The sequence below is a fragment of the Candoia aspera genome, chromosome 2 (genome assembly GCF_035149785.1).
Source record: "Candoia aspera isolate rCanAsp1 chromosome 2, rCanAsp1.hap2, whole genome shotgun sequence".
In the NCBI taxonomy this organism is placed as follows: Eukaryota; Metazoa; Chordata; class Lepidosauria; order Squamata; family Boidae; genus Candoia; species Candoia aspera.
Window position 1 is genome coordinate 62,324,855 of NC_086154.1, and position 288,358 is coordinate 62,613,212.

Genomic DNA, 288,358 nt, shown 5'->3' on the forward strand with positions numbered 1-288,358 from the left:
GTTCTTCCTCTTCTTGCTCTCTTGAGCTCCTTCGGTGCCTACTGTTGCTCCCTCCTTGAGCCACCACCAGCCACTTTCTGGCTTAGAGGGATTTTGCCATCCCTGGGAATCAGGTGCTCTGAAGCACCCAATGTGGAGCAAGGACAAGTGAAGAAGGGCCACGTAGGATGCAGCCCCAGGATCTCCCCCAAGCTCTAATCCGACTTGCTTGTGCTCAGTAGCTTAAAGGCATTTCTGAGATAAAGCTCCTTCAATCCCTGCATATGCTAAACTCAGCAGTTTCCATTTTCCATCTGCTCTTGACCTGGACAAGCATTTGAAAAAGGAATACTCCTTCCTCCAGACTCTGCCTCCCTTTTCCTGCCATACCAATTGCACAAGATGATGCACCAATGGGTCTGCTGCGGATGGTCCACGTGCTTTGGTCTCACCCCAGCACTGGGTAAATTATATTGATTATGGTGTAAAAGTATCAGTTAGCTGGCCAACATCCCCCCCAATGTCAGAGATAATAACAGCTCTTGGAGAAAAGGTACAGGGAGCAAGAAACATAAAAAGAGAGGCTGGCAAATAAAGCTACTAGTCCTGTCACATTCAGTGCCACCACTATTAGTAGCGAATAAGTAGTTTTTAATGTGTTTGGAGGGAAAGCATTTGTATGTGCATATGGGCATTCCTAAGAGAGGGAATCTGACCTGAGCAATGATAAGCAAAGCAGGGGTTGTATAACAGGAGATGTATTTGAGAAAATACATTATAGAGGAAGGCAGGACCTAACCCCTAGTTAACCGTATCCTTTCAGGAAGAGACTTAGAGAGCAAGGGGTCTGTGCATGTGTGCCTGGGAACTAAGGCAGAGGGAAGTGTCCTGAGATGAGCAATCTCATAGCAAAAACCACAGCGTGGTAAATAAAGAGAGGATACAGAGTAAATGGTTAGTTCTCTATCTACACCCCACTGCCCTTTGAGGTTAGAAGGTTGGGAAGTGCTGAAGAGGAAGTGCCACTGAAGTCACACTTCCAACACAAATTAGGTTGTTGCTATTTGCAAAAAGGAAATAAGAGACAGGGGGTTCTTCTCTGACCATGCAGAGAGTCCACAAGCAAGGTGGGATGTGAACCCAAATTCCCAGATCCAAATCCAGTTCTTTAGCACTCTAGCTCCCAGATAAAACCATGTGATATTTCTTCTAATCGTTTGAATACTGAGTTTTATAAATAAAAGCAGAATTTGGCAATACAGGAGCAGCAACTGAATTGCTTTGGTGGGGGATACTATCAGGTGTCTACATGTTCAGAGACAATATTATTTTTTCTAGCAAATGTGAATGGTGAATACCAACAGAATTGGAGGGCTGAGAAATGAGGGTTAAATATTGGAATGCCTGGGAGATTTGCAGACATTGGAAATGTGTATTAAAAAATAGAAATAGTCAGGCTGGCTGCTGCTGATAGGAATCAGAATGCGTATGCCAAAGTTCCCACTGGTATATCGGAAAGCCAATTTCAAGCAACATACAGTGATGGTCTGTTGCTTTTCTGTTGCACTGTGGGCCTTCCAGGAGCATTTGCCTGCCCACTGTGGGAAGCAGTGCTAGCGAGGACAGAACATGAGACGTTCTTGCTTTTCTTTCATTCACGGCTTGCACTTGGTCTATTGCAGTGTTTCTCAGCCTTGGCAACTTTAAGCTGTGTGGACGTCAACCCCCAGAATTCCCCAGCCAGCTGGGACTTGAAGTCCGCACAGCTTAAAGTTGCCAAGGTTGAGAAACACTGGTCTGTTGGCTCTAGAATTCCAAGGCGTCCTTCTGATTAGGAGAAATTGCTGGAAAATCAATTTGCATTATCTGAATGAATGAGGCCAGCTAACTTTGGTTTTTTACCGCTGCTTACAAAATGTAAGGAGAAGGACAGGCAAATGGGGTATCAATACCAGGATTTTCCCAGAAGATAGGGCTACTATATCTGGATTACAAAACCCAGACAGTCAGCAGATGGCAAGAGAGAGTTACAGTACAGAAAATGCTGTAATCTTGTGGCCATCTGAATGTTTGCGACCCAGATACAGGAGCCCCACCAGAGATTCAGTAAATGGCAAGAGTAGTGCACAGAGTTTCGAATTCGCTGGCACAGTTAAGCACTGTAAACCACGTCTTTTAAAACCCCTGCTCTCTTCATTTCATGGACCCCCTCCTCTCACTCTCATTATAGCCTGGGGAGGAAAAGCTCATCCTTGCCAAATATCTAAGAACACTGTTTTCCGGTCTCCACTCAACTCAAGTGACATTCTGCCACTGGACGGGGAGCAAGCACTACAGATGTGCCCTTTCCCAAGAATTCTGCAAAATGGCTTGAGTGAGCATCGTTGTTCTCCTCCAGTTTAATGGGTTTTATATCAGAATTGGGAATGACAGAATAGCTGTCTATTAGCTTTTGAATCTAGGTGGAAATGTCCACCTAGACACAGGGAACCATAGAATTGCAACCATGAGAAAGAACGAGAGAGAGAAAGAGAATCAGCGGTTGATTTGGAAAAGATCAAGAACTCTCTCTGGGTGTCTCACTTCCTTTCTCTAGAATTAACCTCTGGAGGCAGCCAGGATTTTAATTCCTCTCCTCTCCTCTCCTTTCCTGAATGGACAAAACTTCCATGGTTTTAATAGTGGCATGGGAAGGAAGTAAGCTTATTTATTTATTTATTTAATTTTCTATCCCGCCTTTATTATTTTGATAAATAGCTCAAGACGGCGACCATACCTAATACTCCTTCCTCCTCCTCTTTTCCCCACAACAACCACCCTGTGCGGTGAGTTTGGCTGAGACGAGAGAGAGACCGGCCCAAGGTCACCCAGCCGGCTTTCATGCTTAAGGTGGGACTGGAGCTCTCACTCTCCTGGTTTCTAGCCCATTGCCTTAACCACTAGGCCAAACTGGCTCTTTTCCTTATTACTACATATCTTTGCCAGGAAAAAAAGAAAAAAGTCACCCTTTATTTTCTGCATATGTCGCCATGTATTTTTTGAAAAGGAAACTAATACATTCCATGTCCCAGGGGAGAAGCCTAATGCACCTTGTGACTTCATGGCCTCCATGGCAACCATAGGCTTTTTAAAAGTCATCGCAGCCCCAGCAGATATGGGTGGGGACATATGGCTGCGGAGTCCTTGGTGCTCCCTGAGCTTGGTTGTTTGCTCGCAGACGTTTCATTACCCAGCTAGGTAACATCATCAGGACTCTCACTGATGATGTCACCTACCTGGGCAATGAAACATCTGCAAGCAAACAACTAAGTTCAGAGAGTACCAGAACATCACAGTTCAGCCCTGAGCTACATACAGTATATTCTCTTCTATTGAAACATATGGCTGTATTTAAGGCTAGCTCCAAAGCCACCCCATGGAACAACGGACTGGTTTAAGATTGGGAAAGGCGTGCAGCAGGGTTGTATACTCTCACCCTACCTATTCAACTTGTACGCAGAACACATCATGTGATGTGCTAGGCTGGATGAATCCAAGGCTGGGGTTAAGATCACTGGAAGAAACATTAACAACCTCAGATATGCAGATGATACAACTTTGATGGCTGAGTGAGGAGGAACTGAGGAGCCTTATGATGAAGGTGAAAGAAGAAAGTGCAAAAGCTGGCTTGCAGTTAAACCTCAAAAAAACCAAGATTATGGCAACCAGCTTGATTGATAACTGGCAAATAGAGGGAGAAAATGTAGAGGCAGTGACAGACTTTGTATTTCTAGGCGCAAAGATTACCGCAGACACTGACTGCAGCCAGGAAATCAGAAGACATTTAATCCTTGGGAGAAGAGCAATGACAAATCTAGATAAAATAGTTAAGAGTGCAGACATCACACTGACAACAAAGGTCTGCATAGTTAAAGCAATGGTGTTCCCCATAGTAACATATGGCTGCGAAAGGTGGACCATAAGGAAGGCTGAGTGAAGGAAGATCGATGCTTTTGAACTGTGGTGTTGGAGGAAAGTTCTGAGAGTGCCTTGGACTGCAGGAAGATCAAACCAGTCCATCCTCCAGGAAATAAAGCCAGACTGCTCACTTGAGGGAATGATATTAAAGGCAAAACTGAAATACTTTGGCCACATAATGAGAAGACAGGACAGCCTGGAGAAGATGCTGATGCTAGGGAGAGTGGAGGGCAAATGGAAGAGGGGCCGACCAAGGGCAAGGTGGATGGATGATATTCTAGAGGTGATGGACTCGACCTTGGGGGAGCTGGGGGTGGCGATGACCAACAGGAAGCTCTGGCATGGGCTGGTCCATGAAGTCACGAAGAGTCAGAAGCAACTGAACAAATAAACAAACCAAAGCCACCTCTCCTTCCCAATCATTCTAAAAATGCAAAGCATTGCATCGGCAGGAGGTGGTGTCATGGGTCAATGTGGCCTAGGGGAGCCATATACCCTGAGCCGGCACTGGGCAGGACTTGATCTTTACTTTGGAGCAAATGGGATGTGATCTGAAGGTGGAGGACATCAGCATCTGTCCTTTGCCATTATGAGATCACTTCCTTGTCAAACTGCAGATCACAGGTGACTAATGGACTGAGGACTCTAGAAGCCACTTGGGAATTTTTTTCCCTGACAATTTGGTTCTGTCTTGCAGCTAGTCAATTTCTAGAACTTAGAGATGGCCAGTGTGCTCAGTGAGATTGGTCCTACAAGGCCTCTGCCCTTTTGCTGATCCCAAGCCATTCTTCAGTTCACTGAGGAGGTGAGTGAAATTAAATACCTGAAAAGATGCCTATAGCAATAGTGATGGAAAACCAAAAGTAGCCATGATGGAGCACTGGTAAATGCTCATATGTTGTAGTGGGAAGAGGGAAAAGCCTTGAGGGACAGGAGGAAGAGACACTACCAAGACAACAGTCAGATAAAAGAAACCTGAGTCTGAGGCAGAACTGTAACCTGAGAAAACGACTCAGGCAAGACCCTTCTGAGTTCTCATGAAGATAAAGGGAGGGAGGGGGAAGCACATTCAGACTTGCAAGATTCTGTTACTATATCTTCATAATAAAAGTAATATTGGCCAGCATGACTTTGGTTTCCTAGTCTGGTCTACCTTGAAGGCTGACATATGTGAGTCTACATGGTGATGATAGAAGTGGAGAAGCATTCATTCTTCTCTGTGCTTATTTTATCTGCATACTGTACAGAGTTATCTAAACCCTTTTAGAGAAAAATTGACAGGACAAAGCAGGCTTCTTTGTGGATAAAGGTGTTCATATCATTTTGGGCTGGATGCTATTTAACACCTGTATGAACTTGAGGGAAACTGGTGGGAGAGCTTATGGTATCTGTCAGTTTGGGGTGAGGTTTCATCAGTTTGCTGACAATGTTTTGGTATATATTTCTACCAAGACAAACAAGATGCCTTGGAGTCTGAAAGCTGTTAGAGACTGGATGGGGTGAAACAAGCTCAGATTAAATCCTAGGAAGAAGGTGGTTTTATTTGTCACTAAATATCTGGGCACTCTATCAATATCAGTCGCAACAGTTACGGTGGAGAGGGTTATTTGTGCCCAGGAGTTGGTTTGTAATTTGGGGGTCCTTTCAGACTTGTGGGTTCTTCTTTAATAAAAAACCAGTAGAAACCATGGCCAGCTTCAGCTGGTGCACTAAATACTCTACGGCCTTATCTAGACCAGAACGTAACAGTAATACCCCACACTGATCACCACATGGCTGGATTATCACAATGCATTTTGCCTGTAGGACTCAGAAGCTGCAGCTGGTCCAGAATGCTGCTACTGGTGATGGGACTACTTGCTACTCCAGAATAACATTTATTCTAAGCTCACTGCTACAGTTTCTGTAATGCTTCCAGACCCAATTCATGGTGCCGGTTATCACCTTTAAAGGCCTATGTGACCCAGCACTAGGCTATCAGGCACTACCTTGCCAAAATTGAACCTGCCTGCCTAGTCCAAACATCTGCTGAGACCCCCATCCTCCAGCGGGAAGTAAGTGGAATGTGGATCAGGCAGCAGGTCTTCTCTGCAATGCCTCCTTGCTTTGGAACATGTTTCCCTTGGAGGTACATCTGGCCCTCTCCCTCCTTGCATTTTGCAAGGCAGTTAAAGCAGTCCATTGCTACCATGCCTTTGGCCCAAAGTGCTTTGGGTATTCATCTTGGGTCTGCAGGGATAGCATTATTTTTAATGATTTTGTTAGTGTTCTATTTGATTTAGTTTTGCTTTGTTGTTCCCTGCCCAGAATCGTAAACTGGTGACTCCCAAAAGACTTCCCACAGACATCTCGTCTTAAAATAAATCCTTTCAACCACAGTGCAAATGCAGGGAAGCATGGAGCCTGGAGGCTATACAGAAAACTGCCAGACTTAACTTTCAGCCTGGCCTTTCCATCTAATATCAGTTCCAGGTTTGTCATATTACCAGCTGACAGAACCTGTAAAGCTGCCTCCTCCTCAGCATCCCAAGAAACAAGGGCTATTCAGGTGCTGTAAGCATTTCAGGGAAACATGCCTCCTTCTCTCATCCATGACCTTCTGTCCCAGGGAACCATTTCAGCAGAGAAAAGACTGGTAGGTACACAAATTCCCCTCAAGCTTCACAAAAGCTGTGCAAACTGTGGGCTAGCAGGAAAAGGCCTGTGACATCCTTGGGGATTGGCAGACCTGTCCCCTGATGGCCCATCCAATTCCCCAACTTAGCCAGTGGCAGGAAAGGACAGGAAATGAGTCCATGACCCTGGTTTCTTTTTCCTGGTGTGTTTGCTTAACCAGCTGCTTCAGCACACCCCAGAGAGGCTGGAGCTCATGTTGTCTCTCTTTTTATGAAGCCCACAGAACAAGATCTCTTTGTCTCTAGGCCACAGGGCACGGAGGGCCAGGGCCAGGCCTAAGAAATCCAACATTTGCCCTTCCCAGGCTGCTCATCAGCCAGAAGAAGCAGAAAATTATCTACCTGGTTGCTTCATTAAAAAAAAAAGGGGTGTATGTTGCTCCTTAAATAAATGGAAAATAAGCCATGGCTGGGTGTGATCTTATGGTCAACGGTTATATACTCATCACTAGAATTTCTGCACAAAGAGGCTTAAAACAAGAAATGGAGCTTCAGCACAGTCTATATTTTCATCCACTGAAATGCAAGTGTTTGGCCTCTTCTAGCCTCTTGTGCTTGGGGGAGCATCTAATGTATTGAGTCTCTGGACTGTGAGGTTTACTGCAAATGTGGCAACTTTAGCTTCTTAGTATCCCTCTCAGGTTAAAGAAACCTGAACCAGTTCATGGTTTTCAAATCAAAATTCGGAATCTGCAATTTGATGGGCTTAATTATGTTATTTCTGGTTCTGTTGGAGACCTATCCTGCGGATTTTAAAATAAGGAATGGTATAAACCTTGTAAGTGAGCACCGAAGTTGCCAATCATGATTTTTGTGGCCATATTTATAGATGGAGTGGAACTGCTTGGATGTGTTACTTAACGTGTGACCATGCTTGGAATAGCGTGCACAGTTCTGTTTGCTACTTCTCAGAAAAGAAATGAAAAAAGAACATTATCAAGCTGAAAAAGGAGAAAAGGCCCACATGATCAGGTGGCAAAAGCAATGCTGCTGGTGGGAATGGTGTGATCTTTGGAGCTTTTGAGTTTAGAGGAGCAGGCTACAGGTTTGTAAAATTATACATGATGTGCAAAAGCAGATAGGTTTTTCACTCTCTCATAAAACCCCAGGTCACCTAGGGAAGCTGAATAATGAGAAATGCAGGTAGACAGAACAAAAAACAAAACAAAATTCCCAACCATGGTGTGTAATTCAGTGACAAAATTCACTTTCTCATGATGGGCAATGGTCCCCAATTTGGGTTGCTTTAAAGGAAAAAGATTAGAGAAAGCCATTGCACAATAGAATCCTGATCTGTGCAGGCCTTTTGCTGTGCAGGTATAACCACTTCAAACTGCAGCTGTGGACTCATGTGTTTGAGTGCTTCCCTGCACTAACACAAAGTGCCTCCTTGGATGATTTTACAATGAAAGCTATTCCAGTCTCCTGATATGCTGCCTAGGTGGGGACTTCCTGCTTGCAGAAGGGAACTGCTATATACTTCCCTTGTCTCTAGACAGTGTGGGGTATGATAGCAGTAATTTGATACAGCTGTAGGGGGAGGTTGGAATAGCCAATACAACCCCTTAATGGTACTTTATTAGAATGTGTAATGTGTTTGGTCTCTGAGTCACAAAAACATTGGCTGGGGAACTTGCAAGGGGTAGAAAGATTAAAGTGTATGAGTGGGCATGTATGGAGGTAGATGTGTGAAAACCAACACTGTTGAACATTCTCTAGGAGCAAAAGAGTCACAAGTTTTCAGTAACAAGCATATATCCATCTCATTAAAAAAGCTGTTCTGGAGGGAGCAGTCCATAGACAAAATCTGCAATCCAAATCTGGGCCAGGGAGACAAAAGAGACCTGAGTGGAACTGAAGATGAAGGAGTCTTGAATTTCCAAAAACAAAGCCAGTGTTTATTAGCTTGTTCTATCCACAGGAATCTCACATTCCAAGCGCAATGTGGCTTTGCGCCTGACTTCTTCATGAGGAGCTACTGCTCAGATGCCCCATATCTCAGGATTTTGTTACATTTTTGATTTATAGCTATTTACAAGAGAAAGTATACTCACATCACTCAGACTGGCAGAGGAAGGGGCCTGCTTTTAAGGGAGAGGGTGGATGAAGAAGGTCCTGTGTTTCCAAACATGAAAGGTGAGCTCTCTTTGTTAACAGCAGGTGGTATACAGCTCTGGGGCTGTGGGGGGGAGGGTGGTGGAAATCACAGATACTGCAGATTTCTGCAGTCTTCAGCTCTGCTGTGGAGACACTTCCTTGCTGTGCAGACAGAAGCAGAAACAACATAGTTTCCATCATCCTAACTTACTTCAGCCACACATTTAGGGTAAATGTGATAGCTCTGTGCAAGATATTTTTCTATACATACTATGCTCAGTAATGGTAGTCCCTGCAGCGTTGTGTAACTAGCCCCATATTAATGAGGTCCATAGCCATAGGAAAGCATTTGTTTTCCGTGCATCAGTGCACAGCTCATTGCAATCGGAAGCTCAGGATATGCAGAACACTGTAACTCTGCAGGTAGATGTCATCTGGATTGCTTTTTCATTCATTCCCCGATGGAGTTATAGAAGGTAAAAATCATGCCTACACCAATAAAGCTAGGAGTCCAAGAGCCAAGAGAACCCAATTGTTTTCCAAGGGGGCAAGTACATCCAGACATTCAAGAAACACTATAGCAAGGGGGAAAATGAGGAAAGTGGGAAGACATTCAAGAGAGTTATTAAAATGTAACCTAAACTTGGCACATTCACTTTTTCACCCAGGAACCCTCCTCCCTCTTTGAATATGTTTATTTGATGGTGAGAAACATGCAATCTGCTCATGTTCCATGGCACTGTTTCCTTAATTACTATAATTTAAAAGAAGATTGAGAGTCAAGCAAAGTTGGCTTCATTTCTGAAGACAAGAGAAAGCAGTAAGGTTGTGGGGAGGCAATGATTCCATGCAATGAATGCTTATTAATCCTTAGCCTGTTTTTCATAAACTCATATTATAATTAAGAGAAAGGCAAACAGATCTCCCTGAATCTCCTCTCTCCTTCCAGGCTCTCACCAGCCTGTCTTCTTCTTATATTGGCCGGGCGGCCTGCTCAGTAACCGTGATGCTATAGAACTCTTCTGTGACTATTTGGTCGGACTGTAACACTTCTCCTTGGTTTCTATTGCTTTGCTGGATGGGATGGTAGTATCATACTGAGGCTTTGGACTCCCTACGGGCAAACTGATACAAATACAGTATTGTACAGTATATATAACTAGGTTGGGAAACCAAGGCACCAATTCCTCCATGGGTTAGCAAAACAGAAGCCAGATATCCTGATGGCCATGCACCAATGCTTTATCCTCTCTGCTACTTCCACCGCCATGCTGTCTTTGGTCTTGGAAATGCCTGATGCATGCACTCTAGGAGAGTAGCTTTGGTTCATATGTACATTATATCTCCCTGGCATAACTCATTTGGATGTGGCCCTTGTGTCCATCAATGGTAAACTTCTTAACCAAACCAGGTGCCTCTGCCCTCAGAGGCCAAATCCCATTCATCCTGGGAAGGCACACCAGTTGAAGCACTGTCAAAACAGAAAGTCATTTTTGAACTCCTAGTGGAATTGGCTTGTTTTCAGTAGCAGGAAAAGCACCACATGGGCCATGCATAGATATCCTTGGTGGAGCACTTCCTTCTTCCTCAGATAGCTTGGGCTCCCTAAGAGCTTCAGTCTCCATAGCAAGTTTCCCTGGAGAGTGTCCCATCAATATGTGCTTTGAGGCAGAGAGATGTCTAGAAGGGGAAGAAAGTGCTTTGGAGGTGTGGTAGGGGCTTATATACACCTCTGGGTGTGTACTGGCAAGGGGAGTAGGACTGGGGGAATGCTTGGTGCCTGACAGCTGCCTTTAAAAAAAGCACCCAAAAAGGAATGATTTCAGTGACAGTAACAGTAACATCTCAAATTTGCTGAGGATGGGCCAGACTTACCCACCATTCTGGATCCATAGGGCATTGTGCCCCACTGTGCTAAGACCATAATGGAGAAAGGGAGCTAAGGAAACAGTAACTTTGCTGTTGGACATCCTTGCAACTCTCCTTCCCTGGCTGGGGTCAGCTGTGCACTCTTGAGTTGAGAGGTGAACAGTTGCTTTGGCTCTTGTCCCCTCCCCTCCAAGATGTCAGTTCTTTTACAGTACCACAGATAAAAGTGGGGAGGAAGAGCCAGCTGCCATGGGGACACCTCCAAGTTCTTTGCCGTCTCACACCCGGCGAGACCCATGGATTATGTACAACCTACAAATAAATACTGTCTTGATAGGGAACAGTGTGACGGTGCGAGATTTCATATATATATATATATATATATATATATATATATATATATATATATATATGAAAATGGGGAAAATATAGAACTGTCATCACATAGTCCCTTTCAGCTGCCACTTTCATGTGTGCTGATCCATCTCTGGCTGGTGATTCCGGCGGTTCCGTGGCTTCTTCTGGTCCTGCAGCTCCTTGGCTTTGAGACCAGCCAAAGTCTCCTTGTGACTGGAGGCCACATGCCGCCAGTATCCCTGGCAATACTGATTGATGAGTCCCATCTCGGGCTGTGTGAGCAGCTGGACGAGGTCACGGTACTGAGAGCTGAATGTGCCAGGCAGGCCAGCTCTCATGGCTGCTGCAGACGGGACGGGGGCTTCTGACTGGAAGAGCACAGCATGGACAGTTTCACTGCTCAGTACATGCAGTTGCACTTTGGCCACGGTGTGCTTGAAGTTGTTCTCTGTGGCTGTGCAGGAATACAGGCCCCCATCTGAGAGCTGCAGGGACCGCAACAACAACCCCTGCTCTGTCCTCAGCACCCGTCCTTCAGTGCGGAGCTGTGGAAAGAGAAGCACCAGAGAAACATGGTTAGCAGAGGTGGATCAGCCAGGCTTGGGGATGTTAGAACACATGGCAGGGAAGGAACTGGCCACAGACGCTTGGCCATGGTTATCTTCCTGGAGCACTTTCTGGCTTGTAGCCTTCTTGCTTCACATCAAATGGCTCCTATTTACTATTTCCTTACATCAGTTGTAGGATTTTTTAGAACTCTACTGCAGTCCTAAGTAGCCAGTCATGGTCAAGGGCCCAGTTTCCTATTCTTTTACTCAGGAGCAAATGAGAGTATAGGCAGGGCATGAGAAAACTGGGTTGAGGCTGTTACTCATCATGTGTGTTGGGAGGGGAGATAGAAAGACCAGAGTGTATCATGGGACTCTCTGTCCAGCTGTAGCTCAAATGGGTTGAGGAGATTTTCTGAGCATAGTCCAGCATTCCCCACCATGACTACAACCCCATCATCTCCAACCAATCATGCCCAATGGCTGCACAGTCTGGGATGAAGGAAGCTGCAGCCCAACAGCTGGAAAAGCTCAAAGGCAGCTCTGCTCTTTGCTTCTGAAATACAGGAGCTTCCTGGGTGTTTGTCAGTTAGCTAGTGTGAGAATAGTGTGTGCCTTTAGCACAGCTCTTTTTAGCACCCAGGAGGTGGGTGAAAAATACTATATGTCACTGAAGAGGTTGAAAGCAGGCTCAAGGGAGAGCATGAAAGAGCCCCATCTCGTAATATCTAAGTCAGAGGAGGGCTACCCCTCCCCTCTCAGCCCCCAACTGGGATGTAGACTCCCCCCGCTTTTCATGCAGACTCCTCCACCCCTTTTACTCCTCCACCAAAGGCCATCCTTCCTCCCTTGCCTGCCTGCCCACCTCTTTCCTTCGGTCACTGTTGTCTCTCTGGAGGAGCCATTTGATGGTGGCTTGAGGGGAGCGAGGCTGGCACTCGAGAAAGGCTGTGCTTCCCTCCACTCCATATTGAACAGCCTCTACTGAGTTCTTGCTGGCTGGAAGTGGAAGAAAGAAGAGACAACCAGATAATGGTTTATAAAGGTTTATAAAATACAAAAGAAGTGACCAAGTTATTATCAGACACCCTTTTCAGATGAGTCTAATTTCCCACTCAGCATACAGATCTTTCAGGGAATATGATGACTGCCTGGGTTTTGTGTGATCTGCTTTAGAAAATCATACCATAGTTCTGGGTATATTGTCTATGCATTTGTACTTGTGCAGCAGAACTCACACCAGTGTGAGTGCATTTATCCTCAGAGATGTCAAATAAAATACTGTAGTTATTCTGAAGACAAATATAACTATTTTATGGATTGCATGGCACAGAGTGGTAGGTGGCAGTATTGCAACTGAAAACTCTCCCTGCAACCTGTGTTCGATCCCAGCGGAAGCTGGAGTCTCGGGTAGCCAGCTCAGGTCGACTCAGCCTTCCATCTTTCCAGGTTGGTAAAATGAGTACCCAGCTTGCTGGGGAAGGTGACGGCTGGGGAAGGCAATGGCAAACCACCCCGCTATAGTCTGCCAAGAAAACGTCGTGAAAGCGTCTTCCCGCCAAAGGTCAGACATGACTCGGTGCTTGCACAGGGGACCTTTCACCTTTCACTTTCATAAGTTAGTTACAAAGCCAGCTATAGTAAAACAAGAAAATACAAAAATGCTGGTCTGAATACATTCTTATTCTTCAGTCATGTTCCTTTTTCTGATTGCATCCATCCATCCATCCAACATGAAGAAGTCTCTCCCTGCTTTATCCCTGTCTGCCTGTCCTCTGGGCCAAGCCAGTCCATATTACACATGAAGGAAACTCTTAGCCTGTGTTCAAAATAAATTAACCAAATATATAAATGTGTGCCTATTTAGAAAACCCTATTTGTTCTGACTAAATGTACTTTACAAAGCCAGTTAGCTTTATACAGATATTAATTGGCAAATCTTAATGTGGTTGCAAGAAAACGACAATCAGACAGATGGACACAAGAATGAAGCAGGTAATAAAAACACTGGATCAGGGAATGCCTTCTTCACCTTGTCTTACATATGAATCTGCACAAACTGTGATGTTTAGAAACTGGGTTGTTGTTATTTTTATCCTCCAAAAGAAAAATAAGTGATTGGGAATTAACCTTTCATGTAACTTCTTGTATAGAAATGAGGAAGACAGATAACCTGGTTATGCACATACCTCAAGATATTCCACCCCCCGCTGATCTCTTCTGGCAAGCTAGCCATTTATCTAGCTACTGTGTGGATTGAAATAGTACGTGAAATGCAGCTATAACCCACTTTACAGACAATGGGCCAGAAGAAGCACAGCCACTGTTCCCCAGTGAGGCTTCCAGTGTGGGGAATGCTAACCTCTCTTTCCTAGAGACTAAGAAAATGGCACCCACCATTGGAATTGTAACCCCTGCACTGACGGATAGGGTTGCCGTGCCGGACATCTTGTCGTCTGCTACGCCTGCAGTAAGGAAAGAAGCAGCCAGATAAGCAACCAAAATCTTGGACCCTCCCACCAACAGTAGAAACAGCAACATGATAGAAAGCCCTTGTAATCTACTTCATCATTCTACTGTTCTGGCCTGTACCCATGCAGGGCATCCTTCAGTAATTCTCAGCCAATCATGAAAATCTCTAATATCTTCCAAGATCCCAGTCCCTGCCCTGAAGCATTTACTGTATATTCTATATTAATATAGGGTTGTTTACACCTAGATGATTTCATCATAACTTTTTATACTGAAGTAGTCCTAGGCAATTATAGTGAAATGCTTCTACAGGATCCATAGGCAATGAATGACCCAAGTGTCTGTCAGTACCCTGCATGTATCTCCTCATTGGTGGGATGAAGGCAATATGCATATAGTATGCTGATTTGCAAGGAAGTTACTAGTTTATCAATTCTAGCTTGAACAGAATAGCATAGGTACAGTATGCTTGGGATGTAAGTTGTGCTTGTGGCATGTTGGCCAGTGGGTCCCAGAACTGGCTGGTGCTGTGTCTTCACAGTTCCCATGGAATTCTACATGTCACCCTGGTATGAGTAAGGCTGACAACCTAGTCTACTCTCTCCCTGTATTACTAAAAAGCAGCATGGGAAAGCCTCAATTGACCAAAGTCATATTTGGCAGTTTAGTTACACATCTATGAGCCATCTAGTGACAACCATGACATACAAGAATGTAGTTAGGAGTGTAAGAGGATTAAACAGTAAAGTGTTTGAATTAATGAATGAAATTTAGGAAAGGAAGGTATGTTGTGTTCACTGACTAAGCTGTTCACAGTTTAGTCTGTGAAACTAAAAAAAACCAGGGGAAGGACCTAACAGATCTGAGTGAAGGTGGTCTGATCTTGTGGATTGGAACTGAATACATGCAGGAAAGTGCTGTAGGTTTAATCATGATTGAAAGGACTAAAATGTATGTCAGAAAGTATGAACTGGTGTCATCTAGATTATTGTAGGTGCAAAAGGAAGAAGGAGTGCATAGGTTAGTGACAGTTGTATGTTGTGCTCCAGTGAATGACGATAATGAAAGGATCGGAATTTACGGAAACATTCTGTATGGATTCTATACTGTTAAGTGACATGAATGGATGGGTGGAAATGAGACAAGAGAGTACAAAAACATGATTGGGCCATTCAGAGTTCCAAGAATGACTGAGAATTGTGATGATGGAGAATACCTGCTTAGAAAAAGATTGCTAGTTTCAGATACATAGTTTAAGCATAAATCTATACATACACATAATAAAGGAATTAATATAAATCTAAAAGTATGATTGATTATATTGTTTATGATGAAAGACTGACAGAATTAGTGAAGGAATGGTGAGAGTGACGAGATATTCTAAACATGAAACAGACCATTCTTTGGTAGTGTCAACAGAAGATCTTAGGAAAAGGACATGAAAAATTACTGTGATGTAGATGACCTTCCAACTGAATGAATGGAAAGTAGATATAAGGAAGGAGGATCCAGAAGACTTTTAGAAAAGAATAAAAAGAATTAAGTTACAAAGTGCCATTGATGTAGAGTTCTGTTAATGGGAAATATTTAAAAATATGCTTTATGCAATTTGAAAATAAAAAAGCTATTAAAATAAAGGCAAATAAGAGGATAATTGCTGCAAACAATGATGAGAAAAAATTACTGTATGGAGAGAAAAAGCTGCAAAGTTGTAGTCAAAGAGAGCAAGAAACAGTTAAAAGAGGTAGAGAAAATGCAGACTGTGATGGGAATAAACAACTGAAGTGGATGAAGAGAGCTGAACAAGAAGTCCTCTTCAGTGGAGTGGAAGAGCTGAACCAAGAAGCACTGAAATTATTTGGAATCAAACTGAAGTGAAGGAATACTGGAAGGTGTATTTTAGAGATCTGTATAGGAACGATGAGAGCCAGTTTGGTGTGGTGGTTAAGGCACCAGGCTAGAAACTGGGAGACTGTGAGTTCTAGTCTTGCCTTAGGCGCAAAGCCACCAGGTGACCTTGGGCCAGTCACTTTCTCTCAGCCCTAGGAAGGAAACAACGGCAAACCACTTCTGAAAAACTTTGCCAAGAAAACTGCAGGGACTAGTCCAGGCAGTCTCCGAGAATGATGACACAACACAAACCCCAGCCTTGTATTGGATGCAAGTATGTAAATCATGATGCATGTTTTGTCATTTGCCCCTCTCCACCCTTCCCATGAAACTTGTGGTTGGAAGGACATGAGAAGGGACATTGAGCATAATTTGAGAAGTGCAGCGTGAACAAGGAATAAGCAGATCAGCGGTTCATTGAGAAATATATAAAAGTGAAAAGGAAAATGTATTCCTTTTTTAAAAAAATAGAGGATGTATATGATAACAGGGCTGAATTATGGAATGTTTCACAAAAACATGGAGCTGAAGGTTGGATGCTGAATGGAGTAAGAGCAGTAGATGATGAATGTGAGGCCAGCATGAGAATGGAATGCTTAGCAAATCGTTCAACACTGAACAGAGAGTAAGAGTAAATATGTGTGAATGCCCCTTGGTCGTTTAACATATTAAAGGACAAATACAGAATGGTTGTGGTGGCATTGGCCAGGAAAATGATTTTGCCGGTACTTCTGAGAACCTAAATGATTTGCAGGAATACATAGACAGCATGACGCAATTTAGAGTATGGCCCTAAAAAATGAAGTCCAAGTTATTTTCTTTGATAGGGAAAATGGAGTGAATTGCAAGTTATGTACAAAGGGCAAAAAAGTTAGCGCAAGTTGATGGATTTCTGTACTTTGATAGAAAGTTTATTAAAGACGGGAAAGTACAGATATTAATAGAATGGTAAGGGGTAGTTTGTGCTCTCTTGCAAGGAATGGAAGTATACTGAAAGAAGTGAAAACAGCTATGTATAAGAGCATGCTGCTGCCCATTTGGCTATATGGAAGTGAGAGTTGAATATGTCAGAGAAGTAGGGCCACCTAAGAACTGTGTGTGTGGTAAAACAAGAAGAGATGGGATTAAGAATGGATGGGTGATGTGCAAATGTGGATTAAATAATCAAGTCAGTGACCAGAATGAAAGAAGTACACTGCAGACCCTTTGGTCATATAGAGAGGCCAAATAAGGATCAATTCACCTAACGAATACAGGAAAGCAGAGTGAAGGAGTTGAGACGAAGGGGTGCGGGGGTTGAGAAAGTTGTGGTTGGATAATGTTGTTACCTCCTCAGAGAGAGGTGAAAAGTTTACAGAGCAAAAGGCAATGCATGAAGTGGTGGATGGATGCAGTGGAAAGGAAGTTATGGAGAAATATAATGGAGTATTTATGTAAACTAGACTTAGTGAGATTTCCTTCCCCCCACCCCACCTTCTCTCCTGACTCTCTCTCTCTCTCTTTTTTTTGCTTACTACTTCTTACTCTTTTTCTGAATGTTGCATAACTTTGCTTAACCTGAAAGGGAATGGTATGAATATATGTATGGTTCATAGGCTCTATTACGAGGTTCAGAGGTGGTCCCAGACAGAATTATAGCATAATTCTATCTGGGACCTCCTCTGAATCTCATATTATGACAATATTACTAATTTTCTGAACTGTCATCAGTATTCACCTGTAAAGCCAGCCCAATATACTCCCAGATCTTTTGGAAATAATCCCTTTTTGTACGCTGTTCTTGTCTCCCCAGTTATTTTTGAAGCCCCTTTGCTGAGGATTTCCAACCCAGAGCTGCATTTTGCAAACGCAGTCTTTCTAGACTCTTGGTACCTCTTGGAAGAAGCAGAATAGCGGGAACAGGATTTGCCATCCCAGGCACAGTAGGGATCCCTGGCCAAGCAGCAGTCAGCACAGGCTTCTCCGTACACATCACAGCGGTGAAGGGCCAGGTGTGTTAGCCCAATGGCTGAGGATACATAGAGCTGTTGCTGTTGGGGCACAGTAACATTCAGATATTGACAGAGCTACAAATTCTTCTGCTCCCACAATTCACCAGCGATCGGGATATAGATTTCCTTGAGAAAAGGTGGAGAGAAACACTGCCTTGCCCAGCTCACCCAGTTGCACCCCAATAGAGTCAAGGACTTTTGGATTAAGCTCAAGGCAGAACAGGTACTCAAAGGAAATGCAAAAGTGCTAGAATTGAGGGAGGGGACACCTCCATGTATCTTGGTCTTTTGCCAAGAAGACCACTAGTTAGGGGGAAAAGTACACCTTTCTTCCAATGAACCATCTCTGAACCTGATTTAGAAATTGTCTCAGGAAGAGAAAACTCACCCTTTTGGAAGAGATGGTCATAGTCTTGATTGGGGCTGGAACCTGTAGAGAAACCAGACAGTTAATCCATAATGGTTAATCCATGTATAAGAGAGAATGGCTGGTCCCTGAAGTAGTTTAGAGAGAATAGACCAATTAATATATTACATGTATACCAATTAAAGGTATTATCTGAAAAGTTGGGGGAATGAGAAATCTCGGTCTGCAATTTCATCAATATAAGTTCTAATCATTCAGATAGTGATTTTGGGACAATATTCAAAGTATGTTATTTTAATCTAGTCCTTGCACCACTCCTAGACTAATATTATTTAAATATTATACTATATAGAAGGTAATGTTTGTTTGTTTGTTCATTCATTATTATTATTTGGATCATCTCCATCTCTACAAAACCTATATTTACTGACTTCTATACTTGCACTTTTAAAAGAGAAGGTTATGGGTTTGATTGTGTATGCGTCCATGTGTATCGTGCTTGTACATACGTAAAGAATAAGCTTGATCAGATCTCTTTTTTCCCATATACTAATATACTAATTTATCTATTTTGGATGCATTTCCTTCAATGTCTATTATTATTTTATATGTAAAGAGAAAAAAGTGCGAAGAATAAACCTCTAATCATTGTTCAAACATAGAAAGAGAGGCAATGCTTTATTTGATTGATTGATTGATTGATTGATTGATTGATTGATTGATTTTTATGGCTTCCCACTCACCATGAGACTCTGAGTGGCTAACATCCAATTAAAACAACTGTGGAATAACCGACAAAAATGAAAACATGTCATTCCTGTCTACACAAATAATTCCCCTAAATATGTCTCATCTAACATCCTGGTCCACAGAAAAAATCAGGTCTTCAGCATCTTATGAAAGGCCAGCAAGGTTGAGGCCATCTGGATCTTGGAGGGAGGTTGTTCTACAGGGCAGGTGCAGTGACAGAGGAGGCACACCTCCAAGATCCTATCAGATGGCAATGTTTAAAAGAAGAGATCTGGAACATGACTGCCCACCTGGAACATGTGCAATGGACAGAAATAATTGGAGAATGTCGGCCCTTTGTGGTAGGCCAGGTCAACAAATACACTCAGCAGGTATTCTAGGAATGTTCTTTATTGTAGTAAGATAGAATAACAGAAACTTGAAAGCCTGTCCCAAACCCAACCCCTTTTTAAGGACAACACAGTCAAGATAGGGCTGCTCTGAATCTCACACTTTATACTTTCCCAGGACTGAGCAAACATTTCCCTTCTCCTACCTCCTCCTCAGGACCTTCTCTCTTCTATAGGGAGATACACTCCCACAACTAACCTGGCCTGTGCCACGAAGGACTTTATAGGTAATAACTAGCACCTTCAATTTCACCCAGAAGCCTACTGGAAGCCACTGCAGCTTGCAGAGTAATGCTGTTACGTTGTCTTACTAAGGTGCACCCGTAGCCACCAAGTCATTGCATTCTGGACCAGCTGCAGCTTCCAAGATGTCCTCAAGGGAAGCCCCATGTAAACCACATTGCAATAATTTTGACAAGCCGGGTGAGGATGGATGCTCAACCACAATATTGATCCAATGAGAGATCATAATCCAGACTCCATATAGCAAATGACAGATCCATTTGGTAAATTCATAGCTGAACTGAAATGTGAATAATGAACTTCACAGTTTACATTCTGCCACTACATTATTCCTGCTGTCAAGCACATGTGCTTAATGGAGGAGCAAGTGTAATTACATTCTTGGGTGAGGTAAGCATCACTTGTACCTTGAACACCTCCACCTCTTCTAGCATCAGTTCTTCTGTTTCCAAATCATCTTTGGGCAAAACTATAACTTTCTGGACAGTACCCCAATCTGCAATGTAACAGAAACAATTATTATTTAGATCATCTCTTTGGTGATACTTGGAAAGCATCTGTGAAAGGCTGGTTAGCTTGCTGTCATAAGAGACTGCTGGTCAAGTTTCATTCAGCTCTTCGAAGAGTTTTCCGTACAAGAACTGGTTGAATTGACAGGTTTTGGCATAATTCGGCCACCACAGAGAAAGTCCTGCTCCTGGCAAGAGTCTACAGAACTACAGAATAGCTCACAATCCTGAGATGAAGGAAATAAACCTAACAAGCACATTATATGACAATCAGAAATAACTTAAACCCAAGAGAAAAACTGAAGAACTGAACATAAAGGAAATGTTCTGTGCTAATACTTTTTCAGTTAATATGACTCTCAGAGAACTACGGCGCATGGATGTATCTTGTTAAAAAAAAAAGGGGTGTAAGGAATGTACTTTTTTCCATGTGGACTATCGATTTCATGAGCTAGGTAGTCATGAAGAAGTGTTACAGCACAAAGTCAATATGCATTAGAAATACAATGTTACTAAAATGTACTTAAAGTGAACCCCATTTCATTATTCTGTAGAACCTTTTCATTCTTTATACCAGCTTGACTCCCTAGTACAATGTTTCTCAACCGTGGCAACTTTAAGATGTGTGGCCAGCTTGCTGGCTGGGGAATTCTGGGAGTTGAAGTCCACACATCTTAAAGTTGCCAAGGTTAAGAAACACTGCCCTAGTGTAACAACCACAGCAAGCAGCATGGGCTGAGAGTGTATGTGTGATCATGATCGTTGTAGGAAGGGGCTTCCCTGCTTCCTCCTCAGTTAACTGAAAGTGGGGCTGATCTCCATCTATCCCTAAGATGACTCCTATCATTAGGACTACCTTGAGTTTCCACTCATAAAAGGAAATACTGGCTCTGCTTTACTTGCAAGAGTAAAGCAAATAAATGCAAGAAAACATATAAATTGGCTGTCCTTCCAGTGACAAGTTGGAGGCAAAGGTTTAAAAACAAAACAGAGAAGAATATTTAATTCTGAATCCTCTCCTAGAAGACCTTTGCTAGTTCCTATCTAGTCTGTGTTGCAAGATGGGGTCCGAGTGCTTTCCTCAAGGCTGACTTGGGTCTTACCTTATAAAACACAAAGACCATTTTGAATTTGGTGGCATGTGTGGGTATAGATTTCAAAGGAAAACAGGGGAGGGAAAACATTTATAGCTATATCCAAAGACTTGCAACTGGTTATATTCAGATATAAACTGTAAAAAAAAGTGTTTTTTTAAGAAATCTTTGTTGTGATTACTTTTTTGTAACTCATTTTAAAAGCCAGATGTAAATGCTTCTGAGAAAATGTTAGATATGCTCTGAAACATAGAGGTGGTGCTGACAGCTATTTCCTTCTGCCATTTCCACAATGAATTCACAGGACTGGCTTCTGAATGCTGAACTTGCAGCTTTGTTATGGATTCAGATGGCTGAAGATGGTATTAAAAGCAAGCACCTGCTGCCTGAGCAGCCAAACCCACCCTCTTCTACATGCCTTCTGTATTGAATGCCACCCACAGCTATGAATTCCATCAGATAGTTCCTCAATCCCTGAACTTTTTCTGGTTCTTTCTGCAACAGGAAGTAACCAAGATTTGCAAATTCATTACACCTTTGGCCAGAAAGAAAGCAGAAACTTCCTGCAGGCTCTGACTGGTGGTGGCCAGACTGTGTACAGCTGCTGGATGTTGAGCAGTGAATTGGGCAGCCCAGAGAACAGCTGTGCAGACACACAGTATTTGCCAGCTAATGAGGAACATCCTTGGTTGTTAGCATTCCTGGCCACCTGCTTGGCATGTTGGCTGGGCATCTTTGACTTGTGGGGGGCAGGTAACTCACCTATAGCAGATTCAACCCAGTGCAAGGAACATCTGCTAGCCATGCCTCCCCTCTGCATTAATTCTGCATTTTGATAAATCATGTCATTAGATCTGTGTGATTTTTATGCTCAGAGGTATCAGAAATACTGTTCCACTCACTTCAGTGGAAGAGACTTGGACCTGTGCAAAATTGTATGCTTTGAGTTAATAGTGCCTCCAATGAAGTCTAGGAAAATGGTGGGTCAGCATTGCCTGGTTTTCATAAATAGATAATATTACATCAGCCTTCGCCAGTAGAGTGTCTTCCAAATATGTATGATGGATTTCAGCCTTCCACCCAGGCTCAGGATTATGGGCACTGAAGTCTAGCATATCTGGTAGGAACTTTGCTGGCTCAGATAAATTCTACACTGGAGCTTCTGGAAGGCCATGTTTATAAACAAGAGACTGAATCCATTGGAATCTTTGTTTGATAGTGCCTGGAAGCACATATATTTTTACTGTGTTAGACAAGGAGGCTGTTATACAATCAAACTGAGGAAACATTATCTGAATTCTAGTTCTTAAATCTGGGGCAGCCTTGCAGGTGTTACAGGAAACCATAAAAAATGAGGAATCAGTTCTATATAAAAGGGGACTCTGAAGTGTGACTTACGGAGTAGTAAATTCTAGCCTAAATTCCTTTGACTTCCAAACAAGACCTTGGATAAACAGAAATTCCAAATGCTCTCCTGTGCTCCTGAAAGAGTATTCTAGTACAAATGGAAAAGTTGGAGCTGGGATCTGATAACTCTGTTACTCCTCCAACTGATTGTATTGCCAGATAAGTTACTTCCACAACTAACAAGAACTTGGTGGTGAAATGCTATAGAAAAGTTTAGAAGAATACCCCTAAACTGCCTATCCCAGCTGGTTATGCATAAACCCCAAATGCTGATCTTCCAGGCTGGGGATTGGTGGGTGGAAGTGCTGTGTAGTCTTTTCAATGCACATCAGTGGGTACCTGTGCCCAGGAAAAGCACCTCATAGCGTCCATCAGCTGCATCCACCTGGTCCACAGCTATAGTTGTGAACTTGTACTTGACGTTGGTTCTCACCACAAGAGGTTGGCGGTGTATGGGGTAGACACCATTGTACATCATTGGATGAGTGCGCATGAAGTTGATCACCTCATCAGGATAGTCCTTGGTTGATTTCATTGAGGGTGTAAATGTCCCCCCTGGGCACTGAAAAATCAAGGCAAAAATAATATGTGATGTGGTTCAGTCAATACATCAACAATTTTTTTAAGGAGCATCTCCCTTTCTTACAGGAGATATTGCAGCATCTGATAGAAGCCAATCTTCCAAGTGCTTTCTATTTGTCCCCACTCCCAGTATAATCTCCTCCATGAGCTAGTGCAGTATTGTGGCTAAGTATATGTCCACCATTAGCCATGAAAGCTCACTTTCCCTTAGCCTGGGAAGAATTGGAGGAGGGAGTGGTAAGTGTGCCACTCTGAGCTCCTGGAAGAAAAGCAGGATATAAATCCAATGAATGGATGTAATGCACCGTGGCTGCTTTCCATAAAAGGAATCTCTTTTGCTCCTCCCCTGAAGGCACAAGGATCAGCTACCAAAGTATTGTGGTATAGGACTACCTACGTTCATGTTAGCATGCATTTGCAGTTTTTCGTTCAGTATTTTAATATTTTTCTTATTAGCTTTCTTGGGTATCCAGCTGAATAGAAAAGCAGGATGTAAGCTTAACCAGCCAAATGAAAATAAAAATATTGTTTTCATTTTGGGAGAAGGAAAGATTTAAAGAGTTTACAAGGTAGAGAATTTGTTGTTGAGTGGAGCCAGCAGGTCTCCTCCTCCAGGCCTGATCTTAAATAGACCCATCTCTTAAACTCAGCATCTCCCTCAGTTTACTTTTCATTTCTTTACCAGGCTGACTCTCTTAGGCTGAAATATCTTTGTGCGTCTCTCATTTGCCAACAGCAATGTAATTCTTAGATTGTGGAGTGTTTTAGTAATGCCCATAAAAAACCTCAGAATCCCATCTGAAGCAGCTGCTCAGCTGTGAGAGCCAAACCCAGCCTACCCTCTGAGTTTTTTGGAAGCCTCCCCATATACAGCAAAGACTGTCACTTTTTGGCCTGTGGGATGTACAAGTAAATGAGAGTGGAAAACCACAATCTCTGAGCCAATGAAATGAAACAATGAATTCTCCTTATTTTGGAATATTTTGCCAACAAAGGAGGGATGCCAGTAAATGAGCCTAGAGACCACCAATCAAGAGAGGAAATGCTAATCAGCCTCACACGTGGTGGCCAAATGTCAAGTGTCAAAGAGAATGGGAACAAGGTATGCTTTGATAAAGGCCATCATACTGAAGAGGCTGGGGAAGCACCGGGAAGGAGATGCAGTGAAGTGTCAGAGGATCCCAGCATGCAGGCAGAAGGGGAACCAGGGAAGAAGGAGAAGAGCAACTGGGCTACCAAAGCAGTAGTTAGATCAACAGGAAGATCAGCTTAAGACATTTTCCAACAGGGAATGTCACTAGTAATATCTTTCTCAGCAACTGTGAAAAATGCAGAAAGGGGAAGGGCTTAGTTAGACTACTGGAGCACCCAGGTCTTTCTAGTTTGCACAACTACGGAGTATTTCTCTGGGGCCGTTTCTCAACCTTAGGAACTTTAAGATGTGTGGACTTCAACTCCCAGAATTCCCCAGCCAGCTTCAAAAATGAATCCTTAATTGTGTGTGCATGCACACACTGTCTTACACACACTTCCATACATCTTATCAGTCCATACATATTTGTTTATGCATACGTCTGAAGGGCAAATGGTCATATATAAAACCTTTATTCTTGGGAGAGCATATATTTCACCAGGAAGATGGATCAATGTCCCAAGGCCAGCAATCTGACAGAGAAGGAACCCACTGGAGATCTAACCCATGCTTACGGTGCCTGGACGGGGATAAGGCATTTTGCCAGTGTAAGGCATCCACTGATAGTTGGGACCTTCCTTGTGGGCAAACGGTCCATTGAAGACCATGCGGATGTCAGCCATGGAGTAGACACACACAGCAGAACCCTTAAACACAGACCTGTGCAAAGAAAGACAAACAATAACTCCACATTCATCTCAGACATTAATAATTTCTTTTGTGTAAAAATGCTGGCTGCCGTTTGTATTTTTCTTTTCTGCCCTTCATAGTTGCAATGGGGAAACATTTCTCTTTACTCTTCCTTGGTTGTTGGCAAGCTCTTGGAATTCCCTTTAACCTCCGATAGCATGTGCAGTGACCCAGAACCCCAAGAGGTCTGAATTAGCAAGAGGTTGGGGTAGGGAGATAGACAAAGCAATGCTGGTTGTTTGAGCCAGCCCCAAACAGCTGCTCTGGAGTTATCCAGCCATGTTCCCAATGAGATAACATTCCAGGATTAGTCATTACAGTCACAAGCATTGAGGAAAATGGCACTAGCTGCTGCTGCTGCTGCTTGCTGATCTAAGAAAGGACCTGATGCTCCCTTGATCCTTCTGGGTGAAAATGTATCTTGGGGAGGTGGAGGAGTCACCACCTGCCTTCCTCCCTGGATGACCAAGCCATCAACTACAGCTGCTAGGGTGCGGTTTGTGGGAAAACCCAACACTTGGCGAGCAAGTGCTTCTGGGCTTTGTTCCAGCTCTGCCAGAAAATTCTACGACAGTTCCAAACCCTCCTTGGCTCAGCAGGGAGCAGGCGGCCGCTATTCACAGAATGGTGTCAGCGGTATCTGCTTTTACCATTATTTTGACTGCAAGTTAAGCCCGGGGATTTTGCTCAAGAAGATTAGAGGATAGACTATTATGAGTACCAGAGGAAGCACTCACCCCGAGGCTGCAAAAACAGCATAAATGATGGGGTTCTTCACATCCTGGGTCTGCTGGATGAAGACATCCTCTTGAAGAGAAAGGAGAGAGTCAGTCACGCAGCACAACTGACTGTCCTAATGATGCAGCGGCAAATAATCAAAGGAATCTGACGTTAGCCCAGTTATATTGGGAGCAGCTTTCTTGCCTGATATCCTGACCTTCTTTGTGGAGCTACCTATCTTTGGCAGGGGGACTAGTAGGAATAAAACAATCAAATCAGATCTATGGTGGCCTAAAGAGAAACAGATTTGAGGCTGTGGCCATTCCCTGTCTCTTCTAGCTTATAATTCTGCTGTAACAAAGTGGTACAAATAGTCAGGAAACTCACTGTCTTTGGGAAAGCAAGCTACCCCAGCCCAACCCAGCCCTCTTCCAATGAGGGGATTTATGTAGATGCAGAGTTGCCACAGACCAGACCTGAGTCTATGGGATGGTGAGAGAGGCTAAGCCAAATTCCATCACAAATTACGCTCCAACTAAAATCCACAATAACGTCTAATAAATCCCTTTTATCACGCTGGATTAGAAAAATTGTTTAAAATGATCATTCATTAGACCTGGATTGTCTAAAACCACTCAATTTTCTTTTTCACATTTGAGCAGATTTTCAGACATGTTCAGTTTGCAATTTTTATTTCACCTTTCATTTCAGTTCCAACTGGGAATCAAAAATGTCCCTGCACAGGAAAGTACCACAGATGTTGCTTCTAATTCAGCCTCAGATGCTGATCGAAGGGATCCTTCTGGTAAGCAGGCAGGAGCACTGCCAAGAGTGCTACATGGCATGGGACCGAGATAATCTGAGGGACCGCCTTGTCCTGATTACATCGATCCGCCCCACCCGGTCATGCAGGGAAGGCATGTTACAGACCCCATCCGTAAAAGAATTCCACCTAGCGGGGTCTTGGAAGCGTGCCTTCTCTGTAGTAGCTCCCGCCCTTTGGAACATCCTTCCCCCAGAGGTGAGACAGGCCACCTCTCTCCTGGACTTTCGAAAAAGATTAAAGACCCGGTTTTGTCAGCAGGCTTGGAATGGAAGAGGGAATAGCCGTACTTGGGGATGGCTAGTGCCCTAGGGTGACTTGGATGGACCTACTACACTCACGGGCTGATAAAGAACTCTCACCCATCTTGATTCCATTCCATTCTTATTTTTATTGTATTTATTGTATTTATAATTGTTTTGGTTTTTAACTTTATTTTATTGTAAACCACCCAGAGTCCCTCCTTGAGGGGGAGATGGGCGGTGGTGATAAAATTTGATAAAATAAAAAATAAAACAGACTCCAGAAGAACCCGGGCAATGAAGACACCCAGTGAACCGTCTGGTAGTACTTTTGAGGAAGGGAGGTGAAGCAAAGGTAGGGAAGGCCCAATGCTGAGTTGTGCCCTGTCAGGAGAGAATCCATCGAAGGCCTCTGAAGGTGCTAAAAGCTGCAGTGGGACTTCTCACAGAATGACCAACAGCCATTGGTTCAGCCAGTGCTGAGAGGAAGCTGACAAGCAGCTTGCTAAGAGATTGCCACTGCCTTTCTAGCAAATGGGATTCCCAACCATCTCAACTTCTCCTTGCCCCCAAACACAACATCTGTTGGGAGGTTAAGCAGGCTCCCTGCCTGAATGAGCTAATACTATTAGCCAGCCATGATCTTTACATCTGATAACTGAAAGCTTTCTTTTTCTCTCTCATTCTTTTTCTGCAAGTGCTGAAAGCTGGTCAATGTAATATGATGAAACAAATTGTGACAGGGCTTCCAAAATGAATCTGACCAACCTGTTTAGAATCAGGTTTTGCTGCAGTGCTGCTTATAACAAAGGAAATCCTTTAAGAAAAGGCCTATTTTAAGTCAAATGTCCTGTTTCCTACAACAGCCATCCGAACTGCAGATTCTGGAAAGCCTGCAGGTAGGACATGAGGACAGGAGCACATAGATTTGCTTTGAGAAAAGTGACCTTTTTTTTTTGCAAAGCATTTCATTCATGGCTGACAAATCACACATTTTAAAAGATCCTGTCAAAAGTCATTGCTGTTACTATTTCTTATCTCCCCTGCTTTAACCTTCTGTCTTAACCCTTCCATCAAAGCTTCCAAATTGCCTTTCAATGTTTACTGAATCTTTCCAAAGGCTATTGTAGTTTTTTTTGGTTTTAGGCAAATATCCATGGTTTCATTTATCTGAATGAGTGTTCTTGCTGTCTTGTCAAGCCATACTGTTTTTAAAAACATAATCCAAATTATATCATACTTTTCTACTCAATTAACTTGTGGAATACTTTGCATGTCAGGCAGACACCCCCAACTTGACACCTTAGACTAGGCTGAACTAGCTCCACCATCCATAAGCCACATGGATGACAGAGCTGACATGTTATCAGATATCAGGATATCAGTATAAAGAGTTTTCCTCCTTTTCCACCTTAAGCATAGGTAAAGGTAAAGGTTTCCCTTGACATTAAGTCCAGTCGTGTCCGACTCTAGGGGGCGGTGCTCATCTCCGTTTCAAAGCCGAAGAGTTGGCGTTTGTCCGTAGACACTTCCATGGTCATGTGGCTGGCATGACTACACGGAACGCCGTTACCTGCCCGCCGAAGCGGTACCTATTAATCTACTCGCATTTACATGTTTTTGAACTGCTAGGTTGGCAGGAGCTGGGACTAACAACGGGAGCTCATCCCGTCATGTGGATTCGAACCGCCAACCTTCCAATTGGCAAGCTCAGCAGCTCAGCGGTTTAACCCGCAGTGCCACCGCGTCCCTTATACCTTAAACATACCCAGCTAGAAATCTCAGCTCTGCACTCTGGCAGAGAAAAACAACATATTTTTATTTAGAATTTTGGGGAAAAATTTTTTCATCTTAAGTGAAAACTAGACAGACATTTTTTCCAAAGATATCAGCAGTCTGCAGAGTAGATCCAGTCTATCAGCTGCCAGTGGGAAATCTCTCTGAGCTTCACAGGCTAGGCCATCTCCTAAATTGCTTAGGGCTTCAATTACTCTCTTACAGACTCCCTCATCTCTCTCCATTTCTGCCCCCCTCCTCCACGCAATCCCTGCCCTGAAAAATATACATACGGAGTTCATCGAAGTGTGTTTCAATTCCATCAGGCCCTGGCACAGAACAGATGAGTCGTGCCTTGAGGAATGTGCTCCATTTATTTACTAAGCAGCAATGGCCTCCATCATCATTCTAAACCAGAGAAGAGCTGTGAGTTAGGTTGAAATTCTATCTCAATCATGGAAGATCATGGTTTTCACCAGGTTGTTGTTTTACCGAACATTACAGAGGTACTATGTGTTCTGCCTAGCGTATAAATATCATGAATTTCTTTTTAAAAAACCACAAAGGCTATAGTTTTCATCAGCAACTTAATCATACTGGAATCAATAGGATTTATTTTTAGGCTTGCACTGAAACTGGAATATTAGACTCTTTTATAAAAAAATGTTCCCACAGTGGAAAACTTTGGGAACAGAGTAACAGAGATGGCTGTATGGGAATGGACAGATATTCTAGCTACAGAACAATGTACCAAATGTGATAAGAGGTCCAGGGACAATGACAGCAGAGGAGCCTTTTACATTTTTGAAAGGATGGATGGGGGAATATAGAAATGTTTGGGGGTATGTAGATTTTTTACGGAAACTCTCAACTACACCCAGTCCTGTTCGTTTTCTGCACTCACCAAGCAAATGCGTCCAATGCGGGAGTAAACAACTGGGCTCTGTGGAGAATCAGTGGATTTTTCTCGGAAGAAAAAGTATAGCTTGTCATCATTTTTCTCAGCGCTGTCTGGGATGAGCTTTGCATGGACAAATGCTGGATCTGCAGAGGGCAGTGAAATCAAGAGCATTACTAGGGGAAAAGAATTGGGTGAATATTTTTCCAGTCTCCAGAAATTTAGAGCAGTGGTGCCCAAACTGAGCCCTTGAAAGCTTTGGTGTGGCCTCCAGACATTTCTACACATTGTTTTCAAATGTTAATTTGAAGGGGGAATGATGAAATACACGACTGGACCCTAATAGCTACATTTTGCCTCACACTCCCTCTGGAATTCAAAGGCCAACTGGGGTCCTCAGCCTAGAAATCTTGCACATCAGGAAACTAGATAATGTGGGTGCAACAAAGTCTGTACAACTCCTCACCAGCATTTTGATGTCAGGCTTCACCCCACTGAAAAAGGAACATCCCTCCATTTTCTTTTCATGCCCCAAATCTGCTGTAGTTAAGGCTTGAACTTAGCTTATTGTTCCAGAATACAAAGCGCTGCCAAGTCAACTGGCTCGAGACTCTATCAACTGGCAAATTTTCTTAGCATATTACAATGGAACATATTGCTTGTTCTGTTAATTGCAGCTATTTGCCTCACATCTTCTATAGACTTGTCTGGGACATGATTCTTTTATCTGAAATGAAATTCTCAATTGAAGAGTGATCTAGATTGAAAAAAAATTGTTGCATGCCACAGGCTAGGCCCCACTTTTTGGAGCACACATTTTATTTACAGAATTCTTTGTTGACCTGCAGTGTCTCTTTTGAGTAGCTTGTGTGGGGAAATTAGCTTGAAACATGTGTTCACATACTAGAAATCTGATCTGACTTTGTGTGTGTGTGTGTGTGTGTGTATGCCTTTAAGTCAGTTTTTTATTCCTGGTGACTGCCTGGACTAGTCGCTGCAGTTTTCTTGGCAAGATTTCAGAAGTGGTTGGCTATTGCCTTCTTCCTAGAGCTGAGAAAGAGTGACTGGCCCAAGGTCACTCAGCTGGTCCAAGAACACCTAGCTGGCCAAGGACACCCAGCTTGTTCCTAAGGCAGGACTAGAACTCACCGCTTCCCGGTTTCTAGCCTGAAGCCTTAACCACTACACCAAACTGGCTCTCAGTCTGAATCTTAGCCTCCCCAGAAGTTAGAAGATAAATGGGAACTACAGAATTCTACCCTCAATTGATCAAAGAATAGAAGCAATTTTAATAATGCAGTTGCAGCAAGATTCAGCAGCACTGGTTTATGTTTCCATTCTCACAGTGCATGCACAAACTAATCTTGCTTTTCAGGAACTGTGATATATTTGGGCAAATTTTCTGGATCCGAAAAGAATATTGGAATTTCAGTTGAATAAAAAAAGATCAGTTTAGATGTGCTGTAGTTGTTTTTTTTTCATTGCAGAATTTAGGACTACTGCATCTAACAAAATTGGTTTGGGTGCAATATAGCTTATGCCAATAACAACTAAGTTAGTATTTAAGAAGTCATACACTTCATTGCTTTTTCCCCCCCAGTGGCATAGAAATACCAGTAATAAAATGAATAAAATACAGGTTCCAAAGTGACTTATGGAAAGGTTAAAATGCATAGTATAAAGACAGTTATAAAAATAAAAACCAACCACACATTCAAGCAAGTAAATTAAATAAATACAGTATTTAGCCGACTTTCAGGGACCAGTATGGGCTGGTTCATGTAACTGCCAGGCATCTGGTATGTCCTTATATCTTCAGCTGGTCCAACCTACCTCAGCTCATGGACATTAGTCATGGAGATGGCTTACTGAATTACACAAGACCTACAGTTTTAGCACATTGTAGTAAATAAGGCTACATGAATGCTGAATCAGACCAAGTCCATCTTTTTCCAGCATTTTGTTTTTTCACAGTGGCCTCTTGGGTGTTCACAAGCAGGAGATGGAGACTTGCCAATCTCCTGCTGTGGTTCTCTTGTTTTTTGAGGCATGTCACACCCATCCTAGAGTCTTGAAGACCAATGGCTCAGTAGACGTACTCCTTGAATTTATCCAATTCCTTTTTAAAGTCATTGAAATTAGTGACCAAAACCATAACTTGTGGTAATGGTTCCATAGCTTAATTACATGCTGTGTAAAGACCTAGCTTTTTCTTAAAGAAAAGGTGTTTGCAGCCCCTGATCATTTTGATTGCTGTTTTCTACATTTTTTCAGCTTTGTTATAATCTTTTTCAAATGTGGCCACCAGAATTGTACATAATATTCCAGATATGGATATGCCATAAATTTGTATAAGAACATTGCTATGTTGACAGTATTATTTTTTAATCCCTTTCTTGGTGACCTCTAACATACAATTTGCCTTGAAGATTTACCTCTGTAAATTAATTCTGGTTTGAGTTTTTTCACTTAAAAAAAGCTTTAAAAAAAATTTTTAAGCATTTTTTTAAAAATCGTATGGCATAGCAGTTCAGTGTTCATGCTGCTTTTTCTTGTTGGGAAATCCTTGTGAGGTCCAGCAGCCAGATGGGTAGACTATTTAGCTGTGACAAGTCACGTTGCCCAGGGTGCGCCACGAGGAGGCTAGTCTACATGGCATCGAGTTGGGCTAAGAGAGAGTGACTGGCCCAAGGTCACCCAGCCGGCTTTCATGCCTAAGGCGGAACTAGAACTCACAGACTCCTGGTTTCTAGCCCAGCACCTTAACCACTAGACCAAACTGGCTTTAATGCTTCATACACACACACCCCTCCAAATCTAGACTGCTGTTGGAAAGAATTCCACATCCATTGCTGTTTTCTGCACTGAAGCAACTTCATGGGATGTGATGATAGCTGTACCCAAGGCAAGTCTTTATCTCAGCCAACAGAAAAAAAAAATGTTGACACAGTATCCAGCAACTAAGCAGCTATTCAGCTCTGCAGAAAATGTAGCAAGCAGTATGAATAACTATGCTACAGTTTACTGTGGTGAAGTCCTGAATTCTATTCCTTGTATCATCTCATTTGTAATGCAAAACGAGGAAATAGAGAATTCTTTACTTACAACACAGAGCTTGAAAAGAGTGAATAGGAACGGGTGGGCAATGCTAGTTAAAAGGGCTGAGACAGTGTTTCTCAAAATCTAGGAAACAAAGCCCTCCCAAATGTGTTGGTTCTTCTGTGTTCCCTTGCTGAAACAGAAACCACATTCAGCGCTTTCTTTCCCTTGCATCAGCTTGTTTTCCTTTCAGCTCCTATGCACACATCCTATGCATTAGCATATAAAAGAAGGTGTCTGCAGTGGCTCAGCTGTGCATAGGATGACTAAGCAAAGAAGAAATGAAGCTTCTTTGCAGATCATAAATTACTTCATGGCATGGTTTGGGCTACATTCAGGAAAATGATTATAATATTATGAATTGATTTGGACATAGCCTGTGTTTTCAGGGAGGTCAGGGGCGTATTGCTATGAGTAAGTTTTATCAGCTCTGTAGGTGCTTTTATGGACACCTCTTCTCCTATCAGTTGATGATAACCAAAGTTGGGCTATCGCTGTGCCAAGCTCTGAAGTCTTCTATATTGCTGAACTTCTTTTCATCAGGCTTCCTGCCATACTGCAAAGGTCATTTCCATCATTGCCATCACAAAACACTGAAACAGCTTTTGCACCTTCAAGAAGAGTTCATGAGGTTTAGTTCAGTCATGACTTCAGTGTAGCCACTGATATGCTACCTTGCTTCAACAGCAAAATATGCTTTCCTTCCATCACAGTGTGCACAGTATGAGATTATTTATAGATTCTGTTCACATATTGTCTAAGTCAAAATTTTCCTTTTGGCCAATTGTCAGGAAGTGTAATGTGATCTCAGTTAATTAAAGTAATATAACACTCTGAAACCATATTTTTGCTATAATCTGTGTTCTTACAGTAATTTTCCCATCTTTCTGTCAAAATTAGATTTCCACAGGATGTTTGGTAGCCTCACTTTTTACTTTAATTTTAGTTTATGATATGTTCAGATCAGTTCAGGACTTTTAGAGCTGGAAATATTTCATTAAAGGATTTTAACCCATGCCAAACAGTGATAGATGACTTCGTAAAAAAAAAAAAAAAACCCTCTGTAGCTATATTTGAAGGTGGCATATACCAACATCTTCTTTTCATTCTACATCTAGAATTGTTCCTGCATGTGGACCTGCTCTGAATTTACCAATGACAGAAACTAATGTTTTCAAGCATTTCTTGCATCCTTGCTAAACTGCCACAGTTTACAAGTCCACAGTACAATACTCTTACCAACATAAAGTAAGAGAGACTGTAGAATTGACAACTATAATGTAAGAACAGTCTAGGACTTATGAAGACTATAGAGTTAAAAGATGCTAAAAGAAGGGAAAAGCTATAAAATTGCTATAAAACTGAAAAAGCTAATAGGTTAAAGTTTAACTAAAATTCAAGTGATGAATAAAATATAATAAGATAATTTACTGTGCTATCGAAAAAAACTAAAAGAAAAAAGAGCTACTGCAATAGAACTTGTAAAGCTGAATAACTACAGATTAGAGATAGCAATATAATAGTCAGGCATGTGTTCTAGTCAGCAGTCAATACCTGGCAAGTTTTGCATGTTACTGGGCAGAACTGGCAACATTATGTGTTATACGGGAATCAGAAAGTAGTGGGGAGATGTAGAATAGGTTTGTATGACCTGGCAGCCTAGTGGATATCTCTGCAAGGTGGGCAGGAGAGGAAGACGTGCTTGGTGGTTTCCACTTTCCTGGCATTGCAGGGGCAGAAATACTCTGGGAAGGGGATCTTCCTATGCCTTCTATTGAATACAGCCAAAGGGAGAGCACAGCAGTGAGCATACCAAGTCCACTCATTACTGTTTGCTATTGGAGACATGAAATATCCTGGAAACCCAAACCTTGATTATTTAAATGTCCATTTCCAATAACCTTCACAATTCATATCAAACATTCCTTTGTATAAGAAACTCTGCCATAAAATTTATGTCACTGCAAGCATACTTGTCCAGTTTTAGAAACTGGTAAGGATTTCTAGGAGGCTTGCAATTTGGAGAAGTTTGGTTATTTTCTTTAGAGCATCAGTATTAAGAATTGTCAAGGTCTATGGTGGCCCATGTAATCCAGCGTTTGCTTACACTGATAGGTCTCTTCGGGTTACTAAAATGACATTCCTCTAAACCTGACACTCAACCTCAGTTTACTCAGCTGTTTTTGCTGTTCCTTAACAACTGGAGTTGCAACCAACAGGAGGTTAAAATCTTTTCTCATTGGATCCCATTCCATGATGCATGCTGGAGAAGATGTAGCAGGAGATTAAGTGTTCTGGATCAGTTATCAAAAATGACAAGAATACAAACCTGCCCTTTACCATCAACTTTGTAGGGGGAAATAATGCCAGGAACAGCCTGCTTTTGCATTAACAAAAGGGGAGCTATGTTACAGTCATGGAAGCAAACAAAAGGGCCAACCAGCTGAAAATAGTTGTATTCCTGCCCAGCTGGCTAAACAAAATTATATAAAGGTCAACTGTCACTTGGTACAGTAATGACACCTTCAGCAATCTGATTTGCTAAGCCTAAGCAAATGAGCATTTGCAGATTACTGCAATGTGCTTCACATGGGGCTGTCCTTGAAGATCACCCAGAGGCTACAACAGATACAGAATGCAGCAGCCTAAGCAGTGATGGCTGTGGCATGGTATGCCCATGTGGCTCTGCTGCTCCACAAGCTGTGCTGGTTGCCTCTGGGCTTTCTGGTGAATTCCAGGTGCTGTTATGATCTATAAAGCCTGGATGTTTGAGGAATCACCTATCTTCCATTGTTTCTGCCCATCTGGTAGGATTGGGCAGAGTGGACACCTTCAAGGTTTCCTCTATTTGTTCAACTATTTGGACCTGTGAAGCATGCCTTTTCTGCCGCGGTGCCTGTCCTCTGCAACGGTATCCCCTCAGAGATCCATATAACTCCCATCCTAATGATGTTCCAAAAGACTTTTAAGGCCTTGCTGTTCTCCCAGCCTTGGGAGCCTCTCTATGTTGTTTTTGTTGTTATCTCTGGTTTTTCTCTTCTGGACATCTATGATCTGTTTTTTTTTAATATTTTATTGTTCTTACTTTTAAAATGTAAACCACCCAGAGTTGTTTGGAGTTGGGAAACCTCTAAATTATATACATCTATTATCTATCTCTATCCATTCATCCCTCCCTCCCTCCCCACAACACTGTGCTTTTCAAATCACCCATGAGGCATTTCAGACCTGTTGAAGCCACAAGCATGAAAAAAATAAAGGAACTCTATCCAATTTTCTTGGGTATAGATAGAAAGCATGATGAATGGACAATGGAACAGGAAGGAGGAATCAATATATTATGAAGATCAAAGGAGAAAAGCATCTGTCATATGAAAGAGGGGTATAGCAGAAGGGTATGAAGAGTGTCATGGGAATGGAAACATAATAAGAGACCTATAGAGCACAAAGAAGGGAGACTGGATCCAAAGAGTTTGATGAAGATTCATAAGTGAGCCTTCGCAGCAGCTATATATGGATAGATAAAAGAAACCAATCAGAGAAAGTTGACATGACTTGGCATGACACCATACACCTTCAAGAAGACAGGTCTGAAGTGCCATGTAGCACACTGTGCATTGACAAAGGGGAATTAAAAAGAGAGAAGGAGATTGCTGGGTACTCCCATAAGCCTAATGATATCTCATTAGCGTATCAATCTACTAACTGGTATTTCTTTCTTATAGGAACAGAGTGCAATCAAAAGAAAGTGAGCATAGGAACCCCTCAACTCTGCCCATGCAGTGTTTCTGCTGCTTTCAGACAGGTTGAAGAAACAAATTCTCAACCATTCAGCACCGGTTCTCTTTCCCACTGCGTGGCATGTACACTGGACTCAGCTGATGAAAACAGTCTCCTCTTCTGTCCTCCCTCACAAGCTCTGCTGTGTTGTCCCCTTCACTTACCATTGAGCCAACGGGAGTTGTACTGGTCAGTTCTCATGGCAGTCTGCTTGCCCATAGTGCGGAAGATGGCTGCGTCTGTGCCCATGAAGTCAATGTAGACACCAGCATAGAGTTCTTCATCTGTGGGCAAGAGGCAGAAATCAGGAAAAAATAAAAGAGGGCACAACTGTTCCCTTCTGAGCAATGCCTTCTAGAATTTCTTGTCATTGTAACCATGCTGGCAGAGAATTCTGGAAAATGTTGTCCAACTCTTCTGGGGGGCATCAGGGCTGGAAAAGTTTAACTAAAGCATACAATAATAAATTACCCTGTTTCCTAAGCTAGGAACAAAGCAAGGGTACTCTACTCAGCCAGGATTCCCATTTACTCATTCCACTGATTTGCTGAAAGAAAGATAACAAAAGAACCCAGAATGTCTAGAAACAGAAGAGAACATTGTCTGGATTCTTCATAACATTCCACGAACATACACATTCGAAAACGATTGGAAAGCAGCTTCCCCCCTGCCTTTTTCTTCTGTGCACAAGAATTGTGGGTGGCAACCTTGACATGAATTTAATATTGAGAAAGGAAGCATGTTTAGGGGGAATTATTCCCCCTCCCATCTTGTTTGCAAGAAAACAGAAAAAGGAACCTCTTAGACCAGTGTTTCTCAGCCTTGGCAGTTTTCAGATGAGTGGACTTCAACTACCAGAATTCCCTAGCCAGCCATGCTGCCTGGGGAATTCTGGGAGTTGAAGTCCACACATCTGAAAGCTGCCAAGGTTGAGAAACACTGCCTTAGGCTCTATTAGTGATAACTTTGTCGTTTACTATACTGTCAAGAGAAGAAGAAACTGAACCCAAAGTCTAATTTTTCCCAAATGGGAGCAACTATAACCATGCTGAAGTGTGGGAAGAGGTGATCTTATTAACATATTCCCCTGTTCACAGTTTTTCCCTTAACATGTTAGTTACAAGAACTGCTGCTCAGGTTAACGCTTCACTAAGCAACCTAAATTTTAAATACGTGCAGGTAATAGTACAAGGGAGTATGTACATCAAAAGGAAGCAATATTGGGCAGAAAGATATGGGAAAGAGTGAGAATTAAGCATGAAGATTTCCTTATCTTTCCCCGTCCTCAGCTGCTTCCAAAGGTAACCATGCTGAATTCCTATATTTTGAAGGTCACCTTAATTCAAACTGAGAAGTCCTTTAAAGTTTTCATAATGAGCCTGAGCCAAGGTCTGAACTTCTGCCAAGGAATCATAGAGAGAGCAAGGTAAATAAAGGCAGGGAGAAGGCCAGTGGGTGTGGGTTGGTCTTGTTCCACTAACCCCTCACCTCCACTTAAAGACTTTAAACAATCTGTCAGGGGCAAAAAGCAACCGTCTTTTGATTAAGCAGTTTTGTTAAGCAAATATGCAAGTAAAGCACATGTGCACGGAACATGGGGCTTTTCTGCTGCTGCTCCAAGACTCTTAAACAGAGGAATTAATAATGAACCAAGTGGTATTAACAGAGCTGTTCATCAGGCCATGATCTACTGCCATAGGGGCACAATTCTTGCTTTTCCCAAACTGGGGTCACAGCTGCTGCCAGATTAATTTTAAACTTTGGGACTTGTCCTGTAAATGGATACCGATGCCTGGACAAAATCAGAGGCTGGCAGGCCATATCAAGGGGCTGGGAGATTTGTGGGAAGCAAGAGCTCTGACCAGTGCTGGAGCTGACGGGGGGTGGGGGGAGTGCGGTGCAGCTGTTGTGCCACTAGTTAGTCTGGGGTTAGCAGGACAGTGATACCACCCCTCATGGTCTCCCTGCTGTGAGCTTATGTAATTCCAGCCCTCCTCCTAAGGAAAAGATCCATGGAGCTAGAGTTCCCACGTAAGAGACAGAAGGCCCTACGGGAAAGGGCAACACCCCATTAGCCAAAGTTCAGAGAACATCCAAGGTTCGAATTGATCTGCTGGTGCACAAAGCAGAGATGTCTGCATGTGGCAGTGGAAGATAAAAACAATAAAGCATGTTCATCCCCTTCTCTTTCGTATGGCCAAACACACACAAACATGTTGATTATCAAAAGAGGAAGGCAAGGGGATGAAAAATGCAGGAGGAAATTATGGCAACTCTATACGATCAATGGGATTAAAGAGGACTCAACATCCTGATGGGATTTGTTTTTCTACTCCACCCTGGGGTTTTTTTTTGGATACCACATATAACAACACCCAGCTTTTCCTAGCAGATGCCAATAGCACAAAGCAAGAGCTGCAGCAGAAAACTTCAGAGGAGCAGGTGACAAATGCTTTTTCTGGAACTCTACATCTACTCCCTGCTCCTCCACCACGTGGGCTGCAGCCTGCTTGGTCCTGAAGCAAAGCTCTTATTCCTTACTACCAAGAACAAGCTGGGAGTGTTTGCTGTCCAGCTATGAGCTGACTCTCATGGAGAGCTGCATTTAAGGCTGGCTGGTTAGGGCTACAGCCTGAGTAGAGACCTCAAAGGGAGCAACACCAAGAGATTGCCATCCTGGAGTAATGCAAGGACCTGGTGGGTGTGAAGATGTGTGCATATGGACTGATTGGGACTGCCCTTGGATGACAGCCAGGACTTTGGGATGGGGAGTTTAGCCCCACCCGGCCTCCTGGTCAGGGGTGAAATGCTGGGAAGGAGTAACTACAGAGGATACCCCATTGTATCTGCCCAGCTGATCCGATTTGGCAGGGTTGGCACACTCCAGGTTCCTTTGATTAAACAATGCCATTTAATGGGACCCTGGAAGCGCGCCTTCTCTGGAGCAGTGCCTGCTCTCTAGAATGAGGTTCCCTCCAAGATTCGAATGGCCCTCACCCTACTGGTGTTTCAAAGGGCCCTGAAGACCTGGCTCTTCACCTAGGCCTTTGGTGAAGGAGAGGAAAGCCCCCTTTAGAATGTGTGGGTTGTTATTCCGGTTTTGTTATTCTTGCCATCTTTACTGTTCATTTTTGGTTTATGTTTTTTCTTGTTTTTAATGTTTTAAAGAATTTGTAAACTGCCCAGAGTCACTGGGAGTTGATCATCATCATCATCATCATCATCATCATCCTACTCTGTCTGGTATATGCCTAATACAAATGGTTCCTGGTGGTCTTCCTGACTTTGATGCTGGGCTCGGGATTCCTTTGCATATATGTTTTTGCATATGCATTTACATTTATTTGTACACACACAAACACACACAGATATCCTTTGAAAGTATTAATTAACTGTTAAAGCATGTCTCATAATGTGGGAAGGCAGGGTGTGCATTTACAGAACCTAGCGTAGCAATCACAGTAGAGGTGGGGAATAAAAGATTTGACATTGAGTGGCCAGCAGACCATTACAGTGCAGGGGAAAATAGAATTGTAAGAGTTATTTCTCTTCCAGATGGCCTTCTTAGCTCTCAAGCCTTGGACAATTATTTGAAGCCCTCAAAGGTTCTGGTCTTATTCCTCTGTAATACCAGGTTGGCTCAAAATCAAGCAAAGATCATCCATGAGATGGCATGGGTATAATGCCTAAGAACAGTATCTCCTTTACCTTGTGAGAACTGGTGCATATTTAATGTAAGTATTGCAGTCTTGGGACCAGGGATAGATTTGGGATTCTGTTAATGGACTTTCTGCCTTGCTGTCTAAAGGAATCCCTGACTGGGCAGAGAGAGCTGGTCTCGGAATTGGTGTTGGAGACCCCTAAGCTTATGATGCTGGTGGATTTCAATATCCATTATGAGGCTGGTTTATCTGGAGTATCTCAGGAATTCATAGCCATGACAACTATATGTCTATCCCAACGTGTCACAAGGTCAGCACATGATGCTCGCCACAGACTTGATTTGGTATTTGGTTCTGGTCAGGGAGGTGTTCCATGGGTGGAGATTAGTTTTCTTCATTGCGATGGACAGAACAGCATCTGTTTATGACCGGATTAGTGGCTTTATCTCGCCTCTATAGGGGCAGTGGACTTATAAGGAAGATTTACCTGAGAAGGTTATTGGAACCAATTGGGTTCCAAGAGTCATTGGAGGAGTTTGGGGCTGATTCTGTCAGTGACACTATCAAGATCCTTGTTAACACCTGGAATAGGGAGTTTGCTAGGACCCTCAACACAAATGCTCCTTAGCATTCCAACTCCGCCAACCTGCTTCAAGAATGGCCCCATGATACGGGGATGACTGCAGGAGCCGAAGCAGCAAAGTAAATGGCTGGCGCACCAGTGGAGGATGACCTGACTTGATTATTTGTGTTCTGCTCATAAACTCAGCAAAGAAGGAGTTCCTCTTCTATGGGCATTGCTTCTGCAAGCTCATGGAATGCTGAGTCGCTTTGGGTTGTGAGGGGGCGATCTCCCCCTTCCTCCTCCCAGTTTTATTTTATTATTTAACCATCTGAGAGTTGTTGGCATGCTTATTATTATTATTATTAATTTCTGGGCAAAATACAGTGCTGATCATCATCTTTAAAGCCCTATATTGCTTAGGTCCAGGATATTTGACAGAACGTGTCCTTCTATATTTACCTCCACGCTTGCTGACCTCTCTGGGAAGGTTCACCTCGTCTGGTGGTGATTCAAGGTGAAACCTTCACTGTTGCCTGACCTGTTCTTTGGAATATACTTTGTGCAGTTTTGAGGGGCCTAAGATCTTTATTAAATGTTACAAAGTTTGTTCATAGTCACCTTTTAAAATTAGCTTTTTACTCTTATTGTTGTTTTTAATTATTAGCTCTTTTCATTGGGTTTTATTGCCATTTTAACTATTTCTAATGCTTTGATTGTAAATGTTTTCATTGTAAACTGCTGAGAGACTTCAACAACCAATGGTATATCAAGTTCACTTAATTAATGAATTGATTATAGCAAAATAACAGTTGATAATTCAGTGTCATATGTCAATGGGAGGAGCAATCCCTTATTTAATAAGTGAAAATGAATGAACATAATCTGAGTAACTTTTGCTCCATTTCCTTGTAAGAATTCTCAGGAACTCATTGAGATAAAGAATCTTGCTGCCAACTTCTTAGGTGCCTTTAGATTCTAGAATTTTGTGGCTCCTTCAAATGCAAGGAGGTACCACAGTATCCTTTTAGAGTTTTTTGTTGACTAATATAATACTCACTAGAAAGACTGACATCATACAGCCAAGAAACTCACTTATTAATGCTGATACTGTGTCCACCTTCGGGTCATATGAGCATTTCCCTTTGCCTGACTCCAGCTTCTCTGGCTCTAAGTAGAATATATAATCCTGGAATAAAAGGCAAGAAATGGATATACCATGTATGTTATCACACACCTTTATTCTGGATATCTCCAACCACATAAGATATAAGGCACTACATATATGAATTACAGAATACAAAGATACCTTTTCTGGGGTAGCATATTCATGCAATTGAGTTACAAACACTTGGGTTTAGGCAGTTCTGGCCCATAATATGTCTGCCCCCTCAAAGTGGCCTTGAACCATGCATGATAGCTAAATCTGAGTGGGGAGTACATCAGCTCACCATACAGAGCAGATGGTTCCACACCATCACCACTGCACCATGGTGTCCTTTTTAAATGCTATTTTTGTTTGAGAATGTAGAAAATCACCAAACCGTGCTGCAAGCTTAAACAAATGATTCACCCCTTAAAAGACAGCTTTTGCCCCATTCATTTTAAAGCAGACTCCATGTTTTGAATGTTCCATCAGCATTGGGCCAGAAGGTCCAATGGCAGCGAAAGAAGTCAGAACAGGCATTGTTCCTAAGGCATGGTTTAAATGGCCAATGGGGAGCATTTTCTCAGATGCTCTCAGGTCATTTTAGCAAGTGCAGTGCTGTCACATGCAATGGTTCTGATCAGTATTTCAGGTGTGTCTCACAAGAGCCACAGCACAGCCCTCCCACCACTTTATTTTGGAAATATCATTCAAGCCCCCAAATATCTGTTTTACATGTGATTTGCCAAAATAACACTTTTTGGCCCAAATAAATCTGTTTGTGATAGGAAAAAGGAATAGTTAAAATGATGTTTTCCACCAGCTTTTCCTGCATGCTGTTATGTTACAAGACACTGCATGCACATCACACTTCTAGAGGTCACCATCTCATGGAATCCTCACACATCACATTCAAGGCAAAGAGCAGAAACTTCTCCAAGGAAGCCCATTTTTTTCTGTCCTATTAACCTGCTATATCATATTTTTCAGACCCTTGGCAGGCCTGCAGAATTTTTCATTGCTTATGAGCATTCAATGGAGAGAAATAACTGCGCTGTGCAGACATTGGAGAAAAATGTTTAGTCACCCCAAATTAGTCTTAAGTGACACCCATCCACATATGGAAATGTTTAAGTAACGCAGTGACACACTGTTTTTGACAGTATTGGAATTGGTGCTGAAATGTAATCAGGATATATCAAACTGAGATAAATGTGAATATGGCATGAATCGTATCTCTCAACTAAACACTTCAGGGACCTTCGGATAACCATTAGTTGTCTTGTAACAAGCTACATCTTTTCCTTGGTATGAAAGAACACTCAGCACCAAATCTATCACACTTTCCTCTGAAGATACTTGAGAGCAGGCAAACCTTGAATTGGGCTGATAAGATCCAGACATTAGATGTTAGGCTGAAAGTTGCAGAATAAATGAAATTAATTACTTCCCAGCTCTGAAATGGTATGTTGAGATTCACTTCTGCCCTTTTTAAGGGGTTGCTGGAAATGTCAGTAGGTGCATAAAGATCCATGCAAATGTCCTGCCCAACCAAGATGGTAGAATTCACTTTTGGGAAAAGCAGCATCCCAGGAGTAGATCTTGTTAATAAATAGTTAGGAAATCACTGCTTTACTGCATTAAGAACCATCCAGAAACAAAAGACAAATGCTCTGAAAAAGTTCAGAGGCATTTTGTATTTTGATAGCTTGATAGACACATTTGGCATTACATTTAATATAACTCTTTTAATTCTCACTGATTTCAGAGGAAGATTATTTGACCCATCTTGAAATAAATAAGACAGGGACATCATTATTTTACAATGTTAATCTCTTGGGGAAAATACGTATTGAAAATGTTAAAATAAATTTTCTCAGAAATATTTACAAAGACATTTTAAAACAAAAATAAATTCAAAGTCAGTTAAGAAGCACAACTAGACCTTTATTAACCATGAAAAATGTGGTTTGCAACATTTTTTCCATGGTTTACAACATATTTTTCCATATTTTCTAGCCAAAAGCTCTAATTTAAGCAGGTAACCAGGCATTGTAGAGATACTGTTCAAGAATTGTGGCTATTTATTAATAGGTAATTCTCACAAAAGTAAAAGTGGGAGCTGCTTAGGGTCTTTATTTTCAAACCAAAAAATGGAAATCATAATTGTTTAATAGCTTTGTCCTAAGGTAGAAGGAGCATGAGGGGGAATGTGAGGTACATGGTTAAAATATTATTAATTATTATTGGGTTCCTCCTTTTGACAACATTCACATCACTAGGCTTTAGTATAAATGCCATCTTATAGATGGATTTGTCTAGGCAAAATAAACTGTGGCCCATCTTTCCCTGACAAATTGCTTAAAATCAGCGATTTTCAGCAGAATGGGCTGAGTCAGTATGAGCAACATAAGGGACATTTGTTGGGATGAATGAACAAGATGAAAGAATAGATGTGACTATGCCTATAAGGAATTGGAGAGAATATAGTCTCATTCGGGCCCCAAATGCCAAGTAAAGTTAGCCAAGATACAGCCCAGATACATCAAAATATTCTCAGAAATTCAGATAGACAGAGCTTTCAAATAATGGCCAGGCTTTGACAGAAAGTACAGGGATCTTTTTTTTCCCTTGGGGCAAGGACAGTTGAAAGATCACCTGGACATCCATATGATATTAAGTTCTTCTAAGGGCCTCCCTTCTCTATCTGTCCTTTTCTAGTGAGAAGTGAAAGAGAATCTTTTCAGGGGGACTCCTTTTTAAAGCCCTTTTAATTTCTCTCAGCTCTAAATAATTTTATTTCCCCAAAAGATATTATATATACATATATTTATATATACACAAGTGTATGTGTGCATCCATGTGTGGTAAACACTTCAATCTATCTAAACACACTTACCAACAATTTTCTATGTATTTTCTTACATTTTAGTAATAGAAGTCACCCCAACCTGTTGAAATGTGGAATATGAATACCTGAAGAAACAGTCTGTTTGCTTTAAAGAACCATATCTAACCCTTTCAGCAGCCCCCCTAAAGAAGTAAGTCAATCTTTGTTTAAAATGCGTTCTTTAAATTCAGTATAGGACTTTGTGAACTAAAATGTTACAAAATAACATCAAGACTTGAAAGTAACATGTTCAGGCATACGTTTGAAAGTTTAGATTTTATCGTAGAATGATCTAGCCATGGAACTGTTTGATATTATGACCAAAAGAATCTGTTCAGCCTTAGCAAGCCCGCTGTGTAGCACTGTATATTCAGTGTGAACTTTTTAGTTACATCATCCTGAACTCAGTGTAGAAATCTGTTGCCAAATGTAAGAAAGGCAAAGGATTTTCATCACATTGAAATCCAAGAAGAAACATTAGGAATAGGATCTCATGGCCAGTAGTACTGGCAAGTAATTTTAAACCCCAGACTAAATGGTCTTACACAGTTTCCTCCCTTCCTCCCTCCCTCCCTTTTTCTAGCAGCTAAAAAAAAAAAAGAAATTTAGAATCAGTAATTGTGTTTGTGTCCAGCTGGCTTATCCCCCAAAGAAAAACACGCTATGGCAAACAGCACCCACCCCCTTAGATCTTTCTCTTTCCATACTGTTAACATGCATCCAGTCCACACCCCTGGCCTCCCATCTTCAGCATGACCTTGATCCTTCCAAACTACTTGCAACTTATGAGGCACCCTCTCTTCAGTTCAACATTTGCTTGAAATAGCAATCCCATATGTCTGCATTTCAAGTGGTTGGATACCAAAACTTGTCCTGTATGCTAATGTCAAAAATCCTGAGATTTATTTCTTGATGCAAGTCTTAGGTGAGCCTGGGGAAGGAGGAGTTAGTGTGAGAGAGGAGACGCAAGGAGAGGCTGTACAGGAAGCGCGCTCATTGCTTGATGGGCGGGTGTGTGTCTTGGCAACGCTTGGCCCTCCCCCTGTTAATTGCTTGTTAGGTGCATGCCAGTTGAAAATGAAGGTTAGAGAGCCCAGGCTCGGGCATGCTAGGGAAGGAGCCATTTTGTCCTTGGGGAAGGACAGGGCAGAGCGCAATTCCCACCTTGCGTTCCACTGGAGACGGGCGGAGGGAGGAGTCAACTGCTCTACTTCCCCGTCCTCCCTGCTGGATGGACTGGTTCAGCTCAAAAGCCTGAGGAGAGGAGGAGCAGAGAGTTAGCACTGGCAGCATCATCTGCCAGAGAAGCAGGAATGGCAGGATCTGGCCAGCGAATGCAGCATGCAGAAGCTTCACTAGCTCTGTCAAGTACACATATTGATCACCACTGAGACCAAGATCTTCTTCAGAAATAGTTACATCCTCTCTACGATCTGAGTGGGATAGCAGCTATTTGATCACTCCAGAAGGCTACTGGATTGACTCCATCTGGAGAATGTCATACCTGGGTGGCTTCTACACCGAGAAGGTCTGAGGCATCTTAACTATATTGTTGAGGTTGCAGAATTAGAAAGGTTTGGCCACATAGTTAACAAATATTTAACATTTTAATCGGCACCTGGGGCTCCAGATGTTGCTAAACTACAACTCCTGGTCAGCATGGTCAGTGAGTAAGAGCTGTAGGTCAGCAGGATTTGGTGGGCCACTGACTTGGTTTTTATTATAGAAGCATAAACTGTGATTAAGGGTAGAACAAGTATGAAGCAAAGGTTTTCTTTTCAATAGTTGCTGTGCTTTTTATTTGGTTCTTGGGGAGAAAAGGTCCTTTCTGGGAAGGAAAGACTGAAGCATTAACATTTTTTAAAATGGTACTTCTGTTTTTTCATCATTTGGTTGCAGTTGAGAGTCATAGCAGCAATATGATATCAGAAACCTGTAATAGAAAATGGTCAAGTGAGGTCTGTATTAAAATTAAACTAGGCAAACCTTTGAGGAAAATGGTTATGAGAAGACAGCATAATGGTGAAAATGTTTTCCACAGCTATACAAGCAGTTTTCCTTTGTACCATTTTTAAGGATCAGTGATATCTAACATCAGCAATTTGAAGCAAAATACAGTGAAAAAAACCACAAACTATTACAGTTGTGCTAAATGGCAAAGATAAGGCTGATATTACATATATTGGTAGGGATGTCCCAGGCCACACCGGGTGGAAGTTATCACAGTATACAGTCCCATTAACGTCAAAGCTGGTGTCGCTTATCTGTTAATTGAAAACATGTTAACAACAGCAAAACCTCTGGTTGCTGGGAAGTAAACTTGGAGAGGGTTCTATTAATAGTGCAGTAAAACCTGGCATACTTCCAGACTGTAAAAGTGACAAATGATGTGCAGAATGCAAATAATCCTTTAAAGACATACTTTTAGACAACTTCAATGACATTTCCCAAGATGCTGGATCAATTACTGTAACATAAGACATAATTCTGTGCATTTCTGGGATTTAAATTCTATTCAGCATAATGGCAGTTTATTGCTATATAAATATGCTTTGCATTGGGCTATATGTAGTAATACGATGTACATTTAATTTTCTTACAATTTTTCTCCTCTCTTACCCCATTCTATTATTCTATTTCTTTGATGTCCATTTTAGAAACCACAGATATGAAATAAAATCAACATGATTTATTCTGATACATAATTTGCCTAATTAATCAATCACCAGATGCTTATAGCCCATTTTTAAATTCTGCTACAATTCTTTCTTCAGCTTTTGTGGTTCTTTTTAGATGAGTTTCATATTATCTTTTTCAAAACTTAAAATTCCATCTCCATATCAGAATCTCTGAAATACAGACTTCCTTAATTTCTGCCTTCCAGGGACTTCATATTACAATCATCCTCATGGTTGGGCATGATGGACATGCTATATTGGAAAAACTTTTGTAAAACAGGTGTATTTTCCATAATAGCTGATCAAATTTCTAAAACAGCTATGCATCCATAAACCTTTGCATACAATTCTCCCTTATTCACCCGTGTTTCAGAGTTGTGACCATTACAGAAACGAGACTGGTCCTCTGGCTCACCCCAGCTGCCAGTGGACAGAAGACAGAAGTGCGTGGACCATCATAATGCCAGCAATCTCCCATATCCTTTAAGCATAGAGAAAGAATATCCTAGTGCACAGAAATGGTATGTACATTTCCTAGTACATACAAATGGAAACATTCACGACTGTGCATTTGTTACAGCAAGGCTCTGGGATTTGAACTACGCAGTCAAACCTAGCATAGAAATCCCGACTGCTCCACTTGTTTAAAGAAGTGTTCGCGTTGGCTGGAGAACGCCTGTATATCCATTTGTTTGGATGGACTTGAGCTCTGCTTAAGACTCTTGTCTTTGAGCTAACATAAAAAGGTAATCTTCAGTCCTAAATTTGTAAACATTTTCTTATGTAGGTATTTGAATCACTTTCAGGAAGACTTCCTGTAATGATGATAACGCACACAGCTTAAGCACGGATACATTTTTGAGACCCATAAAAGTAGGGAGCTCATTCTACCTGCAGTGTTTTACCATAAGGGGGAAAATAAGGCTAAATTAAAAATGAAAGTCTTTTCCAGGTTATGAGGGATTTGCCATAGCAAACCAAAAACAAACTTAGAGCAGAATAAGCAATGCTATGAACACTGATTTACTGAGCCAAACCATTCTCTAGGATAGAGATTTTTCTTTGTTTTTATGTAAGATTCATTATTTGACTAAGAATTTTACTTCTCTAGGGGCATGCTGTCTCAAGATCTACTAGTTCCAAAGATCTATAGGTGTATAGGAAGACACCTGGTAGGTGGGACAAAGCACTATTATAATCAGAGTTATTGATCCCAGCAACTGTGAGAGTGAATGCTGCTGGTAAGATCTATAGGACCAAGATATGAGATAAATGTCTAATATAAATATAAACAGCGAGAGACAGTCTCATGATGTATGGGTGGGAAGAGGTCTGTATTACATAATTATAGTGTTCCCATCTGCAGTTCAATTGTATTTGGGTCCTGGTAATGGACAGCAAAGATGATTTCCAAACCCTTTCTTGAAAAGAGAAATTTGCTCCACAAACCTGAAGAAAAGCCATACAACAAATGCAGCACTCCAAATATCTTTGCAGCAACCTTTCATTAAAAGAAATGGTAAAGGAATATCAAACATATCACACTAGGTCTGATTTTGCGTTATATCAGCAGTCATGAGTACTGAAACAATACTCTAAATAGCAGTTCCTGAGTTAATGTTGCTGGATTTATGAATGGGCTCCACTTCATAAGATTCTCAGCATGGATTTTTTAAAGGGTTATATTGGATAATTAATCTCCAACTATAAGTAGTATGGAAGCCACATGAAGCTTTGAAGTGAATGATAGGGAGAATGGTTCAATACCTCCGTCTAAATTGCATCAAGAATAAGAATGTATTTACTTCTTATAAATACATTCTTATAAATAAGAATGTATTTACAGCTAGTATCTACTTTATCCCTATCACATATCCTACATATTTGCCTCCTTTTTCTCACTTTACAATAGCCATTGTAAAGTTGTAAGTACAGAGAGAAACTACAACTGAAGAGATTCAGATTTATATCTCCACTTATCCATGGGGCTGAGTGACACTTCAGGCTAGTATCAAGTCCTAGAGATTATTCCTATCCAAGAGGAGAAATTATTGCATAATACCTGAAGCCTTTGGGCTTAAACATGGGGTACAAATGCAGGCTCACTCTCAATGCTCAAAGCCAGAAGTCAGTCTCTGATGGTTTGTTGAACATAATTTTCCCCCACCAGGGTCTATGGGAGTGTAATCTGGGGCCTGCTCTTCTAGCTTAGGCTGAGGCCAAGTCCAGATGCTTCCCTACTCCCAATCTGAATGCAGTTCTAGCCATATGCTCTGACATCACCTCACCTGTGCTTTGCGGCCCCGGTTGACAAAGGTGCAGACAGGATTATATGCGCCAGTGCCACAGACATACAAATGTGTTCGATTCCAGGGCTGGATAAGTCGGATGAAGTTCCCACACTCACCCTAGAAGACAAATGGAACGTTAACTTAAGCCTCCTACAAAATTGTATCCACTTCAAGGAGGGGAGGGGAGTAATTCCATCCTCTCTTCACCATGACCCAGTGAAAGATTCAAACACTTTGAATCTTTCTGCAGGAAATTGCTTTATTGTTAAAGATAGCTCCTTGTGCAACAAGCAAGTCCTAAGGAAAGGTACTGTATGAGCATCGAGTGGTCACTGCAGCAACCCTTAAGATTGAGCAGCTAAGGCCTGCTGCTCTTTGTGTATTAGCAAGCGTACATTTTGAAGCATGTTTTCCAACAAAATTTTGGATATGCCTCCAAGGCAATTTTTCTGCATGCCCTATATATGGTGCACTCTCTCTCTTTTTTGAAGAGGTTTGAATTAGTTCCCCCTCCAGAGCCAACATTCCTTTGTCATGTCTTATGCTACAGCATATCTGTAGCTGAAACAGGCTATAAATGGTGCAGGTCAAAGCTTTCCTTCTTGTCCTTGGCCAATTTTTCTAAAGTCTGAGAAAAAAATAGTTGTACAATTCCAGAGAACTATCTCGGTGTCAGGATGGCAAATGCCAGACTCCTGTTCCTGCTTATTTTCAGACTCAAGGAAAAGGACCTGAATACAAAGGCATGAAAAGAAAATCCTTCTAATGGACCCCAAAGAGGAGTTTCTGGTTTTTTTGGTTCAGGGAAGAAGGAAAAGAGCTCCAGTAAAGCTGGCTTTGGCTCCCTGCTCTTTAAGCCAGTGTTTTTCAACCTTGGTAACTTTAAGATGTGTGGACTTGAACTCCCAGAATTCCTCAGTCAGCACACAATTATATACATAATTAATAATTAAATTATATAAATAATCAAATAAAAATAAAAGATGCATAAATATATTACATAAATAACTAAGTCTTTGGCAAGGGAAAATGAGACCCCCTTGCTTTATTCCATCTGCTCCCTCATTCTTGCCATCTTGTATCTTTTAACAGTTTTACTGTAATTACTTTGATTGTCATGAGCCACCCACAGTCATTGGGAGTCAGACAGCACACAAGTTTAACTTATTATTAAATCCTCAATGAAGCCTAAGTAGGGAAGCTAAAGGTAAAGGTAAAGGTTTCCCTTGACATTAAGTCCAGTCGTGTCCGACTCTAGGGGGCGGTGCTCATCTCCGTTTCAAAGCCGAAGAGCCGGCGTTTGTCCGTAGACACTTCCGTGGTCATGTGGCTGGCATGACTAAACGGAACGCCATTACCTGCCCGCCAAAGCGGTACCTATTAATCTACTCACATTTGCATGTTTTCGAACTGCTAGGTTGGCAGGAGCTGGGACTAGCAACAGAAGCTCACCCTGTCATGTGGATTCGAACCACCGACCTTCCGACCAGCAAGCTCAGCAGCTCAGCGGTTTAACCCGCAGCGCCACCGCGTCTCTAAGTAGGGAAGCTAGTGCCCTGTTAATAACTTTTCACCTGTTTTAGCAATTGCACAGAGATAAATGTGATGCTTGTTGGCAGCTTGATGGCACTGTATTTCAAGATAGTGAGGACTATTCAGAAACCTTCTGCAATACCCATTCAGAAGGAGAAACTGATGATTAGATTGGCTGTGCTAATGTACTGGATCTGTTACAGCAGTGATTCTCAAATCTCAGTAACTTTATGGTGTAAGAACTTCAACTCCCAGAATTCCCCAGCCAACATACTGCATTAAACAGCATGAAGGGCTTGGAAATCTCTTGGCTAGTGAAACTTATACTGAATAGTTATTTGGTAAGTGATAGCTGAGAAAACCAGGGACTAGGCAGAGAATTCCCAGCATGTTGTTAAGGCCTAAGCTTATTAATTAATTGGATCTAGGACCAGGAATGGAGCATAAAGCAGTGGGTCTGTGCACAGAGTCCCATTTCCTCTTCACAGCTCCTGTTTCCTCTTTGCCTCATGCCTCAGTCTGGAGGATCTCAGCTGGAGCCAAGGGTAATAAAGTTCAAGAGGAAGGGAAATATGCAAGCAAATGCAGTTTCCTTTGCTCAGGGAGTTTGGCTCCTCTGAAATTAAGCCTACTAAACAGTAGCAGCTGAGAAACCTCAACAAGACAGAGTTCAAGGACAGTAGGCCAAAAGGCTAGCTAGGCCTTGCAGGAAACAGCTTGGTAACCTCTGACCTTGCCTCCTTCTACTAAGGAAAAAAAATCAGTATGCATTAGTTTCAGTGAACTGGCTCTGGCTGAACACATTTTCCCAGTTCTTACAATCTACTGCTGATAAGGCATCTTCATCTTATTAAGTTCCACACACAGGAGTAGAAAATGTTTTCATCCACAAGGGCCACAGAAATTGCCAGGTTGGGGGTCATGAGCTACATTTATTCTCATGCACTGGCACATAGTACACACCAACATATCCATCAGCTGAGCAAGGTTGCTGGGAGAGGACACTGGTCCCTCACGAGTTATCCTACCGTAGGTTGCTGTCATTACCAGCTGAAAACCAGAGATTTCTTTCTGGCCTTCAGACAATCTTCTGACCTGCTAGTACTGTATCTGAGCAAAATGGGCAAAGTTCCTGGCAGTTCTCTCTACAACCCCAGGTATCCAAGGACTGCATGAAGTCAATTATCTATAGGTTGTCTTTCCATCCTGCACTGATCTGTTAACAGTGGCATCTTCAAACCAAATGCCTAAACCACCAGCATTAGCCCTGATTTCGTATTCTTGTAAAAGATATTGGGAAATGCAGATGTACAACTTTTGTCAATTCTTGTGTTCATGACATTATTTTATGCCAAGGGATAAAACCCCAAACAGCTCTGGGCAAACTTCTATACAATTTAGCTTACTCTTTCATCTTTCATTCAGAGTTGTGGTGTGATTTATGGTTCATAATATGCCTACACAGATACAAATACTGGGGCCCAAACTATCATAAAACTCTTGAGTGGATAGTGCAGAAATTACCTAAAATGGCCCAGCAAAGCCATCTTTTAGCAAACACAGCAGTCAATAGAACTATATGACCGGAAGGGTAAGAGTAAACAGGATGTGGGGCAAGGCGGGGAAAGGTGACAAAGCATAGTCAGCATTTGCTTGTCTTGTTGTCTGCCTGAAAACCTTGTGGAGGTGTGAGCAACACCCCTCTTGAGCATATGGTGATTTTCTATTTTAAAGATAGGTAAGGATGAACCTCCAGCAACTTCTCCTGCATGATAATAGGACTTCTCCATCCTGAACTCTTCTATGAGTTTGAGGATAACATCAGAAGTACTTACATTATTGTTCTTCCCTGACAGGACACATTCATCTATCCTTTGCTGGGATGCAGGCCAGTGGATCTGCCAAGCGAAACAACAGCCCACAGTTACCACTCTAATTTCCCATACCCTCTTCTTAATCCCAGTCCCAAACCAGACAATATATTGAGTTGGCAATTTTTCATTAGAAATCACTCGGGCTTTTTCAATATAATTGTTTTGGAGGCCAGCAGTTGCATCACCTTACTGTTTATTCCAGGTGTTTCTTAAAGACAGCACCTTTGGGGGGGGGGTGGAGAGGGATATTCCACAATAACATCTTGAGAAAGAAGCATTTACCCCATTCCTTTGACTGTGAAAAAAAAAATAACCTATTTATCAGTGGGTGCGATGTGGCATGTGGTTGTTCAAGAATCATGGCAATGGATTAAGTTCTCATAGTAATAACAAGAACAAGTGCATACACATATCCAGACTTTAAAAGTTTTATGTTGTTTCATAAATAACAGTAGTTGAGAAGTGAAGAACATTTAAACATTTAAAACGTTTTGCAGGAATGCTCCTGTAACCCAGTTTGAAAATGCACAAACCTAAGAAGTGTTTCTCACACTCTGTTAAGGCTTCATCATTTTGTGACCTATTTTGTATGAAGAGCCAGTCTGGTGTAGGGGTTAAGGCCCAGGCTAGAAACCAGGAGGCCATGAGTTCTAGTCCCACTTTTGGCCCAAAGCTAGCTGGGTGGCCTTGGGCCAGCCACTCTCTCTGCCCTAGGAAGGAGGCAATGGCAAACCAAAACTGCAGGGACTTGTCCAGGCAGCCTCCAGGAGTCAATGTTGACTTGAAGGCACAAATATACAGTATATAGTTATGAATTCTTGAATGGGTATATATACTATTTCTCTCCATCTGCATCTCTCTCCTGAGTTCAAAATGGAAAATGATCCTCCAGTGGAGTCTTTTCTGACCAACAGCCGATACATTACATGTTAAGCTTTCCTCTTAGCTCTGCTGCATTAACTATGATTTCATAGCATTAGCAATCATAAGGAAAAGAAGAAATAGCACAACTGGTAGCTAAACTTTTAAAAGAATGAATATTAGCATGTAGATGTGCATACCAGGATTGGAAAACAGGCAAACTACTTATTTGAATCAGGAAAGGCTAAATGATGATTCTGGACATGAATGGGCTTCTAGATATCTATCTTGGTGCCCACTTGCCTCCTTGTTTTAATGTTTTAAACAGTTTTCTTTTTAAATTAAAATAAGCAAGAAGCTGGCAAGCTGCAAAGCAAAGCTTTGCATCATTTGGGCCTTTTGAGTCACCTTTTGAACAGCTAAATCTCTCAGGGTAATCATTTTGAGGGTGTACCCATCATGCTCTCCAAATTCCAAAAGTGCCCCTGGTCCTGAGCAAACAGGCAAAAACACAAACAAGCAGTAAATAGTGATGTGGCACAAGAGGTGCCTGTGAGAGATTGTTTACCACTTTTGTTTTACATTTGGTAGACTAATCTTATGTTGAGTGACATGGGGAGAAAGAAAAAAGCCTGGCCTATTGAAGAAACAAAATACCAAAAAAAGTAAAACAACCCCCTTCCTAAAAGATCAAAGGGCGATCTGGGCAAATATTAATGTTTGTTTAATATTTTGTTCATTGCTAATTAAGCTCTATGCATTAAGCACTAGGAAAATTGATATATCAACTGTGGAAATGTAATTTTTAAAAAGCAATCCTGTTTTCACCTTACTTTTCAACAGAGATTCATTTGCCTCAATATTTATCTGCTGCAAATTCAGCACAGATAATCCCAGAGACATTTTGTTCCCCATCAAACCAAATTTCCCCCTGCCTGCTCCTGAAGAGAAATAAAACATGTTCTTACAATCAGGGGCTCCCGATTGATATCATGGAGGTCTAGTGAAAGGATGTAGTCTTTGCTCCCCACGTACATTCGGTCATGATCTTCATCCTTCAGCAGGATTCGATAGTCTGTTGAGTTGAGAAGGAAATTGAAGAAGTGGGCCGTTCCAGTGGCCTTGAGCTCTACAGGAACAAGCACAAGGAAAGACCTGTATTAGTTGTCTCCTTCTGTCCTGATACCAGGACAAACCTCTGGGAATCACATGCTTGATTTAGGAGAACTCAACACGCTCCCCAAACTCAGAAAGACTTTTTACTCTGAAATGTAGCAACAGACACGTGTGCATTCCCAGTAACAAATTATTCAAAGGAGCACTCATCTTGCAGCAGTGCCACGTCTAAGCATAGCTTAGCTCAGGAGACCCCATCAGCCCAGCTAGAATGATTGAAAATCAGGGATTTCCACTGCATCCAACTCTGCATTATTTTCTACTAGACTGTCAGTCTGTGAAGTACAAGAACATCCAAGATACATATGAAAAAAATTAAAAAAGCATTTCTATAAAACATTCTGCAAATTAAAGTATAATATACAAATGTTAAAAATACCAGTATGAGAGCCGGAGTGCTATTCAGTCTTACATACAATGAAACAACATGGCTTCATATTGGATATTCATTGTGTTCCTATCAGTAAAGGTCAAATTTGGACAAGCTGAGCATTTGGAAAGTGGGATTTCACTTCCTAGCAGGTTAGTTTATATGAAAAGAGCTTTTCCACTTCTGGCCTCACTGCAAGTCAAGCAAACTGAGATTGCCCAAGCCTTGCCAACTAATTGTGTACAAAAATCTCCATTTCAAGAGCCCATTCAGTTTTTCTGCTAGTTTTCTAGAAATAAATTTTCTGGAATGCAAAATGATTTGTGGTTTAGCTCTGATTAGAAGAGCCAGTCTTGATCTCCCCAATCTTACAAAGCGTGGGCTTTTTTGTTTACCCCAAGGGTGGGAAACTCACAGTCATCCAAAGTTTGCTAACTAAAATTGTCAGCAGCCTTAGGCAGCACGGTCAATAACGAGTGATGCTGGGAGTTGTACTTCAGCATCTGGGGAACCCCAAATTCCTCACCCCTAGTCTAAGTGACACTCTTTGAGACTCTGTCTAAGTCCTCCTCTTTTTTCTGATTGCTACCTTGGAATTTGCCTTTTGTTTGCCTGACCATCCTAATCCTTTATTGCTTCTTTAGACTTTTAACTTCTCAGTGACTTTAGCTATATATTAATTTGCCATGGCCCATCTCATTCTTATTCTGGAACTCTGGTATGCCCCCTTGTCTCTGGCCTATTTGGACCAATGATCATCCTCCCATTCTCTTTAGATATCTACATGTAGGAATGGACCTCACTGAACATCAATGAAATGAACCTCAATGAAACTAAATGAAGCTCAACCTACAATGCAGGAATGTCCACATTAGGTAGATTTTCTGTAGAAAAGGAGGTTAGGCAAGGTTTGGGAAGGCTACATTCTGCCCCTAAATGTTCTGTATATGAATAAATTATTTTCCTGCTCTCTGAGCCTCCCTATCTAATTCAGCTTGGGAACAGAATAGTGTCACAGTCTGTCCATATGCATTATCATATCAGATTTACATATCTGTCAATGTACTTTAGGTGTTACTGTAGATATATCCTACATCTACAGAGTCTAAGAATCAGCCCCGGGAATGAGACCTGATGCCTGATATTGATTTCACACCTTGATTCCACTCACATGTTATTCTTCCTGACAACTTCAAATAAAAGCAAACTGATCATTAACAACGATTCCTTTTACAATATAATGACACTGAATTCTAACCAGGAGGCATATGAAGGTAAGCAAATCAACACAGCAAGGAGTCATCACATTCATTTCACTCAAATGAGACCTTTCCTGAAGATAAATCCCTCTGGAAATTGGCCTTCCAACTTATCAGGAGCAAAGAGGGCAGCTTTAGCTGCTGCAAAGTGGTTGATAATTGCTATTGAACATTCGCAACACCTCTGTACAATATGTCAATATAATTACCTTTAAAAAACAACAAATCATTAATTTAAGCTTTGAGGAAGCTGTTCGCCAAAGCTGCCAGTGAATTAATTACATAGCTGGGCATTGGGCCCACACGGGTCCTTTGTTTGTGCGAGTGTGCTGTTCAGTGTGGAAGGGGGCACAAGATGAAGCAGGTTTCCAGCAATGAGCTCTTGTCAGTGTAAGGTCCTAGGCAGAGACACCTTTCTTAATTTGGAGAAGCATTCCCTTAAGAAGAAGGAGGATTAGACTTAACCCTTATTCAGAACTCCGTTCTCACTTCTGATTTGAGGATTACTGAAGAGTTCATTTCCTCAAATATTATTTGGTTGCTAGCATAAAAAATTTGAAGTCACTAAAAAGGGATTCATTTCTTTAAAAGCTGGTTTAGTTAAGAGCTTTACAATTATGTAGATAAACAGCAAGTCTCTCTTCCTATTTTCATCAAGAGGCTCTTAGAAACTGCTAAACTCAGCCTTACCCCAATAGCAGACCTCCAGATGTGTTAGTTGTCAATTCCTCCACCTGTTGGAGGGGTATACTGGAAGTTGCAGTCAAAATACACGGCCCCGCCCACTTATTTAGCTCTTCTGCAGATTCATCCCATGCTTTTATGGCAATTCTTATGTGATCTAATTGTTGTTATTTGTTCAGTCGCTTCCGACTCTTCATGACTTCATGGACCAGCCCACACCAGGGCTTCCTGTCGGTCATCAACACCCCCAGCTCCCCCAGGGATGAGTCCGTCACCTCTAGAATATCATCCATCCACCTTGCCCTTGGTCAGCCCCTCTTCCTTTTGCCCTCCACTCTCCCTAGCATCAGCATCTTCTCCAGGGTGTCCTGTCTTCTCATTATGTGGCCTTTAATATCATTCCCTCAAGTGAGCAGTCTGGCTTTATTTCCTGGAGTATGGACTGGTTTGATCTTCTTGCAGTCCAAGGTACTCTCAGAATTTTCCTCCAACACCACAGTTCCAAAGCATCTATCTTCCTTCGCTCAGCCTTCCTTATGGTGTGATCTAATTAAACAGCAGGTTTTTTTATAGAAATCTAGATTCTCCTCAAATGCTCATGCTGGCTGGGGAATTCCAGGAGCTGAAGTCCACCCATCTTAGAGTTGCCAAGGTTGAGAAACACTGGCTTACACTGAAGCTGCCCTACCTTTCTGTGACATCCACACAGCTGAGGTAATTACTGCCAATGAAGCCATGATTCCTCCAATTGCCAAAACCCCAGAAGAGCATCCAGCAGACCAGCCAATGACATAAATCAGAAGGAGGAAGCAGGAAAAAATGAGGCTGATCAGAAAGGCCTTGGGAGACCAGAGGAGAAAGAAGGAATCATACCAGTGCTGAGGAAAATCATAGCTGCTTTCAACTGGCCAACCATCACATGCATCATCTGCTTATGAAGCAGATTGGCTGTACCTTTCCAGCATCCCCAGAAAAAAATATTTTTGCTATTGTCAAAGACATGTTTCCACAGGACAATTAGGCAACTTCTTCCTGATCAATTCTTGATTTTGTAAATCAGATCAACATTACAACAAATGAAATTTATGCAGAATCCAGACATAATAAGAGAGTGACCATGCTTTGTATGATGAATTAACACACCTAAAAAGATTAATAGAGCAAGCAGTTATCTTACATACAGATAACTGAGAATGTCCATTCCATCTTTCTCCATGTTGCTACTTGCTGTTAGAGATTTGTTTATAGTTTCAATGCAATTTATTATGTCACATTTACAGAAATTATTGCTAAAAGTATGGGAATACTTGATAATTACATTCCAAATGCACAACTTTGAGAATGTGCTACAGTCCTGCCCACAACATTGCAAAGCTTTGAGTTCTCCAAAGTTACAACTAATCTAGACCTGCATTTCTCTAGTATGCTCAGCCCACACTTCTTTCTGGACAAAACTGATACCCAGAATAAACCTTTTTTTAAAAGGAGGAGGAGAAGGAGGAAGAAGGCAGCATCACCTCTCCACTTTAAGGAGGAGCAAAAGATAGAACTGGATCTACTTTAAGATCTCTGGGTGATTTGTGCTAAATAGCAACAATTCCTTGCTCATACTGTTTAACAATAGCAGCAAAAAAAAAAACACCTCTGCTTCACCCCAAATTATGCTGCTTCAGCAGAGGAGTATCCAACAGTGAGTTTTAATGTTGGAGAACCATGAGAGTAATTTAGTTTTGGAACTCAAATTCAAGAATTCAAATAGTTGCTACTCCAACAAACAATTCCATAAAATATTTATTGAAAAGTGAGCCTTGCTTCAGCATCCAGCACCAGCTGGTAGCTCTGGAGCTTCTAGTAAAGAAAATAAATAAATAAACAGTTTCTGCAACCTGAAATCTGTGCTTTATTTCAAGTCAGGAAAGCTTCAAACCGTGAGATTCATTAAGAAAAGAGATTCTCCAGAGTTAGTATATCTCTGTGGGTGAAGACCTTGAGATTCAAAAAAAAGCTTGAAGAATTTTCAGATCGCTGCTGGTTGAAGGAAGTAAGAGAACAGTTTGCTATTTTTTAGAAGAATCAGTTGGTTTTGCTTTTCAGTTAAAATCTGGGAGAAAAATTGGTTCTGATTTGTACAGAATTGCCTATTTTACTGGAACTGTTTGTTCTTAGTTTCATATTGTTCAATTTTCTTAGAGGTTATCACCACTCTGTTTTAATTCTTCTATTACTTCAGCAATCATTTTGCTGTTCATATTGTATCACTTTTCAAACTCATTTTTATTTTCTCATTTTCTCATTTTCCAAAGCAAAAAGTGTGATGTCAAGAAATCTAAGGATGATGCCAAGTAGCCAGTTAAGATGTGAAGGGAGCCAGAAACAGAAGGGAAAATCAATCAATATGTTTGTTTATTTTTTATTTGCATGTATAGTATCTTCATATTAAAATATAGCACCTCAAAATAAACCATTTAAAACAATAAACAGCATCATGCACGTAGGTTGTAAAATTGCTTCCTAAAGGTCATTTTTCAGCAGTCTCCACAAAGACCCCAAAAATATCTGGGAGATCCAACCACTGATGTTATGACTCAGAACATACTGCCCCTGGTCCATACAAATGGTTCTTATGGTGGGAAGATAAGACAGTTCTGCTGCTGATCTTAAATGGATATGCATGGTCATATGGGGGAGGCACCTCGAGATTATAGATAAGTCAACACAGATGTTTTGTGCTATCACTGTGATACCTCCCTTACGCATAGAACACCCAACGCAAACTCTGACCTGTCCTCCTGATATTTTTTCCTCCAACATTCAATTTCTTCCTAAGCTGCTTTTATGACAGCCTTTTGGAGTAACTCTGAGAACCATGCACTACCAGGGGAAGTATGGGAGTGTTGTATCTGGTACTAGAGGGAATGGTGTCAGGGTCTGGCTGCACGGAGAAGCAGCTGGGCCCTCCCTGCCATCTTCCCTGTCAGGGTGGGTGAGTCTCACTTGATTGCCATAGAACAACTGGACACAGCTAAGAGGAAAAGGAAACAAGAGGGCCAAACAAATAAGTGAACAAACAAATCCTTTGCCCAGCACAATGAATGCCAGCGAACAGTTAATTCTTAGAAGTTTCTCTAACTTCTCTAAAGGAAAGAAGTTTGCAGGCTCAAAATTGTGCTTTTTTTTTTTCTTCAGCTATTGCCCACTGTGCAGTAACAATGTTATGCAGAGGTGAACAGATGAAATATTAATTCTTTGACTGCACTGTTTCATTGACATGAGGGAGGGATAGATTAATAGGTGCAAAAAGAGAGAGAGAAAGGGCATGACTGGAATGCAACAGACTGCAGAATACATATGCCCTTTAGCATACTTCCTGTTTCCTTGGATTTAGAACACTGCATATGGGTGTGTGTATCTCACACTACTATTTTAACAAAGTAGACTCTGCAGCCTCATGTGGTGCAGAGTGGTAGGCAGCAGTACTGCAACCAAAACTCTCCCCACGACTCGAGTTCGATCCCAGCAGAAGCTGGATTCTCGGGTAGCCGGCTCAGGTCGACTAAGCCCTCCATCCTTCCCAGGTCGGTAAAATGAGTACCCAGCTTGCTGGGGGAAAGGTAATTACGACTGGGGAAGACAATGGCAAACCACCCCGCTCTATAGTCTGCCAAGAAAACGTCGTGAAAGCAGTGTCCCCCCAGAGGGTCAGCCATGACTCGGTGCTCGCACAGGGGACCTTTCACCAGACTCTATTCTATGTTCACACAGGTGGGTCTGCTCTGTAGCAATTTTATTACATACCAATACTATCATCAGAATGCCTCACAGACAAAATGCCTCTGGTGTAGATCCTGCTGAGGAAAACGCAGGATAAAACAAATGGCTTAATCATTAAAAGGCTATAGGATTCTTTGTTGCTTTTTGTCATAGACACATCTCCAAAATTTATATTTATAGCATTTACATGCATGATTGGGGACACTGAAAAGAAGTTATCAGTTATGAAGGGAGGGACTGGGGATGCAGTTCTTCCCACACTGTTGCCTTGTTTTTCACTTCCTTTCTGGAAAACCTCACTTGCACACCAAGGGAGTCATCCTCACCAGTGACAGCTTTAAACTGGGCAGAAGGAGTTTCTCTACCAATATTACTGAACACCACACTATGGCTTGTCCTGTGTCATCTAGATGCAATTATATGGGCTGATCTGTTAAAACAGGTTAAGCCAGGAAGAAGGGTTAATTCTGCTCAGGCCGGATCATATGGCACAACAGATTAGCTAAAGTATGTTCAGGCAGTCTCTTTACAGTTCAGAAGATGCATCTCCACCACCCAACATATACTGCCTGCCAGGAAGGGGTAGAAGAGCACAATCAAGGGAGCTAAATAAAATAAATATTTCATCCATTGACAGCAAGAGAATAAGATGCAGTGGCTAAGCCCTTCCTTCCCCGATACATAAGGGACAACAATTCACAGACTCTTGTCTATCAAAAAAGGCACAGGAGGGGAACCAGGGGAGGTTGTGGGGGGTTGGAAACACAGGGCTAAAGGTGGCTTTGACTTTTATTTTTCCTCCACAAAGCAACAGTGGCAAAAGCAAAATCATGAAGCACGATCACGTTTGCTTTTGGAAAAAGCCTGTGTCAGAAACCCTCCTAAGAGGCAGGGAAAAGAAGCTTAGTTGCTATGAGAGGGGACTAAGATTTGGTCATGGACCAAAGACTGGCTATGGAGAGGGCAAACAAAAAACCGGATTAGCCCAGTGGCTTTCAACATTGTTTCCAAAATGGCCTTGAATTCTGTGAATGGGTTCTTTCAATAGATAAAGTTCGGCTTTTGTTAGCTTAACTAGTTTGCTCTTCTTGGGGTGAGATCAGCCATCCTCGCCTCCTGCATTGTATGATGTTGTTTCTGCTGCTTGACTGAATTGCCAAACTTTCTTTGAAAGCAAGAGAAACACTCTGAAATGGACCAATTGCTCCATCAACCCTAATCATTGCTCTCTACCAAAGCCGTTCCTCTTCTGTTAGGCATTAACTAGCAGAACTACTAAACAAGCATTAACTATCCCACAGCCAAACTACTGTAATCAGCCACTAGCTGGAGACACACGCCCATGCTTAGTGATCCAGGATGCCTCCCTCCCTTTCCTCTGTATCCCACAGCCAAGATATCACTAGAAATTTACAGCCTCTGAGGTAAGCTAAGCAGTAAAACAAAGTCAGGTTTGTCAGATATATCTGAGAAAGGATCCAACTATTTCTGCACCTGAGAGGTTCCCAGTCTTATCTTTCACTGCTTGCATTTTACAAATAACATTTGGACAACAGCTGGACAATACTCAGACATAAGAGCAGTGCCCCACAAAATTCCCAAGTCCCTCTTTGGGTTTTAGGTGGGTCCAACATTTTACTAACTTTCCAAACATTTCAGTGATAGTGATCTTTGTTGCTACTGAAGGAAGGGCCTGAGACTTTAGCTGAGAGTTTGCTTTATTTATAGGCAGTGAACATGCTAAGCACTCTGGATTCACGATAGGCATTGCAGAAGTTCCTGAGGGCTAAAGTAAGACTTTTTAAAGATTCTGAGAAGCCCTTTTACCACTTTCTCCCACTGCTTCCTATGGCAATGCAATTTTTGTCTTCAACTTTTTTGTCCACCTTAGTGAACGGCAAATCAATGATAATGTGATAAACTTGAAGGGAACTCCTGAAATCATACTTCGACTTATTCATTTTACTGCCTTGAATTAAAATGTTAATCTAACAGATCCTTTCCAATCCTGAACAGTGGGAGACTCTCTCAAAGTGTGGCCTGGACAAATATCCCCACTTGCCCCTCAAAGGGCTTAGGTTAGTGGCCTACTTAGTGAGAGTCTAATGTGCCTGGGACCCAGAAGGGCTGGAAAAGTTCAAATGCTGCTCCTTAACAGAGAAGAAATGGAAAATCTCTCATTCCAGCCAAGGGGGCAGCAAAGCACCACTGGTTACCTCAGTCAAGTATATAAGGACATTAATTCCACATATCTCAGATCAGTCCCAAAGCTGGGCTGGGGCTTGCTTCCTTTAAGCACAGCAAGACTAAAAATTATTTTACATTATACTGCTGGGGTTTGGAAAACAATGTTTCTCCCTGAAATGTGCCCAAGCTACTCACACCTCTTTCTTTTCTATACTACCTGTCCTCCACACTTCAACCCTTGGCAGTTGTCCTCTTTGGCACCTGGCCATTAAAAAAAAACAACCTCCAAGTGCAAAGTTCCTGCTGGGAGCTCTTTAGAAGAAAAGATCTGAAAAAACTCTTGCTCCATACAGAATTCCTACAAGACTTGAATGTCTCTCTGGCACAGTGAGATGGCAGCATGTGCCTCCCATAATTTAACCACATGTCTGGCGGGGAGAAAAAGCAAATAGTATTGGGAAGAAGCAGGAAGCCTCCCCAATCCTAACAGCAACTGGGAAACATCTCCACTTTTTGTTAAAATACACAAAATACTGGCAGGGAGGAAGCATGCCACACATAGTTTTACTTATGCACTCGGAGGAATGATGGTGTTACATCCCAAATTCTGAAAAATCTGAGCTCATCCAATAAGGGGTCAACTAGATGTAGATGCTGTTGTTGGGTCATGTGTTGATCTTCTCATACGCACACTGTAGGGACACAGTCTCTGCACTCAGTCGCTCCTAAGATTTTGTCTGGTCCTCTTTTGCACCGAGAGAAGAGAGAGAATTGTCTATAGCTTAACTTTAATTTTAAAAAAGAAACAGACTGGCAGATATTGTTACCAGGACAACATAAAACGGTTGAAAAATCAATTTTGTCAGAGCTTACTTGAGGTGACTGTTTTGCCACATTCAAAAATATAAGTTGTGGACCACATTTAGAGGGGCTCAGGGTATCTACACCCGATACTTTGGGAGGAGTGCATGTAGGGAGTGTTCTAGGGCCTTCAGTTGTGCATTTTACATTACATCTTCTGACTTTTAATGGTTCTCAACACATGTGGCAATGATTCCCTATGCCTCCAAATCTCTTATGATGAGGCTGGCTCACTTGGCCCATAAGATTCACTGGCTTCAGATGTGTGTGTGGTAGAAAGGGTGTGCAAAGAAGCCATCCAAAGGAAACATCTTCCCCATCTGTCAAGAGCTCTGTGAACCTGTGCCCAGGGTTTCTGTGAGTGCACTTGTCTTCTTGGAAGGAGGAACCCCGCAGATGTCATTCCCCAGGAATCCTGTATGCTGGGTGGCATTAGCTGCTCCACTGCCTAACTGGCAGTCAGCCAACTCCATCAATCCACTCCGCCTGTCTGCCAGCTCTGGCCTCCACGCTGTATATCTCCCTACCATCCAGTCATTTTGGTTCTCCCCATATTCAGCTCCAGGCGGCGGGGGGAGAAATGAATAACAATACCCCCCCCCCACATATTATGTTTTGCTAATTTGAACTCACCCACAACATAATCAATTGTAGGAGGAGTTTGAGTAATGGGATTTGGGTGGAAATCATGTTATGCAAGAACCACTTGCTGCATAATATTCATTTGTAGCTTTTCATCAATGGATTTTAAGATTTAGTGGATTTTTAAACATCAAACTTTCAAATTCCGATAACTAATATGAAAATGCAACTTTGGGAGGGTGCTGAATTTAAGACTAGTAATAAAAATTCATCTTATGCCTGAAACCCTGCTTGTGCATTTCATACATGAGCAGATTTTTCAGTCTTTAAAGAGCGCCTCATCCCAATTACTTTGTGACAAGCAATGGAATGTAGTCATCAAGGTAGCCTTGCTGTAGCTCCTCCGAGAACCCACCCAGGAGAAAATCAACAGAAAGCACATGAAGCCAAGGAAGGACTATACTACCACCATGCATGTAGTAGCAGAGTCAATTCTTTACAGGTCACATTTCTGAAATATATTTTCCAGGAGACAAAGCTGGTAAGAGACAGCCCTACATGTTAACCAGGTTCCAGATTCTATCTTATAGTACACAGGGAGAGGAAATTTTCCCTCTTCCTCAAGCTATTTTTAGTTCCAAAGCTGGAGAAGTGCTTGAAAGAGTTTAATGAGGGTCATGAATATTCAGGCACTAAATGAGGCACAGAGATGGCAGCCAGGAGTGCTACAGATGCCTTGGGTACAAGCCAGAGTTTCATTATCATCCTCAGTGTAACCAGAAATACAGCAGGGCTTCCTCTGCCTAGTTATACTTTCACCCATTCATGTTCTTACCCACCAGCCCAATCAACCTTCCTTTCACTTGCTAGCCTAACTGGTAAGTGATATCTGTCCTTTGATTTTTTTGTTGGAATATATGGTTAGACATGATTAGAACATGTCACAGAATCGATGTACAAGCTAGGATAGTAAAAGTCGTAGAGGGTTGGACTTGGACTATGAAGCTTACTAGGTCACCTTAAACAAATAGGCATCACTGAGGCTTCAGGATTGCTGGCAGGATCCAGCAGGATTACATAAAGTAAAATGTAGCTAGCAATCTTGAACATACCTGACATTCATAGACATGTTTGTACCTCAAGAGGAGTCTCATTAAATCAGCCCTCCAGCAAGGCAGATGGCAGTACATTAAAGAGGGTCCAGGAGAAAGGTTGATGATATTTAGGCAATTCCAAAGTAATGCGATAATTAACCAGTTCCATGTTAATAGCCAGTCTGCAATACTGAAGACCTTCTGAAATAAGATTTAGACCATTTTGCATGTCAATGACTGTTATGGTTTGTAAACCGTGGTTCATGGTATAGCACAACATGTGGCTCCAGTCACTGTGGTTTATTCAACAAAGCAGGGTTAAACAAAATATGATAATGTAATGTGTGATCCTATATACCTCTTTCCATTAGAGGTGCATTATTCTCAGCAGTGTGGTCAGCTGGTAGAATATCCTACAAGGGAGGAGGGTTCACCTGGTGCCAACATTGCATTACAATAAACACACAAATTACTCAGGCATCTTAAGAGATGCAAATCTTAGTCTGCTTGAAGGGTTTTATCTGCTCTTTTATCATAGTTATCCTGGTTTAACTGTACTGATCTTTTCTTATACATGGAATTTTAAGGTACAGATAAAAACTTATAAATATGTTAATAAGGAAACAAATCAGAGTGCAGGAGTGATAAATAATAGTTGCATGAAGACGTTGGTTATGTCAATTTTTTTCTGAATTATAGACTGCATTGCTGGGTTAACTTTTTATGTTGGAAATGTCCAAAGCTACCTAAGACTCTCTTCTGAGAGCAACTGGCATGGCAGGACTTCAGTGGCAACCTTTTCTTACCCACTCATGAGGTGGGGTGGGGGTGGTAATGTATCGGTTGATCTGACCACCTACCAGCACCAGCCAAGCAGCCTCTGAAACCTCTGACTGTGCTGGGGCCCTACTCTTCCTTCAAAGTCTACATCCATCTGCATTCTTTGAAGAAGAAGAAGAAAAAAAAGCAGCCACGCGGAATGTGCCTGTTTTCATTTCTCTTCTGAGTTGCTGCAATCTCAGCTATGCCCATTATTGCTGAAATAATAAGCCTTTCAAGGTCATCCAAGTACTTCAACAAGAAAGGGGAGGGAGGGGAAACCAATACACCCGGGGAGAGACATTTTTTGCTGTTCAGAATTCTTTCCCTCTCAGTTCTAGCTTTTCCAGAAGAAGGAAGTTGCAGGAAGTGACACAAGACATGGAGGGAAAGGGGGCATTCGTTTTAAGTGCCAGGCCTTGCCTGGCTAACTTCCAGTGCCAGGAGACTCCTGCCAGCTGCATCTCACCTTGCAAGAGAATGAGAGGAAACACCATTAAAAAAAAAAAAGTGGGGCGGGAGGAGAAAAAGAACAAAAGGCATCTGGAGCAAGAAAACATTTTCTATCTCACATTGTGGAAAGGGAAGTGATTCAAAGCTGTGCTGTAAAATTTGACATGCTTCTCTGTGTTCCTTGAAAAGAATGAAAACAATATTTTTGCAGGGCCCAAGAACTCACCAAGTTTCATAAGGATCTGTTTTTCATCTTTGAAAACTTCCCCAGACAAGAACACAGATGCTCCAACTACATATGTCACCAAGCTCAAGTAACTCCCCTCCCTTGGCCCAGTATTTAATTAACCGGCATACCTTTTTCTCTGTCAGCTAAAGCAAAATACTGGAAGCACTTGTGGGTGAAAAATCAGGAGCAACGGAATGGCTAGCACAACGGGGTTACTTTCTCGCACATCCTGGTTTCCAGTATTAACTTCAGGCTGCTTAGGGGCTTTTGATTATACATTGGTAAAGGAAATTAATGACATTCATGTCATGTGTAGCCTGGGCCTAAAGAGAATAAATGCTTCACTTCCCTCTCCCTTTATAACGTTAAACCCTCTGCTTGTGGACAGCCACACTGCTAGGGAATCTCCTGCGTGTCATAAAGCACTTTCCCATTAAAATGGGGTACAGCTTGCCTGCTAATGATCGCCTAGCCACATAAAGCTTCTTACTGTTCTAAAAAATACCATTTCATCTCAAATCTAGAAGATTACTCCCCAAGGGAGTTAGCACAAATTTGATTAAAACAAAACTGTTTCCTGATAGAAGTTCCATAAGAATTACCAAGCCATCCAGAAGAATGACTGGGTCACTGCAGGAATGTCACTAAACCAAATAGGCCTGCCTCAGTGATTCACTCTGAGTATTGACTTTTTCATCAGTCCTCAGTGCTCGAAGTGGAACGTCAGTGGAGCCGGGCTCTGCCTTGGGAACCACGTCAAGGATGAGCCAATCTACTTGAATGGCTGCTTCACTGTAAGACAAGTGGTTTCTGTGCATATGCAGACAAATACTGAAGGGCCTGAGAAGTGAGTAAAGCAAGTTGTGCAGCCACTCTGATCTAGTAAGTGGAACTCAAGCATCATTTCACAGATCTGCTTCTTCAGGGTGACCATCTTCAAACAGAATCATCCTGCTAAAGCTTTGGGCAGCTCTATGGAGCCCCATGGTGAAATAATGGACCTTCATCTATTCTAGCCAGGTAAGCTCCATTTATTTCAATGTGGATTGCCCTGTTGCAACTCTTGGAAGAGTAAGAACTAAAAAAGGAGCCACATGGTGCCAGCCCTGTGAGGTAGTCCAAACAGGAAGCAGGCCCAGGTGGGCTAATTCTATTTTATTGTAAGATTACATTAAACTTGCAAGTCTGAAAGTACATTTCTCCCCCCTTACCTTTACAGCCCAAGAAATTAGGGAGGGTCCCTTCTAAGATGTTTGCCATGCCCCATCCATTCTGTGGGCTCAGCTGCCTCTTATCCGACCATACCTCTGGCTGTTGCTCTTCCCCCTGTCTCCCAAGGTCATTCCCACCTACCACTACACACTATCTATGTGCATAGTGGCCAAACAGATGTTTCTCGGATGCATAAGCATAACCATAAGCAGAGTGTGAGGCCAACTAGATTTGAGCCGTCATCCCTCAGAATGGTCTTCGGTGCCTGCAGACTTCATCCTTTTCTGTTAGTTACTAATCACTTTGAGACACAAAAACCACAGTTAAAACAGACAGCCCCTCAATTAGTTTGAGTTGAACTGAGGTATTTTCCCCATTTTGTGATTGGTGCTCACTGCTAGCCTTCACAAAAGATCTTTCTAGGCAACTAGTTAGCACAATCAGTTCTTCTTTGGGGCTGAAACTCTCTCTTTTAGGAAATACTTCTCTTTCAGAAAATCTTTTTCAAAGCACGCAAGCTACATTTCAGCCCTACAACTCATCATAATGAAGTGCTCCCCTCCTCCTTCTCCTGGCTTGCTCTGTCTGTCTGTTTCAGCCATGGAGCTTCCTCCACAACCCATTTCAAGCAGAACCTGGGGAAAAGACCCCTGAATGAGGAAAGAAGCAGAGCAGTCGCCTCGGCCCTGCCCTTCAGCAGCCACCGCGAGGAGCATCTTGCGGCTCTGCTCACAAGACCATGCCAGCCCCAGTTTGGAGAGGCAGCAGGCAAAGTCCTAAACAAATGGATGCAAGAGTTTGGGTAGAGCTGTCTGCCATGTGGCTGGTGGGCTGTCCTTTGGTACAGTGAACCATACTGACTCTGTTGGAGAAGTAGTTGACTGCCAGTTTGTTGGCTTTTCTTTGTGAAACGAAGGGAAGGATTTGTCCCTGGCACCAGTCAGCAAAATGTCTAAAGCAGCTCTGACTGCAGTTGTAAATCCAGAGTAGAATGTAGCTTTGTGGGAAAAGATTGCTTACCAAGTATGTTGTGACATTAGTTCCTCTCCTCTTTCCCACATCACCTTACATTTTAGTTTCCATCCTTTTTTTGAGGGCTTTGTGCTCCTCTATTGTACTATTGCAATGCAAAAACACATATCTACACAGTGATCCAGGAACTTAATACAATCTTCCCCAACCTAGTGCCCTCCAGATATGTTGGATTTCAACTCCCATAAATTCCCAGTAATTCTGGGAGTTGGTCCAACACATCTGGAAGCCACCCAATTGGGGAAGGCTAACTTAAACTAACTCATTACCAACCTCCTCCCACCCTTACCTTGTTATTTCATAAATGTACTATTATTATATTATATTTTAAATTGTGAATGATATGTGTCTCCCTTATTCATTACTCTTGGAAAAAGTCAGTGGCAAACCATTTCCATTGCCAATATGCCTGTATCTATGGAGTTGCCAGGAGTTGAGCTTGACTTTTTTTTTTTAAGAATCTTTATTATTTTCAATACTGGAGCACAGATCTTTGTTTTCTGACAGTGAGCAGAAACTGAATTATCTAAGAAAAATGCAGTTGCAATCATTTGGAAAGACTTTAATGGCTGTGTTTGCATATGCACATATGCGTGCATTTATAGGCTGTGTGAATCACGAAATGTAGGTAAGAATTAATGTGTTGGTCCTTTTTCAGAATATATTCATTCATCCAATTCTTGAGAAACCATGTGACAGAAAATGCATATGCAACTCTCAGTGTGGCCAAATGTCAGTGCAGGATTGAGTCTGTATTTGTGTCTGTGTTCAACACAAACAAACATCTGGATGAAAGATCTGGCAGCAGCTCCAACATCTGTTTCTTCCATAATTTGCCTGTCAGTGCACTGAAGCAGGGCAGCATTTGGAAGGCCCCCCATATAGCAGGCAGGGGGGTGGACCAGGAAAGGGTGAATGAGGCCAGAGAAGTATTAAACCTTGTTTGGGTTCTGCCTTCTCTGCATCCTCCCCAGCTGTTGCTACCTCAGAGGAAAGCAGGGGCCCCTGCGTTCCTTACATGCTTCTCCCTCCCCCCCAGTCCATGGGCCTGCTTCAGTCCATTTTTGTCAATGAATAACCTGGATTAGCTATTGACTCTGTAGAGAGCTTACACGTAGCAGCCCAATTGCCAGTAATGGCAGTGTACCAGGATACCGGTGTACCATGGCATGAACTCTGCTCTCCCAGGTATGGATGCCATGAAGGAAAAAAAGGGAGGAACCAGGGCATGGAGCTGTTCCCTATATAGGGAGTACAGGAACCTGCATTTCAGAGCCAGATCATTCATTCTTCTGGTTCAGTGATGTTTACACGGGCTGGCAGCAGCTCTCCCAAGTTTTCAGACAGGAGTTTTTCCAGCTTTACTTAGAAAGGTGAGGATGGAACCTCATATGTTCTGCATGCAAAACACATGCCTCATCACTGAAAGATGGCCATTCCTAGAACACAGTACTAACTTTCGAAATAGAAGTTACATTTCTGCATCCTATGCAGAAATAATTAAATAACCCTCCCATTCTCAGTCCTGCTTAAAAGCTTGATGGGCTTTTGCTGACAGGTCTATATTCTGTTATCATTACCAAAGCCAATTCTTCTCCAAACAGAGAAGATATGAACTACGAGCAAGGCAGTCCTCCCTCCCTCCCTCCCTCCCTCCCTCCCTCCCTCCTTCTTTCTTTCTTTCTTTCTTTCTTTTTCTTCTGCTGGACACTGAAGGCTCTGTGCTGGATTCATAGTACACACTACTAGGGTGCAGTCTGGTTGTGGTCAAAGTATTGTGAGAACCAAGCTTACTTGGGGGGCATATGATGTTACATAAACACAGCAACTGTTATGTCAACCTGAATTTAGGATTTAGCACAGAGATGGGCAACCTGTGACCCATGGCTCTCATGTGGCCTTCAGCCATCCATTGGCTTTCCCTAGCATCCCAAATTGCATTGAGGAGATGTTGTGGCAAAAGAGCTGAATTTCAGCAGCAAGGGCTCCCCCCCCCACACCTTTTTCATCAAATGAAGTGTGAGAGTGAGTGGTGAGAGACTGCAGAGCACTCCTATCCTGAAAGAGTAATGCTTAGAAGACTAAACCTGGCAAACTGGCAGTGAGCACAAAACTCCAAAATTTCCCTTTCGTCAAAGAGTCTGTCCCTCTGACCCGACTTTTGGCTTCAGGGCCAGTGGGAGGAAGAATATGGCTTCTGGGGTTAAAAGAAATACTCAGGGAGACACATGATAGATAGATGATATAGATCGATAGATTGACAGAAGGGGGGGAGGGAGGGAGGGCGGGAGGGAGGGAGGGAGAGAGAAAGAGATGATAGATAGATAGATGATAGATAGATAGATAGATAGATAGATAGATTATAGAAATGAAAGATTCTGAGTTCGTAACACATTTTTCTAAAACCTTTCTCTAATTTCTTTGTATGAACCTGGCAGAATTATAGGTATAGAAGCTGGAATGGGGATTATATCATTGATTTCAAAGAAACTCCAGGACGTTGTAGCAGAGGAGAAAAAAAAAATCATTTCAGGGCAATTCTACACAACTACTGGCTGCACATCCCAAATCCCTTGCACCTCCCCGTCTTCTGCATAGAGCTCTCCATGAGTCAGCCAGTGCTCCCTCTAGCTGGTCAATGGAAAGGTGCAAAAACTGACAGCAAGCAGCAACTCACACTGCTGCATCCATTTATGCTATGAGGATAAAGGGGAGAAAAGTGGTCACAGCATGGGTGGAGGCAGGGACATTTTCACTGGGAAGCAGCAGCAAGGATCAGTGGTGCCTTGACTCCTGTAGGGAGGGAGGATATCCCCAGAATCAGGAGGTGGGATAAGGCAAAAGTTCCCATCCATGGGAAACTCCCTGCCACAGCTCCAAAGGAAACACTTAATATTATCTTCTCAGCATTTCCTCTGGAAAAGCAACTCAGCTCGGGCACAGCACCAATCCCAGATACCATTATCCCAATGTGTAGAAAGGTCTCAGTCACTAATATTGTAATTTGGGGTCTTCAGCCTTCTGCTCCTAGTTCTTTTGTTTGACTCTCTAGATTCTTGGCAGTTCTATGCACCTTGGTTATATCTGTTCTTGTGTTTATTCATCTGAATACATTTTGATCACTCATGGAAGTGTTAAAAACATTAATGGGAAACTAATTGCTTTACAATTTAGAACTAGGTCCATCTCTCGTCTCCTACTCTTCAAGCTCATATTGATGCAAACAGATGACCAGCCACTGGAAGCAAGCATACATTTCTCCTCCCTTCCCTGAATCTGGAAAATGAATAATGGAAATTGTCTGACTGCACTCCCAAATTACAGTGATCAGGGAGGGTAACTGACAGCATTGCCATGTGACTTGTCAATCTGCTTGTTGGAGCAGCTCACTGCATTTTTAAAAAAACCAGGCATAGTTCCTTATGTACAGCTTCAGCAAAACATATAATGATGGTAATGTATTGGTTCTTAATCTACCACAATGCTCCAGTATTATACTTGAACTGAGATGATAGAAATGCAGAACCTGTGTTCACACAACATGCTTAAATGGATCTGCTAAAGACCTATCAGTTGCATTCAAAGCACGTACTAATCTTGATAAGCTTTAGCCTTAGTTTAGTTTTTTAATTTTTGATTTTTTTGGTGGCTTTCCAAGTTGCGTGAATCAAGAAAGTGGGTTAGTTCAATAACCATGTTGTATGAACACACCCAGAATTTACTAAACTATTTCAAGATTTAGCTCAGGCTTAGTTTTTTGTTGCCAGTGGTAACCCATGGCAAATTTTTGAAAAGCAGAAAACATTTCAGGAGGAAGACAAGGTATAGTCCAGCTTTTTAAAAAAGTATATGCTTAATTCTTATTATTCTGAATTATTCTGCCTCATGAATTATATATTTCAACCTTCATACTAGGCTACTTAATTATTAGCAGTATCCTCCAGATCCTGAACTCCAAAGACTAACATATTAAATGCTAAAGTAACAAAATACCTTATAGTGATTTATTGAACCTCTTAGTTCAGGCTGGGAGAATCTCTGCATATGCAGTTCTTATCATGAAATCTGTGGCCTGTATTTCTCAGAAAATTCAGGGAATACTGCACACATGATACACAACATTCTTAATGAACACCTTTATCACTGGAGAGTAAAATCTCTACTAACTTAAAACATTATACTTGTTCTTAAAGAGGCAACTGTCCTATGCAGGTCAAAGCAGAAAAGCTCCCATCATCAAACCAGAATCTTGCTGGATTTGTATCAGATCTAAACTGAATAACTTTCTGAGATCCACAGATCTGACCACAGTAGAATACAGATCAGAGACTCGACCTCAGTGAGGTTACTGAACCGAAGGAACACACCATAGGGCAGTATAAAAATGTATTGGATAGCACAAACTTGGTAAACTCGGATTACAAAATTACAAGTCTCAGAGGAAGAAGACTCACTGTACATTTTTTCAAACCTGTTAGGTCTAATGTTAATTATAACGTAGGAATGTTTCTATAGTAAAGCTATTGCTGATGCAACAACATTGCTAGCACTATACAAGCTTTTCCTAAAAAATAATAGTCCACCTTTTAATGCAGCCTTGGTGCTTCTAAATGGATTGGACTACAGCTCCCCTCACTCCAGTCAGTAAGATCAAATGGGGTGCCAGGTTGGGGAAGCTACAATATTTGGTCAGTTTGGGGATGCATCCAAGTGATCCTTGAACAGAACATTGGAAAGATTTGGTACTGTACGTATGCAGCTCTGACAGAATTCGTGTAAGAAAGAGGAGGGAGCTGCTCAGTGGTTCAGTCACTCATACCTAGACAAGAAATAATTAAAGTGAATTAGCACAGAAATACAGATTGTTCTGTTCTCCAGCGAGCAGTGCGCCAGTCAGCTCCCTGTGTGCTGTGGGCCTACTGGAGTTCTTACGTGGCTGCTGTCCCTTTGCATTAGAAATCCCATCAAGCAAATAAAGCACCCAGCAGAGAAGGAAGCTCCTTGTGCCTTGCAAGCAGACCAAGTAAAGGACATGGCAGGTTCTCATTAAGTTTAGCATCACAGCCTAGCAAGCCCTGAGTGTATCTGAAAGGCAGGCAGGCCCATCCCAGGGTATTATGTGACTGCTGGTTAGATAATGGGAGGTATGTCTTTCCAGGAAAAAGGGAGCAGAAGACTGCCTGAATGAAGACGTCCATCTCTTTATAAGTTATTATCAGTTCTCTCTTCATTTAACTGGCATGTAGAAAGAGGGAGAAGATGTATCTAAATAACAACATCAGCTGAAATCTGGCCTCTGATTCATACTTAGCTTTCTCTGAAGCAACCATAGTCTACATGAACCTCCAGTTTGGAGATTCAGTTTGAACTCAATTCAGTCAAATCTCTGAATCAGATGGACTTTCTGATTCAAATCAGAAAATCAAACCAAATCATCAAATTGAACAGCTCCAAATAGATTTTGCACACATAAGTTGATTTGGAAAATAGAACAGACCCACCTTGACACTTCATACTGAATAGATAGTTGGAACCAATTTGTACTTAGAACTGGATCAATGGGCTAATCTAAATCAAATCAATGATTCAAATCAGATCAGAGTTGATTTGCCTACAGCCTACTTGCTGGTCAATACCTGACTTTGTGGAGCAGTTATCTAGAAAGTCCTGGCAAGGTGACTTCAGGACTCAGCTTCCAGCCACCTGGAATGAGACCTGGAATGGAGGCTATCAAACATCCTGAATGGAATAATCACAGCCCTTGGCATAACTGCTCCCATAGTCCCTATCTGGACTATGTTACACCTGACAATTGACTTAGTGGTTATCAAATCTGTATACCACAACTGAATCAATGAAAATCTCCCTCACACTGTAGCAGCTTTCTCCAGCCTGTGGTCCTTGAAATGCACTAGGTCTTGGTTGGTTGGAAAACAATTTTCATGCAAAATATAATGCATTGAATGCCAGCACAGATGTGCTTACAGATGTTCAAACCTACAAAAGGAAGTCAATACTGACTTATGCTCCATTCACTTCAATGGATTGGTTCTCAAGTTGAATGAGTTGAGAGTTTTTCACAGTCCGGAATTGTCTAGTCCAGTGTAACAGAAGCAAAACCTCTGGGACAGGATTGTGATTGATCATCAAGGCTGCTGCAAAGACATACACACTGAGATACAGCCAACAGCATAGTGGGAACAAGATCTAGTTCTGTTTACGCTTTTTTCCTGAACAAAAGTGCCTTTATACAAGATGCCACCTTCAGTTTCTTGCATGGCAACTCTCAACTCTATAAGGCACTTCATTTCCTGCAGTTTCCTTCACAGAAGTAGATCCCAGCATAGTATGGAGTATAATAACAAATGTATCAGCCAAACAGTATGACTTCCTTTACCCCTTTAATGATAGTACAAGACCCTTCCTAGAAACTGGAAGGTGGGGGGTCCTAATGAGATTCCTGAACAGGGACAGATGTACACGTAATCCCCTACCATTTGCTTATGGTCTAGTACTTCATCACTGTCTGCACTGAGGATAACAAACACATAACCACATCCAAACTACTTACTCCTTGTAGCAAAAACTAGTGGCTGGGCTGTAATATTATTACAGGTGGTATCATAAATACATTCTGCAATATACACGACTCTGCTGGATTTTGGAATGACTGATGTAGCACAGACTTGCTGCCTCAAGACCATGGAAAGTTCTTTTGGGGGTACTGCATAAAGGGAACACCAAGAAGGTCTTCATTTCTTTTCTTCCCACAAAATAACTATTTCCAATTCCTCTTCAAAGAGCGACTGGTTTCCCCTGCACAAATCAATAGTCTCATACAAAAGCAAAGGCCCCATGTGTCTGAATATTTCCTCTTCTTTCTGCTCAAGCAAGGCACATTAGCAGCTGCTTTAATTCTGCAGACTTCGGTCAGGTCAGCCACATATTACTGCAGATGAGAGACAGGGAAGTGACAACTACAATGTCACCCAAGATTACTAGAAGTCCCTAACTTACATTAAATGCTACTATTCTCCCCTGCCTGGCCTACCTATATCTGTAGCAGGCACAAGTGCAGAAAACTTGGTTTTCTGAAAGGTTCTGAAAGAGACCCAGTTGACATCAGTATATTGGCTGGACCTGGATGTCACTTCTGTGACAAGCGGGAAGTCTTTCTGTGCACCCTTCCCCAGGTAGAAGATGAACTGCAGAAGGTTGGTCTCAACTGTAACAAACGTGAGGCTGCCAATTCCATAATTTCCAATGTCAGATATGGATAACCTTGTTTTCCCAATGAACTGACTGCTCATAGTATTCCTTTATCCTTCCTGTCCTCTAAATAGCAGATTTAGGACCTATACTAGATCTCCATAGGTGTTGACTAAATGATTTCCAAGGAGAGCTTTCTTATTCTGAATTTCTAAATATCTAGATTCAGAGTGCCGCATAGGATGATTCTTAGGAGCTGTTTTTGTACCTGATGAGGTCTTTATTCATTGAATTATGGGTTATTCTTGGCAAATGTTCAGAAGCTGTTACTAATTTCTCACTCCCCTTATAGGGCAACCCCAAATCAAGGATTCCAGTCTTAAACTACTTATTTTGCAATGGATTGTAGAATTCCTTTTTTAAGAAAATGAATGGAAGTGTAGAAAAACAGCATGGCCTTTGAACCACTGCAACTGAATTGGAAATATTTTCAAGCCTGAAAAAGCCAGGAGTGCCCTGAGAGCTCACAATATAGAAATATTATGTTATTGCAATTCCTATGAGGTTGAGGTTGGAAAACATGATAAAATAAAACTATGTATTTCTTACTCTCTGGCTTGCTCTGAGAACAAACTGAAAAGAAATTAAGAGAACTGGACAGAAGCTTCTTGAGAACAACTCACCTCTGACAAGTGATACTACTGCTATTGCTTCCATGCTGGCAGAGCTGCTTTCCCCCTGCTGCTGCCATATAGTGCAAGAATGAAACACACACACACACACACGAAGACTTGTCATGAAATACAAGTCTGTGTTGTCGTTGTGGTGGCTTTCAAGGGTAACTGCCTACCTACTATCCAAATTTGCTTAAGAAGCATTGCCCGTCACCTGTTTGCTTGAGCCACTTGATTTCAATGGAGATTTGACATTCACAGGGCTTGCTAACAGAAAATTGCTATATGCTAAAATGCTTTTAAGCAAAAGGTTAACAGCTAGAAGGGTCTGTTACTGAAGGCAATTCTGGTATATAGTGATTTTATGACTGTTTGTGGTAGCTGTTGCCAGGAAGACATGAAATGCTAATCTAAAAGAGCCTCCCTCCAGATGTGTAGGATTACAACTCCCAGACAACATAGCCAACACATCTGGGGGTCTTCACATTCAAGAACATCTAAGAGTACTGTACTGAAATTGAAAAATATCTTAAGCATGCTGTATACCCAGAGCAAATGGGGAGAGAGCAGGCCAAGGCAGAATCTACTTGGGGAAAAATTGGAATATGTTTGGGAATGTATTACGAGTTACTTCATCTCACTTGCAGTAAGCTAGATACTGGAATGGGAGAAAATTCCTGGCCCCTGCAAACTCATAGCTTATATTATGCATCTTGGAAGCATCTCATCTCAGTACAACCAAGGAAATGGGAGAGTAAGTCCAGGAAGCAAGAACATAGTAGTGCTTCCATCATATTCCTGGGTGACTCATCCTCTCTTCTACTATTCCTAGTAAGGGGGAAAATGGAAGAACAAAGGAGTGAGGTGACTGTAGCAAACTGACAATGGAGCCATTTCCAGGATAGAGGGAGTGTCTCAAGTGGAGGGAAATGAATTTATATTTTACTGGCTGAAATGATTCATAGTAATCTGAAAAATAGGTGGGAAACAACAAGGCTGAGTGGGAGCTTTGATGCATGACAAAGTCAAAGGCATGTAGGATACTTCCTCCTCTCCCAGACATGCCAGGACTAATCTTGTTCCCAATGTGATATCTCAGGATATTAAATCAGCAGCCACCGTTGCCCCTGAACATGACTCCCCTGGACTTTCCCCAGCCCTTTGCATCTCTTCTTGATTGAGTGATATGTTTCCTTTCCCCAAAGTTCATGTTGCCCTAAATGAGAAAAAGATTTTTTCCTGATCTGGGGCAAGACAGCCCAGATTTGGAAGGCGATGTGCTCTCCAGAGGCCTTACTGATGGATAGCTTGGTAATTAATGAATCTGCATTTGTTTTATTCAATGCAGCTGGCCAAGGAAACCCAACTGATAGGAGCACTGCTTACACACGCATGCACACACAAACAGAGTGAGGGAGATCCAGAGGCCAGGCTGAGATTGTTTATGCCTCTCCGATCTGTTTCCAATAAGGATGATGAATTGCTTGTTTGGGACAGATTTGTTGATATTATTTGAGAACTCACTGGATAATTATTTGGCGAAGCAGGCCTCAGGACAGCTTCCTGGTGTGAGATAGAAAGCATGTTACCATGTCCAGCCAGGGCCGCGACTGGGGGGCACGTGGGGCGTGTGCCCTGGGCGCTGTGCTGGGGGGTGCCAAAATGACAAAATGGTATTTGTATACTGAATGTTTCTTGGCTTTGAAATCAGTTTTATCAATTTAATGTATCATAGAATAATAAAACTTGCTAACACCTCCCTCACCAACCCATGGGAGAGGGGCGCGGAATCCATGCGTGCCCCGAATGACACAGACCCTAGTTGCGGGCCTGTGTCCAGCAGACTTGCTCAGGAGCAGGCCCAAGAGACCCCCAAAGCAGAATCTTCCTCACCTGTAAAATGGATGGAAATGGCTCCCTAGAACAGCTGTGCAAATTCTATTTCTTCCTTTCCTGAAGCAACACTGCTGGGCTAAGGACTGACTGCTGAATCTGAACACAGGGAAACAAAGTTAGGCTAGGAAGTTGTCCCACTTAATTTCTTCCAAGTGGTTCTAGATGACACCCAGAGCCTGAAACACGTACAGTGCGCATACTATGGGTAGGGCAGATTCACCAGGGATTGGTGGTGTTGATTTACTGACTAAGGAAACGAGAGAGGTTGTCTTCTGAAATCCTATCAGTCCGAACACTCTGTGCTCTACTTCTACCAGACCATGAGCCTCTCTCTCTCCTCTCCCTCAGAACTGAGGCTCTTTACATACCTGACCTCACATACCTGACCTCATTGCCTTCACAGTACTTCCACTCCCTGCTACACTTATGTCATCTAGAATAAGTGATCTTAATAGTTAACTCTTAATCAATCTGGCAATACTATATACTAAAGGTTGATATATAAATCGGTAATAAGACAAATTCAAGCCTCTCTGGGAAAAAAAAACTTTGTACAGCTTCCAAAACTTGGGGCTATGCTTCTCCCTTACTGGATAGCCTTGAAAGCATACTAAAGAAGTTATGGCATATGTTCTGATAAGCACATTCATCTCCCTTCCTTATTATTATATGCTTCAAAGAAAAAGTAGCTACCATAAAAAAATCAGTCGCCTTGGAAAAAGCACAACATATACTGTAACTCATTCTTGGGAATTTCTGTACTCCTAGTTCATATGTATATTGAGTCAGCTTGGTGTAGTGGGTAAGGCGTGCGGCTAGAAACTGGGAGACTGAGAGTTCTAGTCCTGCCTTAGGCACAAAGCCTGATGGGTGACCTTGGGCCAGTCACTCCCTCTCAGCCCTAGGAAGGAGGCAATAGCAAAGTACTTCCAAAATCTTGCCAAGAAAACTGCAGGGACTTGTCCAGGCAGTCACCAGGAGTCAACTCTGACTCAAAGAGGTGTGTGCACACACAAACATACACACATGGCTCTTAAAAGTGATGCCTGATATTTCTTTTTCAGGACAGATAAATCTCTTGCCTCTTCATATGTGGAGAGAGAGATTGTGTTCTCTGTCTTCCACCCCTCAAAAAGTAGTTGTGTCTCTCAGAGTTAGAGGGACAGAAGGATGACAAGAACATCACTAGAGAAATATGGTTTCCATTTCTTTTTTCAAAGCATGCGCTGAAGATGAAAGAAAGCACAATTCCCTTTTGTTTTCTCCATTAAACTTCATAGCTTAGTCTGATGAATGAGTCTTCTCTAAGAGGTATGAGAATACAACATTAATTTATCTGATCCCAGGTATCCATGCTCTGCTAAGGGTCCCATTCATTTTACTGTAAGATGTTGTACATGGCTCTGCCTTTGAAACTCAGTCAGAAACATGAACAAGTGCAAAATATTATACTTGAACTGCTGGTGGGATCTAGATTTGGAACATACCTGGACAACTGCAAAGCAGTTGCATATGCCCTCTGAACCTAACTAAATGTTTTGAAGCCCTATAGAGCTGGGGGCCAGGGGGGTACCTTAAAGACCATTTTCTTTCTACATGTATCTGATAAGACATTTTAATTGCCTTTGGGTCATCTTGTTCTGGTTTGCTGGAAGAGCCTTTTCTGTGGTAGTTGCTTGTTTTGGGAAACTCATTTATGTAAGAATTTTCTATCAGCCAGTCTTTTAGAAATGGCAGTAATACCTGTTTTCACCTTTTTTGGCTGAAGATTATGGCTTTAACATCTGCTGTTGCTGCTGTTTGACTATTTATTCAGGTTTTGTTTTTGTTTTTTTAATGCTGTTAATGTAAGAATGTTCTGGGGATGAAGAGCAATATATAAATCTACATTCATGCATAATACATCAATCTATAGAATTAAGCATAAGCATTCATTTTCACCTCTGTACCAAAGAATCACACTGTTCTTTGTTGGTTCACATACTGTGATCGATTTCTTCAAATCTAGAAGGGCTGCTTCCAGAAGTTGCCAGATGTAAAAATGTCTGGCCAGTTTACCAACTCATGTCTTAAGGAAATGTATCCATCACCCAGACCAAGAAGATCCAATAAAATTTTGGATTAAAAATCATAAGATCACTTGTTCACAAGCTCAAAAAAAATAAAACCAAAGCTTCACAAATTATATTTTCAGCTCATATATCTATAGCCTATAGCTATATGAGATATACTGTACATAGAGATATAGAGAGCCAGTTTGGTCTAGTGGTTAAGGCAATGGGCTAGAAACCAGGAGGCTGTGAGTTCTAGTCCCGCCTTAGGCATGAAAGCCAGCTGGGTGACCTTGGGCCAGTCACACACTCTCAGCCCAACTCCACAGGGTGGTTGTTGTGGGGAAAATAGGAGGAGGAGGAGGGAGTATTAGGTATGTTTGCTGCCTTTGCTGAGTTATTTATAAAAACAATAAAGGTGGGATAGCAAATAAATAAATAAATATTTCTTGCCATAAAATCCATAATATAATAATCTTTGAAAAGGGATCTTTCAAAGATGCAGAACAGCCTTCCCAGCAAATGTGGGAAGTCCAACTTCCTTCATCTAGTTAAGAGGATGATGAGTAGAGATGAGAAGAGTTGGAGTCCAATGCATCTGAAGGGTTCCAAGTTGGGGAGACCAACATGGACAGGGTAGATGTTCTTGCAGGGAGCAGGTGACCAGTGACCAGTTAGGATTGTGAGACAAATCTACATCTTTCTCAAAATCCACTTTCCTCCTATAAGGTCTGATGGGTTGCCTAAGGCCCAAGCAAGTTGACATTGAGTAAGCAGGAAAGGCATCATTCTCCCCTCAGCCTCATATAACCCCTACTGACCTCTAATCACTTAATGGCCATGTTCTAGAGCAATGTGCCCAATCCTTAGCAAGTCAGGAGGGCTACTAAAAACATCTACACCACTTTCCCAGACAGCATGGCCATTTGTTTTGCAACCAGGAGGTAAAGGCCTCACAGGGGAGTGGAGAAATACAGGACAGAAACAAAGAAAAAGGTGCAGCGCTAGATAGTTTGAAAATAATTATAGTAATAATAATATTGAATATTAATATTAAAAGGATATTTTTCCCCCAAAATCAACTGCTATATGTTATCTGTAAGTACAAAAACGTGATGTTTGCTCTTGTGTTGTAAGCAGAATAAGTTGCTTATTTTACACTGATGTTCCAGTATCAAGAAGATGACAAGAAGAGTTTTAATATGTCCATGAGGGAATTCAAGGCATAAAACCTGCAGCACCGTGTACAGTTTTACTCACCATATAGGAACTCTCTGGACAACTCATGTCTTAACCGATCTGCTTTCTATGCAGCTATGTCAACTCCTATCCTTAGTCACAAAGGTCCAAGAATGAAGAAATATGTGGTCTCTGATTGGAAGCCAAGCTATAGCCAAGTCAGAACATCAAGTCAGAACATCAAATCAAATCAACATCAAAACAGCGAAGTCGGAACATCAAATCAGTCTTGTTTTGGACTTTTCATCCAGGTCCATCTCCAGCAGAGGACCAGAGGGCTCTCTACCTGGCTAATCCAATTGCAAGGGAAGATTAAGAGAAAGGTTGACCACTTCCTTCTTTCAAGCTATCCTATCACTCCTTTTTCCCCTTGAGTCCATCTGGTGTCTGCACAGGAGGCTGGCAGAACCTGCACCCCTCCCCATCAGATGCCAAGGCCAATCTTTTATGTCACTTGGTGGCTCTAATAGGATTATGAAAACCTCTTCATAAACTCAGAAGAGGCTCAAGTTCCTAGCTGTTCCCCCATCCGCTCATCCCTCCTTCTTCATGCATGCACTTCCATCATCCATTACTTTTCTTCCTCCTTTTTCAGCCTCTTTACTGTCACACTGGAATCTATTTTTACAACCATCCACTTGAATTTTCAACCTCCTAGATAGGGATCATTGCTGACAAGCTTTTCTGGAAAAGGGATGATGTCTTCTCTGTAATAGTTTTTCACTTATTCCACTGACTTCCCACCCACTCTCTCTCCTACCTGCAGAGCTGAAAGTGAGCCAACCCTTTTGGCAGAGAAAAGAAAGCAAAGAGTGTCTTGGCAGCTCCATGCTACTCCTTTAATGTCCAGCTTGTCACTTTCAGTAGAGAGTAAATAATATTACAAGTCAACATAACAACAGACAAACATCCAAACATTTATCTAAAATGCCACAACTTCAAGGCAAATGACCCTGCTTATGCAAAGAAGAATCTGGCAATTCAGCTGGGGTACTACTGGGATACATAGAGAACAATAGGACCTGAGGGCTTGTACCTGTCATGCGCTGCCTACCTCTGAATAACGTTCAGACGCTGGTTTGCAAATCAGGTTCTGGTTTATTTCAGGGTAGGTACAACGTTGGTAGAAAAAAGCTGAGAGTGACAGGAGCGCGCCGGTGCGGGGTTTAAATACCCCGCGCCGGTCAGCGCCCCCTCGCTCACGGTCACGTCACCCCCCTTTGTCCCATGCGTTGCCCTGCCATTGGTTGAGGGTTTCCAGGATCGCCCATCCTCAGGTTTCCATTCTTCTGCTGATTGCTTTCAGCTGGGCGATCCCCGTTGTATTGCCGCTGATGGCTTGGGTGGCTCCGTGATTCGTTTAGCTATTGTTTGTTAGCCGTTAGTCGTTGTGGGTTGATGGCTGCTTAACTTGTGCCCCTTCACTTATTTCCTTGTCATTGTCATGAGTGCCATTGCGCTGATGACTTTAGCTCAACGGCACTCATGACATACTGCCCCCTTTTCGAATAGTGTTCTCCCCCGGTTTTCTTGGTTTTCCCCGTGGAGCTGTCAAAACGCCACATTTTTTTTTTTTTTTTTTTTCAAAGTTCCCGCCGGAGTAGTTGTCGCCCCTCCCTTTGCTCCTCCCTCTACCACGTGCCTTCCCAGGGTGTGTCCATGGTGCGCATGCTCGGGTTCTGACCTGGCGTGCGCATGCTCCAACCACACCCTGTTTGTTTGGCTCAGTTTCGGCGAGGCGAGAGGCGTGGCTGGTCGGGTGCTGCTCAGCTCCAGGTAGGGCCCTTCTTTTCTTATTTAGAGTGCGTCGCCTTTGTTGTGTCTCCTGGGCGTTGCCCCCAGGTTGCCCTGTTGACTTGCTTGCCACTCCCCCGCGGCCGGGGGGCGGGGGGAGGGTGCTGGCGATCGTTTGTCACCACCCCGTGGGCCCGGGGCGGGGGGAGTGAGTCCCGGGGGGGGGAAGGTCCACCCAAGTCGCGGGCTTGGGGGGGGCCCTTTCCCTTGGGGCACGGGAGGCGGGGGGGGCCTGCGGGGGGGGGGTTGGTTTTGCTGACCTTGATTGCGGTTTGTCGGGGTATGCCCGGTGAAATGCTCTGGTCAGGTCAGGCGCGTTAACGTTGTGTGCCGCCACCCATTCCGGGTGGGGGAAATGTTTCCACCTGACCAGATAGTGTAGAGTTCCTCGTTGCTTGCGGGAGTCGAGGATGTCCCTGATCTCGAAGTGGTGTTGTCCGTCGATCATTAGCGGTGCGGGCTGTGGCGTGCTTGGGTGCCATCGGGAGGTGGTTGCCGGTTTTAGGAGGCTGGTATGGAACACCGGGTGGAGTCTCCGGAGGTTGTGTGGCAGGTCCAGGCGTATTGCTACCGGGTTCACTATTTGCGTGACTCGGAACGGCCCGATGTACTTAGGCCCCAGTTTTTTCGAGGGTTGGGTTGACTTTAGGAACTTGGTGGAGAGATAGGCCATATCCCCCGCCTGGAACGTCGGTTGTTGGCGCCGGTGCTTGTCGGCCTGCTCTTTGTAAGCAGCCTGTGCCTCCTTCAGCGCCGCCGTGATTACTGGCCATGCTTCCGCGATCTTCCGTCCCCAGTCGCTGGCGTCCACCTGGGGTTCCGGGGGTTGAGGTAGCTCCGGTATGGGGACGAAGTCGCGCCCCGAGACTACTTCGAACGGGGTTTTCCCCGTGCTCGTGTGGACGGCGTTGTTGTATGCGACTTCGGCGAACGGGAGCAGTTCAGCCCAGTCGTCTTGGTGGTAGTTCGTATATGATCGTATAAATTGCTCTAAGGTGGCATTAAGAACCTCAGTGGCTCCGTCCGTCTGCGGATGCCAAGCCGTAGATAGGGCCTGTTGGGTCCCCGTCAGCTTCAGGAAGGCCCGCCAGAATTTGGAGGTGAACTGTGTGCCCCTGTCGGTCACCACACGTGCGGGACATCCGTGTAGCCTGTACACGTGGATGAGGAAGAGTTTGGCTAGTTGTTGTGAGGATGGGACCGACGTGCAGGGGATGAAGTGGGCCTGCTTTGAGAAGTAGTCCTTCACCACCCAAATGGCCGTTTTCTTCTGGCTGGGTGGGAGGTCCACTATAAAATCCATAGAGATTTCCTCCCATGGGCGGGAGGGTTCTGCCACCCGTTGCAATAGCCCCGCGGGTTTGCCTGGTGCCCGTTTGGCCCTAGCGCACGTTGGGCAGGACGCCACGTAGGTTTTTACGTCTCGCCTGAGCGCGGGCCACCAGAATTGGCGCCGTGTTAGGTGTAGGGTCTTGAGGAACCCAAAGTGTCCCGCTTGCTTGGCGTCGTGTGACCTATGCAAGATCGCCTGGCGTTGCGAGTCCGGGACGTAGATTCTGCCTTCCCCCCATGCCAGGTCTTGCGCCATCGTTACCTTGTCGGGGTTTGCCAGGAACCAGGGGTCGGTTTTGAGGGCGGCGGCGAGGTCCGTGTGCATTCCCCCTGGTAGTTGCAGTTGGCTTCTTTCCGTCGCCGGTTGTCCCGCCGTCGGCTGCGCCGTAGCGTCGAGCTGCCTCCGTGCGCCGCTTCGGGTGGTCACGGCCATCCCCAGTTGCGAGGCGGATAGGACCGTCCCAATGGTGTCTGGGGCGGGCTCTTCGTCTTGGGGCAGCCGGGAGAGGGCGTCGGCCAGGAAGTTCTTCTTGCCCGGCATGAACTTCAGCTGGAAATCAAAGCGGCTGAAGAATTGGGCCCATCGGACCTGTTTTGGGCTAAGGCGTCTAGGCGTTCGTAGGGCCTCGAGGTTCCGGTGGTCCGTCCAGACCTCGAATGGTTGGGTGGCTCCCTCGAGTAGGTGACGCCATGTCTCTAGTGCCGATTTCACCGCGAAGGCTTCTTTCTCCCAGACGTGCCATCGCCTCTCTGTCTCGGAGAACTTCCTTGACAGGTAGGCGCATGGTTTCAGGAGCCCCGTGGAGTCTTTTTGTAGCAGGATGGCTCCCAGGGAGAAGTCTGAGGCGTCGGCTTGGACCACGAACGGCCGTTCTGGGTCCGGGTGCGCGAGGATTGGCTCCGTCGTGAACAGCGCTTTCAGCTTGTCGAATGCGGTCTGGCACGCGGGAGTCCAATTCAGCACTGTGCCTGGGTTCTTGGCGCGTCGGGTGTCCCCCACCCCTTTGGTTTTGAGGAGGTCCGTTAGGGGGAGGGCTATCTCAGCGAACCCCCGGGCGAAGGACCTGTAGAAATTCGCGAATCCCAGGAAGCTCTGTAGTTGGCGTCTGTTGCGGGGCCGCTCCCAGTTTAGCACCGCTTCGACTTTTGCGGGGTCCATTTCGATGCCGTCCCCGGAGATTCGATACCCCAAATAGTCTAGGCGCTCTTTGTGAAACTCGCACTTTGTAGGCTTTGCATAGAGCTGCGCCCTTCTGAGTTTGTCGAGGACTTGCCTGACTAAGGTTACGTGTTCCTCGTGTGTTTTTGTGTAAATGAGGACATCGTCGATGTAGACCAGGACCCCTTTAAACAGATGTTCATGCAGTACCTCATTGATGAGCTGCATGAACACCCCAGGGGCCCCCGCGAGTCCGAAGGGCAGTACCTTGTACTGGAAGGCGCCTAGGGGGCAGTTAAACGCCGTCTTCCATTCGTCCCCCTCCCTGATTCGGATGCGATAGTACGCCTCGCGAAGGTCCAATTTAGAAAAGATTTTGCCCGTGGACAGGTGGGCGAGCATGTCCTTTACCAGGGGTAAGGGGTATTTGTTGGACAGGGAAGCCGCGTTTAGGCCCCAGTAGTCGGTGCAGAGCCGTAGGGTCCCGTCTTTCTTCTCCCGGAATAAGACGGGGGCTCCGACCGGTGAGCATGCTGGCTCTATGAATCCCCTGTCTAGGTTTTTATCGATGAACTCCCGGAGGGTTGCCATCTCCTTCGGGGTCATCGAATAGATCTTTGGTCTGGGTAGGGGGACGTCGGGCAGTAGGTCGATCCGGCAATCCGTCTTGCGGTGGGGGGGTAGTTGGTCTGCCTCTGCCTCTCCGAAGACCTCGGAGAAGTCGGCGTATTGTTCTGGTAGGTCTGCTGTGGTAGCGGCGTTGTCTTGTGTGGTCGCCTCCGCTCGTCCTACCGTGGGGTTGCTTTTGCCAGCTGGTACTGGTGCTCGATACTCGCCGTCGCCGAATGTGAAGGTGCGGGTCGCCCAGTTGATCCGCGGGTTGTTTTTCGCGAGCCATGGCATCCCCAGGACTGCAATGGGCCGTCCGATGGGCGTGACTACGAACGATGTGCGCTCGGTGTGAGTGCCCATTTGCAGGGTGACCGGCTCGGTTTGTAGCGTGGCTGGTTTCCCTCCCGCTGTAGAGCCGTCCAGCTGGTGGAATGCCAGCGGCGTGAGGAGGGGGAAGCAGCGGAGGTCGAGTTTGGCGACTAGGTCGGGGTGGATGAGGTTTTTTGAGCACCCCGAGTCCACTAGTGCCGCGGCCGTGGTGGCTCCGTTGCCGGCAGAGAGTTGGATTGCTGCCAATATTACGGAGCTTTTGTCGTTTCGTTGAGGTGGTCCGCGTTGCTGTCCCACCGCCTGCCTCGCCACGCGTCTCAGAGCAAGCGGGGAGCATTTCCCGCCGGCTGGTCGGGGTCGGTATTGTCCTCTTCCCCCCAGTAAGCGTCCCAGCCCTCTTCCGGTGTCGCTGTGGCCACGGTCATTCGGCGGTGAGGGGGCGGCCCCGGGTTGGGTGGTTTGGGGCTAATTTTCGGGGCGGGCTTGGGCGCGCTGGTCGTCGGTCGGTTGGCGAAGCAATCCGCCGTCTTGTGCCCTAATTTGCCACACCTCCCGCAGGGCTCCCGGTTGAACTTCTTTTTTGGGTATATGGGGCCGGCCATCCCCCCGTGTGGTGCGGGTACCTTTTTCCCGACATAGTTTGTGTCTTCCGTGGTTGTCATAAGGAAGGTGCGGTGCGCGTGTTCGGCTTTCCCCGCGAGGTGGATCCACCCGTGTAACGTTTCTGGGTCGTCGCGGTAGAGGGCCCATTGGAGAACGTCGCGGTTGAGCCCCCTTTTGAAGATTTCCAGCAGGGTGGTCTCAGACCAGTCGCAGACCTTTCCCGCGAGGGCTTTGAACTCCAGGGCGTAGTCAGGGACCGTGCGTGTGCCCTGTTTAAGTCTCTGGAGTGCGCTTTTCGCCCGTACTTTAGCTAGGGGGTCTTCGAAGTAGTTTTTCATCTCTTTGATGAAAGCAGGGAAGGTGGCGAGGGCGGGGGAGCTGGACTCGTACAGTTGGACGTACCAGTCCGCCGCCCTGTCTTGGAGTTTGATCGCCACGGCGGCGATCTTGTCGGCCTCGGAGTCATAGGAGTGTCCGTGCCTCCCCATGAACTCCCTAGCGTTGGTAACGAAAAACGAGAGTTTTGAGGGGGTCCCATCGAAGAAGATGGGGAAGTCCTTTGGGGCCCGGGCGTTTTGTGCGGCCCCGCCTCTCGCTTCCCGGGGTGTGGTGTCGGCCGCCTGTGCCGTCTGCTGGCTCTCCGCTGGCCCATGTGGGTTCGGTGCTTCGCTCGGGGTGTGGGCTTGTGCGGGGACGTCGTTGGGTGGCGCGGGGGGCATAAGCGCCTGGAGCATGGTCCGGAGTTCCGTCAGCTGAGCCCGCATGGCCGCGAGTTCAGCTCGTGCCTCCTCGTCCACAGCCCGCGCCGCCGCTGGGGCCGGTTCCATTGGCGCGTCCTCGGGGGTGGGTTGCCAGTGGGGTTCATCGTCCCTCCGCCGCGGGTCCGCTTCCTCCTCCGTCTGATGGGTGTCTCCGTCATCCTCCTCCGTGTTGAGCACCGTGGGGCTGTCGCTCCACGCCCGTTGCTGGGGTGCGATGTGGGGCGCGGGGTCCTCCGCTGGTTTCGGAAGTCGTGCTGCTCCCTCCCGCGGTCGGGTTGCCTCCGTCGCCATCTCCCCTTGGGGTTGGAGCTGAGGCTCGGGTCGGGTGGGGTGGGCGTCCATGGCTCCGGGAGTCCGCGGTGCCTCTGGCCTCGGTCGGTCCTCCTCTGTCTCTTGCCGCGCGGCTCGCCCTCCTTGCCCGCGCCGTTCCGGCCTCATCTTGCTGGTCTTCTCGCCGTCTACTCCTCCCGCGGCTCGTTGTCGTCCGGTGGGGCTCGGCGAGGCTGAGTTTATGACTCTCAGCTTTATGTCAGGCGCTGCCTACCTCTGAATAACGTTCAGACGCTGGTTTGCAAATCAGGTTCTGGTTTATTTCAGGGTAGGTACAACGTTGGTAGAAAAAAGCTGAGAGTGACAGGAGCGCGCCGGTGCGGGGTTTAAATACCCCGCGCCGGTCAGCGCCCCCTCGCTCACGGTCACGTCACCCCCCTTTGTCCCATGCGTTGCCCTGCCATTGGTTGAGGGTTTCCAGGATCGCCCATCCTCAGGTTTCCATTCTTCTGCTGATTGCTTTCAGCTGGGCGATCCCCGTTGTATTGCCGCTGATGGCTTGGGTGGCTCCGTGATTCGTTTAGCTATTGTTTGTTAGCCGTTAGTCGTTGTGGGTTGATGGCTGCTTAACTTGTGCCCCTTCACTTATTTCCTTGTCATTGTCATGAGTGCCATTGCGCTGATGACTTTAGCTCAACGGCACTCATGACAGTACCTTAGAGAGTGCTCCCACTTAGAATCTGCTGTTCTTTGCTTTCCCCTCCTAAATACTGTTTGCTACCATCATTATTGCATTTTTATTTGGATTATCTGCATTTCAGACTGAACAAAAGCCTATTCCTGCTCTATATGGCTAATCCACTAAACTGCTTATTGCATCTCACCGTCCATCAGACTTGCAGAGCTGCCCAGGGCTAATCTACAGAATGCCAGTCCTGCCCTCTCTGACAGTCTCTGCATTGCTTGGTGAACTTCAACCCAAAGAATATGACTCTGGTGAAAGACCTCAGCCCATACTCTTGCTTGGGTGTTTTGGGGGGTGGTTGGGGGAATGGTGGAAACTATGTACCTCCTATATATTTTCTTACTTAGCAGAAGGAAGGGGATTTCTTTTTCTTTGAAACACTGGACATTTTGAGGCAGCCTATCCAATCCATGCAAGCCACAGTCTCTCAGTACATCTTGTTCTAGATTTTCTTAACTGCCAGGCAGAGAAGGATGGCAGCAAGACTAATGCAGAAAATGCCAGACGCAGAGCTTACTAAGTGATGACAGGGCAGCAGGGTATCTCCAGGCCACCAGCAACAGGAGTCATCACATGGCTCTGCATGTAGCTGGTGCAATCGTTTTCTGATATGGAAAAAATATCTTGCTAAAGAGTCTGAGGATGACTTTGCTCAGAGGAGAAAAGCCTGGGTGAAAGAGACAACGGGTCAGACTTGGTAACAGGAGGCATTTCTGCTTTCCACAGTGGATCTCACGGGTTGAAAAACTTGTATTGCATTGCTGGTATACCCTCCTATTAGAAAGTTGAAATAATAATACAGTAGGATTTGACATTAGAGAAGGGGGATGTTTTATGAAGGGAGGGGTTTTCCCCAGAAAGCAGAAAGAAATTAAGTTAGATGGAGATAGAAGAAATAAGAGAAATAAAAATAGAAAGAGATCAAGCAGAGAGCAGAAATGAAAGAAAATTGTGAGAGGAGTGGATGAAAATAAAAGATGAATGGGGAGCAGGCAATAGGGGGGACACAGAGAGAGGCAAGAGAGATGACAAAGAGAGGCAATAGAAGAAGGATGGGGAGATGAGGGGAAGCAAGAGAGGCAAGGAAGAGCGATGGGTAGAAGATGAGGAGACAAGGAAAAGCAGGACCACAGAAGCAGCCACACCAGATTCAGAAAGGGGATGGGAGAAGACTGATGAGAAGGGAGTATACAAGGTGATGAGGAAAAGGGAGAAGTGTGTGAGGCTAAAAGAGCTGACGAAAGATAGAGGTAACCAAATATATTATCTTCCATAGATCCCCCTCCCTAAGTAAAGCATTTGCACCCTAATACTTCTCAGCATTAATCTCAACTCAGTAGTTAAAAGAGTTTGGTGGGCTATTAGAGGACTCCATTATTCAAGTGTTTCATTTCTGGAAAAAAAAAAAAGGAAAATGGTAATGGTAAACCAGTTTCTGCTTCTGGATCCTGGATAGAGGATCCGCGGTACTACTTTTGTTTAAAAGAGCCAATAGAAGTTTGGAAGATCCAGTGGGGTCGTTTATGACATGGTTACTGAGCAATTCAACCTTCCCCCAAGCAGGTCTATGCTATGTTTTATTCCTGTGCATATCAGAGTTGAATCTGCAAAGAAACTCAGGTGGAAAATGGTTTTTACTAGTTTGGAGGTTAGCAGAGATTAGGGGTGTGTGAACTGAATCGGATGTGATTCAAACAGTTGATTCTCTAAACTAATTTGGATTTCTGAATTAGACCATCTTATGTTGTGATCAGACTTGGCAAATTAATTTAATTTGGGGAAAAGGGCTTTCTGTACAAGTGCAAAAGGCCATTGAACCTTTGGAGCAATTCAGAGGTAACTGATTGTCTTTCATGATTTGATTTGGATTAATGTTCTGATCTGGAAAATCAGCTTCTCTTGGAAAGTTAAATAAACGCAGAATGTCTGGAGTGAATTTTCACACAGGCCTATCATACCTGTTTCACCTGGAATCATGTCATACCTCTGTTTTACCTGGAATCATGCTTTGAGATTTTAGACATTATACAGCAAAACCAGGAGCATTTCTGCCTTCCCTTACATCAGAGATGGGCAAAGCTTGAAACATAGTGAAATTGTACATGTACACAGCTTACTACTCCATCTAGATATTCTGCACAACTGTTCATTTGTACAGATAAATAGATGGTGGATTGAAATAGTAAAATCATTTACCTGCTTTAGGGAAAACTATGTTTGCAGTAAACACATGTTCAGTCTCAGGAATTGCTCAACTCCTGTGATGAGGACCCTCCTGGTTTTGAATCATACAGTAGAATAAACCCATGTTTATATAAATGACAATGTTTGCTTGGCTTGTGTTCAAAATTAGCTCATGCTGCAATCCATACTTAAAATATTTTATCCATATTCAATGAATGTAGGGCCAACTCTTGTACAGAAATGACATAAAAGTTATCTGTTAGGCTGCAAGGAGGTTAAATGCATAATTTACTATTTATGTGGAAAACGTGGGCAATAGGAGGTTCCTCTCTTACAACTGTGACACGTTAAATAATTTTTCTCCCATAGAGATTCTAACTTTGGAGTTCCCAGCTCTGGGTTCTCTCTTTTGCAGATGTGGAACAAAAAATTGCCCCTTTCTGTGGCATCTCACAGTTAGATTAAGCAACTGTGATCATCTTCCCATCCTCCCGAATTCTGATGCTCCATTTGATTGTCCTGCTGTTGCTGTTATTTGGTGAAAAAATTTAGCCCTATGGTTTCTAGATTCATGTTTAGGTTTGACTGCATTTAATTAATCTTAATTGTAAACTGTTTTCAGGACCAGAATAACAGAGAGGAAGTCTGTAAATATAGTAAGCAGCTAGGTAAATAAAGGAATATTTCTGGTTTCTCAGCCTGCTTGGAGCATGTAAATGTGTGTGCGTAAGAACAGATGCCAGTGCTGGCCCTACATTTACTAAATGTTTGTAAAATACTGTAAGCGCAGATTGTAGCCTAACATAGGCAGCATGAACTTATACCAATTATAGAATTGCAAACTGATTTCTGGTTGCACCTTGCTATGGTTTAGGATGTGAAGCTGGCTGTGAGGCAGAATCTTCATGATACGAGCTGACCAACTCCTAGCCAATCCCACAGCCAACTTTTGCAAATTACAGTACCGAGCACAGATTAATTTAGAGCAGTGTGTTCTCAACCTTGGCATGCTGGCTGGGGAATTCTGGGAGTTGAAATCCACACATCTTCAAGTTCTCATGGTTGAGAAACACTGATTTAGAGGGTCATGGGGGTGGGGGTGGAGAATGTGGGGATCAAGTTACTAGAGCCCAAGGTATGCTGCAACCACCCCAGTACCTATGGAGCTACAAATCAGGATCCCAACAGGAACCAAATCCAAGTTTGTGAAAGGAAAATGAACTCAGGCTGGAGATGCAACTGTCATTAATTCTCCATCACAGCAAACCTAGAAAGAGTTTAAACCCCAACTCAGCAAAAACATATTTCACAGTTTAGGAGGCTAAATCTGCAGAGTTTCTCTGATTCTTCTTCAAGTCATCTCTCCAAAGAGAACAAAGGAAGGATGGTACTTGAAATCAAAAGTTAAACTTGAAAATTCTATAAACAATGAGAAGGGATTTCTGTATCTTTTCTTAAGGAAACGTGGCAACGGGTATCAATCTTCAGATCAGCCGAAGCTAGCCAATGTCTAATTATTTTATTTCTTGGAGCTGCCCTGGGATCATTTTCTACCCTACGAGTAAGCTTGGTTTTGCATTTCTGGGTTAAACCTTACAAAAGGTGACACCACAATAAATAGGTAAGCCTGTCAGGTCCCAAAGAAATCTTTCTTGGTTTTGCCATACAGATAACACATTTACTCCTTGAAGGAAAGATTCTCCATGATTTGAAAGCAGCCAGAACCCAGGGAATAAAGAATATTATTGTCAGGAGCTGCTATCCATGATATTGCTAGAAGAAGCTTTTGTTGTTCAGCTGCCCTGTCTCATCCCCAAATCTTGAGGTCCAGACGTCAGAGTGTTCCACATGCAAGTGCCCTCTCCCTTCCAGCAGTGCTGCTGTATTCTTTCAAGAAAAAAGAGGAGGAAAAAAAAGAGCTTTAGCAGCTGCACAATTCCTTTTCAAGGGTAGCATTAGGAGCTGCCTGTCTGGAACTATCCCCAATGGAGCAAGTGGACAAGGTACAAAACTTATACAACAGCAGTAGGCATCAGTATGGTGCCAAGGGAGTGAGTTTAGGCTTCACCTGGATTGCATGTGAATCTTTAGGGAAGGATCATGGCTCAGTGGTTGGGCAAATATTTTACAGAAAGATCCTATCTTCCTTTCCCAAGAACTTTCCATCTGGAAATTCAGGGAGTTACCTTCAAGATACAATCTACAATATCAGATATAAGTTTGCATTGAAAACTTAACACTAAATACTTCCAAGAATGCATCCTAAATCAAACTCTTGTCTCAGGACACTTCTTTGAAGCAGTAGCAGAGGAAAGCACACTTTCCCACACTCTCACTCTCAAACACTGATAGTAGGCACTCTACAGCACACCCTTATCAAGCAGCATGAAGGATCAATGGACATTGTGTGCAGATCTGAACTAGACACCATCCAGAGGAAACCTATGCACATTTCTGCCCTATAGATATTCATTCGCAAGCCAAAGTAGAACAAAAACATGGCTAAAAACATTTGTCTGTTTTATAGACATTTAGAAGGCTACTTAAAGAGCTGCAGAATGGAACCAATGGAAAAAGTTACAACATCATTGAATTATACTTCAAAGACAGGATAAAATACATAACACACAAACACAGAACATCAAGGGTGAAAATGGGGTGTGGGGGACGAGGAATGAGACACTGGGATTAGAACTAACCACAGCTGGAAACTTTCAACATATTGTTAAGATACCACCATCTAAAACACTGAAAACTATTGCTGATCTTATATTTCAGCATTACAACATTACAGGAAAACATCATGTAGAGAAATGCAGTAAATGTTTCGAAATGGTCTTATAAGCTCTCCAAACAATCATTACAACAAAGAGATTCACAGCACAACTAACTATTTAGGTTATTATCATAATCTTACTACTTTTTTGTTGTATAAATCCTCAGCTCCCTCCCAGTTATCTATCATAACACTCCCTTTGATTCTGTACTAAGTCTTCTTAAACAGCTCTTCAAAATCCTAAATACTAGGTAGAAAGTGATGTATGTACATTGAGAAAATTCTACAGATTTGTGTTATTTGTTTTCAAACTTGGGTGAAAGTACTTAGCTGACCTTGACTGTTCTTCAAAAAAGGTAATTGGTCTTGAACTGGTTAGGATTTGAATGGGAGGCCAACACAAATTCCTAGGGCCAGAGGCTAAATTGGGGAGTTGAAAACACATGCTGGACAAAGGCAATGACAAACTACTTCTGAATTGTTGTCAAGAAAATTAAATATCCATGTAGATACCAGGAGTTGAGCTTGACTGAACAGAATCTTTACCTTATTTATTTTGAGCCTAAAATTTGAATTTTCTGAGCACAAAATACTAAGGACCTTGCAAATACATTAGACTTGCATATCTGATTATTTAAGGCTCAGGTATGAGAGTCTTCCCCACCCACAAACTGGTTTTTATATTTATATAAACATTTATATCCCAACCTTCTAATGTTTATGGCTAGAAATTTTGGGGGTTATATTCTACCATGTCTGAAGGGTGGGGCATGAAATAAACATCCATGATATAGGGGGCAAAGATTGAAGAATTGGGTTTTTTGTTGTTTTGTATAGATTCTGAGGGAGTCATTTTTCATTTTGTTTTATATGTTACTTTTTGATTAATCCAAGAAAGGGAAAATGGTGGGATGCAGTGTTCTATTGCAAATAAAGTTGTAGCAGCGTCCCTACCAGACAAACCTACCTACAGCACATTGATACTGATGGCTCTCTTGGTTCCCTGACTTGTTTTATCAGGGCAGCAAACAGACAGAAGTACCATTGAATCTGTTACTGGGAGTACCACAATTATCACAATTAATTACTTATCATTTGCCTTTCAGAATAAACCTGAATAAGGTTTTAAAGCTTGGTGTAAATGGCTGTTAAGGCCATCTAAAAAGTCAATGAAACACAACAATAATAAAATCAAGTTAAGAATTAAGACCAGTAATAAACAGGTATTCATACATATACAACAGAGCTCCATAAAATCTTAACTTAGTTCAGTCTGAAGGCTGATACATAACTTTAGGGCCTCCTTGAAAAACTGTAATGATGGCCCCTGATGGGTGTCAGTTGAAACAGAGTTCTGCATTTTGGGGTCAAGGCACCATCGCTTGTACTACCAGCCCTGTCTGCTTTAAAATGGAAGCATGCAATACCAGTTGATCTCAAAGAATGGGCAAATTGGTATGGCTGATGTCACCTGGACCCAAACTGTTCAGACCTTAAAGAACAGTGTCAGCACTTTCTTGAAGAAGAGTCTGGTGGTTCCAAATTTTGGGGATGAAGCATATTCGCTGTAGAACTGTGGGCTCCCAGACTATGCCAAGCTGGTTGTGTCTATCATCTGGCACAGATGGGATTCATCTTCTACCAAACATTCCGAAGGAAAAGCTATTTCCAATTAGAGATGCGACAGTTACTACTCCAGGCAGAATCTGGTGCAGAACATGCAGAACTGAAAACTAATGGGATTCATCTTGGGCTGGAAAGTTTCAGCAAAACAGAAGCAGGCAGAGGTGTCAACTGCTGGGTTGACTGGCTGGCTATGTTGACATTTGGATGAAAAACCAAGGCTTGCAAAATACGACTGTCATCAGATAGACATTTCTGAGCACTCCCAGAGGATCATACCCAAGCACCTTCTTGTTGTCAAGCCCTTCTTTCTCTCTCACACACAGACACACTCCTGTTCTGGGTGTGAAAGCAACGATAAGCAGTAATAAAATGGAGAGACAGAGCAGTATCTTCCCCTTTCCTTGCACCTTCCACTGAATGTTCCTGCATGTTAGATCCAGAGAGAAGGGGGAAAGTGAAGAGACATCAGCCCTGAGAAGACAGTGAACAAACTCTTTAAAACCACCTGACTCAAAAACTTCCCAAAATCTAGCTAGCATTACTGCAGAAACTTTCTTTAAAAGTTATATGAATGACAACAAGAAGGGTCATTTTACCATGCTTGGTGGATGTGTAAAAAAGCTAGACAATTTTGGATTCAAATACATACACTGATTCAAAGGATTTTAAAGATTAATATACAATTGAGACCAGAAGTCTTCCTCTTGGAACTGATGGACAAACAGTAGGAAAAAAGTCGTGGAACTTTATTTTTGTATATGATAACTGCAGTGAGATTATTGTATGCACAGAGATGGAAAGATTCGTCATTACCTATAATGGAGGAATGGTTGGTGAAGATGATGGAACCTGCTGAGATGACCATACTGACTTCCTTGATTACAGAAAAGGCAATACCTATGTTTATTGCCAACTGGAAACCTATGATGGATTTTTTGTGTAAAACAGAAAAAAATGAACTTATGGTTTATGGTTTTGATAATTAGACAGGATAGATTATGGAAAGAAGAGAGTCATGGTGTAACTTTAGAGAAAGAGGTAAACTTATCATTGTACTTATAACTGCTGTAAAGAAGATTGGAGGCCATTTCTTTGTACCTTTTTTCTTTCTTTTTTGTACTTTTAGCTCTCTCATTGATTTCTTTTTCTTTTTCTTTTCTTATTCTGTATTAGTTTGTATTACCTTTGTTGTATTACCTCGTACCTTTGTTTTTAAAACTTTTAAATTTATTTATTTCTTTATATGAATGAAGGGAATGGAAATGGGCAGGATTTCCCTGTGGCCTTCACCCGCCAAAAAGGCTGTGAGAATAGTCAAATTTCTAAAAGAAAGAGGAGTATAAATTCCTGTATTTCTAAAGTGAAATGAAATCCTGAAGAATGCTGGCTGGGGAATTCTGGGAGTTGAAGTCCATGCAACTTAAAGTTGCTAAGGTTGAGAAACACTGGTTTAAGTCAAGGATAGGCAACATGAGACTCTCCAGATAATTTCTGTACTTGATTAACAACTCCTCCATTAATTATGGATAAATTAATTACCTTTTTAACATTTCTGTGTGGAAAACATCTTGTTTATTTATTTAAGACATTTAAATACTATACCACTCACAACAAGCTGCCCAAAATCACTTGTTGAGATGGGCAGCTATAGAAATCAAATAAATAAATAAATAAATAAATAAAATAAAAATAAAAACTTTCCTGAGCTGTTTACAAACCTAAATTATAAAAATAAGTTGTAATGAGGTATATTCATGGGTTTGAGGGAGTTGATTGAAAGAGGCAGGGCCAAATAGTTCCCCAGTTTTGTTTTTTTCTCTTTTTTATTCACTTAAAGACAGCAAGAAGCAAATTCAGCCAAACTTTATCAGAACAGCCAAGAAGTTTCACTTTCCTGACTTCAAGCCTCACTAAATCACTAAGTGTTTTGGATTCTTTGGTAAACAGTTCTTCCTCCTGAATGACAGTAAATGTATAAAGCAAGAATTATTTTTCTGCTTTCTAACTCTGAGCCTCAAAACAACTCTAAATAAGCCTATCTTACTTACAATATGAACTTAACATACATATATACCTAATACACATGCACCCTCAGTATTGCTAAATGCTATAACTACTTGTGTTTAGATTTCAGAAAAGGGCTTACAGAACTTAATGCCAAATGTTCTGTTTCTCTCATTTTGATCAGTTAGCAGCTGGCCTGGATCCAGCTGATGACTCTCTGACTGGTCTACCTTTAATCTTTCCTCTGGGTCTTCTGGCATAGTCACCATGCCATCTGTATTAGTACCTTAGATCCTCCTACAGTGCTTTTCCTCCTCAGTGAGTCTTTCTCTGGGTCTTACTCTCAAATCCTTCATGGACTTCATTCAGCAGTACAAAAAACTTTCCAATCCACTTTAGGATCTTTATCTGGATTAAGATCAATAGGCCATGTTCAGCAGCCACTGGAATGGTCTAAATCCACTCCAGCCATTGTAGTACTTTTAGCTGTCTGCCATCACCTCCATGACCAAGCTGCTTCTTCCCACAATTCTCTCGGACATTAACATGGTCATCCAGGTGTTTTAAGTCCAGTAAGATGCCAATTCTGAGAGCTAAACCCTCTGAGAATCTGAGCTAGCTTCTAGCACAGGGAGTTAGTCTGGATTTCTGCACAGATGCAGAGATATGTGACAAGCCAGAGAAACACTACAATGGAGAGCAGGCACATCTCATCAGCATTTTAAAACAAGTGGTCAACAGATGTTAGAATATGACAAGTATGTACAGCATTTTAAAAAAGTAGAGGAACTTCTTTCTTTCTTTATTTCATGTGAAATTCCACTGTCACCTCCTGTGTTGCTCTCTGAGCCCTAAAATACTCAACCAGTATCAGAGAAAATATACCAGAGAAATATAGATGCTTTTTCCTCTGGAATACACTTGCATTTCTGAAAGTATATGAAAGTCAGTGATACATTCTGTGAAGTCCATGCATCACCTTCAGGAAATTAACTGGAGGGATGAGCAAAGGACCAGAGCAGGCTACAACCCCCAGATGTGCAGGTCAGATACCACACAGAAGAGTGCATTTAAGTCCTGAATATCTCACTTGAGATGCACACACTTAGACTACTATCATTTTCACAAGTTTGAGATTTTCTCCAGCTTTTGTCCTCCACACAAACTGAATGAAATAGCTTCATAATGTGCAAGGGGCTGCATAGCTCTGTGGGTTGTATCTCCTGATCAGATTCTGTTCTGGCCTTTGAATCCCCACCAAGTTGGGGTGTCCCAGCCTTGCCAATTCTTGGCCTCAGCTGAAAATGTCTTTGTGGGTATTTAGAAATTCCTTAAAGCTCTTGCACCTGTTCCTTGGTCTTTAAACTTCACCGTCACTCTCCCCACAGCTGTACTCTGAGGGGGCTTTTTGTCTCTAATAATAGGGTTAACCTGTTCCTGGAGGGTGAATGGAAGGCACCATTGAGAGGCCTCCATGGAGCTGCAGCCCCTGCTGTTCACTGAAAGCCTTTTAATGCCCCCGCCTGTTTTGAAAGTCAAACGTCAAGCCACAGACAAAGCCAACCTGAAAAGGCGTCATGCCTGAGTGATCAGAAGTGGGTGAACACACCCATCCAGTTAAGGAGCCCACACGGCTGGTGAAGGGGGAACAGAGGGCTGAGAGAGCTCTGATAGACAGTCATCACTCCCACTGACTGCAGGCCTGATTCACAGTGACAGCCAGGAGGAGGAGAGGGGGGTCTAATCTGAGTCTTGTAAAGGTGATGGACAGGCAGTAGAGCCTACATAATGACCCTTGACCTCCTCCCCAACCTAAGTCCCCATAAAATGCTGACAGTGGCAAGCAACTTACAAGTGGCAGTCTCTGCCTAATCCCTAACTTTCTTTGTGATGGGTGGGTGGGGGATGGAGGAGGAGAGGAGGACTACTGGAAGTCACATTATGACCTGGGAAAGCCATACAGACATCTTGCTCGTTCTTGATGCATTTCAGAAGACCTTGTGAGGCAAGAGCACTTGGGGAGTTTTCAGCCCCCTTTCTGTGCAGATCACATGCTTCCAGTTAACAGGTTCTTCCAGGTCTAAGCTAAAGAGAAGTGGCAGCTGCAACAAGATATGGTGAGAGGAAATGCTCCTCTGGAGGCCAGCCATAACCTCTAACAGGATATTTTGTTTCCCCAACAGCACCATCAAAACAGCCAGCCACCATTTCAGGATCAATGAATATGCTTTGTCCTCATTGGATCGTTTGTCTCATCTCCACTTGTTTATTTTCTAAAGTGTGGGGGGTTGGGGGTTTTCTTTTGGAGCAGGGCAGAGGGTAACCTTGAGACCTGAATATCTAACTGTGCTGATACTTCCTCTCAGGCAGGTTTGCAGAGAGCACTGGGGCAAGAGGAGAGAGCACATTTAGGGGGGATGTGAGGAGAGAGAGAGTGTACTGTGCTAGATTGGTGGATGGACCGATTGGACAGAGTCCTGCAGTGACCAGGTAGGAAAGTGTAATGCTATCTGAGAATGACCTTGGGAGACAGGAGGAAGAGCCACAGACTAGACAACGGTCAGATAAGAGGCAGCTGAGCCCACAGCGGGAATGGGGGCATGGCAAACATCTCAGAAGGGACCTTCCCTAGTTTCTTGGATTGCAAAGGCAAGGGGGGAGAGATGTACTTTCAGACTTGCATGATTCTGTTAATGTAGCCTTACAATAAAGTTAGAGCTAGTACTCCTGGGTGTGCTTCTTGTCTGGCTACCTCACAAGACTGAGAGGAAGAGAGAACCATGGGTGGTAGACGGGAAGAGAATACATATAGTGGTTGGTCTGTGGCATTTCTTCTAAAAAAAACCAACCAAACAAACAAACAAACAAACAAACCCAAAACTATTATTTCTCATATGCTGAACTAAAAATATATCTGAGTGAGAGTTTTTGACCTGAGGAAGACCAGTGCTGCTGTTTGATGGATATAGTCAACTTTGATCCTGCAGATCAATTCCCATAAAATCTGTGCATAATTTATTTTATGTCCCTACCCAATATGCACTCAAATTGGCATTAAGTCAACAGAGTTTGCTGTTAATCTAAGTCCAGTGTACCTCCTGGGAGAACACCATTTAGGGCAGAACCAGGCTACCTGGTTCTTGCCAAATGTTTTAGGAAGCAGGACTTGCAATCTCTTGCCCTTTGCTAGGTTGGTGAGGCTGCAGGGAACTGAAGCCCAAAATTTCTGTCCCAGGAATAAGGCTCAGACTTACTTCCAGATTCAGTTCTACTAATGTGTTACTCCCCAATTTACCAGTTCCAACATTATACACTCTTAAAACTACTGTGTTTAATGTGCTTGGAAATCACTACCAGTAGCTGCAACAGTTTTTTCACCCTGCGTTCATCACTGAGGCCTGGCACACCACAGATTGCTCTGTGTGGAACCCAGAATGCTCTGGCATCCATCAGGGCCGCAACTGGGGGGGGGGGGGGGGGAACGGGGCATGTACCCCAGGTGCCACGCTGGGGAGGCACCAAAATGAGTGCTGGGGGGCACCAAAATGAGTGCTGGGGGGGGCGCCAAAATGGGTGCGGAATCCATGTTTGTCCCAGGTGACAGAGACCCTAGTTGCGGGCCTGGCACCCATGCTCAGAGGCAGAAACAGCAGCTGTGGCTGCCACCTCCCTCCCTCTGCCATGTTCTCTTATGTAAGGGAATGCAGGAGAGATGGACAGCATAGTGGGAAAAAGAAAGGGAGCTCCAAGGATATAGAAAAAATAGAGTCTGCCACCAAAGGCTGGCTGCAGCAATTGTGTACATCACCAGAAATGAGCAGTGGCTGAAAAGCCAGTGCCAGTTATGCAAAAAGCTTTGGGGAGGCTCAAGTGGCTAATGTGCCTTGAGTTTTAGTCTAGGCTAACGTGCCATGGGCTAGTCTTGTTGTCATCGCCCATTCATCCATAGTGAATAGCTACTCAAATGAAGAGAGTCTTCCTATTCCTTTGGGATTTTCTTAAAAATGCAGCACCTGTCCCCAAAAGTCTTCACAACTTTCCTTTATGGTATAAATATCCAGGCACATAAACAACCTGGAGCCCGGGAGTTTTCCATCTTGTCTTGCCCTTATTTGCAGAATCTTAACATCTGTCTTCTTAAGTCAATTTAGCCCCTTCAGGTACCAAACACTGATCTGTTATCAAACATTCTCCATCCCTTATTGATACAGTGAATAATATTCTCTATTTCCTGCTGAAAATAAAATTATAGGCGATCCAAACAGGTTTACCAGAAACAGGTGGATTTAACAGAGTTCACTGCAGACCAGTTGAATTTCCAACAGAGATAAAAAATTATTCCTTTTGATGATTGAAAAAAAAAGTCTTTTTAAAAAAAGTTGAATTCCCAATTTCAGAAGTGGAACAGAATTCTTTTTCACAGATTAGTCTCTCAGTTCTCTAAACTTAGCTAAGAATTTTAGTGATGACTATTAATTCAGTACCCCACAATACTACTCGCTCTGTGCCAGCCCGTTTTCACCATGTCAGGGGCACTGGTGCCAATTAATGCTGTATAATCCACTGATTTCAGTTGTGAATGTTCTTTCCTCAGACTTTCTGAATACAGAATCTGCTGAACAACATGTGCTGGCTGCTCAGCAGAGGCACCATTTGCCCTCTTGAGAAAGTTAGATACTCTGCCCAGTGCTCTCTTGCCATTTCACTCTGGGGGCTTGAGAAATGTCTCTCTATTCTCCCTGGGAGTTCTTCTTTGTGAGAAATCCTGAGACTTGGTATCTCCACAGCACGCATGTTTCCAAATGAAACAAGTTATTCATAAGAGAACAACTCATTAAGGAAACTGATTTTTTTAGCAAAGTATCTTATCTTGCTATACAGTCAGCAGCCCTATATTGGAGGAGACCAACAAAACCTCATTGCCATGGCTGGCCGACAGCCTAATCCTCTTTTAATTGGCTGTGGATAGAAAATAATGCCGGAACTCCCAGGCTCTGTCCAACCAATGAACATTCAGAACTGTGTCCTGGGCCAAGCAGAATATTGGTTTGAAAGGGTCTTGCAACTACAAAACTCCTTTTTCCTGAAACAAACACACATGTTCTCCAGTGCATACTAATATTGACATGACCTTTGCACTAGTCAGTGTGACTGAGAGTAACAGCATCGCCTGGAATGTTTGGTTGAAATAGCCACTTGCTTTTATTGATGGAGGCATTTCTGTCTATGATACTAGATAATACCTTATTTTCTGTTGAGTGACAACACTCCCTGCATGAGTGAATAGGAAGAACAAACAAGAGTTTGCCAGTGGAGTTCAGCAGGGAGTTTAAAGAAAAATCCTTAACAAACGTTCTAAGTTAACAGTGTGTAGTTGGCTAATCTGAGAATTTTAAGGTGTTGGTTATCACCTTTAAAGCCCTACATGGCATGGGGCCAGGTTACCTGAGGGACCGTCTCATCCTTATTACATCGGCCCTCCCCACCCAATCGTCCAGAGAGGGCATGTTACGGACCCCGTGTCATGTTCACCGTTTCAATGTGCTTGGTACATCGTAACGTTTCGCATGTCATTTGCCTGATACGTGTTTGATCTCGGGAGGGAGGAGGATTCCTCTTCGGGGAGTTGTTATCTGTTGGCTGCTGGGTTGGAATGTGTTTGGGTTATCTCATGTGTTCAAGGTTGCTTTCCCAGGATGTGTGGAAAATGGTTACCAGCACCTAGGAGGGGGGTGGTTGCTATGGCCGGTAGAGGGGAGGGATTACGTTTGGAGCCGAGGGTTTTTAGTTTGTATTTGGCGCGCTTTTAGTCATTCTCAGCTTTCTCTGTATCTGCCATAATTTCCTTAATAAATCAGATTTCATTTAAGTAACCTCTTGTGAGTCTGAGTGTTTGAGATAGGCAAACATTACATAAATCTGAGAATCCAAAACTTCAAATCCTGCTGGCCCCTATCCAGGAAAAGACAGGCTCTTTCGATCCTGTGAGGGAGAGTGCTGGCGATGACCGATCCAAATGTGCTACTTGTGGAGAGTGATGGGTCGAGCGAGGGAGAGCCTGACTCTACCATGATGCGACCTGACAGAGCCCCCCTGGGGGAACTCTCAGCGATTCGGGAGGAGGTGAGTTCGGGGTCTGAAGGCGAAGCTGCAGGCATGAAAACCGCGCCAGAGACCACGGTCACGACCCCGGGCGAACTGGTCACCTGGGACGACAGTCGTGGGGACTTCTCGGAGGCGAGGGGCTCGTCCTGGAGGCAGAGATACCCGCTGTCCCCAACGGTGGTACAGGTGCCGCCGAATTCGGGTGCTAGAGTCGAAGATGGACTCCCTGGAGCTCATTCTGCAGAAAATGAGCATGGACCTGAGTTCGCTGAAAGAAGTGCGGGAGGGGTCAAGCCAGCGGCATTCGACCCCTTCCTCCCAGACACAGTCTCCGGAACGGAGAAGGGGAGCTCGCCCAAGAGAGAGGGACCGGGCTCCCAGGGTGGAACTAGCGTCACCGCTCGTCCCTGAGCGGAGGCAGCTGGGAGCTGTCAAAGCAGCTGAACCGCCCGTGGGGGGGGGGGGCGCGGCCCGCCGGGTGGAGGACTGAGGGACTTCTCTGTCAAGTTTGATGGAGACCCAACAAAACTCTCATTCTTTCTGACGAATGCCAAGGCTTACATGGAAGAGTGGGGGTCGCTCTTTCGCTCAGAAAAAGCAAAAATCATCACCATTGCCACCAAGCTTAAGGGGAGGGCAGAGGACTGGTATGTACAGATGTGCCAGTCGGAAGCCCCTGAACTGGAGAAATTTGACGAATTTCTCTGGGCCCTACAGCACCATTTCGAAGATCCCCTAGCTAAGGAGCGGGCAAAGCGTGCCTTGAAAGAACTCAAGCAGGGATCGAGAACCGTGGCTGATTACGCGCTGGAGTTTAAAGCGCTAGCGGGGAAGGTGGAAGACTGGTCGCAGACAACTGTAATAGAGTTGTTCAAGGATGGTTTAAACACCGAAGTGCTGCGCTGGTCGCTGGGATGAGATGATCCTGACAGCCTGTAAGGGTGGATCCAGCTCGCTGGAAAGGCTGAGCATGCCCACGAGGTGTTCGTGCAGAGATGGGCGACGAAGTCGGGGCGGGATGGAAAACCCACCTGCCCTTCGGGCTCCTTTGGAAGATCCGGACAACGTTCATGGGAAGAGGAGAAGGAGCACCGCTACACGAAGGGGCAGTGCCTGCGCTGCGGCAAAGAGGGGCACCGCGCAGCGGCGTGCCCGAGGGTGAAGGGCGAGGACCAGCAGGGAGAGTCAACTGCGAAGTCCCCCTCTCTGCTGAGAAAAATGAAAGCAGCAGTGGCTGACAGCGAGATGGAAAGCGTGCCGTTTTACGGGGACGAGGGTGAGCCTGAATTGCTGCAGCTGGCGGGAAATGCCAGCCACCTGCTCTAAAGGGCGCTGCAGGGCAGGTGGTAGAGGAGGGGCGCGAGCCTGTGTCGGTGAGTGGCAACTATCGCATTCTCACTGTGAAAGTAAAGTTGGGATCCCGCTCGAAGACGATAGAAGTGTGGGCGATGATTGATTCTGGGTGCTCACGGTGCTTAATGCATCCCGACGTGGTGGCTGCTTTGGAGTTGCCCACCTTTCCGTTGCAACGACCCATGGCTTTCACCCAATTGGATGGATCCATGGCAGGGGGCAAACTGGTCACGCATTTCACCGGTTTGGTAGCCTTGCAAATGGGTAGCCACCGGGAAGGGTTGTCATTTGTAGTAGCTCCGGTGGGGGGTCCTTTGGTGGTTTTGGGTGTCCCATGGTTGGTCCAGCAAAATCCTCATATAAATTGGGTCTATCGAACTGTAACCTTTAGGGACGGATTTTATCAAGCACCGGAGGGGAATGAAGCCCCAGAGGAGGTGGTGGGGGTAGCGGCAGCTGCAACTCCGCAGTACCCAACCCCTCCTCTTGAGGGTCTACCAGAGGAATACCAGGCATTTGCTGATGTCTTTGGGGAGAAAGAAGCGGATCAACTTCCCCCCCATCGGAAAACTGACTGTGCCATTGAGCTGGTGCCTAACACCCAATTGCCTAAGCCAAAGATTTACTCAATGACTCAGAAGGAACTAACTTTGTTACGGGAGTTTGTGGACAAAAACTTGGCAAGAGGGTTCATTGAACCAGCTAGTTCGCCAGTGGGGGCACCGGTTCTCTTCCGCCCGAAGAAAGATGGGACATTAAGACCCTGTACCGATTTCCGTGGGCTCAATGCAGTCTCAATATCAAATAAATATCCTCTGCCCTTGATAAAAGATATGTTATCACATCTGGCTAAGGGGAAAATCTTCTCAAAACTGGATTTAAGGGAAGCCTATTACCGTGTGAGGATCCGGGAGGGGGATGAATGGAAAACGGCATTCAATTGCCTGTTGGGAGCTTTTCAATATAAGGTTTTGCCGTTTGGTTTGGCTGGGGCACCTGGGGTGTTTATGCAATTGATCAATGAAGTATTACATGAACATCTGTTTAAAGGGGTATTGGTCTATTTGGATGATGTATTGATTTATACTGAAACTCTGGAGGAACATGTACAGTTGGTTAAGCAGGTGCTTCGCAAGCTAAGGAAAGCTGAGTTGTATGCCAAACTGTCCAAATGTGCATTCCATCAAACACAAATTGATTATCTGGGGTACAAGATCTCAGATAAAGGCATAGAGATGGATCCTGCTAAGATCCAGGCCATCCTGGAATGGGAGAGATCCTGCACCCGCAGGCAACTTCAAAGTTTCCTGGGGTTCAGCAATTACTACCGGCTGTTCATAAAGGGGTTCGCAGAAATAACTTTGCCCCTGACAGATTTGCTTCGGACGAAGGGGGTGGGAGAAACCCGCAGGGTAAAAAACCCAGGCGTGCTGCTTAGATGGACTCCAGCTTGTCAGGCGGCATTCGATAAGCTGAAGGAGTCATTTACACAGGAGCCTATTTTACAACACCCTGACCCCTCCAAGCCTTTTGTTGTTCAAGTGGATGCCTCTGATTATTCTATTGGAGCCCTGTTGTTGCAAGCAGATGGGGCGGGTTGTTTAAAGCCATGTGCCTACCTGTTGCGCAAATTCTCTGAGACGGAGAGACGTTGGCATGTGTGGGAAAAGGAGGCTTTTGCAGTCAAAGCGGCTTTGGACTCTTGGCGCCACTTGCTGGAAGGGGCTAATCATCCATTTGAGGTGTGGACTGACCATAAGAACTTGGAAGCCCTTAGTACCCCCCGCAAGCTGAGCCCTAAACAAATTAGCTGGGCTCAGTTCTTTAACTGGTTCAACTTCAAACTGAAGTTTATCCCAGGGAAAAAGAACTTCTTAGCAGACGAGCTGTCCAGGCAACCCCAGGACTCCAGCTCAGCGCCAGAGGTGGTCAGTACGCTGTGGACACAGCCACAACTGGGAATGCCGGCTGTGACCCGCAGTCAAGCCCGTGCGCAGCAGCCTGCCGGCAGTGATTCTGCCCCGCAGGGCACCTTGTCCATTTCATCTCAATTGCAACAAAAGTTTCTAAAGGAGCTAAAAACTGACACTTGGTTGCTAGCAAATAGAGACAGTGTTACTTTTGACCAGGGATTCACTTGGAAATCCAATCGTCTCTATGTCCCTGACGGCTTGCGAAAGGAGGTTTTACTCCGTTTGCACGATGATAAGGTTGCTGGGCATTTTGGCTTTGTAAAAACTTTGCACCTGGTTCGCAGACAGTTTTGGTGGCCTGCGTTGCGCAAAGATGTAAAGGATTATGTGGCGCCCTGTTCTGTTTGTGCTATGTCTAAACGTAAGGTGGGGAAGCCTCAAGGCTTGTTGCAACCAGTGGCCAGTCCCGCTTGCCCCTGGGAGGAGGTTTCCATGGATTTCATAGTGGAGTTACCTCCCAGCCAACGAAAAACTGTTATTTGGGTAGTAAAAGACTATTTCTCCAAGCAAGCTCATTTCATCCAATGCGTCTCCATTCCTTCGGCACGACAGTTAGCCTGCCTATTCCTTGTACACGTGTACAGGTTACACGGATGTCCCTCCCGCTTAATTTCTGACAGGGGCACACAGTTCACCTCTCAGTTTTGGCAGGCATTTTTAAAACTTTTGGGCACTAAACAGGCATTGTCCACGGCGTGGCATCCTGAGACTGACGGGGCCACAGAGGCGCTAAATTCAACACTAGAGCAATATTTGCGTGCTTTCATGAATTATCAACAAGACGACTGGGTTGACCTCCTTCCCTTTGCTGAGGTTGCCTACAACAACGCTGTTCATCAAAGCACCGGTCAAACCCCTTTTCGCACCGTTCACAGCAGGGATTTTGTCCCGATCCCTGACTTGCCGCAGCCACCTGTCCCGCCTGCTTCACCATCCAAATGGGCAACGCAGCTGGCGGACTCTTGGCTGGTCATCCAGCAGGCACTAGCGGATGCACAGGCTGCTTACAAACAGCATGCTGATAAGAAGCGTGCCCCTCACCCTTCGTTTCAAGTGGGTGACATGGTGTACCTGTCTACCAAGTTCATCAAGTCCTCTCAACCATCGAAAAAATTAGCTCCTAAATTTGTGGGTCCATTTCCTATTGTGGCTCAAATTAACCCAGTGACTTTTAAACTTGATTTGCCGCATAATCTGAAATGCTTACACCCTGTCTTTCATTGCAGTTTGCTCAAACCCCTTACTCGCTCTGACCGCTGGCATGATCAACCTCCGCCCCCTCTCCCATCATGATTGACGGGCAACAACATTTTGAAGTAAAAGAAATTCTTGATTCTCGCCGGCTTCGCAACACACTGCAGTACCTAGTTCGCTGGAAACATTTCCCCCACCCGGAATGGGTGGCCGCTCACGATGTGGCTTCCCCTCTTCTCGTTCGTCGATTCCATAATGCTTACCCCTCCAAACCGGGTCCTTAGCTATTTTTGGGGGGGGCAGTATGTAATGTTCACTGTTTCAATGTGCTTGGTACATCGTAACGTTTCGCATGTCATTTGCCTGATACGTGTTTGATCTCGGGAGGGAGGAGGATTCCTCTTCGGGGAGTTGTTATCTGTTGGCTGCTGGGTTGGAAAGTGTTTGGGTTATCTCATGTGTTCAAGGTTGCTTTCCCAGGATGTGTGGAAAATGGTTACCAGCACCTAGGAGGGGGGTGGTTGCTATGGCCGGTAGAGGGGAGGGATTACGTTTGGAGCCGAGGGTTTTTAGTTTGTATTTGGCGCGCTTTTAGTCATTCTCAGCTTTCTCTGTATCTGCCATAATTTCCTTAATAAATCAGATTTCATTTAAGTAACCTCTTGTGAGTCTGAGTGTTTGAGATAGGCAAACATTACATAAATCTGAGAATCCAAAACTTCAAATCCTGCTGGCCCCTATCCAGGAAAAGACAGGCTCTTTCGATCCTGTGAGGGAGAGTGCTGGCGATGACCGATCCAAATGTGCTACTTGTGGAGAGTGATGGGTCGAGCGAGGGAGAGCCTGACTCTACCATGATGCGACCTGACAGAGCCCCCCTGGGGGAACTCTCAGCGATTCGGGAGGAGGTGAGTTCGGGGTCTGAAGGCGAAGCTGCAGGCATGAAAACCGCGCCAGAGACCACGGTCACGACCCCGGGCGAACTGGTCACCTGGGACGACAGTCGTGGGGACTTCTCGGAGGCGAGGGGCTCGTCCTGGAGGCAGAGATACCCGCTGTCCCCAACGGTGGTACAGGTGCCGCCGAATTCGGGTGCTAGAGTCGAAGATGGACTCCCTGGAGCTCATTCTGCAGAAAATGAGCATGGACCTGAGTTCGCTGAAAGAAGTGCGGGAGGGGTCAAGCCAGCGGCATTCGACCCCTTCCTCCCAGACACAGTCTCCGGAACGGAGAAGGGGAGCTCGCCCAAGAGAGAGGGACCGGGCTCCCAGGGTGGAACTAGCGTCACCGCTCGTCCCTGAGCGGAGGCAGCTGGGAGCTGTCAAAGCAGCTGAACCGCCCGTGGGGGGGGGGGGCGCGGCCCGCCGGGTGGAGGACTGAGGGACTTCTCTGTCAAGTTTGATGGAGACCCAACAAAACTCTCATTCTTTCTGACGAATGCCAAGGCTTACATGGAAGAGTGGGGGTCGCTCTTTCGCTCAGAAAAAGCAAAAATCATCACCATTGCCACCAAGCTTAAGGGGAGGGCAGAGGACTGGTATGTACAGATGTGCCAGTCGGAAGCCCCTGAACTGGAGAAATTTGACGAATTTCTCTGGGCCCTACAGCACCATTTCGAAGATCCCCTAGCTAAGGAGCGGGCAAAGCGTGCCTTGAAAGAACTCAAGCAGGGATCGAGAACCGTGGCTGATTACGCGCTGGAGTTTAAAGCGCTAGCGGGGAAGGTGGAAGACTGGTCGCAGACAACTGTAATAGAGTTGTTCAAGGATGGTTTAAACACCGAAGTGCTGCGCTGGTCGCTGGGATGAGATGATCCTGACAGCCTGTAAGGGTGGATCCAGCTCGCTGGAAAGGCTGAGCATGCCCACGAGGTGTTCGTGCAGAGATGGGCGACGAAGTCGGGGCGGGATGGAAAACCCACCTGCCCTTCGGGCTCCTTTGGAAGATCCGGACAACGTTCATGGGAAGAGGAGAAGGAGCACCGCTACACGAAGGGGCAGTGCCTGCGCTGCGGCAAAGAGGGGCACCGCGCAGCGGCGTGCCCGAGGGTGAAGGGCGAGGACCAGCAGGGAGAGTCAACTGCGAAGTCCCCCTCTCTGCTGAGAAAAATGAAAGCAGCAGTGGCTGACAGCGAGATGGAAAGCGTGCCGTTTTACGGGGACGAGGGTGAGCCTGAATTGCTGCAGCTGGCGGGAAATGCCAGCCACCTGCTCTAAAGGGCGCTGCAGGGCAGGTGGTAGAGGAGGGGCGCGAGCCTGTGTCGGTGAGTGGCAACTATCGCATTCTCACTGTGAAAGTAAAGTTGGGATCCCGCTCGAAGACGATAGAAGTGTGGGCGATGATTGATTCTGGGTGCTCACGGTGCTTAATGCATCCCGACGTGGTGGCTGCTTTGGAGTTGCCCACCTTTCCGTTGCAACGACCCATGGCTTTCACCCAATTGGATGGATCCATGGCAGGGGGCAAACTGGTCACGCATTTCACCGGTTTGGTAGCCTTGCAAATGGGTAGCCACCGGGAAGGGTTGTCATTTGTAGTAGCTCCGGTGGGGGGTCCTTTGGTGGTTTTGGGTGTCCCATGGTTGGTCCAGCAAAATCCTCATATAAATTGGGTCTATCGAACTGTAACCTTTAGGGACGGATTTTATCAAGCACCGGAGGGGAATGAAGCCCCAGAGGAGGTGGTGGGGGTAGCGGCAGCTGCAACTCCGCAGTACCCAACCCCTCCTCTTGAGGGTCTACCAGAGGAATACCAGGCATTTGCTGATGTCTTTGGGGAGAAAGAAGCGGATCAACTTCCCCCCCATCGGAAAACTGACTGTGCCATTGAGCTGGTGCCTAACACCCAATTGCCTAAGCCAAAGATTTACTCAATGACTCAGAAGGAACTAACTTTGTTACGGGAGTTTGTGGACAAAAACTTGGCAAGAGGGTTCATTGAACCAGCTAGTTCGCCAGTGGGGGCACCGGTTCTCTTCCGCCCGAAGAAAGATGGGACATTAAGACCCTGTACCGATTTCCGTGGGCTCAATGCAGTCTCAATATCAAATAAATATCCTCTGCCCTTGATAAAAGATATGTTATCACATCTGGCTAAGGGGAAAATCTTCTCAAAACTGGATTTAAGGGAAGCCTATTACCGTGTGAGGATCCGGGAGGGGGATGAATGGAAAACGGCATTCAATTGCCTGTTGGGAGCTTTTCAATATAAGGTTTTGCCGTTTGGTTTGGCTGGGGCACCTGGGGTGTTTATGCAATTGATCAATGAAGTATTACATGAACATCTGTTTAAAGGGGTATTGGTCTATTTGGATGATGTATTGATTTATACTGAAACTCTGGAGGAACATGTACAGTTGGTTAAGCAGGTGCTTCGCAAGCTAAGGAAAGCTGAGTTGTATGCCAAACTGTCCAAATGTGCATTCCATCAAACACAAATTGATTATCTGGGGTACAAGATCTCAGATAAAGGCATAGAGATGGATCCTGCTAAGATCCAGGCCATCCTGGAATGGGAGAGATCCTGCACCCGCAGGCAACTTCAAAGTTTCCTGGGGTTCAGCAATTACTACCGGCTGTTCATAAAGGGGTTCGCAGAAATAACTTTGCCCCTGACAGATTTGCTTCGGACGAAGGGGGTGGGAGAAACCCGCAGGGTAAAAAACCCAGGCGTGCTGCTTAGATGGACTCCAGCTTGTCAGGCGGCATTCGATAAGCTGAAGGAGTCATTTACACAGGAGCCTATTTTACAACACCCTGACCCCTCCAAGCCTTTTGTTGTTCAAGTGGATGCCTCTGATTATTCTATTGGAGCCCTGTTGTTGCAAGCAGATGGGGCGGGTTGTTTAAAGCCATGTGCCTACCTGTTGCGCAAATTCTCTGAGACGGAGAGACGTTGGCATGTGTGGGAAAAGGAGGCTTTTGCAGTCAAAGCGGCTTTGGACTCTTGGCGCCACTTGCTGGAAGGGGCTAATCATCCATTTGAGGTGTGGACTGACCATAAGAACTTGGAAGCCCTTAGTACCCCCCGCAAGCTGAGCCCTAAACAAATTAGCTGGGCTCAGTTCTTTAACTGGTTCAACTTCAAACTGAAGTTTATCCCAGGGAAAAAGAACTTCTTAGCAGACGAGCTGTCCAGGCAACCCCAGGACTCCAGCTCAGCGCCAGAGGTGGTCAGTACGCTGTGGACACAGCCACAACTGGGAATGCCGGCTGTGACCCGCAGTCAAGCCCGTGCGCAGCAGCCTGCCGGCAGTGATTCTGCCCCGCAGGGCACCTTGTCCATTTCATCTCAATTGCAACAAAAGTTTCTAAAGGAGCTAAAAACTGACACTTGGTTGCTAGCAAATAGAGACAGTGTTACTTTTGACCAGGGATTCACTTGGAAATCCAATCGTCTCTATGTCCCTGACGGCTTGCGAAAGGAGGTTTTACTCCGTTTGCACGATGATAAGGTTGCTGGGCATTTTGGCTTTGTAAAAACTTTGCACCTGGTTCGCAGACAGTTTTGGTGGCCTGCGTTGCGCAAAGATGTAAAGGATTATGTGGCGCCCTGTTCTGTTTGTGCTATGTCTAAACGTAAGGTGGGGAAGCCTCAAGGCTTGTTGCAACCAGTGGCCAGTCCCGCTTGCCCCTGGGAGGAGGTTTCCATGGATTTCATAGTGGAGTTACCTCCCAGCCAACGAAAAACTGTTATTTGGGTAGTAAAAGACTATTTCTCCAAGCAAGCTCATTTCATCCAATGCGTCTCCATTCCTTCGGCACGACAGTTAGCCTGCCTATTCCTTGTACACGTGTACAGGTTACACGGATGTCCCTCCCGCTTAATTTCTGACAGGGGCACACAGTTCACCTCTCAGTTTTGGCAGGCATTTTTAAAACTTTTGGGCACTAAACAGGCATTGTCCACGGCGTGGCATCCTGAGACTGACGGGGCCACAGAGGCGCTAAATTCAACACTAGAGCAATATTTGCGTGCTTTCATGAATTATCAACAAGACGACTGGGTTGACCTCCTTCCCTTTGCTGAGGTTGCCTACAACAACGCTGTTCATCAAAGCACCGGTCAAACCCCTTTTCGCACCGTTCACAGCAGGGATTTTGTCCCGATCCCTGACTTGCCGCAGCCACCTGTCCCGCCTGCTTCACCATCCAAATGGGCAACGCAGCTGGCGGACTCTTGGCTGGTCATCCAGCAGGCACTAGCGGATGCACAGGCTGCTTACAAACAGCATGCTGATAAGAAGCGTGCCCCTCACCCTTCGTTTCAAGTGGGTGACATGGTGTACCTGTCTACCAAGTTCATCAAGTCCTCTCAACCATCGAAAAAATTAGCTCCTAAATTTGTGGGTCCATTTCCTATTGTGGCTCAAATTAACCCAGTGACTTTTAAACTTGATTTGCCGCATAATCTGAAATGCTTACACCCTGTCTTTCATTGCAGTTTGCTCAAACCCCTTACTCGCTCTGACCGCTGGCATGATCAACCTCCGCCCCCTCTCCCATCATGATTGACGGGCAACAACATTTTGAAGTAAAAGAAATTCTTGATTCTCGCCGGCTTCGCAACACACTGCAGTACCTAGTTCGCTGGAAACATTTCCCCCACCCGGAATGGGTGGCCGCTCACGATGTGGCTTCCCCTCTTCTCGTTCGTCGATTCCATAATGCTTACCCCTCCAAACCGGGTCCTTAGCTATTTTTGGGGGGGGCAGTATGTAATGTTCACTGTTTCAATGTGCTTGGTACATCGTAACGTTTCGCATGTCATTTGCCTGATACGTGTTTGATCTCGGGAGGGAGGAGGATTCCTCTTCGGGGAGTTGTTATCTGTTGGCTGCTGGGTTGGAAAGTGTTTGGGTTATCTCATGTGTTCAAGGTTGCTTTCCCAGGATGTGTGGAAAATGGTTACCAGCACCTAGGAGGGGGGTGGTTGCTATGGCCGGTAGAGGGGAGGGATTACGTTTGGAGCCGAGGGTTTTTAGTTTGTATTTGGTGCGCTTTTAGTCATTCTCAGCTTTCTCTGTATCTGCCATAATTTCCTTAATAAATCAGATTTCATTTAAGTAACCTCTTGTGAGTCTGAGTGTTTGGGATAGGCAAACATTACACCCCGTCCATAAGAGAATTTCATCTGGCAGGGTCCAGGAAGCGGGCCTTCTCTGTGGTGGCCCCCGCCCTTAGGAACATCTTGCCCCCAGAGGTGAGGCAGGCCCCTTCACTCCTAACCTTCCAGAAGGCCCTGAAGACTTGGTTCTGCCGTCTTGCCTGGGGCGGAAAAGTGGGTAACCATTCTTGGGGTTGGCTCACACCCTAGAGTCCCTCCCACCAGCTTGGAATTTTATACCCTCTTGGATTTTATATTTACTTATTGCATTTTATAATAATTGTAATGTGTCTGGTTTTATGAGAATTTAACGTTTATGATCGTAGTTTGATTTTATTGTAAACCGCCCAGAGTTCCTCTTTTGGGGGAGATGGGCGGTAATTAAATTTGAATAATTATAATTATAATTATAACTTGAGAAAGGAACAAGAAGAAATAAAAGCCTTGATTGCTGATACCTTAAGTAACCAAAGTGAAGATGAATGGACAGAAATCTGTAGTCATAGTATGTTTGTGTTCCTACCTGAGAACCACCTCACTTATATTTCCAGCAGGTGAAATCAGATCAAAGAAAGGAAGTTCTACAACAGGAACTGGCAGAGGAAGATAAACACGGAAGCAAACCCAGTCGACTAGATCAAGCAAGAGATGGGGAAGCTATATTGTGCTGCTGTCACAAAGAAAAAGCTTTTGAGTCCTTGCTGAGGAAGGAGACCTTGAACTTTCAGGAGAAGAAATTGTGGAAATGCAAAACAGGAGGCAAGACAGTGGATCCCAAAGCAGTGGTGTCTTCTGCAATACGACAAACAGAAGAATTGTAGTAGCTGGTGAGTCACTCCTATAAGGAACTGAAACTGTCTGATTATTTCATGAAGTATGCCATCTGCTAGGAGCAAAAATAAGGAATGTGACAAAACAACTTACAAGACTTACTAAATTCAGCTGACAATTGTCAAGTGGACAATTACTCCTTCCTACTAATCCATGTGAGGTCAGCTACAATCATATCACCTTTGACTTTGAGAATCTAGGGAGCATACTCAAGACTCTGGTAGCTCAGGTGGTGTTTTCATCCATCCTTGCAGTCTGGAAGAGGACCAGAAAGGGAAAGGTGAACACCACAGATGAATAGCTGAGTGCACAAATAGTGTCTATGAGAAAGTTTTGGTTTCTGGGATTAAAGTCTGAGTTATCTGGAAGACTGGCTATTGGCACAAAATGCACCAAATCTAACAAGGACTGGTAAAATATGTTAAGCCAAAGCATAGCAAGCTTGATCTGGGTGGCTTTAAACTGAATCCTGAAGTTATAGGAGGTAGAGATAGAAAGCCTGAAATAAAGACCGCAGATAAAGTATTACAACTTTTTTAAAAAGCGGGCCGCTATAATAGGGCTTATTAAACTACTGTGAAAAATCAGAAAGAAACACTATTTGCTCATAAATGGAGCAAGCTTCATTGTCTGTATACTAATGATAGAGTAAGGGTACTGGACTGATTGTATAGGAATGCAAATACTTTTAATAAATGTAATGGAGATGTGGTAAAATGCCTCTCATGACTATAGAATTTAAAGGATACAATTTGTTAAAACTCCAGAAGCAGTAGGAAGGTATTGGATCCAAATGGATGAACTTGGTGATAATGTAAAGAGTATCACCTGCTCAAAAATCCAAATGAATGAACTTACTGGTATTCTAGACAGCATCTGGGTTAAAATAATAGAGAAACAAATGAAAACAATGCTGTTCTTTGTGTCTACTATCACCCACCCAGTGAAAGAGTAAATATGGATGGTGCTTTCCAAAAGCAAATTACAGATCATTCAAAGAAGCATGAAGTATACTCGTGGGGGGCCTTTATTATAAGCACTCTTACATCTGTTGGGAGACAAATTCTGCCAAGCACAGTCCTTTCAGTAAATTCCTGATATGTTGTGCTGACAACTTTCTCTTTCAGAAGATGAAGGATCAGCTATTTGGAGCTAGCCAACGGGAAGATTTAGTTGGGGAAGTGTAAGTAGCAGGAACATTGGAGGAAATGAACATGTAATGCTGGTGTTCTTCTCTTACTTCAAGGGAAACTAAAGCGGGGGGACACCTGCATAACCTGGACTTCAAAAAACATTCCAATGAGAAAGAAAATGGAAAGCACCAGAAGAAGCCAACATAAAAATCTTAATGGAATTTTAGAAGGATACATATAGTAGGTACTAGACAACCCTGTGACCCGTTGAGTCATCCTTTGAGAGAAACGTAGTGCAGTCTGATGTGACCAGAATGAACATTAAATTTTAGACTGACCAGATTTTTTTTCACCCCAATGCTGGACAGTCCCATGATCATCTAAGAAGAGTGTATGTCAGAAATAGAAAAATAATTGTAGTGGCAAGCAAACTTCAGTAATAGGTCAATATTTACTTACCTAAACAGAGAAGCAGAATGACCACAGGCGGGCAAAAAAGCAGTGGGAGCAGGAGTGACTTCCGACTTCCTGCTGGCTTCCCCATTGACTTTGCTTGTGGGAAGCTGGCTGGGAGTGTCAGAAATCATGATCACATGACTGCGGGGCAGCTGCAACAGCCAGAACTTTGTGAATAAAACTGGTCTGAATATCATGGAAATTTCAAGTCCAGAGGAGTAATGGGTCCCAGATGTTTTACGCATTCATTAAGTTAGTGGATTTTAGGTATCTTGATTCAAAAATTGTTGTGGTATAATGCACTGTTTGGACTAACGTGAGAGTACAAACAGACAAACAGATAAACACAATTTATCTGTTTTAGTATTACATAGATAAAAAGGAAAAGATCCCCAAGAAGAATATACACATATCACCCAAAACTGTAGAGATGGCACCTAAAAGGTTACTAAATGAGCTGAGATTGGCAAAAAAAATACTAAGAATACAGCAAAAAGTGTCAAGGTGCTTTAGTTGGGATTCCAACCCAATTCTTGGTTTACAATTAAACCAAGTGTCCCATCCCACAGCTCAAGTTTGAAATCCCTTTTACCACTTTCCGCACCCTCAAGAGGAGTTGGGACTACAGCTCCCAGCATTGCTAGGTAGCATGGCTAACACAGAGAATTCTGGCAGTTATAATCCCAACACATCTAAAGAACATTGGATTTGGGAAGATTAATACAGTTTTCCGCAATGTTCTTGGCTTGCAACTGTAAGAATATTTTTTTATCTTGCTGAATCAAATGTGTCAATTCAGCTCCATTGGCAATTTGCTTTTTTCACCTAGAATACAGTTTTACAATTAAACCAAGTCTGCAGTCCAAGACCAAATAATTTAACCACTGGCATTACATTCTGCAGGCTGATTATGGGCTCCATGGAGCAGAAACCTACTGTATCAGTTCTAAAACTTTACAGCCTCCCCTTATCAGGTTAGGAAACAGCAGAGGAAAAATCACAGGTGGTTCACTTCTAGTGTGACTTTCAGTTGCATACCATTTGTCCTCCAGCCTTGCTATTCTATGGCTGTTTTCATCTTGCATTTCCTTGATTGCCATCTGAATTCCTAACCATGCCAGCCCATTAAGAAGCATTAATAGTGGGCCAATTCAAATGGTTCTTATGCAGCAAAATTGACTGCCCTTGGCCAAAGCATTCTTTGTAGTGGGCTGAAGGAGTAGCAATTTCAAGGCAATGATGAATAACCATACAGTACATTGGATTACTGATTACTGAATTAATCATACACTAGATTGTGCAACATACTACACCACAAACCTAACCAAGATGAATACTAAGCAAGTTTATCATGTCACACAGAGCCAATAAGTCTTTAACTGACTTGGTTATATGTGTTGTATGAACACAGAGCACTCTCTCCCCAACAACTACCGTCATCTGTTCCTTTATCCAACTCATCTATCAGTTATCTAATTCTTCAATTCCCCTGCCAATATCATTTACATCCTATTAGTTGTCTATTTCTCCTACTTCCTTTTCCCATATTATTCACAGCAGATAGAATAGCATATAGTGACTATAACTTTAATCAGTGAATTCTGGAACAGAATTTTTGATTCCTTTTTAAACAAGTTCAAGTCGAGCAAAATTATCTGGGCATCCAGATTGTAATTGTTTTCTACATGTATGTATGTTTCCAACGTCTTTTTTAGCATGACGTTAGAAGAGCTCCCAACAGGTTAAGCCATCTTGCTCTCCTGCAAATTACACGTCAAAGCTCATTTTTCTGGAAAAAGCTTCCCTGCCTGTATGGCCAGCTGGATGTCATGAGTCCTGGTCTAGTGCCTAAGTGTTATTTGGAATGACAGTGTTTTAGAGGGTGCTGATGCTTCTGCATACACTTCACTGTAGATGTGCCCTGAATGCCTGCAACACTGCAGAAGCCCCAGAGGGATCCCTTATGGCTCTTGTCGTCCTATGGCTTAGAATGGTCAAATATTTTAGGTGGGCACAAAATTATCTTCTGTACTGTTTTAGCAATTGATTTGACAGTCCCCCAGCCTTTGTTTTGTCCATTTGAGACAGATTGCAAATCCCCATGCCCTTTCTCTGTCCCGCGCTATACCTCCCACACGGATGGCATTTAAGCGAATATCAATTAGTTCCCAGTGCTAAATGTATTTTTAGCTCAGCCTTGCTGCTAAGCAATGGAGAAATGAAAAATGGCATATCTCTGGATAAGTTAAAATATGCAAATAATCAGTAGCCCCTTTTTTCATTTCAGCCACTCTGAATTGACAGTTAGGAACCCAGCCGTTGTGAAGGGGGAGATCTCTCTCTTCTGAATTCCTTAACACTAAACATTTCTGAACTATTTTGGCTTGGCTTTTAGCTAACAAAAATTACGCTTCTGGATTTAGATAAGAAGAGATAGGTTTAATTCCCACTGGGAGATCCATCTGGAAGACAGCTTTCTACATAAAGATTGTAAGCATGTGCATTTAATGTATGCATATATAACATGATACCTCCGTATACCCATTGTATGCTCTTTTGTTTTTAAAGGAACCCGGGCACAGAAACTGACTTTACAATCAACAAAACTTAATCCCCCTTGGGATGAGAAAGCCTTCCCAGGTGCATCAGGAGGATGTCCGCTATGCCGGCAAAACCAATTACATGTGCTCTCACCCAATTAGTTTCTAATTATGGCCTTGTAGCACATTCAACACAATTAACATGTAAATTACACAGCGTGTTTATATTCAATAACCGCTTCCCAGTGTTCCTGTCAGCAGGAGCTGTGCTGGCTTACGCGTCTGTGCGGGATGGGGCTTGGCTTTTCTTCTCTCGTCTCTTCCTTTCTAATCTGGGTGACTGAATTTAATTTAATTTAATTGAAATGCCGTCAAAGTGATTCCGTACTGTATTCTTCCACCTCGATGGTACACTTGCCTAATGGCAACTTGTTCCTCGGGAGGGGAACTGGGTTAGAGCGGCCTCCCAGGGAAGTTCCACGCTGAGAAGCCAGAGCCATGAAAGGGCAGTGCTAGACAGAGGTAAGCTGACCCAAGGGACCAAAGCACAAGGTAATCCCGCCTTTGGGAAGAGCGGAGGGGCTACCCGAGGAGCTTAGAAACCAGGGGAGAGACACAAAAGACCTTGAGGGTGTGGTGGAGAAGGGACAGAGAGGACTAGGTAGGCAGAGGGAATCCATGCTAACTGGAGGGGATGGGACTTAGTATCCAGCACACTTGGGGGCATCAGGGAAAACTATTTTGGTCTGTCTCTGGAGTTTGGGCAGCTATATATATCCAAGGCCACACTGTGAATGGATGAACTGGGAAGAAGAGTGGCATCTCTCCAGCAGAAGTACTTGCTCTTTGAGAAAGCTGTTCTTTTTTTCCCCCATCCCACAGCAATTTTAACAACCCATCGTCTTTCAGGTATACTTTTTGTTTAGCTTTCCCATGCCCATCAGTTACAATCTGTCCTTTCTTTAACTTCTTTCCACCATCTCATGCCATATTTTCCTTGGACCCCACTTTAACTGCACTAAGCCTTCAAAAATCATTCCACCTCACAAGGTCTTGTCTTCCTTGGTTTCATCTCTCAAGAACATTCCAAAGAAAGCCAATCTATGCCCACAGGTTTTCCAACATAAACCTTCTCCATATTCATTCTGCCTTTTCCATGAGATTTTAGAATATAAGGCTGCCTCTTCAAACAGTTGCTTGATTTCAGAGAGATCTGATAGGAGCTGATAAGAATGATTGGTATTCAAGGGAATAGAATGGTATGATAATCAAAAAATGTACCTACAATATTTGAATGAATAAAAACCAAGCTAACATGGATAGTTTCATCACTGACTGGTCCATGCTTCTCTAGTTTATTCATAAAAGATAATCTATGTTCCCCAATGGAATATGTCAAAATCTGGGAAATATGAAGCAGCTTTTTTAAAAACTTGATTTCACTTAATGATCTTAAAATGTTTGTTTATTTATTCATTCATTTATTCACTTTTAATGCTGCCCAATTCTAACTGGTTATGGGCAGCTCACAACAATAACAACAAAATAGAAAGAATGAACCCAAACAAGTACAAAAATAGCGACAAAATCATTATAAGAGGGCAATCCAAACAACGAAGCAAAATACAGCACATCACAAACAACTCCTTTGTTGTGATATCAGGAGGAGGAGGCGGCGGTCTGGTGGCAAAAACAGGTGGGTAGGCATTGTGAGGTCAAGGAAACCTCCACTGTGTATTTCAGTTATTCACTCTTAAAGCCAAAGGCATCCACCTGGCTTCCTTGTACTCTTCTCAACACCATCATAATGGAACAGGAGAGACAAAACTCCCCTTTCCCAAATAGCTCCTAGTAGCCTCTCAGCTGTACAGGCCCAGTTTGACTGTCTGCACAATGGCTACAATTTGCTATTTGCAAGGCAAAGTAACACTTTCCACTGGGTGGAAAGATTCCTAGCTCCTAGGTGCTCTGCATTTAACATTGGGCCTTTTCTTTCCGTACATAAAAATTGGAGCCAGAGTAGCTGCAGGCTGGGATCATGGGAGGGAGGCCAGACCAAGGCTGCCCAGCCAGATTGTTGGGTGGGGGAGAGGAAACCATAGTAGATGGGAAATGTGTCTCTTCCCTTTGAGATAACAAGTTGACCGCGGGAGGGAATGAATGGACTGAAGCTGTAACTCTGTTATTGTAATCAGGAGTCTATCACTCCCCCAGTTGAACTTGATTAGGAGTCCCCTGAAGACAGGAAGACCTACTGGGGGCAGGAGAACACTAAGGAAAGGCATGCAGAGGGAGGAGGAGGCACCAGGGATAGCATGACAGATGAACACTGCCAAGGCATGGACAGGAATGAAGGCCAAAGAGATGTTGATTGCCACAAGGAGAGAAAGAAACAACCATAAAGAGTGTCTGTCTGTCCTGCTTGTGGCAGTCCTAGTCCCAAAGGAAGGCTGTGTAACTGAGAAGGTTTCAACGCCTTCTTGGATGAACGAATGACAAACGCTCTCTTCAGCTATTAGTTAAAGTGAATGCAGGGATGAGTCTGTGCTGAGTAGCTCTGGTTGGTGGGGTTGGTTTAATATATGCAGGTATAGGATTACAGATATCCAACATGCTGGCATTTCATCTTGGCTTCTGCCGCAGGGACTCCATGAGCACTAAGGTTTTCTGTGTTGCCTAACCTTATGGTGAAATACACAGCTATTTTTATAGGGTTTCAAAACTATCCTCCAAAGAGATACTAGCTGTTACCAATTTGGGGACCACTGAGGCTACCTGCAAATGTGAGTGCCTGAAGAAAGACTGTGGTTGTGTGGCTCACCTTCCAAGCAATTAATCACTGAACCACTGTGCAATTCACAATCCCTGTTATATGATTTCAAAGTCATCAGTTTTATATCAGGTTGTCAGAACACACATGTATTCTGCCTTTCTCCTTTTGTATCAAAAAACATGACCTTTGAAAGTCTGTCTTGCAGATGCAATCATTTGTTAAGCAAGTAATCCAACCATCTTGTAATGACAAGCCCTAGTGTTTGCTTGGGTCATTCTGCATGTTTATAGAACATTTCATTATAACCCTAGAAATTACAGATCTGGCAAGACTCTACTGAAGTATTCCAGAAAATATGCTTTTAATAAATCATTATAATTGCTACTTACAGTACATTTATTGATGCTAAGGGTATGCTTTCAGTAAAACTACTAGAGAAGTAATTAAAAGATGTGCATATTGTTTAGGTCATATTAGAAAAGTTTTTCTGAGGTCAGTAAATATCTTTTGAATGCTTTCTTTTGAGAAAGTTGAGCACATGTATGGTTTCTGAGGAGCGTGGAGACAATTACAGTCATCAGCTGCAGTGCAATCAATGAAAGAATGAGTCACCAGAGTACATAAGACAAGAACTGGCTCAGACTGCTCTCTAAGAACATGGTTCCACAGACCAGGGATGAGGAACTGGGATTGGGTGACATCAAGACTGTGGGCTTGAGGGCGGGATCAGCCATTATACCCTTACTCTTCTGTCCAAAGGAAAGTGCTTCCTCCTGCACAGAGCAGTTTGCTCAGTCTGAGGATGAAGGAGCAAGGTAGAAACACCAGGAACAGTTATCCACTGCCTTCCCCAGTTGAGGACAACGCAGGATAACTTCTGGAGCAATTTGCCTGTTTTAAAAGGTCAGTCAAGACTGTTTCATCCTGACTGTAGGGATCTGAGGATATATGAACATCACACCTGAATAATGACACCAGTTGCTTTATATACGAACAAATATTTCTTTACAAAACACTTTTTCTGGATATTTTCTGTAATAGTCATACAATAAATACACACACATATACACAAACACACAGACTCATTCAATACTCCTTAATTCTTCAGATAATCAGAAATTATTAAGATTTAGTGAAATGTTAGAAATAAATTATTTTAGAAAATGTCTGAAAAACTTACTTGTAAAATTTCTGTAGGTTGAGTCATGGCAACTGGGTTTCTTTCTTTTCCATTGAAACGTTTCGCTGCTTGTCCCAGCAGCTTCTTCAGACCGAAGAAGCTGCTTGAACAAGCAGCGAAATGTTTCAGCCAAAAAGAGAGAAATCCAGTTGCCATGACTCAACCTACAGAGAATTGTACCTGGATGACTGAGAATCTTCATTGACTTACTTGTAAAATATTAAACACCTTTGCAAAATAAGATGTTTCACACTATAGTCCAATCCAGTGCAGAATTCAGGTGGTTGAAACCCGCTGGGATCATTATATAATTATTATTATTATTAATGAGGCTCACAAACACCACACATCAGCATTACCCATCCTGGTGCCTTCCAGATATGTCAGACTAAATTTTTATCAGCCCCACCTGTCATGGTTAATGTTATAATAGACCACACTTGGAAGACACAGCCAGGCTGGAGAAGCTGGGGTGCACAAATCAAACTGAAGATGGAAGCCATCCTCAGATTTATATAACCAGCCTTGTAGATAAGATAAACAAAGGGGAGTGGGGGAGGGCCAAGTAGAGGAGGAAACTCTGTTTGACAGTGCCAGGATAAGGAGGTGAGTTTTTAACAGATTTTGGGGCTGGGATTAATTCCTTTTATTGGTCTCTTCCATGCTAGGATGGAAGTGTCTAACTTGAGCTCCGGCTGGTAATGGCAGCCAACTAATTTTTCCAGCCAGCATGAATTCCTGCTTCTGGGAAAAAATACCTGTGAAGTTAGCCATGTGGCTTGGCCTCTCCTTGATTTGCTGACGACGATTTGCTTTTCCCAGGTAGCTGCCATTCCCCGCCCCTGCACACCCATATTCTCAAAGAATATGCACAGGCATAGATCTAGTTCTCAGAAATGGAAAAGGAGAAAGCAAATGCAGGAAATTAGCATGGCAAACAGAGGGCAACCTCAGCCTGGTCATGTAATTGTTTGTCTTTTGCTATTTGTTTTATTGCTTTTAGCCACCCTGAGTTATTTTATATAATATGGGTGGCCGTACAAATCTTTTAAATAAACAAATAAATAAAAATTTCTGTGTGGATGAAGATGAAGGAGAATTGATGATACGGAGGAGTACTGGATTATATGACATCCCTCCTCTAAAGTCTGGGGTGATTCAGTCCAGACACAGAATTGCTGCTTCATCTGTTGTTTGGTGGGAACTGTTCCTTGGACTCTGAAAGAAAATACAGAGGTTGACCTGTGATCAGAAGGTCAAATAGATATAATCCAGTGAGTCTCTGCAGAGGCACTAGTGACACTTGAAAACCTTTAATGGCCATTTAGAGAGGTTGCAAAACCAAAACCAAACAAAACTACAGATGCACCCCCCTCATTCTTAATCTGACTGTCTGCATGGGTCGAATTACATATTTATTCCTCAACCATATTTCATTGGCAGAAGGAAATGCAGAAGACTTGAACCAGATTGAGATCCTAACGTAGAAGTAAAATGGCTTTAATTCTTTACTTCCCATTGTGGACCCTGGTTCAGACTGTCCTGACCCCATGCCTTTGGTTTACATTTTTAAAAAGTGATCAATTCATGTGAATAAACTTTTTTCACCATGTAAAAAGGACATCTAGTTAGAGACCACAGCATGGGTCAAAGAGTTAAAGGCCTTTTATTTTACACATCAGATGGATTTGCATAACATACTTAACTTGGTTATCAAATTAACCTAACCCATTTATGATTCACACAATCATAAACTAACCAAACTGTTGGACCTAGCATTCATGGAAATGGGAACATACAAGGATCCAATACAGTCACATATGACAACAAAAGGATAGACTTCTCAAAAATGAAGGGACTGGTAAAAAAGAGAGTGAAAAGAAAAGTCAAGAAGGGCCACTCTCTATAAGTGTCTATAAGTTTATTTAAAACTACAATAGTTGAGGTTCACCTGGAAGATCTTCCACCATATAATAAAGGTTCAACCAACCCCAGGAAGAGGCCAGCATGGCTTTCCAGTAACATTCAGGAAGCTGTAAAGGTTAAACAAGCTTCCTTTAGGAAATGGAAAATCTGTCGGAACAAGAAGAACAAAACAGAGCACACATACTGTGGGAGAATGTATAAAGTGATAATAAGGAATACAAAAAGGAGGAGGAGGAGGAGGGTTTGAGGAGCAAATTAAGGAAAGCAATAAGAATTCTAAATATATTTGAAGCAAAGAAAGGGAGGGCAGGGGAACAGTTGGACTGTTAGACAACAAAGGTGTGAAAGGGATGCTCAGGGAGGAAATGGAGATTGCAGAGAAACAAAATGAATCTCTCGCTTCTTTCTTTATTACAGAAGATGTAGGACAGTAGCTGAACTTGTACTGAGGTTTTCAAGACAACTAAAGCAAATTGAGGTAATAAGGTAAGATATACTAGGATATTTTGAGAGACTGCACATTCAGAAGTCTCCAGGTCTTGATGGCATCCACCCAAAAGCTCTTAAAGAACTCAGTAGTAGATTTGCTGATCTACTAGCAAAAATATGTAGCTTGTCTAAAATTGGTCCTAGTGATGGAGGACTGGGAGATAGCCAGTGAAATGCCAACTTCTAACAATGGACCTAGAGGAGATTCAGTTACAAGCGAGTCAACATAATGTCTAATCTGGGCAAATTGGTACAAACAGCAACCAAAGAAAAAACAACTAGGCACACAGAGGAACAAGCCTTGCTGAAGGACAATCAGCATGGATTCTGCAAAAGTAAGTCTTTCCTCATCAAGGAAAGGATAAGCAGTGAGTGGCCAAGTTTGTATGTGATAACAAACATTTGAAAGTGAGGAAAACCAAAAGCAATTGTTAAGGCTCCAGAAAGATCTATTTAAACTGGGTAAATGGACAAATAAATGACAAATGTGCTTCAAGCTCAGCAAGTATTTAAAAAAAAACCCTCACTTCACACATATTCTAGTGTAGTATTTCTCAACCTTGGCAACTTTAAGATGTGTGGACTTCAACTCCAAGCTGGCTGGGGAATTCTGGGAATTGAAGTCTACACAACTTAAAGTTGTCATGGTTGGGAAACACTGCTCTAATGGGTTCTGAGCTGTCTAGCTAAGAAAAAGATGGTAAGGTCATAGAAGATAGTGCAATGAATGGGTCAGTATAGAATATCACAGTGGTACTTGCGATGGTCTGCTTACCTTTCTGTGAAAGTGGATTCTATGTTAAAGCTTCATTTGTGTTTGTAATGGTGCAAAGAGTAAAATAAATGAAATAAAATAAAATAGTGAAATTTCCTCTGGTGGGAGGAGATGGGCAGTGACAAATTTGATGGATGGATGGATGGATGGATGGATGGATGGATGGATGGATAGATAGATAGATAGATAGATAGAAATACTACATTATAGTAGTCCATACTTGCTTAATAGCTCACTTGATATTTATTTATTTTTACTCCTTTTACAGTTTTTGTAACCTGACCCAATTCAAAAATTTTGGATGGCATACAATAGAGTAAACACATAAACATTACAGAAGAAGAGACATTTACAGAACAATATATACAAGGGAGCTCCAAATGAGCTAGGTAGGCATGTATTTATGTATGTATTTATATAAAAAGCAACTTCAAGATGGTGGAGCTTGCAGTTAGGGAGTAAATTCTGTCCTACTCTTTTTTTTTTTTTGTTCCAACTAATCTGCTTCAGAAGCATTTTTTCAAAAAGACATTTTATTTGTTTGTTTATTTATTTGTTTATTTAATGTATAGGCCACCCAACTCCCTTACAACTGGACTGTGTACAGTACAGTTTGGAACAATGCAGTACAAAGAATACAAAAGCATCCACTAAGGGACAAGGGATATAACTAATGTTCTGTTTCTGCCATGGGAGGTAGTCCTCATGGGACATGAAAAAAGAAACAGCACCTAGAACCAGGCATAGTGGCAGATGGAATCACTTTCGATTTGGCAGAAAAACTGCCTTTTCCTTCTCAGCCTCATAAATATTTCTAAATCACTTGGCACTGTTATAGCACTGTTAAGTACTGTAGGTGATTCAGAGTGGCAGAAACATTTATAGGTGAATGCAGAGGAGGTGGTAGTGGATCAAACCAAAACCAAAGTATTTCCTTGAGGCTTCCATAAATAAAGGTTGTCCAGAGACAGATAATAGCCATTTGCTGTCAAAAGGTCAGTTCATAGTTCATGGTTGCAGAGCTTGCTGCCTTTAAATCTGTGGGAAATACTGATGAGCATATGAAAACACATGGGAAGAGACATCCAAACTAAAAGGCTTGCTGTGGAGGCACAATAGGTTGTAATCACTGGTGTTTTTAAAACTAGGAATGGCCCTTATCTATCACAAACACATAACACAAATCTGAAAGGTTCTGAGCTCTCTATCCTCTTTACCAGCATTCTGGGAGGTCTGGGTATAATAATTCCACCTGGGCAGGGCGGGTAAATGGCAACCACTTGTTTTGGAGTGGGAAGATTCCTTCCTTCCTTCCTTCCTTCCTTCCTTCCTTCCTTCCTTCCTTCCTTCCTTCCTTCCTTCCTTCCTTCCTTCCTTCCTTCCTTCCTTCCTTCCTTCCTTCCTTCCTTCCTTCCTTCCTTCCTTCCTTCCTTCCTTCCTTCCTTCCTTCCTTCCTTCCTTCCTTCCTTCCTTCCTTCCTTCCTTCCTTCCTTCCTTCCTTCCTTCCTTCCTTCCTAATACAACAGGAAATCCCCCCTTCCCAGCACTAGAAGTTTAGACAAATGGCTCAAGCTTCATCAGAGTTACCAGGCCCAGAATTCTGGAATACATTATCCAACAGTGAAGTAACATATAAAAAACAAAGTGACTCCTTGAGAAATAAGGCAGCTAAACCAAGTCATAGGAGGCCGAGATCTACACAAAGAGATAGCTATCTTTAATTAGCAAATGACAAAGACATTGTACAGAACATGTGAACAAAAATGCAATTACACAATTGAGGAAAGCAGCCCTGAAAATAAAGAAAATATCCCTGATTCTTCTGCCTATGTTTTTCTTGCCACTTTTACCCTGTTAGTTCTGGTTCTCTCAAAGCTTTTGCACAGACCTGAATCCTAGGACCAGAACCAGTCAGTTATTCTGTTCCTATAATCCTTGCCTCTCTCAGAGCCTGCGGCCAACAGTGACGGTGGAGAAAGACACTTCTAGCTGCCTCTCCCAGCCTAAACCCTACCTCCCTGTCTCTCTTTGGAAGTGTAATGGTATGTGGGAAGGTCCTTGGGAGACTGGGCCCAGAGATGCTGCCTAGGGAATGGTCACATAACAGACAACATCCTGCATGGAATAATTGCTGATGCTTTGGCATAACTGCTCCCATAGTCCCTATCTGGACTATGTGACACCTGACAAATTGACTTAGTGGTTATAAAATCTGTATATGCTATGGTATGTGGGAAAGACCTTGGGAGACAGGGCGAAGGGATGCTGCCTAGGGAACAGTCAGATAAGAGACAGCAGAGCCTGCAGCTGAACAGTGGGTAGGGCAAGGGGCTCAAAAGAGACCCTCCCTAATTTCTCAGGTGTAAAGGAGACAGTAGAAGAATTGTACTTTCAGACTTGCAAGTTTCTGTTAATGTTTGGTGTTTTTTTTTAATTCCTTTAATCATGTCTGATTTTTGGAGACTGCTGGGACAAGTCCCTGCAGTTTTCTTGGCAAGGTTTTTCAGAAGTGGTTTGCCATTGCCTCCTTCCTAGAGTGAGAGAAAGTGACTGGCCCAAGATCACCCAGCTGGCTTTGGGCCTAAGGCGGGACTAGAACTCACGGTCTCCCTGTTTCTAGCCTGGTACTTTAACCACTAGACCAAACTGGCTCTTTCTGTTACTGTAGCCGTACAATAGAGTAGAATTAGCTCATCTGGTTGTGTTTCCTGTTTGGTCTACCTGGTAAGGCTGATAGAAAGAGTCACCATCTAGGTAGCCTGCAGGCCCCTAAACCCACTAACGTTTCTCATATGGAATAGCAGCATAAATGTAATGACATGCCTGCTGCTCCAGTGTGAACAGGCTCCTAAAAGTGGCAAATATGAGAGAAAAAAATGCCATGCCAAGCAAAGAAACAAGCCAGGTCATATCACTTCTTCATCAAGGACAATGTCTAAAGCATCCTTCCCCAATCAAAGGTATTCCAGATGTGTTACTCAGAATTCTAGGAACATCTGGAAGGCACTGACTTTACAATAACTGCTCTAAAAGGATAGCCAAATAAGATGAAAAGAAAATGTAAGCAATCTTTATTTTAAAGTACATCCTTACTCTAGAGAAGATGAGGCTGGCACACACCTGGAAACCTATAGATCAACTCCTTCCTGCGCTTATTAATAATGCTGTTTCTGTTATTGCTGCTTGGAAACACTACCTTGCTTTTCGCACTCGGATAACAGATCCCACCCAGTTAAAAAGATCACAATGAGCAGGAGCAGAAGTAACTCGTTATGGAATGTTGCATTTTATTTCCCCCAGACCACAGAGCAGCACCTCCAGTCTCTGGCATCTTCATCATAAAGCAAAGATAGGGCTTTAGAGAGAAGGGCCCATGCTGAGGGGCTTTCCCCTTCCCGTCTACCTCATTTGTTGTTATTGGTTTGATCAAGGTGCTGTGTGGGTTGTGTTATAGGAAGCAGAACTGCTGATTTGTTTGAGCTCTGCTTCCTACCCTTGATGGGCTATTTATGATGTAATTAAGCTAATTACAAGTAATGAGAGTCCTACTAGCTCTGAGCCAAGCGCTTTCCTATTTAACTAATTCACAGGTGGTAGGAAACTGGAAAAAAAAACTTGGGGATGAAATGATTCTTTACTCTTAAGTGTTTTTCAGTATAAGGCACTTCAGAGGAGCATTTTGGTATGTGATAACCTAACATCCTCCAGGAAATTCAGAAACAATCAAGTCAGTGAGGTTGATTTGGCATCACAGCAGGAGCCAAAGCCTCTCATGCTTGAAGAAAAGTAGGGAGGGTTTTTCACTGAGTTTAGGCTCTTTAAAAAAAAAGTATTCAGGATTAAACTCATCTTCAAGAATACTAACAACAGAGGAGACATCCCTACGTAAGAAGCCATTCTAAAAAGGCAAACCCTTTACAGACCAGAAGCGGACAGTCCAGCACTATCTCAAGATCAGCCCTAATCCATATTCATAACTTCACTGCCATTTATAAAGCTCTAATACAATGTTTCTGAATCTCAGCAACTTTAAGACGTGTGGACTTCAACTCCCAGAAACCTCCAACTTGCTGGCTGGGGAATTCTGGGAGCTGAAGTCCGTACATCTTAAAGTCGCTGAGATTGAGAATCACTGCTCTAACAGGTTCAGTGCGTTAGCTTAGCCATCCTAGTCATTCGTTTCTCCTTCTGATGCAGAAGGTTTCTGAATGGTCCTCACTATCTGGAAATACAGTGCCCTTGAGCTATCAACAAGCATCACATTTGTCCAACCCTAATAATAGCAATATATTAGACCTGCATGCTGCCCAACTCCCAATGACTCTGGACAGCTCACAACAAACAAAGGAATTACAACAAAACTGATAAAAGGTAAAAGATAGCAAGAACATCAGACCGGATAGAATAAAGCAAGGGGGTCTCCCTCTCCCTTGCCAAAGTTTTATTTATTTAATTAATATTTTATGTATGTATGCATGTTGCCACAATAAAAAATGAGTCTCGGTGGCTTACACAGAAAAAACATTAATTGATTAACAGATTAAAACAGATTAATTGATTAATCTGTTTAATCTGTTTTTAATTTAATAGATTAATCCCCTTTTGGTGGGAGATGGGCGGTGATAAAATTTGATAAATAAATAAATACAATAATTGTGGCAGTTGCTGTGAGCAGAAATCATGACTCGCAAACTCCAGTTGTTTGGGCCTGTTTTTCTGCTGGGGTGGTTCTGTTTCTGAGCTGAGGATTGAAAAATAAAATAAAGATGGATTCACCCCTTTTGAGAATGAGTAAAGAAGAAATAGTTGCTACCATATAATGCCAATGCTACTTTTCTTTTTACATGATTTATGCTCCATAATATTATAACCCATCCTTTGTTGTCCAAAGTGCTGAGCTTAGTATGGTGCTTTTCAGTATCTTTATGCCATGATTTGTACTTCATTAATCAGCCACTTAGCCTCCCCACACTGTTCCTCCATTATTATTTGAATAAATTTATTTTATGCTGGTCATTGTCAAACTCCATCTCCTTCATTATCAGAGCCTTTTTTTTCCTTAAAAATATGAGCTGATTATGCGCATATTTACTTACTCACCATGGACACCTTGCTAATTTCTTCTGATTATTTCTTTTGGGTGGGGAGGAAGAGGGGGATGCTAATCCTGGGTACTTCACAGTCTTGTGCAGTCATATCCTCCCACTTTTTTACTGCACACCCTGTGGCAGTCGCCTGCATAGGGATAAACAGCTGTCTATCATTTTAGCACTTCTCAGAAATGAAAGAAAAGACCCGATCCCACATCCCCAAAGGAAGAAATATGTAATGCAGCTACGCAAGCAGAAGCTGAGACAAAATGGGCCAACCAAATCAAAACCTATACATCTTCAGTAAAGCAATGGCTTGGCCACATGTTCCAGGCACAAGTAGCACAATGCCTGACGGACCAAAAAGCATCCTCTTTAGGTAGATGTGTGGGTTTTAAGATCTCACAGGCAGCACCTAGTTGACCTTGACTGACGCCCCCCAAATGCTAGGCAGGGTCAGAATTGAGCCCAGCGAGGACTGAGATGAAAGACCAGAAGGAAGTTCTAGGCTTATCTGCTAGACTGAGAAGTTGAAAAGACTTCCTGGAGGAAGGCAAGGCAAACCCCTTCTATGTTGCTGCCAAGAAACCTAGCTGGGCAGGTCCATGTTATCACCAGAATTCAGGATTTACTTGGGAGTTTTTTGTTTTTCTTTTTTTTAACTTTCAGCGGGTTCTCATCTGCACTGGTCCGGGCTTGGCAGTTTCAACTATCTAGCCTGCTCCACCAATTGTCCTGCTGGCTTTCTGGAGGTTCCCCCCCCAGCCAATACAAGCAGGTTTTAGAGGTACTAGAAACCAGGTGCAACCCAGGCTCATGAGATGGATTTAATCATTTGCTAATGATTCCACTGAAGGGTTATCCTGGGACTTCTTATGTGGGAAAGGGCCCAGCAAATGCATCCAGTTCAATATTTTTGAGAGCAAGGCTTCAGCAGCAGGAAGCCAACTTGGGTCTGACAGATTTAATGTTCAACTGTTTTAGGCCCAGCAAAAAGCTTAAATTCCTCAACTTTAAAATGGGGGAGGACATTAATTATGCCTTAAAAGAAGTGTTAAGTTAAGCAATATAACATGCCAGAAGTGCTGGCAAAACGATTAACAATAACCCAAGGATACTAGCTTAAGTTCAAACATGAAATCCCTTATGCTGGCCAATGCTCTGTGCTTTGCTTATAGCACAGAAGAATGGTTTATAAACAGGTAGGGAAAATGTTAACACATAAGGGACTAATGAAACCAAAATCTTTTATAATACAGGATGAAATGGATTTACATGAACAGCTTTTCCTCCTGCCATGGCTAACTCCAGCAGGAATGTTCTGGCAATCTGCTCCCCAAGTGTTTGGGGAAAGGGTCAAAGCAATATTGTAAAATGCAAAGTAAGCTGGAGGAATATCAGTATTGGAAAGAAGCTTGGTCTCCAAATCCTAATCTATATGTCAAGGCCTTCCGTTTTCCATACAGAGTCTTTTGGTGCCTTCAGGATGGAAATCCTTGCTGGGCATACACTATTATTTTGCCTAGAGAAAACAAACTCTCCATGGCTAATTGCCTTCAATAAATCACTCAGACATTCCCAGTATTTTCCATCAGCTTCTTTCCCCTCCCAAATTTCCTCTCAACCCTTAAAAGCAAAAGGAACTGGCTTCCAGATAAACATGTCATCCACTTTAGTCCCATGAGGGCTGCTTCTGATCCAGGATTTTGCTTGTTCCTATCTTCAAGGCAGTTTCCTCCAAATCTAACAAAAAGCCAGGCTAGTCAAGTGTCCCCAGAGTATCCATAAATGGGCAACAGAGAGACAATCAGAAAGAAAAGGCCTAATTCAAATGCTGTTTTAAAGAATCTACTACTAAAGTTCTAAAAAGCCAGAATGTTATTAACGTCGTGCTTTGCTATGTTTGTGCCGCACCTCTCCTCCCAGAATTTCAGGATACCTTGCATGGTATTAGGCATAATCCTGTGAAATAGGTTAGGTTCAATGATTTACTCAGTAATCCACCCAAGGAAGTTCATGAGTGATTAGGGATTTTAACCCCATTTTCCCAGTTCATGTCTAATGCTAGTCCTCTTCTCATTCTTGCCCAGGCATTCAATTAACACATGGAAAAGAAGAACAGAGTTACATCTTCTGGCTCTGAAAGCCATGTCACTGAACTCTGTGCTGGGAAGAATTGGGGAGCTGGGCATCTGGACGGCCTCTCCTCATGTTCTGAGGCCACCAGCTGGCTCTGGGGGTGCAGTTTATCTACTCTCCCTGTATATGGAGAGCACAAAATCAAAGCATGAGAAAAGGGCTTCTATATTTATAAATTTAATAAATAAATCACACCAACCTGGCTGTCTAGCTACCACTAGCATTTTGGTGATTCTATCACTTGTCCTGCCTGTAGTGGAATACACACACACTCTCTTTCTCTTTCTCTCTGTCACACACAGACAATTACACACAGACACACCTACACACATGGCTTGTAAGAATGGGTCAGAGCCTTTTTTTTAAAACCCTAATTCATATCTAATTTTTCCTTGCACAACACTGATTGCCTTAATTGTGCTTTTGCAAGGCAAGATGCCCTGCTGGTCTACTGGATGAATCAAGCTAGACAAGTAATGGGGAAAGAAAGGACAGTAAATGGAGATGGATGGAAGACCAGATGACCTACTTAAATGAAGCCAAATATGATCACAGTTCTACATTTTGGAACACCCTATCTGCTATCTGAATCTAGCACAAAAGTTGGATCTGTTAAAGAAGTTATGATGGCCAAATCACTGAATCATATGCTGCCTTGGATAGTACTCGGTACTGAGTGTTGTGCCCTAATTGTTTCAGTCCTATTCCAATAAAAAGAGCTCACAGTGTGGGGAGGCACAGTGGAATCAAAACACGGATGTGGGGAAGCCCAGTGGAAGCAGAATAGAAAGATGAGCTGAGCTAAATGGGCTTTTTCGTTATCTTGATGAGTGCAACGGAAAGGGCATTGGTAGGCTGAAGTAGTACTTTTTTCTCTATACTGTTCAGTAGCCTTCATTTCTGTAGACTTATAAGCAAACTACTGGGAATATATGTATTTGGAGGTCTAGGATTCGAAGGGAATCAATACTGTAGAATATCCAAACGAAATAATCTAACTAAGCAGAGCATCACACTGAATATCTCCAAATTTAGAGGTGAGCCTTCATGCATGTGCCAATCCATTTTTTTCCCATATCAACTAAATTCAAGTTTGATTCAGTTTTCTAATGAACTGAATCAATTATTTCAATTAAGATCAGACCTCATTCCACACAGGTCTAAATTCTACCGTTTATGTGAAAATAGTTCTTCTAGACTCTAGATACAGGACAAGTTCACATATTCAGTCTGGGGCTTATTTTTGCTCTGCATGGAGCTACAAATATCTTTACGGAGGGTACCTTTTAAATTTGTGTCCCAGGTTGCACCCTCTGTAAAGGAACTGAGGTTCTGTTTTCCATCCATGGGATAATGCTATATGCCACCATATATATACTTTTTGGCAAGGTGGGGAGTCATGCAGACAATGTGTATATGCAGTAACCCATTAACTTGTCATGGAGAACAACCTATGGTGCAGATTAACAACTCTGTTCCTTTTTGGCATCTTCAGATGCACATTGTGGCTTTCAACCCTTAGGTTTAAACAAAGAAAGTGTTCAAATCAACAAATATTTTCCAAAATTCTTGGCTGTCAATTTTCAAAAGAAGCCTTTCCAGACTGGAAGAACTGGTGCAAGATATACACCAGCTGTTCATCATGAATAGATACTAATTCAGAAGGGCAGGGCAGGAATTTCTACATTCAGTAGCTGAAAGAGCAGGGATGGACACATAGTACAAAACTGGTTGGTTAACATTTCTCTGCATGAAGTTACCAGGATCAGCAGTTTAGCATATACTGCAAACATGGAGGATTAAGGGAATTGTTGGAATGTATGAAGCAAGGCCACAAAGTAGATATGGTTATGCAGTTAATAAGTATTAATAATTTTATCTACTTGCTACTCTGTTCTCAGACCTCGGCAAGGAACAAAATGTAAAATAAGAGAATAAATAACAAGTAATTATAAAATTAATCCATCAAACAATTTTGTGATTAGATAATTTTAAGAGTCAGTGTGGAGTAGTGGTTAACATGTTGGACTAGGAATAGGGAAGACCAGGTTCTAGCCCCCTCTAAGCCATGGAAACCCGCTGGTGGTTTTGGGCCAATAATTTCTCTGAACCCCACCTTCTTCTTGTTGTGGGGAAAATGATTTGTAGTGCACTTAGATATAAGCATGTACCAAGTAAAAGTACTACTACTGAACAAAATAAAAATAGACTAGAGAAAAACCGTGTATGATTAGAATAGATATCAAAACCAGCTTTTCTATGACTTCCCCAACCAGATGTCTTGGGACTGCAGCTCTCAGATTCTTAGCACCTTCCAGATGTTAGGACTGTTTCATAACATACTTGGCATTCTTCAGATGTACTGAGACTCTGACCCAGAATTTTCAGCCAGCTGCCTGGGGATTTTGAGAATAAAAGTCCTCGTACAGCTGGAGGGCAACAGGTTGAAAAAGCTGATATAAAGCTGGAGCTGTAATTTCAACTAATTTCAAATTTCTGTAGGAAAAGGTAGTGTTATCTGGCCTCAACGTCTTTCCTGTTTGCCATTCGAAAAAAGAACAAGGAGGCATTTCAAATTTTCAAGTGATAAAACAGAAGGCTACGATTAGATCTTAAGCCTGAGTTAATGAATGTATGCCTAAGGCTATGGGGTATTTTGATCAGTTTGTTTTCTTACTTTCAAAAACAACTATTTATTTTGATACAGCAACATACATGTACCAAAAACATTATACTGTAGTATTTACAATTTATAGTATTTATATTTAGAGTAAATACATTGTTTTGAGACAGAATATCTTGTTTTTGTTTTTATTTTAAAAGTATTCTGTTTATCACAAAGCCAAAGATCAGGGAGGGAAAATCAAGTTATTTTTGTAAGTATAATTCATAGTTGTCTCCATGCATGGGAGATACACACACACACACACACACTTAAGAATGGCTAGCAACTTTGTCAAGGTGGCATGCCAGGAACAGTTCCGTCATCTATTTTACAAGTGCACAGTGTGTGTTGTTTTACAAATGTACATAGCGTTATGCAGAACATTATTTCTAATGGAAAATAAACAACTTGTAAAAATGTAGCATGCCCTGACTTTTTAAAGATAAAAATTCACAACCCTTGCCCAACCCCAAAATGTCTTAAAGCCAACTATTTCCCATGAAGAAGAGAGACATATATAGAAAGTCTGCTTGGTCTTATGAATTTTATCCAGGGGAACGTACAAGAATAATTAGCAACAAAATGGAAAGCCTGGCAAAGTGATGTTACAAAAGACAGGAAAAATGCAACAACAAGCAGAACATTCATTCAGGGCTGTATCTCTTAGGAGGACGCTGACAATTATCTCTGAAAATTTAACGTGAGGAGGACAAAAAGAGAATGTGAAGCGTAACAGCTTCCACAGGCTCCCCCAGCCTGATGTCCTAGAATTCGATGCAGCCCCAGTAGATGGACCAGATTGAAGAATGCTGTCTAGAGCAACTTAGGAAGCCAAACCAATGCTTGCAGCTCTTCGAGAAGCTCTTATTTTGTGCTGAAGCAACAGCCAGGTATACGGTAGTCATAAATACAAGACCTCACTTTCAACCATAAACATTTCACATAAGATGACATTATTTTTGTTGGGGTAGGCTTGTACATTTGACTTTCTAGAATTTATCCCTCCCAGCCTATCTCAAGAATTCAATAAATAGGATAACAAGCTTAGCAGATAAAAAGGACAGACTTGGCTTAGCATAGCTTGTGTTAAGTGAAGATTTTGGAGACTGGATAACTTCAGGGTTAGCAAGTAATGAGATTATGAGCTTTTCCATTCTTAGGTGACTATTCTAGAAACCTCAGGATAGGGTGGTTGGCACCTGCTCACTTTGGCAGAGAGCTTGTAGGGTGAAAAATATGAGAAGCAGAACACATTGCGCCAGTGTGGTTAATGAGAAAAGGTCAAGAAAAGGATAAATGTACCCATGCAAGAAGAGATCTGTGACCTTCTGGAGGTACTTTGTATACCAAAACTACAAGCTCTTGCCTTTTCATTCAGCTATTTGTTAAAATGCCAAAGATCTAAAATTTTCATTTTTAAGGGGTATGTGATGTGTTGAGGTCCTCCAATACAGTACAAATAGGTTTTATGTATCTTAACTTTACAGTACTTGTCTGCCTAGTTTTCTGGTGGATTTTGGCTGGATGATAACTGCCTTGTTTATGAGTTACCAGGTAATTCTTATTTTTGTGCCAGAAAATGTTTTTTTTAAAAGCTGTGACTCCTTATAGCATACATTCACTGCTAGCTCTCCCACGGGCCTTTTCTCATTTTTCTTTCCATGCAGATCCTCAGCTGTAATGCAATGTTATGCTTGTATCTAATTCTCTTCAGAGGAAGGAAGGAAGGAAGGAAGGAAGGAAGGAAGGAAGGAAGGAAGGAAGGAAGGAAGGAAGGAAATTCATGACAAATTTGTTTATATTTACTTATGAAATATTATAGCCTGCTGTGTGCTATGGCCTAGGATGAGTCATAAGAAACACCAATGGGTAAAAGGAAGAAAACTGTCAATTATAAATCTATAGTTTGTCTGTATTTGAACCCAAATCTCTCAGGTGAATAATTTTGTCCATTGAAAAGAAAAGTATAATTTTTAATTCACCCAGTACAGCATAGAAGATGAGCCACATATTTGTAAGGACATGGACATATGTAAGTAGACCTTGAGTAATCCTGATTTTCTTGGCTTGTATATATTTTTATTTCTTATCAGTTGTTTTGGAATATTTTGGACTTCTCTATAACTTTGAAATAATGATCTTTAGCAAAGTACCTTTTTTATATACTGTTGATGAAAAATTTTTGTGCAAGAATACAAAGAGAAGAATCTCAAATGCTTCTCCATGTAGGGGGATCTTCTTTCTTTGGAGCCACATCTTATTCTAAATCAGTACTACCACTTTTAGCATTTAGTTGGGGAGTTCAATGAGTCTGGTTAAGCAGCTATAGCATAAGTATAATACTTTTTCCATTCACGCATACAAAACCCTTGCACGGACAAATGTAAAATACAGAAGTATGCATGTATTTAAACAATCCTATTGTTTTTCTCTATAAATCTGAAAGATGAAAATAGATGGAAACTAAATCCAGTCCATCCATCCCAGCATATCAAAATTTAAGATCCACAGAGCAGTTCCAGTCAAAGTCTCAGCCCGTTTCAACAGAGCAACAGGTTTCCATCTTGTCTGTTGAAAGGTATTACCCAACAGTTCAATTCACAGATTTTTTTTTCTAGAACATTCCAAAGAGGAGAAGACACTGTGACACAATAATTCAACCACCAACTTGTTCTGCTCAGGCCTCAAATCGCCTTGCTGGTAATGACTCTCCTGCCCTGTTGTCCTGGAGGTGAAAGGTGCCATCTTCTTTTCCAAGTCCCTGGGGCTCCTTATTTTCTCCTTCTGTCGAGGGATTCTGCTGTGGTCACAGTTTTTATACAATTTCACTTCAGCTGACACATGGGTGGGTGTTGGGACAGGGAATAATTTGCACAGTGAAGAAAACAAATTCCCATTTAATGTTAACAGCTCATCCCCACAGCAGTTATTATCGATCCCCTTCAGCACTTTAAACTATTGCTGTGGCTTTATTATTGATTTTTCCGGATTCATCTTACCAGTGGCTATCTTCAGGCTTCTGATGTTGCAGTAAGAAGTGAGAGCAGTAATCATTACATGAATTTCCACCCAACTAAAGAAACTTTGAGTTTGGCTAGCCAGAGTTGAGGAAAACCTGGTTGCAAATTTCCTCATAAATACTTTGGGCCCAGAGTTAATGTAGCCTGAGGATCCTGATTGTTTCCACCCTAGTTTCCACAAAACAGGTAACATGACTCATGCTATGGTACTTAACATGAGTGGTTTCTATTGGCAGGCAGATATAAGTGTGGGACCCAAAATTCTTTGTGCCTAGAATACCCAAAAATTTAAGGCATCCACAGTTGGGCATAATGGAAACCATTAGGAGTGAGAAAGAGAACATACGTGCCGTTTTCAATAGAAAAAGCAGGTAAATTAGCAGATTGCAGAACACCCATGATTAAGAAAGAATATGTTTTAGTAAACTTGAAGGAGTCCACAGTACCCCTGTAGACCAATAGAGTATTAGAAGAGAGAAGAGAGGTAGCAGTCCTGAACTGCATGTATTCGACACAGAGTCCCCATTCCATCCTCATAGCCACAATGATGGGTCTTATTGTGACTCATTTGGTAACCAGTGCCAACATGTCCTCAGAAATATCTAAAATTCAACAAGGAAATGCCAATTTTATATACTGCTGTGTGCCATTTATCTCTGCCCATGTGTCTTTAGGACAAGGAACAAACATGTCAGGGTTTATGAACCAGCATTTTGTAAAAACACAGAGGAGATTCAGGCCTGGTTAGTGCTTGGATGGGAGACCATCCAGATGGTATAGCACTGTAGGATAGACTAACAGAAAATCCCAAAAGAAACACAGATTAGCTGCTTCCATATTGTTGCCAAGGAAACTAGATGGATGTATTCAAGAAGTTGCCAGGAGTCGAGCAGAACTTGAAGGAGACTTTATCATTTTATTTTGCGCAAACATTTAAACAGAGATGACAGCTGTGGGGGATAGATTATATTATTCTTAGGATTCTGAACTCCAGTCTTTGGCCTTATTTCACAGGATGCCCAACTCCACTGCTGCTGGCAAGTGGGGCTGCAAGGGCAAGTCTAATGATTTGACCTTAGTCAACCAGCAGGGAGAGATTATGCCCCAAAACAGGACTCCTGTTTCTTTTCTGTCACTCCCCACACATTCCCTTAAGGAAGCAACTGCACAGGGCAGAGCGCACAAGCACTTTTCCCCTCGCAACAGGCTGTTTTCTGCAAGGGGCTTCCACTGCCTCTGCACCCCCTCAGCCTTAAGTTCATACCAGGCACAAGGAGAAGGCGAGCCCCCTACCCTGCACTGCACTCCAGTTATTGTCACTGCTGTTCAAACACACCCAGCTTATTTGTCTTTTAGGATCAGACCAGGGCACTTGAAGCAAAATTAACAGCCCTCTGAGACAGAATTCCAAGCAGCTCCTTACAAAGGGTGGCTATTTCAAAACTACATTTTTCTCTCCCAGCCGGAGAACTGCCAAAGGCAGTCACCAAATGATGATCTACGTAGAGGGTGGAGTAGGGCTATTCAGCACATACACTGCAGCAACTGCCTATTATACAGAACGATTCCCATGGGTTTCTTCACACGTGACCAGAGGCAAGGATCTCCCCTGAACATACCCTAGTCCTGCAAAAATAGGGGAATGACAGCCATTGCAAACCAACTTCTGCCCACTACAGTATAGAAAATGTTGGCTATTCCTTTCTTGTTTAAACTTGAGTTTTCCATAACTGCTGCCTCTCCCTCTCCTCATGCCATTGCTGGTTGCACTGGAATTGCCTGATTTCTGTCTGATAGAACAGAAGAGAGCAAACAGGCTCCGTTCAAGACATTTTGCAGCCTGAAATAGAGCAGTAAAAGACACCTCCCATTCATCCAAGCAGAGGATCTGATGGTGGCGCATGCACTGTGATGGCATACTGCTGTTTCCATTATCTGCTTCCCCGTGGATTCACCCTCTGCACCCAACTCAACTCACATGCTACCAAAGCTGTTTTGGAAGAAAATTTCCCCCCCTCCCTCCATCCATAGAAGTAAAAATACAGTGATAATCAACACGATACCTCCAAACCTTTTGTCTGATGTGGCTGCCTCATTTTACTTAATGGTGGTTTCAGTCCTAGTACAGATGCCTGCTGGCATCAACCTACACCTTAGAACACTTCTGAGAAGTTCTGGAGATGCTTCTTGACAATACAATTGCACAATATGTAGTACGCTGGTATTAGCTGAGAGAGAAGTCCCTGAAGCACTTATGCCATCAGTGCATGGTGACTTGTGCCCTTCATGTATGATTCAAGTTAGTGTGCTAGTAGGTGCATCAGACAAAGATGCTGGGAAATCTTTCATCTTCCAGTGTAACTGGTATGCAGACTCTTTTCTTTACAGCTATTTTTATGATTTTTAATCTGCCTCTAGGAGTTCAGTGGGACTATATCCTGCTGATGTTGGCATAAAGTCACTCTATTAAGTAATACCAATTTTAATTGACAATTAACTTTGTCTGGCAAAGTTTGCTTGTGTTAATTCACAGCTGAGTTCTTGAAAATCGCTATGATTTAATCTCAGAGATCCAGGTTCTCCTCTTGAAACCTTGCTTGGTTGTCAATAATATTGCTTGGTTAATCTTACCCGTAAGACCTAATAGGCTCAGCCATACAAATGTCAGACATTATAACAACTACCATAAAATAATATTAACAGAGTTATTAATATTTGTTATAATAAGACACTAGTAATGGTCTTGTAAACACTCTCTTCCCTGTTGGGATGGGAAGGAAACTCCACCTTCCTCCAGATTGTAGAGAACAGAGACTCTTTGGCTGCAAGAACATATTAATCAAGAACGTCCGAAAGTGCCTTTCTGGGCATGTCTTACTGGACCTTTTGTTCTATTGAGGGCCACATTCCTGACTGTTTACATGTCAATGGAAGTGGCGCAGAAACAAATGGTGGGGAAGACCATCAGCAAAATTTGGAGGGGATGCCCACTGTTCCCTTTTCTTCTCTTGCTGGTACCATTTCTCTCTCCCTTTCTTCCTCCCCACAAAGCAGGCTGCCAGGAAAGGGGCAGATCACTTTTACCAGAAATCTAAATTGACCCCTTGCAAAAGAATGAGCTGAGGGCTGCAGCTCTGTCCACATCTGTGTATTGGATTGACAGGGGAACAAGAAACAATTCCCAAGGCCGCTCAAAATGCTGTGACAGCGTTTGGAATGACTGTAGAAGTTGTAAACTTACATTCATAGTTTCCTAGTCCAGCCTGAATCACTACTTCATATGCAAAGGAAGCAGCTTGCTTGCCAACTAGGTTATGGACTACAGCTATGCCTCTCATTTTTGTTCCATTTATTTCATTCAGCCAAAGAACAGAAATAGAGTCGAATTCAGTCCAGCCACACCCACCCACCTTATGTTCTTACCATCCAGCATAGCAGAGCTGGCAGGTTGGTAAAATATTCGAGTTGCTTGTCAATTAACTCCAACCATCTAAATAAGTAAAGCAGGAGGATGTTCATGCAACAAGAAGGGATGTGGGAAGAAGGTCATTGGGAGCTTGGCTAAGAATAGCCAACCTGTTTTTCCTGAGAAGAATCCTGAAACAAAATGTACATATCCACATGATATAAATAGATCTTTTCCCCCACCTCATCCTTCCTTAGAAAACAAAATTTAACTGCAAATAGGGGACCCAGTCAAGATCTTGCCAAATTTTCCACTGCTATTTATCTCCCTTCTGGGGACATGTCCCCATTCTTTACATGTGGGCTGGGGCTGAAATATGGAGCAGAGAGATTTGGATGAGATGCTGCTGATCATGGGTTCACTTTGCGATTCAATTTTAGAATTTTTCTATCATTGCTAGATAATACAAAATAAAGACCGAGATATGAAGGATGTCTAGAAAAACTGTCATTCATATCGATTTAAAGCAGCAAGTACATGTCAAAGTCCATGCTGAGTATGGTAAATCATAGCTTTGTTGTTCATGGAAGAGGAGATACTCTGCTCTTTTCTAGTGGCATCTCCAGCAACTTTCAGACTTAACAAAAACTTTGAAAATCATTACCCATATTGCCAACACATATAATTTTAACTTGATGAATCTGACAGCCTACACAAGATGGTGGTTCTTGATGCCTTTGAGTTCTTGAGCTAGAATGAATTTGAACCACAGAAAATTGTATGTGGTATAATTGTGTATGCTACTACTTCTCTGCAGAACTACACTGACAGGCTAACCTCGGGGTTCTAATTATGATTCACCAGCAGTGGTCTGGGTGTCCCCACTGAGTGTTAGCACAAACACTGGTATAAGCAGAACAACCGGCTTTGAACTGGCTGCAGCAGAAAGTGAACAGGCAACTGTTTTACTTTTTATGCAGATAGACAGCAACGCTTCCAAACTGGTCACTCGGTCACTCTTCTCTGCTTGCAACATTGTCCTATCAGTGCATTCTCTTCCAGCCTTGCCATTAACCATAGTTAGGAAATGTAACAGTTACCTCAGTGGAGCCATGGTTCATCTTCTGAGTCCAGTGCTCAGTTTCCGACAACAGTCATGCAAATGCTCTGAAGAACTAACAGCTTTAGAAGAGGAATCAAATAAAAGGTCTATCTGGTCCATTATTGGCCAACAGGATGCCTCTGGTAGCACTTCAGAAGGACATGACATTTTAGCACCTTCCTGCTTTTAAGACTGAAGCTATCAATTGTATTTGCATGTGTGTGTTTATTCTTTACGTGGAAAGTGAGATACATTAGTGCAGTTAAGATTGACACTACTAACCGAAGGTGAGGGAATTAGTCCTGATCATTTGAAGCACTTTAAACCTCAGTATAATAAAACCCCCTCATTGCTGCCTTCCTAATAGCTCCAGAGATGATTAATCTCAACTCATTGCTCCCTACACAATAGCCTTTCACTCTACACCAGTGTTTCTCAACCTTGGTGACTGGAAGATGTGTGGACTTCAACTCCCAGAATTCCCCAGCCAGCCAAGGTCCCAACAATGCAACAGCAAACTACTTCCGCACAGCTACAATGAAAATGAGATGGATGTGTCTGTAAAGTCACTGGGAGTTGAACTCAACTTGCAAGAGGCTTCACTTACTAACAAGGCAGCCGTAAGTCCCATTCTATTGCCATCTCCAACACTGTTATTCCAAACCATGAATTTACTAGATGGCTCCACATTGATAACAATGCTTATCACAACACCACTTGCAACCCAGTCCAGCTCACTTGTTACAACTTTTCCCCTTCCCGCTGAAGTGCTGAATTATGACTTTTTTGCTGGTTAATCTGCCAAGATGGGACAGGTAGGAGGTTTTCTGTGCGTTGAATCTCTAACCTTTCCCTAAGGCCTGACTGCAGAATTACTGGCAGTGCTGGTGGCCTGGACCATGTTAACCACCCATAATGATTAACTCTTCCTCCTCATGTTTCCCACTTTCTCACTGACCTCCTCCCTTCCTCCAATTCTTTTCACTTGCCACATTGATAAAGGAGAGATATATACAGATGCACAAATGATTGACTCAGGAAAAAAGAGAGCTTGGTTAAACAAAGTTCTGTGACCACTCCGCTATTTCAGCAGTGCTGGACAATGGAAATATAGAAACTATTAGAGTGCATGATAAGCATTGGCAGAGCTGAAGGGATGGTCCTTCCTCTGCAAAGTAGCCTATTAACTGCTGAGATTAGTCTGCATTAAACTAAATCACTCCAGCTCAGACAGATAGGAGTATTTGAGGTGACATTACAGAAAGAAAGTGTACTTTGAAAATAGGGCAGAAAAATTCATCCCAAGATCATGCTGAAGAGGAGTAGGGGAGTAATAGAGGGAGCCATCCATTTCTGACTTCCGAAATCAGTTTACTGCTCATTCTGACAACCGACAACTGGGATGTATATACAAGATTTTAATTAGGCTAGTTGCATTAAAATTAGAATTGAATTATTTTCTCTCTGATACTGAAGTTTTCTTTTCCCCAAACACCCAGATCAAATACAGACCTTATCAGGGCCTAATTCAAACAAATTAAATGCTTTAAAAAATCCTTTAACATAACAACTCATTTCAAAGCAGTAAGCATTACCAACCGATTATGTATTTCTTAAATTTGGGGTTGTTTTTATAATGTAGAGAACAGAAAATGTATCCAAGATACCTTTGGAAATTGGTCAGAGGCAGAACCAAATAGGACTGTCCAGAGGGCCCCTCAGTGTTGCAGCGCAACGTTGCACAAATGGGCAGAGTTTGTGTTGCAGTGTCATGACATGCATGTCATCCTTCATCTCTCATTGCACAGTCACCCACGGAACTGTCTTGCAGAAGTGACCATGAAACCCATGTTGAATGTGTACTAGTGAAAGCTAGTGCTTTCAATAAGAATTAAGAAGTATGTGATAACCCCATGAGTCAATACAGCCTTATTGTTAGTTTTAGTTTTAGATTAGATTAGTTTTATTTGGTCTGTTGTTTGAAATAACTACAGTCACAGTGACAACTGATAATACCAGTATCAACAGAAAGGGGGGGGGAAGGAGTGAGAGTAAGAGCATATTTTGGGGGGGAAATATTGCTTAAAAATGGAGGAAGCATACACAGAAATCTGTGCCCTCCCACTTAGGGATTACCCCCTTATCTATGCTGTGAGTTCAATTTTAAATTAGTGCTAAAGGGCCATGAGACCACTTTAGCCTGCCTATGGCAACCCACATTTAGAATGGGTTTATTAAAAGGCATATGTCACACCATAAGGCAGTGGTGTAAATTAGCCCTGGCTTTGAGAAATTAGAGTTGATTCAGAAAAGAGCCTCCGATGGATCTGGCAGTGAGCATGTCCAAACATTTCTGCTACATACTTTGTTTGATAATGCTTATCTTTCAGCTCTAATCCCACTATTCCTGGGCATGCAGGCCAGCTCAGGAATGGTAATTGCGCTAAGGCCTGTGTTGCTGAACATATAGTGCCTGGTTACAGCGGCATAGCAATGTCATGCAGGTGAGAGTAGCATCTTGAGCAAATGCAGGAATCATTGGAAGAATAGTCACTAAAGAAGAATACTAAGCAGGCATATTACTAGTCATAATATCTCCCATCTCCCCCTCCACATTGGTCCTCTTTCCACAGTTCAATCTGCATTGTTATTGCCCCTCTGTTGCAGTTACACACATAGAGAGATGGAAATAAAGGCAAAATTAATGCTTTCTTATAGGTACATCCAAGATTAGATCAGATCTTTCCCTGGAAGAACGCAATTCCAAGTTCCCCCAATTCCCAATGAGGCTGCTTTCACTGTCTCTTGTAAGAGAGGCCGCTTTTCCTCCTAGATGTTCCTCAATAATCCCACAAAGAAACACCTCCTTCCTCCACTGAGCTCTTGTTTCACTCATGTTGTTCTCCTAATCCTTGGCTTAATGCCCTTGAGTTGTTTTTAGAATGTTCTCTAGAGTCCCAGCTTATCTAAACTGTATGCTTTTAAAAGCCAGTCCTGCCTCTTCTCTCATTTCCTGCAACTTCACATCTCCCTGTCTCTTACTCAACTTCTGCTACCCAAGTTCTTCCAACCCTTTAGATGTCTTGGCCATCCTTTCCCAGCTGCCTTCAGCTCTATGGCCAAGTCTTATGATTTATTCTTGCTGTTTTTATCAAGGCGGAAAAACTCGATTCCCTGGCAAAGGTAGTACTTTCCCACTTTTTAAAAACTGTAGATTAACAACAGGAAACCAAGCCCTCTTATAAAGACCTCAAAGACACTATTTTTCAAAGTACTCAGTCTGAACTTCTCCCTTCCACAGGGCACAGAAATCTTTAAACAGGCCGAAAGGAGGATTTCAATTAAGCCTACACACACACACACACACCACTTAAAGGCAGAATGGATCTTGTTTCCATCTACCCTTGTTCTTTCTTTCATCCTGCTAAGAAAAGGTCAGATTGCTCTCCAGAACTAAATCCTTCCTTGTACTGTAAAAGAGATGAACTCACAGAGAGCACAGCTCTAGGCAAAGCAGGGTTATAATATAAAAAAAGACAAGGGCTGTCCTATCTTAACTGGGCGTAAGCAGTGACTTCAGGCAGCAGACACTAAAGGATCAGTCTTCTCAGTTGGTCCTCTTGTGCTTCTCTGCCCACCCTTTCCCTCTCTTGGAGGACACAAGGCTGTGAGCCATACAGCCTTGCCTGCAATTCTTAGCCTACCCTTCTCTTATTCATGGTGAAGGCTGCTAGCCCATTAGTACCACTGAAATATAATCAGCATCTGAAAAAGAAATGGGGGTAGGGGAGCATCTCGTTCTTTGCCTCAGGCAGCAAAATGTAGGAAATGATAGGTTAGGATAGGCCACCGTTGCATGTAACTTAATTTGCCAAGCATAGATGCTCTTAGCACCTTCTCTGTGTTCTGAAACCTCAAGCAAGTAACAAAGGACGTAAGTTTCTGAAGCCATATTTCCAAGCATGGAAATAGCCTGCATTCACACAAATTATACGGGCTTGACACCAGACCCATACGAGAGAATTAAATCTGGATAAATTCAAATACCACCAGAGCTACTCTTGATATCAGTAGGGCAAATTAGGGGTACTCTTTCCTTGAATTATTTCTTTAAAAGCAGTGGTTTAATTTCTTTAAAAACAAATTACAGAAATCCAGAGAAGTCAGAAACACAATCTCATAGTATCTGAATGTGTCTCCAGTGTTGCAATGGATCAACCCAACAGTGTTTTTAGATCCTAGGGCCCTCAATCTCATCTTGCAACCCACTAGATGTCAATTAATTAATACCATGTCAATATTTGTTATTTAAAGAATTAGATCCAAAATTAGGATGAGCGGATGCAGTAGAAGATGAGGTGTGTGAACTTTTCAAAGCTTACTCACCTCCCCCTGATAAGGTGCACCAGCCAAAATTCCCTCCTTTGATGTAGAAGACAATATAGTATTTGCTCTTTTCTATCTAGTTGATGTAAAGAGGTATATAGACAGAACAATTCCTCCATGTTCATAAATTATCACTAAAGATTCTGAAAAGTTGTTTGCTTAGAGAAAGAAGAGCAGGAGAGACAATCAACATTTCTATTGTGCTTTCAAGAATTCAGCGTGTTCCCAGGTAAGCATGGTAGGCATTGTTCAAAATCAACTTCCTACACCCTTGTAGTTTCAGGGTCAGAGTTGATGGTTAACCTATTGATTGTCTGCAGTTATGACCCATTAAAATCAGAGTCCATTCCCCTAAAGGTCTCCCCTAAGGAATTGAACAGCATGCCTGTTGCTCTTATGCTCAACATAATACATTCTTACACAGCAAGATTTTTCTAAAATGGGAGTCCTATATATTGAAAGCAGGGTCCTTCATGGTCCCCTTCTGGTGAACCCAGAGGGGCAGCCTAAATATACATCAGCCCCTAATAAACACATTAGTCTGCCTCCCTGTGGTCTGGAAAAGGAAGGGAAGTTAAGAGGAAATGACACATAAGGTACAACCATCTGTTCCTAGTGGGTAGTCACATGCTGAGGCTACCATGTCAGCTTCCTACCCTTGGAACACAATTTGTCAACTCAGCTCAGCATCCTTCACAGGCAATCATTGCTTCACACCAGCTAACCCTGAACATTTACAGACAGCGCGTCCCAACACCTGTCTCCTTCTCAGCAACAGGCAGAGGGTCCATTCATTGGAGCACAGTCCCTTCCTAGGGAGTTCAGTATATGAGTGGCTGCCAACTCTTCAGCAGATTCAGCAGCTTGGGTTCACCGAGCTGTCAATCTGCCTGCACTGCCAGCCATGGTGCTTGACTCCTTCACAGATCTAAGGAAAAGCCACAAGCTGCAAGGCTAGTTCTCTCCAGATGGAGAGAGGCACTGAAGTGCAATGTGCCATGTGCTTGATTGATGCAGGCTGCTAGCCCAGGGGCTTCTCAGAACCTGTTCTAGAAAACCATTGCTTATAATCATGGCTAGAGTCCTAAGAAAATGAGCTGCTTGAAGCAGCTTCCTTGGAAACCGAGTAGCCATTTAGATAAACTTGCCATTGAAACTGGGCTTCCAAATCTTGCACTCTCTCCAAACTATGTTCTGCATAGAGAACCTTTAATAAGGCACTGATTGCCAGAAAGTAAAAACCCCAAGAAGTTTGCCATCACACTGTCAATGCTGCTTTAATTCAGAAATGGTGTCCTTCCTTACCTTTGAAAGTGAGCTGCACCCTTGGAGTAGCAAAGAGGTAATCCTTGGAGTATGAGGGCCACCAGCCCACAATGAGAAGGATGGCCCAGAGCAAAAAACCAACCAGGGGCATGGTGCAGAGAGATGGGGATCCAAAATCCAAGCAGACGTCTTAGCCACACTAGCAGAGGGGAGGGGGAGAGAAAAAAAGGCAAAAGCGTTACTACCCCAAGTTTAAGACAGGAACTGAAGAAATAAAACAACGTACTAATGTGGTGTTTCTCAACCTTGACAACTTTAAGCTGTGTGGACTTCAACTCCCAGAATTCCCCAGACAGCCATGCTGGCTGCGGAATTCTGGGAGTTGAAGCCCACACAGCTTAAAGTTGCCAAGGTTAAGAAATGCTGGTTTAACCATTCAGAAGCCTCTCCTCCAGCTACACAACCCCTGGGAGTTAATTTCTATTATTCTTATAAACAGATTAAGGGTGAGAGCATCAACCTTTGGAACAGGAGAGAGGCTGCTGCGGCAAAGAAGCTGCTGCTGCTGCTGCATGGGGTGGTCCGTTAGCAGGATTAGCATGTATGGTATTCCCTCAGAGCACAGGGGCATCTCAGTGCAAATGGCATCTGATATTCCCCCTGCCCAATGATCTGCATTTCTAACTAAGTGCCATGATGATCACCTGGAACTGTAGAGGTTGTTTTATATCTTCTGGTAGGGTCTGGGAAAGAAATGAACAAACAAATCTCCAGCCTGGCTTCTTTCTTATGTGAATGTGATTCCAAGGCTCATGGTGTGTTTAAAGTAATTTTTTAAAAAATCTCTGCCACATTCCAAATCTAAGGGCAGATGATCATATCAACTCTCACTATTTTTTAGTAAAACCCAAAAGCATCGTCTTGACCATCTGATTCAAACATTGCATTAACCATGGTTTTCCAATTCTTCCTGTAATGAAGAAATCACAATGGTGGGGTCACACAAGACAGTAGGAAATTACTTCTTCAGGTGATGTATGAACCAGATCAGTATAATTTGTGCACATCAGGGAAAAAATGTTGTACAAGCAAGGTAAATACCAAGGATCTTGAATGCCAACCCCATTCTATAGTGAAGTGGGTTTTCTTTGGTATTAGACTCTGCCTGGTATTGAATTTACTCTAGTGCATGTACACACACGCACATTTTGGACCATTTTCTCAATGAAGCATAATCCTTTGCTGCCCTCTGGGTTTTATGCTAAATCTTTTTGTGTTAAGATATTTACTCAGGCCTCTAGAGCAATGTTTCTCAACCTGAGCCATTTTAAGATGTGTGAACTTCAACAATGCTGGCTGGGGTATTCTGGGAGTTGAAGTCCACACATCTTAAAATGGCTCAGGTCAAGAAACACCGCTCTAGACCAAGTCACTTTTAGCCTTCCATAGGGTAAATATTTCTAGCCCTCGAAAGAAGGAAAACTGAAAACAACACCCTTTGCAATGTAGATACATTTGTCTCCTCCCTTAGATAAAAAGAGATGCAAGAGCTGAGCAGGCTGGTGTACATACTTTTGCTCATGTCTGGGTACAGAGGGAATCCCAAGAACAAATCAAGCGTGTTGCCAGCGTCCTCAGTCATTTTAAGGCAAGTTGCTTCTGTAACACAAACGTGGACCCTGTGGGGGGACCTTTCACCAGATGAATGCAACTGGGGTCACGGTGTCTCTCCTGTTGCAGCATTAGAATGGCTCCATTTCATGGGAGGAATGAATCCGAGCCAGGCCATCGGAGCCCAGCTGCAATTAACAAGCTCACATGCTGCTCTCATTTGGTAAAGTAAACAGGTTTTGATTGAGGGGCAGTAATCAAGTTGTCTCCTTGCAGGAATGAAAAGAGTCCTTATAGTCCTATCACAGGGCAGCAAGAGTCAGAACCAGCAGCCCACCCACCCGGGGCTCTCATGGGAGCAGCCCTTCCCCTCTGAGACAGGCTGAGCAGGGCTGCAATTGCTCCTCGGCAGGCACTACCTCCTTCCTTCGCTCTCCTGCTGAGCACAGAGAAAAAAGCAGTGAGCCCGGGGAAGGAATACTTGCACAGGACAGTCTCCATTTTCTACCAGTCAGGAGGAATCTGGACTTAATTATTTGGAAGACAAAAAAGACCAAATGCGTTTTCTTTAAAAGTAGGAGGAAAAGAGAGAGTTTGTATGTCAGTGTTTCTCAAGCCTGGCAACGTTAAGATGTGTGGACTTCAACTCCCAGAATTCCCCAGCCTGCACAAGGCTGGCTGGGGAATTCTGGGAGTTGAAGTCCACACATCTTAACGTTGCCAGGCTTGAGAAACACCGTTGTATGTACTAGACCAGCTGAGTTGGAGAGGATCTGACAGCCTTGCCTGGCTAGAGTGCCACAGGGTCCCAGTGAAATTCAGATGAGACTCTCTCTGTGTGTAATTTACAATATTACCTTTGTTTATCCCAGGGCGTAAGTTACACACAGCTTTCCCAACCTCAGTTATGACAATAAACCTACAAGCCATTTCCTAATATGAAAAATACTTTTGCCCTTAACCCAGTCTCCCTGGATCCGAACTGCTTCCTGGTCCTCTCTTTCTCAGAGGATCTGCCTTTTTAGATTATAAGCTAAGTATCCATTCAACAACTGGACAACTAATTACAGTATCGTCTGCAGTTGGCAGAGGCTTGCGAAAGCAGAAATATGACTGCAATTTATTCCTGCATGCAACTTCAGCATCCAGAATTGTATCAAGGTACTACAGAAAAATGATTTCCCTGTTGTTCTACAAGAATGGTGGTCAAAATACTAATATAAGATGGGAACCTGGCATTGAATATTCTGGAAAAGCAGTTTCTTCTGTGAAGCAGAAAGGCACTAGGTGCAATTCACCTTCCTTGGAAGTGTATGATGAAACTGTCGTTAATCTAATTGATCTTTTAGTGTGTTTGGAGGATGTTTGGAGGCTTGTTCTGAGGAGCTGAACTTTTTATCCAAAGGAGCTGGCAACTAAAACACAAAATCAGGCATGCAAAACCCTTCAGCATGTTATGATTATGTGCAATCCAGGCTCTCCTGCCATGTAATACAATCAGAAGGTGCCACCTGAAGTTGTTCTTAAAAAATGACCCCCAGGAAGAACTGTCTACTACAATGTTTCTCAACCTCAGCAACTTTAAGACGTGTGGACTTCAACTCCCAGGATTCCCCAGCCAGCAAGGCTAGCTAGGGAATTCTGGGAGTTGAAGTCCACACATCTTAAAGTTGCTGAGGTTGAGAAACCCTGGTCTACTGCATCTGCCATCTTTTTTTTTCACAGCATAGCTGAACTTTCCTTCTGCTAATAGTAGGCAGAAGGCAGAACATTGTTCTATCCAGCTGAGCCTGCCTTGCCTTTGGCAGCCTCTGACTTTTCTTTTCTTCTTGTTCCAGCAAAGAAAACAGGCTATTTGCCGCCACCCATATTCTATGAATGCTTTTGCATGGATTACAAGGGCTTGAAACTCAGAAATATGGTAACAACATCTACATACTTAAACTCCCCTTTTTTGTTTTACTTCTATTGTACTAAAAGTGCATCTGGATACAGTTATAAACCATGTTGGGATGATTCAAACAGTGTGTGTACATGTGAACAGGCAAAATCTGTTTAGGTATTTAGAGCTCTTCTCCAACTGGGGTATCTGAAAAACCTCAAAACTAATGTATAACATGCACATTATTAGCCCTACAGTTAGTTTCTAAAAAGAGATTTTCAGGCTGACCCAGAACAATTTACAGGGAAACACGCACACAGACACTACACTAAGGCAAAGCCAGCCAAGCAACAACTAGCCTGCCTGGGACAGAGATCAGAACAAAGGGGAGCAGGGGCTTAAATGTTCTCAGTACTGCTCCCTCTGGTTAACCGGTGAGGTGCACGGAAGTAGGAGTTAATGACAGAAACAAACTTCAGGGATTTCACAGGAAAATCCTTGGAATCAGTCAAACAAATCCAAACTGGCTGTAAGGATGTTTAGAATAATGGATGGGCCCATAGGAGGATACAGCTTTCTTCAGCTGTGGGCAATACACCACAATTGGAGGAGTTAAAGTTTCCCAGGGGCAATATATCATAGCAATTTCCTTTGCTCTGGGTAAATATTTGTATTATTTCCCTTTCTTTCGGCACACATTCGCACTTCCCTTTCGCAGATGCCTCCCTCAGCGCACAGCTCAGGACTTTTTGGAACCCTAATGTCTAAAACCCAAACTAGTCTGTGAAATAAACGGCACAATCTATTGCAGTTAAATCAAAACCCTGCCAGCCTTGGAAAATAGTTCTGGCAAATAATGATGTTGCCTTTGGATTGTGATGAGCGTGCCATTGAGAGCAAGTGAGATGGCAAACAAAGGGAAGGAGTAGGGAGGGGAGAAGGATAAGAATAAATGAATGGGGGGAAAAAAGGAGGAGACAAGCAGTGGAAGTAGCAGAAAATTGTGGGATAAATGCAAAAGAAGCAAACACATACATAAATCAAGAGAAGCAGTGTTTTCAGCAGTGTTCCCTGGCTCTAAAGTTACACGCACTTTGCTGATGGAAGTAGACTGAACAGACTAATATGTCACTCTGCATTAGGTGTGAAGCCACGTGCCTTACTTAGAGACCAAGGATCCTTTTGCACATGTTAGAGCTAAACCACTCTTCATCTCACATAAATAATGAGATCAACTGAACCATAGCTTAGTTGAGAACATTTCGGAAACTAAGAAAAACTGGGTAATCTTCCTGGTGGCTTCTGGTGCCTCTGTTAATTAACAGAGGGGTTTCTGGTCAGCCAGTTTGCAACCAGGCCTTCAGAGAAACAAGCTTACAGAACAGGAAATATTCCTGGAGAATGGTAGAAAGAAAAAGGAGAAGGAATATGAGAGGAAATTATTGACAACTCCGTAAATAATATGGGTATGCCACAAATGGGCAATGATACTAGTGAAATCATTACAGCTGCTCAACTAGTCATAGGTCTCATAACATTGCCATACTAAGGCCACATGGAATCTTGGGTCTGTTCTACAGCAGGATTGTGATGTGGTGAAAGGTCCCCTGTGCAAGCACCGAGTCATGGCTGACCCTCTGGGGGGACGCTGCTTTCGCGATGTTTTCTTGGCAGACTATATCGGGGTGGCTTGCCATTGCCTCCCCTAGTCGTCACAGCAGGATTGCTACTAGCTAAATTCCTGTGCTCCCTTGGCCTCCTAGAAGTGAGCAGAGAGGCAGAAAATGCCCAGAGTATTCATTACACTTGACCAATTATTGGTGGGGATTTCATACAATCATGTCTTTGGGGGCAGAGAAGCACAGATCTCCTTTTTATTTCCAGTGCTTTCCTGGGGCCAACCTACCTTTAGATATAATAGGACAACTACCCTCAGGCAGCAATTCTTGATGAAGTGGAAAGCAGCAACATATTAATGGGCAAAACTGGGAGTCCTATGGAACTCTGAAGATAAACTTTTGCCCCTGGGCACAGCAGAAGATGCTGGCCCATTGCCAATGTGAAAGGAAGATGCAATTATTTACTTCTTAAACTTACAGCTTACTGACCCTACTGAGACTCTGGGTGATGTGTGTGTTTGTGCACCTTTGAGTCAATGTTGACTCCTGGTGACTGCCTGGACAAGTCCCTGCAGTTTTCTTAACAAGTTTTTTTTTGGAAGTGGTTTGCCATTGCCTCCTTCCTAGGGCTGAGAGAAAGTGACTGGCCCAAGGTCACCCAGCTGGCTTTGTGCCAAAGGCTGGACTAGAACTCAGGGCCTCCTGGTTTCCAGCCTGGTGCCTTAACCACTACATCCAACTGGCTCTTTTTTCTGGGTGGGGTACAAACAGTTGAAAACAATACAATACAATACAATCAGTAGAAAAAGGAAATCTCTAGGAAAAAAATAATCAATCCAACCTTCCTTAAAGGGGTCTTCCACCCACTTCATCCAAGACCTGGAAGAGCCTAGTTCTGACAGCTTGTTGAAATAGGGACAGTTGTTATCCACAGAATAAGAAGGGACTCTCTTGCCAACCTCAGGCAACTACGTGTGATTTTATTGTGTTATTCTGTGTTTTTGTTGTGTTATTCTGTCTCTGTCTTTCTCTCTCTCTCTCTCTCTGTGCGAGTATTACCTTATTACCTTGTTTTGTTCTAGAATGATTCTATTGTTTCATAAACGACTTTAAAACTTTCCATAATGAAAAGCAGCATTAAATTAGTTCAATACATAAGCAAAATTAGAAGGAAGTGGATTCATATGTAACTGAAATGGCACCATCCCTTCATAAAAGGCAGGTATCAACAGAAGGAGGGAAATCCATGGGTTTGCAGAAAAATGAAATGGAGAAAAAAAATCAGCCCAAGGAAGACTAAATACTCATTGCTGGCTGGGTGACTACTGAAAACTAATTAAAAATCATGGGGCAGTGAAGAGAGAGGAATGGCAGAGTTATTTGGGAATTCTGCCCCCCCCCCACATACTGCAAGGTCCCACTTTTCATAACTATTCACATTATCTGTCCTCTGACAATTTGCATCTGGCAGCAAATACAAAACATAAGTCTACTGAATTCTCTGACCTGTAGTGATCAATTTTCAAAAGTTACAGTATGTGTAGAAACACACTGAGAAGGAAAGTGCATTCCACAACCATCCTTGTTAGTAGCTGCTGATGGACATTTATTTGGCTTTTCCAGTTTTCTTTGGGATTCCAATTATTCCAATGGCCCTCAGAGTGGATCACAATGACTTCCACAGATATAGTATGTTGACCATAGTGAATTCCTCAAACTAACTGTACATTAAGAAGATAAGTACTTTTTTTAATTTAAGTTTGCGTGTAATATGAAAAAAAAAATCTCAGATTTCTCTTCCCGTTTGTGCCAGATGTGAGTATTGCTTGTATATGATACACTGCACCAGAGGAACTTGACAGAATAGTCTAACTTAACCAAGCTTTACATTTGCATTATAACAGACCAGTTTAAGAGTACATGAATCAAAGGGTCTCATGTGAAAGCCCCCAGAATGTTGACTGTGCAAGACAGAAAGTACATGGGAATGCATTTTTATTCAAAGCCATGTCCTGCCATACATGCAGATCCAGGAGATGCACCATCCCCCTTTCCTCATTTAAATCTCATTCATAAAAGCTGTCTAACATCCAGCTGCAGTAAGAGGAATGAGGGTACTCAGGGCAGGGACTGAGCAGGGAAACAGTCACCTGCCATGGTAGCTGGACATTTCCATTTACGTTCTAAAGGGCTGCAATATTATTTGTTGAATAACTAAGGTTTTTAACCTTGAATCAACAAGTATCCCAGTGTGTGTTTTGCAGATTATTTTAAACCGACATACATATGAAAGAAAGGACAACGGCCTTGCTCTCCGATTAAAATCAAGAACAGGAAGAAGAAACCTTAATACTGCTGGTGGTGGTTTGCTTGACAAAGAAAAGAAAAGGCATCTGAAAAGATCTAGAAGCTTGTCCACCGTTGAGTTGTTGGACTGTGGATTTCAGAACCTTTTGAAATGGTATCTGCCAGGCCCTACCTGCACTTCATTTAATTGCCAAGAAAGTCCAGCTGCTTTCCCCTTCCTTCCTTCCTTCCTTCTTTCCAAAGTTATTGTTCCCTCTCAAATCTTAATGCACGCAAAGGTAATGGGTTCGTTCATAAATGAATTAAGGAGAACTCACAAAGCTTATAGCAACCGTGTTTCTGGCGGGTCGTTTTCCGTAAGGTTCATCGGCAACACAAATTCCCTCGGTGCCCCCACCCCCACCCCCCGGGGGAAACCAGTTGCTTTCCCCTTAGCCGTGTGACAGCCGGCGGCGAGAGGAAAACCAACTCGCCCAGCAGCGGGCGCGGCGGGGCCTGCCTAGCCCGAGAGCTCAGCAGCTGGCCCGGGTCTTTCTCCAGAGCCCTCTTGGCGGGGAAGGGCGGAGTGGAGCGAGAACCGTAGCGCCAGCCCTCACTTCGGTGGGCGACGGGACGAGCGAGGCTTTGGCTCGCTCAACACCGCCGGCATCAGAAGCAGGAAGGCTGCGTGTTCTCTCGGGCCAAGAGAAACAGATGCCTCCCCCGGGTTCCCCGAGGCCTCGGCAGTGGAGAAGCCGCCTTGGCACTTCTCAGGCGAACTGAAATGGGTCTCTAACCCTCGCAGCGCACCAACCAACTTAGAGCGCGTCCGCTCTTTCCCTCCCTCGCAGCGCCCGAAGGATGCCACAGAGGGAGAGAGAAAAGAACCCTCGGGGCCGTCTCAACCTGCCCCGCTTGTTTCTCCCGAAGCCTCTTCGCCATACCCGGAACATCAGCCTTATCGCGCCTTCATCCCAGGCCTATCTATGCTCAGTGGCATCCCGCTCAGGTACACAGAACTGCCATCCAATCCTTCTCTTCGACCTCCCTCGATCCGCAGGGCCCCGCATCTCCGACTGCCGCGGGATTCGTGTCCTGGACAGGACCACGAGCGGTGAGCACACCAGCGAGGAAAGGGGCTCCGGGATGCGGCGCGGCGCCGCCACCTTCCTAAAGCACATCTATCATATGGCGGCATTTATCGGCGCCCTTTCTACCTCAGAAAACGTCCCTCGGGAGACTTAACTTTGCAGGTTAACACCGCAGCCGGCTTGGTTACACGAAGTCACGGAAACACACACGCACGCAAGCCAAGCATGCTTTCAATACAGCCCGGCGCCGAATCCCGACACTTCTTAGTCTGGAAAGGTGATACTTTCCTCAAGTCGTTTGGCTTCTTCCTCCGTTCAGCCCCTTCGCCTGTTCTGCTACTCTTCTCACCGCTTCTGGACTTTAAAGCGGTTCCTCCCGAGTTCCGTCCAAATAATCGTATGTACCCACCCACACAAACACACAGAGTAACCTTAGCAGCTGAGAGAGACACCTTGCTAGATGAAACCCTCTTTCCCCGGGGAAGGGATATCAAAGGGCTGACTTTCGCCGGCGATATTAATAAAGAGAGAGAAAGGAATCCAATCCCACCTCGGTGAAAAGCCAGTTTCGAGTGAAAGCGGTCCAGATTTCTGCCTCGGCTCCCTTCCTCCGCTACACCCCACTTTCTCGGATTTCTGCTCAACTTTCCGGGTCCAGCGGCGGTAAAACGAGGGCCAAACTAGCTGCTTCCCGCATGGGAAGAGGCCTCAGAAAGTTTGCAATTTTAAGTAGTTCTTTCCCTCCACCCCACCGGTCTCCCGCCCTCCGTTGACAATCGCTCCCTTCGCTCTCCGTGCCCAGGTTGGAGGGAGTTCCGAAAGTGGAACCTGGACGCCGCGCCGGGCGACGTCCCCTGATCGCCTCTTCCCCGCCCTTTTCGGCTCGCGCCCCCTTCCGTCCTGTACTTGGCTGAGGCGGAGAGCCGCCCAGCTGTTCTCCTGACAGAGCCGGACTCGTTCTTTTGGAGGTGCAACGGGAAAGGTGAATGCTGAAGGCGGGGGGCGGCGATTAGCGGAAAAATAAAAATCAGCTTACAAGCTTAATCCTCTCCACGGGCAGACCTACAGTACCTTTATTCTGGCTGCAAGCGGAGCGGACGCCGCCGCCGCCGCTGCCGATCCAAGACAAGTCACTTCGCCTTTCGCCGTAGGACCCGAGAAGCACTCGCTCCCATTCCGCCAGCCAAGGAGGGAGAGAGGAGCGAAGAGCCCAGCCCCTTATCGGCGCCCTGCGGGCATTTCTTACCAGCTGTCCTGGGAACGACGTCCCACCACCGCCGTCCTTCCCGCTTCCTTCGCCCGAAGGAAGGCGAGAGCTCCTGTGGCCCCGATCGAAGTGCCGCGCCTTCCGGAATTCGGGACTTGGAATTCAGGAGTTGAGCCGATCTCTCCTCTCCCAATCCATAGACGCGCTCGGCTCGCGGCTGGGCAAGTTAAGAAAAGCGGCCAAAGCGGGTGGGACTCCTACGCGCCCGAGCGGCACTCCTGACTTTTTCGCGCAGCTCCGATCGCCGCTTCTCCGAGCCGGAACGCGCGGCTGCCCCTTCGAAGTTCTTGCCGCAGGCCGATCGACAGAAGCGCACAAGCCCGCGGGGGGGGGGGGCGGAAAGGAGGGGGAAGGGAAGGAAGAAAGAATAAAAATAATGATTATGGACACTCCTGCCCACTTGGAAAGGGGGGAATAAACCGCCACCCTCCTCTACACACATATGCTTACAAATCCCCCTCTATCACATTGAACACCCAAAGCCTATTCAGTCAATTGGCTTCTACTGCCTGCGATTTGCATAGCCCCGCCCCGTTCCCACCTCCTCGGCCATTGAAGCGGGGCACGGACCCGTAGCCATTCCCCTGCCCGCCGCGCCCCCTCTTTTTCCACCTGTACCGCCCCTCCCTGCAGCTGGGTTTGGCTCGGCGAGGCGGGCGCGAGGAGCCGCGGGATTCCGGCGCGCTCTGGGTGTCAGCTAGGTGGGCTGGCAACTCTCCCGCGAGAGAGGGAATGGCTGTGCCTTCCTCCCACCCATCCTCTGCTGCCCGCTTAGGTTCAGTTCCAGCAGTCCTGCGCGACGTCTTCCATCCACGGCCCAGTTGCAAGCCACGCGATCCGGACCCTGATCCAGGCTAATAATGGAATCGCCCGTTGTCGAGCATGTACACCTCTCGCCCCTCTCCTCCCAGCTGCGCGCTTCGGGAAGCGGGGTTCTGACTTTCCTAAAAATCCAGAGGCAGCGCGCGGCGGCTGGGGGGTGGGTGGGGTAGGTGATAAATAAATAAATAAAGCGAGTCCTTTGTCTCTCTGACTGAGATATTCTGTGAAGTGCAAGGGAGTGCCTCGCGCCCCGCGGTGGCGGGGAGGGAAGCATGGTGATGGGGGCGAGAGAGAGGAGGCTGGAGAGGGCGTTGGAGGAAAGGAAGGGAAGGGAAGGAGAAGGGCAGAACGCAAAAAAGAAGAAGGAAAGAATGCCCGAGTGAGAACGAATGAATGACAGGCATGGGGGTGGGATGGGGAGAGAAAGATGGGGCCTTGCTTTTTAATATTGCAAAAATCCACCCAGGCAGATCCTTCAAGAAATACACTCCCTGCAACAAAGAAAACTCGGGCATAACTGACAGCAGGAGAGACTGTTATCTCCCCACCCCACGAACCGGGTGCCTCACTCATTTAATCTGCTCAGGCAAGCCTACTTAACTCTTTGGTGGAGAGGGGTAGAGAAGAGAGCTGCCTCTGTGCCTGCCTGGGGGGAACTATCCTGACCTTGAGATGCACACCCAGAGCTGTGGAAATGCTGCTGTTTGGGTGCTCTATTTTCCTCACATGTTGTGGAAGAAGGGTCCATTTCCAAGTCAGGACTCCAAACTAAACTTCTGCATGAAGGGGCCCCGGGTCATTTTGTCACCTGAGTCAGTAGGTAAGATGCTCCCTATTCCAGGCAGAAAAGCTGAGCGGACTGGCCATCGAATCTGAGCTTCAGCAGCAGAAGAGATGCTGCACCTGAGGGAGAAGGTTATCTTAAGAGCATAGAGGGAATGAAGGGGAAGAGGTGAGATCACGGAGGAATAGCCAGAGGCCTGGTGCTATGGCATCTCCCAGCATCATCAAACAGGTAGACAATAATCAGTGGATATTATCCTGCCCACATTCAAAACTCTGATATGGCCACATCTAGAATGCTGTATATAGTTCCAGTCACCAGATCTCTAGAGGTAATGCTAGAAAGGGTGCAGAAAAGGGCAACCAAGAAGTTTATAAACTTGTGTATGGTAAAGAAAGGACAAACAGGGAGAAGTTTTTCTCCATCTCTTGTAATGTAGAACTAGAGGCCACCCAATGAAACTTGACTAGTAGAAGATTTAAAACTGATACAAGGAAATATTTTTTCATATAGCATATTATCAACCTGTGGAATACGATGCCACAAGATATGATGCTAACTACCAGTTTGGATGGCTTCAAAAGGGGATTAGACAAATTCCTAGAGGACAAGGTTAGTTGCCTTGAAGACTGGGTACCGCCTTCAGGCCTGGGAGCAGTCTTCCTCTATATACTTGGAGGGTGGAAGCAAAAGTGGGAGAGGAGGGCTTGATCTCCTATTTGTGGACTTCCCTGATGCATCTGGTGGGCTACCATGCGAGGCAGAATGCCTGCTAGATGGCCTCGGATGATCCAGCAGGGCTATTCTCATATTGTCACTTGAGAGAACTGTCACAGTCCGTCCAATTACAGGGCCAGTCCTGACATAGTAAACAGTGGCCAGATGCAAGCTAAATAAATCTAGGTTTATTACTTTGGGGTGGGGGGTCAAAATAGAGAGGACATATGAATGAACGTATTAAGAGAGAGAGGTAAGATGTGCTGAGGAGATTTGTTACATGTTTTTTACAAACATAGATCTCCATTTAATGTTGTGTGCACACAGCAGGAGCTTCTGCAAACAATTCTTTTTTCCTGCATGAAGTGTATACAGCCTGAACATGTTCTGATCCTGAGTTCTTATGGCAAAATAGAGACTATTGTATTTAGAAGTGCCAGCTAATTTCCCAGACAGTTAAGGGATTAATGCTATGCAGTTAGTGGGCAGGACGCTGCATACAACATCCATATTAGAATAAGTCTGGGTACGGCTATAGGAATACACACACACGTAGCCCTTCCCTGTCAGTCACTCCATGGACAGAAAATGATTGACCAGTCAAAAGTTCTGCATTGAAAAAAAAAATCCACATGACAGGTTCTGGCCTAAGGCTAACTAGGAAGGATGCATAATTTTTCTGTCTCTACTCACCGTCTCCCCTCCTTCTCCTCCCTCCCTTTTCTCCCCCTATGCCTTGCACATTGCTGAATAATTCATAGGAGGCTCTTTGGCACAAGGTATCATCTTCTAGTGTATACAGTTAAGTAAAAACTGCAGAAAGTTTCAGCAGCCGCTCCGGGTGTGGGGGGTTTTCTAATGTCACCACACCGCGGAAGTGTCTTTTCAAAGTACTTTGGACGCAACCCCACACTGGTGAGGCTTACGATCACCATCACATCTCACAGAAGATGAATTCTGTGTCAGATCTTTAGAGCACAGATCTATTCAACCGGTGTCCTTTCCAGCACCTGGTTCAACTGTTACAACAGGTGCTCTTGTCTTGCTCAGCAGCCAATTCACTACCCAATGGAATCAGTGTAACAGGGTTTTAAAAGTAGACATGCCAATTTACAGGCCAATGCCTGCAATGTCTATGTTACTGCTATACCTAATACAGTAGATGCTAACAAAAAGCAGTGAGTTTAAAGAAGTCAATTCTCCCTTCCTAAGTGTAAATAGCCACAAACAAACTCGGTTACTAGCACTACTTATAGCATAGATTTCTGCCTCCTGCAACTACCCATAGTAAAGGGTAATAACATAATAAAATGCACATTATCATTTATTCACTTTGGGATTATTGAATGGTACAAGAAGGTATAGTATTATTTTTCATTCACTCTGTTGATGGATTATGTGGAATCATATTTCTTTATATATTCCTAGCATTTCAGTTGTGATGCTTGTCTGCCATGTATGCTATGAGCTAACCTAGAATTTGTTAAACAGTATAGCATACAATTCATTTGTTAAATTTTAGAAAATAAAATAACACACCATTGTGAATATTTCTTTCTTTCTTTTTATTCCCACTGCAGGATCACACCAAGATCGTAGTTGGCAAAAATAAACAAATCTTGACTTACCTCTGTCCACAATTAAAAATGCACTATTGATTAAAAGTGATGTGCATTCCATGTAAGCATATTCAAAACATAAACCCCAATAAATTCACTGTGATTTTTCCTAGACGCAGCTTACCTGTGCAATCCTTTAGATGTGCTGACTTGGAAGCAATCTGAAGGAGTTACTCCCAGTTAAGTATGCATGTTATGGAAATGTTGCATGATTTATAATATCCTTTGATCAAGACCCACTATTCAGTTAATGTTTTTCCATTCTTGTGCACTTTTATATGTTTATATAGAAGGTTGTTCATATTTCTGTTAAAAACATTCAACACTGAGCTGAATGTTTTGAAAATAAAAACTGTTAGAAAAATGAGAGGACTACTAAGGTTTCAGCAGAAGAGCTGTAGCATACTTATGTTGTGAAAATGCATGCAGTTTGTCCATGAAAGAAGAGGAGGCCAAGAAGAGGATATGGACTGTCAGACTGTAGGCGCTCATGTCAAAGACCAATATGATTAAGGAAATCTTCATTGTTTAGTCTATTTGGTTGATTTCAGAGAAATTTTTCTCTGTTTTTCTTGAGGATAATGCACAAATGTATTATCTTAAGTATCATCTTAGAAGAGGCATTCTCATTTTTGTCAGAGAAAAGGGGAAATGCAGCTTTGAAAATGTTGTGTGTTACTTGATAGATATTAAACAATTATTATTATTAATCTGATTAATTAAAGAATTTTGACCCTAGCCCTGCAGCTACGGAACAGCATTTCCCAGACTTAAGGGACATTTTAAGGGAACTGGATCTCTCCTGCCCCTGCAAATGAATTTGATCTTCCTTCAGAAATTTTGTATCATTTTTAGCCCCCAGCTGCAAAAATGAAATCCCGTTCCTTCCTTTGGGAGTTGAATAGCCTTTCCAATACACCTTGTGCTTATTATTATTTATGATTAATATTCATTGAACTTACATTTTTCTGAGCACAAACAGTAGTTTACACAAGAGTCTCCCATAATTTTAATTCTGCATCAGCCCTGTAGAGAGGTTGAACTAAGAGACAGTAATTGGCCCAAGGACACCCCAGGAGCTCCTTGGTCAAGTGGGGACTTGAATTTGGATCTGCCAATCCAGGGTTAACTCTTTACCACTACACCATCATAGATTTTGTTAGTTTTACAACACAGGTACATAACTTGTAGTTGGAGCCTAAGCAGTCTGGTGAGAGGAGACTGGCTTAAGGCATAGTATGGCTGGTGGATGGGGGATGAGGAGAAGGGGCCCTTGATTAACTAGAGGTGCTGAGTGCTAATACTGCAGACGCACCTCAGGTATCTAGGAGCCTGCTGGGAATTGTATGTTGTATGTGAGGTGGGGGGTGTGGGCCTGGGCATGGAGCTTGATAGACAGGGGAGGGGGAAAGGCTCTGGAGGGATGAGGGCAGGCTATAACATCCCAGTAATGATGGGTAGAGGGAGATATGGTGGGAGACAAGGGGCAAGGTTTTTACATGGAAGGGGCCACAGGTATATTGTTCCTGTGGCATGTTCCAGCCCCATGAGCTCACTCCCGGGCCCTGGTTGGCAGACTTTCAAGGCCCTGGGCTGTCAGCTGTTGCTACTAAATGCCAGGTCAGTTTGTAATAAGGCCACCCTCATCCATGATTTGATCGTGGATGAGAAAGCTGACCTGGCTTGTAGTACGGAGACCTGGCTGGGAGAGGAAGGGGGAGTACCCCTTTCTGAGATGCGCCCAGCTGGTTTCCGGGTGTGGCATGAGCCGAGACCCCAGGGTAGGGGCGGTGGGGTGGCAGTGGTCATCTGAGACACTTGGGAGGCATCCAGGGGCGCTGCTCCACAGATTGCCGGGTGTGAGACCCTGTTTGTTAAGTTGGGCTCTAGGGATCAGTTGGGGGGGTTGCTAGCATACCAGCCTCCCTGCTGCGTAGCAACCTCCCTGCCTGAGCTCCTTGACTCCGTAACCAGGCTGGCAGTGGAGTTCCCCAGGTTTATGGTCTTGGGGGATTTCAACTTGCCTTCCTTGGGGGTGAGGTCAGAAGTAGCTCGGGAGTTCATGGTTACCGTGACAGCCATGGGCCTGTCCCAAGTAATCCAGGGCCATAATGGTGGTCATTCGCCTGACCTAGTTTTTCTGTCGGAGCAGTGGCAGAGTGCTCTGAAATTGGGGGAGGTTTTGGTTTCTCCCCTGTCATGGTCAGACCACTTCCTGGTGAGCCTCCAGTTCTCTGGCACCACCACCCCTCCTCAGGGAGGCTGGACCTGTTAGATCGGCCCACTCCAGGTGACTGATGGACCCAGTAGGGTTTCAGAGGGAGCTTGAGGTTGTTCCGGGAAGTCTGCTGCACGGTCCAACTGAAGCTTTGGTGGCCGCGTGGAATGAGAGAGTGGCCATGGCTTTGGATTGGATCGCGCCTGAGCGGCCTCTCCGTGCCCATGGCTCCCGCTGCTCCCCATGGTTTACAGAGGAGCTGAGGAGGCTTAAGAGGGCTAAGAGACGCCTAGAGCACTGCTCATAGAAGACAGGAAGCAAAGATGATCGAACACAAGCTAGAGCTGCTGTTATAGCCTACCTCGTGGCGGTAAGGGCAGCGAAACATGGTTATTTCTCCAGCCTTATTGCATCTGCAGATAGCTGTCCAGTGGCCCTGTTTCGGGTGACCCGGACTCTCCTTGGAGGGAGTGATTCGGGGATCTACCTTCAGGGCCATTGTGAGGAATATGCTGAGCATCTGGCAGGTAAAGTCGCTCGCATCCACTCCTTGTTGGACTCCAGCCTTAAGGTAGGGCCAGTGGAGGCTGCGGGGGCTAAGTCTGGCATGGTTATCCGGGGGGAGTTTGATCTGGTTGTACCTGAGGAAGTGGACAGGGCCCTCGCAGCTGCTAGTTCAGCCACTTCTGCATTGGATCCGTGCCCCTCCTGGTTGGTCAAGGCTGCCCAGGAGGAGGCACATGATTGGGTCTGGGAGTGTCCTAACAGCCAGGAACCACGCTGAGACAAGGAATAGGTCTCTAGTACTTTATTACTGCTACATTAGACAGAAAATCCTAACAAACTGAAGAAGTGTGGGAAAACCCAGACAGATAAACCCCAAAAGTCAAGGCGGGTCTGTTCTGTGTCTCTTTGAATGGCTGCTTAACTCCTCAGTACTACGCATGCGTTTCCCCCCTGGATAGGGGCCCCCTCCTGCTCACCATCAGTACTCATGACAGGGAGTTAGTTAATTCCTCCTTGAGAGAGGGGGTGCTCCCGCCGGCTCTTAAGGAGGCGGTGGTGCATCCTCTCCTCAAGAGGCCATCGCTTGACCCCACCAACTTGGATAATTTTCGTCCAGTCTCCAATCTCCCCTTTCTGGGGAAGGTTGTGGAGAGAGTGGTCACGTGGCAGCTGCAGAGGACACTGGATGAAGCGGATTATCTGGACCCTTTTCAGTCAGGGTTCAGGCTGGGTTATGGAACTGAGACGGCATTGATTGCACTCTTAGATGACCTCTGGAGGGAGCGGGATGGGGGCAGTGTGACCATCCTTGCTCTTCTTGACCTCTCAGCGGCCTTCGATACCATCGATCATGGTATCCTTTTGGACCGGCTTCAGGAGTTGGGGGTGGGTGGCACAGTGTTGTGCTGGTTCTCCTCCTTCCTCTGGGGTTGGTTCCAGTCAGTGTTGATGGGGGGGAGAAGTCCAGCCCACGTCCCCTACTTTGTGGGGTGCCTCAGGGCTCAGTTCTCTCCCCTCTCCTATTTAACATCTACATGAGGCCATTGGAGGAGGTGATCTGACAGTTTGGGGTGAGGTATCATCAATATGCTGATGATACCCAGCTTTATATCTCCACCCCTGGCCGCCTGAGTGATGCCGTGGATGTCCTGATCCAGTGCCTGGAGGCTGTAAGGGCCTGGATGTGGTGCAACGGGCTTTAGCTCATCCCAAGCAAGGCTGAGTGGCTTTGGATTTGTGGGCCTTCTGGTGACAAGGTTTTTCCATCATTGGTCTTCGTGGGGTTGCACTGCCCCAGACGGACCCGGTGTGCAATCTGGGGGTCCTCGTAGACTCATGGCTCCTGCTTGAAGAGCAGGTGGCAGCCGTGGCTAGGAGGGCCTTCCCACACCTTCGGGTTGTGCGCCAGTTGCGCCCATTCCTGGACTGGGAGGCTCTACTCACTGTCACTGTTGTTTGGATTACTGCAATGGCTCTACATGGGGCTGCCCTTGAAGAGCATTCGGAAGCTTCAGCTGGTACAGAATGCAGCTGCACGGGTAGTAAGTGGAGTCGGATATTTGACACATGTAACACTGCTGCTACGGGAGCTGCATTGGTTGCCGGTGTGCTTCCGGGTGCAATTCAAGGTGCTGGTTATCACCTTTAAAGCCCTTCATGGCTCAGGACTGGGTTACCTAAGGGACCACCTTCTCCCAGTTGTTTCTACCCATCCAATTCGATCTGGTAGATTGGGCATGCTACGGATCCCGTTGGCCAAAGAATGTCGGTTGACGGGGACTAGAAGGCGTGGCTTTTCAGCCGTAGCACCTGCCCTCTGGAATATTCTTCTCTCTGAGATCAGGATGTCCCCAACCCTGTTGGCCTTTCGTAAGGCTGTGAAGATCTGCTTATGTGCCCGTGCCTGGGGCCCCAAGTGTGGTAATGGTCCTGTTTCTTGGTTGTATTGGCATCTTACATTGTTTACTTGGCAGCCATGTATATTTATTTTTTATTGTAATAGTTTTAATTGTAATAGTTTTATTGTTTTATGGTTTTTATTGTTGTGAGCTGCCCAGAGTCACTGGTTGAGCTGGGTGGCTATAGAAATTGAATAAATAAATAAATAAATAAATAAATAAATAACTTGCACTATGCATAGAACACATCCTATTTTATAGCAAAGATGCATATCTTTAGAGATGCAGAACATACCTCTAACCTTCATTGTAATATATATAGTAATGTAACATTATGTGATATCTATCTATCTATCTATCTATCTATCTATCTATCTATCTATCTATCTATCTATCTATCATCTATCTATCCATCCATCCTGAACAAGGTTAAAAGTTGTTCATTTTTAAAAAAAAATAATGCTGGAAACACTGACTGTTATCCTCAGAAAATGCTTTTATTGCAAAGGAAGGGCAACGGCTCTGCCACCTAGCTCAATGCTTTCTGCGGACGGAATTTTCTCATGAACTGAACTGGTGACCTTTGGCAGGCGATGCCTGCATGCTGCCATTTAACTACAGCACTTCCCAAACTGGCCCCTTTCAGGACGAGATAAAAACCTATTCATCTGCCTGTTGTATTTGTTATGTGGTATTTGTCTTACTGGCTGTGGTTTTATATGTATGTGAGGGGTTTTTTCTAGGTCTGCTTTTATTTCATATGGACTCTGAAGAAGCAGGATAGGAAGCGTTTTGATGCTTTTGAACTCTGGTGTCGGAGGAGGCTCCTGAGAATACCATGGACAGCCAAGAAAACAAACCTCATCAAACTCATTGAGCTCATCAAACAAATCAGCCCAGAGTTCTCACTCATGGCACAAATGACCAGGCTAAAATTATCCTACTTTGGACACATTGTGCAGAGATCCAGCTCTCTGGAAAAGTCTCTAATGCTGGGAAAGGTGGAAGGAAAGAGAAGAAGGGGATGTACAGCAGCAAGGTGGATGGACTTGGGAACAGCAGCAATGAGTGCACCATTGGAAGACCTGAAACACCAGGTTAGGGATAGATTGTCATGGAGAAAAGCTGTGTGGTCACTAGGAGTAAAAAAATGACTTAATGGCACATAAAAATAAAAATATTATTTCATAATGGTCCAATATCTTGATATTTTAACACTGATGACCATTGCTTTTATTTGTTGCTTTTATTTGTTTGCTGCTTTAACCATCTTTCAAAGTTTGAGATCAAGCTATAAATGTATCAGGTATAGGGTATGAATCCTTTGATTGCCTTGATGTGAAAAATAGGCAACATTTTTTGAGGAGTATGCTCCATGTTAGTTATCTTTCATCCTGATTAGTCCAAAAGAGCCAAGAGTCTGTGGTATGACATTTTATGAAGCATACCTTTTCTAGAAAAGCTGTACTTTATCAAATAAATGAATAGTCTACCTAACTCAATAACTACCTGTAATCCGAATCTGACTGGATTTTGCCTTTATTTGTGCACTGCATCTACAGCTCTCCCTTGCTTTGCTATTTAGCCCAATTTTGTAAAAAATATACAGTATATCCCAATCAAATTTGTCATCATATTTTCTCTGTTCTCAGAACATATATACTGAGTCATCACGTCATACAACTGATGAAGTGGGTGATGACCAAAAAGAGAAAAACTTAAACCACAGTAATTGTTTTAGCCTTCACAGCACCACAATTTTCTTTGTTGTTTTGGCTACAACTGACTAACATGGCTATTCCAGAATCCAAAATAACTTTGCAGTCAAGGACAAAGAGAGTACAGTCAGGATAGCAGTCTCTAAAATGCATTTTTACTGTGGACCACAATCCGCTGCGTCTCTTCTCAAACACTGTGTTCAATTTAAAACAGTCTCTTTCATGGTAACATCCAGTGACCATTTTTCACAATCCATGCCAGCTGCCCAGGGTTATGTATAAGATTGGCAGCCATATAAGTCTTAAACCTATTAGCTAACTAGCTAGCTAATTAAATCTAACATTTTAAGATGAACTTTGGAAGACTATGTGCAGCACATATTGAACAAATAAAGCAATGCTTTAAACATGCAAAAAAGGAGGCCATCCTTACACCTTTTTACTCATGGAGTTCAACAGACAATTTACTCCCAAAGATACACAGAGTTGCAGTTACATGCCATAAGCCTATGCAGAGACGTTAACCTCCAGAGGCATCCACAGATCCAGTACTGCCTCTTTCATACATGTGTATGACCTTCATGGTGCATGGACAGAAAGGGCACTGCTTGCAGCATGATGGGGCAAAACTGCTTTTGTCATTTATTCCAACTTTCCCACCCCTACCCTGCCCCATGGAAGCCTCTCCCCCTTTTTGTTCAAAGCAGAGGAAAGTCTTAGCTTTTCTGAATGAGTATTTGGTTTTAAAAAGGGTTTCAGGAGTTATAAGGTTTGCTTAGCATATATTTCTCTTAGTTACCCCTAGCCGCGTCACTGTCTTAGTGTAAATAAGCTTAAGAATTTCGATGGACAACTGTTGGGCAACCTGCTTCTGATGTTTTTCTTGTTAGAATCACAGAATGTAGAAACTGGCGCAACAAACCACAAACAGTGGGAGGTTTAGGGGCTGAACGTGCACCACGCTGATGGCTCAACAGATGTCTATACTACATCAACAGATGCAGGTAATCTGTTGAATGCCATTTGTTATGAGGATTGCAATTATTGCTCATGAATGAGGAATTCCCAGTAAATGCGGTCATAAGTTTACACTGATAAAGTCTCTATCCTTTGTACACAGTGTTTGTCAATACAGCCAGTTGGAAGGGGTGAGAGTTAGTTCTTACAAGGTCAGAAGAAAACAACTTGATATCTGATCTGTCTGTTATCAAAACATGAGACAGCTGGAAACCAGCCTCTTGCCTGAAAGAGAGTGCTGTCCAGTACCTTGTAAAGGCATAAGAATTTGAACACAGATTTCACTATAAATAGTACTCACATTTGATATACAGTAGCCATTGGAATTTTAAAAAAGGCTAAGAAGCCATTACAAATTAAAATAAGTCTACTTATCAGTAATTCTTGGATTCTTGTGTATCTGTTGTTTTGCCTCCTACTCAGTCTACCAGGAGACACCTGACAGCGTGTGGCCTTCAAACTGGCCTCTCTGGGATCAACCACAGCACTGGGAGGGTATCAAGATGATGTTGAACTTCTATATCTAAAGGGTCCTCCAGCTTGTTGCTGAAGGGTTATATGAACCTCATTTATATGCTTTGCACTGGATATCCACACAGTGACAAGATTTTTGGTAGCTTCATTTTTATATTGTGGAATTTAACATTTTTAATCAATAATGGTATGGGCTAATCTTTATAGACATCTGCTCATTATCAAAGTGACCACCATAAATTATATGCTATTGTGCATTTTTGCTAATATAAGAGATTCATGAATACTACCTTGCAAAGAAAGAAAAATAATTGCATTCTACATTTAGTAGAGTTGTATGTTTTGAACCAACACTATAATACGTATGGGACACAAATATAGGACCTTTTAATTAAAAATACATTAAATTAGATTCAAACTGTTGATTCAATTCAGGGAAAAAAGAACTGTGAATCCATGTAAGTCAATTCAAATCAATTAAATATAACAATTCAAATCAATCTGATTATTTGGTTCCATAAATTGATTAGTTGCAGAGATTCAGTTGAACTGAATCTCCAAATCAATTGTTCCAGTGCTAGCAACTGCAAATTATTGATTTTGTTTTCCAGGCATACTCATGGTTTGGAAAAAAATTCTAGAACTGGTCCATTAATAAATATCCATAAAATATAAGTAATATTGAGACTATAATGCACTAATATAGTGAATTTCTATAAAAATTAATACAATCGAACTTTCTTTGTTTAATAAAAATATAGGAAAGGCAAGTTTTTTCACACTTCTTCTTAAAAAAAAAGTTGAAGAACCTGAAAATGGAAAGACCCACAGTATCCTTCACTTGTATGAAGGAGATGAACAAACTATTTGATCATGTCAACTTTTTGGGAGGAGACATAGCCTCAGCAAACATACAGGACAGTCTTTTCATAATAAAGAATATCTACCTATCATCTTTAAGTTTACCTATAAAAAGGAAGGAAGGTTTCAGCCTTACCAGATAGACCAGACAGGAAACATGACCAGATAATCTAATTCTACTTTTTTATAAAGCTACATTAACAGACTCTTGCAAGTCTGAAAATACAATTCTTCCACCATCTCCCTTACAGCCTCAAAAATTAGGAAGGGTCCCTTCTGAGCCTCTTGCAGCTGTGGACTATGCTGTCTCTTATCTGACCATTCCCTAGGCAGCATCTCTGGGCCCAGTCTCTCAAGGTCATTCCCACATACCATTAAGGAAGGGAGGGAGGGAAGGAGGGAAGGAAATATTTCAGTAGAAGACAATTCCAAAATTTCAGACTGTCATACAAGGTAAAACTTAGACTACTAGCACTATTATTTTGTATAATAAGTAAAATACAATCATTAATACTAACCCAGAAAATAGTTATTGATTATTCTTTTGCTTTCAGGATATAAACATTCCATAATAATTAGTAATTAATTCTATTAAAAATTAATTTGGACCAGGATTATTTTAATACATGTGATCTAAATAATTCTGTATGCTGTATCTAGAAGAAGAAAAAAAGCATACATGATGAAATCAAGCTGCAGGCAAACAACCAACCCAAATTACTTAATTATATTTGCTTTCCAGAGACTGTACTACATTTTGTGAAGGAAAACAGTGTTGGGAGAAGCGAAATAAGCTATTTCTAACAAAATGCAAGCAAGCATGAAAAAGATACTTTTTTATATTTAGCTTTTTCAAGAGAGAAAAAAACTAAATGGTATCTGACAGTCACATAAGTTAAAATATTTAAAATTATGCATATGAAGTATAACAATATGTTAGGTTTCAAATCTCATACATTTTCAGAACATGTTTGAAATAATGTCAATGGCATTATTAGACCATTACTCTCTGTATATGCTCATTAAGTCCTTGTTTTCATACTTCTGTCTCTTTTTCTTTTCATTTACTCTCCTTTCCTGAAAGAATAGAACTCTGCAAAGTGAACCTTCTAATGTCATAACAAAAACAGCAATTATTATTTTCCATACAAAATACCCTTTGATTCACAATTGCACTCAATCACAGTCTTAATTATGTTGTAAACTATAGTTGTCTCATTCATAAAAATCATGCATACACATTCTCATTTAAGTAACATTCATAACTTTGTTTTTCCTCTGGAGAAAAGAAGACAAAGTATTGTTGCTGTAGAATTATTACTGTTCCCACATGACATTTGTGGGAAATGATACTAAGCAGAACCTTTACCCAAACAGCTGTAGGCTGTTTACCCAAGGCCTTAAAATCCAATCCCACATTATTTAACACTCTTCAAAACCTAGCAGAAAGGACTCTCTAGATCACCAGTTCATTCCCTTCCTGGGCCAATAAACCCTGAACTGATATGCTCTTTCTTCTTTTCTTGCATCTGGGCTGTTAGGGTTGAGTTTGAGGGACAAGGAAAAGGGTTAGAACTGCAAAGGGGAAGAGGGGAAGATTTTACACTATGATGAATGAGATGAATATCCCTTCCCTGTAAGGCAATAGGACATCTTAGACATTTTCCCAAGCCTATCTAGTTAGAGTATCTTTTGGAGGATCCCACAACTATCATTGTTTGTTTTTTTTAATATCCACATACTGGAACTAATCTGAAACTTTTATACTGTGTGTGTGTGAAAATGTTCTGTCCCAGAGTTTTCCAACTCAAAAAGAGATTGTTTCAATTGTCCTGGAATGGTCTGAGCTTGAAATGGATCATTCTAAGAGTTTCACAAGTGTTCTGACCTTAGTCTAGGCCATCCTGATTCTGGAAGGAATTCTTCCAAAGGTCCTAGAAGTGGTCCTACTCCAAAACAGCTATTTCTGGAACATTCTTCTTCAGAAGTGTGATGATTTTCCACATCCTATTTTGTACTAGGTATACCATCCTTCAAAAATATTCTGAAAATGTTATCACATTAGCTTCTTCTTCATATTTTGTCATTTTACTGATTTCATAAGTTTGAAGATACAGATCAATCCTGAGCTCATGGTACTGAAAAGAAAAAAAAATGCCAGGTTTTGACACCCCAAGGCTACTTCTGCACATTGTTGTGTGTGCATGTGTGTGTTCAAGTCAGTGTTGGCTCCAGGTGAGTGCCTGGACAAGTCCCTGCAGTTTTCTTGACAAGATTTCAGAGGTGGTTTGCCATTGCCTGCTTCCTAGGGCTGAGACAGGCCCAAGGTCACCCACCTGGCTTTTTGCCTAAGACAGGACTAGACCTCACAATCTCCTGGTGTAATGATTGCCTATCCTAAAACACCATCAGACTTATGAATAGGTTCATAAAGATATCTGATTTATTAAAGAATAGTATGCAGGATCACAAAGAAAGCTGAGAATGGAAAAAGTGCACCAAATGCAAACTAAAAACCCTCCGTGCAAGTGAGATCCCTCCACCCGTAGAATCCTCCCAGGCTCACAATCCCAGGTGCTCCTAATGGCTTCTGATGGTCTGCGGGAAAAGTCCTTGAGCAGAGCACATAACCCAAACACATTCCATTGAAATGAACACAGATACAGAGCTTGGCACAAGGTTTCACAGCAGCTCCCTCCCAACAGAAACGCGCGTCAGCGCCATGGCATGTGAACCGTTACGATGTACAGTGCACATTGAAACAGTGAACATGACACCTGGTTTCTAGTCCAGTGCCTTAACCACTCCACCAAACTGGCTCTCTTCTGTACATTCAGCAAACCATTAATAAGTCTTCCCACTATGTTCCAAACTCAAAGTAAAACAAATTGCATTAATCCTACAACCACAGCCACTGCACCCAAAACCTGAGACACTGAGTCTACACCAACCCAATTGTCTTTGCTATCTACTGCAGGCAAGACTTTTCAACAATGGACTCAATTCCCATTTATTTGTTTATATATCAAATTTATATGGCCGCCCATCTCACACAAAGTGACTCTGGATGGTGTACACTGAATCTTTGTGTTTCACTTCCCTAGACTGGCAAATATAGAAATCCTGCCAGTCTTCCAGAGGTTTCCTCTTATTAATATTAATATAGCTATCATTTTTCAGTAACAACAACAGCAATAGAATATACATTTGATTAGGACCATATTTTTTGTCTCTTCCTGTAAAAAGTAGAGTATAAGATCCCACTAAACGCCATTGGAACGTAACCCAGTCTCCTTATATGAAGCAGGGGGACACTGCCCTAATACACCATAACCATCAGGGATGCTTGTGTTGGGGCTTTGACTGCATGGCTGCTGCTGCTACCATCTTGGCATCTCTGCCTCTGTGGATGTCCTGGACCTGCAGCTTTCTCCTGTAACTCTCTTAGTGCACACAGAATGATCGGCAGTCTGCTAGTTCTGTCCTATCTATTTTCTTTTTATCAACTGTCATTTTGCCACCTTCTCAGCTTCTTCTTTGTCAGATCGTTTGTCTGTTTTTGAAGACTTCCTGCTTTTTCACCATATATTAAAGTAACTACTCCTGTCTCAAATTGTCAACATTCATTTGAATAATCTGTGTATGCAAAGTATGATTTTGGATTATTAATGGCTCATTGTTTGTATTATTGATACATATATTTTTTTCTAATAACTATTTCAAAGTATTTTATCTTCTGTAGTGTCCCTTAAAGTTGTATTGATCCAATCATTACTTATTGCTTTGGCCTGTAAGCTTCTGGCTAGTATGAATGACCCTTGAAGCATACAACCAGTTTTCTTTCAGTCTGAAACACACAAACCCTCTGTACTCGCTGCATGAATTCTGCTCTTTTTCTTGACCTACATTAAAAAGGGGTTGTCTGATGCTTTGGCCAATATTTACCTTAATTCAAACATGATAGCCATCTCTTTATTTTAATATCCAAAATCTCAGTCACCAATATATGTTCCTCTTGCCAGTTGGGTCACATCCTATGCTTACAGTGCAAAGACAAACTTTGTCAACAAATGCAAAGTTTCAAAAATTGCGTAAACAAGCACTCAACTTACTCACCCTAATCACACTAAACTCATTTGTCTTTTTATTCTTGGCAACCAGCTGGATCACTTATGATTCCATAATCAGAAAAGTGTGAATCATCCAGCTACCAGGCACTCATTTAAAATTATATCCCCAGAGATCTCATCTTTCATATAGTAGGCTAAGATTTCCCAAAACTTATCTAAACCCTCCACAACCTAGTATACCTCAATGTAACTTGATTTTTCACAGACTGACTCCCCAAATCCCAGGTTCCTGAACAAATGTAGGTTACCCAACCCTCCTACAAGAAAATCCCTCTGCCAACATCAAATTGTACTGCTTAACTGGAACATGACAAAATAAATACAGCACAGCTTGTTGAAGGGTCTTGAAAAATCTGCATTATACTCATCAACAGTTATTTCCATATGGTTGATTGATTAAGTGCCATCTAGTTGGTACTGACTCTTAGAGACCCCATAGATAGATCTGCTCCAGAATAATCTCTCCCCAACCTGACCTTCAGGTCTCCCAACAGTGCACCCATCACTGATGTAATTGAGGCAATCCACTTGATGCTGCTCACCCTCTTCTTTTTCCTTCTACTTTTTGCAGCATTATTGACTTTTCAAGGGAATAGGATCTTCAGATAATGTGTCATAAATATGAGGCTGGTCATTTGTGCTTCGAGTAAGAACTCTGGAGGGATTTCCTCTGTGATCCATTTATTTGGTTTGTTGGCTATCCAGGGTATTGTCAAGAGCCTTCTCCAACACCAAAGTTCAAAAGTGTCAATACTTTTTCTGTCTCACTCCTTCAAATCCAACATTCACTTCCATAGAATGTCACAGGGAAAGCCACTGACTATTGACATATCAGGGCATGTGAATATCTTTTCCAAAGCCTTCATTTCCTACCATACCAAGTGCTTGACTGTGGCATACTTCTTGACTGTTGACTCCTTTTCTGGTGATAGTTGATCCTAAAAGGCAGAAGTTTTCCACCATTCCGTGTCTTCTTGTCATTTCTAAGGCTGGTTGCTGTACTTGCTGTCATTAGTCTGGTCTTCTTTGTATTTAATGATAGTCCCATTTTTTTCACTGTGTTGTTCAACTTTTATTAGTAAAGTTTGCAGATCATTTGCACTTTCAGCTACCAGAGAGGTGTCATCAACATGTTATTGATATTTCTTCCTCCAGTTTTAAAACCACACTCATCTTCTTTCACTCTGACTTCCCTCAATATATATTCAAGCTTATAGACTGAATAAATAAGAGGGGAGTATACAGTCTTGTCTCATTCCTTTACCAACCTTGAGCCAGTCTGTTTTTCCATGTTCCATCTGGACTGTTGTTTCCTGTGTTATGTTTAGATTTCACATGAGGACAGTGAGATGTTCTGGGATATCTAAGGGCATTCTACAACCTGACATGATCAACACAATTGAAGGCCTTTATATAATCAATGAAACACAGATTGACTTCTTTTTGGTATTCTTCTGTATTCGTCGATTATCCAGTATGCATCAGCAATTATTTATCTTGTTCTTTGGCCTTTTTTAAAATCAGCTGGAACATCTGGCATCTCACTTTCCATGTAAGACTCTAATCTGCATTGAATGAGCCTAAGCATTATTTTCATAGCACATGAAATTAAAGATATTGTACAATAATTTGCACACACTGTTAAATCTTCTTTCTTTGGTATTGGTATGTAGACTGTCCTCTTCCCATCTGTTGGCCACTGTGTCATTCTGATTTTTCTGGAATAGTTTGGGGTTAGAACCTTTACTGATTCTTCTTCTGCTGTTTGCAATATTTCTGTAGACATTCCATCAATTCCTGTAGCCTTCCAGGAATTGGGAATGACTAGAGTGCTGATCTAACTTCATCTTCTAGAATTAGAGGTGCTTGTAAACAGGAAATATTTTCTAAGGTATCCTGAATATTGACATCCCTACTGTACAGTATACTCCTTCCCACATCTCTGTTTAATCATTTAATCACTATCTGTCCATTGGTATCCTTTTGCATACCAATTTGCAGTTGCAATCTCCTTCTGAGTTCAGAGATCTTTTGGAAATCTTTCCTTTGGTGTGTATGTTTATGTGTATGTTTCCATCTTTGATATCTTTGCAGATGTTATTGTAATAACACTTGTTGTCTCTTCTAAAAGCTCTCTGAAATTCTTCATTAAGTTCCTTTCTCAATTTCTTTCTTTCTTTCTTTGCATTGGTTTGGTTTCTTCTGTTTCTCGGTCTTTGGCAATCTCATTTCACATTCATCCTTAACAACATCTTTGATTTGACTCCACAGTTGTCTGGTTCCCTATCAATGAAATTCAGAACATCTTGACAGGTTTTAATCTCACCATGTCATTTGTTGTTTATTTGTTTAGTCGCTTCCAACTCTTCGTGACTTCATGGACCAGCCCACGCTAGAGCTTCCTGTCGGTTGTCAGCACCCCCAGCTCCCCCAGGGACGAGTCCGTCACCTCTAGAATATCATCCATCCACCTTGCCCTTGGTTGGCCCCTCTTCCTTTTGCCTTCCACTCTCCCTAGCATCAGCATCTTCTCCGGGGTGTCCTGTCTTCTCATGATGTGGCCAAAGTATTTCAGTTTTGCCTTTAATATCGTTCCCTCAAGTGAGCAGTCTGGCTTGATTTCCTGGAGGATGGACTGGTTTGATCTTCTTGCAGTCCAAGGCACTCTCAGGATTCTCCTCCAGCACCACAGTTCAAAAGCATCTATCTTCCTTCTCTCAGCCTTCCTTATGGTCCAGCTCTCGCAGCCATATGTTACTACGGGGAACACCATTGCTTTAACTATGTGGGCCTTTGTTGTCAGTGTGATGTCTGCACTCAACTATTTTATCGAGATTTGTCATTGCTCTTCTCCCAAGGATTAAGCGTCTTCTGATTTCCTGACTGTCATAAATACCATTAATACTTGGAAAGATCCTCAGCTCTTCCTTGGTAGTATGTTGAGTGCCATCTGAATTGAGGGGCCCATCATCCAGCTCTGTATCGTCAATCACTTTATCTTGTCTGTCCATGTGGTTTTCTTCATAAAAAACAAGAGTGACATATCATTGCCTTCTCTTGTGCAGTATGAAATGGTGCCTTTGCCATTGTCACTAAAGTGATCACCTCTTCCACCATCTTCCTATATTGCTGTTGCCCAATATAGGTGTCTGCCTGCTTTAATTGGGCAGCTGGAATGACCTTTATGCCATGTGTGATCATCCTGGGGGTATATACCCCTGGCACTTTTTCATTATCCTCCCAAGAACACAACCCCACCACAATTAGGCAGAATAGCAGGACTTGATGGGGGGTGGGGAGGCATTTACTTATAATTACTTATAAGTAATTATAATTAGGAATGCAAGCACAGCAGTAACCTGACTGTGTTACTGTGTTACACCAGTTTGGTCTAGTGGTTAAGGTGCTGGGCTAGCAACCAGGAGACTGAGAGTTCTAGTCCTGACTCAGTCTTGAAAGCTGGCTGGGTGACCTTGGGCCAGTCACTCTCTCTCAGCCCAACTTCACAGGGTTGCTATTGTGGGGGAAATAGGAGGAGGAAGGAGTATTAGGTATGTTCGCCTTCTTGAGTTATTTATAGAAATAATAAAAGCAGGATAAAAATGAAATTAAATTAAACAAATAAAATAAATATGAGATACTCTATATGTTGGATTAAGTAATCAGTGTAGTTTATTTCTGTTAAGTATCACAAACATTTCCTATACTCCTCTCTTTGTTTAGAGATGCTGCTAAGAAGATCAGAGGAATACCTATAAAACAAAGCTTTCAATGGCCATGAAGTATTAGCAAAGTAATTAAAGAGATAGCAATAGTACCATTTTGGTACAAGCCAAAGGGGTATTGGGATGTTTATTCACATGAAAGAGTGCCATCTATTGGCTCCCCATCATTATTTTTATTGTTTCTTCACAGCTGCCTTTTAAAACTCAGAGCTGGGATGATACAGCCTAATAAACATCACTTCTTCGGTACTGCAAGTTCCAGCATCGGTTTGCACCCGACGATCTGCCCAAATCTGTGCTATGTCCTTTTATCTGTTCATTACAATGTTTCTAGAACTGATCACTGTTTCTGTTTCTGTATGTGTATGTTTGTGTGTGCGTGCCTATCCCAGAGAAAGACAAGAAAAAGCTTCCACAGCATAAAAAAGCTTCCATAGAATGAGAGATTAGGACATTGGCAGAAGGTAGGATGAGAGGAGAATATAAAGTAAGAAGTGAGATAAAGGAGGCTAATCAGATATTTCAGTGTACCCTCCTCATATCTAGAGGATTGAAGGGTGCCTACCTGGATGAATGAGAGGGAAAGAATAGTAATGAGTACAATCAATCATGTTCCCAATGCCATGCAGCGCTACTTTGGCAGTGCAAAAGAACGAAGGATCCTTGAGTCCTAGCTCTTTAAAAGTAAAAAGATGGTGAAGAATTTGCATGATAAGGAAACAAAACATGGGCATATCTTGGTAGTATATTTTCTGCCATTTTTCTTAGTTTCCTATACAAGAATTGTTCCCTCTCTCTTAGAACAAGACTACATTCTGCATTTCAGACACAAGCAACTATGTGCTCCAAGGAAGAACTAGCTTGCAATAGTTATTTCCAAAAGCTTACTTTTTCATCCAAGAACAGTTCTGTATTTTTTTTTTTTAAAAAAAAGAGCTGATAGTTAGAGAGAGAGATTTATTTATTTGTCTTACCAGTGTAACTTTGAGAATACTCACTGTTGAACTATTCTGAAGGTCTTTTCTTAGGAAACAGTTCTTACTGTGTATCACTTTTATTTATAGCAAAATGTGATTAGTTAAATGGCAGATTTTGATTAGTTACTGATTTGAGTGGTCTTAGACTGGAAGGGAAGGGGAACCTGTCCATTAAGGCTATCCTTTGCTTTGATGCTTTGAGAACTCTGCATTGCTGTAGGTGCCATTGTCAAAGAGCAGAACAACAGGCAATCACATATTTCCTAACAATAAGGACAGTTTGACAGTGGAACTCAGGTGGTGGCCTCTGGATGTTTGCAAGCAGAAGCCAGAGAGCCATTGGTCATGGATACTTCAAGTTAGGTTCCTGAAATGAGCACAGGTTGGACTTTGTGGTCTAAATGGTCTCTTCCAACTCTGCGATTCTATGATAAATGTTAAAAGGCCACATGAATTCCAGATGGAATTCAGGACAGATGTTACTTTGAAAATAATAGCCATTTTTTTCTTAATATTTAGAGTGCACATCTTTTTTCAGCTACATTCCCTCCTTCCTTTGCTAAAATGACTCTGATCAAAGGAATGTTGAACTTTGGCAAAATGAGTCTCCCTTGAGAGCACTAAGCACAACAAAGCTAAGGTCAAGTGGACAAACTAACTGTTGAGCCTCTTAAATATTTGTTATTGAAAAAATGAAAGGACAAATAAGATGGAAAGAGAACGTTCAGTTCTATCTATCAGGTACTTTACAAAAGCCACCTTACTAAGGTAGATCCTGCATATTGTTTCCAGGCAGCATGTCCTGGAAACTCACAACCAGAGCCTGAAGAAGAGAAAGAACTTTTCCCAAGTGACTTTATTTCCATATGTTTGAGCCAGAGATTTAGACTGCTGGACTGCTACTGTTAACAGGAAGTTTATGTAAGCCTGGCTTTTTCTACCTGGCAAATGTTGGCTTGAATTCTAACAATTGTAGTTACAGCAAATCTAGAGGGTACTAGACCGGAAAAGACTGAACTAATTATTTCTTGCAGCCACCTAAACCTGAGGCCAGTACTGTCACTTATATGCCATGACTGCATCAGAAGCTACTTAAAACATTATGTTTAATCCCAGCCTATAATAATCACAGATATCTCACCTCTAAATATGGAACACTTCAGGCATGTTGCCAATAAGCACAGACATTTTAGGATCTCAGACTAATATAATTTTAGAGTTGGTGCAATTATGGAAGTCCTCTAGTTCATTCTGAAGGAATCTGCAGTTATGTTTTCCCAAAGGTAACTAGCCCATCAGCCAGCCTTTGCTTAAATACCTCCAGATCCTTTACCATCCTGATTATCCTCCTTTGGATACTATCTAGTATGTTAATATTATTGTTAACATGCCATGTCCAGAACTGGACTAAATACTTCAGCTATGACCTGAGCAGCACAGAATAAAATGGAATAATTACTTCTTGGAATCTGGCCACTATCTTCTATTAATGCATTCTCAAATTATCTTAATGTTACTGGCTCATATTCATCTTGCATCCAACTATTATTTGGTTCCATTTATAAATAATGGCAATAGATAATAACCATTACTTGACCTGAACTGAATTGATATTAATTGATTTGACTTTACTAATTTATATAATTCTGTTTTAAAGATGCACCAACTCTATTTTTTAAAAAGAGTGTTGCTCATTAGTCTTCAGCATCAATCAAAGTAATGTGGCAGATACAGCTTGAACTGAATGAATGGATACTTCGTCTCTATTACATGACTCACACTGAAGGCTGTGATTGGAGGAATGAAAATACAGCCTGTTTGAACCAACCATTTCATAGTCTGAAAACCACGTCTGTCATCATTCTTCACCAGCATATGCTCCATAAGTCATGTGACGAAAGAGCAAGGAGTCTTTCTTCTGTTTCACATCCATAGTCCCATAAAGTCAATTACCTAAAAGCACTCAATACAATGTTCCTATTATGAGCTGAATCCATCTAATACGAGAAATTCTGATATGTAGAGTAGCTCTGGGTTCCAAAACCATTTAAAAGACTGAGCTGATTCTACCAATGCTCAAGTTCTTGAAATGCTTTGAGCTCATATACTGCTGCAAAGCATTAAGCGGTCTGCAGTGTAAAACTGCCCAAGAGATTACCCTTGCAGGCCAACTCTATGGTGTTTTTAAGGCATTACGGTGTTTGTGAATTAATGCCAGCAGGACCCCTTAAGATGCTTATGTGATTAGTTCTATGAGGAATCTAACTAGGTGCCACATATTGTTTCACAAGTTCATTTTGGGGACCAAGTCCCTTTGTTAACTAAGCACTGTGTCTATGAGTATTCTAAAAATAGTAAGAAAGAATAATTAGCCTTTATACTCCTGCATTATTGTAAATCATCTCTTTGCTGTGGTCTGGTAAGGAAACAGCAAGAGAGCCCTGTTCAGTTAAAGTATCCATTATGTGTGTGGGGGGGGGGGGCAGTGGGTGTTGTGGGAAGGCACTTACATGAATTAAGTTCAGGGTCTGCATATCATGACCACCCTGTTAGTATGTTGCTGCAAGGACAAAAATGGGTTTTGCTGCTTAAAGGCAAGAAAATTCATTTTAGTTTGTATTTGTGTGGCATATAGTCCAGAAGATACACAAAGTACTTTTCTGAATTTTATGGATGTAGCATATAGAGGTAGTGATTGGGAAGAAGTAGTGAGGTCAGAGGGTAATGAAAAGAAGAAAGCAGAGACCAGTGACAGTAATGGAATGTAATCACTACATAATTACATTGCATTTATTACTCATCATTTTATAACAGTCATCATTGCATTAACAGCATCCAGCATATTATTGCCAATTTATTTCATACAAATAAATCAATTAACATTTATTAACCTGCCACTGCCGGTGCTTTCCATATTCCATTTCCATCTGACCCTACATTTATTCCTCATGTAAACACTATGAGTGGCTCAAAACATTTTGCTGCCTGCACTGGAGAAGCAAATGAGGCCTCCTGTCAACCAAGTCAATAGCCTAGAACCTAAAATACCTTTGTTATTTGGCACATAAGGTAGAAAATCCTTCAGTTTCCAATCCCTGGCAGTAAAAAAACCCAGTAATATGGTCTTAAGGACCAATTTGCTACTGAGGATTGGAGCTGGTGAGGCTGGAGATTAATTAATAAATTGATTAATTGCACTGGTACTCTGCCACAATAAAAAAAAAGACTCTCAGTGGATATGAATAGCCTGGGAATGGAATGGACAGTTTAGTAAAGAGAGGCTGGGTGCAGCCAACTGGCCATTGTGAAAGCCACGTAAGAAACAGATTGCAAGCAGTCCATTAGAAAAGTGTGGGAGGAAGAGGCTCAAGTCAGAACCTTGGACCATGCATTTATATACTACCCCCAGATCTTTAGCCTTTTAGAAGCTGTTATCCATCATAACTTGGTTGCTTGTATCTACAGTAAAGTATCTTACAGATCTATCCAAGGTTTTCAATCCCACTGACAACTCTGAGTTCCAAAGAAAGAATTACTGTAGGAAAGTAGGGCAACCTCTTAGAATTATCCTCCCATGATACCTCTGATAGCCACCTGAGGTGGCCATCTCTTTTGGCCTAATGATAGGACTGGCCTTGACAGACACACGTGATTGCGTATGTGTCCGGATAACACTTTATGCATTTGATGAAGTGAACTATAATCCACAAAAGGGTATTTGATTCTGAAGAGTCAAATATCCTTTTGTGGATTATAGCTCACTTCACCAAATGCATAAAGTTTACTTCATCAAATGCTTCATTTTTGGCGCTTTTCAAGGACTCTCAGTCATATGGAGAGAACATAATGTCCATATGGTTGTTTGTATATGTAGACTTCATATAAATATGCAAAGGATCCACCTGCATGCATTTTCATTCATCTTAGAAATAATACTGGAATAGTAGGGCAACTCTTTTCCACTCTTAGGAAATATTATTTAAGCTTGTGAATAGTTTTTAGGAGTTGTCCAAGTGACAATTCTAAGTTCAAAGTACAAATATGAAGGTATCACAAGCTATTGAAAAGGACAAAGATATATTTGATCGGCTTTGCTGCAGGGCCTTTTTTAGGAGAGATGATGGGGACAGTTGCTCTGGGTCCCACAGGTAGAAGGGGCCATAACTGAAAGTACAATTCACTATTTGGAATGATCAGGTGGTCTGATAAATCTCATTAGAGGCAATTAAAACAATCAGCTAAAATATAATGTGAGGGGTACTTTCTGTGTTTTGGATTTTCCACCCATTCCCATTTACAAGCCTACTTCCTCCAATGGACTAAAAAAAATTGAGAATAGGTTGGGAGGTAGGCAGGTAGAATACAGTTTTGCGGGGAGAGGGTCCAAATTAACATTCCATTTGAGACATTTCAGAGTCTTTAAAAGGTGGTGCCCCTAAGATCTACTGGTGATTTTGTTAGGTGTGTTGCAAACAGTAAAGAGAATAGGAACACAGAAAGTGTTTAGAAGCTTTTTTATAGCCATCTGTAAGAAATGTGGATGAGTGGATGGATGGCTAATCTCTCAAATCTGAGAAAGTGGGATTTTATGTAGTCTTGCAGATGGTATTCTAAATCTGTTTGATTGGTTGCTCATTGTACACTCAGCTCAGTACATGTGGTTGGTCCATTTTCCATTCAGTACAGTATGTCCCCAACTGACTAGTTAAGCAAAATAAACAACTAAAGAAAGGTGTATGTTGTGCTTCATCCAATAAATGGGATGCTCCACATAAAAAGTTGCAGACCACATGAACCTTTGCCCAGCAGTTCTACAAGTTTTCTCCCTCTTTTCTTCAAGACAATATATATTCCATATGCTCTGAATTGCCGTTGAATAAACATGGAATCCCTATGCTGACCCACTCAACTATAACCTAAAAAATTGCATCCCCAAAACTCAGCTTGCATTTCATTTGACTTTGGAAAAAGTTCTTAATTTTATGATACAGAGAAAATGTTGAGGCAGAGTGTGGCAACATCCCAAACCATAGAAGATGGCTTGTCTAAACTTCTAGAGCCAACAGGTACAGCTGGTCCAAAACGCAGCAGCACAAGCAGTAACAGGCACATCTTGTTATGCCTATATGTCAGCACTGCTCCATGAGCTGCATTGGTTTCCAGTCAGCTTCTGGGTGCAACTCAAGGTGCTGGTCATCAGCTATAAAGCCTGCCATGGCCTATCTCCAATAGTTTCTGCTTAGGCAGTCAGGCAGAGTGGGTGTCCTACAGGTCCCCTCAGTTAAACATTGTCATCTCGTGGGCCTGAGGAAGCGTGTCTTCTCCGTCCCAGCCCCTGCCCTCTGGAAGAGCATCCCCCCAAGACATATGCATGGTGCCCACTCTCCCAGGGGTCCAGAAGGCCCTTGAGTCCTGGCTCTGTTCCCAGGTCTGGGGTTAGGGTGCTCGTGAAGCCCATGTCCTGTCCTGTCCTGTCCTTTTTGTTGCTGTTGTTCTTTTTAAAAATTGTTATGGCAGCTTTCTTGTCTGGGCTCCTGTGTTTGTTGTCGTGCTTTCAACTGTTTTAATTGTTTATTTTGATATGTTGTAAGCTGCACAAAGATTTTTGGAGTGGCTAATAACAACAACAACAACAACAACAACAAAATACCAAAAAGGTTGGGGACTCAGGGAAATCATGAACTCACTGGGTCTCACTTAAGCAAAGAATCGTCCTCCTGAAAGGAAAAGATTTAGCAGATTTTGAATGGCTTTGAAAGATCTTGCAGATGGATTATTTTACTATAAAAAAAATGGAGGTAGAGGAAAAAAAACATGATAATGAAATTTTATTTAAGGATTCAACATGATATGGGAGCCCAAATCATATGAGCTTAATATGGAAACTTTTCTTCTGGGAGAAGCAGTTGTGGGAGAAGTGTGTGACAAGCTTGTGCTGACTTTGTAGACAAGGCCATGCAAGGAGGATCTCTGCTTCCTTTGGGTGGGAATGTAGCATGGGCTTCACTCAGGAAGCAAGTCGACATGTGATGACATACAATGCTTGAAAACTATGAATATAGGTTAATATGAAACTGATGACAAACTTGTTTCCCTCTGTTCCCTTGAGGAGGAGAAGAAAGCATTCTGCAGAGGTTTCTTGGTGCTAGATTTTATTACACAAGGAGATAGAATGCATCTTTATTTGATTCCAGACTTCTTGCCTTTATTTTGTGCCTGCTTGATCCATATGCCCATGTAATCTTTAGCACTAGAAAACGGAAAAGGCATTTAGAGTGGGAGATTCTCAGATGGTCTGCATAAATATTTCTGGATTGATACAATTAGAAACAAACAGTTTATAAGAGATCATAAAATAGCAGGCAGTGTATTGAAAGTTTTGGATAAATACAGAAAAAAAATAGTCCAGATTTATTCTCCCTTATTTTGTTATGAAATGTTTACTTTTATACAGAAGAAAGTACAAGGACATGTGTTCAGTGGAGAGAAAATAATTCGTATAGATTGCAAGATTTGATTATTAATAAGGCAAAGATAAAATCTTTTCAGATTTTTTTTTCTTCAGACTGAACCACCTGACCAGTTCCAGTGCCTTCAGATAAGTAGTATAGTGAGAGAAAGCACTGCAGAAACAAGGGAGGATACTTAAAGTTTTGATTGAATTTGAAAATCTTATAAAGCAACGTTCAGAGCACTTGCTGGTTAACTACAAATTGTAGGTGAAATATGTTTCAGAAACTGAACAAGTTGAAGGTTGTATAATTAACAGTTATAGAATTTAGATGTAATAATAGATTTGCAACAGTGGGGATTTCAATGGAAGAACAACATTAAATTCACACTTAATATTATACTTAAGAAAAAACTAGTTTTATCGTTGATACATTACTTCAGTTTGATGGCTAAAATGGACAGTACATTTTCTAAAATTGTTGGAAATGTAACCATCAGGTTGGGTCATTTTTTTCATATTTCATATTGTAAAGCTCAGCAATTCTGGAAAATGCCTTACATCAGAATTTCTTTTCCAATGTACAATATTCTTATTAAATTTTATTAAACCATATATTCCCATGAAGTATACTGAATTAGCTTTGTCCATGTTAACTGCTGTGAGAATGCTGTAGGCTTCTTATTGAAAAAGATATTTGAACCTCTCTGTGGAAGAATGGCTAACCGAGTTATAGGAGTATGCTTTGATGTCCAAAATAACTTCATCTCTTCATAGTGAATCTGATACAGAATATAATTCAATTTGGAAACCATTTCTAGATTACAATTTTATAGGTGGATTTATACCATATCCAAAATTTGGGTTTCTCTTTACATAAAGACTTATTATTTCAACTTTATAGGATCTTTTAAATCAGAATAGACTTTTAGTAGTATGGATAGAATTTATTATAATTTATGATCTTATTTTATGATCTATACTGTGCTGATTACTTTTCTTAGTACTTCTCCTTAAAGCTTTACAGCACTATCTAGTTTTTTAAAAACAATGTAATATACCCAGCCATTTATATTCATTATTAATGAAATACTGAAAAAGGTTAACTTTTATGAAGTTATAAATCCCCTATCAATGTACTACATATGTCATTTTTTATCCTTATTTTTCTCCTTTTTGTTCACTTACTTTCTCTTAAAATGTTTAATAAATGTATTTTAAGAAAATAGAGTGGGAGATGTTCTCATTTTTTAAAATCTTTCTGGAAACATTTATTTTCCTGTTGAAGACCTCCAAGCAGCAGAACTTCTGAACTTTGAGATAGTTATGACAGCTGTTACAAAGGAGAAGGTAGACAGCTAGACTTGGACTGGAGAGAAATGGCTTCAACTCCCTGTTAAGCTCCTTCTCTGATTTTATTTTTTTAAATAATTTTATTAAAGATTAAATTATATAGATAAAGATACAAACTACAAAAGATAAATATATATATTAAAAAATAAATTAAAAAGTGCAGAAAAAAGAAAAAAGAAGAAGGCAACCTGCCGCTTTGTACCAGCAAGTATAGATAATTTTCAGCAACTTATCAACATCTCTTAAAGTACACAGACCATCTCTTCATCCCACATCCTTCCCCATTCTCTATAAACAAATCTTTAAAACCTCATCATCCATTTCAATCGGCAAAAGTCCATTAATTAATCAGAAATAACAACATGTCTATTACAAACTAAATCTAATGAACACTTTTTAAATCCTTCCTTTTACATTTATATCTCATTTTCTATCTTTAAAGTGAGCCCCCAAACCTTGTCATTCAAATCTAGTCAATAAAAATCCAATAAAAAATTACCAGAAATAACAGCATTATTTTAACACTATTTTAGTCTTAATCAAATAAACTTAAAATGCAACAACTGAACTCTCTTTCCCATATCTCATCCCTTATAGATAAACAAAATTTTTAAAGCATCATTATCTGGTCCTAGTCACCAAAAATCCATTAAAAATTACCAGAGATAACAACCCATTTATTTTAACCTTGATCAAATAAACCAACTTTATATTCTTTCCCCTTTCTCCTAAGTATCTTTAGTTCTTTCAAATATTGTCCTAACATCTGCTTTCTTTTCATGTTCTCTTTGTCTCTTTACACAAAATCATTGACAATTTTAACCAGTTCCTTTTGTAAATCCAGTATAAAAAGGTTATCTATGTCATTCTTCTGGTTTAATATTTGTATGTCTTTTTCAGTCAGTTTCATTTGTACACCCAGTATTTCATCTTTTTGTATATCCAATATTTCATCTTTTTCCATCTCCTTCTTATAGCCTGTCATTTTTAAATTCACATTTAAATCAATTTCAGTCTTTTTGATAAAACTTATTCCTCTTCCATGACATCATCTATTCTATCTATAATAGTAGATAACTTTAAAATTAATTTCTGAGCCCAATATTTGTATGTGAAGAATCCATTTGTATGGATTCTTATAGTTAATTTCAAAGTCTTAATTCAAATCCATCTGAACCCTGAATTCATTCAAAACTTTCTAAAATCAACACTCCAATCACCCTTTTGCTGTATATTCTGATTTTTTTTTTTGCAAGTATTTATTTATTTATTATCCCACCTTTATTATTTTTATAAATAACAAAAGGTGGCAAACATACCTAATACTCTTTCCTCCTCCTGTTTTCCCTGCAACAACCACCCTATGAGGTGAGCTGGGCTGAGAGAAAATGACTGGCCCAAAGTCACCGAGTTGGCTTTCATGCCTAAGGCAAGACTAGAACTCACAGTCTCCTGGTTTCTAACCCAGCACCTTAACCACTAGACCAAACTGGCTTTCTTTAAACTCATAGTTAAAACTCCTTTCTTAAGGGATTGAAGAAAATTCACCCAGTGAATCCAGTAAAACTTGCTGTTCCAAAGGATCTCAATCTTTAAAAAGCAGTAAAACAAAATTAAATCCAAAGTTATTAAGAGATGAGGCTTGGTTGAATTTTGAGTCCATATAGGCTACATTAATGGCTATAAGCTTGGTGGAACCCCTCAACTCCCAGCCATTCACAAGCCTTGTGCAAAAACCTCAGTTCCTGTCATTTGCTCATGAAAAACAGCTGTCTGGAGTACATTTGGGCAATCTCAAGATCACTCCTTGCTCCAGAGAGATTTTGGCAGTCTGGATCCAGCATCTGGACACCATCTTCAGCTATAATGCCGTCCCTCTCTTCCAGAGATGTCAGTTTGCCATGGCATTCACCGGAAGTGTCCAAGCTACTACTCTGACTTTAGATCAGTCACTGTTTCTCAGTCTAAATTAAGGGAAATATACAATTGGAGAAAGCCTCATTTCCAATAGTTTGACTTCCTCTGGGAGAAGAGGCAAAACACAACGATTAGAAAGACTCAGTCTGATCTTGACAACTGCAGCTTAATTTCACAGGGTGTGTGATGTTTTGCAATTACAAAAAAATAAAAATCACACTTGGTAGGTAGGTGTTCAGAGGTTATTATTTCACCCATTCTAGTAAATTGTATAGTTTAGGTAATAGGAATGAATAAAAGCAGTACCACAGCTGATAGCCATGATCACTTGCCCTGCCAAAGATACAGTATGTGGATAATGTTTTCAAAAGTAAATTGTAGTTCTTTCAATGTAGTTTAAGCTAGTTTTGGTGAGGATTTTAATTGCATCAGCATCTGCACGGGGGCAAAACTTTTCAAGGATGGTCAGCAGTTGTTTTCTGACAATTTCTCCTTCAGAGGGTGGAAGAAGACACAAAAAGATAGCTATTGTTTATGATACTAATAGGGCAGACTTAGCTAAAGAAGTTGAAGGAGTAGAATTGTTGACTTAAGATGAGTGCACGTCCCTAAGAGTGGTTGATTTTACAGAGTGCTAAAGGTGAGTGTAGTCAAACACATTTGAACTTTAAGATGTGGATTTTAATAGAATTTGATTTTATGACAGAAGAAGCTAATGAGAAAAAGAACTCAAGTGGGTGGCCATTCCTAAAAAAGAGAATAATGAAAGCAGAATTGCAAACCATTCCAATGAAGAAAATAATGGACCAAAACAGGAGGAGCCAAGAAGGCTACACAAAAAAGTTTAGCTAAATTTTGCAAACAAACAAAAAGTGGAGATGAAAAGAGGGACAAATAACAAGGAAGAGGACAAGCTGGTAGTCCAGAAGAACTGTGGAGATTGTATTAGGAAAGCTAACATTCAGGATGAACTCAACTTAGCAGAGCAAAAAATTAATTATTTAGGTTAAGCTTAAAATAAAATAAAATAAAATAAAATAAAGAGAAACAAATCTGTAAATTAGCAGCTCCATGAAGACATCAAACAAAGAAAACAAAGAAAAGGTTAGGACTTAAAAAGGCATGACTGCAAGATGAAAATGATAGATCAGAGAATACCTTTTTTATTCTGAATGAATTTAAATCTCCAGGACTAGATACATTGCATCCTAAGGGTACAGTTGGAACTATCTCTCAGGGCATTTGGACAGGTCAGCTTCTTAAGTCAAGAACAGTGCTTTATGTACTGCTGGGAGAAAGAATGCTGAGATGCTATGGCCTCCAGAGGTGGGTAAGAAAGAGAAACCTAGATTTGGATTTGCCCAAGAAAAACACAGGAAATAAGGTCTGTTTGAATTTATTTATGCAGAGGGTCTTGATCAGCTGCTTAAAAGACTACCAATCTGCTTGCATTAACACATAGTCCTTTGCCATATCATGCAATTCCTGAAGAAGGCAGCAGTCAATGAATTCCACAACTGGAGAACCTGACACTAGCTAATGGTCTGGCCTATTCTGTATATATTATTTTTGAGAAATCCTAGAGAATTTGTAAAGTGCTAGAATTACTAGAAGAGAGCAAATTCCCTACCTTCAAAAATGGGGAAAGGGAGATTTGAGGAAGTATAAACCAGTCAGTCTGACTAATACCTGGGCAGATTATAGAACTTATCATAAAACAGTCGCTAAGCACTTTGAAAACAATGTGGTGATTACCAGAAGTCAGCATTGATTTTTCAAGAAGATTCACCAGACTAACATTATCTCATTTTCTGATCAGGCAACTTCACCAGCAGATTGTGGAAATGTTATATAGCAAAGCATCTGAAAAAGTCCCACACAGCATTCTGATTAGCAGAACACTGAAGCGTTGGTATATGCTTATCAATGGTTCTTCATTAAGCTGGAGTGAGATGCTGAGTAGAGTAGCACAAGTTTCAATCCTGGGCCATATACACCATCAATATTCTTGCTAAAAAAGTTGATGAAGCATTCATCACATAACAGAATGTTAATCAAATCTGCAGTGACACAAAAGCAGATGGAATAATAGTAGAAAGAAGCTAGATACAAGTCAAAACAATACGGATGATTTAGAGAAATGGGCTGATAATAAAGGTAATGCACAGTTCTTTACTTAGGAAACATAAATCAAATGCATAAGATGGTAGAAAGCTGGCTTGATAACAGTACTTGTGAAAACCTTCTTGAAATTGATAGTTGTTTCCCAAGTAGATATGAGTGAGCATGTGATGTAGCTATTAAAAAAAAGCAAGTTCAAAACAGAAGCATAGTTCACAGGAAATAATAATTAGTCAGACCCCATTTCATATTGTGTCAAGTTCTGAATACCATATTTTAAGAAGTATTTTCAAACAAAGTGAAGAAAAAGGCTCCAAGTAGGGCAATGAGGATGATCAGGGGACTAGAAGGAACTGGGAATCTTTAGCCATGGGAAGTAATTCTTTAAAGTAAATGGTATATTTATGTCTTGTACAACTTTAACCCCAATAAAAATATTACTTTTATTCATTGAATATTAATCATATTCATTTATCATTCAAAGTTTGAAAAATCCTGTCTCACAGGAGTAACAGTAAGACCAACTACCTAGAGAAATAGTACATTTCCATTTGTTGAGTTATGCAAGCAAAAGCTGGACAACCATGGGGTTGATTTATTCTGGATTCTCACAATACTGCAGATGGCTCCTTACAACTCTGTGATTCTGTTATCTCTTCTCTATATTATCCACAATGAAGTTATATTATATTATATTATCCTTTCTGTAGGGCTTTTATACAGATGATGATGATGATGAAGAAGAAGATGATGATGATGAAGAAACACATACAGAATAAGGAAAACTTTACCTCAGGTGAGTGGTAATGAGGGAGCTTTGAACTAAGTCAGGAAGCTCTGTTTCAAGCTAGTGGTGAATTTCCAAGATTTCCCTCTCGGTGGTGGTTTCCCTCCAGTCTGGCTGCCTTGCCTAGTCAGTGAATAGGAATAGTCAGAAAAATACTATTTACTTTCTCCTGAGAGTCAGCTGTCTGAGCTTCCAAGGTACAAATGGCATTGTGCTGTCACCTGCATGGTAAAGGCAATATCATGCCATATTAGTCAGAGTATTCCCTGCTCATAACTGCTGTTTGCAATTTTCTCTCCACTTTACTGCAGTTATTTGAATCAGCCACAAAGAGATCAAAGTTTGTTGAAGGAGAATATCCCGAGGTGGAATGGGAAACATAACATTCTATCCACGTGGCCATAATCCAAAATGGAACTTTTTCTAAAGAGCTGAGGATAAGGACTGATTGAACTCTGTTCCAGAATTCCACCCAAATTGCAAAGAAAGGCTGTCTTTGGGAAACGGCAATTACTGCCTGCTCTTCCCAAGGTTAAGCTGGAATCAAATAACTTTCAGATCTGGCTCCAGGCTTTGCTCTCCAGAGGTAAAAAAAATCATTAACTGCTTTAGCTTCATGACAGCTTCCAGGATCTTGATCCTCTTCCACTCCAGCAATTCAAAGGGTGGCACAGCCAATGCTCCATGCAGTTTCCCTCCTGATTTCCCTCCATCTACTGCAGTATCATTATTATTATTATGACAGCTGGAGAGGAAATGATGCCATCTCTCATTTCATGATGGCTGGTGGTTTCCCCCCCCCCCTCCCCATCTCCTTCTGTGTGTGTGTGTGTGTGTGTGTGTGTGTTTAAATATGTGTGAATTTCCAAAAAACAACAGGCTGAGGAGGGACCAGTAACAAGGAACATGAGGTTAACACATCAGAATTTGCCTGAGTGTGACTTAAAAGGATTGATTATATAGCATCCTGCCTTCTATTTTAAGCTGGACTCCAGCCCCAGACAGCCACTGTTCTCCAAAAACTTGCCTAGGAATACATTTGGGGCAGAAACAGAAGGCTGACTTTGTTCCACCATTGACTGTCTCATGAGCATTCATAGATGCATCAGAACCCATTGTAAGGCACAGAAGTAGCCAACCATTGAACACAGAAAGAATACCTTCAGGACCTGTATCAGCACTTGACGGGGCCTCTGTACTCTCCAGGGCCAAAGACCATTGATGCTCACCCTGAGTGTCAGAGTCTGTATTTTGGAAAAGCCAGCCATTACATAAGTAAGTGTCCCACCAGGTTCAGCCCTGAAGAATTTCTGGGAAATGGGAGTGTCAGGGTTTATTAGCTACAGCAGGAATGTGGAGGAAGTAAACTTGAGACTGCTACTAACTAAGGATCCATAACACAGAGAGAGGAGAAAAAGAGTTCTAGATTTGAACAAGGAAGAGTTTACATTTCAGGAACCAGCTCTAACTGCTCAGTGACTGTCAGCTGTTGGCAATGGCTATTATTCTTAAGTTACACTAAATAATTGGTTCTAGCTAATGTTACCTTATCATAATTTCAAATCTTTGGAAAACTTTATCCAAGTCATTTCTGTCCAGGGGAATCTGACAACTTAGTTCTAGTAACCAAGAGATCTAAAGTTGGGGCTGCCAGTACATGGAACCCAGACATATGGAGCTAATAATCATTTCTTCATTCTGGTTATGCTGATAACACTCTCTGGCATGGATATCTGATTTCAGGACTTAGTAGACTATTGTTATCACTGGCAGCTTCACTGATACATACAGAGCACAAAACAGCCTACCTACTCAGCTAGCCCAACCTCCTGTTAATGTGCAAATCACTCTTGGTTGACTTTTGTGCTCCAGACCTGAGATCACTGAACTGTTACTACCCATCACTGGCAATCATCTGAACTTCATTCAGCAATACCACCCTGCTAATTTCAGTAATGTAGAAATGGATTGACTATGGACTCTCAGTCCTCATATTCCTTAGGACCTTGAAAACATCACCATTAACTCTCCAAGATGCCAAGCCCACATTCAACAAGTGGCATGGCCCATGTTTGTTGTCATTTTAAAAAGGGGACCTCCAACTTTCTAAAATCCTTTATCTTATCATACTTTCAAGTATCACCATCATTTTTTTTTGTTCGGCACTCACCCACTTTTCACTTTTATCCCATGGAAGAAGCTGAGTTTGCCAGTCTGAAAGATTTTACTTACAAAAATCTACAGAGGGATTTTATTTATTTATTTATTTTCTATCCCACCTTGATTATTTTTATTTATTTATTTTCTATCCTGCCTTTATTATTTTTATAAATAACTCAAGGCGGCGAACATACCTTATACTTCTTCCTCCTCCTATTTTTCCCACAACAACAACCCTGTGAGGTGAGTTGGGCTGAAAGAGTGTGATTTGCCCAAAGTCACCCAGCTGGTTTTCGTGCCTAAGGCAGGACTAGAACTCACAGTCTCCTGGTTTCTAGCCCATTGCAGTAAGATGCTGCATTGTTCATGATTTTAGTCTCCTTAATTCCATAGCTATTAGAAATAACTTCACTCTACCCGTTTGCAGAAGTAATCATTCACTAAGTTGTACCTTGATTTTGTTTGCATGAATATGGGGTATGAGTACTTAATAGCATTTCTTGCTACTATGGGAAGTTTGAATATATGGTGATGCCCTTTGGTTTGGCTGATTTTCTAGATACATTTCAAAGAGCTAGGTATCATGTTTTCCATGATTTTCTGGACAATTCTTGAAAATTTATCTGGCTAACCTGCTCATTTACTTTAAAGTCCCCAAGCAGAATTGTGATCATCTTTGTGCTGTCCTTCAGCACCTCTGTGACTACAGCACATAACCTCAGAAGGACTACAAATAGAAAAGATGGATCTGGCCAAGGTGAAATCCATTTTGCCCTTGTCCCCATCTCCCAAATATTTATCAAGAATGTATAATGGTTTCTTGGTTTTACCAACTTTTACCAGAAGTTCATTTCTGCTTTTGCCATTCCTTTCTCTCTTCTTACTTGGTTTACCAAGAATATTTCTCCAAAACCCAATAAGCATTTGAACTACTCAGATAGGCCTTCATTTCCCAGTTTATTCTCTGTTATCCTGATGCTGCATGGCCTCCTTCATTAAAAAGTCCAGTATGATCTTGAGGAGAATAAAAGGAAATCCACCTTTCTTCTTCTGAGTGGGCAGTGCAGCAAAACTGTGCAGAGTATGAGAGCTTCTGAATGGTCAAATATCTTATATGACTCTTGTTTCCTGCAACAGAATAAAGATATAGTTTCTAGCTATGTTCATTCTTATCTCAGTGGGACTCTGATACTAAGATAATTTGAGACTCACCCCAATAACTAGTGACTTTGGTTTAGCTCAGAATAGTATCTTGATGTCTGATACCTAATTAATCAGTAAAATGAATAGCAAAAAGATGCTGCTATAGTTTGTTATAGTTATATAAGCTGCTTCTCAATAAGAGATAATAATGCAATTAATAATAATAATAAAAGTAAAAATAAAAATCAATGTGGTATAAGTCACACTAGCTTAAAAGTGCTAAGGGGAGAAGTACCTGAAGTATATCTTTGAATGATGAGGATATCTTTCCAATTTATAACTGGCCTTTTTTAATCCATTCAATCACATCCAATTCTCAGAGGCTGCCTGGACAAGTCCCTGCAGTTTTCTTGGCAAGGTTTTTCAGAAGTGGTTTGTCATTGCCTCCTTCCTAGGGCTGAGAAAAAGTGACTGACCCAAGGTCACCCAGCTGGCTTTGTGCCTAACACAGGACTAGAACTCACGGTCTCCCAGTTTCTAGCCTGATGCCTTAACCACTACACCAAATTGGCTCTAACTGCCCTTTACTAAGTTCAAATAGCAGATCTAGAGGTCATTTCAAGAGGTCCTACAGGCAATGAGCAGAATATGGCAAAGAAAAAGAAAAAAAAGAAAGGGGTCTGTTCTTACCCTCAGATGCTAGAGGTAATAGAGGGATAGATATTTTGACCCCTTCCAGGTTTCCCAGTTGTCAAGGATTTTGACAAAGAAAGAAGAAATATCATTCATATAGGTTAACTATATAACTTACATTTTACATTTCTGTATAACCTAATCCATCCCCAACTCCAAGAACACATAAGGAGCTAAAATTCTGAAGGAAATATTTAAGAAGAAAAATCCCATCTAAGAGAAGAATGACAGATTCTGGTTAGTGTGAAGAATTATAATGGCAAATTCCCAGCATTCAACCCTAAATCCTCAGGAAATAGAGGTATTTTAAATTCTGTGTGTACAATCTTCTCAGTTACATAGAAACCTCCTAAAATGCTTATTTTACCATTTTGAACCATGGGATGAGATCACGGTAGATAATTTTTAATGGCAGTGGTACAGCTAACAGATATGGTGAATTTTTATTTAGATGACTAGGTTAAGAGTAATGACCTAGAATACATGTAATTGGGGCAGTCTCCTCAGATTTGTTGAACATTCCTTGCAAGAAAGTTATACTCCACATAAGAAGAAAATGGCAATTAAAATGATCTGATAGCGTGGAATATGATGTCTAGCAAGCCTTAGCTTAGAAAATGTAATAGCACCAACTATGAGAGTCATAGAAACCTATTTCAGAATTATTTGTTGCTTGCAACCTTAACTCACAAAATGTTTAAACACAGAATTAAATATCGGGGATGATGAAATACAATGAGACAACTGATAAGGTTTGCAAAAAAAGGTGAAGTAAGTGCTTTGCATGAAATTTCACCAAAGCAAAGCACCCTTTAAAGCTCTGAAGAATGCCAATAAGGTAAACCAGAAGGGAAGACGTATCCAAGAGATGACACAGGCCAGCTCTAAAGGGCGAGTGAAGTTGGGAGCCCTGTAATTGAATAGACAATAGGGTTTGTGTGGGCTATAGAATCCACATGTGATGTGAATTAAGCCATTGTGGCTTTTTCAACAAAAACAAACCATGATTCAGCATATTTGTTCCTGGCCCAGGTGGGAGAGTCAACAAATGATAGTTAAAGCAATCATAGCATATCTCTTCCCAGCCATTTTCTTTTTATATCTAGAGCGTTTGATTTGGTTTTCTGAAACATGATAGAAACCCTCTGAAGAGAGTCAGAAGAAAGGTAAAAATGCTTCCTTCTTTGCAGCTGTTCTTTTACTCTTGGAAAGTGAACTGTTCTATGAAAGTATGGACTTGAGACAACTCTTGCATTGGATGCAACTGTGATTACCAAACAACCCTGGGAAGTGGCACAACAACACAGCAACAACAAGAATTCTGAGGCAGGCTTCGGCCTGCTTCCCCTGAGGCAGATGTCTGGAAAGCATTACCCTTGCAAGAAGAGTAAAGGGACTGCTCTGCTTTTGTTTATAAAACAAACATTTTCTCCTCTCTTTGTTTTGCAAGTGTTCCTAGCAGGAGGTGCCCAGCAAGCCGGGGCAACTTGCCCCAACTTGGTGCAGAAAGCATTAGCTGAGCTGGGACCATAAAAAGCACTGCTTGGGGTTGTGACAGAGCCATCCCCAACTCTTGCCTCTGTCTTAGGCACCCTTTCCAAAGTAGGGGCCTCCAGATATCTTGGAGTTTGGTTTCCATAATTCCCAATCGGCAAGACTGAGCCAAAAATGACACTCCAAAATAAGAATGTATTAGTTACTCAGACTTTCCCCAGCCTGTTTCTTCTAAGCCTGGTGAACTTTTTGCCTTTTGTTAATTTCCAACAGCTCACCTTCCCAACACTGTAGCAACCCAACATGTGCTCATGGTGAGCTCTGAAGAGGAAGCCTGCAATTTGGGGAGGGGGAGAGGGGGGTGGCACTACTACACACTTTCTGGAAGCCAGGATCTCATAACATACTCCATTTGTTGACTGTTCTTCTATGTCTGAACTTGTTTCCCATTTTTCCTTTAAAAAAATCCTACCAAGCCTGTTTGCCTTCATTTCTGTGAGTGATAGGCATTAACTAATGCAAGTTGAATAGACAAGATGGAAAATGTCATTCAAGTTGGCCACAAACTTGCAAATATGCTAGAATACAAGCATATTCTTCTTATGAAGAATGACATTCTCTTACCCTGGAACATCTAAGTCAAGGTAGGAGTGCTCTAAACATAACTAGCTGTTTGTATCCAAGGGACAAGGGACCATAATTTGGGGCCTCTTCTGGTGCTCAAGACTAGGCATTTCTTTCCTTCTGGATTAGCTTTCCTGGAAAGAGGCTCAGGATGGTTGATCTCTGTCTGTCTGTCTGTCTGTCTTTCAAGAAATTTCACTTCATCTCAATTGGTGGTTGCTGTTTAGTACTTCAAGCCAGTCTAAGGCTTAAACCCAGTCTTGAGCAATGGAGCAAATGGCCCCTATGATTCTGACATGGTCCTGAACGAATGAAGTTCCTGCTGTCAGAGTTTATTCATTAGACTGTCTGGCTGGGTTTCCAGGGCAAATTTCAGGCCCCTTCCACATTGAGGTTGTGTTGTTACAATCCTCCAGGACTTCTATCAGACTGGTCTTAGTTGCTTTCGGTGATGAACTTTATTGCCAGAACTTCAGATTATCACAGTACTTGGATCTCCCACTGCTTTGCAGGAATTGTCTTCAGTGTCTTGCTGCTCTCTGAAACTTTTCAGTTTTATTGTCCAGCTACATCCACTAATTCACTTTTCTTTGCCTGTGGCTGTAGACTGACTTTCTCCCCTCAATGTTCTCTATTTTTTATTTATCTGATCTTGTCTAAAGAGTTCTGGTAATTAATTGTGTCATTTTACAACAAACAGAATATCAAGACTGATGGAGTTTTTAAATGTTAATAAAAGAACTCCAAGCAGCTAACAGCAATCTTGCAGAGTAGAAGCATGGACCAAAAAAGAGAACTTGCACATCAAGCTTAATTCTGTTCAGAAATGAGTTCAGTCTTCACACAGCAGTTAGAAGAAGAAAAGTAGAGGTAGATTACTTTATTCAGCAGATCTGGATACAGGTAGGTTCATAGTAGAAAGGCACTTCATCACTGGTTCTTTGTAGACACTTTTTATGTGGAATAGAAAGTTTGTGTGCAAGCAAGATGTTAGAAGACAAGGCCTGCATTATGCAGTCCTCCTGCCTGCATGTCTGCCGATGAGGTAAAGATGGAGACTGTTAAATCTCTCAGACTCGAGGAGGAGGAGGAAATCAGGTGACCCATGTGACTTCCCACAAGCACAACAGAGACACGCCTACCAGACAAACCCTCTTATTATACTCGTGAGACAATGCTGAGTTGACCCCTGATAATTCCAACAAAGACTATCAAGATTGGAGAGTTTGTGACTTCCAAATATATGTTATTTCATAAATGGGCAAAATAATGCACTCTTGACTGACACTATTTTCACAGTCTTTGAGGAAGAGCGTTTGCAGAGCCAGAAGTATTTTCTCAGTTTGGGAGAAGTGCATAAATATTCAGCAGTGGAAAGTCTGAACTTTCAAGTAGGAAATAGCACAATTATTGAGATGGGGAGAATGAGCAGGATCTGCAGGCTCTCACTGTTCTTGTCAGAATGGTGAAACCAGTGTTGCTGTGCCTCACCACAAGCTCCGCCGCTTTGAGGCACGCATGCAATGCTCATAGGAAAGGTTTGAATCACTTTGATCTCCTTTGTGCTCCCCACCCCCACCCCCGTGGATGTGGATGCCACTGGTAAGAACTTTTTATTTTTCCTTCTTTCTTATTTTTCTCAGTTGGCTGTGGTACTCAATAGGGTCAGCTGCAATCTACTTTGAAAATCGAATGCAGTGTAGTGTTGAAGGTTTTGGAGTTCAGGTATTGGACTAGGGCCAGGGAGACCCCTGTTCAAGTTCACCATCAGCCATGGAAGCTCATCAGATGACTTTGGGTCAGCTTCCTTCAACCCGAACTCCCAGGGCTGTTTTAGGAAAAACTGAAGGAGAGGCCATTATGTATGCTGTACTGAGCTCTGGAAGGAAAGGTAGGATATCAGTCTGATTAATAAAAGAATAGCTACCAGAGCAGACACCAATGGAATAAGAGATATGTCCCCAGGAGACATTTTCAGATATAAAGCAACCTACCTTTTTAGATGATAAAACAAGTTTTTTACAGCAAAAAATAAGAAAAAAAAACCTTGCCACCTCCCCTCATAATGATTCATATTCCTTCCGTCCACCTAGAAGATGTACAACTTTGGTCTCTACTGACAAGGCAAGATATCCACGCTGCCACCTTCAAAAGAAGTAACACTCTGGTAAAGTGGGCAGATCTTGAATCAATTCTCAGCATCCAAAGGCCAAGTAACCCCACAATAACTGAGGCCTCCATCTTGATCACTGTTGCTCCTCAGCTGCAGCTCTACTTTCAGAGAGCCCCTGCCCAGCAAAACCATTCCCCACTTACCCCACTGCAAAGCAAGGAATTTCCATGGTCACTGCCTCCTTCCTGCTACCTCCTCTCACACTGTGTGTTACTTTACTCATTAAAAAACTCTTGGTTTGTTGTAGTCTGCAGGAGTCAATAGGTCACTTCTGGTGTATAAGCTCAATAAGAGTAAATAAAGAATCTCGGCCTGAGCTGTTTAAATGTCTGGACAGAGCTCTAGTTATTGCAACCTATACACATTATCGATAAAGTTGCCATATGATAGAAAAATATTGGAAACAAATTCTGAGGGTAATTGATTGAATATCAAGAGTCAGTTGTTGGAAACAATCCATTTTTAGTCCAAAGATGTAGGAAGAGAAGTATTTAAACCCTTCTCCTAAAACCTGAATGTCATATGGTCATTTGTTGTATTGCTGAGAGTCAAAGAGGTTTATGACAAACTAAGGCATAACTTAGATTTATTAATATCACACTGTTCAATGGCAGCAAAGAAATATGCTGTTTCCTGGCTAAACAGGTAAAACAATTGAATAGAAATTCTCCTCCTCCTTCTCCTCCATCATTATCAGCTTTCTCATGATCTGTTTTGTTTTGTTTTAATTGAGAATACATTGTGAAACATTATTTCCCAGTTTTAACTAAGGATATCAAATTCTGAAATCTTAAATTCTTGGAGAAGGAGATCCCATCTTTGATTCACCTTCACTATTCCTGGTAGAACTTTTCAGGTTGTCATGACATTTAACTGCTCACAGAGAAAGACCATCTGGGTCAGCATCCCAAATCCAAAGGAAAGTAGCTACATTTTAAGTTTTGCTGAAAGCCATATAAAGCCAGTTGCAATTGTTCCCACTAATGTCAAAAGCATAGAAAAGTCAGGGTAGTCATGGAAATGGCACAGTAAGTACAGTAAGAGTACTCCTCTGTGTTTCTGCCAATCATTTTATTGGGTTCCATCTCATGTGTTTCAACCCCTTTGTTTCTGGTTATGATTTGCTCTTTTTGAATAATGCTAATAATTCTCAGATGCGAGACTAGCTAACATAGGGAGACCCCTAAGATGGTTAAGAATTGTTACTTTTTGCAGCCCTAACACCCAAGCATTTCATCTTTCCTTTGACAGAGGAGATGATGAGGTCCAGAAAGCATACATTTTAGGACTGCCAGTTTCCTGCTAGGTTGGAATTAAGAGGAGGTGGGAGTTGCTTACCATGGCAGTTTTCTCTCTTGCCTTTCTTAATTAAACAAAGCTGATTTCAGTCAGATCAGATGCTGTGCCAATGGAATGTCATACTGGATGTGTTATTATTAAGAACTAATACATAGTTAGTGAACTTATTATTTTTCCATATTTGTATTGTAGAAGTATGTCATCTAGCAGAACTGTTAATTGCATAACTTATGGATTTCACCTTTACAAAAACAAATGAAAGAAGTGGTTTGTTATCTTAATACAGATTAAATGGTATGGATTCTTACATGCTGGAGCTTGGTTTTGAATTATCTTAATCATGTGTCAACCTTGGTTTATTATCTCTAGGACCCCCTTGACAAGATGGCAGGCATGCAATGGTCACCCAGAGTTTCATGGTGAAATTCACCCTGGATGTTGGTCACAGAATGTCATCTTGGCATCATCTATGCAATTTGCCTTTTCCTGCCACAGATTTATTGTGTGGTTTATTAGTTAACACAAAGCACATTTCATATGACACCAGTTGTCTGAATTCTTGGACAATGTGGATTCAATTTTGGCTGTGCAAATTTTTAAGGACTTTGTGCAAGCTTTTCTGATATTCTAGAGGACAGAAATCTGAACACAACTCCATAATTGTCAGCCCCCTTCAAACCACCTTCTCATTTGCTGCCAAATTGCTTGAGGTTTTTTCTCCCCTTCATATGTGTTATGTTTCCCTTTCAACTTGCAATACTAACACAGCAATCTTAAATCAGGTGAGAAAGTATAGCTAGCTACCATGTAAATTGGTGTGCAAACTCAAGCAAGTCAGCTCTGTTAATGTTTTTCAAACTGATTTTTTTCTAGACTCAGTGCAACTTGCCCAAGTAAAGACTTGTGTGTGTGTGTGTGTGTGTCTGTGTGAGAGAGAGAGAGAGAGAGAGAACAAATAGGAAAAGAAAGAAAAAAAACCAACTGGGAACTTTTGCTACATTTTCAGTGTTTGGCTTTGGTTAACATGTACAACACCAAATGCAGTCCATGCCCCTCCAGTTTGCTCACCAAGCACTATAATATTCCTTCTGTTAAGTACTCAGTGACTATTTCCTCAATGCATGTTCACATTTTATCTTTCTGGTCCAAAGTCCACCAGCAATACTCCTGTGCTGGTGCTACAAACAAAAGATCTGATGCATTAGTCCAATTTTAGGGAGAATCTTCATGCTGATGCAGTATTTTCCTAGTGCTGGAATAGGAATCATAGAATCATAGGGTTGGAAGGGACCTTGGAGGTCTTCTAGTCCAACCCCCTGCCCAAGGCAGTAATCCCCATACCATCTTGGACAAATGGTTATCCAATCTTTTCTTGAGAACCTCCAGTGATGGAGCACCCACAACTCCAGGAGACAAGCTGTTCCACCACTTAATAGTTCTCACTGTCAAGAAATTCCTCCTTGTTTTCAAGTAGGACCTCCCTCTGATGTGCTTCCACCCATTGCTTCTTGTCCTACCCTCAGGGGCTCTGGAGAATAAATCAATGCCCTCTTCCCCGTGGCAGCCCTTCAAGTATGGGAAGACTGCTATCACGTCTCCCCTCAGTTTTCTCTTCATTAAGATAGACATACCTAGTTCCTTTAGCCGTTCTTCATAGGGTTTAGCCTCCAGACCCCTTATCAACTTTGTTGCTCTTCTCTGCACTCTTTCTAGGGCCTCAGCATATTTTTTCTATGGTAGGAAACTTCAGTTTTAATTTATTAAAATATATGGTCATAGACCAAAAAATATTTTCGAAAGTCTGTGTGCTGATCTGAAAAAACTTGCTTCATCAGGTTCCACATCTGATGGAAATATATGTAGAGACCCCTCTTAAGTATAGATTTTATGGCAGAACCTGGAGTCACAATCTGAGGTCCCCAAGCTGCACATGGTCCTTCAAATTCTTTTGAGTTGTTTAGACTCTCAGCACCCCTTCAACAGTTGCCAAGGAAAAGTAATGTTCATGTGACTGAAAAATAAAAGTATTAAATATATGGGGCTTAATTGTATTAGCTATATTTAAATAGTATTATTTAAATTAAATCCAATTTAGGTTTTGCCCTGAAATATACCCACTTCTTTGCCATGGCCATTCAAAATGACAAAAGCAGCCCTTGGTTTCAAGGGCTCATCCATACTATATGGTAATCATAACTAAATACGCAATCAACAGCAGTCACTCATTCCAAGCTGCTTTCCTTTTGATCCCACACACTTCATGTACAGTGCTAATATCAAACCAGTTTCTCCTAACTATTGCACATCTGACTAGAGTCACTTATTCCAAGAGGTGCCATTTTAGAACTCCTCTGGTGTCCTTCATTCCAAGAGTGCTGACAGGCTCATAGCTTGACATTGGACCAATCCAGCTTAGAACCTGCATTTCTGATGCACGTGTTCCTCCCTGGGCTCGGGAAGTGCTGTGCCAGGAGGGCAGAAGGAACGTGAGACAGTTAATTGCAAACATCTGGTTGTTCCTGACATTGAAGTTTTCTTTGGCGTGGAAAGGGTAATTTACTCAGGCAGGCTGGGAGGTGAAGGTTTGATCTCTCTCAGTCAGTATTAGAAAGTCAGTATTTCTTTTCCGTTTATTGGAAAGGAAAAAAGAAAAACTCCAATGGATTCTCCAAAGAATCCCCAGCTTTGAGACTGGCTCATTTCAATGTGTTTTGTTTCCATCTCATCCCTTAAGAAATAACTGGGGAGGTAAAGAAAGCCTATTGGTTGAACCAGCCTACCCAAGCTTTCCTTTTGAATGTTAATTCCCATGAATCTTAAGGAGAGCACTGGTACCCACCTTTTACTGGATGAGATTATTGGCTCAATTAGCTTAATAATAACTTCATTAATCTGACCCAACCTTATATCTTCCAAAAATTGTGGATTTTGTCTTCCCTTATTTCCAGTTAATATAGCTTTTGATAATGGAGACTGGGAATTCTAGCAGTCAAACTCCAGCATGTCTGGAGGACCTCACAGTGGGAGAAACTGAAGTACACTGATCCTACAGAGTTGTCTACAGAGTATTTTCTCTCTCTTCCTGAAGAGGTGATAAACTCTTTTCATGCAAAATACTCTTGTTCCATTAAGGTATTTCTCTATTGAGACAGTAGCAGTACAGTAGTTGGTAGTCTTATTCAGAACATAATTCTACATTTCAAGTTTAACAGCTAGCTCAAACTCTACTTCCATTTTCAAAGCAATGGGAAACTATAAGCCTGGAAACCACTCACTTAGAAAAATGTAGAGCACAAAGTAGAAATAGTCTTCAGTATGGAAATATCTTTCAACTACAAGCAAGTTGAGAAGGTGATTGGTCTGCAATTGATGAGAACCCTGGAGGAAATGGATTATCTACGCCTATTTCAGTCAGATTCTAGGCCAGGATTTAGTATAGCTTTGTTCATGCTTGTGGATGATCTGTGGCTGAGCCAAAATAGAGGTGGCATATACATTTAAGGAGATGATGATGATGGTGGTGGTGGTGGTGGTGGTGGTGGTGATGATGATGATGTCTGGTCCCAGCCTGCTACATCTCCTTCACACCAGATTACCTTACATGCTATGTGTCCTAACTGCCAGGAAACACGCTGAGACAAGGAACTGGTCTCTAATGTTTTATTGCTTATACATAACAGGAATCCTAACAAACTGAAGAAGCGTGGGAAAAACCCAGCCATATAAACCCCAAAGGTTAAGGCGGTCCCGATCTGTGTCTCTTTGAATGGCTACCTAATTCCTCAGTGCTACGCATGCGCTTAACAGTCTGGATGGGAGCCCCCTGCTCGCCATCCTTACTCATGACACTATGGATAGATGGATGGATGGATGGTTGGTTTGCCCTAAGCCTATAGGATTCTTTACTTCCTGTTAAAGAAACATGTAGAAGAATCATCTAGACAATTTGTATGGGTTGGGAGTGAAGGGGAGTTTATCTTACCTGTTTTTTGCCTCTTAGTTCTTTTACTTTATTATGTGATCAATCTTAGAAGAAGGATTGGGAAGTTGGAGAGAGTCACTGAGTTGCTGTGAGCAGGCATGCATGGTGTAATGGTATGTGGGAATGACCTTGAGAGGCAGAGCAAAGAGCCACAGCCAAGGGAACAGTCAGATAAAAGGCAGCTGTGCCTACAACAGGAATGTCAGTGGGGCAAGAGCCTCAGAAGAGATCCTCCCTAGTTTCTTGGGTTGTAAAGGATAGGTGGGGAGAGATGTGTTTTTAGACTTGCAAGATTGATGTCAGCCTTGTTTGTTTGTTTGTTTATTTGTCAAATTTCTCTGCCACCCATCTCATACACAACGACTGGACCAGACAGGAAACACAACCAGATGAGCTAATTCTATTTTATTGTAAAGCTACATTAACAGAATCTTGTAAGAATCCATTTAAAATTGTCTAAATTGTTTTAACTATGTTTGCTTTGCTTGTCCTGAATTTCTCTGCATCTTAGTCAATGGATGACTCTGAGTTCTAATATTGTATTGTCACTGTCTCCATGCATGCATAATTTTATATATTGTACATTGTTATGTCCCCATTATTCTATTTTACAGTTTGTTGTTTAGTCATTTCTGACTCATTATGACCCGATGGGTATCATTTCACCAGGACTGTCTATCAGATGTTCAGAAGAAGCATTTGGTTACAAGTCTTTTTCAAGGGATACAGGTAGGACATACTACACTTGGTCTTAGCCAAAAGGCTCAGGTGCGATGGTAAAATGTAAAATACACTGGTATTCATGTTAGCGTGTTCACAACTATAACATAATTCTGCATGTATTTGTTAGATTTCTATCACACTTTTTCTCAAGAGCTCAGGGCTCCATGTTTTCCCCACAACAAACTGTAAGGGAGGCTGGGCTGAGAGAGAATGAGATGCCCAAAGTCACAGTGAGCTTGTGTAGCTGATGGTGGACTTGAACCTGGGTCTCCAAGATCCTAGCTCAACACTTTAGCCACTATACCACACTGGCTAATCTGAACCTCTCCCGAGCTCTGTACCCATGATCCAAAGGAGTGGACAGAAAGATTTAAAAGAGATTGTAATGCAGCATCAGCTTATGGATCTCTTGGAATATTATACTTTACTACAGAGAGTTGCCAGATGCTAGACTTAGTTACGATGCCCTGAAGAGGCTGAAGACTTGCATCAAACCCTACCATCTCACCTCATAGTGGAAAGACGCAGAGAATGTTCCCTGCAGCCCCTTATATCCAGACACAGATGGATCCACAACCTCTCAACGTGCATCTTTAAATGCTTTGGATGGCATTCAGCAATAGAGAGCACTTGAAATGTCTGATTGAGTTAATATATAATCCAAAGGCAGGTATAAACCTTGCAATTGTTCATAGAAAAAGAATTAGGACAGATGGTAAGATAAGGAGCAAAGTGGGAACTTAAAACAAGGCCTGTAGAGAATAGAATTGGTCAGAAACGGATTAGAGATTTCTCATTATTATTCCCAGGGCAGGTAGGCCCCTTGAGTGAAATGTTAGATACCAGTGAAAACAGTATTCATGGGCACCTCTTTATTCAAAAGCCTGAATGTTTCATCCCATGCATTTCACTAGGTCCACTCCCCGTTGTGGTTTCTATTTGCAATTCCTTCACAACATTTTTAACACAATTGAAGAACATATGAGAGTCCTTTAGGGTGCAATGAAGTTCTCTCAGAGATAGGTGAATGATGATTGAAAAAGAGATAAGAAGGGCACTAGACTGCCTATCCTGGGTAAGGCCTTAACAACCCTCCTTGCTTTTTGTTTGCCACAGCCATATTGGAGTGGCATTGGTGGAGCCATCACAATAACTTGAAGTCACATCCAGAGACCGATATATCTCACAGACCATGCCTGATACAAATATTGGATTAAGACAGGCAGAGACTTTATGATCTGCTTGCCAGCTTTCAAGAAGTCTTCACAGATAGGAGCATGATAACTTTTTCCATTATCACAGATTGCTGCTAGCCTTCTTCAGATTTCACTTTTTAATTTAGCTCCTCTGTTTCTGGGCTGTCCCTGCCAAACATCTTCATTTCCCCAAGGCTTCCCCAGGTTACATCATGAAGATAGCAACAGGGAGTTTTCCTGTTCTTATTAAGGCAGGATGAGAAGAACCTCTCTGCTTGCATCTATTCTTGTTATACCCCTCCCTTTACTTCAGTTCTTGCTCAGATCAAATCCATCATTTCTGACAGGGAATATCCTCAGTGTTCGCTTCCCAGCAATAGCCTGTAGACCTTTCTTCCCTTCCTGGCAGGGGTGGCTGATGAGTTGACATCAAACAGCAGCCCAAACAAACAAAGCAGCCAGAAGGACCTATCAGGCCTGTTAGCTGTCCAGCCACCTCCTGATATCGCTAGATGATGGACCTGTTTAATAGCCAGGATTACAGTGGATACAAAGTTCAGTATCAGGAGAGAATTTGAAGAATAATTATGCCTTTGGGAGTTGGGGAACTTGGCAACAGCCCATAGCAGGATTATTTGCCTGATAAGGTCTCTTTCATTCTCACTCTCAAATGATAAATGTATCAGAGGTAGGAAAGTCTGTCTCATTCCAAAGCAAGAAGGGGAAGAAAGAATGATGATGTGTGAGAGGAAAGGTGGGGTGGAAATTCCCCAACACTTCAAAATAGAACTCTGCTCTCTCTCTCTCTCTCACTCACACACACACACTTCATAATAACTCTAAGCTGGGACTTTTAATACAAGCAATGATGGTATCTAGGCTTTTTGTCCTATGTTTTGATTCAGTATACCTGAAAGACTGCCTCAGCAATAAAAACAAGTGGAAAGCCCATCTCACTGAGACCCAGCTGACTGGGGCAAGCAAGCAAGCCTTCCTAAAGTCTGCAGTAGTGCTATAGAGTGCCTTCTCATTTACAGTGCAGGCAGAAACTTCTCCAGTGCTTTTCTATAAGTTAGGAAGACTTTTATTCTGACAGCTTTTGTCTAGCCAGGTAGTTAACGTTTCATCTGAACACTGCTTTTATTCTTCTCTACAGGGAAATATGTATTAGTACTGATATTTTTGTTTGGTGGGGTCTTAACTGTTGTAAATCCTTTCAACAGATAAGTTGAAGCAGATTCTTCTGCCAGGGATCTTTAATCTGTATTCTTGTATGGAGCAAGGGATTGAACTCAATAGCCTAAATGGCCTCTTCCAACACTAAATTCTGTGATTCTAAGACTCTTTCAATAATGCATATGCATTTATGAGGGCAGGAGGGTGGAATATAAATCTTTATACAAATCAATACACACATCATCACATAGAGATGCTAAAACATAACCCCTACCCAATCAAACTTGTCCCTCACCTTAATATTGCAGATGGAAGTGAAGGTCCTAGATAGTAACCAATAGCCCTAAGCAAACATACTAAGATTGGATTAAATAAGAACATATGAGATGGATTCCTGGTCTGAATCTGTAATTGTTGTACAAAGCATAAAAGTGGAAATGATGGATGACAAATGCACAGATCATCATAACCTAATCAAATGCTTCATCCATCAGAGTAGCATCAAGTTATGACATCCATTTCCCTCAGCTGGACCCTACAGACTCCCATCTTTTCCCTTGTAAAGATGCTGCCTCTTCTTTCCTGCACACATTGCAAATTGTGTTTACTCACTGCCTAATCAGTGTTTCTTAACCTTAGCAATTTTAAGATGCATGGACTTCAAATGCCAGAATTCTGGGAGTTGAAGTCCATGCATCTTAAAGTTGCTAAGGTTGAGAAACACTGGTCTACATGATAATTAGATTGTGCCAAAGTGACATGAAAGAGGGGTTGTATGGGAGGCTGACAAGTTCTCTGAAGCCCCAATCTTTTACTCACCTTCTGCCTACTGGTGAGTAGATGAACTCCAACTCCCAGTTTGTCTCTCTTATTTTTTAAAGAAAAATAATGTCATGCTGGAAATAGTAACTTGAGTACCCAATTCCACATAACTACATGGAGAGTTAACAAAAGCGGCCAATTTAGAAGGACAGTAGTATTTCCTACGTCCTTACCCTAAATTAGCAAAGACTTTCATGTCCACTCAGTTCAGACTTACTGTATATCACCATCAACCTGTAATAATACAACTCAAGAATCATGTTGTTGTTTATTCGTTTAGTCGCTTCCGACTCTTCGTGACTTCATGGACCAGCCCACGCCAGAGCTTCCTGTCGGTCGTCAACACCCCCAGCTCCCCCAGGGACGAGTCCGTCACCTCTAGAATATCATCCATCCATCTTGCCCTTGGTCGGCCCCTCTTCCTTTTGCCTTCCACTCTCCCTAGCATCAGCATCTTCTCCAGGGTGTCCTGTCTTCTCATTATGTGGCCAAAGTATTTCAGTTTTGCCTTTAATATCATTCCCTCAAGTGAGCAGTCTGGCTTTATTTCCTGGAGGATGGACTGGTTGGATCTTCTTGCAGTCCAAGGCACTCTCAGAATTTTCCTCCAACACCACAGTTCAAAAGCATCGATCTTCCTTCGCTCAGCCTTCCTTATGGTCCAGCTCTCGCAGCCATATGTTACTACAGGGAACACCATTGCTTTAACTATGCGGGCCTTTGTTGTCAGTGTGATGTCTCTGCTCTTAACTATTTTATCGAGATTTGTCATTGCTCTTCTTCCAAGGATTAAGCGTCTTCTGATTTCCTGACTGCAGTCAGCATCTGCAGTAATCTTTGCGCCTAGGAATACAAAGTCTTTCACTGCTTCTACATTTTCTCCCTCTATTTGCCAGTTATCAATCAAGCTGGTTGCCATAATCTTGGTTTTTTTGAGGTTTAGCTGCAAACCAGCTTTTGCACTTTCTTCTTTCACCTTCATCATAAGGCTCCTCAGTTCCTCTTCACTTTCAGCCATCAAAGTGGTATCATCTGCATATCTGAGATTGTTAATGTTTCTTCCAGAGATTTTAACTCCAGCCTTGGATTCCTCAAGGCCAGCTTGTCGCATGATGTGTTCTGCATACAAGTTGAATAGGTAGGGTGAGAGTATACAGCCCTGCCGTACTCCTTTCCCAATCTTAAACCAGTCTGTTGTTCCGTGGTCTGTTCTTACTGTTGCTACTTGGTCGTTATACAGATTCTTCAGGAGGCATACAAGATGACTTGGTATCCCCATACCACTAAGGACTTGCCACAATTTGTTATGGTCCACACAGTCAAAGGCTTTAGAATAGTCAATAAAACAGAAATAGATGTTTTTCTGAAACTCCCTGGCTTTTTCCATTATCCAGCGGATATTGGCAATTTGGTCTCTAGTTCCTCTGCCTTTTCTAAACCCAGCTTGTACATCTGGCAATTCTCGCTCCATGAATTGCTGAAGTCTACCTTGCAGGATCTTGAGCATTACCTTACTGGCATGTGAAATGAGTGCCACTGTTCGATAGTTTGAACATTCTTTAGTGTTTCCCTTTTTTGGTATGGGGATATAAGTTGATTTTTTCCAGTCTGATGGCCATTCTTGTGTTTTCCAAATTTGCTGGCATATAGCATGCATTACCTTGACAGCATCATCTTGCAAGATTTTGAACAGTTCAGCTGGGATGCCGTCGTCTCCTGTTGCCTTGTTATTAGCAATGCTTCTTAAGGCCCACTCAACCTCACTCTTCAGGATGTCTGGCTCTAGCTCACCGACCACACTGTCAAAGCTATCCCCGATATTGTTATCCTTCCTATACAGGTCTTCCGTATATTCTTGCCACCTTTTCTTGATCTCTTCTTCTTCTGTTAGGTCCTTGCCATCTTTGTTTTTGATCATACCCATTTTTGCCTGGAATTTACCTCCAATGTTTCTAATTTTCTGGAAGAGGTCTCTTGTCCTTCCTATTCTATTGTCTTCTTCCACTTCTGCGCATTGCTTGTTTAAAAATAATTCCTTATCTCTTCTGGCTAACCTCTGGAATTTTGCATTTAATTGGGCATATCTCCCCCTATCACTGTTGCCTTTTGCTTTCCTTCTTTCTTGGGCTACTTCTAGTGTCTCAGCAGACAGCCATTTTGCCTTCTTGGTTTTCTCTTTCTTTGGGATGTATTTTGTTGCCGCCTCCTGAACAATGCTGCCAACTTCTGTCCAGAGTTCTTCCGGGACCCTATCTACTAAGTCCAGTCCCTTAAATCTATTCTTCACCTCCACTGCATATTCCTTAGGAATATTAGTGAGCTCATATCTAGCTGATCTGTGGGTCTTCCCTAATCTCTTTAGTCTGATCCTAAATTGTGCAAGAAGAAGTTCGTGATCTGAACTACAGTCAGCTCCAGGCCTTGTTTTTACCGACTGTACAGATGTCCGCCACCTTTGGCTGCAAAGGATGTAATCAATCTGATTTCGGTGTTGTCCATCTGGTGAAGTCCATGTATAAAGCCGTCTCTTAGGTTGTTGGAAGAGAGTGTTTGTTATGCAGAGTGAATTGTCTTGGCAAAATTCTATCAGCCTGCGTCCTGCTTCGTTTTGTTCTCCCAGGCCATACTTACCTGTAATTCGAGGTGTCATTTGACTGCCCACCTTAGCATTCCAGTCTCCTGTGATGAAAATAACATCTCTTTTAGGCGTGTTGTCCAGTAGGTGCTGCAGATCCTCATAGAACTGCTCTACTTCAGCTTCTTCAGCATTTGTGGTTGGGGCGTATATTTGGATCACTGTGATGTTAGATGGCTTGCCCTGAATTCGAATTGAGATCATTCTGTCGTTTTTTGGGTTGTATCCGAGCACTGCTTTAGCCACTTTACTATTAATTATGAAGGCTACTCCATTTCTTCTGTGGTCCTCTTGTCCGCAGTAGTAGATCTGGTGGTCATTTGATGTGAAGTGGCCCATTCCAGTCCATTTCAGTTCACTGACGCCCAAAATGTCTATCTTTAAACTTGACATCTCACCAATAACCACATCCAATTTGCCCTGGCTCATAGATCTTACATTCCAGGTTCCAATGGCGTGTTGATCCTTAGAACATCGGATTCGCCGTTCACCACCAGCACCGTTGGCCGCTAGCCGTCCTTTCGGCTTTGAGCTAGCTGCGTCATCACGTCTGGGGCTAGTTGAACTCATCCTCTGTTCCTCCCCAGTAGCATTTTGACCATCTTCCGACCTGGGGGTCTCATCTTCCGATGGTATACCGACATATCTCTGGTTGTACTGATCCATTGAGTTTTCACGGCAAGAATACTGGGGTGGGTTGCCATTACCTTCCCCAGGGATCGCATTTAGTCTGACCTCTCTGTCATGACCTTCCCATCTTGGGTGGCCCTTCACGGTTTAGCTCATGGCATCATTGAGGTGCTCAAGCTCCAGCACCACGACAAGGTAACGATCCTTTGCTGAAGGCTGATATTTTTACTGATGACCAAACACAGAAAGCACTACAAGAGGCAACAATGCACTTGACCGCTGACAAAAAGGAGGGTGCAAAAAACATTGTGCAACCAGTACCCTGCCCCTCCCAAAGACTTCTCTGTGGGCATTTGATGCTTTTAAAAACATCTGAGCATCTGCAGTTGGAGAGCAGGTGTGCTGCAACACTGCCAAAGTATTATCTCTTTGCTACGTTTGAAGCAGACATGAAATGCTGGCTAGTTGCTATCTCTGTGAGGAAGGGAGAGAACTCAAATGCTGGTAGATGGCATGAGACAGTATTTCCCATCAATATAAAAAATAGCCTCTCTCCAAGGTATACAAAATTCAAATATAGAAAATTGGATTCAGTGTGTTTCCTGCTGAAGCATAGCTGAGCTAGAAATAAAACAGTTCAGTTGCTGAATAGAGACAATACCTTAAGATCATACAAGTGTGGAAACAATCCAGAAACAGTATAAACATTATGTTGGCATGTGCCTTAAGACATTCATATCTAGTAAATGCAGCTACTTTTCTCCTTTGGCAGTTTGTTTACCACCTTGCCCCATTAAGCACTTGAAAGGTACAGTACGTGCAGTTTTGTCGCCTTGAATTAGCTAATAAAATTCCTCATTACTCTATATAATTTGGAATTTTTCTTAAAATCAGTACAGGCACTTTTCTTTGGGTAGAATTCAGCATGAGAGTTATGCTCATAAGATACAGGATCTCAGGTCCTCATATAACACGGTAGAGAAGATGTGTTAAGGGCAAGAGATAGGGTGGACATTGCTACTTAAATGTTGGACTAGCAATACTGTTGGAGGCTGTTGTAGATAGAAGGGGTGGGGGGTCTGGCACATTGCTATGCCTGGCTGACTTTATCTGGACTCTGAAACTAACCAGGCATGGCTAATACTTGGATAAGATTCCTCCAAGAAATATGGGGCTGAGGGCTAGACTGAGAAGTTGAAAAGCATCCCAGAAGAAGGCAAGGACAAACCATTTCTGTACTGCTGCCAAGAAAATTGCATTGACATGTCCATTAAGTTGCCCGGAGTCAAGGTCAGCTTGAAGGAGACTTAGCTTTTCTATATATGGAGTTCTGGTTTCAACTTCTAGAATGTCATTTTTTGGTTTCTTAGCATTGCTTTACTATGCTTCATGGTCTTTAAGCATTGCTGTATACTGCCTTGGAGAGGTTTATTATATGGAGTGACTTCTACATCTTTGCAATAGATGGAAAAAATAATAAATATGCTTCAGAAAGTTGGCCTTGTCTGTGAGGAACTTGTTTATGATTAATGATGTGTTTCTGCTTGTAGTTTTTTTGGCCTAAACACTGTTAGAAAGCTGAACACAAATGCTTTTTGATCCCTACAATAATAAACACTTATTATAAAAGCATTTGTCACTGCAGTGAGGAAGCCAACAGCCCTAGGAATCATAAACATGTGCAAAACATGCCATATTTTGCCATATTTTTGTTCAGTTAATACATATACACACACACCAGACCTCTGAGCAATCACCTCTTATGCAATATTTTGGGGGAGATGGGCGGTGACAAAATTTGATAAATAAATAAATATTTGGGCCATTCCCATGAGCTTCAACTCTGATCAGCTCAAAGAATGGATCCAGAACTCTATCCGGACTTTCTTATGGATCAGAGAGGTAGAAATTGAGAGATCTAAAAGTATGCTATTATCCTTTTGTGTTGGAGGATCAACTCTTTCTGGAAAACCAGTGCATTAAACTTCTATCAGAAACTATAAAAAAGAGGGAGCAAGAAAGAAATCCAGAGAGAATTTATCATATCAGAGCTAATTAAATTGTCAAGTCTTCTTGTGATATGTTCTGTAAATCTTATAATCACATGCTATGGCTGCAGTTTCAAACAAGCACCTCCTTTCTTTATTTCAGGAAAGGGAGGAGAGACAGATCTGATGCTAATTCAGAAATGGATAAATTTGGCTCTTTCCCCTGGGTAAAATCCTCTAGTTGTACTAAGAAGTACATTAGGGAAGAATAATATTCCCCAAAGCCTACTTTTACATTCCATTTTTGCATGAAAGTTTTGCAGGACAAATCATTTGATCCCAAATTTATGAGTATTTAACACATTGAAAAAACCCATGCTTCTTCTCTACTTTCCCACCATCCCAGAAATCAGTTATTTGATCAGGCATATTTAAGTAACACATTTTTCTTTTTTGTGATATGTAAGAAACAAATTTGAAACCTCTGGGCAGATGCAGAAAAATCCTCATTTCCATCTTGTGGAGCTATGTTCATGTAGAAATACTTAAGCTATTCCCGCCACCCCTTCCCATTTCTCAAATATAATTCTCCTGTTGATACTTAAGTACATCCCAACAATACTTGCAAATAAATATCTATGTCCAATGGCATCTCAATGGGATTTTAGAAAAATAAATCCATAAGGCTATAGCCCAATAAACCTGGGCATTACCTTGAATATCTTATACTAATTTTCTCTTTCAAAGCCTGGTGCCCTTCAGAAATCTTGGACTACAACTCCCATTATTCCTTGCTACTCTGGCTAATATTTGGTGCTTCCTGAGTCAGCACATCTGGCAGGCATCACGTGGGGAGGAGTAAACGAGCCTAGGATCTCAGGGCAATATATGTATAGTAGCTGCAGAATTTATGAATTACTTATAGGACAAAGTACTGACATTTTACATTAAGCCATTCAACTGACTCTGAATAGAGGTTCAAGGGATACCAAGAGTCCATCACTGGAAGATGCATCATTGAAAATGGACATACAGTAGAATTGGAAGAATGCTTGATCCCGACTCTGTGCTCCAGAGCCACTTGGATGACTTCCCTGGAATAAAGGTGATAGTGGGTCCAGGTAGAAGCCCAGAATTGACAGTAAAACCTCAACCATAGCAGATCATTCAGAAAAAGGAGGGGGCATTAAATTTTAATGTACATAATTTGCATCCATTTACATCATTTGCATGATTAGGTAATCAATGGAAATTGCATCATTTGCAAGAAACCCTGGATTTAATGGATAAACCCTTATTCTTTTGAACAAGGATGAAGTCCAAATGGGAAAAAAAATCCATTGCATCCAAAGAGTGTTAAACCAAGGTCCATTAAATTGAGGTTTTACAGTAGAGTATTAATTTGGCAGCACCTCAAATACACCTAAATTCTGGTTACAGGGAAGAGGCAGACTCTGGATTAGGGCCCTAGTGACAAGAAAGTGTGGGATGGCAGCAAGATCACTTCTACAGCTCTTCAGCTGGAACTTTGCCATTGGTGCAGCAATCTTTCTGGGTCATGATGGACAGCTCCCTATCTAACCTGAACGTTCTCATCCTTTCCCCAGCAAACTACTCCTGGGAACAAGCTAGTTGGAACAAGGGACCATGGAAGAAGTGATGCAGTGTCCCTCTCTGCAGTTCTGTTAATTAGTCACAGAGTAAGGGAGAACACAAATACTGATATTCCATAGAGTTTGTGTTCATGTCTTTGGTGATGCAATTTAAGTCATGGAAATAGCATGGAGGGGATAACTGGGGAGAGCTTAACCTTTCCTAGTGCCATACCTCTGATTCAAATATTCTGACAAATATGCAATATAAAAAAACTATTTTCAGATGTCAGTATGAGAGTTATATAAGCTCTATGGATTTAGTATTCATGTAGATGGACAAGGTAGACTCTTAGAATCACATTTAGGTAAAATGTGTAGCTGCTGAGAATGTGAATAAACCTACTTTACATTTTCAAGCAGCACATTAACTTGTCAAGGGAGAAGAAAATCCATGTTCAGAACTGGAATATCCAATTTTGGAGAATCAATGGATCCAAGTGTTAAGAATTGTGAAATATACTTATGATTCAAAAATGAAATTATCATAAAAATTATTTTATGTTCATTAGTCCTCTCAAAGAATGTTTTAAAAAGGATGGGCAAATACTATATTCAAGGATCTTAACTGATGTGGAACTACAGTATATTCCTAAAATATGGAATTTCTCATCTCATGAAGAGCTTTGGCTCAGTTCAGCCTGGGGCAGGACAAAGAGAATAATTTTACACAGTTGGAAGGTAATTTACTCTCCAGATTTAAGGAATGGATCCAAGATACGAGCTTATTATCTAGTTTTCAAAAGCGTATTTGTTTTAAAAATGAGAAGATGATGCAATATGTTCTCTGTGGTCTAGATTTAATGATCACCTTAAGGACTGAATTAATTTTATACTGTTATCTGTAGTTATTATATAGATATTTTTCTGTTAGTTTTTTGTCACTTGCATTTTAATCACTATAATATATTTAAGTTTTCTTTCTTCGCTGTATAATCATTATTTTTTGTTTTTTTGTATTTCTCTATTAAAAAAAACTTTTTAAAAAAGAAAGAAAAACAACCCATATTAGATTAGTCACCCTAATTGGGTCAGCTCTGTCCAGGATGCTATGCTGGGACCAACCATCACCACTGAAAAAGGGTCAATCGGGCATGTTTTGGAAATAAGGGCCAGACTAGCCAGCCAGGACTGCAGTAACCTCAGAGGAGTAATGCCAGACAGAGCTTCTTCAACTGAAACTCTGTTTTTCTCTCCCTACCTTTGCTAATGAGCCAGAGGCCTCATCTGCTTTTTTAAAAAAGCCACTGTAGGAATATTGGCTAACAGCATGAAAAGGGGGTGGGGTGTTACGTCTACTTTATTCTTTGCTAGGAGATGCCTTCGGTCAGTGATACCTGACCTTTCAATTATCTCAAGGTCGGTCACTTACCTTCATAGCTGAAAAGTGTGTGACGTGAAAAAATCTTGTAGTTAAATGTGCAGTGCAATCTCTTCATTTGGAGGAAAACAGCACAAGGACCTGCAATTAAATTAAGAATTTGTTCCAGCCCTCCATATTTGTAATGTTTCTAGCTCTGCCAACCACACATACACACACAATTGATTGTGCTAAGCATTATACACTGCGATTTAAAACAATATATTAAAAGCAAGATTGTAAAACTACAGTAATACTGAAACAAAATGTATCACAATAAACAAATAGAGCAATATGGAACAATGAACTATATTATGTTGTATATATACAAAAACTAAAACAATCAAATGCAACAGTAAAGACACACTTGCAGCAATTAAAATACACACCTTAAATAAATTTTTAGAAGTTAAACTATTTGAAATGCCTGAAACTAAAATGATAGCAATCTATTGTAAGTGTTTGGCAAGCTTCCCTAAAGAACAATATTTCAGTGCTGACGAGCTATCACTAAAAAATGTCCTTTGTCTTGCAGCCAACCTCTCAGCCTAGATCAAGGTTTCCATGGATTGCCAGAAGTCACATGATGTTGAGCTTCCAGGTCTTGCAGTGCTTTGCAGGATTAAACCAGCAGTTTGAATTGGATCTGAGAAAAAACTACAAGTCAGTGCAGGTGAATGAGGATCTGTGTACTATGCTCACAATACTTGGCCCTGATTAGAATTCTCATAGCTGTATTTCTCACTAGCTGAAGTTTCTTCAGAGTCAGACCCATGTACAACACAATCATTCAAATAATCCAAATGAGACAAAGCCATTTTTACTTCTGTTAGGAGGACCACTAAGCCTGCACATGATATCCATCCCTAAATCCCACCATTCCAGTGGAAGAGGAGACACACAGCAGCCATTACTATTTGAAAGGAACCAGACTACATTGGAAGATTATATTTGTGGTGAAACCATATTTTGAGGTAGGGTCTTCCCCTGTTAAGTCCTTCTGCCAACATATATACCTTCTCTTTGCAATCCCTCTGGCAAAATTGAGTGTTCTAGCTAGTCTTGGTATCTCAAGGTTTAAGAGGTCATCCTGATGGGATGCCTCTCTACCAGGCCTATTGGTTTATGGGGTGTTGCTTTCTTTCCAACAAGAACATGGACATTAAATCAGATGACTCATTCTGTGGATTGTCTGTGCTTTTTGTTTTGACCTCAACAAGGGCTACCCAAAATATATATATTTTTTCCTAAATTTGCAAGAAATATAAACAAATAGCTACACTGTGATCTGTCCAGCTTTGAGCCCTTTGAATTCCTTATTTGTGTTTTATTTTAATATCTTTACTTTTGTCAACAGTGCCAATATCTTATAATTCCTTTTCTTATTCAGAAATGACAAGTTTTATTAATAAATAATATCCAAACAAATGGTAAACGTGTTGGGATGAGATGGAAAAAATCTTTACTTATGACAACCTACTTTTACTGGAAAAGAACTATTGTCCACATATTCCCGCATTATCCACATATTTGCATTTGGAAAGAAAGCATTTTTAAAAATTGACAAATGTCTGATCCCAGATCTAGGTAAACAACCACAGACATATTGATTACATGAACTTGCTCTCAGACAAGACATATCCTTTCCCTTAAGACTAATGACCTTTACTAAGCGATAGAGTTAGGACTTATCCTGACATATAAGCTCAAAGTCTTCAGAATACTTTTCATGCTTATGTAGCACAGCCCTGCATGCAATTTAAAGTAGAAAACTTTAGAGACTTCAAAGCCTTGCCCCCATCTAATATGGACCAATCTCTCTGTGATTTGAAGAGCTGTAGATGAGAGTCCTGGAGCAAAGAAACTGTTACCTGATCATGGATTACCTGATCCCACTCACTACAGGCACCGCCTTTCCAGATCCAAATCTGCCTGTCTGATGAGAATGTTGCAGGAAAGCCCTCATCTGAAATTAGGAGACATGGATGAGTTAACAGGCCCTCCCTGTAGCAGCCCCCCCATTTTGAAACTCCCTACCCCCAGAGGTTCATAAAGTTCCATTCCTCATGGCATTTAGAACATTTGAAGCAGCTTCATCCCACTGAGCCTTCAACTTTAATTAAAAGTTGCTGGCATTCATTTGGTTGGGTGGGTATTGGGTGATTATTACTGTTCTCATATTTTTACTCTGCTGTAATGCACACAGAGTGTTTTGATTGAGACAAGCAAGCTATGAAAACTGTAAAGTAAATAAAGTGATAAATGAAGCATGTTTGCATTTCTGTATATGCATTATTTATTTATTTGCTAGGCTTATATGCAGCTCCAATCATAACTGACTCTGAGCAGGTTACACACCTATACCAACAGTAAGAATAAAACAACATACAAGATTCTCCATAACAACATTTCCCACACCAAGGACTAGCGCACATACATGAACATTCACCCCCAGGAGGGAACAAGTCAGATACCATCCCTCAGACTCCACAGATCCTTTAAAAAAAAAAACTTGACAGCTCTGCAAAAAAAAAAAAAGGCAAGTTGGAGCCTGTCTGTCGTCAGAGGAATGCTATTCCTGAGAAGGGGGGCAGTGATGAAGTAGGCCTAACTCTGAGATGCCTGCAGATGACAGTCCCAAAGCTTGAGATCCAGAACAAGCCAACTCTTTTTGTTCTTTATATAGAGGCAGAAGCTGCTGCTGGCAGTAAGTGGTCCTGTAGATACTCAGGTCCTGAACCATATAGGGCTTGAAAGGTGACAACCAGCACTTTGAATTGCAGCTGTAACACTGCTAAGCACTGCAGCTGTTGGAGCATTGGGGGGGGTGGGGAGGAGAGACAGAGAGAGAGAGATTTGTATTTTTAAAGCCTGTTTTTCTAGTGGCACTGACTCTCTTTTTTGGCAACTCTATGTCTTCTTGCTGCTCTGTCTAAACTGTCAGCTTCCATCCAGCAATTGGCAAGTCTTCCTTTAGGCTTTCTTAAAAAAAAAACTACGGTCTTACCAAGGAATGTTGGTATAAACTAGATTTAGCTATGTTTCCTTTTCTTATTTCATGTCTCTAATTTCTCTGGCTTACTATTTCTTACTCTTTTTCTGGGCTTTGCATAATGTTTCCTCCAAGAGGAAATAGCATAATGAGTATATGTGTTTGTAAAACCCTTTTTCCAGGTCACACATTCAGCCTTCTCCAATACCCACAATTAATCTGCCAACCTGAAAGCTAGTGATTAGACAGAGGAAGCTGCAAAGTAAGCTGGAGAGAAGATGGTTGTGGCAAGGTAGTGTTATCTGACTGTGAGTTTTGCAAGGATATCTAAGATACTGAAACTTTCAGAGGCTTGCAGTGAGGGTGAAAGATGAGAATAGATCACCATTTGTGGTAGAATAACTGTTTCCTGATCTTTATCCCTTTAAACATTATACATGTGAAGAAAAAGTAATTCCCTAATGAAAGCAGCAAGTGGGGAAAGGACTCCTAAGCAGATGGATTAATAGAAGATTGATATCTGAGATTTGGACAACCTGTGCATTAGGACTGATAATCACAGCAGGCAAGAACCCTCAGATAGAAAGAGGGCAGCTATGGAAACTGAGGAACTTGCTCAGTCTAGATGCAAGCTTGCTCCTATACACAATACTCTTCCCACTTAAGTGCAGAAACTATACAAGAGCCCCTTTCACATGTAAGGCTGGTTGCAAATTTCTAAAGGGCAATTCCTGCTCTATGGCACATGGCAAACAGTACTGTGTATCACCTGTATTTATAACAGGAGTACAAGGCACACACCTCATGACTGTTATAAAGTTCAACTGGTGGTTGGTTGGTTATTTATTTTGCTACCAATAGCATTGCACCTGCAGGTTCCAGTTGCTGCCAAGTCTGTTCTTTTTTTCTTACTTTTGAAATCCAATTTTCTGTCTTCAAAAATTCAGTGTTACTGTAGATTGATTGCAGTTGTTTAGAAAGGAGGGAAGATGGAAGTCTCCCCTGACCATTAATCTCCCCGGGAAAGTGCAGTTCTCTCCTTGATGAGTTGAAGCTCTCTAGAAAAGCCAGTCTTATCACTGAACCTGATCTTAATCCTTCCTAGGTCACTTTCAATCTCTCCTGGTTGGACGAACTGGAATAGCAGATGTCTTTTTCCCAGTTAACATGGTGTGTTGCATTACATTTCCCAGCAGTGAAACTCCAATCCTGTGTTAATGGGAAAATATTTTTTTTCTCACCAATTACTTTATCAATTATGGATCCTTTATAGAAAGTGATTCTGTGGGCACTGAATAATTTTTAGTGGCTGGTATCATTGGTGACTATCAGTTCACAGTGACTCTGCATGTTCCTTCTGAGGTCTTTTTTACAGCAGCCAATGGTTGGCAGACAGTTCCAGCCCTCTATCAATGCTGCTGGTACCACTCTTGACCTTTCCTACTGCCACACGTTGCCTAGATGAGGCAAGAAAAGCCCCTCTAAAAGCACAGGTTCATTATTCACTGAGTGGCAATATGTGGCTAACCAGGATCTCAACCAGGAGCGGGACTGAAGTTGGGAATCATTGTATTCAAAATTGTATGACTGAGCTAGCCTTTCTTTAATATACAGCAGTGTTTTTCAAATTTGGCAGCTTTAAGATGTGTGGATGTGGAATAGGGAATTCTGGGAGTTGAAGTCCACACATCTTAAAGTTGCCAAGGTTGAGAAACACTGGTACAGGAATCATTTTGAACAACTGTAAATATTATATAAAATTATTATTGTTACTGTTGTTTTTGTTGTTAGGCATTTTGTAGAGACTTTACTGATACATCAGGCCAACATGAGTTATATAGCATTTAAAAAACAATTTGCCATCATCTAGAAAGGCCAGCAAGATGTTATTTCCAGCCTGTTAAGGAACAAACTGCATGAAGCTTAGCTACTAGTAGCTTGTCCTTAATTGGTATGTTACTTCTTCAAAATGCAGCTGAATGGTATTTTAAGTCTAAAATGGAAAATCCATTTAGAAGGAGAGATTTCTTGTCATTATTCTCCACTAAAAAATCACTCTCATCTAGTGAAGCTAACTTTTGTTTGTCAAGTACAACTTGCCCCCCACCCGGGTTTCATGTATTTCCTCTTTATGAGGGAGAAGCAATTCCTGGGAAAAAAATATTAGCAAGGAAAAGACAAGAAAAACCTGGAAGGAAAAAGCTTCCTATATGCAGATTCCATGCCATAGATTTCATCCTTTGTAGCTGCATTTTATAAAAATAAGAAGTCAGGAACAATCCACATGCAGTTGCTGAGCATCATATGTAATTTGTTCCTAAGTGACTTATTTGAATTCCATGGGATTGTAGGATCAAAGTTTTCATTTAACGCTTGCTCATTAACACTTCTCTGCCTTCTCTAAATTAGCATTTGCAAGACCCCCCACAACCACCCCACTCAAGTGTGTCTGTGTCTATAAGTGATGAAACAGCACTTCATGATCTATGGCATAGGTGATGAGGCATCACTCATTGATCATTGTCAAAGAAGCTTTCTACAAAAGAACATTCCTCCTATGGCCTGAGTCACTCAAGCATATGCAAAAAAGCAGACTGGCTAAAAAATCAGGACACATGGATGTATGGTGTGAATGGCTTGCAATTAAAGGCTCACATTGTCCACCTCCTGCACCCCATGTGGTAATGTTCTTATTTTGGTTCTCAAGAGATTATTTCTTATCATCATCTCCCGTATAAGATACTTTCTCACCCCCTGCTGTTAAGACATGGGATATCTTTATTCCTTTTTGCTTTCCACTCCCTTCTAATGTCTAGTTCCTCCTTTGCAAAGGCCCTTTACAGAGTTATGGCCTCTCTCTTGACCTATACTCCTTTTCCCTAGATCCACTGCAGTCTGCAGATGCTGGTGCTGCTGTCCAGAAGGAGCTCATCACTTCATCACCTTCCTTCACTTGCTTCTCCAGGTGCATTGGCCTCATCTTGATTGAGGGCAAACAGTGTGAAGAGGTCTAATGAGACCTTGATGACTTGGATCCTTTCTTTCAATTCTGGCAGTGAAGATTTTTTTTTTCATCTTATATTCTCTCAAAGGGATAGAAGATAATTCAATCATAGATAAATTCTTCCATGCCAACTCTGCAGCTTGCACCTTGAGGTTGTTGTTTATTCGTTTAGTCGCTTCCGACTCTTTGTGACTTCATGGACCAGCCCACGCCAGAGCTTCCTGTCGGTCGTCAACACCCCCAGCTCCCCCAGGGACGAGTCCGTCACCTCTAGAATATCATCCATCCATCTTGCCCTTGGTCGGCCCCTCTTCCCTTTGCCTTCCACTCTCCCTAGCATCAGCATCTTCTCCAGGGTGTCCTGTCTTCTCATTATGTGGCCAAAGTATTTCAGTTTTGCCTTTAATATCATTCCCTCAAGTGAGCAGTCTGGCTTTATTTCCTGGAGGATGGACTGGTTTGATCTTCTTGCAGTCCAAGGCACTCTCAGAATTTTCCTCCAACACCACAGTTCAAAAGCATCGATCTTCCTTCGCTCAGCTTTCCTTATGGTCCAGCTCTCGCAACCATATGTTACTACAGGGAACACCATTGCTTTAACTATGCGGGCCTTTGTTGTCAGTGTGATGTCTCTGCTCTTAACTATTTTATCGAGATTTGTCATTGCTCTTCTCCCAAGGATTAAGCGTCTTCTGATTTCCTGACTGCAGTCAGCATCTGCAGTAATCTTTGCACCTAGGAATACAAAGTCTTTCACTGCTTCTACATTTTCTCCCTCTATTTGCCAGTTATCAATCAAGCTGGTTGCCATAATCTTGGTTTTTTTGAGGTTTAGCTGCAAACCAGCTTTTGCACTTTCTTCTTTCACCTTCATCATAAGGCTCCTCAGTTCCTCTTCACTTTCAGCCATCAAAGTGGTATCAGCACCTTGAGGAGAAGGCAGTAATTCCATATTTTAAATTTCCAGCCCAAAAAAATTTAGCTGAATTGTGCTAAAGAGGAGGATGCTCTCACTTACAGAGTACTGTGAAACTAGATATGCATCCCCAAATCAGATGATGATGATGATATTATTATTATTATTATTATTATTATTATTATTATTATTATTATTATTATTATTATTATGGAATAAGAGAGATCGTTAACCTAGGTATTCTTTGCCAGTCCTGCTGAAAGTTATCCAGAGAATATGGTATATATAACAAGAATTCAATAGATACTGAAAACTGCTGATGGGAATTCAGATTATTTGGGAAAAGAACCAGTATCTACAGTGAAGACTACAGAATGTTATAAAGTATGGTAATGAAAAAGTATGAAACACAGATTATGCAATAATGGTGACTTCAACAGAGTAGCATACCCACCTCATCAAAATGTTTTAAGTATATTTTAAATACAAAATAAATATTTTAAAAAATTTGTTGTTTATTCGTTTAGTCGCTTCCAACTCTTCGTGACTTCATGGACCAGCCCACTCCAGAGCTTCCTGTCGGTCGTCAACACCCCCAGCTCCCCCAGGGATGAGTCCGTCACCTCTAGAATATCATCCATCCACCTTGCCCTTGGTTGGCCCCTCTTCCTTTTGCCCTCCACTCTCCCTAGCATCAGCATCTTCTCCAGAGTGTCCTGTCTTCTCATTATGTGGCCAGAGTATTTCAGTTTTGCCTTTAATATCGTTCCCTCAAGTGAGCAGTCTGGCTTGATTTCCTGGAGGATGGACTGGTTTGATCTTCTTGCAGTCCAAGGCATTCTCAGAATTTTCCTCCAACACCACAGTTCAAAAGCATCGATCTTCCTTCTCTCAGCCTTCTTTATGGTCCAGCTCTCGCAACCATATGTTACTACAGGGAACACCATTGCTTTAACTATGCGGGCCTTTGTTGTCAGTGTGATGTCTCTGCTCTTAACTATTTTATCAAGATTTGTCATTGTTCTTCTCCCAAGGATTAAGCGTCTTCTGATTTCCTGACTGCAGTCAGCATCTGCAGTAATCTTTGCAACTAGAAATACAAAGTCTTTCACTGCCTCCACGTTTTCTCCCTCTATTTGCCAGTTATCAATCAAGCTGGTTGCCATAATCTTGGTTTTTTTGAGGTTTAGCTGCAGGCCAGCTTTTGCGCTTTCTTCTTTCACCTTCAGTGAAAGGCTCCTCAGTTCCTCTTTGCTTTCAGCCATCAAAGTGGTATCATCTGCATATCTGAGATTGTTAATATTTCTTCCAGCAATTTTAACTCCAGCCTTGGATTCCTCAAGCCCAGCATGTCGCATGATGTGTTCTGCATACAAGTTGAATAGGTAGGGTGAGAGTATACAGCCCTGCCATACTCCTTTCCCAATCTTAAACCAGTTCGTTGTTCCGTGGTCTGTTCTTACTGTTGCTACAAACCAGAAAATAAAATAAAAACTAATGCAAAAATCAAATGGCTCTACAAGAAGACATAGATGAGATCTCTGTTCAGACCAGAATATATGCTACTTAAGAATTCTTCATCCTTCTATCTGTCAAAGAGTATCCCAGTGTTAGGTAAGATGTTTATTGAAGAATATACAAAAATGGAATATACCCTGAATGGAAAAGTAGCATTATTATGTCAGCAGTAAAAGGAACACAAAATTATCGGTACCAAATAGCCATGCTTAAAGTATAAAAACTTGGGAACCCCTGGATTTGGTTTCTAGATTAAATAAAAACCCAGTTTACTGATCTTTAAGAGAATAGCAAGCAGTGATAAAGTTGACCATATAATAAGGTGACATGACTTGTTTCAAGAAGTACCATGAGAGATTAAGAGAGGAACTGGGTTTTATAATGCTGGAAGGTCTTTAATATTTGGTTCTATTTTTTGTGTAAGCTCAATCACTTTGGTCCTACTCAACCAACATCAGGATATTCATTGTTAAGTATTTACAGAGGAGGAACGAAAACAGAATGAAGCATCTCAGTACTGGAATTAAAGATGGGATTAATGAAGTGAAAGAGAGATCAAGATGGAATAAAGATATAATTAATTGAGAGAGCGATGAGAGTTTCTAGAAGAAATAGTTTCTGAAATAATGGGGGAGACCTGATGTTGCTAAAACTCTTGATTTGCACAGAGAGACTTTGTAAGGTTTTGAAAAGCCTTAGATAATAAAGCTCAATAAAATCATAGAATTTGGGGTTGGAAAGGGCCACAGGGATCATCTAGTCCATGTCTGTAATGTGCACAAAAAACAAACCATTCTAAAGAAGTGGCTGTCCAACCTCTTCTTAACATAAATCTCACAGGTTATTCCACTGTTTCACAGATCTTACCATCAGCACCATCTTGTGGTCTGTCCAAAAATATTGTATTTTACTTTGGACTTTTCTTTTTTAACTAAATTACAAAGGTATCACCTTGTTGTGGGTAGCTCTGTAATTATCTTCTTCCACATCAAATATCTGTATTTGAATGCGGAAAGTTAAAAAAAGGGCTGGTTTGTTTATATAATTTTTCTTTTCTCTTTAATAAAGCTTGATTTCATTTATCTCCTATGAGATTGATTTATTTTCTCAAGAGAAGGAACGGCTGAATCTCTAATCACCATATTATTTCACTATTTAGTCAGGAGATAGTGCTATCAAAATATATTTTGACTTTTTAATTGTCAGAAAGGCAGTTCAGGATATGAGAACCCTATCTCTTTCACATACATAGTTAGGGGGTGAATTCCAAGTGAGGCATCCCCTGGAAGATGGATAATGGCAGCAAAAACTACCAAGCTGCCACCTCAAAGCAGGAGGCAGGACAAGGGTGTCCCAGGACAAGACCAAGAGGGCTTCTAGAAGAGGAGGTTTGGGACTTCCAGCCTTTCACCTTGCAGGCCTCAGCATCGAGAGAGAAAGGAGATAACTGGATACTAGGCGACAACCCAGAGTAATTTTCTCTTTTTCCTTTCAAGATTTTTTAAAAAGACATTGCTATTTTTTTGCCTGAGTTGGAGAAAGTAGATGGGCAATTTTTTTAAAAAATCTCTTTTTTCTATATTTCTTTTAGCAGAAATAGAACAAAATTTCTGCGCTGTAAAGACAAGCACTAATAGTTGAAACTGGGCCATGGCTCAGATAGGGAGCCAGTAAAGCAATATAACAAGACATAACAAAAGTGTAGAAGGTCCAGAATAGCTTGAATGGCACTATTCCAAACTAGAACCAGGATATAGAGACAAGAAAAGGGAAGAGGCCCAGGAGACTATTATAATAATCTAAGTGTGAAACAAAGAAGGCATGCACCACTACAGCTACTATCAGAAATCCCAGAACCTATGAATAGCCATCAAATGAAAATTAGTGACCCTCACTGTAAGATAAAGAAATGGGCACAAAGTCAGCTGATCATCAGTCAAGACCCTGAGGCTGTGACCAGAGGAAACTGGGATGATCAAGGAGCACTAGAGACAAATGGGGGAAGTCACAGCAAAGGATTGGAAGGATAATCAGGCACAAACTCAGTCATCTCAACCTAAGGTAATAGAAGGTCATCCTAGAGGAAACACTAATAAGACATCATTTCATCTTAAGAATTTTAGTTTCCTTTTCTGTGTGAAAAGTAATAAACCTCACAGAAGGAATGACAAGAAAAAAGACTCGTGTTTGTTAAGATTTATTTCAGAATTATATGCACCATTATATGCAAAAGTTTCTGCGGAAAATACCTTAGGGATATTTCCATTAGCGCATTGGGTAATTGCCCCATAGAGTTCATTGTCTTCAGCAGTAAAATTAATTTCCAGATTATGATGCACCATCTTGTACCTAAGATACATAACATAGCTCCATGCTGAAAGCTAACCAGATCTGGTTCTAGCCAGTACTTTAAAGTATATAGTTGATTTAGTCCTACAACAGATCCTTTGACTAGCCTCTTAAAAAGTCCAGTTGCACAGTACAAATGGAAGATAGGGCAGCAAGACTATTTCAGTGCTTTTCCTACCCCTTCTTTCACTCACTCTCTCTCATATCTACTGTTCCAATAAATCAGGTCAACCTCTATTGAGGACACATAATAGAAATGTGAATGAATGAATGAATGAATGAATAATTAATTAATTAATTAATCAATCAATCAATCAATCCAGGGGCAGAAGTTATAAGGATGAATTCACAGAAATTGCTGATTCTTCAACCCCTTTATTGTTACTTTGGACTTTCCCAGTTTGATATCTTCCATGTTGGCTGGGAATTCTGGAACCGTACTCCAAGATATTGGGAAACTACCAGATTGCCATTACTTGGTGCTACTATTCCTTCTGGCTCAATGAAGCCACTGACGGCAATTACAGATGCAGGATCCAGATCAGTGGTAACTGTCCATTGATTCTCCTATCCAACTTTTCGGTGTAAAAAACATTTAAGTATTCAATAATGAAGGCTTCAGCCTAATATAATTTCATAAGAACTAGCTTTCTTCAGGAAAGGGCTGAATATAAGATTTTCTTCCACATTAGTGCCCAACCATTAGGTGAAACAATTTGTAGATCAATAGAAAATTGAGCTTAAAAGGCAAACTTGTGAGGTTCACAGCAGCTTTGCTCCTATTTCAGAGGACTCTTTGTATAATCAATAACTTCCCTTTGAAGAAATGATAAGAGACCTAGGCATAATATTAACCAACAAGATAGCAGCCCCCTTCATAAGCTAATTGAAGCAGCTGATGGTGGTGAGGTAAACAGCAGGCAGAGTGACACATTTATGATTTGGATCCCTTTCAGTTTAAAAGAGAAAAATGTCCCTTGTGTCAATATCCATAGAAATAAACCTGGAAATGTTTATATTTTGCCAAAATGTAATAGTAATTTTTCACTACCTATCCTATTGACAGGTGTGTAGTTCTCTCAGACATGGATAATACAGAATCTCTACATTTGCAGGAACTTCTGTTTGTCAAATTTCATTTGAAGACTTTCACCTTTTTGCAAAATATGCCCCACCCCTCCTGAGGTATAAAGCAAGTCCTGTTCAAATGGCTGCTTGAGTTAGGGGGCAAACGTTCTGCTCCTAGAATTCTGGGGCAATGTTGGGATTTAGGGCTGGTTGTTCTTTCCCACCACATCTAAAGAGCTTTTCCTCAGCTGTTCCCTTCCATTGCTTGCTAAACCTCAGCTGGCCATGCAAAAAGTTTGAGAAGGGCCAAGAAGAGGCAATATGGGGAAGAAAAGAGATTCACAGGAGAGTTGCCAGTAACAGTTTTAGGGATGGATAAAAACATCATCCATTCTAAACTACGTAAGATCAATCTCTTTTTGTCGCTAATCCTTTCATTTCTTTGAAGGGAAGGAAGTGGGAAATGAATACTCAGACAAGAAATAACATTTCTACTCTGCGGTTTAGAAAATATTTAACAGAAAAATGATAAAATTAACACCAGTATGGTTTATTACACATTTGCAGACTGTCTCGTATTAATTCTCAATTTTATTTTCATTTAAGCCTGCTTCCATGAAACTTTTCTTAATAAACAGGATACTGAGGTTAGTGATCAGAGTAATGGGAAGTTTCTTTTTTTGTTTTGTTCCATATTAAGAAGCTGGTTCCATTTCTTGGTGCATGGTAACAGATTCTATGACAATTATTTCCTTTCAAAATGCTATTTTTTCCACATTTTTTAGCATGCTTTCAAGTCCGCCACTTATGACAACAGTGAGAGTTATTTTCTATCTGGTTTGATCCAAATGAATGTAGCAAAAATAATTCCAAATTTAGGGGCTCTTGTGCAGCTGAAACATGCCCATGTTTTCTCAAAACTAAGTTTCATCACGTTAATCAAGATGACTCCTTTTTAATCATATTTAAGCTTACAGATAGATAACCTGATCTGATGCATATTTTATTCAGCATTATGTCCAGTAGAATTCAGTAGTATTTCCTAACAAGGAAATATACTTAGGGTTCTACCTGAAATTATTAATATATTTTTAATTTTTTTTTAAATCACCTCAGTGCATCGCTATGGTTGTTAACATCCAGGATTCTTAACCTGAAGAGTTTGTGGCCATAGGAGACTGCAGGAATCTTTCAGGAGCTCCTCTATGGACTTGGACTGCAGATATCCAACACTAATTGCTGTCTTGAGATCACAGCCATCTAGGTTATTAATTTTATTATCTTAAAGAATAAACATACCTCTGTCCTCTGAATTCCTAAGCAAAAATAGTGACTTGTGTGATCTTAAGGTAGCATTTTGATGTCTGTATGTATGGAAACCAATCAAGAATGAAAAGCAGGGGGCAGGAAACAGACTCCATAGCCCGACTTTCAATTTGGAATGGTGCCTCTGATCCTCACAGACACATACCATAATGAAGTGAAAATCCGCTGTGCACCCTAGCGCGTTGCTATAGTAACTATGCAGTAGTAGTGATAACAAAAACCAGACCTAGGATTACCGCTCTCTCAGTCCCACCAGAGACAAGCTGACAGACATGATGGAGCTTCCCCCATCCTAAAGTAGTTATAACCTCAAATCCTGAAGGGCTGAAAATGATTAACCTGGTCAGATTATAATCTGTTTACAAGCTATGCGTGGTTTGGGTCTGGCCCCTGAAGGTTCTCATTCTGTCACTTCTTGCTGCATGCAAGTTGATCCAAGCCTGGTGTCTTTGGACCTGCCAAGTTCTGAACAAGGATCATTTTACTGTCTAAAAACAGAGCAAGGGTGACTCTGAAGATCAGAGGATTCTTCCACCTGCACAACATTTGGCTTGTGCTAGAGGATCTCAGAGGATTGTAAAATATATGCTAAAATGTTTCCTGATTGAAAACAATGTCCTGCTAGTCTACTAGTTAATTAATTGAAGCCAAGGAATGGTTTGAACAGTTTTTGAAAAACACACTGATTACATTTTCTTGCTGCACTGTCTTTGCGCCATTATGTACCCTGGCTGGTTTAGAATATCTGTTTATGGCACAATACTTGTATTGCATTAGGCATTCAGCCACATTAAGAATCAAGACCCTTTCAAGATTTAATTATTGACATGGAATGTATGCTAAGAGCTCCATTACAAACATTAGCCTAAGTATAAATAGTTGAAGATGTATCTCAAATCAAAATCTTAGGGGGAAAAGTCTCTTGTATTCAACGAACAGAAATATAGCACCTTACTGATTTTGTTGCAAGAGATTAACATGGCTTCTGCACCTCTGAAAGTTTTCTCTATATTTAAAATATTCTAATCATCATGCAGTTAGTCAAAACAAATCATCCTTTCCTCTCCATAGGAATCATAGATACACTTAATTTATGTGCATTACCCTTATAATTGAGAGAAAGAAGTGTATCAGTGACATGTTCCCAACTAGTAGAAAGTAACCGCTAAAAAGTTAATTTAAAAAATGGCTTATGTCTAGTTACAAGAAGAAATATGTGAGTTCACTGATGACTTAATTTGGAAATCTGGATTTGACTGGGACTTTCCTAATGGTTGGTAATTGCCTATACCTTTGCAACAAAACAAGTCAAATTTTGAAGTACTCTCTGTTCAAAGGCTACTTTTCACACACAATGGTACAGAAAAAGCCATAGACTTTTCTAGAGTCTTACAGTATGGAATTTCCTGAGATTGAAGCTATGTTAAGAACATGCATCCCTCAGTGACAGAGGATCCTGCATTTTTATGGGACTGAAATGGCATTGTTTGCTTTGGTTGATGACTTTTGTTGGAGGGGAGTTTGCCCCTCTTGATTCTATTAAAGATCCTGGAGGCATCTGATACCATCAACCATGGTATCCTTCTGGACCATCTGCAGGGATTGAGCACATGGTTTTATGGTAATGCTATTCCTACCTCAGTGAGCAGTTCCAGTCAGTGATCATGGGAGATCAGCTCTCAAGCCCTTGGAAGTTTCATTGTAGGGTGCCTCAGGACTCAGTACTTTCCCCCATGATATTTCACATCTACATGAAACTATGGGGGAGGTCATTCAACACTTTGAGATACCACTGATGATATTCAATTATACACTGCTACCCAGTGCTGAACCAAAAATGTTCTCAAAGCCCTAAATTGGTGCTGGGGCCTATGAGGATCTGGAAGGGGCAAAACAAGCTCAAATTAAATCCTACCATTACTGCATTTACTGGACATTAATAGATATCTGGACTACTTAGTAGCATCTTTCTGGTATTTGCTCTTGGCAAGGCTACACACCCACTAAAAAAGTTGGTTCATGACTTCAAGTTCTTCCTGAACTCTTGACTCCTGTTTAAACAACAGATAGAAGTCATGGCCAGGAAGCCTCCACCCAGCTCTGGTTGGTGCACCAGTTCTAATTATAGTTGTACCAAGGTATCCTGGCAATGGTAATTCATCTTCTTATCACTACCTAGTGGGACTACTATAACACATTCCATGTGGGAATTACTTTGGAAATGACCTTGAGGCTACAGGTGGTACCTACTGCTGGGGCTAGGGTCCCGACAGAACAATGCTGATATGGCAAAATAGCACCAATGTTGAAGTAACTACATTGACTGTCAGTAGGCTTCTAGGCCCAATTCAAAGTGCTGAATATAACCTTTAAAACCCTTTGTGGCACATACTGAGACATATCAGGCCACATTTCCCTAGAGTCAGACTTTCCTGTCTGGTCTAGCCATCAAGAAAGGTATATGAGGTGTGGACTAGGCAACAGGACTTCTCAGTTGTGGCCCTCACTTTATGAAATCCAGAAAACCAGAAGGCCCTGACCCTGCTGGAACTTCCTAAATAAGCCAAAGCAGTTTTATTCCAGTACAGATTTGGGGATTAGATCAGTTTAATTTAAGGGCACCTATGAAGTTTGCTGATGGTTGTGGTTAGAACAGCATATACAATCTACCTTCCCTTAACTTCTCAGGGAGAGATTAATACAGATATTGCATAATGTCATGTTCCCATGTATGAGGTTTTACATGATGGCTACCTGCCCTCTTGGAAGGGGAAAATTATTCTAATTTTACACTGTGTATATTCTGTGTAGTGCTTTGTTTATATTCATATTATAACTAAACATAAACAATTTATAATTATGTTTTGTAAAATTCAGCAAAACATGTAAGTAGGTGTAGATATAGTGCAAGGGAAGTCACCATTCTAGATTTATTCTAGTTTTTCCAAACCTATATACTTTTGATATGAAAGCATGAATTTAATACATGAATTCCCTGTATTAAAGCTACTTATACAGAGAACACAAATACATTTAATATTTGTACAGTTCTGGAATTATCAATAGAATCAGTTCTAGCTATAGTAAGCCAACAGAGCAATAGAAAGGGAGTCAATAAAACCTAGTCTGGCTAGCAGCACATTGATCATCTGTCTGTTATTATAGAGCAAATAAAGTGAAAGGTAGTTCAACAGTTTAAGTGAAGCTGGATAAACATCAAGGATTTAGCAGAAGATGCATAAGATGCTTTTTTCTGTACAGGCAATCCCACTTTTTAGCTGAAAATGCATATAGGCTCTTTTTAGTATATTTTACCTCTTTGAAATTTTCTTTAAAAATATTATTACTGCCCCAGAACCACAGTAATATTATGAATTATTTTCTAAATCCATTAAATATATGTATGTACTGTATGTATGTATGTATACACACACACATCTAGGTTAATTTCAGGCTCATATTACTTTAGTTGGGCTTTCCTGGGCTTACTGGGAAATCCAGTTTCTATAACCTTATGAAATAACTTCCTTTTACCTTTATTTTCAATGGCTCAATACCAAGAGCAGCCACACATCCAGTACTTTCAATCTCTGGAATTATGCAAGCAACAATTTTCATTTATATACGATAAGCCCAAGCAAACATATATGAAGAATACCATCATGATTTCAGAAAATTATTGCTACTCAATATGAATAGAACATGTATAGCCCAACCCTACACTTGGTTTCTTACAATTAAGTGTTGTTGGTGGGCCTCATTTGCAAGTAGTGAGTCTAGGATCTAGCTTGAAAGCCAGCCTATGTAGGACTTTTTAAGGATGTTTCACTGGTTAGTTTTAGTGTGAAAATACATGCTCTCGATCCAGACTGGAGTCCAGCAATAGCTTCTTGACAAAAATTTGTTTCTACTCCACTCACTGGCCACTATCGCTCCCCAAAGACGCCACTAAGCAGTAAGCATTAAATATCATCTTCAGGGACAAATAGCTGCCTAGCAGGAAGCACTTTGGAGGGACTGTATATCCCCATCCTGGATTGGAAGCAGGTTCCAGACTGCTTTTTCTTCACAATAGAAGTGGTCAAGTAAAGCCAGCTTTTTAAAAAGCATATTGATCATAGACACACTGAATTAGACTCTCAGCTGACATAAATAAATGTAAATCTGTATTCTTTGTATCATCAAGTCATAATCTCTCCCTCCCAGTCTCAGCACTGTTCTCTAAGGCCCAGGTGAACATGACTGATAATTCCCTGCTCTTAGTGCATATCTGGTCTCCAGAACCACTGGAACCTCTCTCTACTTTTTCTCATTGGCTGTGGATCCCCCTGATCAACTACCAGGAGGGAATGCATCACTGGTTTCCAGCTGTGAGTGGTAGTGGAAAGCTAGTGCTCTATAGAGAAGGCAGCGAGAGGGAAGGAAAAACCACTTAGCAGCAGGCACAAAGCAATCTGCACCAAACTGAAAAGAGGGTCAATAAGGCTTCTCCCCCTTCCTCCCCAGTGACTTTCTTCAAAATCACTGGTTTTCCCTCTCACTTAGCGACTTAGGTCAAGTTCTCTGATTTCCCACGCCATTAGCTATGGGGAAATAAATATTGAACAAGGTCTTTGAAAGGATAAATCATCTTCATCCTTCTCAGTGATTGGAGCTTTTCCCTCCCTTCCAATCCCTCTAGAGAGTATGGGTGTGTCTGGGTACAAGTGTGCAAACACAGTTATAACCTCCAGAATTCATCTGCCATCTCATGCAGTCCAGAGATGGTTGCTCATTCCTGCTTATAGACAGTTTGAAATATAATTCTCTTTATTCTGAATTTATGATAATACCTCAATACGTAATCATATGGCTTTGATGAAAAGACAGTGACAGGCATGGCATTGTTCCTTGACTTATGGCAAATCATGGCCTACACAGTCTTCAGTAACCAAACTTATTGATTTTATATCCCCAAAGATTAAGTCTATATTTGTGTATCCATCTCAAACATACTGTAATAGGATCCAATTTTAAATGGAAAATTAGTTAGAAACAAAGCCTACACAAGCTTTTTATCACAAAAAATCTTTCTCAAGTGCTCATCATTTTATTTCAGAACATGTTATATAGACAGGCATAATTAACTTCTGTTTTCAGAAAACCTACCAGTGAAGATAAATGGTAACCTCAAAAAAGCCAGGGAGAGGTCCTTGTTTCCTCAGCCTGAAAGATTACAATGTGGCAGCTATGCTTTATTTATTTATTTATTGAATTTTATCACCGCCCATCTCCCCCCCAAAGGAGGGACTCTGGGCGGTTTACAACAAAAACAAAGCTTAAAATTCAATATCATTATAAATATAATAAATATAAATAGACAATAAAAAATATAAAATGTCATAAAATCCAGATGGCTAAAGATTGTATCTCAGTCTGTGAATATAAAGGACCATTCTAGGGCACTAGCCATCCCCACAAATGACTGTTCCCCTTCCTGCTCCAGGCATGATGACAGAACCAGGTTTTTAGTTTTTTACAGAAGTCCAGGGGAAAGGGGGCCTGTCTCACCTCTGGGGGAAGAATGTTCCAGAGGGCGGGAGCTACTGCAGAGAAGGCCCACTTCCTGGACCCCACCAGGTGGAATTCTTTTACAGATGGGGTCCATAACATGCCCTCTCTGCATGACTGGATGGGACAGGTCAATGTGATGGGGACGAGATGGTCCCTCAGGTAACCTGGCCCCATGCCATGTAGGGCTTTAAAGGTGATAGCCAACAACTTGAATTGGACCTGGAAGCAAACTGGAATCCAGTGTAGCTCGCATGGCAAAGGCGTTACATGTGATGATCTTGGGGCACTTTAGTTCAAATAGTGTAGTCAGTGAGTGTGGCTTATGGATTTCATTAAGGATCTTTCACTACTACAAGGTTGAGCACCCAAGTTTCAAATATCCCTGACCCATTCTGCAAACACCAGTTTAGGAGTGTCCCTGGGGAAGGCTGTGGTGGCTCCATAAAGAGAAAAATGCCATGGACTCCCTTGTGTTGGCTTTGAAGTTCTGTTTGCAACATCTACCTATATTTGTCAGTGAAATACTTTGAGTTAAGAATTTCTTAACTGACAGATGTGCATGGAACATAGTCCAGGTACCTTTGAATCTGGAGAATTATACTCTCACAGGCATAATCAGTCAATTTAATGTTACAGACTCAGCCTGAGAAAACTTGACATCAAGGAAAACAAAAACTATCTTAGCAGAAAGGATTGTTGTCCTTCATGTAGAGGACAATGTAGCTCCTCAGTTATTTGATTGCACTGCAAGTATTCACCAGAATAAACCAGGTCTTACTCTAACACAAGATACTTTCTGGGTGTTTTGAACAAGAATTCCCATCAGACTCAGCCCGGCTATATCAGTGTAAGGAGAACCCTCGTTAAGTTTTACTTTATTAAATGCAATTACAGAGGGCTAAGAATGTTTCAAGGAGGTTCCTATAGGAATGCTGCCACATAATAGCACATCACAGAGTGAAATCCAACATAACATGAGCAGAACACCACCAGTATTTGATTACATGTACTTGAGTTACAAAAGGAAGGGAAGTTCACTGAGTTTTTATTCAGCTTTTACTGAGTTTTTATTCTGATTCATTGGGTGTGTTTGCTGGTTTTACTGTTTTGTGAGCTGCCCAGGTTTGTGATTACAATATGGGTAGCTATATAACTCTTTTTTAAATAAATAAATATTAGTTGCAGTGTGAGATTTTTGTTGAATCTTCCCATAGTGTACCCATAAGAACAGAAAAGATAGCTGCTGCTCTCAGTCTGACAGCTGTTTATTTTATAGGTTTTGTAAACTTCTTTATTATATGATCTCTGGAGAACTGATAATTTTATATTGTTTACAGAAGTCATAAACGTTAAAAATTCAGTAATTCCTAAAATTTTAGGAAACTACTGAAGGTTTTCAGGAAAAAATAATCATACAATTATTGGTAAAAATTCAAAACCAAACAAGTCCCATTTTACCTTCATTTCAGTTATTAAACACTTATGTGGATTTACTAAAGTATAGCTGGCTTGCAAAAGTTTAAAGCAAAAATTATTAGAAAGTGGTTCTGACACCTATTTTTAAATCTCAAAGCCAACCCATAACCCATCTGACTTTCAGTAATTACCAAAGTTTATACATTCACATGATTTTTCCCTTATTTATTGTCAAGTACTATTTTCCATAGCATGGGTATAACTGTTAAAAGTAATATTTATATATGCAATGTTTTACATATACTGATATATACTGATCTCTAGAATCATGATATACTTCCTATAATGAAATTATCCCTATTGCACATATTTTCAGATGTACATTTGTAAGTGCACAAGTAAAATATCTGCAGCTATATAACATACAGACCATAACATACTAGATTCTACAAAGTAAAGCAATAATGGATCAGGAGAAATCAAAGGAATTTAATTTTTGTGATGGTTGGTGTTAAGAATAATTTTGCATATTCTAGTAGGCATATGTCTTTTAATGTTTGAAAAAATTAAGACCTAATGGTGGATTGTTATTAAAAGTACACTAATCAAGCTTCTGCAATGTTCTATCGGTCTTACAGAAGGCACCAGTAATTAAGAAGATGCAGATATTGTACAAAGCCCCTTTAACATATCAGAAGATTGCAGGCATATTGAAACCATAAGACACCATCATACAATTGATTGACCAAGCAGCATTTAAGCCATAACCAAGGATCCAGTAAGTGAGCCTTCTAGGGACATTACACAAGGTAAGAAGCAAGTTCATGCAACTTGGATATTGAATAGTCATAGTAATTTCCATTGTTTTCCAAGGGAGCTACCCATTTACTCAAAACAGCCACCCTGAACTCAATTTTTAAAAATTATTTTTGATCTGAAAGTGGGCCAAGGCTAGTTACGTTTCTTCTCCATCAGTATCTTTTAGTTATACATCTTTGCAACCAATAGCTTTTTTATGATGGATTCTGCCATGGCAATCAGAACAAATTACTCACTGATGTTAGCTCTATAATTAGATCCATTATTTACATGGGGCTGCCCTTGAAGACCACCTCAAAGCTACAACTGGTCCACAATGCAGCAAATATTATGCAAACTACTATCCTTTTTTTGGGCAATGTGCACATTATTTTCCTATTTTCCAACCTGCAGAATGTACCTTTTACCACAGTTTTATACTTTAAAGCTTGGAAGCCCCAGGCTAATTTAGACTGAGAGGTAAAGTGAGAAGAATTTCTGCTGCGCCTTTGGTTCTCCCCAGTTCACCACCGCCTCCCTGTATTCCTTTTGTGGTTTTTTTCTCAGCTTTTCCTGCTGAACTGAACCAAATTACATTCCTAACAGAATCTAAATTACATTCCTAACAGAGTTGTGTTACTCTGGTCAGCAAAGGCACTGAGGGTGCTCCTAGCAAAGGTACAACTGTCAATTGTCAGCAACAACAAAAAGAGAAGGCTTATGGCAAAGGGACAATTGTCAATACACTCACAAACCCATTAGTGGTTGGTAACTCTAGCCTGTCTGCACTGTGGAAGAATTGGAGCGAGCTCTCCCAGGCGTCAAAGAGTCACTTGACTCATTTATTTCTAGCCGGCTCCCTGCCTGTTTTCCCCCAGTGAGGTTACAGGGCTGGAGGAGAAAGACAAGGAAGGTGGGGTAACTGCTTTCGTCAAACATTCCCCACTTTTAGCTGAGTTTCTTGTCCGCTTCTTCTACCAGATGTTTTAATCTAGGTTTTATTTCCTAAAGCAGCTCATTAAATAGTTTAAGCATGACAACTGATTTAGTTGGATTCCTTCCTTCTTTTAAGTGCTGTTTCCAGAGGAGTGTGTGTCCTCCACTCTTACCCCACTGACTGCTCTCCTCAAGGAGGACTAAAAACACATCGTAGCTGGATCACATTATTGCACTGGACTTCAGTGCTTTTCCACAGAGCTCCTCCCTTATTAGATTGGCCTAGGGAGGAGGAGAGAGAAATCACTGCTCATCTGTCTCTTTAAGTCACACTTGTTTTGACCACAGAAAGCCAGCTCTATCCAATGTAACTGGTCTTAGAGACTGTATTTTTACTGACTTTTTTTAAATGGTTGGGAGGGTGATCTCATGCCCTCAAGGTAGTTTTCAGTCAGCAGGTGTCAGCCTAACCAGGTAGACCAGACAGGAAACACAACCAGATGAGCTAATTCTACTTTATTGTAAGGCTACATTAACAGAATCTTGCAAGTCGGAAAGTACAATTCTCCCACTGCCTCTTTTACACACGAGAAATTAGGGAGGGTCTCTTCTGAGCCTCTTGCCCCACACACTATCCAGCCTTGGACTATGCTGTCTCTTATCTGACCATTCTTTAGGCAGCGTTTCTAGGCCGGTCTCCCAAGTTCATTCCCACATACCATTACATCAGGTGTATGTCCACAGACACAGTAACTCTGCTGTACTTCATCCATTCTCTCTCGCAAACATGCAGTGTTGGTTCTTTGATGCTAAGGAATGTTGGGGCCCAAGATAAAGGGTGAGAAAAACGTAAGAAGACAAAGTGAAATAAAAATAAGAGGGATAATTTAAAAGCCTAAAATTTATTAGTGCTTTGCTATGGGAGTTGTGTCAGTAGTAACGATCTGATTATACAAAAATTCAGGCAGAAAGACAGGAAAGAGACAACTAGGTGGGAGGAAGAATGGAATGAAGTAACTGAGGAGGGAGGTGAAGAAAGAGATAAGGAGGGTCAAAAAAAAAATCTTATCTTCTGATAATTTTGTGGTTCGCACTGAGAACCTATTTCAAACTTTCCTCAAGGAAGGGAGTGTACACACAATAGTTTAATATAGCTGTGACCATGCATCAGTTTATTTGCAACACACCCCTTTCCTAGAGAGGTAGCAGTGAAGAGAAAATTCCCTATTCCTTCATATTTAGTTCTTGCTTAGAAACTTCTAAAAAACATTCTGCTAAATTACAAAGCCATACTGGAAGGAGATGAGATTGGGAGACAGTGGCTTATGTCAGACTTGCAATAGAGTTGAAACAAAAATGATTGCTGATCAAACCCTCAGTGTGCCTATCAGAAACTGTTGTGTTACCTACCAATATTTGAAGTGCACTGCAAGTAAGATCAGTGTAATTCTGTGATACTAACCATTGTTTTTATCCCCAGACTGCAGATTTAACTGATAGGAAGCATACAACATAATCTGGCAGTGTATTTCATTGTTAATAGCTCTAAAAGCTGCAGGAAGGCTGAGCTGAAAAGTATCTTACAATAGCCTTGCGATGCAATTCATAGTTAACCTCTCTTACATTTCATGTGGCAGCAGAAAACAATTTATTCAAATTGCCTAGTTATGCCTCCTTCCATACCAAACCAAGCATACACTGAATTTCATTCAGAAGCCTTATATTCCCCCATCAACTTTAGTGCTGAGTATTTGTATTCTTCAATAGTAAAAAGTTACTTCTTTGTAAATGCACATATAGATAGACCAACATTCAAGAAGAGACTTTTGTTTTTGATATTAGCTTTTGTTTTGCCAGTCCCCTAAGCAATATCTGTGGGTAAAATAGGCAGACCAGAGACACATTGTCAGATTTAGTTGCAAGATGCTCTTATCCTAGATAGTGACCTGATTCTCAAAGCCCTAATCCTTGTCAGCAAAGCAGCTCCATTGTAAAATAGAAATCCTGAAGTTTTGTTAAAGTTTAGAAATTTTTTAGAGCAGTGTTTTTCAACCTTGGGAACTTTAATATGTATGAACTTCAACTCCCAGGATCCCTGGCTAACAACTCAGTGGAGATTCAGGATACTCAAGGGACACAGAACATAGACAGATAATCAGGGGCAAATTGCAGAGAGTGAGGAACAGGATGGAGATGTTGAGAAAGAAGATGATTAGCTGGAATGCTTAACTGAAACACTTCAAAATGCAGTATTTTATTTAAGTTTTACTCAAGAACTTTGGAATCACCTGAAGCTTATTCTAAAAACAGATTGGAAATCCCAGCCTTTCCTCCTTAAAGTTAAAGTCACAGCTCTCAGCTGAACACTGTACTTTCCAGATGATGAATGGCAGTTTAATTTCTCACGTTGATCCAGCAGTGCTTTATTTCATTTATTCCCTGAGTAGCCCCACGATAGATATTTCCATGTCTATTTCTGTTTGGAAACAAATGTAAATACATCAACTGTTTCTCTGCCATCAAATGTCCATCTTTGCTTGTCACTTTCCAAACTGGCTGTCTGTCAGGGATGGAAATAAATTTAGTAGGAAAACCCTTGTCTGTGAAGTCACCAATATTCAGTGTTGCCATCACACATGAAATTAGGCCAGAGAAACAGAAAGAGTTCAGCTCCTGGTTGAGTTGTTGCCTCCTCATCTAGACTATTAATAGCAGTTTGGTGCTTTTTAATAACTGGACAACAAAGGTTCAACAGAGGTAGCTCACCCCGCCCCATTCTATTATCTCTGCACCAAGGAAAAAAGCATATGTGGACTTACTGCATGTCATGAAGTCATTCAAGGATCCCTAATTTTCAGAAAAGAAGGCATAATTTCTGTAGAGAAGACAACTATCACTAGTTTTCTCACAGCAAATTAAAATGAAATGCATCTTATATTTCTCTGTGTGTGTGTGTGTGTTTTAGTACAAAGCAGTTAAACTACTTTGCTCTCAGCCATTCATATATGGGAGTCTTATTATTTTTGCTTTTTTGATTGAATAATTTTTAAAAGTACTTTATTAGGATCAGGTTTTTTTTTTTAAAAACCCTATTGATTTTGGGGTTTCCCTCTGTGAGTTGCTAGGGATTCCTCTAGTAGACTCTGAATATCAGCTGGAATAAATTTTATTTTTCAGATGCACAATAGATAGATTTTCTACTTTCAAGTTTACTCCAAGAGCCAAACTATACTTTATTTACAGGTTTTGGGGCATTCCTATTTTTTTAGGCAAAGAAGCTTTGGGTGGTTAAGAATGAAGGACAGACATTACAGAGCTTATTTAATCTTTTCTCTCAACATGTTGTTCCCTCTTCAGTGGTTTTCCTAAAAGGAGAAAGATGAAGAGTCTTTGTGTCTTTGCCACTCAACAGGAAAAGAAGAAATGGTATGGGCTGAAGGGTGTTGAGAGGAACAGCACTGGGGAGGGTTGACATAGCAAAAACCCATTTGCTGCCTAAGACGAACTACCAGCTGGTTCACCCATGGAAGTCAACAGCACTGAATCTGACTTCAATCCTAGGGCCACATCTTCCACCACTCCTGAGGTCAGCGTAGGCCTACACATGCTTTGGGAATTTGATTAGGCTCAGGGGAACCATATGCAACCCAGTAGTTTGTAGCAAAGTTAGTGCATGGCAAGAAAGGCTAGAGGTATTAAATTAAATAACTAGATTTCAGGATGGCAGATAAATGGAGGTACAGATTTTGGGAAGAGAAAATGAACATACCCCATATGTTGACTCCAGGTTATAGTTTAACTAGCTCCAGCCCTAAAGATCAGGAAACCATAAGGGAACAGAATGGAGGAAACTAAGCTAATTTGAGACGGGGTAGAAAAAGAGTATCTTAGAAACATACATATATAAGGTGAGAGGGAGAGGAGAGAAACAACTTGAAATCCTGGCCCATGAAAGCACTAACAAGCAGTCAGCTGGAAGAGGCAGTGGCAGAGAAATTAGAGCAAACACATTTGAGAAAAGTGAAGGAATAGAGTATGTTTTGTTGTTGTTGTTAGAGCACTGTTCATTCAATAGTGTAGTATAGTTTAAAGACCATATTTTACCAATGTGTATATTGTTCATGTATCTGTATACACTTTCTAGTAACACAAGTGCAATCTGTAAAAAGTTATCTGTATGTATGTGTGTGATATTCTTCTGCTTATTGAATAATCTAAGAGGGGAGGAAGTCATAACTTAGGACTCCCACTGGTGTTAGAACGTGGGGTGAGAATTCATTCTATTGGAGCTGAAGAGATTCTGCTTGGAAAATCTCTGGGACAAAGCAGCTTTCAGACTCAGGGCTGGCTCCAGTGTTATAGGTGTGGCTAAACACAAGAACATATTTGGCTGAGCATGTTTAAAGCTCACTTCCAGAACTTTGAACTAAATGCTTGACATTAGAGACAGCTCTACTAGGGCTGCCAGATCTGAGCTGCAAAAACTCAGATGACCAGTAGATGGCAGTAAAAAAATGCAGTAGAGAAAGGCCATCTACTGGTCATCTGGATTTTTGCAGCCCACATCTGGCTGTGAAAAGAGAAAATCCATTGGGATTCCACCTTTATTTTAACATAAAGTATTTTTTTCCCCAAACTGATAACTTTGATTTAGAGACTATCAAAACATGGCAGCACTTTCAGATGACCATGTTTTCAACCATCTCATAATAAATCAAGTTTTACATTTAAAAGAATTTATTTATATATTCAATATATAAAAGAAAAAGCCTACAGTATAGCTGGTTCCCCTCTGCTGTCTTTTAATGTGCTAGAGCAAAGATGTGCATTTGCTGACAATGAATGTACTTGTCTTCCATAGGGCGGTTAGGAAATCCAGTTGCTCCCCTATGTGAAATCAGGCCATAGTCACAGATACATTATTTGATCTTCTTTTATGCACTTGGATTTCTTCAAACAGAGATGTAACTTTACATTTCTTGTCTTATGTTTCCATAGAACACACACTTTTTAAAGATAACCTTGAAGGTGGAATGCATCAATGAGTTTTAGGAAAAGAGCAAATCTCAGCATCATGTGTTGACACTTCTCCTTCCAAAGAAGGCCAGTTCTCCCTGAAGTTGTATGATAAAGTACAGGATCACATCTGCTGTATAGATAGCAGCTGATGCACTCTAGCCATCTACACATTGCCCTCAGAACCTTTAACCTCTGTTTATGCTGCCTGATGTCCTGGTATCTGCCTATGTAGTTTTCTTTACTGAACTCTTGAGTTTTTAAATACTATTTTAGTTCCTGACCCAGAGACCAATTTTATCCCTTTTTCAAACTTCAACTGTGTATACACAGTAATTGCTTTAATGCAATCAATGTCTTCATATCTTTGCACCTAGTCTGCTCCCTACCCTGTTGCCCCCAATTAGATTATTTTTAGCTGACACACAGAAAAAGAAAAGGAAAGAGGGGGAAAATCCTGCTTTTTGTACATTTTGTAATGTAAATGGTGCTGCAAAAAAGAGGGAAGGAAAGGGATCTTCAAAGCTAAGAACAAAAGGGACACTCTAGGTGCCCTTCAACTGGCTTTGAAGTTCAGAAAGGACCCGCTAGCAAAAGGGGCTGAGAGAAAAATACTGCTGAGATAAGAAGATGTAAGGGAATGTTTCTGAATGCATATAAGACAAGATTCTCACCTACAGTAATTGCTATGCAATGAGATGCTCTGTACCACTGGGCACACAGATAGACGGAACCGTTTACAGAGATTTGGGGCAGGATATACAGTGCTTGTATACTCACAGTTCACTCTGGAGCTGGAAAAGGTACTTGTTGCTTCTGGGCATTTGTATTTAAGACAAGTGCTTCACTGATCCAATTGTGAATAATCAATGTTATTTTTCAAAAAATGACGAAGTGGCCACAGGATATTAATCAGCACTGTAAGAATGACATAAATGCAGGTTGCCATGTAGAAATCCAGTCAGCCCCACTGATTAAGAGGAGAGGTTGAGAGTACCCAGGAAAGGAAAGGATAGAAATAGGACCAAACGCAAACCATTTACGGATGGAGGGGTCTGATTTCAGCCCTTCAAAAGAAGTGGGGGGGGGGGAATTCAACTCAGACCACTCAAGCATGCCTTGTTTTGGCTGGGATTTGAAGCTAGAGCTAACTTGGAAAATCTGAAGCTTAACATATCTCCATATAGGCTTACATGGTATAATGAACATTTAGCTTTTTATATTTTGCCAGTGGGGATGAATGAAGTCTGCAAGCATAATAGCCTTTTCTAAGTGAAGGAAGCCTCCCAAATTTCAGGCAAATATTATAGATGTGGAGGTTTTTGTACTCTCTGTTGCTATAGATGGAGGTTTTGCTTTAAGAAAAAGGAGTGAAGTTCCCTTGAGGATCTGCCAGGTAAAATAATAAAGGAGACTAGAATGAATGTAAAAAAAGCCTGAACAATTGGAGGAGCAAATTGTTTGAGAAAAGTGATTGCAACTCACTTGTCTTTGAAGTCATCTGCAAACTTATATTTAGAATTATTATTTTTTAAAAAAATTAAACTTCTCTGTCCATTAAGTATTTGAAATAAGGGCTTCTATCTTATGATTGTGCCACATAGCAATAGGCTTTTCATTTAGACTCAGTAGTTTCTGAGGTCCTGTCCAACTCATCAGTTCTAGAGGGGTGTTGCAGGAAATTCATGATTACATCAGCAGAGAATTATACCAGTTGACCTTTATGGGGATTTCCACATTTACATATGGAGCAATACAATCCTCTATATCTCTCTCTTCAGAGCCAAATTGCTTGGAGCTTAATGTGACTTAATCCCATTATAAGACTGCATTCTTAAATTATAATATATTATGAATTTTGTACAAAAAACAGTATTTTTAAAGTAACAATACCTCTAGTCAATGTTCAGATGGGAAACCTTTTTCTGGATATTTTGTTATTCCCTTTTCCCATGCTAAACCACAGATCCTTGACATAATACACCACCTCCTTGTACCTCTTTGCTATTTGCTCTTACTAATAATGTGTGGGTAAATGGAAGGGTTCCACTAAACATAAAAACAAGGCTGGGCCATATGGAAAAAATGCTGGGGATCCTAGAGATTTGGGGGCAGGACATTTCCACGTCCTCCAAGAGTTGTAGGATTATACTGGGATTACTGAGAATTTTAAGGAGGGGAATGCAAAGGGAGTCATCCTTTTCAGTTGATAATATTGCCACCCACCCCCCTTCCCAGACATCTCTTGAAGCTAGCTTATAGGAATGCCCAGAATTTTTTTCCCACATGGACTAACATTGCCTGCCTAAGTGAACATGAGTGTTGGCAAATGATTTATTATGGACGGATTAGAAGCACAGTTTAGGAATCAGATAAAAGTTGCTTGAAGGATAGAGAAAAAAAAAAACACTTGGGCCTGTGTTGATGGACACAACATACCAGCATTTCAGAAGGGGTGGGTGGGGGTGAAGATCCAAGAAAAGGGTGGAGAATGTCATTTGGATGGGAGCAAGTGCTGAATTTCCCAACTGAGAGAATTCAAGGTTGCTTTGTGAAATAAATTTAAAAAGAAAATCCTAAAAGACAAAACTGAAAAGGAATTGTTTAATATTTGGTTTATTAGGACATGGAAAAATAGGGGACATTTTCTTCCAATAATATAATGTGCTATTATTCATATAAAGTGTGTTCTGTGTGCCTAGTGTAATAATTTAAGAGATTAGTCTGAAATACCATCCAGGGATTCTTTCAAAATTTGCAATTTGTATTTAGTTTTCTTTTTGCTTTTGAGCTGGGCTATGACTCTGATAAAGTGCCTTGCCTTGCCTTGCTTTGTAATGTGAGATAGCAGAACAGATCTATTATTTATCTGTTAGATTTCAGGAGCTCAAGGCAATGTACACAATACTCCTTCTTTCAAATCCCCCCCCAAAAAAACCCACAAGGTAGGTTGGGCTAAGAGACAGTGATCTGCTCAAAGTCATCATGTAACAAGGCTCTGTTTGGATTTGAATCAAGTGTCTCTGTTGGTCCTCATCCATCTACAGCACGAGCTGAGACCTGTTCTCCCAGGTCTAAGTATATCTACTCTGAGACACTGACTCTTAAGACATGAGAAAGGGTTGACAACCGTATTAGCCCTGTCTTATCCAGATATATCTAAAGAATTACCAGAGTACTAGATGTCCTATATCAAGGGTCCTTAACTATGTTGGGCCAGTGAGCAGATTTGGAATTTCAAATTATGTCTTAAGCCTCTCAGTAAATGACTGCCTTGGAGGTAGCTGCCAGCCCCCAAATGCCCACATATCAGAAGGCATATTGGTGTTCTTGCTTCTTGCCATCTTTATATTCCCCACTATCACCATGTTTTGTTTTGCTTTGTTTTGTTTTGTTTTGTTTTGTTTTGTTTTGTCTTGGATGCCTTTGAGTCAGTGTTGACTCCTGGCAACTTCCTAGACTAGTCCGTGCAGTTTTCTTGGCAAGATTTTGGAAGTGGTTTACCATTGCCTGCTTCCCAGGGCTGAGAGGGTATGACTGGCCCAAGGTCACCCAGCTGGTTTTGTGCCTAAGGTGAGACTAGAACTCATGGTCTCCCAATTTCTAGCCTGGTGCCTTAACCACTTCACCAAGCTGGCTTTTTTATCTTTTGGGGGTGGTTAGTGTGTATACTTCCCAAAAACTGAGTTGCAGTTACTTTCTGGTTTTATTTTCTAAAAATGCTTCTGAATTCTATGTGAGACCCAGATAGTCTTAGAAATCAAGATGGTATTTGAGCTGCCACTGAATAGCATGCCAGTTCCTCCTTTGTTTTTTTAAGTTAAAGAATATAAAACAAAACTAAAATTTGGCATGGAGCCTGGTACATGTCAAGGGAGACCCCTATCTTGTTTTGATACTAGGCCAAAAGAGAGGGAATTTGTTCATTTTAAATCAGTCTGGATTGGAATTGATTAATAAGGGACAAACCTACTTTGTTTTCTGCAGAATTCTGTCAGTTCTCTTGAAGTGGAATGAGGAACAGGAATTTTGGGAGTGTGAATGTTATGAATTCTTTACCTCTGCCTAAATATGTGTGTAAATAAATCTTACTGACCACAAAATGCCATCAGTTTCCAGTAAACTGCTTTTATAAAAATTAATCTCTGGATAAATATTGTTACTTTTGAAATTGCTCTTCACTTGGATGTGGGGCATGTACATATGTAATATGTACCATAGTATTAATTTTAGCTCTTTTTCTATCTTACCTGAAAGATCTTGCTGACCTTTTTAAATTATGTTTTATCTTTTTATTTTGTTCTGTTCTTATATTGATCATTGTATTTTCATAATTTTGGTTGAAGGACAAAATAAATAAACGCATATCCAATACTTCTTTTTATTTATTTATTGTAAAAAATAACACTGCTAAAACATGTTGGATGTTACCATGCCCAGATAGGATGAAATATCGATGGATGAATGAAGGGTCAGACAGGACAAGATTAGACAGAACAGAAATGGGGACTAATCATATAGGGTGATGTTATGAGTTATACAAAGCAGAATGCTCCTTTATATTTATGGCTTAAAAATTAAATGTGTGAGATAGAAACAAAAAGAGACTCATTCAATTTCTTGTCAGATGAGAGAAATACGCTGGAGGATCCTCAAGTAAAGAAATGCATTGTGGCTAAAATTCTAAGACTGAAATTGGTCTTAAGAGAACAACTGTAATGATTGCCCTAGCCCAAATACTCAGACTCACAAGAGGCTGCTAAATGAGATCTGATTTATTAGAGAACTAAAGACAAGTACAAAGAAAGCTGAGAATGAGCAAAAGCGCGCCAAATACAAACTTAAACCCTTGGTGCAAACGTATCCCGCCTCCCTCGTAGCAGCCCCGCCCGGCACAGGTGCTAGCAAGCGTCAGAGTTGCTAGCCTGGGAAAGTAACCTTGAGCTCAGTAGATAAGACAAATACATTCCAAAGCAAAGCGAAAAGATAACGGTTCCCATCCTCCCCACAGAGATGAAACACGCATCCAATTAATGACATGCGAAACGTTACGATGTATCAAAGACATTGAAACGGCGAACATGACATACCGCCTCCCTAAAAATACATCTAAGGACCTGGCTTAGTGGGATAAGCAGAGTGAAAACGGGCTACCAGGACAGGGGAAGCCACATCTGGTGCAGCCACCCACTCTGGATGAGGGAAATGTTTCCAACGAACTAAATATTGTAAAGTATTGCGAAGGCGTCTAGAATCCAAAATTTCTTTAACTTCAAAGTGTTGCTGACCATCAATCATGATGGGGGTTGGAGGTGGAGGTTGGCGATGCCAGCGGTCAGAAGGAGTAGTCGGTTTGAGCAAACTGCAATGAAAAACAGGGTGTAAGCGTTTGAGGTTATGAGGCAAGTCAAGTTTAAAAGTCACAGGGTTAATTTGAGCTATAATCGGGAAAGGACCAACAAATTTAGGCGCAAGTTTCTTTGAAGGTTGTGAGGACTTGAGAAACTTAGTGGAAAGGTAAACCGAGTCCCCGACTTGGAATGGAGGGTGGGGGCCCCGCTTTCGATCAGCATACAGTTTATAATCCGCTTGTGCATCAGCTAATGCCTGTTGAATCATTGGCCAGGAGTCAGCCAGTTGTGTTGTCCAATCATCTGGAGTAGTTGATCCTGCCGGAGGTTGTGGTAGATCAGGGATAGGTACAAAGTCTTTACCCTGTGCTACCCGAAACGGGGTTTGGCCAGTGCTTTGGTGCACTGCATTGTTGTAAGCCACTTCAGCAAACGGTAGGAGGTCTACCCAATTGTCCTGCTGATAATTTACAAAAGCTCGAAGGTACTGCTCCAAAGTAGAGTTAAGAGCCTCAGTGGCCCCGTCCGTTTGCGGATGCCAAGCCGTGGAGAGGGCTTGCTTCGTGCCTAACAGCTTGAGGAACGCCCGCCAAAATTGGGAGGTAAATTGTGTGCCCCTGTCCGAAATTAAGCGGGAGGGGCATCCGTGTAGCCTGTACACGTGTACCAGGAACAGGCGGGCCAATTGCCGTGCTGACGGAATGGACACGCAAGGGATGAAGTGAGCTTGTTTAGAGAAATAATCTTTGACCACCCAAATGACTGTTTTGCGCTGGCTGGGTGGCAGTTCTACAATGAAGTCCATGGAGATTTCCTCCCAAGGGGAAGAAGGGGTAGCCACCGGCTGTAGAAGCCCCTGGGGCTTGCCCACCTTGCGTTTAGACATTGCACACACAGTGCAGGAGGCAATGTAGTCCTTGACATCTTTACGCAATGTGGGCCACCAAAACTGCCTCCGAACCAGGTGCAAGGTTTTTACAAACCCAAAGTGACCGGCGAGCTTGTCATCGTGTGAACGTAGTAACACATCTTTTCTGAGGCTTTCAGGAACATAGAGGCGGTCAGATTTCCAAGCGAAGCCTCTGTCAAAAGTAACACTGTCTTTATTCGCTAGCAACCAAGTATCCGTTTTCAGTTCTTTCAGAAACTTTTGTTGCAACTGGGAGGGAATTGACAAAGTGCTTGGCTGGGCAGCGTCCGTGGTGGGCGGCTGCTGCGCGCGCGTTTGGCTTCGCGTCACAGCCTGCATGCCCAATTGGGGCGCCGTCCATAGGGTGCTAACCACTTCTGGCGCTGCCCCAGCATCCTGAGGTTGCCTTGACAACGCATCAGCCAAGAAGTTCTTTTTCCCCAGAATAAATTTCAATTGAAAATTGAATCGATTGAAAAATTGAGCCCAACGGACCTGTTTGGGGCTCAGTTTTCGAGGGGCACTAAGCGCCTCCAGGTTTTTATGATCAGTCCATACTTCAAAGGGATGATTTGCCCCCTCTAACAGATGCCGCCAAGCTTCTAATGCGGCTTTTACTGCAAATGCCTCCTTCTCCCAGACATGCCAACGTCTCTCAGTCTCTGAGAATTTGCGGGACAAGTAGGCACAGGGTTTGAGGCATCCTGTCCCGTCTTGTTGCATCAACAATGCCCCAATGGAATAATCGGAGGCATCTGCCTGTACTACAAAAGGCTTTGAGGGATCAGGATGCTGTAAAATGGGCTCTTTGACAAAAGCTGCTTTCAGCCGCTCAAACGCCGTTTGACAAGCAGGCGTCCAGCGCAACAGCGCCCTGGGATTCTTGACTCTCCGAGTATCTCCCACCCCTTTTGTTCGAAGCAGTTCAGTTAGTGGCAAGGCAATCTCGGCGAACCCCCTTATGAATAATCTGTAGTAGTTGCTGAACCCCAGGAAACTTTGCAGTTGCCTGCGGGTGCGGGGACTCTCCCAGTCCACGATAGCCTGCACCTTGGCAGGGTCCATTTCTATGCCTTTATCTGAAATTCTATACCCCAAGTAGTCAATACGGGTCTGATGAAAGGCACATTTAGACAGTTTGGCATACAATTCAGCTGATCTGAGTTTACACAATACTTTCCTTACCAGAGCCACATGCTCTTCCATGGTTTCCGTATAAATCAATACATCATCCAAATACACCAGTACCCCTTTAAACAGATGTTCATGCAGTACCTCATTGATTAATTGCATAAATACCCCAGGGGCCCCAGCCAAACCGAATGGTAACACCTTATACTGGAAAGCTCCCAACGGGCAATTGAATGCAGTTTTCCACTCATCCCCCTCCTTGATTCGTACACGATAGTAGGCTTCTCTTAAATCAAGCTTAGAGAAGACCTTTCCCTTAGCCAGATGTGACAACATGTCCTTGATCAATGGCAAGGGATATTTGTTGGAAATTGAGACGGCGTTTAATCCGCGGAAATCGGTACAAAGTCTCAATGTCCCATCCTTTTTTGGGCGAAAAAGCACCGGCGCCCCCACCGGTGAATTCGCCGGCTCAATGAATCCGCGCGCCAGATTTTTGTCCACAAAGTCTCTCAACAGAGTCAGTTCCTTTTGTGTCATGGAATAAATTTTTGGCTTGGGCAATTGGGTGTTGGGCAGCAGTTCTATGGCACAGTCCGTCTTTCGATGGGGGGGCAACTGGTCGGCTTCCTTTTCACCAAATACATCAGCAAACATCCTGTACTCGGCCGGCAAGCCTTCCAGAAGAGGGACCGGGTAAGGCGGAGTCGCAGCTGCCGCCACCCCCACCATCTCCTCTGGGGCACCCTTCCCCTCGGTCGCTTGATAGAACCCATCCCTAAACGTGATAGTTCGGTAAACCCAATTTATTTGGGGGTTTTGCTGCACCAACCAGGGTACCCCCAACACCACCAAGGGCCCCCCCACAGGAGCCACGACAAAAGACAACCCTTCCTGGTGGCTGCCCAGTTGCAAGGCTACGCGCCCTGTAAAATGGGTGACCGGTTTACCCCCTGCCATGGACCCATCCAATTGAGTAAAAGCGATGGGTCGTTGTAAAGGGAAAATGGGCAGCTCCAAAGCCGCTACCACGTCGGGGTGCATAAGACACCGGGAACACCCCGAATCAATCATGGCCCATACTTCTACAGTCTTGGATTGGGAGCCCAATTTCAATTTCACCGTGAGAATGCGGTAACTGCCACTCACCGACGGAGGCTCGCGCCCTTCCTCTACCACCTGCCCAGCGGCGCCCTTTAGAGCAGGTGGCTGGCGTTTCCCGCCGGCTGCATGATTTCGGTCTCCCCTTCAATGTCGTAGAACATCACATCGTCTCCCTCGGCTTCAGCCACCGCGGCTTTCTGCTTCTTCGGCAATGCAGGGGACTTCGCCGACGGTTTGCTGGGCCGTTCCTCCCCCTTTGCCTTCGGGCATGCTGCCACTCGATGCCCCTCCTTACCACATCTCAAACACAAGCCTTTTGCGTACCGCTTCTCCCGCTCCTCGTCCCAGGGTCGTTGTCCCGGTTTCCCCCCGGTGCTCACTGGGCGGCTGGGTTTCACCTCCCGCCCCGACTTGGCGGTCTTCCGCTGGGCAAAGATCTCCTGGGCATGTTCAGCCCTCCCCGCCAGCAGGATCCATTCGTACAGCGTATATGGGTCGTCTCTCCCCAGGGACCAGCGCAGCACCTCTGTATTCAAGCCATCCTTGAAGAGCTCGATAATGGTTGCTTGGGACCAGTCATCCACCTTCCCAGCTAGTGCTTTAAACTCCAAAGCATAATCTGCGACCGATCTGAACCCCTGCTTGAGTTCCTTCAGAGCTCGCTTTGCCCTCTCTTTTGCTAAGGGGTCCTCGAAGTGTTGTTTCAACGCCCAGAGGAACTCATCGAAACTTTCCAGTTCAGGCGCTTCCGACTGGCACATCTGGACATACCAGTCTGCCGCCCTCCCCTTCAGTTTGGTGGCAATGGTGATGATTCTCGCCTTCTCCGATTGGAAAAACGCCCCCCATTCTTCCATGTACGTTTTCGCATTCGTCAGGAAGAACGAGAGTTTGGTCGGGTCCCCATCAAACTTGACAGGGAAGTCTCGCATGCCGCCTCCCGCCGGGCTGCGCCCCACCACTGGTGCTGCTGCGGCTGGTGCTTCCCTGGCTCGGGGCGGCACGGGGCCCCGGGGCGATCGCCCTGGCGATGCTGCGATTTCCATCTGGACCGACTGGTCCCCTTCGCGCCTCCGCACCACCCGTCGCCGTTCCGGGGACTGCCCCTGGGAAGAAGGGGTTGAATGCCTCGGGCTTGATTCCTCCCGGACCTCTCGCAACGAGGTCACATCCAAGCTCAGCTTTTTCAGTATAGCCTCCAACGAATCCATTTTGGACTCCAGTACTCGGATTCGATCCGGAGTGGGTGAGCCCTCCGTTGGCTGCACCTGCACCACGTTGGGGGATAGTGGGTATCTCTGCCTCCAAGATGGGCCCCCCGCTACGGTGGCACCTCCTTGGGTCTCATCCCAGGTGAGCAGCTCGCCCGGTGAATTCACGGTGGTCTCCGGGGCCGTTTTCAGCCCCCCGGCTTCACTCTCCGACGCGGAGCTCGCCTCTTCCCGGATGGCTGACAGCTCCCCACCTTGGGACGGTCGGCCGGACTGCCTCACGGTCGAGTCCGGTTCCCCTTCTTCCATCATCATGATGTCGGGTTCGGTCATCGCGGGCTCTCTCCCTCACAGGGTTAGACACTTGTCTTTCCTGGACAGGGGCCAGCGGGGTTAGGATCTTAGATTCTCAGCTTTATGTAATGATTGCCCTAGCCCAAATACTCAGACTCACAAGAGGCTGCTAAATGAGATCTGATTTATTAGAGAACTAAAGACAAGTACAAAGAAAGCTGAGAATGAGCAAAAGCGCGCCAAATACAAACTTAAACCCTTGGTGCAAACGTATCCCGCCTCCCTCGTAGCAGCCCCGCCCGGCACAGGTGCTAGCAAGCGTCAGAGTTGCTAGCCTGGGAAAGTAACCTTGAGCTCAGTAGATAAGACAAATACATTCCAAAGCAAAGCGAAAAGATAACGGTTCCCATCCTCCCCACAGAGATGAAACACGCATCCAATTAATGACATGCGAAATGTTACGATGTATCAAAGACATTGAAACGGCGAACATGACAACAACCCAGTGTATTATCGGGTCAAGACTCACAAAAAGTGCTTGCTCTAACCACGGCAAGCTGCAGTGCCCAGATATTTTATCCTTAGAAAGAGGGAACATTATCTACAGAGCATTAGAACTAAGGAACAGTTAAAATTTTAGTGACTATACATAATAACACATGTAAGAAAATCTTAGAGCAGGCTTCTTCACTGCAAAACACTATTGGAAGGAGGTGCTTTGAAAAAGAGAAGCTGCTCTGGAATGGAACTTAAGCAACTCTCAACTTGCCATCTCCTCCTCAAGAATTCCATCTTCTAAAGATAATTTTGCCCCTTGCAAAAACTGATAGGGAGTGCTGCATCTGTGTGTTTGGAGGGAAGAAAACTAACTGGAAAAGCATTGGAGTGCTGGCTGGGGATGATGAAAGTCATAGTCCAATATATCTTAAGGGCATCAGGATGGGAAAGGCTGTTGTAAGACATAACAGAAGCCCTATGATAATTTCTTCTCTCGTTCCAGAGCAGAGAATGATAGCCTTCTCAATAATTGTCAGATAAGTCATTTATAACCATTTTATGGACAATAATGGCCAGAATGCTTTTGAGCCTGGGGTACACTAGCAGACAGGTGGAACATGTCACTAACCCAGACAGAGACTCCAGGGCTCCACCACCCTCCAGTCTCAGCCTGAGACAACTGCCATCCAAAGAAGTAAAATTATTGTCCTGGAAAGGGAAAGTAGAAAATAATTTCCATGCAGAAGGTTTTCCACTGTCAGACTCAGTTGGGTCCCAATCATTTTGTCAGGGGGATTGCTGCTTGACAACTGAGCTTCTGCTGTTCTCGTGTGAAAGAGCTTTCCCAAAGAATCCCTTGTAGATGATGCATCCTCTCGTGGCAACTTTCATTGGATTTGTATGGAAAATGTCAGTTGAGCTGTTGCGTATTTGATCATCTGACTCAAATGGCATTGAGAGCCAGTTTGGGCTAGTGGTTAACGCTCCAGGCTAGAAACCAGGAGACCGTGAGTTCTAGTCCTGCCTTAGGCATAAAAGCCAGCTGGGTGACTTTGGGCCAGTCACTCCCGCTCAGCCCAACTCACTTCACAGGGTGGTTGTTGTGGGGAAAATAGGAGGAGGAAGGAGTATTAGATATGTTCCCTGCCTTGAGTTACTTGTAAAAATAATAAAGGTGGGATAAAAAATTAAAAAAAAAATTATAATGTAAACAATGTCATTACTTGGGGGTGAGGTTGAAGCTATCTGCCTTCAAAGCATTATGGTGATTTTTTGTTTCAAACATTCAAATTTTTCAGAGATTTCCATGACCACCAGGATCAAAGCCACATAGCCAGAGATGTACTGTCACTGAGTTGCTGCTTCTTTTTTGAATCAACACAGACTGTGGAGCTGACTGAAATCAGCACTACATTACTGCTAAGTCTGAAGAATAAAATGAGTAAAAAAAACCTTTTAATAGTTATTATTCCATTCTAGGAATAAATAGTTAAAGCAACAAATGCCAGTTACAAGTCCCAGGAAAGAGATTTGCATGACAACCAATTCATATTCAGCTGTACGGGCCCAGGGTCAAGAGCCCAGGTCAGCCAAATCTTTAGCCCCCTCTCCCACCACTCAGCACCTACAGCATCTACTCTCACAAGTGACCTGAAACTTCAGAGGAGAAAGCACTGAGTCAATACTAAACGGATGCTTCTTTTCCTAGAGAATGTTAAGATTTCATTTTTTCATTTGGGCTGGGAGGAAAGCATGCCCCCAAAGTCCTGTAATTTTCTGCTGGCTATAAATTTAGTCTCCAGTCAGAGCAGCTGCAGAACAGGTTACAGGATTGCGGTGGGTGCACAAACACTGTTGATGAAGGCAAGAAAAACAGGCCTTCAAATGCTGTGCCTAATTCCGTTGTTTCTCTCTCTCCACCCCCACGCATGCAGTTGTCCCCTGGATCTGCTCTGACTTCAGGAGAACCTCTCTGCTAAAGACTGTTTTCTTGCACTGCAAGCTTGGAGAAAGGAAACAGGTGGAGGAGCCTGGGCCAAGCTCTGATTGATTACCCCAGTCTGGGGACCCAGAGAGAACATGTGCAGTTCCAGGTTTTCACCTCCCTAATAATCATTGTCAGTTTTATATGTGTGTATGGTCAGAACCCTTTTTATATTCACAGTCTGGGACTCAAACTGTAATAAAGTTTTTTCTTCACAGTTCCCTTGGTGGAAAACAAAGCTAGATTTGGCTCCTAGCTGCTTTTGCTGCCACTAAGAAACAGCTAATAAAACTCAATTGAAGGCCCCAGTTACTAGAAGCTGGTGATGAATGTTACTCTCTTGTTCCACCAGAGGCCTGCCCTGCATCCTATATATGCGGGATATGAAATCTTCTCTTGCAGAGTTTTGAAATTCTTCTTTAAGATCAAGGATCTTGTTCTCACATTATCATTTGAGATATACTGTGCAATATTCCTTTCTGAGGGTTTGTGCATAGGTGTGTATACCCCCCTCAGTACATATTTACCTCACATTGTCATACCTATCTTTATCCCTATAGCGACCGCCTTGTACAGCGACCCTTCACAGTTACAACAGTGATGAAAAAGTAACTTTGTGACCAGTCTTCACATTTACGACTTTCACAGGTCTGTAAAGCAAAGGAAAGCTGAGAGAGGTATGTATTTCTAGGAAGACCTGCCCACAAGAAGGAAGACAAACAGCCATTGTTTTCCTGGAATGAAAAGGTGGGAGGGCACAGCAGTAGGAGAAATGTCTAATGGGAGGATATGGCAGGAAGGGAATTGTTCAGTGGGAGGACATGGACTTGCAAGATATTCAATCCTTCAGTCTGCAATTTGGACTGAGTATCTTGCAAACTATTGCCAAAGTATCTCAGTCTAAACAGGGTTTTCTTAAACTGGCTTAGGATCAAGCCAGCATGAGCACAGGGTAGAAGCAGCTTAAGGGTACGGTGCAGATATAAGTTGAAATTTTAACTAGTTTCCCACATGCTAAGCCATAATCTATGTTTTACAAATGGACCTGGCTAGGTACTTACAGTAATGCTGTCCAGAAGTGTTGGACTATAATTCCCTGCATTTGCAACTCTGGGAAATTCTGGGAGCTTCAGTTTGATAGATTTGAAGCTACTAGCCTGTGAAGAGTAGTGAAAAACTTAGACAACAAGTTTCACTAACAGATGATGCATTGTTAAAATTCACTACGCTTTGTTACAGTTGTTGGAGTCACATAGCCCGATGCTGTAATGCAAGCCACATCCCCCTATGTACTAAGCCACCATGCATGTATGAAAGGACATTGCTAGCCTTGTGGTGTTGCAATGCCCATTTTGGCATTATCATGGCTAGTTGCAGACGCTTATGCTTACCCAGCAAAGTGAGCCTGGCACTCCATTTTTTTTTAGATTCTCCCAGCCTTTTCAATAATGTCTTAATGTAGCCACGATATTTGAGCGAGCCAGTTTGGTGTAGTGGTGAAAGTGCTGGCCTAGAAACCAGGAGACAGAGAGTTCTAGGCCTCCCTTAGGCATGACAGGTGGCTGGGTGACTTGGGACAGTCCCATTCTCTCTCAGCCCAACCCACCTCGCAGGGTTGTTGTTGTGGGGAAATAAAAGGCAAGAGTATTAGGTGTGTTCACCACCTTGAGTTGACCTGTGTGTCCGTGTGTGTCCGTGTGTGTGTAGGGTGAATACAAATCTAATAATACTATTTCAAACTTATTAATTGCCATTTTTTACTTTCTGTGACTGTATTATTTTTAAAAATTTCGTTATTTATTTTGTGTATTTTATGCAATGCTTTACATGCTTTAACCTACCAGTTTAATTGTTTGAATTTTGTTGTAAAGTACCTGAACTTTTTTTAAATGGGAAGCAGTATAAAAAGGTTTTAAATAAATAAATAAAACCTGTGTTGGCTAGGTTCATACATCCTGCTCAAGCCAAGCAACCCACATCAGTGGTTCAGTGTAATGTGTGAACCCAGCCACACTGCTGGGGATTTTGTTTTTGTCTGGGGGAATCTTTTTTTAGTTTGCAAAACTTTAATCTGACGAATCATTTCGTGTTCCCTCAGCTATTCTAACAGCAATAACTTTCCCTCCCCCAGTTATTATTAAATCCATTTTACAAATGCCTGCAGGTTTGATGTGACTCATTCAAAATGATTTGCAAAAAAGTGCCAAGGTCACACAGTGAGCCTCAGAGCCAAGAATAGAGCGCAAATCTCCTGACTTGCCGCCACATGTACTGTGCGTGTGTTTCTGCGGTTCAGAGTGGCCTGCATGCATCCCCCTTTCCCTGTCAAAAGGGTGCTGAGGAACCGTAATGGATGGGCTTAGACAAGGTCAAGGGTTCAGGACTCCGTGGCCCTCAATCAACGGTAACCTTCTAAGTGACAGCTTTACAAGGCAAGGTCCCCTCCCTCAGCTAATCCTGAGGCATGTGAAGGATGATCTTTGATTGGTTGCCAAAATCCAGCTTCCAACAACATTCAGGGGTTTGTGTCAGCTGTTCATATTTAGGGCTACACAAAATCTCATCAGGCTGTTAATGAAAATGCCGGCGAGTTGTGTAAATTCGGAGAAGCAACACACCATATTAACGATCTTTTACCAGGTGTCTGAGTGAAATCTCTCCACCCGATGAACTGTGTTATCTGTCGTCACTCATAAACCACCCGGCAAGCTTGCTCTTCCGGCTCCCATGCTCACCAGCCTTTTCAGGCCTGGCTACTGAAGAACAGCCTGAGTCACAGCCACTGTTTCCCCTATTTATACTGACCCACATAACCCTCATAAGGGTGCATTTGGAACACGATAGTTACGTCATGAGGAGTTTTTGAATATCTTATATGTTTACTACTGTAACAAACAAAAATAATACATCCAAGATTATATAGTTTATAAAAACCTGCATAGAGTACTTCAGTGAAAGTAAACTTAACATGGGGGAGGGGAAGAAACTAGGAAAAAGAGAAAAAAAATCCCTATAATATCAGTAGAAGATTAATTCAATCCATTTATTTGGCTAATAAAATAAAATAAATATAAAATAACCAAAACAAAAACACAATACAATGAAACATATGTTGGGGTGTTGACAAAAACGCACATCCATTTACCAACCACCCCATGCCAGCTCTATCAACCCCCTGGCCCCAGTGCCTGGCAGAAAATCCAGGTCTTCACCGTCTTCTTGAAGGCCAGAGGGGTTGGGGCCATCTGTATCTCCAGAGGGAAGCTGTCCCATAAGGCAGGCTCCATGGCGGAGAAGGCATGTTTCCAAGGACTCATCAAGTGACGCTCCTTCACCAAGGGGACCAGGAGAATGCCTGCCTTGCCAGATCTAGTAGGACAGGTAAAAACCATCAGGATAGGCAATTCCACAACTAACCTGACCCCATGCCATGTAGGGCTTTAAAGCAGCACCATGAATTGTACCCAGAAGCCTACTGGAAGCTCATGTAGCAGAGATGTTACGCAGGCATACCAAGATGCACCTGCTACTGCCCATGCCACTGCATTCTGGACCTGCTGCAGCTCTTCAAGGGCAGCTCCATGTAGAGTGCAGTGCAGTACAGTAGCTAATTGGAAGGTGACTAAGGCATGAGTGACCACGAGCGGTGTGCCCCAATCTAGGAAAGGGCACAACTGGCACACAAGGTATATTTGTGGTGCCACCTGCTCTTTGAGTAGAAGCTGAGAGTCCAGGAGTACCCCCATATTGCATACCAGCTCTGACTGGAGGAATGTAACTCCAGCCAGAGTAACAAATGACAAACCACCAGATACGGGGAACCCTAAAACCCACAGTCATTTGGTGTTGTCAGGGTTGTCAGATTTATTGCTAAATTTGGACCATTTGAAAACATACAGTATTGGCCCATCTTCTCATTTTTAGAATACTATATAAAGATATTTCAAAACCTGATAGCAAATACAGGTGGTGATCCACTCCTTAACATCAAGAGAATACATTTCTTTCCATCTACATAAATTTATGCTCTTTGCCAAGCCTCAATAATGCCAAAGCCCTTCAGAAAATGTCAGATTCCATATTTAAGCAGTATAAACATATTTACATCTTTAACTACTAATTTTCCCCAGGACTGTGTTAATATATGCTGTAACTTGAAACTAAAATGGAACTATGGCTGGACAAGACCAAATCATGTGAGTTAAAGACCCCTTAAATTACTTGCAACACCAACACCAACCCACACAAAATCTATTTTAAAACATTATTTGAGGAATCCAGTTAACATGAAGCAATATTTTCTGATCAATAACTTCATTCTTAAGAAATCATAAGAAATATATTTTACATTCCTTAAAACCTGGAGCCATTAATTTGCCAAAAGTGGATATTCCAGGTCCTCATTCCACATTTCATATATATTGCTAATACTAACCATCCTATTTTTTAATTCCACATAAAAGTGAATGTTTGCTTTTGCTTCAGATACAGCATCTCTTAAGGGTCCTAGAATTCCAGGGGCCTCTGAAGCCGCTAAAGTATCTGGGCCATATTATTTTGTCAATATGTGTTTCAGTTCTATATACTGCCAAGCAGATGCATCTGTAGCAGCTTCATAACTGTTGCCAGATTTTTCTCATCCCATTTTCCTGTGCTTTTTACAACATCTTAATATAGAAATAATGGTCAGATTACAGAATCAATTACCTGTAGAAGTGGTGATGGGCTTCCCTTCCAAGCAGAGCTGGACTGCCATCTGTCAGGGATGCTCTGATTCGGATTCCTGCACTGAATAGGTCTAAAGGGCTCCTTCCAATTCTGTGACAGTGTTTCTCTGCCCTGAAATGCCCCATATTCCAAAACAATCCAAGAAATTGGTGGCTGTTGGATTTTTTGGTCAATTGGCAACTCTAGACAAAGCCACTCCCTCAAAGGCTGGATTGATACTGCACTAAATCATAGTTTGCTTAACCATGTTATTGAATAAGCCATGATTGGTTGCAGTTTGCATAACACTAAGCCATAAACCTGGTTTTAACCCCAACAGCTTCACACAACACTCGGGGCCAAAAGCAAGCCACATTGTCACTGACTGTGAATACGGTCAGAATTATTCCTGAGGATTTGCATGCCATGCATTCTTTGAGGAATCCAATCTAACCCACCAGTCAGCTTAAGCTGTACCTTGGAACCAGCACTTCAAAAGAGCTTCAGTGGTTTTGGCTATTTTTTCTGATATTTGGATACAGGCAGACTCCAGGATTTTGGGGAGCAGCTTCTCAACTGATATAAACCATTTCACCAAGGGCATCCGGGGAGGTCAAAAAAGTCAAGATGGCAGCCACAACCCAGTAACTGAAGCTCTACAACACACATAAAAAGGGGTGGGACTTTGGTTGCATGGTCAGAGCTGCCATCTTGACTTTTTTACCCTCTCCCTGCAGATGCCCTCACATCTCACCAAGCCTTTTTTCCTCCTAAGGTGAAAGTTGGAATTCACAAATCAACAGCTGTCTTTGCACAACACGCCGATCTGTGGTGAAATGAAGCATGCTTTAGGCAGCCACATTTTAGCCTAATATGTTCTGCAAAACCACCCAGTTTGCCAATTAATTAAAGCAACCTCTAAAGGAGATACTTCTCTTGGGTTTTTTTGCTTGTGGTTTCAGAATCACAGGATCACAGTTAGGGATATAATTTCTGTTTCTCCAATGCAGGAGGTGGTGTGCAACTTTTTTTTTCATTGAATTGTTTAAAAAATGTTTGCAAATGGTCTCCCACTTTCAGAACAGTAATTCAAAAAGTTTCCTTTCTGTAAAACTTAAACAAAAATACTCATTAAATGGGACAAATGCTGTATAATGCCCAGGCCTAATTATCCACAAGAGAATTCATTGGATGCCCTACATAGCCTTAAATAACTGTACATGAATCTAATATGTATGTTTTTATTTAACTATGTCTTGATTAACTCCTTCCTAACTGGTATCTATTTTAGCCAGTTTGCGCTAGCTAGATCTCTGAGAGGTGATTCAGTGCTGCTCACTGTGAACCAGCAAGAGCTGATAATTACTTTTTTTTTCCTAAACGAACAAGGGTCTGGAGAAACTTATCTGCTTCCTCATAACATGTGACTTGTAGAATGGCTCTTCGTTGCTTTGTCCTTTGGTAAGACATCCATTGTACCTGTTAATAGGATATTTACTTCCAGCAAATGATGTGCATTCTATCTTTCTAATGCTTTCCCACCACGCTAAGCAAATTCTAATAACTAAAAGCAGTTATAAAATACCTTTGTATTCCATAAAAATAACCACAGGGTTTTTAAAAAAGACACGTTTAGCAGATAAACAAGGATACCCAATGGGAAATTATCTACTAAGCTAAAAAAAAAGGCCTGACAAGAATGAAAAATGTAAACCATTTTGCTGAAAGTAAAAAGAATGTAAATAATTTGCTTAAGTAATTATGGCATAGGGATAGGCAACTCAAAGTTATTTTGGAAAGGGGGGATGCACCAAATACTTTATTGGTCCCACTGGCTGAAGTTGATGGGAGTTAAAGTCCAAAACATCTGGAAAATACCAAGTTACCCACCTCTGCTCTATTATATGGACATTGTCCATATATTTGGACAATGCCATTGAGTGGTCTTTGTCTTGCCTCTGTTGATCTGCCTTCCATCATTCCTGGGACCTGGAGATCTTTTCTACCAGATCTCAAATTGTATACAAAGGAAGGATGGGATACCTGTGACCCTTGGAAAGTTGTTGAACAATGAGCACCCCTTGCTGCTGGGCATCCTGGCTGGGACTATAGTGCAGCCCTTTGAAGGAATATACTGTAAATTATCTGCTTCTCCCCTCAGTTATCTGGGATCAAGCCATTTTAGGCTTTGAATTTTTGCTCAGAACCAGATTATTACAAAATAGGACTATTATTTTATTTTATTTTATTTATGAAATTTATATAGCCGCCCCACTCACTGTGACTCCAGGCGGCTTACAGAAATAAAACCCCAAATACAAAACTCACTATTATGTTTTCATCCAAAACCAGCTGAAGGTTTATTACTTTCAGCTCCAGATACATCCTATGACCCAACAGCTTAAAGGGCACAACAGGAAGATGGCAATTTCTCAAAATCAGATATTCCCTTTTATCAAGAGTCAAGCAGTCTCACTTTCATTCCACCTTCCTCCCTCTCAGGAGTAGCAACAGCCCTTGAAAGATGCATCTGAATCTGTAATGCAGGCAACTGAACCACTCTTTTCATCCCCATCCTGTTCCTACATCCTCTGCATTCCTTTTGCCAGGTTTAATTTTGGGCTGAAGCAAACGCAGCTGCAGAAAGTAGAACTAATGCTAACTATGTTGGCTGCTTAATTTGAAGGTTTAGCAAACTGCGTTTAGCTGAGTTTGGTATTCCATTGATTCCAAGCCATATTTAGGTGGTGTTTTGTAGGGAAAAGAATACTATGAGCTCTGCCTTTAGGCTGTCTGCAGATTCATGCTGACATTTTTATATCAGTCACTTTTCGGCCAAGGTCAGCTTTAGATCTTTGGTTTTGAGCAGATTCTTGAATGCCTTGTCAGTCACGTAAACTCAAAAGACTTCACGATTTAAAGAAAATCTTTATGGTAGCAGGGGAATCCTATAACTGAGAGTGTTTCCAGATGACCAGCTCATACTAATAACCAAATTTTGCAAACATGAGATTTTGGGGGGAGATGGGTGGTAATAGAAATGTGAATACATAAATAAATAAACAAACAATCTGCATTAATTTTGGGATGTCCGTGTCTTATTATAATGGCTGGGTTCACACACATACTAGGCCATAGCTTACTGAATTAACCCAATTGACTGAATTCACACAATCCTAAAGTAACAGACTATGTTTATATAGCACATTGAGTCATAAATCAGCTATCCACATTTTAGCATAACATCTTGTACAAAGCCTAACATCCATAATGCTATAGTCTGTCCAATTCAGTGGCTAGGGAATGGCTAGATTTTTGTTAATCAAGCTGACCAAAGAATTATTTTGCTTGCTACCTTTCAGGTTTTTAACTGATGAAATATAACAACCACTACTTTTGTTAAATAGTAGAAATACATCTATTTCTGTTTTATTGACTATTCTAAAGCCTTTGACTGTGTGGACCATAACAAATTGTGGCAAGTTCTTAGTGGTATGGGGATACCAAGTCATCTTGTATGCCTCCTGAAGAATCTGTATAACGACCAAGTGGCAACAGTAAGAACAGACCATGGAAAAACGGACTGGTTTAAGATTGGGAAAGGAGTATGGCAGGGCTGTATACTCTCACCCTACCTATTCAACTTGTACGCAGAACACATCATGAGACATGCTGGGCTTGAGGAATCCAAGGCTGGAGTTAAAATCGCTGGAAGAAACATTAACAATCTCAGATATGCAGATGATACCACTTTGATGGCTGAAAGTGAAGAGGAACTGAGGAGCCTTTCACTGAAGGTGAAAGAAGAAAGCGCAAACGCTGGCCTGCAGCTAAACCTCAAAAAAACCAAGATTATGGCAACCAGCTTGATTGATAACTGGCAAATAGAGGGAGAAAACGTGGAGGCAGTGAAAGACTTTGTATTTCTAGTTGCAAAGATTACTGCAGATGCTGACTGCAGTCAGGAAATCAGAAGACACTTAATCCTTGGGAGAAGAGCAATGACCAATCTCAATAAAATAGTTAAGAGCAGAGACATCACACTGACAACAAAGGCCCACATAGTTAAAGCAATGGTGTTACCCGTAGTAACATATGGCTGCGAGAGCTGGACCATAAGGAAGGCTGAGAGAAGGAAGATCGATGCTTTTGAACTGTGGTGTTGGAGGAAAATTCTGAGAGTGCCTTGGACTGCAAGAAGATCAAACCAGTCCATCCTCCAGGAAATCAAGCCAGACTGCTCACTTGAGGGAATGATATTAAAGGCAAAACTGAAATACTTTGGCCACATAATGAGAAGACAGGACAGCCTGGAGAAGATGTTGATGCTAGGAAAGTGGAAGGCAAAAGGAAGAGGGGCCGACCAAGGGCAAGATGGATGGATGATATTCTAGAGGTGACGGACTTGTCCCTGGGGGAGCTGGGGGTGTTGACGACCGACAGGAAGCTCTGGCGTGGGCTGGTCCATGAAGTCACGAAGAGTCGCCAGCGACTGAATGAATAAACAACAACAACTTTTGTTACTACTACAAAATACACCAGTGATTGTGTAGATGAAAAAAGCCTGCATATATTATAGTGATTAAAATAATCTAAACATAAAGGAAGAAAAAGAAATTAATAAAAAATAGGATCCACATAGTATCAATATAAAATTAATGTAATCCTTAAATTTACTTAATCTTAACTATTTAAAAACATATTACCTCATCTTCTTAGAATATATGATACTTCAAAATTAATAACAAACTTGAATCAATTCCTTTTTAAATTAACTAAATACAAAAAACAAAGAAAAAGAATATATAAAATTATTTTAAAAGCTGGAAAAAAGAAACAAAAACATACAAACATACAAAACATACAAAACATATATTTACAGGCATATATTATCAATAAACTAATGCCACAATTCCTTACAGTCATCCATATTTGATCTATATTAATCAATTCTGCAAACTGCTGAATAGTTGGAGCCAAATGTTTGTTTCCAATGATGAAAAACAAGTCTTTTGCTTGTAAGTCCATTTTCTTTGTCCAGAAGTCAACTCCCATGTGATTGAGATAGATCTATACATCTAAAAATATTGAATCTCAAGGTTGAATTAATACATATAATTGCCTATTACTGAAAAGGAATAATATATTTAAATAAAGTGTTAGTTTCACTGCAGCTCCAACAACATAAAAGTAATAAGGTCATTTCTAAAATATGATTTCTTGTTGGAAAAGTTGTAATCTAAAACACTATTGAAATATTGGGTTTTTTTAAACCTCTCTTCTTTTTTATTGGTTAAGTAAAATGTAAAAGAAAAAAGAAAAAGATGTTTTATATATATACACATACACACATACTTACATACAAATATGGATTTTGAGAAAAAAATTAAAAATTGTAAAAAGAGAATTCTAGTAGCCCCCCTTTCCCTCCTAGACACTAATTGCTACTTGGATATTTTTATACTTTACTTTGAACATTATTACTCATTTTTGTTTCAATCATTTTGTTATTTTTGTTATTATTTTAAAACAGTTTCTCTTTTTCTTCAAAACCATTTTCTTACTTTGCCTTGCTATGTGATATGTTGCATATAAGGGAAGCATTCCTGCCTGAATTGGGTTAAACTTCTGTTCTGAATATATGCAGTCAGTTTTTCCATTGCTGCATATTCAATTTTGGTCTCCCATTCTTGTATTGATGGCAAGGTTTCTCTTTTCCAATGTTGTGCCAGATTGATTCTTGCTGCTGTCACAATATATCTTAATAAATTATTATGCTTTTCATTTATGTTCTCTGGGATCATACCTAATAAAAAATATGTGTGGCTTTAATTCAAATTTTATTTTCAGAATTTTCTGGATGTTTTAATGTGTTTCTTTCCAGTACTTTTGGGTTTTTGTTTTTGTTTTTTACATAACCATCACATATGATCAAACTTGCTTCCTTCTTTGTTGTGGCATTTCCATCACTTATTGTTATATGATTTATCCATCTTGGCAATTGTTGACAGAGTTATATACCATCTGTAGAACATTTTCTACCAATTTTCCCTCAGATTGTGGCTTGGTGTAAATTTTATTGATTTTTTCCATAAGTTTTTTCATTGATCCACTGTTATTGCTTCTTTGAATTGAATCAGTTCCATAACTTCAGGAAGACACATCCCAGCTGACCAATCGATTATTGTACTTGATGACTGTCCACAGGTCCTTCCCACATTGCAGTTGAGTATGGATGAGTCTCTGAGCAGATTAATTCCTTTGCTTCCACAAAAAGGCAAGAGAAGAACTTGCTAATTATCTGCTTTCCTGTTTTCTTTGTCTAATGTAAATGCCTACAAGGACTTTTGAACAAGCCAGGCACTTGAATGAACCCTGGGGGGAGGAGCAGGACAAGAATTATCCTCAGAGTCTATCCCTAACCCTATGTTCCAGGAATTGCTTCTGTGACTTCACCTGCCAAAGGGTCTCAGAAAACCCAGGGGCCAACTGTGTCATGGGAGGTTCAGACGACGAGGACAGGTAGCCAGCCTCTGAAGTAGAGTTAGAGGGCAAGCAGACAGCTTTAGATAAATGGCCACCTGAGCAGTCAGAGGAGGCAGGGCTGCTCAGCGAGCAGCAGGCACAGGTGAGTTCAAAGACTTCGAGCTGCCACACCCTCCCAGTGCTCGGGAAAGGCGAGCAGAAAGGAGGGAGGAACAGTGGAGGTTGGTGAGGCCACGTGTAAGAAAACAGCCCCGCCCTCCTAAATAAGTTCCACCCAGGTCTGCCTCTACGAAAAGGGAGCCACAAACCCAGATCGATCGTTGGAGACAACCGTCCGCTTACCAGACTCCACATGCCTTGACTCCTGATCGGAAACCTCATGACCTGACTCTTGACTCTTGGACTTGCTTGACTAATCTTGTTTTGAACATGAAACTCCTTTAAGGCAAGCCCGTGGGACTTTGGGGGCTTGTTTCTGTAGAGTGTGTGCATTTGCTCTCTCACTTCTTTGCCACCTGTTCATTATCTCACAAGTTTCTCAGTAAAGCTTTACAACAGCCTACCTGGTGTATTACATGTGATTGGGCTGGGACAAGACAAACTGGGATTGCCCAACAGAAAGAGGTCACTCAGGGGTGATCAGGTCAAGAGCCTGAGATGCCGCTTCTTGCCATTGGTGAACGAGGCCCTCAGCCAATTCATCCACCAGATTGTTGGGAGTCCCCCCAGTGCCTGCTGGATACTGTAAGGTGCCAGGGCAGATCATCTGAATGAATCCAGCTCTGTGGAGGGAGGGAGCAGCAATCAATCACAAATTGACCAGGAAGTGATCTGACCATGACAAACAACAGATGGAAATGTCCTTCACATCCAGAAGAGTGAAACACCAGCTTAACACATGATCATCCACATCATTAGAAACAAAATGGCTTGGGACAAGCCTATGGTTGTCATGGAGTCCATGAAGTCCTAAGCTCTACTGGAACTGGGCTGGCAACCAGGCTGGCAACCAGGTCTAAGAACTCTAGGAGGAATCCTAAGGAGTAGCAGGATAGCCAGTACTCCAAAGGAACCCGTAGCTTCAGCCTAACCATACATATGGGCATACACACCCAGCAACCTTCAAGATAGTGATCTTGGCCATAAACAAGGTATCACAAAACATCAATGCCACCCTTCTTCCCTGGCATTTAAGTTGGTGAAGATCCCAAACCTGGTTAGACAAATCTCCAAAGGACCTCTCTTAGCCAGGTCTCAGTAATACACACCAGATCTGCCCATTTGACCATCATCAAATCATGGATTGACAAGGTCTTATTACAGACAGAGCAGCATCAACTTTTTTCTTTCTTCCCTCTGATGCTCAATAATCAAAGTTTGTTCTTTCATTCCTATATTCCTCTGTAAGTCCGTGAAAACTTTGTAGCAAGAAAGAACTGATAGTTCAGCTTCATAGAATCAAAATATCAAAGTTCCTACCTTACAACTTACTTTTTAGAAAAGATGGAAGGGGAAATGGAAAGGAAAGAGAAAAGAAGCTTCGCAATACTGTGGCAGATGTAAGGGTTGAATGGAGCGTGAACTTCTAGGAGTGAGGATAGCTCATTGACTTAACAGGCCTAGTGGATTATCTGGACACTTTTCAGTTCAGTTTCAGGCTGGGTTATAATACCGAGACTGCATTTATTGCACTTGTGAATGACCTCTGGTGAGCATGGGACAGAGGCAATGTATCTGGTCTGGCCCTCCTGATTTCTCAGTGGTGTTTCTCAGTGGTTCTCCTCCTTCCTCCAGGGCTAGTTCCAGTCAGTGTTGGTAGGGCAAGAGAGGTCCAGTCCTAGGTTGCTGCGATGCAGGGCATCCCAGGACACAATTCTTTGCCCTCTCCTATTTTACATCTACATGAAACCACTGGGTGAGGTCATTTGTCAGTAGAGGGTTAAGTACCACCAGTATGCAGACAATACTCAATTACTTATCTCTGCTCCAGGCCATCCAAGCAATGCCATCAAGATTCTTTGCCAGTTCCTGGAGGCTGTGAAGGTCTGGATGGGGAAGAACAGGTTTCGACTCAACCCTAGAAAGACAGAGTGACATTGGGTTTTAGAATCCTCCTGGGTCTGGGGATGTCCCATTTTTTACTATGGATGGGGTTGCACCCCCTGCCCCCTGATAGAGTTGGGGGCAATTGCGGGGTCCTTCTGGGCTCATAGTTCCTGTTCAACAAGGAAATGCAAGCTGTGCCCAGTAAAGCCTTCATGCCATTTCATCTTGTATACCAATTGCAACTGTTCCTGGAAGGGGAGGCTCTAACTCATGCCTTAAACATATCCTGGTTGAACTATTGCTATGTGCTCTACATGGGGCCCAACCTTATTAGTCCTCCAGAAAGCCTTGAATACCTGGCTTTTTCCTCAGGCACTGAAACCAGGCTGTTCAAAGAGCTCACATGTATGAATTGATTGAATTATAGAGGCCTCAGCTTTATTGTGCATGGGACGCGGTGGCGCTGCGGGTTAAACCGCTGAGCTGTCGATCGGAAGGTCGGCGGTTCGAAACCGCGTGGCGGGGTGAGCTCCCGTTGCTCGTCCCAGCTCCTGCACACCAAGCCGTTCGAAAACATGCAAATGTGAGTAGATTAATTGGTACCGCTTCGGCGGGAAGGTAACGGCGTTCCGTGAGTCATGCTGGCCACATGACCCGGAAGTGTCCTATGGACAACGCCGGCTCCAAGGCTTTGAAACGGAGATGAGCACCGCCCCCTAGAGTCGGACACGACTGGACTTTACGTCAAGGGAAACCTTTACCTTTACCTTTTTACAGCTTTATTGTAATGTTGTTTTGTTCTTTCTTGTTTTTATGTTTTGTATTGTGAGCTGCCCAGAGTAACACAATGGAGATGCATGGCTATATAAATGCAGTGAATGAATGAATGAATGAATGAATGAATGAATGAATGAATGAATGAATGAATGAACGAATGAGGAGAACATAGCAGCCTGATAGCCCAAGACAAAATGGCTTCCTAGGGCAATGATTGACAGCTGGAGGAGGGATATGCCAGGCCCTGAAGCCAATCCAAGCTGAGGCTGCTGCAAGAATGAAACAAAGTGGTAGAAACCAATTGCTCTGAAGGGCTTAAGACAGTGCCAGTCAGAAAACAGCAATTTTTCACAGGGTGGATGCAGGGTGCATTTGCAGTGATACTGGAAGTAGGAGGAGGTTGCTGCACTCAGGTATGGTGATGGCCCTTACTGGCAATGGGCCAGGCAGAGATTTGCCCTAAGCCCTTCTCACAGAATGAGCAATGGATTGTCCCTGAAATAGGCAGGGCCCTCAGAAGGCCCCAGATTCAATCCCGGCTTCTCCAGGAAAGCCAAGAAAGACTTTTAGGAGAATTACTGCTGTCAGCGGACAGGCAAATATTGAGCTAAATGCCATAGCTTCCTAATTGATGCATCTCCAAACTTTCACACTACTAAGTCTACTGGAACTGCTTGACATATTATTATGTGCCTGCCTGGAGGAAATCTGTACCAAAAAGTATTACTATGGCTTATGGCAGATGCTCACTCTACCCAGTATTATCATGCCACGAGCCTTTCGATCCAGCAACTTGATCAGTGCCTTCACTCTAGGTTATCCATTACTGTAAAGTTATCATTTCCTTTACTGGATTGTCTAGATGTAGAGAAATAATAATATGTGAAGTGGACTTAAAGAAATGGCCTTTTAGCTACTGCATACTGGGTAGGTTGATGATAAGGTGTGATGAAAAATAATACCTTTTGGCAACTTAGAGAAGTTTTATGTACCACGAAGTCCAACATGATTACTTATTTCCATTGCAAAATCATATGGGACAATGGAATCTTTGGCTTCTTTCCCAGGAATACCTAAAGAGTAGAAGAGCAAATACTTGTCAGTCTTTTGCTTTGAGTAGGGGAGTAGTTTTCCTGCAAAGTCTGCAGTCTGAGCATTCTGTATATGCGTCCACTTAACAAAACTCCATTCATCTTCCTTCACTGCAAATCTGGACCTCATTACCTCGTCATCTGAACAATAAAAGCACAGACTTGGGGCTTTCTGACAGTGGCATCAGCATTCATCATGAATGGGCTGAAGACCAGAGAAATTTAACAGACTAGCAGAACAAAAGACCCCCCGAGAAGAGATTTCAAATAGTAAACCTACTGTGTCCTTGCTTTGTGAAGGGAAGGATCCATTTTACAGGGTGCTCATTAGAGCAGACATATTTGTTCAGATCCTGGTGCCTGTTTCTGGCAACATGAGCCAGAGAAGGTTAAAAACAAAAAGCAAGAGGGTACTTTAGGAAAGCAGCCAGAATGTAATTTAAGGTACCTGCTATTCAGGTGGGATTCTCTTGGCCCAGACTGGGCACAGACAACCATTTTCAGGCTTCACACAGTTTTCAGTGTATTTGTTGTGGTAGTTTTACATCAAAAGCTAAGATCAAAGGGGCAATAGGATAGAATAGATGGAGATATCACAAATGGGGGAGGAGCTGGGATTCCCCTTTTTTTTAAAAAATGCAGATAGTATTTTTGTTTTCAACTTGTTATCATGTTTTAGCCCACTGTAAGGCTTAAACAAAGACTTTATCCTGTTCCCCACCTTATAACAACAGAAAACCACACCACTGATTTTCAGCAAGAAACCACTGAATTTTGCAATTAGAAGTTAGGGAATTATATGCACCCAGTTTAGCCAACCTGTATGTGTAGTTACTTGCTCATCTGTGATTGAGTGTAAGCCTCAGTCTATGTGCTACCATGTCTTTAACCCACCGGATTAAAGTATATTACTGTTAAGGTTAGTATATTTGCACAGTGCACTGAACTATAACTGTAATGAAGCAGGATGGGTTCAGAGAACATGTTAAGCTACCAAATTGTAACCTCATTTTCACAACTTCTGAAGCTTATGTTAGTTTTAACGTGTTGCTGTTCTTATTTGGTAGCTTAACATGTCCTATAAACCCATACAAATTGGTTAGTTTATAGTCCACTGACTTGTCCAAACCTAAAAAAAGGGCAACTGTGCTTTGTGAACAAAACTGTTATGGCATATCTCATAAACCTGGTGCATCTGAGGCAAGCTTCCCAACCTGGAGCTCTCCAGATGTGTTTGGTTATAACCCACCTTCCACTAACAACAGATACTGTGAATAGCCACTCATCTGTGTGAGTTTACTCAGATTGTTTCTGCAGAATATTTCTGCCTTCCTTGCAAACTAAAGGTCTGAACAAAGGCTTGCCCAGGTGCCTAGCCTAAGGTTGTTATTGAGATGTCTTGTGGGTATGTATGTGTGTGTACACATATATCCATGCACAAAATTAAGGGTAAACCTCCCCTGCATAGAAAAATAATCTGAAATCACATCACCAAATTCACCCATTTGGAAGTCAACACAAGACAGCATGATCATATGCCATTTTAAGGGCAAAAATGGAAACAATTTGCCTCCCATATGCCTGCTGCTCCTATTTATCCCCCTCCCCCCATGAAAAACAGGCTGAAAAAACCTTCCTATAATGTCACCAAGGTCTTCTCCAACCCTTCAGAAAGTTGGGAGCTGAACTGAATCTCCTCACCCTTCAACTGTTGCTGTAGCCCATGCATCTCATGAATTGGGCTATGATCCATTAATGTTTCACTTGATAATAAATTTGTTAGTTTAAGATGCCAGAAAACTCTGTTACTTTAATGTAAAAGGCAGAGCCACTGTTTGACTGACAGCAGAAAGTGAAGATAAAAAGAATTGGATGGAATAGTACCACATTTTAAGGCAGTGGAAGAGCTGGGAAGCCTGGCCATAACTTTGAGAAGGGAATGAGAATTCCCCTTGTTACAGAAAAAACACAGGAACATTTTTCAGACCCAGCCATTAGCTGAAGGCCTGACCATTTAAGGGCAGGAAGATAAGCAGGCAAAACTCTGCCATGGGGAACAGTCGAACATGTAATCCTCCATCTACTGCCTAAAACAAGATAGTTCTGGAAGAGCTGTATCAGTGTAAAGTGTGTACATCAGAATCTCCTACCATATCATGTGGAACAAACCGCTGAAGGAGGTATTCTCCCCTCATTGTTCATTTGGTTGGTTTGTCTGATTAAAGTTGATTCCAGAAGACTAAGTGCATCAGATCTCAGCTCTTCTCTTTCTGAGCCTGACCGTACACCCATACAGTCTCTGGTTTACTCCCTAATGCATATATTAGAAAGCTACTTGGTTTGGGAAAGAGAGATCTATAAATGGCTATTAGATATGATGACTAAATGGAAGATTCACCTGCCAGGGTTCAATATCAGCCTGGCTCCTAGCCAGAGCTCACAGAGGAAAATACTTCCGTCTCCCCAGTTGACAACCTGTACCAGGCAAGAGACAAGCATTGTGACATGGTTGATTATCTAATATTGTTTGCATTATTTTTGCAGCACTATTAATGTGCCCGTGTCTTACTAAGGAATTTACAGTCTAAAATAGTTTTTAGGATGTTATGGGAAGACAATAGAAGAAGGCAGAACGGAGGGAGTCAGTAAAGGATGTGTGTTGTTTCAGTTTTTTATCTGGGGCTTAATGTCAAAATTGTTACTTTCCCCTCCTTGACACCATTTAGATGTGTTGGGAATGAAACTCCCACAACTGGCTATGCTCCCTGGGAATCCTCCTCTCCTCTGTGCAGTCTCTTATCTTCTCTGTATAATAACTCTGAAGGAAAATGTACATCCTCGCTGTCATCATTACATGCATCTCCAGAAGGGATATCTGAGAAAGTAAAAAGAAGCCAGCATGGCCAAGAGGCTCCAGAGAATATTGTTGAGAAACCTTACAGAGCTTTGACAAATAGCATTAAAAACTGATGCCATTATGTGCTACTGCTGTTCTTCATGGAAATTATCCACAGACTGCCATTTTTCTTTGTTGGTTTTAAACATGCCAATACTGGGCAACATCATTTGAGGGTGGGAGCCTAGTAATCAGAGTGGTGGTAATATCCATCTTTATTTTTGCCTCTCCAGGGACTCAGATACAGAAAATTCTGAAAGTTCAGCAGTCCTCTGGATGAGGGTGAGTCTAAGGGTTGTTAAGGGCACCGCATAGCAGAGACGCTGGATACTCAGATAGCATGTTGGATTCAGCACTAATCACAGAAGAACTTGAACTTATTACCAAGATCCCAGTTCCCAGCAACAAAACAATGCTGTAAAAGTTTTTCTCATGGTGGCCAACCAAGTGCTTCAGAAGTGCTCACCTCCAGGAGACAGAGGACATATCACTCTCCCACCATTGTTCCCTGCAAATGGTATTTGGAAACATGCTGCCTTCAATCCCAGAGCAAGCATTAAGTTTTCAAGACATAACCCTTGGTAGACCTCTCCTTCGTGAGCTATCCAATTCCCTTTTAAAACCATCCATTTAAGTGGCCATCAACATAGCATTTAGTAATGAATGCCACAAGTACATTATTACTATGGGGGAAAGTGCTTCCTTTTGCCTATTTTAAACTTCCTTCTATTAAGATTCATTGGATGGTTCCTGTTCATAATGTTTTAATATTATCTCCACATTCTCCAGCCCAGGCATATTTTTATATACCTCAATATGTTCCTTTTTTTCAAGCTGAAGTGTACCAAATATGCTTTAGCCTTTTCTGATGGGGAGCTGTTTGAGTGTACTGATTATTTTGGTCCTCTTCTGCACTTTTTCCAGCCCGTATTATGTATCGTGTATTATGCTCATTTTCTAGTGTAGCAACCTGAACTGTACACAGTATACCACAGATTTGTGTAAGGGCATTACAGTGTTGACTTTTTAATTTTCAGTCTCCTTGCTAATTATTTTTAGCATGGAAATTGCCTTTTTCACAGTAACCAGATACTGAGTCAAAATTTTCATTGGGAAATCCACTATAACCCCAAGATCTTTTTCCTGATTAGTTACAGACAGCTTAGAGATCATCAGATTATAGTTAGGTGTTTCTGCCCAAAATGTGAATCACTATAAACTTCAATTTAATTTTGTTTATCATTTGGTTGGTCAGTCACTCAATTTAAAGAAATCTGTTAATCATTTTTGGTTTCTGCTACCCTGAATAATTTTGTATCATCCACAAATTTGGCCAGCTCTCTTCTTACCCCTAAATCAAGATTTTTATGAATAGGTGGAAGAGAATTAGTTCCAACACACATCCTTCAGAGATTCCACTTTTTACTTCCTTCCATTAAGAAAATTGTCTATTTATTCCTCCTCTTTGCTTTCTGTTTTTTAAATAAGTGAGTTTTAAATAAGTACAGTGGACAGTACCAGATGACTGCAATTAATGACAATGCCATTAGTTCTTCTGGGTATTAGGTAAAAGGAAATTTTCAAGTGCAGAGATTTTTGAGAAGATAATAGGTATTCCCTTATTGCCAGAAAACACAAACCTCATGTTTATGGGCGAATGAAATCTTTTCTCTGCAGTAAATGATTTTATGGGACTTTTATGGAAAAACTAAAATAAACACACTTTAAACCCAGCATTAAAGGAATGTGAATCACCTTGCTGGAATTATTTTTAAGAGCTCTAGATAAGCATCATATTAAAGATCTCAGGAAGTATATCCTCCATGTTCTATTTTTAACTAGAATCCTTCTTTTCTTAAAAAATACTGCATTTAGGCAGGAAATTAACAACTGCAGTAAAACCCCACCCCCATCACCACACATTTCTTAACATTCCACTGATTTCATCCTTTTACATTAAAGTGGCACCTGCCCCTCAGTAATACCCACCCTCATTATCTTGCAGTATTATTAGTCCCTTTTTGCAGGCACAAACTGAGATACAATATTGAATGACTTACCTAAAGTAATCCAGGGATCATACAGTCTGTGTGCAGATTATTATTAACAGGAAGACTTAGCTGTAGCTCTGATTGAGTGCTTACAGCTGATAATGGTACCACAACCACCTCGGAGAAAGGGAAGAGGGAGCTGCGGCCAGGCTGGAGGGCCTGTACAGTAAACATTCATTTAGTTTGCATTTGAATCCAAGGTTGTTTCATTATTTTCAGACTAGTACAGAAACAAACATGTAGCTATCACAGGAAAATCATCATTCTCCAAATTTTACAATGGAGTTTGTCCACAATAATTAATATGCTATTAAAATGCATGTACCCATGGTTTTAAGTAGATGCAGTTTTATTATAGAACTAGGCATGCTACAAAGTAATAAAATAAAAGAATTGTATTCCTACCAGCTGTTCAATAATCTTCCCCACAAATAGAAAGCTGCAGACTGGGTGACACTTGTCAAAAATGGCCAGATCCAAATGGAGACACCCCACAAACTCCTCCGAAGCAGCTGGCGACATGTCCTCCTGCAGTGTGCTGTGGACAGCCTCCTAAATCCAGCCAGTGAAACATACTCAACCCAGCTCCATGCAAGAGCCAAGAGGGGCGTGCATCAAGCCCACCAATGGCAGAGGTTGTACTAGGGAGCGCCCCGCCAATCAGAGTCCGCAGGCCAGATACTGTAGCAACTGTGTGTCCAGTCACCACACTGGTAATACTATTTTGCCTACTCCAACAGGGGACAATGCTTAGAAAGGGCTTGCCAGAAACATTCCTTCTTAGTAACTGTCAGAAGTTTTCTATATTTTTCCTTTAGCTTCAGACTTGGATATGCTTTATTTATAAATCTGAAGTTAACCAGGATGAAAATTTCCTTCAAAAGATTTTTTTTTAGCAGTTGGTCATTGGGAAAGGGCCAGAAAATCTGGCAATGCTTGTGCTAGTGCTGCTACTGTTAAAAACCATTAGTTCATTTCTCATTAACTGATTGATAAATTGATTATTAATGCCAGGTGGGAGATAACTGCAATTAAATAATTTAATTAACAGCCTTATAAATCTGTTTAATAAATAAATAAAAGTAATCCACATTCCATTTCTATGTCCAGATATTCAAATGAGCCTGCTGAAGACTCCAGAGAAGATGAGAATTTGCCCATATCCACAGGACTGTGAGTCTAGGGACCTGTATTAATTGATAGTTCCCATTAGAAAGCGATGTTGCAATAGCAGCATCATAAAGGGCATAAGTATATTTTTGCGACAGCTGCAGACAGAACAGATTGATCAGTTAAATATTCTTAAAATAGCTGAACTTTTCTAATAATTGAATGAGTATTCCACAATGTGTGTGTGTGTGCGTGTGCGTGCACCTTCAAGTCATTATTGACTCTTGGCAACTGCCTGGATAAGTGCAGTTTTCTTGGGAAGATTTCAGAAGTGGTTTGCCATTGCCTGCTTCCTAGGGCTGAGAGAGAGTGACTGGCCCAAGGTCACCCTTGGGAAATCATAGAATCATACAGTGTAAGGGTTGGAAGATACCATCTAATCCGATCTCCAGAAAGTGCAGGAATCCACTACTAGAGCATTCTAACAGGTGGCCATACAGCTTCTGTCTAAGCATCTCCAGTGAAGGAGAATCCACCATCTCCTGAGGCAGTCTCTTCTGTTGTTGAACAGTTCTAATTGTCTCCTAATTATAATTTTAATGAAATAGAAGGAAAACATGCTAAATACTTACTCAGCATGTTTAATGGATTTAGATTAAACTTTAAATCTAAATTAAACCAAACCTTTAAGTTTGGTCCTGGTCCTCTTGTAATAGGTCCCCATGCATACCAGGTCAAAAGAGATGGGCATTCATGTGTTAAACCATGCAGCCATGAATTACTTCAGTGAGTGATGAGATGTTTCTCTATTCCAGAGAGATTTTTTTTCCCTTCCCATCTGCTGGCCCTCATCCAGAGGATGCACCCTCTGCAGGTGAATTCCACAGTAGTAGCACTGGTTTCCTCTTAGAAATACTACTTCCTCTAACTCCATCCTGGACACACACAGAATTAAATTCACAGTCAACATTTAAAAAAAAGTCAGCTGCAAAAATCAGAGCTTCCTAAGCCTCTCACTAAAATACCCCAAGCTTTCTGTAGGCCTATAAAAGAGGAATCTGTGTGGCTTTCCTTCAAAGGCCGTGTACTACAGCTCATTAGCACAGAGGAAGCAGTAATGAATTTCTTGATGGACACCGCCACAGGACTAGCCCAAGCTGAGCCATCAACTAAGCCATCATGGCAAAAACATGAGTGACAGTGAGTCAGGGGAGGCCTACAAAGTGATCGTGTTCAAAAGCACCAGCAAAGCTCCAATGGGATGTAATTAAAAATGATTAAGCCTCCCTCCCCCTTCAATGCTATGTGATGTCACATAAATTCTTCCCTAACAAGTCCCAGGCTACCTTTGCTTGAGCCACACAGTTCACAGGGGCTCCAGAAAGGAATTAAAGACACATTTGTGTTCATTTCTTAAGAAGGCAATAAACTTTCTGCAAAGCCCTCTTGGCGGTCAGAGGTCAGCAGCAGAGTATGGATTTTTATTTAAGCTTCTTATTACCAAAGGCAAAGGGTGGCCTATGTTAATCTTTTTGGACTTTTCCTTTTGAGGAATGAGTGGGTCTTTCTGGCCACAGGAGAATGGAGCACAGAACCTGAGTCACAAAGCTGGCAGGGAGCCCAGACTCAAAGGCCCAAGTGAGGCATGGGCAATATCAGGGCAGCACCCTCACTTATCTCATCAATGTCACCAGACACCCCAGGGTACCATCTCTCTGAGCCATCCTATGGTCTGGATAGCAGCCTTTCAGAGCCCCAGTCCATGCCACTTGACATAGGCTAGGCAATAAAGATCAGACTCACAGCAGCCTACCTTACAAGTTATAGTCGCCTCAAAGTTCACCTATTCAAGAAAATGCTTCTTAGGGGATTTAAATGGATGACAAGTGTTGACTCCTGCTGCCTGATTTCTGTTCGTGAGATAGTAAGTCCTTGAGCAATGCAATTAAATGGCTGTATTTGTTGAAAAGACAGCTTGAATATGAAATGCTTGTAAAATATCTGTCTGCCACAGCATATTTTCTGTTAAAATGTGCAGAAAATTTGGAGGATGATTGTTTCACTTCTAATCTATGGTAATGTAATTGTGGGAAAGGATACTTTCAGGCTGCCATTATATGCTAATAGATGATGATGATGATGATGATGATGATGATGATGATGATGATGAATTGTAGCATGTTTGGAAACTATGCTTTCAGAGGGTAATATTCCTGCCAAGACAATAATGACTTTTTTCCACACGTTTCCAGTGATTTCTCCAATAATTCTTAAATCCATGCAAACTGGCCTCTCCACAGTCTGGTGGGACTTGTTACATGTGCAAAAACTGTGGCTGTCAAGGAAATGTTTCTGGCAAACCAATTAACAGTTTCAACTGTATAAGTCTGGAAGCTCCTTTTGCCAATATGCCCAGTGTGGCAAGGTGGTCAAAATACGAATAAACAACCCCAGGTCTTTAAGGTATCTCAGACCTTCACATCATTGTCTTGGTGGTTATATGAGACACTGAATACATCTAAGCATAAAAAGGCTTTGTAAGTTCCTTTGCATTAAATGACAGCTGTGCAAAACTGGCAGTTTCACTGAGAATCAACCTCAAAAAAATCCAGGACTGGTGGAAATGCAACAATGAGACAGGTACCACAGTTTCATCCTATCATCTTGATGGATTTCTTCTCCCTGCCATTATTCCTATCAAATCATCATGTCACTTTGCTTGCTGCATCCTCATCAAGTTATCCCATATCGCTCTTACCAATCCATCCAGTTTAGGAAAGATCAAGGTCACCTAAGACCATCAGGAGCCAAGTCAAATCCTAACCATTTTGGCTGATGGCTACATCATTTTTCAAATCCCCCCATTGTTCTCTTCTCTCTCCTGCAGCTCTCATCTCAGACAGAACCAGTTATTTCCATCCCCTGCATCCTACCATTCCAAGTTTACTCTCCCACAAGCAAGACTGCAATCCTAATGTTACCTAACCTCTTCTAAATTAAGAGTTCTACCTCAATTAACATTTTTATTTAAAACAGAATTTAAAAAATAAAACTTCATTTTCATAATAAGGAGTTGCTGTTTTTTAAACAAAAGATCAACACTAGCTGGAATTAAATAGGAATGGTTTTGGATTTATCTATGTTTCAAATATCACTTTTCCTTTGTTTAATTTTAAATAAGAAATATTTTGGCAGAGTTTGTTTGGGGTGTTTTAGATACAGTGTATACATATTCTCTTGGAGTCTAGCACACACACAAATTTCAGTATATGCCCATTTCTACTTGAATAAAAATAACTTTTCTGAATAAATCTGCAGGTGATATAAGCTCTCAAACAAATAGAGTGTAATTCATATTGTTAAATCATTAATCAGAAAGCATTTATTAAATGTTTCTGGCAAGCCATTTTTTAAAAAATCAGATTTTTTTCACTCCTATGTGGTAGGGATGAAGAGGTAGTCATATTCATTTGAAGACAGTGTACCTCTGAACAGAAAGAAACATTTCAAAATTTATATCTTCAAGTAAATAATATCCTGATTCTCTTTAGAAAAGTAAAAATACATCCTTGCTTGTAGAATGCAGTTAGAGTATCAAATGTCACAGATCCATGCTTATCAGATGTTTGTGCTCATGTCAAACTATGCAACTCAAGATCTGCTTAATTGGAGTCATTTATTTCATTTGGAAAATATTGTGAACTCTAACCTATTTGGAGAGCCAGACTGAATAATCTAATCTACTGGATTCAATTCAATTCATCAATTTGATTCTGAAAAAAATCTTTTTGCACATATAAAAATCTCATCAAGTTGTCAAATTAATTTTGAAGCCCTAATTTGAACATCCAATGTGGAAAGTCAATTCATTTGGAGAGCTGATCTAATTGCCTTTAAACGGAATCTCTAAACTGACCATTCACAAAACTTACATATTTAATGTGTGTGTATGAATGTGTGTATGTCTATGTACATATGTGTGTGAATAATCATGCAGCCATACATATATGCATTTGGTAAGTGCTCATGCGATCATCCTGGAGAAAATCTATGTGGTTGGTAAGAGTCAACACAGGCTTAATGACACATAATTAATTAATGGTCATACATTTATTGGAAAGACTCCACCAAGTTTTTTAATTTTTTACAGTAGTTATATTCCTGTGTTTCAACATCAAGACACTGAACAAGTCTATTCTGCAATTTACTATTTCATTTTCCTGCAAACTTATATTTCATATTTTCTGGCATCCTTAATACTCACTCCCTCACACATATATACACATGGTTAATACTTGCTCTCTAATTGCTAGAACTTGATAGCGCTCCACAAAGTTATGACATTTCAGCAAATTAAGAAATACGACTGCTAGACTTTCGCCTGGCATTATCATTTCAGACAGTAGCTAATTAGTAGAGAATGCCCGTATAAGCTTCCAGATCAGGATAACCAAGCATTTGCAAATTCAGATGAACCCTTGACTTGGCAGTATTAAGAGGTCAGAGTTTGTAAGGAATCATAATCAGAATTTCTCATTAACTTAGTACACGCAGAGGAGAAAATCTTTGCATAAGCACTTTTAAAGAGCATAAATAGAATTATACAATCCTTTGTGGTTGATGACTGGGGCAGAACAGAAGAAAGAAAGAGATTCTTCAACCATCTTCTGTCATTCCTCTCCTGAAATGCACTTATTGTTCATTTGACAGGCTGCATCTCCACTTTGTCATGCAGTACTTCTACAGGCTTAAGAGAGGACATCTCACACAATCTTTTCATCCTATGATAGCCATTGAGCCCACGCAAGTTGATGTGTAGAAAAACATTGCCTGAAATCTTGGAAAGCTGCCCTCAGTCATCAGCAATAATGGAAAGCTAGGTAGAATAATGAACTAAGTTGGCTTATAGTTTCTTCTAGGTCCTTTTGCTATCACAGATACCTTATCCTCAGTGCTCTCTGAAAAATCTTTTTCTGAATTTGATTGCTGATCTGCATATTAAAATAATGCCAACTCACCCCAGACTGAGAGATGCCTTTCACAGAATTTTTAAGAATTATTTTATACTTTTCTCACAGCTTACCCAGTGATCATTTATTTTTCTTACTTTAGTACAATAATTTATATGCTACTTTCTCCTGGGATTCTGTGTCTCTCACAATAAAATCATGTGAATAAATTCTACATAGCTCTGAAGCCAGAATTATAGGGAAAGATATCTGTTATTCCTCTTGATTCTTAACTGGTAGTGATTCCTCTCTCTCTCAAAATAAAACACTTCAAACTTACAAGCATATGGAGAACATGTGGCTTTGCAGATACTGTAGAACTATCAGTCCTGGCATCTCACATCTTTGGTTATGGTGCCTGGAGCTGCTGGGAACTCATTTTATGACCCTGAGTATTGAAGGACTGAGGTGAGAACAGGAAATGTGCCTGAGTTGGGAAGAACCAAAATGCTTCGGTGTTATAAGGCATTATGGATTTTATGATGATATTATGATTTACATTGAATTTGTTGATGGCTATTATTATTATTTGATATATTTGAAAAATTGATATTTTTTAAAATTATTACATTTTTGTATGTTTTGCTATAAACCATTTAGAGTCAGATGACTGAAATGGCATAAAATCATTCATAACAAACATAATAAACTGTAGCTTGGTAACATAGGAAGCAATACCACCCCACCCCGCCATCTGATGCATGGGGCACTTCAAACACTCAAGGCATTTCACATGCATTATCTCGGTCAACCTCGAAATAGCCCTACAAATAAGGCTGGCTTGGTTATCCCCCTACTGATAAGGCCTAAAGATTTGCCTAGGTCCACCTAACAAAACTGGATTTGGGCCAGGAACTTGTTAGGCTCACATTCTCACATTCTCTAGCTGCAATATCATCCCTTCCCAGATATGCCTGTTCCCTAGTATAAAAGTTTTCTGAAGTTACTGTCATGATAAATGATGGACTTAGGTGACAGCATGTGTCATATTTCAATGCACAAAAAGAAAAAGTTAACAGCAAGCTCTAGGGATCCAGCTTGGAGATTGTAATAGCTACTAGGAAGATTGGCAACACAGTGTATAACTGCAGCAGGTCCTTTTAATAAATATTTCTTAATGCACTGAATAATCTGTCCAGACAATTTTGACATGCAGCTGCTTCCTATCACCCCAACATTAATAATACAGCTACTTGCTTATCTTTGGCATTAATGTGGCCCATTATATTTATGTGAGTCCTGATGGCCTCAATACACAGTCTATGCATTCAACCTACCCCCTCTAAGTTTTCCCTTTAGACTGACAATGAATCAATTAAGCTCTGGATGCTAACCTACTAATGCAGCCAGACATGGACTCATGCCACCACTCCTTCCTTCCCCTTGTGCAATTGGAAAGCACCTCAGCAGCACAGGCCAGGCTGGCTCATTAGTATAGAATCTGGGTCTCTGGAAAGCTAAGCTGCTCTGGCCCTCCCTCTGAACTTTGCAGTGCAATTATATGTTGCCATTTCTGGTTCAGCTCATCAGTATTTATCATGGTCCTCACAGGTTCCATTAATGATTCAGGGCCAAAGGGCCATGGGTAATACGGTCATTACATTGTGCCAGATAGAGCGACTTCTGCTAGTTCTATTGGAAAGTTTAATGGAATGGAATCCACCTTCAGAGACAAACCATGGCATCAATTTCCTGCAACCACAAACTCCAATTATCACCAAATTGCCTTGCTAAGAATAGGCTAGAAATTACTTGGGACCAAGACACATCTTGAGATGTTCTGCATTGATCCTTGTCTCATTGTGGCATAATGATGGAGGAATGGAAAACAACTCCCAAGCACAGAGCAACTCTGCACTCATTGGACTGTACTTCCATCGTATATCCTTTCTACTATGCCCCCAACTCTTTTCAACAAGTATTAAGGCTACTTGCTTTGAACTACTTTGTGATTCTGAGGGTTAAGCCACTAACCTGGATGTATTAACATCTTGAAACTGCTTCAACCGCTACTCTTTTGCAAAATATAACCTGGCCAGAGGGAAATAATTTATGGGTAAAAATGAGTGATAGTGAATTGTGCCCATCTTCACAATCCGCTGTTAAGATAGAAATGAATAGCAGGCAGAAAGGACTAGCATCTTCTGGCCATGACACTCTTTGTATATAAGCAGTGGCAATGTTGTGCTCTGCTAGAACAAGCACCCCTTGATTATGGATAATTGAGTAAGGCAGCTGCCCAATCTGGAACACAGTGAAGGAGATGTTGCTTCAGCAAGGGCTAGGTTCCAAATGAGGAGCTTTATAAAGAAGTATTCTGTTTGATTATTTCATTGCATCTACTTGGGAGCATGATCCATAGCATGTTTTCTCCTTATGCACAGGGTTCAATGACAGCTGGTATGCTATCCAA

At 42.1% G+C, this 288,358-nt stretch overlaps 1 protein-coding gene across 4 annotated transcripts; it reads right to left on the reverse strand.

Annotated features, from left to right (window-relative positions):
- Window positions 1-8,487: 8,487 nt before the first annotated feature.
- On the reverse strand, window positions 8,488-160,992 carry SEMA3F (semaphorin 3F). 4 transcript variants are annotated; one of them, XM_063291988.1, is made up of 19 exons: window positions 160,531-160,992; window positions 150,835-150,994; window positions 54,863-55,023; window positions 52,995-53,057; window positions 49,624-49,743; window positions 45,822-45,911; window positions 41,716-41,809; window positions 36,561-36,680; window positions 29,524-29,663; window positions 28,913-29,027; window positions 25,796-25,865; window positions 24,884-25,028; window positions 22,934-23,156; window positions 19,992-20,080; window positions 18,224-18,265; window positions 17,717-17,874; window positions 13,880-13,947; window positions 12,348-12,481; window positions 8,488-11,479 (listed from the first exon to the last, which is right to left on the reverse strand). In XM_063291988.1, exons 2-19 carry the CDS (start codon window positions 150,944-150,946, stop codon window positions 11,045-11,047), a joined length of 2,379 nt encoding a protein of 792 aa, XP_063148058.1. In that variant the 5' UTR covers window positions 150,947-150,994; window positions 160,531-160,992; the 3' UTR covers window positions 8,488-11,044. The 4 variants fall into 4 exon arrangements, with proteins under 4 accessions (XP_063148058.1, XP_063148057.1, XP_063148060.1 ...); XM_063291987.1 differs by lacking the exon at window positions 160,531-160,992 and adding an exon at window positions 159,835-160,107; XM_063291990.1 differs by lacking the exons at window positions 52,995-53,057; window positions 160,531-160,992 and adding an exon at window positions 159,835-160,107.
- Between the last annotated feature and the right edge of the window lie 127,366 nt (window positions 160,993-288,358).

What these genes read in the sequence shown, in the direction of transcription:
- SEMA3F (XM_063291988.1), bottom strand. Translation starts at nt 150,946, where the DNA reads ATGCCCCTGGTTGGTTTTTTGCTCTGGGCCATCCTTCTCATTGTGGGC. An exon ending in CGTCTCCAGTGGAACGCAAG is followed by an intron (nt 41,810 to 45,821) that starts GTGGGAATTGCG and finishes CTTTTATTCCAG; the next exon opens with GATTATATATTCTACTTAGA. An exon ending in TGACCATCTCTTCCAAAAGG is followed by an intron (nt 17,875 to 18,223) that starts GTGAGTTTTCTC and finishes GTGCCCCAACAG; the next exon opens with CAACAGCTCTATGTATCCTC.